This window comes from Polypterus senegalus, chromosome 11, assembly GCF_016835505.1.
Source record: "Polypterus senegalus isolate Bchr_013 chromosome 11, ASM1683550v1, whole genome shotgun sequence".
NCBI lineage: Eukaryota > Metazoa > Chordata > Cladistia > Polypteriformes > Polypteridae > Polypterus > Polypterus senegalus.
Window position 1 is genome coordinate 59,749,966 of NC_053164.1, and position 254,490 is coordinate 60,004,455.

At 37.7% G+C, this 254,490-nt stretch overlaps 2 protein-coding genes and 1 long non-coding RNA gene across 5 annotated transcripts; all 3 read right to left on the reverse strand.

Moving 5' to 3' along the window:
• Positions 1 to 4,860: 4,860 nt before the first annotated feature.
• On the reverse strand, positions 4,861 to 25,428 carry LOC120539049. The gene is made up of 7 exons (XR_005635548.1): positions 25,062 to 25,428; positions 19,144 to 19,167; positions 17,931 to 17,954; positions 15,351 to 15,374; positions 11,902 to 11,925; positions 7,054 to 7,078; positions 4,861 to 6,676 (listed from the first exon to the last, which is right to left on the reverse strand). It is a non-coding gene; the product is annotated as an uncharacterized LOC120539049 (long non-coding RNA).
• A 3,413-nt stretch (positions 25,429 to 28,841) lies between these two features.
• Positions 28,842 to 203,553, reverse strand: LOC120538557. Its single transcript, XM_039767952.1, has 53 exons — positions 203,446 to 203,553; positions 201,463 to 201,720; positions 185,955 to 186,221; positions 172,453 to 172,713; positions 168,827 to 168,946; positions 156,101 to 156,124; positions 155,763 to 155,795; positions 146,274 to 146,306; positions 145,535 to 145,567; positions 144,629 to 144,661; positions 133,885 to 133,917; positions 131,337 to 131,360; positions 130,977 to 131,009; positions 127,888 to 127,920; positions 125,886 to 125,915; positions 119,459 to 119,482; positions 119,217 to 119,249; positions 117,957 to 117,989; positions 116,951 to 116,983; positions 114,216 to 114,251; positions 113,885 to 113,911; positions 113,114 to 113,146; positions 112,250 to 112,282; positions 110,549 to 110,572; positions 109,243 to 109,275; positions 103,912 to 103,944; positions 101,892 to 101,924; positions 100,087 to 100,110; positions 90,233 to 90,256; positions 89,952 to 89,984; positions 88,668 to 88,691; positions 85,273 to 85,299; positions 81,664 to 81,696; positions 79,615 to 79,656; positions 78,123 to 78,152; positions 77,333 to 77,356; positions 75,499 to 75,522; positions 72,328 to 72,351; positions 67,985 to 68,008; positions 67,691 to 67,723; positions 66,601 to 66,624; positions 63,256 to 63,279; positions 62,146 to 62,172; positions 59,127 to 59,150; positions 57,376 to 57,399; positions 52,448 to 52,462; positions 49,863 to 49,886; positions 45,578 to 45,604; positions 42,985 to 43,008; positions 41,033 to 41,056; positions 38,566 to 38,589; positions 34,103 to 34,126; positions 28,842 to 28,930 (listed from the first exon to the last, which is right to left on the reverse strand). Exons 1-53 carry the CDS (start codon positions 203,507 to 203,509, stop codon positions 28,842 to 28,844), a joined length of 2,394 nt encoding a protein of 797 aa, XP_039623886.1. The 5' UTR covers positions 203,510 to 203,553.
• A 10,895-nt stretch (positions 203,554 to 214,448) lies between these two features.
• si:ch73-95l15.5 lies at positions 214,449 to 241,206 on the reverse strand. 3 transcript variants are annotated; one of them, XM_039768752.1, is made up of 11 exons: positions 240,995 to 241,206; positions 237,296 to 238,545; positions 236,731 to 236,847; positions 236,505 to 236,615; positions 231,570 to 231,686; positions 230,707 to 230,844; positions 223,352 to 223,531; positions 220,382 to 220,573; positions 220,122 to 220,301; positions 217,643 to 217,750; positions 214,449 to 217,179 (listed from the first exon to the last, which is right to left on the reverse strand). In XM_039768752.1, the coding sequence occupies exons 2-10, from the start codon at positions 238,508 to 238,510 to the stop codon at positions 217,646 to 217,648; spliced, it is 2,355 nt and encodes a 784-aa protein (XP_039624686.1). In that variant the 5' UTR covers positions 238,511 to 238,545; positions 240,995 to 241,206; the 3' UTR covers positions 214,449 to 217,179; positions 217,643 to 217,645. The 3 variants fall into 3 exon arrangements, with proteins under 3 accessions (XP_039624686.1, XP_039624684.1, XP_039624685.1); XM_039768750.1 differs by having other exon boundaries at positions 240,604 to 241,206; XM_039768751.1 differs by having other exon boundaries at positions 217,634 to 217,750; positions 240,604 to 241,206.
• Between the last annotated feature and the right edge of the window lie 13,284 nt (positions 241,207 to 254,490).

Consider the following 254,490-nt stretch of genomic DNA (forward strand, 5'->3'; position numbering starts at 1 on the left):
TTGTACAAAGTTATTGTCTGTCCGTTATACCTTCATTGTTCTCACTCTTTAATTTAATATTGGTTTTATCAGTATGCTGCTGCTGGAGTATGTGAATTTCCCCTTGGGATTAATAATAAGAAAATGTGTTAACTTCAAGCAATGCGTAACAGAAAACTAATAACACAACGTGAATGAAACATACAGGGCTTCTTTTTGCTTGGTAAAGGTCAATGTCCCTCTCCCAGTTCCAGCCCGCATCATGATGTTGTCTCAAACCATAGAAGCCCAGTCTCTTTATTTAATAGCCATGTTCTTGGGCACATCTACAAGGTCAGGGCACAGGGAATCTGCAGCAGGAGCAGACACAGGTCCACCACTGGGCACACTCGCTAATTCTCGATGGGCCAATAAGAATTTCATTCAAACTGTTACATACAGCACATCATGAAGACATTGTGGTCAGGATGAAGCCTTACAACTCCAGGGATCTCAATTCAGCTCTCAACGTGGTCGCCGTCTGTAGAGTTAGCAGGTTCTCTTCTTGCAGTGTCTGTTTCTTTTATTTTTGTGGGTGTCTGATGTGTCAGGTTAGGGTGATTGATGACTGTAAATTAGCCTGTACAGCGTACTTCACCCCATCCAAATTTGATTCGAGTGTAGCCTCAGGCTTAATGTAATATTATGACAATCAACTTCGGTAGGTTTTACATAATTAAATAAAACTTGGAACTTGGCTTAGAAGGGAAGCTAAATCTCTGGACAGAACTCTCATGGATATGCAAAGAACATGAAAACTTCACATGCAGCAATGACATTACCCCAAACTGAAAAGCCCTGGGAACATATAGTAGTTTAAGCAGAAATTAAATAAATTTGTAACCATTTATATGATGGGAGTCAAGCTAAAGTTAGAAAATGGAACGAACCTTAACAAAACTGATAATGTCATTGCTCAATGTGGTCTCCACCCTTCTCAATGCACTTCCGCCACCTGCCTGGAAATTATCTGGATTCCAGCAGAATAAAATGTTTTGTCTTGTTCTCACACCACTCATGAACCTGAGATATTGTTGAACCCTACATGCCTTGGGGTACTACAGTCACTCGTGCACCTGCTATTTGATCCCAACGCCGTGGACTGCTGTCTCAAGGAGTCCTTTTGCTGCAAGACAATGACACACTGCTAAGAACACCAAGGCTTGTCTGGAGAAACTGAAGTTTGAGGTATTTCCACATCCTCCTTATTCGCCAGATTTCCACCTTTTTCGACAGCTAAAAAAAACCTGGGTGGTCGTTGATTCAAAACAGATGATAGCGTGAAGAAAGCAGTGCTCGAGTGATTGCGAGGACAGGACAAGACAAACCATTTTACTCTGCTGGAATCCAGGCAGGTGGCGCAAGTGCATTGAGAAGAGTGGAGACCACATTGAGAAATGACATTACCAGTTTTATTAAGGTTTGTCGCACTTTCTGATAAATCCCGTTTTCTAACTTTAGTTTGACTCCCCCTCATATGTTTTCTGAACTGTTTTTTAGCATTTCTTTGTCTGATACAATTCAAAGGATTTTTGTGGTCAGCTATCTACCTTTGAAGGATTCATTTTGATCATGTCGTTATTGATCCTGTTATTTTTATATGCTCAGGGTTTTACATCAAACCCAGTCCTCCTTTCTGCTACTCGTGCCAGTCTCGTTTATGTGCCTAGCTGTTAGCAACACAAATGTAAACCTGTGGTCATTACACATTATTTATTCTTTAGCAGACAAGTTTGCCAAGGATACTTAAAATTAGCAGAAATCTAGAGTGTCTCGGAGTCAAGAAGGCTTGATTAACAAGCATAAAGTTGACTCTTTGATAAAGCATAATAAGCATTGAGTACAAGGATGAAACGGTGGTGGTGCAAAGTGTAAACATGGGAACAGACAACTATAATGTCAGAAAAAAGCTGTAAGAAATCCAAAGTGAGTGGACCACCAAGAGTCAGACGCCAAGATGGGCATCACTTGTATTCAAAGCAGATGTGCTCTTCGCCTCTTACGTGCTCACAGTGCTCCCTCAGTTGTGAATATCTCAGTGTGTATCTGTTGATAACACAAACTCTGTTGAACGCTGAACGTTACACACTTTCTTGTGCTCTGTGTGCTCCTCAGCTGGTACCACTGGCATGAGGCCCATATTTCACTTTTATACATGACTTAAGCTGTTGTTCTGCAGGTGTCTTCATTTGATGTACTTCTGTTTCTACTTCTTTATGCCTTCCTACATTTACTTTGGACTGTGCAGTACTTCCATTTTTTCATAAATGCTACTTTGATTTGCTTCATTAGTATCAAGAAGTCGCAGGATTTAGTCGTGAGGAACTGTATGAATCAGTTCACCACAGCTGTTGGAAGACTGCAGATACTGCACATAAACCTTAAACAGATTTCTTCATCATTGTAAGGGTCATGTTTCCATGGTAACCAGTACACATCTCTTCAAGCATATATTGTGGTCGAGACCCTAATTAGATGATGTGAGGTATGAGATATACAGTATATGTACTGCTAAAAAAGATTAGCATCGTCAATGAAACTTCTGGGCTGTTGAGCTCATCAGTTAAGTAGCAGAGGGGGTTGTTAATCAGTTTCAGCTGCTGTGGTGTTAATGAAATTAATAACAGGTGCACTAGAGGGGCAACAATGAGACCACCCCCAAAACAGGAATGAATGGTTTAACTGGTCGAGACCGCTGAAATTTTTCCCATCTCATCTTTTCTGTTTTTTCACTAGTTTTGCATTTAGCTACGGTCAGTGTCATCATGAGGCGATACCTGGACCCTACAGAGGATGCACAGGTAGTCCAACTTCTCCAGGATGGCACATCAATACGTGCCATTGCCAGAAGGTTTGCTGTGTCTCCGAGCACAGTCTCAAGGGCATGGAGGAGATTCCAGGAGACAGGCAGTTACTCTAGGAGAGGTGGACAGGGCCGTAGAAGGTCCTTAACCCATCATCAGGACAGGTATCTACTCCTTTGGGCAAGAAGGGACAGGATGAGCTGACCTAAATCCAATAGAACACCTCTGGGACATTATGTTTCGGTCCATCCGACGCTGCCAGGTTGCATCTCAGACTGTGCAGGAGCTCATTGATGCCCTGGTCCAGATCTGGGAGGAGATCCTCCAGGACACCATCTCTCGTCTCATTACGACCATGCCCAGACAAAGGTGTGCTGGAGAGGCTGAGAGCTGAGATGTGTGAATTCTTTTTTCACAGCATTTCAAGAGTATTTCTTTTTCTTTCATTACTGCCTAAGGACATTTAAAATGTGTGCCCTCCATTGGAATAAAGTTCACTGAGTGCTCAGCTCTATGCCTTTTTCACACCAGGCTACTCACAAATCCCATTTTCTGAATTTTCTTATTCAAGCACTTTGTCACAGGAGGCCAAAGCCTCTTTATAATTCAGTATTTTACCTATGAGGTGTTTAAAGTGCTTCGTTTATTCAAAATGTGGTTATGTGGTTTTTGATTTAGTTAAGTCCAATAGAGGGCGGGTCTAAATTTGTCATGAGTGGGCCTAATGTCATTTTTATTACTGTTAAATATACTAATATACTTATATATATATATATATATACTGTATATATATATTTAAAAAAAAAAGTTCAGGAATTCAATGACTTTTTTTGCACTTCCAGTTTAAATGTTTTTTAACAACAGTAATTTAAACCCACTTACAATTGGTGAAGTAAATTGACTGCCTACCTTTTTTTAATACGTACTTTGAACATATCAACCCATTGCAAGGCACAAACGGCCAAGTAATATTGGTTCTAATTTTGACCAGTGTAGAAATAAGAAATAAGTGGATAGGACTGGCAAGCTTTGTTGGGCTGAATGGCCTGTTCTCGTCTAGAGTGTTCAAATGTTCGAATATAACAGCAAACATTCAGATTACTGCTTTGTAATTCCTTGCAATTTGTGTATGCATATATGATACGTGCGTCTCCGAATACACAAGTGAATCTGTCCTTAACTAGATTATTACAAAAATCACCTCTTTTGATATGCCATATTCCTCCTGTGATACTATTGGCTTCTTGTCTTACCGGCTATAACAGATGTTGGAAACTTTAATAACAATTGAATTGGTGGCTCGTGGATATCCAACAAATCCGTAATCTGGCCGTTGCCAAGCTTTTGGCGGCTGGGTGGTTGTATCTTTTTCCTGGACACTCATCGTTAAAGTGAACACAGCTAGCCGCAGGATTTCTACTCGCCGTTGATGCTTCACTTAAATTTTTACTACCTACTTTAGACTCTTGAAACATTTTGCACTTCATGTTTGTTAATCTCGCTAATCTTATATTATACGCTACCGTGGCTGTTCGTTTGTCTCTCCTGGATTTTAAATCTCCTGTAGCTCTCAAACTGTTTGACCTATTGACCTGAAATTTGGTACACATATACTACGTGACCTCTAGTATCCACTGTCGGGGTGATGATTGACCTCCGAGGTTATTCCTCTTTTTTTTTATTGTTGAATCAAATCTCAGCCGTGGCCAGCAGAACGGCCGTGCAGCGAATACGTACAGGCGTCGTTCTCATTCCCTACCACCTTAGCAGTCACTTCCCCTACCTCTTCATATCATAAATCATTCTTGAGGCAGGTTGAAGACTTAAGTGCCAGCTTAACTGAAAAATTAAGGAAAACATACTAAATAATTGCAACACAAACACTGACTTAATCAGTTTTAACGTGAAAAGATGCCAAAGAAAGAAGAGAAGCAGCGAGCCGCTAGGGTGGAGAAAAGAAGAGCTGCTCAGGAAGCAGCAAGTACATCAACCTCTGAGTGAACGAATGCTAAACAGAGACAGAGAAAGAGGATGAAAACTAGGAATGCTCAAGTCAAGTATATTCACTGCATGTTATCGTGCAGTACGCCGTTACTGGTAAAACATAAAACGGCTCTTTGTTAAGACCTCATTTGCATTTCCTTCCAACAAGACCCAACTCAAAGGTAACTCATGATTTGCAAACAGTTCATTCTTTTTAAACAACAACAGTAAATCATACAAATCAACTCAATGGGACGGCTAAGTAACTCCAAATATGTAAAACTGCATTCCATTTACCTTGCAAGTCAGATGTCGGAGCTGCGAATGGCATCACACCCGAGTTGACCATGTTCTAGTACAACATTTGGAAAATCAATATTGACACATCCTGGAAAACCTTTTTTGTGCTCCAATATCTGAGGTAAATGGAATGCAGCCATAGCCTCCTGTTAAAGACACGTCTGAGTAGCTGTGATTGGCAACATTTTAAGTCACTCTTATTTTATAAACATTGTTACGCTGTATAATTGCCATTCAAATATGCGCTTTTCAAAATATTTTTTGTAAGAGTTACATGAACTTTTGTGGTGATAAAGCTACCACTGGTAATTTTGCTCTGTAAGATATTTTAATCAAAGGAGATGTGTATTACAGTGAAAGTGCAATATGCAGTCAGAGCCAGTCGATCCATTAGGAGACATAGGTTGTCGCCTAGTGCTCCGTCATTTGAGGAGTGTAATTTACGCAAGTTAAGGGGCACACACTCCAGACACTGAGGGGGAGAACTGAGTTAACACAAAGGAGCTCTGGACTTCAAACTCTGATAATATTGAATAGGCCCAGTTTATGAAAGTATAAATGCCCACACTCTGTACACCAATAGGCACGTTAGTGCTTTTGAAGCTCATCCAAGTCTACTAATACTGACTACCTGCTATAGGCAATGAGGGGCAACATCGATGGCACCCCTTTATGCATACACCATGGATTTTAACAAGATCTGACACACGTTAATCCCATCTAGGGCTACAAATGGGCTTTGACCAGCATTATATACAATATATGCTAATTTTTATTTGAAGAAAAAAAAATGAAAAAGCAAAGTTATAGGATGGGCCAATGACAAAGGTAGGTGGGCCGCTTACCCACCTCTGGTTTAATCATTGGCTACTTTAGGGTTTTGGTAAGGAAAATGAGATTTTAGGAACTGTCAAAAGTAATTTGGGGGTGAATGACTCTTAAATAATTCCTGATTACAATTAATAAGTAACTGCCAAGTCAGCCATTCTATATAAGGTGGGGTGTGCCATGCCAAGCATGCTGGACACAACCTGTTTTAAATGTACTGTAATGGGAACACTTTTCATTTTCAATACTGAATCCTTAAACCAGAAGATCTAAGTGCCTGACCTTTCAAAAAGGTGCTGTAATAAGATGCTTCTCAGCTCTTCTGTACAGTAGCTTATATGTCAAACATTCACTCTTATCCAGAGTCCAATGTTCAAGTACAGAAGTCAATCGACCTGCATATTCTACATAGAAAATGACCAGAAACTGAGCTGGGGTCCAAGTGCTAGGAAAATCCACTTTTATGAATGTTATAATGAATTTTAAAATATACAATGCTCCATGTCTTCAAAACAGTAATTTCCAAAACATTCCCAGGAGACAGAAGAGAATTTGAGCTGTGGGTATATGTTTTTCAAATAATAATGAAAACCATTTTCCACAATGATTCTCCATTATTTCAAAAGTCTTCAGAGAGTTCCTTTGGAAGTGAGTGTGTCCTATCAGTTCGAAACAGTCGCAAGTCCAGTCACTGGGGTGATTCTTCAGGCCAGCGTCAAAGTGTTGTGTCTAAGTCTGTTAGTCTTCAAGAGAAAAAACAAAAGGAGGATAGGATAAAATTTTAAATGTAACATATGACCAATATGACTTAACTCAAATAACAAATACATTAAAGAATATACCTAAAAGCCACAAATTTAAACATGCCTTTACAATAAAATGTGTGAATATAAACTTTGGCAAGTCAGTACAGATTGTCATTTTTTGCATCGGTTGACACAAAAAACAGTTAACAAAAACATCTTTAGCACAAATGGCTGAAAAGAAAGCACGTGGAGCACTGAGGGAATAAATAGGAACACCTACAGTGCAGCCTTTCTATGTGATTTCCAAGAAAGGTGAATTCCACATGAGCTAAAGTATGTCTGGTAAAATGTCCAGAAAGAGAGTTTTATCTTACCCTTAAGTCTCTTCTGAAACCCCCTCTGTGGACAAAGATGAAAATATATGTAACCATATTTAAAAGTGCATGTAAACTGTGAGTTGTCAATGAGAAGTAGTGTTCAAGATTGATCAGAGATACACAGCAATGTAAAATTGTTCAGGACTCTAAGGAGGAATAAAGAAATGGTAAAATGGTAGAAACCAGTGGCTTATAAAATCTTGTTCTTGACTGGAATTCTTAAGAACGTTGTGTGGCACCAGACATGAGGCTTGATCTCATTCAGACGTTTGTTTTTCAGATAGAACTTAATAAACGTTACAATGTGCAACTTTCATAACTAAGATATTGAAGGAATTACCCCATCCAAAATGATCACTTACACAGTAAGATTTGATTACCACCCAAGCACGGTCTTTATGGACCAAGTCACTGCAGCGTATGCATTTCCTAATTTGGAATAAACTTAGTGACAGACCAATGTTCAGTGGTAATGAAGCAGATTTATTTTGGAGGTGTTTAACATAGCATTCTCAAACTCACTTAATATAATTCAAGATTATGAGGGGCCAGCTATTTAAGCAATGATTTTATTTTTATATCATGTACATTAAAGAACCATCAACAACAAATCAAATTAATAATATATCGAACAATTATTAGAAACATAAAGTTGAATAAATCAGACTCTGCAGCTGCATGAATAAAACTACCACTTCTGGTTAGCGGAAATAGCCCAAAAGTTGATAAAAATCTACATTTTGTACCCAATACTTGTGTGCAAAAATTTGGTTGACCTAAATGAAAGCATACTCTAGTTATCGTGTTTACATACACACACACACAAAGACACTCAGACATAATTCCAAAAATGGTATTTTCGGACTCAGGGAGGTTTTAAACGTCAAGATTCATCAAAATCTTGGAATGGAATTTTTGGAAGATTCCAATCCTTTCCCTATACTTTACATACGAGAAAATAAAAAGGAATCGAAAGATGGAATATTATGGCTAAATTTCCATTTGCGAATGTGAAATTTGGGAGATTAGTGTTCGAAACACAGTAACAACGTACGATGATGCAGAAGCGAGCATCCTACCAATACAAGTCAAGTCAAGTTGGGGAGCATGCACTGGTACAGTGCGTTGCTGCACCCATTACATGATGAAACAACTTGGGATCACGGTTTGCAACCCCCCAGGCAGACGCATGGTCCAGTCCCATCCTCCAGACCCCCTATCTGCTGCAGCCAGGTGTTACGTAGGCGACCCCTTGGCCTGGTCCAGCCACTTGGGTCTCTAACAATGAGGATCTTATGAGCTGGATTACCCCCGGGGAAACGCACCACATGGCCCTAGTGCCGTAACTGACGCTCCCTCACAATGCAGGTAATGTGCCTCATTCGGGACTCCATGAGCAACTGCTCATGCAACACAAAGTCAAACCAACAGTACCCAAGGATTTCCCAAAGAGACACAGTAGTAGAGGAGTCCAGTCTTCATCTCCGGTCACTGGATAGCGTCCATGACTCGCAACCATATAGCAATGTAGGAAGCACCTGGAATCTAAAGACTTGGACCTTCATCCTTTTGCATAGATATCGGGAGTGCCACACACCCCTTTCCAGCGACCTCATGACACCCCATGATCTTCCATTCTGTCTACTGACTTCATAGGAAGAGTCACCAGAGACATGAATGTCACTGTCAAGGTAAGTAAACCTCTCAACAAGGTTGACACTCTCTCCGCAAACAGACACTGCTGATGGCTTTGCCCAAGAGGTCATTAAAGGTCTGGATCTTGGTTTTTATCCAGGACACTCAAAAGGCCAGACACTCAGACACCTAGCTCAGTCTCTTGAGAGCCCCGATCAGAGCCACCATTGACTCCGCGAAGATCACAGCATCGTCAGCAAAGTCAAAAACCATGAATCTCTCTTCAGCAACAGATGCCCTACAGCCGCTGGACCCCATGACCTTGCCCAACACCCAGACCATACAATCATTGTACAGAATAGGAGCAAGAACACACCCCTGACAAACCCCAGAATCAACTGGAAAAAATGCAGAGGTTTTGTTTCCATCCTGCACAGCACTCACAGTACCAGTGTACAGGCCGGCCATGATATCCAGCAACCTTGAGGGGATCCCGCGAACCCTCAGGATGTCCCATAGGGCAACTCAATGAACTGAGTCAAACGCCTTGTGAAAATCGACAAAGGCTGCAAAGAAACTCTGCTGATATTCACGTTTGTGCTCCATGAGAACCCTCAGTGCCAGGATGCAGTCAATGGTAAACTTCTTAGGTGTAATAGCAGACTGTTCCGGTCACTGGTAGGTGAGCAAGTGATCACGATCCTATTGAGGGCAACCTTAGCAAGGACCTTACCCGACACTGAGAGCAGTGTTATCCCCCTGTAGTTGCTGCAATCCAGGTGATCACCCTTGCCTTTTCATTTAGGGACAACAAGTCCCGTTTTCCAGTCAGTTGGGATAATGCCAGTCTCCCAAATGGAAGCAAAGATTCCGCATGAGGGCAGCCTTACCACCAACCTGGAGAAGTTCACCCCGGATACCACAGATCCCTGCAGCCTAGGCTGGTTCCCCACCTGTGCAATTTCAGTGAGATTGGGTGGTTCACAGCTAATTGGACGATCAGCCCCAAGAACCATGGACCCAAGATATCCAACGTCCTAGCCGGTGGATCAGCTTTGAACAACTGCTCAAAGTAGCCAGCCCAACAGGTCACAACTGCAGTGTCATCCGTAAGGACCGTTCCATCAGCTGCCCTGACTGAGACTCTCCGAGGAACAGATTTAGATGTGCGTAATGCTTTGATTCCTCTGTAAGTAGGACGTGAGTCACTAGACCACAGATGGTGTGTCACTTGCTCACAGATTCCTCTAACAAACTCCTCTTTATCTGCTCTTAGAGCCCTCGCAGCCGTCCTTCTCAGTTCCTGGTACAGACCAGAGTTGCCATTGAGCCGTGCACTGCGACTCCACTCGATGATATCCAGGGTGCCCTGCGAGATGAAACATCTCCTTCTGGGAACACCGGTAACACCAACACAACCCTCAGCAACCTTCAGGGTCTTGTCACGGAATGTCTCCCACATCACATTAGGATCGGCAGTCATAACCAAATCTGCAAGTTCCTCACACAAACTGCATGCAAACTCATTAGAAACAGCCAGTTCTTGGAGTCTGGCCAAGTCCAGGCTCATTTTCCTAGTAGGTGGTAATCTACTGAACCTAAGCTGGATCCTAAGAGTAGCATCAACAAGTCTGTGGTCAGAATTCACAAACTGGGCACTTCTGTATACCCTGCAGTTTTGCAAGAGCCTCCAGTGTCTGCCCACGTAGATGAAATCGATCTCCTTCACCGCATCACCATTATCGGAGTACCAAGTCCAACGATGCGGTTCTGGGCGCTGCAACCAGGATCCAGCGATTCGCAGCCCCTGACCTTTTGCAAAGTCAAGGAACATGGAGCCACTTTCACCATGGTCACCAGACCGAGACAATCCTCATAGCCAGCTCTGTCAGTGCCAGTGGCTGCATTGAAGTCACTCATGACCAGAGGAGTGTCACCTCTTAGGCACCTATCAACCACCAAGCGAAGCTGTGAATAAAATGTCTCCACCACCGAGACATCACTCACCACGATTGGTGCATACACTGAGACAACAGACAAGGCACCCAGGGAGTGCCGTAATCTGAGTCTCATGATACGCTTGTTGAAAGGAGTGATATCGGACACCATCAGAAGAAGCCAATCTGCTACAGCAAAAGCTACTCCCCGAGTATGACAGCCATCAGACCGACCAGACCAATCAAAGGTGTGTCCACCTACAGAGATCTGGCCAGTCCCCGGTCTGCGCACCTCAGAGAGAGTTGCCACTGAAATGCGGAGTTTACGCAGCTCCTTTGACAGCAGAGGAAGATGATCATCTTGCCGGAGAGACAAGACATTCCATGCTCCTACCTGTATGGGCCACCTCAAATTGGGACCCGAGTGCTGCCGTGCAGCAGGCAACACCTTAGTACCACACCAGTTCCGATCCCCAACAGACCTTACCCCATTGACTGTCCAACGGTTTTGACTCTTCCGGGGATGGGGTTCCTAAGGGCTTTCCCCCATCCCCTTCATGATGCGAGCAGCCTTTCTATGGGCGGCTGCAGCAGAGCTACTCCCACAGAGAGCAAAAAGGAGTCCTTTCTGTCGTCTCAGAGCTTTGTGAAGTTTTTTTACAGTGGGTGGAGTGCCAATCCTGCCACCAACCCCCATGATTTTCCTGCAAGGTGGAGGACCACTTGCAGGGCCAGATGCAGTTTAACATCATACCCAGGACATAACTCTAGCAATACGCGTGCCTCAAAAGGAACTGTGTGTTATCAGCAACTTGTACAAATAGGTTGAGGTACTGGTGGTTCCATCTTTCAGATTTTTAAGTGAAAATACAGGGCTTTGGTAGAGCGATAGGAATTTATCTTGGAAAATGACAAATTCTATGACTATTTTTTGTCATGTTAAGCTTAGCATCATCTTGAAATAAAGTATTATGTTATTATCAGTAATAACATTTTTGCAATATATGTCATGAAAACAGCCCAGTGTACAATGGGACAGCCAGGGAGCTTAGAGAAATCTTAGGTAAGCTGTATTTCCTTCTTTAATTCCAGACCACCTTAAGTGTAGTTTACCTACAACATAAATGGTTTTAAATATTCCAAAACAATAATTACAACAGTAAAACATATAGTAATAGTGAAGCAAACATAACTAAATAAATAAACATAAATAAAGGAAGGTGAAGATTTTTTTTTTGTTGGTGCGCATACTAAAAATATCAAAAAACCTCACCTTGAGTCACTTCAGTAACTTCCTCTGTAGGGAGAACAAACACATATTAGTGAAAATTGTAGTAGTCTATGGATGAGCCTGCATTATATTCAGAGCCATTTCGCAATTCAACACCACTCAGTTTTATGATGCCTACTTTGTGGAAATCATTACTTGCATTTGTAAAGCTTGTTCACTTGCCAAAATCAAACATTAACTCAATTCAACATGTACAAGACTATGTTTTAAAAAAACAATGACACAAATGCTTTGCTCTGCCTGCCACAAATACCTTCAATGTATTTAGGAATACCTTGTTGGTAGCACATAAAGGTCCTCCATGGAAGGGCTCAATTACTTATCATTTTATCAAGAACACCCTTGAAATTCTTTTACAATAAAAAGGGCTTTTAGTAGTCTCAGTTTAGTCAGAGAAGGTGAACACAGCAGCCCAGGCTTCCACTATATCAAACCTGTCACATCTGCAGCCCTGAAGCAGCTTATTTTATTGAATGCATCCTTTTTGGGTGGTTTCCCTTATAATGCAAAAAGCACCTACTGGCCCTGTCTGTCTGTCTGTCTGTCTGTCTGTCTGTCTGTCTGTCTTTCTGTCCATTTGTCTTTCTGCATGAAACAACTCGGCTCCCAATGGAATGGTTTTGTTGAATTTTGACACACTTATTCTTTAAGAAAATCTGTTGGGAAAGTTCAGTTTTTCACTATGATATCTTATAAACAGTGTACTGTACACCTTTGTGCAACTAAAGTCTCTCATTGAAAAGTGAAAATTGGTGAATTGCCCAATTCATCAATCTTAAAATAAGTCTGTGAAGATTCTCAGTCATCCAGGTGAAATGATCTTAGCTTCGAAGACTTGGACTGATGAAGCTGCTTGGATGAGCAGTGAAACGTATCTACCTAACAAGAAAGAAGTCTAGTTGTCATGACTCAACTACCAGATACTTAAAATAAGAAAAAAACTATTTTATGATTTCAATTATGGATTAGTTTATTATTCTACATACACTTTTTTTAGATGTTTTACTTGTCCAACAGCTGCTTCAGACCAGCTTGTCAAATTTTGGGGAGAGGTGCACATACACTAGTCGCTTGGACACCTGCTGCTTGAGGTACATGTAAGTTACCAATAAAAATAAAAACAAAGTCCCTTATCTAGAACAACTGATAACAGGAATTATGTGCCGCTCTGTGTGTATATATAAATATGTCCTTAGTGTTTACATTATGCTAGAAATGTCATCAAAGCTGCATTATCTGCGGATTGTAATAGTTCAGTATTTCTCAAATGCTATCATTTATTGGGAAAGCTAAAGACTTGCTACCCATCATGGTCCAAACCAACCAACAATTTTAAGTTTAGACTATAACTCTCCATTGGGTACTTCTTTCAAAAATGTTATGTTTGAGAAAAATTGAACTACAATTAACATTAGACCCTGCACAGCCAACAAATAACCACAGGGCATCATTCAATGCCATTTTTATATTACATGAACTGGACTCTGTTGTCTATTAAAGCTGTTGAGCCTTAGCCTACTTCATGTATTTAAGTATTTTACTGTTAAACCTCAAAATACTTGTGCATGTTTTATATGACTTATCTTAATTTTTGAGGGATTTGATTAGTTTATATGACACAAAATGACGTTTAGTAATATAGAGTAAGTGCAGCTCTGGTAGTCAGGGGTCTTCAGTTCTCCAGAGCTATATGATAACTGTGTTAGTAGAAGTCTTTGTGTTTCTATTGGAAGATGTAGTGGGTTTACACATGTAAAGTGAAGACCAGCTGTTCAACAGAAAATCTATGGAAGACATGGCACCACACTGGCAATGAGGTTGTAATTCTTCATGAGGGGAGATATTGATCAACAACGGAATAGAAAGGCCTTGTCATTTGTGATGTTGTTGAAGGTGTAAATTCAAGGGCAAAAGAGTGAGTTAAAGGGGGCTTAGGAGAACATGAGAACAGAACACTATTAGCAAGGAAAAGAGCTAAGGCTGTAAGCACCTTTCCTCTACTTGGAGAGAGAAAAAGAATGGTGGACTGGCAAGGAACCACAGGCCTTGGGGCTGATAGGTGTAAGCATATGGTCATTTGGTGGACAAATTCAGACTTGATTTCTCTTTTAAGGATAACATGAGGGAAGACTGAAGAGAGGATAATAATCTCTTGGCCAGGTAACAGGGAGCAGCACACAATCTCTAAAAGGCTGGACTGTGATTGTGCTGTCATGTCCTGTCCTGTCCCTTTATGGAAATAGGTAGCAGGGAAGCTATTTTGCCCTGATTAAAATTCCACAACCCAAAGAACAAGCATCATGTTTTTTTTCTTTTAGAGAAAATGGGTCAGGAGATAAAAATAAGAGTAAACACGCAAAAGATCAAAATGTCAAAGACAAAATAAAATTAACTGGAGGCAATAACCAGTTCCAGAGATAAAATTCTCTAAGCAGAACATTTGTTTATTGCATTTGTATCATACTACACAAAGACATAGGAAAAGAAAGTGACATCACAATGTACTTCATAGCATCACGTGACCAGTAAAAGATAAGCACACCAGTGAAAAGACAGCATTAAAACTGGTGGTGTTATGATTTGGTTTTGTTTTACTATGTTTTTGGACAGAACATTGTTTTCCTTGAGGTTTGCTATTTTTTCTGGAGCTTTGAATTTTGATTTTAGCTTCACTTTTATTTGTTTTTAGATTTATTTTTTTTACAGCTATGACTTTATTATGTCACTTTCTTATTATTATTTCCGGTTAGCACCATATTACTCAGTGATTGTTACAATCCTCTTCCGTTGATAACATCATGCTGACCGATTTGTGATGACCTCCAAGTAATGCTTTTTAAGCTGGTGCTACATGGAGATTGTTACCAAGTCTGATGTCTTTGTAGCCAATGTGAGTGGCCCATCAGCCCAAAAGTGTCCACAGAAGGGGTTTTAAAGCAGAATTCAGCTGAAAGATGTGTGCCTACCTCAGTTATGGAATGAGGAAAAGTGAAGGGCATGAGAGAAGGAGAAATGAGGACTGTAAAAGGAGTGAGGTTTAGTGGCAGACGAGTATGTCTGCCAGCCTACCTGTCAGTGAGAGATACCAGGTTGTATATAATAGGCCCAAAGGGTGATCAAGGTTTGTTTTCTTCAATTGTTCCTTTATAAGTTTTGCTCTCACTTTTCCCATTTGTGTGTTCTCTATTTAGAATAAATGGATTTTTCATCTCCGGTCCTGAGCATTATTTTGGATTTGGAGAAATGCCAGGGTGTTATTTAAAATGATGTTATCATTTGAATGACACATTTTTTACAAAGTAAATTGCAAAGTTTCTGCACATTCATTTATTTCTGGCAGCTTTCTGAAATTAGTACATTTGTTGCCAAAATGAGTAAAAATGATATAAGTGGAAAGTCACAAACACAAAATAGATCTTTAAAAATCTTACCCTGTGTCGCTTCTGTAACTTCCTCTGTGGGCAGAAGAGAAAAAAAATTGTTGAGTCAATGCAGCAAATTGTTTGTACTGTATATGTACACATTAGTTGTGCTTGTAAAGCACATAGCAACATCCCAGGATTTGTATAGCTCCTACTGACACTTGTGAAAATCTAGGAATACTTCCAGGATTCTCCTGGGATCTAACAGTGTTGTAGTTCTTGTATCAACTCTCTGTGTGCTTGTTACACTGTACTCTTTTACAATCGTGTTGGGCATGTGAAACACATTATGATGTTAATAGTGGTGACGTAAAGATTGACTGTTTGATAGTTAATGTACATGTATAATGAATATCAATAATCTCCACACACATCTCTCTATTATATAAAAAAATCTTTTTGACACAATGAGACTTTTTAGGAGATCAGACGAGAATATTGCCATGATGTTTTTCAAAGTCACACCCTCCTAGCAACCATTTTCAAACAAGACCAGGGTACTCTCACCTCTCAGTCTTGTGAATGTTTTTGTCAGAAACACTTCCTGTTTTCTCAGCTCGTATAAATTTTAATGTTTTCCTCACTTTTAGTTCCCATTTAAAGAAGACGTGTTGTGTCCAAATCTTATTGAAGAATTTCATCAAGAAGGGTTAACAACAAAAAAAAATGAGTACAGAGGCAAATCCTAGCACCTAAAAACGAGGGAGTCAAACGAATTTATTTATAACGAATTTGCAAAATGATTAAATGCGTACCAATAGACTATGCTGAAACAGTTGGTGGTGATTGTGCGAAAGATAAAAACAACATCTTACAATATCATGAAGATTATCTACAACCGTTAACACCATCCGGCATTCTACCACACAAATTACTGTAGGAAGAAGGGTGTAGACAAGAAAGGTAATGTAGTACATCTTCAGGAGATAACATTAGAGAACAAAGGAGATCGTGATATGCCATTTGTATTAAAATGTTAATAGTTCCCCATTAGAATAGCTTTTGCAAAGGCAATGAACAAATCTCAGAGCCAAACATTCGAAAAAGTCGTTTTATTTAATACAGAGAAAGAAATGAAATGTAATCATGGGCAGTTTGTGTCACGTGGATTGTTTAAATTGTACATGAACATCCCCATACATAAGTGGCAGAACCGCAAAGAGGCTAGCAAGAGCCAGCAAGCGTTGGCCAGGGGGTTGGAGGCAAAGCCTCCTAGTATACAATACATACAAATTAATTTCTTTACATGTACACAGGAATGGAGGCATACAAAAAAGTAAAACAAAGGTAGCATAAAATAAATAATTATAGTGTTTTATTGTACTTATTTAGTGTGACAAGACATCACAGTGGCTTCCTCAAAGAGCCAGTTTCAAATCTGTGCACATTCTGCCATATCATTTCTCAAATGAATCCTCCCACATCCAAAGACCTGCATGATAAGCTGATTGCGTGTGGACAGGCATCCCACCCAGGACTGCCATTTGTCAGATTGTACCGAGCACAGGCTGTGATTCACCACAGCCCTCCTGTGTAATAAAAGAATTCAGACAAACAGTGAATGAATGTGTAAAATGCATGTGTCTGCCCATTTGTGAGGTTGCTTATATAAGTCAGGTTCACCATTTTTTATGACATTCCCATGTTTCAAGACCTTGTGGGCAAGTTAAGCAAAATAGGAAAAAATAAAGAACATGATTAGGAAAATGATACCAAATATTTATAATTTTTCAGAATTTATATATTTTGATCATTCCTTTATTCTTAACTAGCTGTCCCCCGCGGCTTCGCTCGCATAGAAGTGAAACAGAATAGTGAGGAGGGCCCTACTCCTATTCCTGACTTCATGCTTCCCCCTCCCCTCAGCCCACAGCCTCTGTCTTGGATAATCCCGAATATATCACTCCTGCAAGCGAACTATGATCTATGTTCAAGCAAATTCTAGAAAAAAACCTGTTCTAAATCCATTAAGTAGTTCTCTCATTCGCTAGCTAAGTGGATGCAAGATACGCCCTGAGGTTGGTGCATGAGTGAGGAGGGCCTCACCCCCCTCTCCTCGGCCCGCTGCATCTCTCTCTGATTCGCTCCAATAATTCGGTACCACAAGCAAACTGTGATTCTGAGCGCAATAAGATAAGTCGCAAAATCAAACCAAATCTTCAAGCAAAGTATAGAAAAAAACAGATCTAAATCTGTTAAGTAGTTCTGTCATGAAAAGCTGACAGATGTTGGATTTTATATATATATATAGAGAGATAATATGGTGGCAGAGATTTACTTTTTAAGTGTGATGGATTGCTTTCAGGTTATATATTACCTCACTATAAATGAATGACTTTTCAAAGGCAGACCTTCAGCAGCTACCTTTCTGACTAAAGCAAATTTCCCTTAAGCTGTATTCTTAATTGTCTCACCAACAGCAATGTCTTTTATTTACCCTTTATCTGCACATCTGTCTACAGGATGTAAAATTAACTGGTTTTAAGGTTTGACTAAATAAATAAATTATCTGATATTAAAATGCTACTGACATTTGATGAATTCATACAGAGGAAGAAAAGCTTCAGTATACCATAGAACTATTCTCACCTTCTTTTACTTCAGTAACTTCTTCTGTTGGGGGAAAAATATAAATATTAATATGGTGTTGAGTGACTGCTTATTTTCTTTGTATAATTAAATGTCTACACATTCAAACCAAAACTCAACCAAAGATGACACACGTGTAGAACTTGCTTTCAGCATGTCTGCAATGACAGTTTTCATGAACTTTGGGATACCTCACTGTTTCTCTAATGAATAGAGAATGAGAAAGAACAATGGGAATATGCTATTCATTCTTTTTGAAAATTTATAGCTTTGTTTCATCACTGGAACTGAAATTTGAAAACATAGTCTAAAATGATTAGATAATTAAACACAGAGGATCTCCGAGTCACACACTAGTATTTAATTTTTCATTTTCTTCCTCTTTATTCTCTAGTTTCCACGGTAAAACATATAGTCACTCATTTTTTTTTTTTTAGTTTTATCATACATTTTGAATGCATGGCATTTTACTTCAGGGCATGTAACAGATCTTATACTTCCCTTATTCACTAGAAACATTATACTGAGTGAAAAATAAAACTTGAAATATGGCATTCTGTATTTCCTTTCTCCAGGCTTTGAGAACTTTGGCTGTTTCAAAAAGCATCATTATTTTTAAAGTTGACCTAAAATGTCCACAGCACATGTAAAACTGATGAGCAAAGGCAAATGTGTGAAAACAAACATGTTTGTCAAGGGACGAGCCTAACATTTCTTCCTAATAGTCCTGTGGAGCACAGGCATTTACAGAGACATGTAGAGTCTTATATCAGACTCAGTGGTCCAAGTGCCACCATGTACCACAGTATGAATGAAGCAGTGCATTGTGATCTGGAGTATGACTGCCATCCCATGTGTAAGGTAGGAGGACGCCAGCATTCCTAATGTGGACTGTTGATGCACTTCAGGTAATGCGTAGGTAGCAAATGAACATTCATGTGCTCTAAAAGCTATTTTGTAGGATGTCAAAACCATGGCCACAGGTCCCTTTACTTATTGATCTGTGTGATTCCATTTTCAAAGCTACAAGTAGACTGAGTAAAATAATCTTCAAAATTGATACAAACTGCTAGGGTGGAATCACCTATAAAATATGGCACTATTTGAAGCCTAGATGTTTTTAATCCCCTTATGTGATCATTGCGTACTGCTCATCAATGATCTACAGTGTCTTTGTTGAGTCTGATTGAAATGGGAAATACATCGTACTTACCTTCGGTCACCTCTGTAACCTCCTCTGTAATAATAACAAAGAAAATGAATAAACGATCTTGTTCATTTCATCACAAATAGCAGTGAAACAGAACTTACTCCATTTCTCTAGTACTAGGGTGTTGTACTGTGTTAGCCAATATGAATACAATGAGAAGTCAAGTAAAATGACACTTTTTATTGGCTAACTAAAAAAGATTACAATATGCAAGCTTCTGAGGTAACTCAGGCCCCTTCTTCAGGAAAGATGTAATACAGAAATTGGACAGATACAACATTGGAAACCTTCAAGTGAGACATCTTAAATGTAAAAAATGAATAGACCTCTTCAGGCTAAGATTCATTTAGCAAGAGAGGAGAACAATGTATAGTCAAGATCTTTGGATAAGATAACTGTGCAACAAAGTCTTTTGAAGTTTCTGATGAGTTTTTCAGTACAATGTGGATCTGTAGTCAGGTTGTCTGGGTCAGTCCGAGAGATGCAAACGATCCTCATATCTGCCTATAAAACTCTTGTCTCTATTCACACCATGTTGTACTGTGTTAAATTTTAACATGAGTTTGACTTCCCATTCTTTTCTCTCTTGCTGTGTTCTGAAGTTGCCCATAAGTACTGTGACTTTAAAGTCCCTCTCACCATGTCCATGGCTTTTGAAATGCGCTGCTAAAAGAACATCTGTGTTGCCGCATTTGATGTGGTCTCTGGTCAGAGAATGAATTTACTCAGGTCCCATAAATACAAGGAACTCCAATTTCTGTATTACATGTTGCCTGAAAAAGGGGCCTGAGATGGCTCAAAAGCTTGCATATTGTAATCTTTTTTAGTTGAACTACATTCAGGACACATCAAAGCATATCCTCTTCCTAGTTGTACATGACTTTTAAAACAGCTGTTCCAATAAAGAAAGGAAGACATGCTGGTGCCTAAGGCTATTGATTAGTTTATAACTTGGGCATCTGGGACAAAAGTAGCTAAATTATTTTACAGCCTGGGAAGTGAAGACATGATGACACCTCAGGCAACATCAAAAAAGTTTTGTTTGGGAAAACGGACAGTGAATTCATTCATCATATTGACAGTCAGCCAATCAGAATATCTAACAATCACATCTTGCAAAACCCCCTGGTAGAATTTTAGAATAAATATTCCTTCTCTGAGGAGCGATATAAGAAGGAGGGAGTAAGAAGAAGGGACAAAGACATCCGGAGAAGGGAACAGAGCAATGTCAGAAGAGTGCGGCGGCAACATGCGGCTGTTTCCATCTGATCATCAGAAAAGCATCTCATGAACAGCTACGATCTCAAGCTGCCTGCGACATTCATCCTTGTCATCTTTAACTTTTCATAAGCTTTTTCTAAAGACTGTATGTATCCAGACTTTACTATCAGTTCTATTTTCTATTATTCTTTGCTCCACTGGTATTATTATAATTCCTGTAATAAATACCATGCTGCTTTTAACTTTCTATGCTTTGTCTTAATGTCTAGAGTGATTAAAGTAATAAGGTAGATTGCTTTGAGCACTTGGTGCAGCCGGAGATTTGCCATTACCTCTGTGCTGCGAGGTTTATAAAGGGCTGAGGGTGAGAGCTCCACCCAAAAGTAGGGAACAGTACATAAAGTAAGGCATTCTTGACTGATAAATGGCCTATAGTCAAGGATGCTGAGCCTTTGCATGTTTAAATGTATTCTTGTAGACCAAAAGTAATATTTAGGTCTGAGATATCTTTAAATCATTGTATGATGTTTGTGCCGATAATACGTAAGTCTCTTGAAGTGCTGAGAGAGTGACAGGATGTGTTATTCCTAAGACACTTGTGTGGTTTAAAGTGTCAGAGGTTAACCAGCTGTGTTTTTGTCATTCATTGGGCACTGTTGAGTTTCTGCAGGTATGCCTATAGCTATCTATGCGTGTGTTAATCTTAAGGTGCAACAGTAGATCAGCCTAGTAACGAATCTGATGCGTACATTTACCCCTAGGTAAAGGGCAAGTAGTGGGGAATATCACGATAATGCAACTTGTTTCATAATTGTGGTGCATTTTTTACTTTTTGTGTTGTCACAGTTTGCCTTTCAGTTCTTTGTATGGATTCAATTTGTAAGCAATTGTTCTTCTAAAGTGTAATTTTTAGTATTCTAGTTTTGACATGCTCTTTTATTTTGACATATTCTTGGCATGTTGTCTCAGGCTGTATTGAAGTATTTTGATGAAGGACTCTACACAGTTCTTTCATGACAATTCCATTTAAACCCTCCAGTTTAGAAGAACAAATGTCAGTGCTCAGAAAAGTTAACTTTTGGTTTTCAATTTTTGCCATACTTTAGGTATAATTCATCCCCAGTAGCATTTCTTGACACACATACATGCCATAACATCAGTCTGACTTTGCGTTTATAACTTTAATTTAAACAGAGATATGAAGTGTGGTCAACATCTGCAGTTTAGCACATGTTAGCCAACATGGACAGTTTTGAATATTTCATGTTCACCTATTTTTCTAGTCAATCCAATCTTAAAACAGCAACCGTCAAAGAATGAATGCTACTACCGCTCTGTTGATTTCAACACTCAGATTTCTTGCCAGATACCATTATCATTAAAAGCCCACTACTTATTTATGAAACTGCTACCATCATTGGTTATTCTGTACCAGATTTTTCGGATCCTCATATGCTGGCCTTCTCAGTCCTCTAAAGACTTTTTAAGCAGTTCTCAGTTAATACTCATTTATCCTTGCAGTCACTGTTCATTCCCTTTCTTATCCTGCGATGTTCAGTTATTGTTAATGTTCAGATCACGCACTAAGTCTCACATTTTCTCTCTTGCATTGTAGATTGCATATCCTTTTCTAATTGAATCAATTATTATATTGGAGTGCAGGTTAGAAGCCTTGACAGCAATATAGAACCTTTGATAATTCTATTTAATAAATAAAAAAAAATTTCACTTATATAAGAGCTAAATGGTGGAAAAGATTGAAATGAATAGACAGATAAAGCGAAACACATCTTTTTTTCTGTAAGTTCTACTATTTCACAAGACTACGCTATTTTAAATTATATGCAAGACAAAGCTAGCATAAATGTAACTAAAGCCAAGAAACAAAATGTGTAAACCACAATCAGAGGATTGAAAAAAATATAGTTGTAACCAGTAAATGTAAAACAAATACTATGAAATGACACAAAGGTTTTATTTAAATTTGTGAATCCAATCTTGGATGACTGCGGTGGGCTGACGCCCTGCCCAGGGATTTGTTCCTGCCTTGCACCCTGTGCTGGCTGGGATTGGCTCCAACAGACCCCCATGACCCTGTGTTAGTATATAGCGGGTTGGGAAATGACTGACTGAGTGAATCTTGGATGACTAGGAATGTTTGGTGCCAGCATTAAAACAATCTTCTAGTTACCATTAGTCCTAAATGCACTAGCAGTATTTCAAAAGACATCTGAACTTAAAATCAATTTGAAAAAAAGCATTTTTTCCCAGTGAACTGTCTAGCATACCATAATAGACTGGCCATCAATATGTTCATTTCATCTAGAGGTATAACATCACAAGTAAATATAAAGATAATTTTCAACGCAATGTTGCTATCAGCATGGGAAAAAACAAACAAGATGTAAACAGATGGTCTACCCTCTACCTCATGACAACAAGTAGAATCAATAATGTCAAAATGGACATGCTTCACAGGCTTCTATTCTTATTTCAGTGCATTCCTGTATACATTTATATATTGTTCTTTAACAAACTAGACCCAATTATAACCTAATTTATAGAGACAGAGTAGAGATGTCCACACATTCAAAAGTTGACTCTACAAAGACATAAAGCAGAAGGTAGAATAGCACTACCGTACTTTCAATTTTATTAATAGGGTGCAAATATAATCACTATAAAGACCTAAAAATTGGCACAAATTAATACATTTACACCAGTCTGGTCAGCAATGGAAATAAAATCTTGCTGTACTTCTTTATATGCCCTGCTTTGTACCCCAGTAAATATTAATGTTTGTCAAAATACCAGTAATCCAACTGCCCACCAATTACTTAGAATATGGAACCAATGCAGGACGCACTTCAAGGCAGAGCGCTTATCTGTTGTTATTCCACATGACAATCACCTTTTTCAACTCGCTTTAAAATGTTCACAATGTTTAATCTTTGGAAAATATCTGAGATTAAAACAGATAATTTTATACCCTTCAAATGTAACTTCCCAACAACAGTTTTTCCACTACTTTGAAATGATAAATTTTGCTAAAAGACACCTACCCAGTTTTCCACACCACCCTCTTATTGCTATGACAGAAAAATACTGATCAGTCTAGAAGACTCAGACAGCATCTCAACAGTATATAAAAAAAAATTCTCAGAATCTTTCATTAAAAGATCCTAGGGTTTGGTGAGAAAAGGATATTTCAAGTAATATCTCAGAAAAAGAGTGTAAGGTAGCCATGAATTAAATATACTGTAGTCTATATGTGGAAAGTATTCTATAATTCAACATTAAATCTTTCATTGATCAAATCTGTGTTGTTTAAATTTGTCCAAAATGTATCCAGGGCAAGATCCAACCTGTGAGTGTTGCAATCTAGCTCCAGCCTCACTGGGCCACATGTTTTGGGAGTGCATCATCATTAACATTATTTTGGACAAAAATTTTTGAATGCTTGTCAAACAGTCAGTGTCAAAATCACTCCAAAGCCATTAGCAGCTATGATTGGTGAACTCCCAGAATGGCTTAAAGTGGAAAAAGACAAATTGATTGTAAGTGCTATACCACACTACAGCATGTAGACTTATGTTGCTTAACTGGGAGAATCCCAACCCACATTTTATAAGTCATTGGTAACTGATGTTCAATACTGTTTGAAACTCGAAAAAGTCAAAGTCTCGCTTAGTTAGGATCTGTTCAAATATGGCAAAATTTAAGTAATAACATTTACAACTAGCATTCATTTTTTTTTTTTATTAACTATTTTTTCCAATGCTTTTGACTCTCCTCTCTTTCTTTCAGGTGGGAACTGAATTCTGTTTTGTTAGAATTTCTTTTGTTAGATTTTGCATTTTGTTTTTGTTTCTACTTTCTTTTTGAACTTTCTAACACTTTTTCCTTCTCGTTTTACTTTGAAGTCATTCAATTTGTGACAATGCCATGAGAGAATGTAAATCATATTTTAAAATGTTTAAAAAATGAGGCAATAAACAGGAATATAATTGCTTGATTTATTGGCCTCAGAAACATTGAAAAACATACTCAAGTTATTTTTAGAAGCCTGGAAATAGTTGGAAATAATTAAAATCATGAGTCAGTTCATAGCAGATTAAACCCTTCTGCTAAAGATAGGATACTGATGTTTCCCTCCATTTAAATACAGGACAGCATATCTAAAGAGGTAATTCCAGACTCCCTAAACAGTAACATCTAATTTCTTCATTCGTTTTCTCTTTCAGACACTGGGAGTATGGTCATCTAATTGTAATGTGTGTCTTTCAGACCACGTCTGAACCTAATGTTGCACATGTTACATGATCTATAGTACGCCTGTAAAACAAGAATGATGCAAAATGAAAAGATAACAAGATTTTTTCCTTCATTTCCTTCAGTAATGATGTCTGTAAGTAAAATAATATGGATAAAAAGTTTTCCAGTTACAGTAAAACAAAACATTTAAGTTTTTCTTTTATCATGGTAATAACAAATGTTTTTCTCATGAACATATTTAGTTGCCATTCTGCTGATACTGAGGCGGGTGAACTGTACATCATTGCAATAGAAGACAAAGCCCAGAGAACTCATCCCCAGACTATATCAGATTTTACTTGGATTTGGATCCATAGGTGATAAAAATGGAATGAGGTGTAAAGTACAGTATTACAAAGTATTGGTGCCATAAAGTTCCTTCTTACCTTCTTTCACTTCAGTCACTTCTTCTGCAAAGATAAACAGAAACAAAGTAGTTGTTCTTTTTTAAATCTTGGCCATAACGTCTATGTATTGTTGACATTGAGAAGTTAAGTGTAAAAAATGGTCACACTCTAATATTTTCTATGTTATACAAATAATATGTTTTAACTTCTTCTTCCTCTTTATCTTTTTACCACTGCTATGTGAGGTCGATGTGCTTGATCAACCATCTCCAAACAGCTTGGTCCTGCACCTTTTTTCCAGTCAAACCCTATTTCTTCAGATGTTCTTCTACTTTATCCATCCACTTCCTCTTTGGCTTCCCTCTCTTTGTCTTCACCCTTTTGCCCACATATTCATTGCTTTTCCTCATCACATGTCCATACCACTTCAACCTACCTTCCAGTACTTTTTTTTTTTTTGTAACTCCACACATCCATCTTAACATTCTTATTTCAGTCAAGTCCAGCTTCTTCTCCTGCACTCCCTTTACTGCCCATGTCCCAGCTCCATACATTATTGTTGGTCTTAAAAAACTTACCTTTAACCTTCACCTTAATTCTTTGAATACACAATACTCCAAATACATTGTTCCAATTGTTCCATCCATACTAGACTACATGGGTTATCTCTGCATATCTCTCTTTGTGTGTAATTCTCTATCTTGGGCAACCATTGATCCTAGATATTTAAACTGATCCACTCTTTTCAATAGCACTCCCTGCAGGCTAACTTCTCAATCCTGATCATCATTAAACCTTATGTATTCTATCTTGTTTCTATTTATCTTCAACCCTCTGTCTTCTAAAGCCCTTCTCCATTCTTTCATCTACCTATTCAATTCCTCTTTTCTGGTGCTACACAACACAATGCCAACAGCAAAAAACATACACCAGGGGCACTGGTCTTTTATCCCATGAATCAACGCATCCATAACTAGATCAAAGGAGTAAGCACTTAAAAGAAGATCCCTGGTGCAGACCTCTTCTAACTGGAATCTTGTCTGTTAACCCAACACTGCTTTTAACTCGAGCCCTCACTCCATCATACATATCCTGGACAGTTCTCACATATTTCTTGTTTTAACTTCTGATTTATTAAAATATAATATAGACCATTTAAAGGAACACACTGTAGCTTTGCTGTTATGAGAATTTACCTGTGAATTCACATTATTAGTGACTGGGATCTTGATATTGCTGGAATTGGTGAAGAGCCACTTACAAATTATACTTAACTTTTAGACCCACCACAGATTTTGATTACAGAACAACCATCTCAGCCAGTAGAGCTAAAAGAGAATGCCCATGGCTACAGTGGCTAATCAGGCTTCTAATTGCTAGGGGCCTCACTCATTGCAGCAGGCTCTTTCTCTCTTATCTCACTCTCACTAGAGATCTCATCTTCTGAAGACATATTCATGGTTTCTTACTGGGATACTAATGGATTTACTGCATCCTTTTAATAGCTAAAATTGATAAACATTTACAATGATAGGGTGAATAAGTTCTGTTTAGTATTTACCTTCCTATAGATTTTATATACTATAGTAGTTAGATGAACAAACATTTGTCATGTGTCTGTCTATACCGAAAATACAGTCAAGAGAGCTACACATGTCAAAATATGCATTTGACTAGTAAATATAAAAAGAAAAAGCTACACCAGGTGAAAGCAAAGTACCAAAGGAAAAATATGAGTCAATCTCTCTTTCCGGCAGTTTGTAGTTACATAGGCTTGGGAGTGGCTCAACATCCAAGAAGCTGTCTCCCTTATCACCCTCTGTTTCCCTCTCTATCTCTTTCTCAACCCTAGCCACTTCCTTCCACTAGTGAATCTTGGCCTTTTCTCTTTCGTCAAGACTCTAAAAACAGGTAAGGTCTGGCATGAAGTGGCATTAAACCACCTGCCTATTAGGGGATCACGTAAACTCCTCCAGTTGTTCTTTCTTCCTGCTGTTTGTCACTGGACCCTCTTATATGTTTCAGTTGCTAAGCTACTTTAATGATGTAACTGCACACTCCTGACTCTCCCAGGATTGGTCTCCCAGCTGTCCTAGCTCACCCTGCACAAAAAATAATTTTCTGTGACAGAACCTTATGTGCCACACAGAACCAGAGCTATAGTAGTAGAACAGAGACTAAATTAGAGTTCAGCATGTCGGCATGTCTAGTAAAAGAGTCCACTAAACAAGAGGTTTTACTAAAGAGTCCACATTGGCTTGCTTTTCTCACTTGACTCTAGCTGGGTAATCATGAAAGCCTAGTTAAACTAGCTCCTAAGGAGCAAACAAAAACACCAGAGAGATCAAAAGGAAAAGTGAAAATGTTTTGAATAAAAAGCACAAAAAATACTATAAGATTTCAAAAAGGAGAAAAAAAAATGATTAAAGTGCACAGGCAGAGATGGCCAAAGTGTTTAATAATAATACAAAATGACTGTCAAAAAGACAGTGTCTAGTAAATAAAATTAAATTATAAGAGTTAATAATGTTAGTATGTATTCTTGGGTTTTTTATAGGTGGTAATGCCACTATAACATTAAAGTAGAGAATCCTCCACATCACCTGGCCAAGCCTTGGAATCACATATGTTTCTGCTTTTACTATAATGAAACCAGGCTAGAGCTTCAACTATTAACCCTCCATTGTCCATTGCACCCCAAAGGCTCATTGGCCTTTATAGAGTTAACTTCCTAAGCAACCTTTTGTCTCTATTCTGTGCAGTCACACGCTTTTCTGGACTTTTGCATGTTTTCTATGAACCCCCATCCCCTTTCCAAATGCAACTATTTGTCCTCCACCTTTAAGGCAAAACTGTATGCTGCCACAAATCAACTGAGAGGATCTCTGACCTCTTGCTTAAACTCTATCACATCTTTTACACTCTAACCAAGCAGTCAGGGTTACTTGGCATCTACTCTTGTCATCTTTCCCCTAAGAGCCTGTGGGTGCAATGTGTATCCTACCAGAATGTTACTATTTTTTATACACTGATGACTCTGCCCATTTCACTTCTGGGCAACATATCTGACTGAACTGACTGGTGACTGGCAGCCAATGTGTTTTCACACTGGTCTGGGTTGACTATCCCTGCTAGAGTGGGGCACTTCCACTGACTGGTTTCTTTAGCACATTGGCACTTTGGTGGCACCATAGTATATGGTAATCTATTGGCAGCTTGTTACTCCTTAACAATGTACTTAACATGCAGTATATAGTTTTCAAAATTGGTATGCAAACTGGACAATTAATTTGATTAGGGTCACATAGTGTGGTGAATGAACAGACAATCTTGAGTTCTACAGCCAGTGCCTTTAAGTACATCTTAACTCCTACATAACTCCTTCTATTAAAACTTCTAACTTACAACAAATAGTAAGGTATAAAAGAAAGCTATGAATACCAATACACCATAACATTTACACAATATTGTAGCGTCCCAGCCAGGTTGAAGCCTTTTTTTTGACTGACTGTTAGGTCTGATTGAGGGATGGTGGAGTACAGCACAGAAGACTGACAGCGGGGAATTGATTGAGTTGGTAAGGGGGGACGGGGGGCTGGGTGCAGGACCTGGGATGGGAGGAGGGGTTGGAGAGGGTGCTTAAAAAGGGGGTGTGTTTGGGGTTACAAGGTTGGCATTCTTTTTCTTGATTGTTCAAGTAAAAACTTTTTGGTGAGACTTTACTATGTCTGTCTGTTTTTTTTTTACTTCTCTTTTCGAGGCTGACACGGAGGTTGCTATGGTATATTCTAAATACAGTATTTTTGTTTATGAATATTTTTATAAGATTGCAACAGGTGATATAAATTGTGTGAATGAGAAATTGACATAAAAATTTGTCTCACCTTCTGTCACTTCAGTAACTTCTTCTAAAAGGAAAGAAAAAATGTATTTCATTCAAAAAGCTCAGAATTGGATCCTTGGAGCAGTTGAACAAACACTGGCATCAACGTGTCAACCTTCACATTCATTAATACTGGTTAATTTCAGAGGAAAATCAGAGTGCATGAAGAAAAAACCTACAACATGCAAATTATGCCCAGGGAGCAGTAAGGCCAGGATTTGGTGCTCAGTCTGCTGAAGGCACTGAGCCATCTTTAGGCTGTGGCTAACTGTGAACGCCAAAACAACAACAAAGGGAAAATCACAGCTTTCATTAGGGCTTGTAAAAGGCAAAGCATGCAAATAAAATTTTGAATTAAGTTTAAAATGTAAAAAAACCTTTGTGTATTAATACAATGGTATGAAAAAATATTTGTCCACCTCCTAATTTCTTCTTTTATTTCAAATTCCTGACACTCAGTGTTTTTGGAACTTTAATCAAAATCCAATATTAAATAAAGGGCACCCAGATGGACAAATAGCACATTTTTACTTACATAAATTTTTGGAGTGAACAAACATATCCAAAACCAACCAAAATTTCTCTCTTACATTTGTTAAGTGATTGTTCCACAGTTAGCTGCAATGACTGAAGCCAAAGGTTTCTGATAATTTAATATCAGTCTTTCACAAGGCTGCAAGGCAATTTTAGCCTCCTCTTGTGTGTAAAATTTAGAAACATTTATAAGTTTTAAGGTCCTGTCGCAGCTTCTGTGTTGGGTTTAGGTCTTGACATTGAACAGTTTAGTAAACAAATGTAGTTTAACTTGTTTTCTGTCATTCTGAAGTGGGGCTCAAAAGCAACTGCTCCAGGAGTCCCAACTGAACGCTCAATCACAGCTCTGCCTAGTGCCAGAAATGAAGGCCCAAAAATTATCCCTGCTGATGGGAACTTGGAAAAAAAAAATCTGGTTGAGCCTAACTGACAGAGACTCCGGCAGAAACCCTGATAGGCCCTCAGGTGGTGGGATCTCAAGCAGCAAGTTTAGAACCACCTCTCCCAAGGTCATGGATTGTGAACAGTTGGGGTACCTCCTGGTGAGGGTGAATTGTGAAGTACCACTTCATGATTACTAGAAGTGGATAGCAGAATGACCTCCTAGCAGGGATGAGTGGACTAGAGGCTTAGGCTGAGTGGCAAAAACTTAAAACAGTGAGAAACAGTGAAACTGAAAACAATGACTTCATCTGAGCAGCCAAATAGAGTGCAGTGGGTGACTGCAGCATAGACAGGAACTTGTGACTCACTGGAATTAATGGCAGTGAAAACGGTGCCTTCAGTTTAGGTGCAGATTTTTAGGTTTGTCTTTTAAAATCATTATTAAAAATTGAAAAAGAGTTCAACATATATTACAGTTACTGTATACACTATTTACAGTGCATCCAGAAAGTATTCACAGTTTTCCACATTTTTTTATGTTACAGAGTTATTCCAAAATGGATTAAATTCATTTTTTTCCTCAGAATTCTACACACAACACCCCATAATGACACCGTGAAAAACGTTTACTTGAGGTTTTTGCAAATTTATTAAAAATAAAAAAACTGAGAAATCACTTGTACATAAGTATTCACAGCCTTTGCTCAATACTTTGTCGATGCACCTTTGGCAGAAATTACAGCCTCAGGTCTTTTTGAATATGATGCCACAAGCTTGGCACACCTATCCTTGGCCAGTTTCGCCCATTCCTCTTTGCAGCACCTCTCATGCTCCATCAGGTTGGATGGGAATCGTCAGTGCACAGCCATTTTAAGATCTCTCCAGAGATGTTCAATCGGATTCAAGTCTGGGCTCTGGCTGGGCCACTCAAGGACATTCACAGAGTTGTCCTGAACCCACTCCTTTGATATCTTGGCTGTGTGCTTAGGGTCGTTGTCCTGCTGAAAGATGAACCGTCGCCCCAGTCTGAGGTCAAGAGCGCTCTGGAGCAGGTTTTCATCCAGGATGTCTCTGTATATTGCTGCAGTCATCTTTCCCTTTATCTTGACTAGTTTCCCAGTTCCTGCCACTGAAAAACATCCCTACAGCATGATGCTGCCACCACCATGCTTCACAGTAGGGATGGTATTGGCCTGGTGATGAGCGGTGCCTGGTTTCCTCCAAACGTGACGCCTGGCGTTCACACCAGAGAGTTCAATCTTTGTCTCATCAGACCAGAGAATTTTGTTTCTCATGGTCTGATAGTCCTTCAGGTGCCTTTTGGCAAACTCCAGGCGGGCTGCCATGTGCCTTTTACTAAGGAGTGGCTTCCGTCTGGCCACTCTACCATACAGGCCTGATTGGTAAAGGCCTGATTGGTGGATTGCTGCAGAGATGGCTGTCCTCCTGGAAGGTGGTTTCGAACTTCTTCCACTTACGGATGATGGAGGCCACTGTGCTCATTGGGACCTTCAGAGCAGCAGAAATTTTTCTGTAACCTTCCCCAGATTTGTGCCTCGAGACAATCCTGTCTTGGAGGTCTGCAGACAATTCCTTTGACTTCATGCTTGGTTTTTGCTCTGACATGAACTGTCAACTGTGGGACCTTATATAGACAGGTGTGTTTATTTTTAATAATTTTGAAAAAATCTCAAGTAAACTTTTTTCACGTTGTCATTATGGGGTGTTGTGTGTAGAATTCTGAGGAAAAAAATGAATTTAATCCATTTTGGAATAAGGCTGTAACGTAACAAAATGTGGAAAAAGTGATGTGCTGTGAATACTTTCAGGATGCATTGTAAATGATCAAAAATGTCTTTCCAACTGCTACAAATACTGTGTAAATATCCTGAAGCCATTTTAAATTTGTACTGAATTTCCAGGGCTTGTTGTAAAAAACCTTTGTTTTCCTGAATATTTTATCAACATCATTAGAACTTTCAAATAAAAAATTGTTGTAGTATTTTTAGATTTTTAGAAATGGCTTTGTAGGTTTTTTTGTATGGGTGTGAAAATTTGTTATGTATAAGGACTAGTCAAAAAATGCCTGAATTCTTCAAAAATGTTCTAAGGCCTATAATCATAACACTAACACATAGCAAAATTCATATTTCCTTCAATTACGACAAGTCTTTCAGGTCTGCATACTTCCTCACACTGCCACACTGCCGCTACCATATTTGACTGTTGGCATGATGTTCATGCTGTAGAATTTCATGTTTGTTTTATGCCTAACATAATTGGACACGTCATCCAAAAGTACTTCCTGGAAAATAAGGGATGCATATTTATGTTCTTCATGGTTAGCAATGTCCTTCTGCCTTGTTACTCTCTAATGAAATCTGTTTTTGCCTGGGGTCTTACTGACGCTTGAGCCATGAACATGGTTCTTTGCTGAGGCGAAAGATTCCTGAGGTTGTTTGGATGTTCCTTTAGGATTTTTTGTGACTTCCCAGGTACAGTAATTCTATACTGGGCCCTTGGAGTAATTTCAATGGTAGTGTACACCTGTTAAAACTTGATATTGCTCCAAGTTTTTTATACTGTATTTGCAGATAACAGCTTCACTGCAGCTTGTTGTAGTCCCAGAGCCAAAGAAATAGTTTTGTAGTCCTTTCTAAACTGATAGATATCATACCATTTTTTAGTTCTTCAAGAATCTACTTTGATTGTAGTGTAGTACAGTATATTGAAACAAGTGTGAATAGGATTTTTTTTTTTATCAACTCATCACAAATAAACTGAATGCAGATGCCTATTCTAAAGCAGTGCATTAGCAATATTCTTGCTCACACAGTAAACAGTGAGAGAACCGGTTCCATCTGATGGGGAAAACAACTGTTGCTGGTTTCAGGTAAATTGCAATGGGGACTAAGTAATCATCCCCTAAAAAAATAACTCTCGGAAGTTCAGTTTATTCTTTGTCCCTTTTTCTGGGACAATAACTGTTTGGTTACACAACATACCTATTTTGTTTGATGTTTTCTGATATTAAAGTAGAGTCAATTACGTAAGCCACGCTTAACAGGAGTCAGAGACTTATGCCACATTCCATCAGATAACTGTTGATTTGCAAATGTTTACAGAATTGTATTCCTGTCTTTTCTTTCAGTTGGTGTTCCAGAAATGCTCAGTTGAGTTCCCTCAGACTACACAGCAGATTATAAGAAGGCTTAGACCCAAGATCAGTTTGGAAGATTCTAGGACACATCATCTAGGATCTCTCACAACACACGTTTTCAATTGAGGAGGCATGCTGGAATCTCAGCCTCTTAGGTTCAAATACAGAATATTCCTAATTGATAAGTATTATTAGTATTATAGTTAGGCTTTGAATTAAATGTAACACATGTTAAGATACCTTGCTTCTGAGGTTTTATTCTGAAACACATGCTAAGGAATGCTACTTAACCTCTAAGGATGCACATGACATGTAACACATGCTAAAAAAGCTACTTAGTCCCTGACATTTCAGTATCAAGCACACACTAGTTACAAAGTGCTTAACCTCTAAGGTTACATGTAAAAGGTGAATATTAGCCATTGCTGTAGTTCATTATAAGGCTATATAACTAAAGTTTTGCTAATGATAGTAAGTCAATGCTAATTCAGATATTACAATAACTTATAATCAATTCATAACTTTCAGTAATGTTTAAATATTAATAATAAGTTGAAGTCAGATTAAGAGATCCACATCTTTATTTTGTTGGTGAATTGGTGTGAGAACTGTAGCTTAAAGCTGGTGAAATAAACAATTAAAATATTAACCAGCTTAAAAGGCCTACAGTGGCCTTGTGTTTTAGTTGAATCTTCATATTGGCAACGTGACTGTGATGATAAGGGTCATAATAAGTGAGACTTATATGGACCATGGCTGGCAGCAGTAAAGCATGGCTGTGTTCCATCAGATGACTCTAATTATCCTTTTAATTGGGGGAGCAGTCACTCTATCAAGGCCAGATGATTTTGACTCTGTTCATAATAAAAAAATAAATATTTAAAAAATATGATTTATTCTCTCCAGTGCTCTTTAACATTTCTTTTTGGTTGAAGATCTGAGACCATTCAACATCAAACATTTGCAATAATAGATGAAATTAGGAAAAAGGAAAATAACTTTTTTATGGCCTTGTGTATTGAGCTATAAACAAATATTAGAAAAAGCATGTTTGGTTGAATTGTATTAAACATAACACAATTGAACACTGGATGACAGAACTATAAAAATTCATCTCACCCTCTGTTGTCTCAGTTACTTCTTCTGTGGGAGAAGGAACAACACAGATTTACTAACTGGTGCTTAGTACACTGGATTTTAAATTTGAAATGAGCATTTAAGAAAAAAAACATTGAATTTAAAACTGAAACTAATTTTGTTAAAGCTGCATTTTCATGTATAAAAATCAATAATATTATTCAGCAGTGGGTAGTGCCTTTAAATTCAAAACTAAAAACTGCTGAAATTTAGAAAAGGACTTAGATACTGCTCTACCAGTTTTCACAAGTATTCTTAGACCAAATTCAACACATTTATGAAATAACCTGTAAATATAATAACTTCACTGAACTAAGATCACAAATTTAATGCATGTACTTACACAAGTGTAACCCAGTTGGAAAAGGTTTTAAATAAACTTTGTTTGGAATATTTGTTTGCACTATACAGGTGCCGGTCATAAAATTAGAATATCATGACAAAGTTGATTTATTTCAGTAATTCCATTCAAAAAGTGAAACTTGTATTTTAGATTCATTCGTTACACACAGACTGATGTATTTCAAATTTTTATTTCTTTTAATTTTGATGATTATAACTGACAACTAATGAAAGTCCCAAATTCAGTATCTCAGAAAATTAGAATATTGTGAGAAGGTTCAATATTGAAGACACCTGGTGTCAAACTCTAATCAGCTAATTAACTCAAAACACCGGCAAAAGCCTTTAAATGGTCTCTCGGTCTAGTTCTGTAGGCTACACAATCATGGGGAAGACAGTTGTCCAAAAGATGACCATTGACACCTTGCACAAGGAGGGCAAGACACAAAAGGTCATTGCTAAAGAGGCTGGCTGTTCACAGAGCTCTGTGTCCAAGCACATTAATAAAGAGGTGAAGGGAAGGTCAAGATGTGGTAGAAAAAAGTGTACAAGCAATATGGATATCTGCACCCTGGAGAGGATTGTGAAACAAAACCCATTCAAAACTGTGGGGGAGATTCACAAAGAGTGGACTGCAGCTGGAATCAGTGCTTCAAGAACCACCATGCACAGATGTATGAAAGACATGGGTTTCAGCTGTCGCATTCCTTGTGTCAAGCCACTCTTGAACAAGAGAGCGTCAGAAGCGTCTCGCCTCAGTTAAAGACAAAAAGGACTGGACTGCTGCTGAGTTATGTTCTCTGATGAAAGTAAATTTTGCATTTTTTTTGGAAATCAAGGTCCCAGAGTCTGGAGGAAGAGAGGAGAGGCACAGAATCCACATTGCTTGAGGTCCAGTGTAAAGTTTCCACAGTCAGTAATGGTTTGGGATGCCATGTCATCTGCTGGTGTTGGTCAATTGTGTTTTCTGAGGTCCAAGGTCAACGCAGCCGTCTACCAAGAAGTTTTAGAGCACTTCATGCTTCCTGTTGCTGGCAAACTTTATGGAGATGCAGATTTCATTTTCCAACAGGACCTGGCACCTGCACACCGTGCCAAAGCTACCAGTACCTGGTTTAAGGACCATGGTATCCCTGTTCATGATTGGCCAGCAAACTCACATGAACTTAGCCCCATAGAAAATCTATGGGGTATTGTGAAGAGGATGATGCAATACGGCAGACCCAACAATTCAGAAGAGCTGAAGGCCACTATCAGAGCAACATGGGCTCTCATAACACCTGAGCAGTGCCACAGACTGATCGACTCCATGCCACGATGCATTGCTACAGTAATCCAGGCCAAAGGAGCCCCAACTAAATATTGAGTGCTGTACATGCTCATACTTTTCATGTTCATACCTTTCAGTTGGCCAACATTTCTAAAAATCCTTTTTTTGCATTGGTCTTAATTGATATTCTAATTTTCCGAGATACTGAATTTGGGACTTTCATTAGTTGTCAGTTATAATCTTCAAAATTAAAAGAAATAAACATTTGAAATACATCAGTCTGTGTGTAATGAATGAATCTAATATAGAAGTTTCACTTTTTGAATGGAATTAATGAAATAAATCAACTTTGTCATGATATTCTAATTTTATGACCAGCACCTGTACATTAGTATATAAAGACGACAACCTATGTTGCTGGCTATCTAAAATTTGCATTTACCCTTCACATAAAGTGAGCTACCCCCTCAGATAGGGTGCTGCATAGTGAGTGGTACGTAGGGGATAGAAGGGAATAAGAGAGTTTCGTGAAGGAGAGAGGGAGAAGGCGTTTGAGGATTTAAATGGAAGGTGAGTGTGAGGTGCAGTAGAAAGAAGTAGATCTAGTAGCTAGGAGTGAAAGGATGGAAGACAAAGAAAGAAAACACAACTGAAGTGGAATAAATCAGATCAACAAAATGTGCAAACAAGGCAGGGAAGTGATGTGTCCTCAAAGGAAGGTGTGACATTACAATTAATGGTGTTTTACCTGTGTCATGCACACCATGCCAGGAACAAATGAGAGCCTATTGGTGATGGAAAGTTAAATGTATAGCGAGTGAACTTACCTGATATTCCAGGAAGTTAAACCGAGCATTTGCTATCAAGTAATTTCTGTGTCAGACTGCTTGGAGAAAATGGCATCCCTGCAGCATGGAGTTGTGCATGGATGAAATAGGCATCAGCTTATCACAGAGGAGGTGGATAATGGATACTAAGAAGCTGTAAATAATTATTAATTTCACACACACTCATATATATATATATATATATATATATATATATATATATATATATATATATATAAGTCAATGTATGTGTGCATGTATGTATGTATGGCTGGAGCAATTTTAATGAAATTTGGTACACATGTTTCTTATTGGTCGACTAAAAGTACTGTAGGGTGAAATCAACCCTAACTCACCCCCTTCCGAGTAGGGTGGGGGTGATCTTGCAGTCTTGTATGCATGTTATCATCCAGTTGATACTCGGAGCGACCAGCAGAGGGTGAACTGGAGGTGACTGCCAGCATTCTTTATTTTTGAGCACCACTGTGCGCCTGTTGCTTTTGAAATTAAATAGAATTGGCCGGTTCCGAGCATCAACTGGATGATAACATACATACAAAAACGCAAGACAAGCACATTAGTGAGTCTTCATTGTTTGTTAGTTTATTTTCATTTTTAAAGTTTATACTGTATTTATCTCAAACAATTGAAATAAAAAAACACACTTTATTTTCCTCCCAGGCAACGCTAGGTAGTTCAGCTAGTATATACATATATATATATTTGCTTGCTTGTGATATATAAGGGAAGGGGTCAGTTGCTGTTTTGTTTGTGTGGCCACAATACAATCAAGCTACAACACAGGCTTGCTAATTTGGGAAAAGAGCATCTTATGTAAAAGGGAAAACAGACACTGAGAGTTCATTTGTGCTTATTGGAGGGACTTGTTAAATTCTTCTGTTTTTGTACAAACATGTTTCTAAAGCAAAATTCTGTTGAATTTTATCGATGAATATATATTAATTAAAACTGAATAATTTGTGCTGCTCATGCACACTGTATTTGCATTTGCATTGGACTAAGTGAAGTAAAATTGAAGTTTGGTTTAGCACTTAATGGAAAGGAGTTTCTGCCATTTTAACATTATTTAATTTAATGGTGGATGCGGCAACATGCTATCAGCACATGCTCCCAACTTCCTCTTCCTATGTTAATCAGTGAATGAGAATGGGATTGGATACTGGATGTATCTGTAGGAAAAAAGGGTGATATTTTAATTTAGTAGAGAAAAGCTGCATTCTGTTTTCAACGAGTTATTGTGGTGTAGGTGCCAAAAAAAGAATTAACCCACGGCCCTGCCTGTTGTACATTAATCTGTGTGTTTATGTGTTTTATTGTAGCTTTTATTATTTTTGAGTTATTATGTGACATTTATAATTATGTACGGTTCCTTTAAATGTCTTGATATTTCTTGTGATGTGTGTGTGGAGCCACAGGAGGCGAGCCATATTGACATCACCACTCTTAAGCTCTCTCTTCATTTATTTAGCCAGAGAAGAGAAGGCTCAACAGTAGAAAAACATTTTTTTTTATGAAGGAGTAATAAGTATTACTATTTTCTTAGATTTTTTTGTTTTTCTGGATTTGGACTTGCTTGCTTAGGATTTTCTTTTCTCTTTTTTGCATATGTTGCCCTTTTTGAACATTTTACTTGTATTTTGCTATTTTTTCTAATACATTCTTTATTTAAAAAGATTCTTTGGTTGCACATTTGTACAGAAGTTAAGGGTTTACAGGCATCCTTCGTCTTGTGGGGATTTTTTTATATTTACATTTTCTGAATCCACTGTGTATATATGCAGTATATATGCATTCATATAAAAAGCTTTCTATGTACTCTCGCAGTTATGTACTTTATATCCATTTCTTCTTGTTAATGTTTAAATGGTTTATTTTATTTCACAAATAGAGATCCAATATATACTGAATGATTAAGTATGACATGATTTACCAACATTAAAAACATTCAAAGAAAAGCAAGTAATCCTAATATTGTACAACCTTACCTTCTGTCACTTCAGTAACCTCCTCTGTAAGGTTAAAAAACAGTTTGCATAGATAGGCATTAGTTTAGGAGAATTTACAGCAAATACTATATCTGTTCCATTAAATTTACAATACAACTCTGATAAAAGGAATATGTAACACATTTTTAAATTAAGAAAATAAAATAAAGGTATTTGCAGCCATTAAGACTGCCTACTAAATGAAGCATTGTAAGAATTTATCAGTTTGGGACTTTTGGTAAATATGCCAAATGCTAATAAAATATTTTTATTGAAAAATAAAAATTTCACTAAACTAATTTAGGCAATAATTTCAAAATTCTGCAGCTAAGGCACCAGACTTTAACACACCAGACAGCTTGTTCAGCCGTGATGTAAAACGCACTGTCAGTTAACCTGCCTGGACTGTGATTATAACAAAACTGCAAGTAGAAAATCTTAACAAGACATATACATGATAGTATTGAGAAAGAACAGATGAACTGTTAACCTTATCTAAATAAAATAAACTCAATAAGTTATTTAATAAGTTATTATAAAATTGTGTTCTTATAACTCATAGCATTACACTTGCCCCGCTTTAAAAAATGAGTACAATTTCAGTTAAACAAGCATTTTTCAAAATAGTCGCAATGTGAAGTTGATGTTTTGTCAACTTTTATTTACAAATGATTGATGTTTACAATTTTTTTTCTAAAAAACATCTGCAGCCCATCAGCCTACCAAGTTATCAGCTGACTAGGTTGTGCCCCACATTTAAATCATAAATTGGGTTGCTAGCCCCTAGACTCAGTGAGCCAAAATAGCTGTGAGTTTTAATTAAAACCACTCAGTTATTCGATGGCTATTCCTTGCTTTTAAGGGAGCTTTTTACCTTTTTTAAATGAATTCCACATGTGGCTGCAGGAAGAATTTCAAATACAATACTTAACAGCATTTGTGTTTTTTATTACCCATTTTTATATCGAGCTATATCTTATTTACCTAAATCTTTTCAAAATACACTATTAGCAGAAATCAAACACAGTCGTGCTTCATAATTAAATGGAATGGCATTGAATTCCATTGAAACTTAAAATGAAATCACACAAGAATGCCCTTGGTGTTGAACCTAGTCAGGTAAACTAGTAAGCAGCCTTTGGTCAAGAAACTGCTATCTGTGGAAATATGTAAACATGGGACACAATATGGTTAAATGAAACAAGGGAACCACCACACAACATGGACTGCACATTGTTGATTATTTATTATCACTGAGATTCATTTGTTTATTCATTCACTAACAAACTGCTTATTCCAATTGCTCATGAGGAGCTGACATTCACAGCAGAAGCAGGAGCAAGGCAGGTAAGAACCAACACTAGATGATATTCCAATCCACCATAGGGAATATACACACAAATTTCAGTAAATTGCTACTATTATTATTATTAATTTTTTCAATTGTATGAAAATCTCATTTCTTTAAAACCCATCAATGCCCAATAATTAAAGTCATTATGTGGGAATACAGTATTAAGAAAATAAAACCCAACATTTTCTGAAAACTAGATTTATTGCACTTATTAATTAGAAAATAAAGAACCAATTTTTTGATGACCACTCCCTTCACTGTGCAAAATCAGTGTTCGACTGTTACGATTACGTTAAAGTGTGGGGTTATATCACTGGTTTGCAAATCAGACCACTAGAGGCAGTGTAAGCAAGTGTCACTGTGCTCTGTACAAGAAATTATATTATAAATCCATTCACATGTACAGGCCAGGCCAAAATGGGCTCTCAGCATTTAGAAGTGCTTAGCCAAGCATAGGACAAGATGGACGGAGACAGCTTGAGGAATGTGTAGTTGCCTAAAGACAGATGTATGCTATTTTGTCCTCTGTTGGAAGTGAGCACAGGCTCTTCTTTCCTTGTTTGGAAATGGAATATGTGCCGATGTGGGAACCAGTATAAAAGGCTTGGACAGCAGCCAAACACTTTGAAGCCGACGGAAGGATGGAAGATTATGTCATCCGTCCTGAAAATCCTTTCAGCGCAGCGACGAAAATGACAAGCTATACACAAAGTGTTGTCATGGCTTCCTAGTCTGTAATGCCGCAGAAATCGTCATTAAAGAAAGCTGAGTTATTTTCTCTTATGTGATTTTTACTGCTGTATCACTATGGGAGGGATATCGCCTTTTTTACATTATATCTATATAGTTTTCGGTTACTTAAAACGCCGCAATTGTAAAAGAACTTACTCCAACTAGGGAGCTATATCGCCCCCTAAAGGTACAGGTAGTGCTTAGTGTTTCTTTACATTGCCAAGGATGGTGATTGGATCTTTAGAGGCTTCTTTACACTCAAGAGTACGTAGACAAAACTTGAATGTTTCTTAAACAGCATGTGTTTGAGTGAATTGGCTTTGATTCATTCAATTTACAAAGGAAAACTTAGCAGAGTTTTAGCTTACAGTTTTAGCTTACCTTCAGTGACTTCAGTAACTTCCTCTGTGGACAGAAGGAGAGGCAGAATAAATGGAAGGTAGCAACTAAAGTTGGAATGCCTTATTTTGTTTAATATATATGTGATAATATGACCAAAAAAACAATCAAAACTAGCTCAACATATACAGTAATGTCTCCCTCAGTGTGTTATAATACAACATGTAAAAAAATAATACCTTTTGAAAAACATTCTGTTCAATTCACAATTCTAATATGAAAGTTAAAGGATCAGTCCCAAAAGTCTGCCTCAGTTCTTTTAAGACATGCAGTAGCTTGTAGAATAATAAAGCCATGCACCAACTTATTCATTCTGTATTCTACTTAAGCCAACTTTAAATTGTTGGGGATTGCAACCTATTATGGTAGAACATACCCTGGCTGGATGACACTCCATATATCATTGCAAATGCTTATTTTTTTCTTTTATAGAAATGATTTGCCATTAGGTGACATGGTGGCGCAGTGGGTAGCACTGCTGCCTTGCAGTTAGGAGACCCGGGTTCGCTTCCCGGGTCCTCCCCGCGTGGAGTTTGCATGTTCTCCCAGTGTCTGCTTGGGTTTCCTCTGGGTACTCCAGTTTCCTCCCACAGTCCAAAGACATGCAGGTTAGGTGCATTGGTGATCCTAAATTGTGGGTGAGTGTGTCCTGCCCTTTGGTTTGTTTCCTGCCTTGCGCCCTGTGTTGGCTGGGATTGGCTCCAGCAGACCCCCGTGACCCTGTAGTTAGGATGTAGCAGGTTGGATAATGGATGGATGGATTTGCCATTAAAGGCCACAATGAACTATAACGTAACATCCAGATGCTGAAATGTGCTTCAGTGAAGGTAAAAATAAAAAACCTTTGACAACTTTTGTATTTGTATTACGTAGACAATAAATAATAATAATCTTCTATAACTTTCAGGTACTGTGGCAGTTGTACAGCAAATTTAAATGTATCATAATCACCACAGTGCAGATTTATGTAAGCTTTCTAAATCAGAACACTGGAGGCAGTGCTTACTGTTTCCCTGCATTGAGTGGGAAGTGGACATTTACAGTAATCCCTCCTCGATCGCGGGGGTTGCGTTCCAGAACCCGCGATAGATGAAAATCCGCGAAGTAGAAACCATATGTTTGTATAGTTATTTTTATATATTTTAAGCCCTTATAAACTCTCCCACCCTGTTAACATTATTTGAGCCCTCTAGACATGAAATAACACCCTTTAGTCAAACGTTTAAACTGTGCTTCATTACAAGACAGAGATGACAGTTCTTTCTCACAATTAAAAGAAAGCAAACATATCATCTTCAAAGGAGCGCCATCATAAAGGAGCGCCGTCAGGAGCAGAGAATGTCAGAGAGAGCGCTCGCAAAGAAAAGCAAATAATCAAAAAATCAATACATGCTTTTAAGTATACAGAAGCACCGCGATAAAGCGGCATTTTGTAGAGGAGCGTCCGTGTCCTCTGTGCAAACAGCCCCTCTGCTCACACCCCCTCCGTCAGGCAGAGAGAGTGAGAAAGATAGAGAGAAGCAAACAAGCGCCACGCGGGAAGCATATCTTATAGCATTGAGGAGTTTTAGTTAATATGTAATACATGCTCTGATTGGGTAGCTTTTAAGTCAACCGCCAATAGCATCCCTTGTATGAAATCAACTGGGCAATCAAACTGAGGAAGCATGTAACCTAAATTAAAAGACCCATTGTCCGCAGAAAGCGGCGAACCAGCGAAAAATCTGTGATATATATTTAGATGTGCTTACATTTAAAATCCGCGATAGAGTGAAGCCGAAAGTCGAAGCGCGATATAGCGAGGGATTACTGTATAAGCTTCTTTACACACTGGGAGATTTTACAAACACAAAATATAAACAGTGTGCAGACCAAGGTTTTTGTTTTGTTTCATTTCATTAATGAAGGAAAGCATAGCAGAGAAATGAACTCACCTTCAGTGACTTCAGTAACTTCTTCTATGGGCAGAAGGAGCATAAGAATAGAGTAAAGAGAAGTTGTGAACTGACATTTGAATGCAAAACTATGAACATGAATAATTGTATTATAAAACTGCATGCATATGCCAATTACATAAAATCTCATGTTTTCCTCAAACAGTTAGAAAAAATTAATGAAAATCCTTTCAAAGTATTTTTTCTAATATTAGTCTTGAAACATTCATCCCAAAATCCGTGTCTCTTTTAAAAGACATTGTGCCTTTGATAATGGGAAATGGATCCACCTATCCATTCACTGCATAACACACTCAATCCCTGTCCTTTGTGGCGGGAGCACATCCCAGCAGCACTGTGTGTAAGCCAGGAGCCAACTCCAGATAGAATGCCTCCCATAGTATGAAATGTTGAACAATTTCCTTGATTGACTCGAAACACGACTATTAATGTACAAAATACTGTAACTGAAAATCATGAAGGGTCTTGTTACAAATACTTTGTCACCTGTTAGAATCCCAAAATATGTTATAACTGCCCATCTATTAGCACCTTTTTTATAGTATGCTGTATATCTATTTTTAAATGCATAGTGATGTCTATTATGATCATTTAAATTACTTGTAAATAATTTAAATATAAATATTTAGGGTAAAAAGCTACATAACGTGAAAATGTTAGTCGAATTAGCCAAATGGTTAAGAAGGGCAACATTCTTATTGGCAACTGTTATATTCTTAGAAAGTGTGATAGATGGCGGGCAGCTCAACCCAGTTGGGACGCCCTGAGGATGGAAGAATGGGTGGAGGTAGCCACTTTTGGACACTGCCTCCCCCAAAATGCTACATGGCTGTTCCCCTGGAGTGTAGCGGTGCCCCAGATTCCCTAAGGACATCCTGGGACTTGGAGTTCCGTTTCTCAACTCTGTTGGGTGCCGCCAGGGGGAGCTGTCAAAGGACCTGGGATTCATCCTTTCCCTATAGCCCAGAAGTACGAGGTAGTAATGAGAATGGAAGCCCCAAAGTACTTCTGAACTGAAGATAAAAGGCAGTTCATCATTAGACCCAGAAGTGCTAGCCAGTCACGTGGTCGGAAGGACAGGGGCACTTCTGGCTCAAGGACTATTTAAAGGTGAGCCAGAGTCGGGAGGAATAGGGCAGAGTTTGCTGGGAGGTGTAGAGGAGAGATTTGTGTTTATTATTATAGTTATTAGTGTTTTCTTGCCTGTTTATTGGTGGCTGTGGTGCTTGAAGGACACTATTTAAAGAAGAAATTAAAATAACTTCTTGGTGCTTTTACCCTTTGTCCAGTGCATCTGTCTGTTGGGGTTACGGGGCAACAGCAAGCCCTATAATTTACAAAAGCTTAATATGAAATAGGATATTGTATTACTTTATTGGCTTTTTCTAACCTCATGTGCCTTTTCTTCATTGTAACCCTAAATAGAGTGGTCTATCTAATGTGAAACAGGTATCTTATGAAGTAGAGTCTCACCCATGATAGATTCAACTTTTTCAATGTCTATTCAGAGTTGTATCTATTTGTATGATCATCTAGGAATTTCTCAAAGAGTAACCTGCACTAAGGCCACCAGGTGTGAATTCTGTTATGGTCTTTTTAAACATTTCAATGGCTACCACCATTGTTACATTTATGTGGGTCATTTTAAACTGGATTTTGCATCCTAAATATTTAAGTGGAGAGATCCTAAGATCTGAAAAGGGATTTAACTATATGGGGGCATAATACCTTATGAAAATATGTTGCTATGAAAACAATATCAAAATAATTTTGCTGCATAAAGTATGTGTTAACTCCATGACTCTCAAAGGACTATATACTGTATAAAACATGAAAGTGGTAGAAATGAAAGAGAAGTTATTGATGTTAAGGCTTGCACTCCACATTTGTTGGCGGTGATATGAATGTGCCACGGGTTAGTGATGAAGGAGTTTGGAATTTGCTCAGTTGGTGACAATGGCTCATCACATGTAGATCTGTGTAGTAATGAAAGTAATGAGATGCAAAGAAGTACTAGGATAGACAGTTGTATGCCTAGGTAAACCTTTGTCAGTAGCTATAATAAGAGGGGCACTCATATTATTTATTTAGATTTTCAGAAAGCTTTTGATAAGGTCTCACATAACATGCTATTCATCCAGATAAAAGTAGTGGGAATTCAGGTTGCATTGTGTAGATGAGAAAAAAATTGGCATAAACAACAGTAACCAATTTTGATAAGACTATAAAAACAAGCTTGCTAGATTTGCAGATGATATTGACTGAATCATTACAGATGGACTTGGACAGCATACAGGCTATACATCCTAAATATAGATCTGAGAAGTGATGAAATGAATGAAAGATTGAAGGTGCTAAACTTTTTAAATTTAAGATGATGGAGATTAACAGATGTCACGGAATGTAAGATTATTAAGGGAATTAGTACAGTGCATCCCTGCTTTTACTTTAAAAGGAGTTGATCAACAAGAACTTGGTCTGAAACCTGTGAAGGACAACTTTTGTAACAAAAAACCTAAACTTAAAGATTTTACACGTAAGCAATGTATAGTTTAATAACACTCAAACTTACCTTCTGTCATTTCAGTAACCTCCTCATCTGTGGGCAAACCAAATGAGTATAATAAATACAGGGATGATCAAACCAGTGTGTTTCTTTGTGCCAGTCCCAAGCCCAGATAAATGGGTAGGGTTATGTCAGGAAGGGCATCCGGCATAAAATCTTGCCAAATCAATATGCGGACAACAATACAAATTTCCATACCGGATCGGTTGAGCCCTGGGTTAACAATGACCAACAGGGTGCTGGTGGAAATTGGGCTACTGTTGGCTGAAGAAGGAGAAGAAGAGGGGGGAGATATGTCCGGAGGCAGGAGGAGAGGAGGAAAGTAAAGAGAGTGAAACAGAGGGTAGGTACTTTGAATGTTGGCAGTATGACTGGCAAGGGGAGAGAGTTAGCAGATATGATGGAGAGAAGGAAGGTTGATATATTGTACGTGCAAGAGACTAAATGGAAGGGGAGTAATTCCAGGTGGATTCAAATTGTTCTATCATGGTGTGGATGGGAGGAGAAATGGGGTAGGGGTTATTCTGAAGGAACAGTATGTCAAGAGTGTTTTGGAGGTGAAAAGAGTGTCAGACAGAGTAATGAATATGAAGCTGGAAATTGGAGGTGTGATGATGAATGTTGTTAGTGCATATGCACCGCAAGTTGGGTGTGCAATGGATGAGAAAGAAAATTTTTGGAGTGAGTTGGATGAAGTGATGAACAGTTTACCCAAGGGACAGAAAGTGGTGATTGGAGCAGATTTCAATGGGCATGTTGGTGAAGGGAACAGAGGTAGGGAATCCATTCCCTGGAATGAAACTGCTGTAATTCCCAGGAAACCGGGAACGGCCAAGCTCACATATATAGCGTGTAAAAGTGTAAAAATCGATCAAGAAATAACAAATATAGTTGAAAACTGAAGACTTCATTGACATCTGTCAGACAACATCTTTGAACAGCAACCTGAAATTGCAAAGCGTCAGTCTGTTGCATCTGCATTATCTGTGCCAAGAAACTTGCCATCACAGAATGATGATAAGAAACTGGATGCATCAGTAAAAGCTGAAATAGTGGTGTTTCAGAGCAACGACAAGCGCAAGCGTTGTTTAGAAGTGTATCTGTATCTGATGACTGTGCTGCCTACTTCAGTGGAGGCTTAGGGTGCTTTCTCAGTGGCTGGCGGACTCTGAAAAAAGTTTTTCGGCTTGCGAACTACTTTTAAAATGACCAGGTCGAAATGATCTACCTACAATAAAAATGATTAAAAAAAATTATATATATATATAAACTGCTCAAAAAAATTAAAGGAACACTTTGAAAACACATCGGATCTCAATGGGAAAAAGAAATCCTCCTGGATATCTATACTGATATAGACTGGGTAATGTGTTAGGAACGAAAGGATGCCACATCGTTTGATGGAAATGAAAATGATCAACCTACAGAGCCCTGAATTCAAAGACGCCCCAAAAATCAGAGTGAAAACATTATGTGGCAGGCTAGTCCATTTTGCCAAAATTTAATTGCAGCAACTCAAAATTGTACGCAGCACTTTGTATGGCCCCTGTGTTCTTGTATACATGCCTGACAACATCGGTGCATGCTTCTAATGAGATGACAGATGGTGTTGTGGGGGATCTCCTCCCAGATCTGGACCAGGGCATCACTGAGCTCCTGGACAGTCTGAGGTGCAACCTGGTGGCATTTGATGGACCAAAACATAATGTCCCAGAGGTGTTCTATTGGATTTAGGTCAGGAAAGTGTGGTGGCTAGTCAATGGTATCAATTCCTTCATCCTCCAGGAACTGCCTGCATACTCTCACCACATGAGGCCAGGAACTGTCGTGCACCAGGAGCCACTGTACCAGCATAGGGTCTGACAATGGGTCCAAGGATTTCATCCTGATACCTAATGGCAGCCAAGGTGCCTTTGTCAAGCCTGTAGCGGTCTGTGTGACCCTCCATGGATATGCCTCCCCAGACAATCATTAACCCACCACCAAACTGCTCATGCTGAATGATGTTACAGGCAGCATAATGTTCTCCATGGCTTCTCCAGACCCTTTCACTTCTGTCACGTGCTCAGGGTGAACCTGCTCTCATCTGTAAAAAGCACAGGGCACCAGTGGTGCATCTGCCAATTCTGGTATTCTATAGCAAATACCAATCGAGCTGCATGCTGCTGGGCAGTGAGCTCAGGGCCCATTAAAGGACATGGGGCCCTTGGGTCACCCTCATGAAGTCTTTCTGGTTGTTTGGTCAGAGACATTCACACCAGTGGCCTGCTGGAGGTCATTTTGTAGGACTCTGGCAGTGCTCATCCTGTTCCTCCTTGCCCAAAGGAGCAGATACTGGTCCTGCTGATGGGTTATGGACCTTCTATGGCCCTCTCCAGCTCTCCTAGAGTAACTGCTTGTCTCCTAGATTCTCCTCCATGCCCTTTTGACTGTGCAGGGAGACACAGCAAACCTTCTGGCAATGACACATATTGATGTGCCATCCTGGAGAAGTTGGACTACCTGTGCAACCTCTGTAGGGTCCAGGTATCGCCTCATGCTACCAGTAGTGACACTGACTGTAGCCAAATGTAAAACTAGTGAAGAAACAGTCAGAAAAGATCAGGAGGGAAAAATGTCAGTGGCCTCCACCTGTTAAACCATTCCTGTTTTGGGGGTCATCTCATTGTTGCCCCTCTAGTGCATCTGTTGTTAATTTCATTAACACCACAGCAGCTGAAACTGATTAACAACCCCCTCTGCTACTTAACTGACCAGATTAATATCCCATAAGTTTCATTGACTTTATGCTATACTCTGATTAAAAAGTCTTCCTTTAATTCTTTTGAGCAGTATATATACTGAGTATACTTAATACATAAAATAAATGTTGTACCTTGCATAACTGAATAAACTTTATGGCACAATAACAATTCAATACATTTATGGTCACAACAGTATTTGGATTTAATAATCTTCATGTGGGAAAAGGCTGACTGGCATAAATAAGTAGAGCCGAATAATGCAGTCAAGGAGTTTTTGAATTCAGCCAAGTGAAAAATGATGGCTGTCCGATTAACTGCGATTTTAGTTCCCTCTCTTTTCTCTTTCTTAGATTGCTTTTCGTTTCGTAGTTTTTATGAACAGTTCGAAAGTGCCTTTCCACATTTTCCTTCTTTGGAATAGCAACGATAGATTGACAGATCAGACAAACGCACTTCGATTGTGACATTGTGAGAAAAAAAATCCTCTTCTAATTCCACATCCAGCCCCATACTCTCCCCAAACATTTCTTTTTTAAATCCCTTCTTTAGTCGATATAAATTGGAAGGCTAACTAGATCACAGCCGGAGTTTTGCAATAGCTCGCATGTTTGATCATGCGTGCGGGATGACCAGTGTCTTAGAAGAAAGGAAATCTCAGACTGACCGCCCTGAATGTCAATCAAGTGGCAAATGCCATCGGGAGTATAAATGACAGACTAACATTAAAAAATTTTTAGTTTTTTTTAATGCAACGCGATATACCTGCACTACCTTTGCGATCTACTGGTCGATCGCGATCGACGCATTGGGCACCCTTGAACTAGATACATGTACTTATATGACAGCATGAACTGCTTGTAAATAAGGTTTGTCTTTTATCGGTGTCAACATACTTTGTACTTTGTGACAGACAGGTATCAGAAAGAGTGAAATTACTGAAATTAAACTGAAATTACTTTCTCGCAACTTTAGCTTGTCTCTTTTTAAAATTCAATACACATAATACTGCTGTGAAGATGATAAACAATATGGAATTGATTTCCAGAAAGATGTTATCTACGAAAATCAAACTCCTTTAGTCAATCTACCTGTATCATTGAGTCTGGGAAACTATATTTAAACATGGTATAGTCTCTCTATTTTCCCCAAGCAAAACACTTAAAATGTCTACCTTACACCTCAGTACAATTGTAACTGGGTTTATAACATAATAAACAAAAAAAAAACAGATGGCTAACTTACTGGTGAAAGATATATTTTGCTTCTTTTAAATTCCACCTTAACCTATATTCATTAAACATTTTCCATTTTGTTATGGATTCACTTCCTTATAGATTTCATTTTTCCTTTCCTTTGCCTGTCATATTTTTAAGGAATAGCAGTTAGATCAATTAATTCCAACTTTAACCCTTATCAGCCACTCCTGATTCACCCAAGAATTTAACCCAGACAATTCAGTTTACACAATTAAGGCAAGAGGGATTGGATTTTAAAACCAGAATCTCCGACATTATGGGGAGTAGTAGAAAAGCTGCAGTTATGCTTACCTTCTGCTTCTTGATTACTTTCATCTGTGTACAGAAAAAAAGAAATTTGATTAATTTTAAATTTTGAACTCAATTCTGAATCATATCATTGTGTTGATATACAGTAATAATGCAATTGTTTAGTGTTCAGAAATGAGCTACAATGATGTGTACATAAAATAAAGGGGCATGAGTCAGTATGAAAATGAGTGTGAAATAATATCAATTAAATGAGTTTTAAAAGCAAAAGCAAACACTTCAGTGCTTAGGATAGTTACAGAACAGGGTTTGCTTTTTCCTGCCAAAATTAATGCCCTCAATTTCCATCCATCCATTTTCCAACCCGTTGAATCCGAACTCAGGGTCACGGTGGTCTGCTGGAGCCAATCCCAGCCAACTGCCCTCGATTTAATACCTGCAAAACCATTTACTTGAACATTTCTCTTAACTTATCTGATATAAGTTTTTGAACGATGCATCGTTAATGTGGGACAAATTTAAACATGCAGCTGTATACCAACACCATTCATACATTATGATAATATCTATACTTTGCTTTTAGTCTTTTGTTCATTGCCTTACATAGTACATGGAATGTATATCATAACAGTATTTAGAAGAAACATTTGATTTTATGTTGGTAAAGTGTATTGACTATAGCAAGAAAGGAATACATTGCATGATACAAAATGTACATTTTATAGCAAAATATTGTGGTCCCCGGCCAGGGACGCCCAGGAGGACGTGAGGAGGGCCTGTGCCTCCTCCAGACCGTGAGGGGGCGTCCGTCCTGGTTCTGTTGGGAGCCACGGGTTGAGGGCATGGAAGCCCTACCCTGTAGGGGCCCGTGGTCACCGCCAGGCGGCGCCCCGATGCCGGTTCATCCCGTGTGGCCCTCGGCCGGGGATGGAGCCCGGCCGGGACGCCTTAGAGGACCAGAGGAGGGCGTGTGCCTCCTCCAGACTGAGTGGGGGCGTCCGTCCTGGTTATGCAGGGGGCCTCGGGTACAGGGCTTGGAAGCCCAGCCCTGTAGGGACCCGTGGCCACCGCCGGGCGGCGCCCCAGTGCCTGTTTATCCCAGGAGCCCGACACTTCCGCCACACCAGGAAGTGCCGGGGGGAAGACGACCGGGGAGACACAGATGGCTTCCGGGTGCACGGCCGGCACTTCCGCCACACAGGGGTGTGGCCGCTGTTAAGTGCCGAGAAGCAGCTGGAGCCCATCCGGCTTCCCATAAAAGGAGCCGCCTCCCTCCAGTCATTGGTGGAAGTCGGGAGGCAGAAGGACTGAGCTTGTGGAAGGACTGGAGGTGGCCAGGAAGGCACAAGGACTGTGGGCCCTGGACTTGGGGGAATCAGTGCTGGAGGCACTGGGGTCCGTGAGTGCACGTGACTTTATATTGTGTAAATAGTGTAAATAAACAGTGTGTGGTGCAAAATATGTCGTTCGTCTGTCTGTGCCGGGGCCAGCGTTCACAATATATAAAACTTCATTGGCTACAGGTTTATTGATAAGTTTGCATTCCTACCAAAACAGTTTAGTTTTATCATTTAATTTTTTCATTTGGACTGAAAAGTATTTTTTCTTCTGCCATCCTTAGTTAGGTATATACAGTACTTCATATCTATTTATTATGCCATATTTAAAAAAGCAAATCAGTCATCTGAGTGACCCAATCAGTACTCACACAAATGTTCAAATTAATTTTCTGATAATGCTGGCTAGTCCTATTGATCATTCATATTATAAAATTGCTAGATCAGTAACTATATGTTTCAGCAGTAGAATATTTGTTTGATAGAATGGTTATTCAGGAAAAAACTTGTGAAAGAATAAGCTCTGGAGAGTGTTTCCATTCTCTTATTTTTACACGATTCAAAGTTATTTTCCTTGTGTATTCTGGTGGATATAAACAATAATAGTTTTTCATGAATTAAGGTAGGGGCCGAAATATTCAGTTTAAAAGAGTCGTAAGGTAAACTTTAGGTGCCATTGATGGGTAAGGATTTGGAGATAAAAATAGGCAGGGTATGATTAATATTATGAAGAAACTGGATTGGCATCATAATTCAAATATACAGTGTCACATAAGGTTTACAAAGAGTGAAGATTCATTTTAAATACAAATTCTTTTCTATTGTGAGGTGAAGTTGGCTGTACTTTAGGGAAGGATATTGGTATATTATTTCCATAGAATAAATCTGGTTGTGAGTTAACTGATATTTAAGATTTTATAAATTAATTTATTCAGGATGCAATACATTTTTTAACATTTATTTTTATAACTGGACAATGGACAGGTCAAGTAACTCTGTAAATCAGATAGTGAGGTTCTGAACTGGTATAGTTAGTGTTTAAAGTCCAATGTCTTAGCAATAAGCAACAAGCTGAGGCAAGCAGTCTTTATCGAATCCATTACAGTCCAAGGTTTTTTTATTTAGCGGGAAATGTAACATCACCTGTGGGCCAAACACCACACAAAGCCCCCATATTTGAATGTTGAATTTGGGTTGTCAGACTGCTGTTTTCATGGTTATAATATAATATTTAGTATCCTTTCACATGTATTATATATCAAATTGAACATATAATGTAGAGCACCTCACCTTCAGCAGCTTCATCTGTGGACACAAAGAATGGGAGTTAACAAAAATATTACCATGTTTCAAAGATTTACATAAGAACATATTGAAAAGTCAAGCAAAATGACACCCTTTATTGTCTAACTAAAAAGATTACAATATGCAAGCTTTCGAGGCAACTCAGGCCACTGCATTCATAATGGCTAACATGGTACAATACCCTAATACTACATAAGAACATCTAAAATTTTTGTCCATCAAGCTTGCTGTGTTAGCTCATAAGTCACTTGCCACAATAACTAATTCAGACATTTTTAAAGCTGTTAGGGGCTCCTCTTCAAAAATGTGACCTTGTAGAACGCCTCAAAGTTTTGAATCTTCGTGTGATGAAGTGGCAGCTCGATCTGTCATCAATATGTCCGTCTTTCAACTGACCTCATATCTGAAACTTTTCTGTCTCATGTTACTGTTTTTTTAGAATTTATAATGGTATCAGTTAGTGATGTTTTGGCAGTAAGGGCCACTGTGACACAACCCCAGCATGTGGTGTAAAATAAGTAACGTGTTTAAAGGGTGCTTCGAGCATCCTTCCAGCTGAATTGACTAGCTCTATTAGCTCTAGCTCTGATTGGCCCTGCCGTGTCCTAGTGGTGTCCTGGGTGTGTGTCCACTTCTTCAACCCGAACTTTCCAGTTTATCAGTGAAAGTTTTTAAATCACATATTGGCTTTTCAGGCTTGAGCATATTCTAGTAAGGCGGTTCAGTTGTTATATTACAACCAGAATTTTTACTGGCTTGCATTTGTCATCTGTTTTTATATTTTTGTTAAATGTAAACTATTAATTTTTCATGTCTTTGTTATTTCTTTTGTTTTCATTTGTGATTATGTAATTATTCTTATATTCCTTGCTCTTTATTGTCACCCTGACAGAACTTGCTGCTGGATCTCCCTGCTCGCTATAAAGTGCCGAGATCCAGTAGTGGTTTATTGAGTTTGATTTGGTGTTCTGTTTGAGAATTGCATTTGCTGTTCATTATCTTCAGGTTTATGGATGCTTGCTTCTCCTTTGAAATTACTGTTACTGGATCAGATATTGGGATCTGTTTGCTGTGTATTGCCTGTTTAGACAAATTCTTTTGGCTTGTATTGCTCTTTTGAGCAAATTTCCTTTATTTTCTTTGTTAATAAATCTTTCTTCTTCAGATACTTGTCATTTTACCAGGCAGAGTTTGACAGTTTTTCTGTACATTGTGAGACCTTCCTTGCATTTTGAACTTTTTAGGCCAGCTTCCCATTTTTGGGGCCTGTTTCAGCTGTAGCAAGCAGGTAGTAGTTTGGACCAGGCTGATTTACGGTGAGCCCTCTTGTGGAAAGGTCAGTGAAGGTCCCGAAATTGCTTAAAGGGTCTTTAGGAGGCTTCACACCCCCTTTTACAATGTATGCGACTCCAGATCACAACCACAGTGCAAGCCAGTGGAAAGGTACAAATAATCCACTACTATTTACTCTCTTAAAGGTAGGCACACTAAATTTGGATAAAAACAAAAAAAAAGGAAAGAAGACTGATAAGCACAAGATATTATGATAATCACGATAGAGCTAAGAAGGACCACCTAAAAGCCACCAAAATAGCTTCTCATAATATAATAGCAGGGCTTCATACATAAGTCATCAGTCCCTGCTGCGTCGAGCTGGGAGGAACTTCACAATAGTTTATATTTAAAAAAAAAAATTATCAGCATGCTGGTAATATATAGTTGCTGGCAAATATCTGAAAAAATGTAAATAATTGGAAAATTCACTTTTATATCAAAAAGAAAATGTCAGGTACCAAATGAAGATGGTGAAACAGGCTTATATGGTGTGAAATACAGTATGTATAATTAGTTCTAAGAAAGTTAAAACTGTATTTTATTTTGCACATAAACTTCAAATTCAGTCAAGTTTAAGTAAATTGCTACCCCTCAAGTTATTAGTTCACATTCAGTGTTAACTTCTAAAGGCCAACCATAGATCTTTTTAACTTATACAAAGCTTTTGTTGGTGTCACTTTAATGTGTCAATGCCAAGGGTTTAATTATAAAGAGTCATATTGACTAAGCAAGTATTTTTTACTTTAATAAACATTATTTTTAATTTGGCAGTTGTTTTAAAAAATAACATAGTATTGTTTTATGATACAAATGCAGCAATACATTGAATATTCAGTGGCTATAAACAGTATTCTCTCTCTTTTTCATTGTTTTTTGGCATTATCTATAACTAGCAGAACTGTATGAAATTTCCTGTATGCATTTAAAAATATAAATGATCTATGACTAGGTCGACTTTTTCCAATCACCTTGTCTGCTCTAAGGGATCCTTTTAAAACCAGAACATTGTTATCCTTATCTACCACGCTGTCTTTGGGGCTCAACTGACTTTATCTAGTGAGTATTTTTGTTGCTTGTCATTACAAAACCTGGTAAATTAAAATTACGAAAACAGATATAGGTGAGGTTTAAATTAAACTGTAGGAGAAAGTGTTACAGTGTAAAATAAGAACCAATGTGACTACAATGGGGGGCTGAGTTCTTTAGTTTTAGTTTAAAGATGGAAATTAAAGAGTGTCATCCTAATAAAAGTGTGAACCAGGTCAAAACTTTACTGAACTTTACATGTCTATCTTAATGGCCTACTTTTAAACCTGGTCAAACTACTTACCATAATACATGCTGACTTAAAATTATATTTACTATTGTTAAGATTTATTATCCCTGTAAGACACTGCTTTCTTTAATATTGCTGTAGAATTAAAATGAAAATACAATATGAATTTTGTCTTATCCAACTACTACTATCAAAAAATAAATAAATGAAAAAATTAGATTACTATTATACTATAATTTTATTATTTAATTTTTGTATGCTTCTTGTAAACGGTTTTGTTAATTTCCTTTAGTGCAAGCTAATGTTTTAGAGGTTAGGAAATATAGTTACATTTATTTTTAGATATGAAGTGTTTTTTATGAAAGATTTTTAAGGCCAAAATGAAATTCAATCCAATGTGTCAACTGCATTACAATGCGATGCGTATGCATGTGATGCATTTAATTTTGGGAATATTTTATCATGTCATAATTAAAAAATCCAATTTAAACTTTTAATTCATGTCCTTAGATTATGTGTCATAGCTAAAATCGAAGCAAAATCGAATTGTGTTTTCCTTAACAGCTGCCCAGGGTGTATTGCAATTCGATTCAAGACCATGCATTAATAATGCCAAATTAAATGTAATCAAAGGACCAATTAGCATCAACAGTTGAGGTAAGAGACATTTCTGTGTTTTGGCAGTAAGCATAAGTTTCATTAATGTGGAGTGATTAACTGAAAAGTATACTCTTATTTTAATTCAATAAATAATGTGTAATGCTTCTTCTTCTTACTGACCAATATATCAAGAAGTTCAGCAATAACTGGTGCTGTCATCCTGTTCTACAGGTTTTTACAAACCATATTTAGGGGAATAATGGTGTACGGATACCCTAGTTGATGATCTACATAATCGTATGCTGCAGTTCTTTGGGATATCCGCTCTTGAAATCGTTCTGAGGATGTTACTTTAGCAGTTGGAAATTCTTTTCCTGTTGCTGCTTTTATTACACTGACTCTTCCCAGCAATCATTTAACATTGAAGAGAATGAAACCATCATTTATATTGCCAGTTTCCACCTACTCACTAAGATGGTGGATCCCTTGCCTTATCAACTCACCATTCCCCATCGTTAGCACTTGGTGAACGCACTCATTATTGGAACACCTCTTCTCCTAACAGATGACTCCCTTTGCCTCCCACCTTTTGATGTTGATTGGTTATTTGATTACATTCATTTTGGCATGATTGATGCGTTGTCTTGAATTGCAATGCAATGCACTCGGAGCCGCTGCTAAGCGAAATGCAATATATTTGTTTTGCTTTTAGTTATGACACGCAATCAAGGCACATGAATTAAAATGCAATATGCTTTTGTATTGCATTTAAAACTGACACAAAAATTGTGTGCCGTAGTGGAAAGGAACCAATCATTTTGTTGATATGTTTTTAATTATGAAGCGATAAAATGGTGTGAAAAATTAAATGCACCACGTGCATATGAATTGCATTGCAAAGTAGTTACCACATTTGACTAATTTTAGCATAAATAATCTTCCATAGTTTTTCACTATTTTAAAGATGAATTGCATTTCTTGCAGCACCATTTTGTTTTTGCTATGGGTGCCACCATTTTGCAGTCTTTGCTGTTTTGGTTCCTAGGCTGTGGCTAAGGTCAACAGGAAGTTTGCAAAGCATGACATCACATAGGTATAAAGGCTGGCACTGGCCACTTCCTGTTTTGTCCAAGTTTGTGGATATTTTGACTGCTCTGCATTTGTAGCCTTTCTTTTTTTTCTGGATAATGACTTTCACTTCTGTTTCTGACATTCATTTTTGAATTTCCCTTTTTGACAAAATGAAAGATTGGATTGATTAATTTGATTCAAATCCATGCTTTCTTTTGACTATGTTTGATTTCCGGGATCTTCCATTAATCTTCTGCACACTCAGAACATTTTCAAAATCCTTACTAAAAACACATATTTTAGTATCAAGAGTCTTCATTTGAATTATAAACATTTGGCATTTTATTAACAAACTGACTTAATAGTGGGTAATCATTCTTTTACAAGCAAATAAGAATATAAAAATATTCTTGCAAGAGAAAAAAATTAAATACAACTGACATATTATATTCAAAGTTGATTCTATATGTATCAAATATTAAGCCTTATATTACAAATTGCCACCCCTTAAGATATACAGTATGCACACATGTACTTTTTATATATATAAATTTAATATATACACACTTGCATACACATATGTACAGTATAATGTTAAAACATAAAAGATTGCAATGAAAGCCATCCTTACCTTGTTCTGTTTCAGCTGCCTCATCTGTGCTCAATAAAAGCATAGTGTGTAATTAATAAAGAGGCATGTATTATAATAAACTTGTCAGACACAATGTGGTAAATAAATTTGTTACAGATTTTCATATTTACCTTTGAAGCTGTCAGAATTAGTGTTTGTATTAGTTTTACATAAATTACTATATAATTTATGATTCAAGGTAAGACTTGTGGCCCTTTTGTATCTTCATGGATTTTTGTCTGGGGTTTCTGTTTTTTTCCACATTTTGGTAACTCTAAATTAGCCTAATGTGTGGGAGAATATCTTGGTACGTATGTGTATATGTTACGGCCAAAATCTGAAATTAGCAAAAGTGGGACGTGTCTGGTAAAATCGGGAAATGGCCAATGTCGCTGTAAATTGACCAGCCAATGTCTGATCTTTTCCTTGATTTCGGGATTCGACCAGCCAGTTTGCGAAATAGCACGGGGTGATCGGCCAAAGTCGGAAGAAAAAAGGCATGTGCAGTGATTTGTTGTGCACTTTGTAGTGCATTTGTATCGAGTGTAGCCATGGCAGCTCTTGTTTAGAAAGTGGACGCCACTTGGTTGTTTCACAATAATTAAGATTAGGTATGTAAGAAGGTTTCATATTTCTGTTATCATTTTAGCCCTAAAATAGTGACTTAACACGAGGAACATATTTTACTGACCTTAAGGTTAGTGTTTGGGCGAGGGGAAGGTCGTCTCAAGCCTTGAGCAGTTTCTTGTGCAGAATGGAAAACTCACTTCTGAATCTGCATCTGAAATTTTTAAGCATCTTCGCCCCTTGTGAGGACAGTCTTATATCAGCGCATCGAATTTTGGCCAGGGAGTTCTCGTCACTTCATGAAATGGCTGGCCAAAGTAGCATATGCACTGGTCATTTCTAGTAATTCGGACTTTGGCCACACCTCATGGCCAATTCGTAAACTGGCAGAACTTTGGGTTTTGGCCGTAACATATATACAGTATATATAAATGCTAATGTCTGTCTATCTGTCATGAAATTACTCATGAAATACTGGGAGTAGAACCATGATCTTGGTCTTGATCAAAAGTTAATGATATGATAAGTTCTCCATCCTCCCCCAAGAAATAACTGCACAATAACTCCACTAGCTTTTATTATCTGATCATCATTAACTGTGTTTAATCCATCCATGTTACCATATTAGCAAAAATTACATAACCATTGCTTTTCTCCCTACTAATTATTTTGAAAACCTTATGTTCCAATCTTATGGTTGCCTGAAACTCTGGTACCTTTTTGAACACAGGTTATCAGTAGTCATGACCGGATAGACTAGTGCAATAAGGACAGAAAACAAGTAAGGTTTTCTCTCACACACCTACATTCATGGGCTCTGTGCTACCTCACTGTTTTTAAAAGTCTTGCACCACCATTGACCCTTAACATGCTTTACCACAAAATGTCTAAGCTCTTTAGATGTGGCAGTTAGTGGATGTTTTGATATACTGTAGTGTTCTTATTCACTGCCATTTTGGTTTCCCATTGTTTAGGCATGACGTGCAACTTTCCTTAACTTATTGTAGGAATGACTGGGGAAACACAGGAATACAGCAATTCAAGGCGATAATGAACAGAAATTCTAACAAAGGAAATGATAATTTTGATAATGCTGAATATTTGCAGAGTTGCAGTCAATTTACTTACAAAGAATTCACTGCAAATTCCTACTCTAAGAAAAGGAAAATATAAATATGTCTCACCCTCTTCCATCTCATCTGCTTTCTCTGTAAACACAAAGGAGAATTTATAGCAGAGCCATTAAATTATTTTTTAATTAACAGTATATTAAAAATATACAGTAAAAAATGAATTTAGGTAACATTTAGAAATTCATAGCTATTCAAATCCATATGTTTATTATTGTATGACACTCAAAAAGTAGCCTGCAAATTATGGAGTACAGCTGATATCCTTTGTGACACATCTATCTGTTGTGATAATTGATTCTTTCCATGTGATCCATAATGGCTACGACTATCTCTAGGGTGCAAATAAAAGGCTCATTTGGTTTTGGTGCATTTCTTACAGAACCAGTCGTATGCCACTTTTTAACTAAATGCTAAATTTTGCATTTTACAGGAGCACTCACAGCAGGATATTGTTTGATGAATCTGTCATGTAACAACTTGAAGTGGCCTGCAAATCCACAATTGAAATGCAATATTCCAATGAATATGATAAGTAAATATCTTCTCTCCAGCAAAGATAACAGAACTACAGTAGCAAGACAAAACAAAATGCATATGGAGTCTTCCTTCAAGTTTCACCTGTCAATGTTTGCTGCTGATAAAACCAGGGTAGGGAGCCTTACCACACACCATCTGGCTTCTTGTTTAAAAAGGTAAAATGCTCAAAAATAGTTGACTGATGTTACACATTGTACTGAAATGATGCAGACAAGCATCATTATAAAATATGATTAAACTGTCATGAGAGAGGACTCTCAACCCAATGCTGATGAATGTACTTTTTAAATATTCTAAAAAATGTCATAGTAAAGAACACATGTTATGGACACTATGGCACTGCCCATTACTGCATGAGAGGAGCTGCTAGCTTACTTGTAGTTCTTTGTTTACAGAGAGAAATTTCACAACATTTACTGCACTTTAATAGTGTAAGTTAGCAGAAACTAAACCAAGAATTAATAGGGACAGTTAAAATGATAGAAACAAAACATGATATGGAAAATTGTGGTGCAGTGGTTCGTCCTTCCACTGCATAAATAGAGGGATCTGCTTAATTACTCTCTGTGTTTTTTACATATTGTCCTACCTTGTACAGGCTTTGCCATCCATTTGTGACATGGTTGTCACCTTCCCAAGGTAGCATATCTTTGCTGCCAAGCCAGAAGAATTTTCATTGGCATCTTAGCAATTCTCCACAACTTCTCACTTAGGTACCAATTAAATATCTATGTGGGTTGTACCAAAGCTAATGAGAATCAAGAAATTAACAAGATATGCCTAGCTCTATTTAAAAATATAATTTTGTATGTTCATGGTTTAATGTGAGAAAAAGACTGACAAAAACATGTAATTTTAGCAATGTGTGTTGATTTGTTCTCTGGTAAAATCCCCATTTCAGCATTCGCATAGAAACTTGTTAGGAGCTAGCATTGTCAGAGGATAGGTAAAGCACTTTAAATACAGGAACTGCAGATATTGCAGATCAGTCACATATTGGGGGCAAAAAAAGAAAAAAAAACTGACAAGCTTAAAATAAATACTAGTCAATTGGGAAAGAGCAATGGAAACTGGTGCAGAACGTAATGGGGTTGAATAGGATCTTCATATACCTAAATGGTCGAAAAACATTGATTGGACTTGGGATTTTGGAAACAGTTAAAGAAAGGCACACAAATTTTATTGAAAAGTATTGATTTCTCTTTGCCATATTTATTGAATAGTTAAATTACTATACTTATTCCTTTTGGAGTGACCCTAGTGATTCTAGAGTTCCATCTGTAGTTGTACAGCATACTATCCCCACAAGCCACTGCCTGTTCGAACTGGCATATAAAAGTACTCTCCAATTACAGTGTGGGCTTCCCTCTTTCTCTTTTTCGTCCTTTGGTCCTCCCCTGACACACTCTGGCATCAGTTCTCCCTCAGGCTATCCCTATTTGTATACATAAATAAGCTAAGATATTCAACTTGAGGACCAGGCCTGAGGAAGCACTGTCATTTATTGTTAAATTCAATGGCAGTATGGCCTTATGCATAACACTGTGAATGTATTAAATGAAAATTTTTTGCTAAATTCTTCCCAGTTGCTGTTTTTGCAGGTTATTTTAATCTCTCAACTAAATTTTTAAACCAGTTTAGTCAAAGTTTTAGAATTCATGAATAAGGCCTTTGAAATAATCATTTATGAAATATTGGGAGAGATAGTCCCTATTATATTTTGAGCCCTCATATATATGGGCTGCGAGCATTATTCCCAAACAGCATTTTAGGAGATTTTCTGGCTGTGCCTGCCTAGCATAATTTTGTTCTTTATTTCACCTTATACAATTTCACATATTAGGAATTTCTTAGTTTTCACATACCCCTTGGGGTCAGAGCGCAGAGTCAGCCATCGTACAGCGCCCCTGGAGCAATTGCAGGTTAAGGGTCTTGCTCAAGGGCCCAGCAGAGTAGGATCTCTTTTGGCAGTGACGGGGATTCGAACTGGCAACCTTTGGGATACCAGCACAGATCCTCAGCCTCAGAGCCACCACTAATAGATGATACTGTGACCTCAATCTGTGCTGATCTGTCAAGTTACAAGGTAGTAACTCTCATGAATTTCAGTGTGGCATTGGTATGCATCTACCTTTTGTATCGTTTTAATTTTTTTCTTTAGCAACAGGATGCCACCATTTACTGGGAATTCAGCTTGTCGTTAATTGTCATTATTGGGATATAATCAAGGAAGGAAAACTACAAAGATTCGTGTATATTAATAAGGAAATAACAAAACACAAATATTTCTAAATGTCTTATGGAAATTTCACACAACTGTTCTTTAATAAACAATGTATAAGTAGAGAGTTAAAAGACCAGTTAATTAAACAATGAAATCGATTTGAATGAATTAAATTGACTCTGAAACAAAAACCTGCTGTCACATAAGTACCCCCTGTAAATGGGACTGGAAAGCACTGTTCTAAGAGATATGCTGAAAAATATGCTCTTCACTTTTGAAAAATAAACTTGCAGTAAAGGCAAGTCTTACCTTCTGTCTCCTCTTCTATGTCTTCTTCTGTGGGGAAAAAAAGTTTTGTCATTAATTTTGCTTTAGTATAGCACGTTTCATGAGGAACACCATCCTAATCAATTTTTGTCTATATTATATCACTATATAACTAAAAAAATAATTTAAGAAAAGGCTAGTTAAGTAACCTGTCTAGCATCACAGAGTAGCATTTCATATATATAACTGCTGCCCCAGTTAGAAATAATTCAATTGAAACCTGTCACCAATACAGCGTGTAGGACAATATGAAGCCATCAAAGGTATGATACTGTAGGTGTCCTGTTCTAACCCGAGCCTATGCTTGGTCACATGTGTTGGCTTTGTCTTGGAAGTCAAATTATATCAAAGAAAGAAATTGTTTCTACAATATAGACATTAGCAAATAAAATATGTCAGATAAAAGAGTTTAGGGAGCACTTTACAGGCTTTTTCAATATTAATTTCGGGAAAGATTTGAGTTTGACACAACCATGACTTTTGTTCTATCTGTTTTCCCAAAATTGAGGAAAAGAAACAGCTGGATGACCACTGAGGTCACTTTCGATGACCTGAAAACCCTGCTTCATCCAGTCCAACTGATATTTAAATGACACCGCCACCAGTCAGTGTTTATTACCAGACCCTTCTCACAGGGGGGCAGCATGGTGGCACGTAAGGAGACTTGGGTTCGCTCCTGGGTCCTCCCTGCGTGGAGTTTGCATGTTCTCCCCGTGTCTGTATGGGTTTCCTCCCACAGTCCAAAGACATACAGGTTAGGTGCATTGGCAATCGTAAATTGTCCCTAGTGTGTGCTTGGTGTGTGTGTGTCCTGCGGTGGGCTGGTGCCCTGCCCTAGATTTGTTCCTGCCTTGTGCCCTGTGCTGGCTGGGATTGGCTCCAGCAGACCCCCCTTGACCATTCTCACAGGGACCCGGAGCTTCATACCTCTAGTAACCTTCCTTGACTTTATTTAAATAATTAGTAAAATGTTCAGTTCTAATTTAAACAGGGAATCTGTACCTCAACCCTCCTTATTTTGTTTTTGTTTCATTAATAAAATATTTTTTTTGTCATTGTTAAAGAGTAAAAAACAAACTCGGTTATTCTTACCATGTGGCGCTTCTCCAGACTGCCCTGAAAAAGGGAAAAATGTTAATCTGATTTAATTGGTTTCTAAAATCCAATTCTTAACTTAAAATATGTGAACTTGTCTCCCCCCATTTTATCAAGACTCCTTGTTTAGTGAGTTTCTCCGATTGAATTACTGTAGTTCCTTAATTAAGTGCTTGGTTTACAAAACGTTTCACAAACACAGGACATCCTCTCTTAAAGTGCATTGCTGGTTGAGCTCACAACCAATTCAGAAGCAAGCTGCCTAATATCTACCTTAAGAGAAGTGCCATAAAAGAAACTAAATTGTCCTCCATTTCTTCTTCCACTCTACTTTATTTTTCCTTTTGTGTCATTAAACATAACTTTTCAATTTTCACACACTCAGTTTCTGCTTCTGCCTTTAATGTAGCCATCACAAACATCTTTAGCATAGTTCCTAAATAACATAGACTCATCAGCTATAAGTATTCTCCATTACTATTCGAGCCATTGCATCCCATATAACTCTTGTTTGCTATGCTTCTCAGTCCATCACTGCACTTTGTTCTGTTACTTCTTTTTTTTTAAAATCTTTGCTCTTCACCCCATAACTGGTATCTCATAATAGTCATCCAGCAGTGATGCATATAGTGACATATACCTTATCAGAACACAACATACCACCTTACCTCAGTTATAAACTGTAAATTATCAACAATCTCACCCCATTGTATTACTAATTTACTCTTTTACTCATGGGATGCCTTTCTTTTGAATTAAAACTAAATCTAATTCTAAATAGAGTTTTCAATCTGTATACTGTATATAATGCAGAGTTGACTGACTAACTGACTGACTTATACACTCATCAACAAAAACACTATTTACCTTTTAGTTAAAAAGCTGAAATTTATTAGGATTGTAGTAGGTATCTACTAACAAAGGACATTATTTGAAATTTGGTGATCTTACAGAAAAAAAGAAAATTAGCTGATGCAATTTTTTCATATGTCATTACATTTTTTATGTGTCGATATTTATTAATATTATGTTAACTTATATTCCCTGTGTTCTGTTGCAAGGGGGCTTTTTGCAAATGAAGGACACAGCAGAAGCAATTGACAGCAGTACTAGCAAAAAGGTTAGACAGATGACTGAAGAAGACATGGTAACCAGGTAAGGAAGAACAAGACTTAATTGCATTTGCCATATACAGTGAACTGTAAAATAGAAAAGAGAAAGTTCATCGAAGCTCAATAGTGAGAAAGCTTTATAAAGCTCAAGTCACAGATACAGTTGTATCAATGAACTTTGAAGGGGGCCCTGCTCTGCCCTGCAAAATCATTTAAATTTACATGCGCTCTGGCTTTGTTGACTGGGGAAACTTTTCAGGAAAGTTTATGACAAAATCAAAAAATTGGTTATTAAGACTGCTCACAGTACAAGAGAGCCAATTTAAATGATAACCAAAATGCATCTAGGAATACCATTAGTCAACATCAAAAAAAAAGTGCTTGTTAACCAATGAGCTTTGCATCTTCCTTAAGCTTCCCAAAACTTTCTTTGTCTGTTCACAAAGTGATCATGTCTCTTTTTTCCTGTCCAGGACTCCGCCCCTCTTCAGTCATTCATTCACTCTATTGATTACTAGTGCTATTTATGTGACCAGTCAACCACTTCTTCTGTGTCCTTCATTTGCATACAGAACACTCTCAGTGCAGTGCCGAAAATGTAAGATAGCATAATATTATAAATATCAGCAAATAAAAAATGTATCGATAAAAACAAAACTCATGCCGACTAATTTATTTTTTCTATACCTTCACCAAAATTCAATTCATCAATGTATTTTGAGATTTTGGAGTATTTACTTTTCCTGTTGATATACTGAAATGTCCTTTCCTAGTGGATACCTACTGCTTCACTGAACTTTCCCATTTCACAGTTCACTGTACATGGCAAACAAAATTATGTCTGGTTTTTCCTGTCCAGGATACCATGTCTTCTTCAGTTGTCCATTCACCCTATTGGCTAGTGCTGATATCAATTATTTCTGCCTCATCAATCATTTGCATAAAGTTCCATGGTGGCATCACACAGAGTATGTAATTTAAAATAATATTAATAAATATCAACAAATTAAACCATTTACAGACAAATAAAAAATTGTGTTAGCTAATTTTGTTTTTTCAATAATATCAACAAATTTCAATCAAATCAGTCAAAACATTTTTGAGATTTTGGGGTATTTAGTTGTTCTGTTGTTGGTGGGGGTTACCCTAAATTTTTATATATAAAAATGTCCTTTCCTAGCAGATACTTACCACACTAGATGTACCATCCTGACAAATTTCAGCTTTTTAAGTAAACGAGAAAAAGTGTTTTTGTTCATGAGTAAATGAACGAATCAGTCAGTCAACTCTGCATTTTATATATTATATATTATTCAATCTTTTTTAACAAAGGGAAAACATTGCTTGTGCAAAGATATTTTAAATGTCACTTAGAGTCAAAGACCATGGAGACACAGTCTACCTCCTTGGGGTTTACAAGTTGTTCATGCATTTGCATTCCACCCAAAAGATGGCAGCAGTGAAAGTTTTACTAAGGGTTGGTGCATCCTCGTTCTCTTCAGCCTGGCTTTTTACATTTTTCCATAGACTATGATTAGAACAAAATTTGTTCATATTTAAAACTGTCTAGAATTAATCACTAATCATATGATGGGTTTTGAAAGCCAACCACCATAAGCTGAGTCTGGAGGAAAGTTGGGTGTGGGATCACTGGTAGGGACAAAAATTTTAGAAAACAAAAGTCAAGAAATTGCTTGAACAAGTACATGGATTACCAAATTTGTTTTTCTTTGTTGTTGGTGTTCACCTTGTGAATATTTTTATTCTGTGTACTTATGGTTGTATAGTATGCTACCATTTAAAAATGCAAAATTTTGGAATATAAAGAGATTGTTGTAGTAAGAGAATAAAAATAATTATAAGGGAGTCATATATAATGTATCAAGATGTTATAATTTGCTCAGGGATTGAAGGAATTATCTAAGATGCCAACTGGTTGATAACAGGGCTCAGCCATAGACAGACTATGATAAAGATACATTTAAATTTGGTGTTTATTTCCTATTTAAAACTTTATGTTAACATTAATTTTATATTTATATTTGCAAGAAGAAGTAGATACTGCACTGGCAATGGACCTTACACAAGGAAACATCGACAATACATGGCAAAGGTCAAATTTTATCTGGAGGAATGCATTATAACATTATGCCCATAAAACATGAATATTATCTAAAAATATATGTAATACTTTAAAGTTTTTATAATCTTAAGGAAAATCTACTTTTACCTTCCATCCCTTCAGAAACTTCCCCTGCAGATAAAATCAAAGATGTTAAATAGTAAAGTATAAATGGCAATTATTTTATTTGTATTAATCTGTTAAGGGTATTGCACAACCAGACAATAGAACAACATCCTTTTAAGATATGACATGAATACACAACTAAAAATCAATGTGTTTTCTATTCACCAAACCTACAGGCATACAGCATTTATGAGATCTGACAATTAAGAGGTACAGAAATTCAGAGCAAAAACTTTATGAAGAATATGCCCGCCAGTATATTGCAATAGTCTACTTGTGATCAAATTGTAAAGATCTGACTCCTGAAAATCTCAATGCATATTATATTCAAGTCAAAGCAAATGTCATCAATATTTCTAGTCTCCTCCTTAAGACCTAAACTGTTGATCTTCAAGTGCCCCCTGTATTCTCATACAATGCAGCTGACTCAGTGACTTTTTTTTTACCCAGAAGTCAGAAAACTAATCTGAAAATTACAATTACAATATAAGTAAAGTGTCACTCTTCCACCTAAAAAGTAATTACAGGCATGCACCTTGCCTCCCATAAAATAGAAATCAATGTTGTAATGCTATTATTTACCTGTACATTATTTAACTACACTGTACATTATCTTCCCATTATATTAGTACTGGAGCCATCGTAATGACACTCACTTCTACTTACTTGAAAGGTCCTGTGATACTGCGTCCACTGCCTCATCATTTTTTTAATCTGCTCATTCCTACACAGTGACTTGAGGGGTGCCAGAGTTTTACTTTAAAGTACAGAGCAAAGGTCAAAAACCAAAAACCTGACTTATGCTGAACCAATTTAGAGTGCCCAGTCAAGCTCTTAGGGATGTGAGAAGAAACTAATACAACAGAAGGAATTCCACCCAGGGACAGTTTTCAAGCTCAGTACCTCAGAACTGTAACAACAGTAAGTACTGTGACGCCATGATGCTCAGCATCATATATTTAAAATATATTAATACTCTTATTCTATCAAAGTCTGCAATATAACAAGCTATAATAGAAGCCTTCAATATTCCTGCCAGTAATGTCCAGTTGTTCAATGTTCATATACTCACCAGAATGTCCACTTCCCCTTGCCTTATGCTTTTCTACAAAAAATGTAATACAAGTACAGAATGAATAGTGTGTACTCAAAGTAAAACTAAGCACAGATAATGCAGTGGAACCCACTGAATAGAAACATGTTTGTACTGCAGCAGTGCATTTTTGCATTTGCTTCTGTAAAAACCAGCAAGTTAGAAATGATTTGATTTAACTTATAGTTCCTCACAATCCAAAAACCTTGTGGCATTTAAAAAAAGGTTTTTGTGCCATTTTAGTCAGAAAGAATGAAAGTAAGAGTCACTTACTCATCTTCTTATGTGACGATTCTTCTACAAATAGGAAACAAAAGAAGAATGACCACATTAGATGCTAGGTTTATATTTTATCTCAAACATAATCCTCCAAACTTAAAAGCAGGATTAAAGCAGGGTTATTATTTATTCTAGTAATTTACAAATAATGCTTGAGATGCTTTAAAAATAATACTTTCAGACCGAAGTGCAAGCATTTCAGCCAAGTCACAGCATAAGCAAAGCTTTTTAAAATCGAAACTTCCCTACTGCAAAAAGAAGTTGCCAAAATGGATTATAATTTTAACTGCAACAAAAGTCAAAACCAAAAGATCAAGAAGCAGGCATCAAAACCAAAATGCTAGTCCCACTAGTTCTCAAAAGGTGTCTTTTTCCTCAAGTCAATCTAACTTTATATTCTGATGTCATTGACCACTACTCACTGATAGAAGTGGAGAGTCAATCTATAGTGTATGACACCAATTCAAAAATATAATCCCAGGTCTGGGTGTAAATTTTCTGACCCGTCATTTGCGCGATAGACATATGCGCGCCGACAAAATAGCGCCGATTAAAACGCGCTGACAAACTCGCCCCGAAAAAATCGCGAAAGTTTCATTAAATATAAATTACTAGTTTAAAGCATATATAATAATGTTTATTTTAGAAGTCAATATTATGAGACGCAGCATGCCATCAGCACGGCATGCAGATAGTCCTTAAGATCACGCCCTGCATATGTAGGAAAAATTGCAGCAAGGGCGTCCCACTCTCTTGGTCTCTCTCGCAATTTTGTCGGCGCGCATTTGTCGAAAACCAGTTAGCGGGTTTGTCGGCGCACATTTGTTGGTCGCGGTTTTGTCGGGGCGCATATGTCTATCGCGCATTTGTCGGGGAACCGGAAATTTTAACTAACAAATGTGGAGTCAATGGGGACTATGCAAAGGGAATTAGGAAGGATACCTTCTCCTATCAGCTCTTTTGGTTTGAAATTCTACTCCCACTTTCAAGTACAGCTGTGCTACACTCTGGCTGACAGGAGTAATTTGGTCTTCTTCTGTATATGTTTCTTTATGGAACAACAACACACTGGCATGGGTAAGCTGAAAACAGATCTCTGACTAGTAACTTTCATTGAAATTTTAACTTTTTTGACAAAACACACTTGCGTTATTCGTGCTAAGCGTCTGCTTTAAGATTTCATCTGGAGCTAAGCTATGTGGACATTTGGCTGTTCCCCAATTTGCATACAAAATAATATACAAGATAATGAGTGGTTATAGAAAATCAAAGTGGTGAAAAGTTAATTAAGCATATATAAATGAGTCTGTAAATATATTTTGAAATAATAATAAACTGATATGTCAATAAATTATTGTTACTTTCTTGGAAAGTAATTAACTTTTTTAAGACAAAATTTTCCTATTGTTTTGGAGGACATTCAGTGTTAGGTAATCACAGACGATGAGTAATCAGCAATTAGGGCTGTGAAGTAAAGTTTTTGGAATTTGAAATATTCTTCTTTTTCCTTGATGTTATTATTTTTTTATTTCAATTCACTGCATGTCAATATTATTGTCTTGTTTTGAATCACTTTAACTTTTATTGCATTACTAGCAAAATACCCGCGCTTCGCAGCGGAGAAGTAGTGTGTTAAAGAAGCAATGAAAAGAAAAGGAAACATTTTGAAAATAACGTAACCTGATTGTCAATGTAATTGTTTTGTCACTGTTGTGAGTGATGAGTGTTGTTGTCATATATATATATATTTACACACACACACATAAACATATATATATATATATATACATATCTATACATATACACATATATACATACATATATATCTACATATATACACACACATATATACACACATATACATACATACACACACATATATACACACAAATACATATATATATATATACATATATATATACACACACATATATAAACATATATATACATATACATACATATCTACATATATACACACACTGCTATTTCGTATCAGTGCAATACGCTGTTTGTTAAAACGGTTGACTCCCGCTCTTACGTGCAATAACAAATCAAATCATTCAGTTGTCTTTGCTCATATGTCATTTTAGAGCTGGACGTCTGGCATCTTTTTTTGGCCACAGGTTCGTTTCTGTTTGCTGTGAGGTTCTGTGTTGTGGAGATTCTCAGGATGGATTGCAGGTGCTCATCAGTGAGGCGACTCCTGTGTGCTGTTTTGTTAGTCTTTATCACTGAGAAGAGCTTCTCACACAGATATGTGCTACCAAACATGCACAAGGTTCGAGCCGCATGTAGACGGACTTTTTTTGTTCATCAAAGTCACCAAAGCGCCATGCAAACTCAGTGCGCAGTGCGCTCAGTTTATCAGCAAAGTGCGATTTGGGAACACCGTAGTGACGACTTGGTTTAACAGTACTTGGCAACAGGGAAAGTGGGGCAAGGTGAACTGGTGCATTTGTGTCTCCCATAAAAGCAGCTTCACTTGAAATCACTTTGTGATTGTGCACGGGTTAAAACGTCCGCTGAAGTGTCAGATTCTTATTTAATTATGCTGTTTTCTGTATCTTCTGAATTGCATTCAGGTTACCCTGATGCAAGGCAGCTGAAGCGCTGCATTATGGGATCTGTAGTTTATTGTGTTACCAGCGCTTCATATACCCGGCTTTAATAACAATAATACAGTATATAAAATGATCTCGGGCGGATATAATTACACGCGGGCGGATGTGGCCCGCGCCCTTGAGTTTGACACATATGGACTAAATAGAACTTGAAAAGATATGTTTTTCAAATGTGATCGCAATTCAGATAGAGTTGACGCGACTACAGCCTGCATGCCTCAATGAGTCATCCTCCCTCGCTCTTACTTTTTTACCGTTCATCTAATGAATACACTGAGTATGGCTTTACCAAAACAATCATTGATGGCGAATAAAGTATCCATTATTCGAGTATGTAGAGCGGGATATATAAATATACATATATATATATACCCGCGTATCGCTGCGGAGAAGTAGTGTGTTAAAAAGGTAGAAAAGAAAAGGGAACATTTTAAAAATAACGTAACATGACTGTCAATATACAGTATTTGTTTTGTGAGTGTTACTGAGTGTTGCTGTCATCAAGGATTTGATTATCATTATTTCTTTCAATCAGGTTCGTATTTGTAGGATGTGTTGTGTTCAAGTTACATTCCGTGTTTGTCAATCGTTGTAAAGATGACAGGTTTCATTCATTGATTCGTTTCTTACTGCATCAATAAACAGCTCGTCTTCTTCTTTATCTGAGACCTGACACACTGCATGCATGGGTTTTTTACACTGTCTTCCTTTAGCGGACATTGACTTTTTCCACCGTGTGCTTTGTTTCGCAGTAGCTGGATTTATGAATATGCTTATCAGACGCTTCATATTTTTGCTGCCTTTTCAATTGTGTAATTCGGTTTTGTTCAGCGCTTTTGGAACTGTTGCCTTTTATCTGTGCACTGCGCCAGTTCACGTGAGCCGCTCGGTGTACATGCATCGAAGGTTCCCAGCTGTGCTGGTGCCATCTCGTGCTATGTCCGTGGCTGTATTTAATGTTACCTTAGTCCTGGCACTTAAAACTTTCTCTCGCAGTTTCGCTGAGTTTGTGTCAAACACCACCCTGACCATCTCATCTTCCTCTCCATAAGCACAGTCCTTCACCCGTGAATATTTACCCGTGGCAGTTTGCTATTGGATTGCCGCTGACGGACGGCCTTATATGGGCAGGCACTAAATTACAAACGCCAGCGGCAGCCTGTCTATGAACTTAATTTAAAGTGTAGGTTTACATCGTGCTTTGTTTCCGAAGTAACAGAACTCATGAATATGGTTGTATATGTCACTCGCTCGCTTCTTATTGTTTCGCTGCCTTCTCAATTATATAATGCATGTTTTCTTAAGCGCTTTTTTGAGCTCTTCCTGGTTTTCTATGTACTGCATGATTACGTGGGAGGCGTGATGATGTCACACGAAACTCCGCCCCCACGGCGTTCAAGCTCATCTCCATTACAGTAAATGGAGAAAAACTGCTTCCAGTTATGACCATTACGCGTAGAATTTCGATATAAAACCTGCCCAACTTTTGTAAGGAAGCTGTAAGGAATGAACCTGCCAAATTTCAGCCTTCCACCCACACGGGAAGTTGGAGAATTAGTGATGAGTCAGTGAGTGAGTCAGTGAGTGAGGGCTTTGCCTTTTATTAGTATAGATTGACTACTTCAGTTTGGTGCACATTTGAACAAATGATTTATATTAAGTAATGCATAATAAAATTGGATTCTACTGGAAAGAAGATAAAATGCACATTCTCACCTTCCTTTTTATGGGATGATTTTCCTGTAACAAAACAAATATAGCATCTCATTATTACACTATTTGTTTCAGTGTTTACTCTGTACCGCATTTTATGATGGTGCGTGAACTGAATGGGAGTAAATGAATTGCAGACTCAGATTAATATCTAGTATACTTGCTGGACTGATAAAATTCCGGTGTTCTTAACAATTTCTCCTCAGAATGAAAAAAAATAGACCAGTACTAAATTTATTATAAATACATACAATTCATACTATATATATTAAAGTCCATGCCATTTACACATAATATTTCATTTTATAATTTGGAATGTCTATTTAATACATATCAAAACTGACTCCTTAAGAAATTTGATGTCATATTAATTAAATCTAGCTATATGTAATAGAAATATGCAGAAATCGACTCTTTTTCATTCTATTTTTATAATGTATGCTTTACAATTCACAATTTATATATATATACTGTATATACACTGTATATAAGCGCTCGACTCAATATAGATTCACACTGGAGGCACGTATAAAATAAAGACACTTTTATTTTTCTTCACCTGTGGGATACATCTTCCCCGTAATCCTCATAGGCACAACACAGTCCCAAATATGCAAGCACCACCAACCACACCACACTAATTCTTTTCTTTTCACTCCCTCTTCTCTCCAAGCTTTGTCCTCCTCCTCCCAACTCTGGCCATTGAGTGGTGGCTGCTGGCCCCTTTTATAGTTCACCCGGAAGTGCTCCAGAAGCTTGATTGCCGAATACCAGCTGCACTTCTGGGTGTGGTGAAAACATTGTCCACAAAGGCTCAGGAGTTCCAGCTGCAGAACCCCCCGGTGGTGCCTGTGGGACGCAACAGGGCTGCCCAAAACTGCAATTCCCATGGAGCCCTGCGGGAAACCGAGGCACCGCTCCAACCCAGGGGGGGTGGCCATCTAGTGTCCAGGAGGAGGTATTGCACCATCTATGCTGCTCCCCCTGAGCATATAACGAAGGGGCGTCCCGGTCAGACGCCACAATATTTATATATATATATATATCTATACTAATAAAAGGCAAAGCCCTCACTGACTCACTGACTCACTCACTCACTCACTCACTCACTCACTCACTCACTCACTCACTCACTCACTCACTCACTCACTCACTCATTCACTCACTCATCACTAATTCTCCAACTTCCCGTGTAGGTAGAAGGCTAAATTTGGTAGGCTTATTCCTTACAGCTTACTTACAAAAGTTAAGCAGGTTTCATTTCGAAATTCTACATGTAACAGTCATAACGGTCGATAACGGTCAACAACGTCCGCCATGTTGAACTTTCTTATTTATGGCCCCATCTTCACGAAATTTGGTAGGCGGCATCCCTGCGCTAACCGAAACCGATGTACGTACTTATTTCGATGGTATGATGCCACTGTCGCCTGCCATATTGAACTCTCAATTTTTTATTTTTAATAAATTTGCAAAAACCTCAAGTAAACTTTTTTCACGTTGTCATTATGGGGTGTTGTGTGTAGAATTCTAAGGAAAAAAATTAATTTAATCCATTTTGGAATAAGGCTGTAACATAACAAAATGTGGAAAAAGTGATGCACTGTGAATACTTTCCGGATGCACTGTGTGTATATATATATATATAAGTATATATATAAGTCACACACCCATGCTTACCCTTACAACTTCAGGGCTTGTCCTCTTGTAATTCCACCCCAAGACAAGGGTTGCTGCTGTCTTGTAATGCTTCTCCTTTTCTGTTGCAGAAAGCAACATCTTACGGGCACATGACATCACGTTCTGATTCTGGCCTGGACCTGTCCCTTCCACCCCAACAACTTCATAACTGGCACTCTCACCATCTTTCTCGCAACACACCTTTAACTTAATGCTTATTATTTTGTCATATAATACATACACTTTTTGTCTGAGGGTGCCTCAAACTTTAATCTTTGTGCTGTGCTTTATTTACAATATATATAAAGAAAAAAAAAACACTGGTAAGCCATGAACTCATCTGAAAGTCATTGAGTGCCCAAGGGGGCTTTCAGATTTTGTAAGGGTCCGGGTGTTTCCACTTATCTAGAGAAAGAGAGTAAATCTAAGCAGCGCTTGCAGGAAGGCTACTGGATTTTTTCAGCCATAAAGGTTCCAGTGGTGAATTCCTGCTTTAAAAATGTGAAAACTAACAGTACATTATAGAGTGCCTCAGAATTGCTTAAAGATAAATTACTCTTTAAGTAAAAGAGAAGGCATAAAGGTGGCTTTTTGAATATTAAAGTTTTCTATCCTGGATGTATTGTGTTGGATGACCTCAAAAGTAACCTTGGGATGGTCCTGGATTTCGAAAGTATGGTTGGTTGAGACGCTTACTGGTAAAGAAAGGTAAGGAATCAATACAACTGATGGAGCAGTGGAGGTTTAAAAGAATGGAAGCAAAGAGAGATAGAAAAATAAAAGCAGATGAGAGACTTTATTTTGTTAATTTAAAGGTGAGTAAGTTAGTGTATGAGCTCTCTTCAAATGTTTATTTTGATTATAATATGTGTGTCCCTTTGATTATGTATCCTTTTACTTTGCTTAAATAAAACCAAGAAGGATATTTTTTATATTTTGCTTAATGGTGATATATCCCCCTTTTACAATGTACAGTATGCACACCTCATATTTGTATTATGTTACATATATTTGTAATAGTGGTTATAGAAAAGGGTATCCTGTGACCTTAGCAAATATTATTGACTTGCTTATGAGAAAAGAAATTGTGAGCAGTATACAGTAAATGTAAAAAAAAGTTACAAAGCAGTCAGATAAGATATTAAAACTGGAGGCAATCAAATTCTCTTCAAAAAGAAGATAATTGGGAAGAGGCAAAGATAATTGTGCAGTAACAATGGCAATCAGTCAAATCATGTTTCTTTTAAATACCACCATTGAGAATAAGAAACTGGTACAATACACTCTGCAAAGTACATTAGAATACAAAACAACGAATATGGTCAAAAATTCTACATCGGGTGATATGATTTGAGACAACTGTGTACTGTATGTGCACTCTGTATTGACACTTACACGGCATCGAGGAAACACATTTGGACAAATAATCTTTGCAAGCAATGCATTATAAGAATAGACTGAATTGGAAAAGAAAGAAAAGATGTGCATTCTCACCTGACTTTTTATGGGATAATTCTCCTGTTAAGAAAACAAGAACAGTGCCTCAATATTTCATATCAAAAGGCTAGCGTTAGTCTCATGCAGATAGCAGGCAGAATTAATAAATACCATATGGCAGTTAAAAAATAATTCATAACATCATTTTTTTAAATTTCAGGAACAAGTTTAAATCAACTGTTAATGTCTTCTGAACAAAAAAATGGATATTGTATTTTTTAGATAATGCATGTTATATCGTTTTATGCTTGGAGCATATAACAGCAACAAAATGCGTGTGCAGAAGTGATATTTGAGGTCCAGTAGCATCTTCTAAGTGCTTGAAACACACCACACAGTCACATTTCACTTCAGTGAATAGATATTATTTATTAAAATCCAGTACCCCATTCTCTAAGCCTACATTTAACTTTGTTATAAAGAGCTTATACCAGTAGCAGTGCAGAAGCTAAGTCTGGCCTTGACATACGGTAGATCCACTGCAGGCCACATTCACACACAGCCCTGTATTAATTCATATCAGAACAGTTTATTCTTTGATAAGTGGCAGAGAATCCAGTGAAAATGTATGTGGACATGAAGAGAATATGCAGACAATACACAGACAGTGCCCTGGATGCAAATTAAAGAAATGTTACAGGCAGTGTTTGCCTTTGTGCCCCCTTTTCTAATTAAATGTTTTGTACACGTTTGAGATGTCCTGTATTTTGATTTATGTAGCAATAAAATGCACTGCATTTTTTCATTTCAATCAATGGCGCGTCACAAACATCAACATTGCTTTTGTGAAACCTGTACCAAATGGCATATAATAGAGACATATGCATTGCATTTGTCAGATAAACAGGTGGCACAAAAGAAACATTTGTAGTAATGCATTTAATTACTACATATATTACAAAATATATTGCAATAGATGGTGGACTGCAAACGTTAACACTCAGGTATACTTTGACTACTTAGATTTCAACTCTTTTAGATGGGTAGCACAGATAGTTTTAAAATTAATAAATAAACAAATAAATAAATAGAAGAAAAAACTTGTGTGTATTTCCCTGACGAAGTCTGTGCGATACTGAGTTCATGTCCAGGGCTGGCTGCTAACTTGCATCTGACCTTCTTGAGGTGGCTTTAGCACCCCATGCCCTTGACTTGGATTAAGTGGGTTTAAAAATGTTATATTATTTTATGTTGCACTTGTTTTTTAGCAGAACACCACATCATGTAATCCAGCAATTCATGATGATAAAGAATAAAATATGTCCACTTTTATTAGTTATGTGTTAAAATTAGGGAACACCTACACCATAATTACTGAAAAGTGGAAAGCCAAAGTTCACTGTATTCATCAGAATAAAGATCAGATTCTTAACTTAATGATATTTGATAAAATACCTAAATGAAACATATCACTCTCATATGTCTTACCTTGGTAATATTTAATTTAAGCTTTATTTAATATGTACATTGAGACACACTGGAGCTCTGATAAGGCAATGATGTATATTCTGTCATATTTGTTTATACCATACAGTAAATGTGGTACTCTTATTATACAGCACCTCTTCCATGTGATATACCTTTCTGTCATTGCAGATTATATCTATTGTATAAAGCCACAGACACATTGAACAAATCCCACAATTATTTTCATATGTGTTTGTTAAACAGACTTCACCAGTGCATCTAAAAATTAATGTATAGTTACAGAGAAATATTAATGTAGAAGCAAGATATTCAATAGAAAACATAATATTCTGTTTATGGTATACTATATATTCATAGTGTGCAGTATATACAGTAAACTCATCAAAGGACAGAAAACTCTCACCTGCTTTTTTCTGAGATGATTCCTCTGTTAACAGAACAAACACATTATGAGTTGTTTTTAAACATACTGGTTTTTGCATTTCCTTATTAAAATTATTAATGTCACTGATTACACTCACTCCACATTTCCCACTGTCATTTCCTACAGCCAATGCCAGTCACTTGAGTCTGTTTAATTGTAAAAACTTATGTTTATATACAAGTTCTTCAGATTCATATACACACAACTGTTACATTACCCCCGTGTCTGTCATGTCTTGTTATTCTCAAGGTTTTTAGCAGCACTCAATTTTCATCTTGTTCTTCTCTTCTGAGCTTTTTGTTTGATTTATGGTTAGACCTTTGTTGTGTTAAGAATCTGACTAACTCCTCTCCTAATCCTTCTGTATTTATATTTCCTAATTAGTATACTAATTTTGCTAGTCAACAATTGCTTTGTGTTTTACATCCACCCGTCTTTAACCTGATTTCCAAGTGAAGAACAATTTAAAAGACTTTAGATTCCAAAGTAAATAGCTAGACACATGATGTATGTAAATTATAAAATTAAAGTCTTCTAATTTCACTTTTGCAATCCAGTGTTCTAGTAGTAGAAGTAGTAATATTAGTAGTAATGCAACTGTTATGTGAACAGAATACAGTGAAATACTTTCATGCCTGAGTAACATGCAGCTGTCCCCACTCTCCATGATACACAAGAATATATTAAAATACAGATAAAACAGAAACCTAAACAGAAATCCCAATTCTCTATGCTTAATTGATATAATAGACATTTAAGAACAACTTACTCTTCACAAGATGTGATGACGTTTTGCTTTCTAGGGGAGAAAAAAGTTGCATTCATTTCCACAAGATTGTATTTTAATCCTTTCCAATGTGCATATTACATTACTGCCTAGTCTAAGAAAATACCTTAGAATTACATGAATTTAAGATTACTAATTTATTTATTTTCACTCCACTTTTCTGAGTAAGGGTCATTGTGGTAGCATGCTGCGTTTAAACTGAAAGCACTTTAGTGATGTGAAGCTTGTGCCCATTTGGCAGCTTCTCATCTTTTGCTTATTATTGACATGCTGAATGGGATAAAAGTATACACATAAATATGCAGATATTTTATTAATTTTACAAGTTAATAGTAGATGTGCCACAATTGTGATCAAATCAAATAAACTGGATTATTTTTCTTTATGTTTTTGAACAGTTTGCCCTCAAGAACAAATGGCAGACCTGGGCAGTATCACTGGGTATCTCTTTGCTCTCTTGGAGATTTGGAAAACTCTAAAAAGTTTCATTCTGTGTCATTATAGTGTCTCTCAGCTCATATGAAACCTAACACAGATAGATTTTCCAACTGCTGGTTTGAATGCATCAAAGGTAATGCAATTGTGAGGGAAGCAAATGATATTTTTTTATTTAACACATTCTGTCGAAATGAGGTACACGAGGAATTCAGCAAAAGAAAAACTGATATGCATTTCAGGGATGAACTTAGTGAGAAGTCAAGCAAAGTGACACCTTTTATTGGCTAACTAAAAAGAATACAATATGCAAGCTTTCGAGGAGCCTATAATAATGGCTAACATAGTATAACACCCTAGTACTACAGGGGTGAACTTAACACTATTCTATTTTTTAACGTATTGTATAGAAATAATTGAAAGCCTTTAATGTTAATGTTTCAGTTTTCAGGGGCCATAATGAATATAGTTTCTTTTGTCTTGGCTCTGGCTATAATTCTTGGGGAAGAGTGAACTAATTGTTTTATTTATTTTTATTTGATGACTTGAACAATTTAATTAATAAATCTAGCAGATTGTATTTAGAAATCTAGTAGTTGTATCTAGAGATTACAGTGTCTTTCATGAAAGAGTTTTCTTTGCGGCCCTCCAACTTGATATAATTTACTGTATTAGACATGCTAGCTGCCAGCACAAACTTATATAAATTCATGACTGGTGTGACTTCTGTGTTCTTTCTGGGTACATGTTGTCTTTCAGTAGCCCCTAACAATATAAAGACACATTGTCCAAGGAACTGGTGTTTCTAAATGAACTGGTGTTTCTAAATGAATGAGTCGCCACATTATTCAAGCAAACCTAAAGTGGTCCAGTTATATGGGTGTGGGGTCAACACTTCTCAGGGTGGGTGTGTGTGGATTCTTTAGGAAACTGGCATCCCAGGCAGGCTGGTTTTATACTAGTACAGTGTTGAGGTCCCCTAAAAATCACAGATAGTTACAAATCTATGAAAAACATTTAGATTCACAGATTAACCTACTTTTCCCAGTATGGGTGGAAGTTGTTTGTTTGGGAACACTGCCTGAAAATGAAGAGACAAAAAAAATTAAAAAATCAAAAACATGCCTTGGCTGGCAAATGCTACAAGATATTAAGATTTTTGCATTCAATAAGTGAATTCTTCATTTTTCATAGTGACTATTATAGTGAGCACCAAAAATATTATACTATAGTAACAATACATGAAGTAATATACTTTTTGCTAAACAGTTTTGTCTAAACAATGTACTGTATATGTGCCATTTTACTGTAATATGTACATTTTAGTAGATTGCAAATATATTTATTTTTATTTTACCATTTATACTGTGCAGTGTTAATCTCTCTCAAAACAATTGTTTCAGAACACATACATAAATAAAATTGCATTGGGTCTCGATGGGTAGCTTAAAAGAAGTCCACCAGATCAAAAGATAGCAGTAAGACGGTTCTCCACAATACCTGTGGACCCCTGCTGGATATTATGGAGAACAGGCTATCTGGGGGTTGTCAAGCCCTTAAAAGAAAGATGTAGTCAAGGCTGCAAGACCACCAGGCCAGCAGGGAAAGCCCTAAGATGAGGACTCTGGGTTTGCTAGAGGCTTTACCCTGAAATGGTTAAGGGAGTAAAACTGGAGGGGTTCCATGGATGAGGCTCAAAAACTCTTCTGTTTTGAATGTCTCAGAAAAAAAACAAAACATTTATTTCTCTAGCACATTTTCATACACAAGATGTAGCTCATAGTACTTTGCAAAATGCCAAAGAAATAATTACAAGAAAAGTAAAGCAAAATAAATTAGGTAAGGATAATAATGAATAAATAACAAGTAGAAATCAATATGGGCTTACATAACATAGATATATAATTAGTAGAAATGCAGAGTTCTTCTATACGGGTGCAATAATAAGATTAAATGGCCAGGAGGACAAAACAACAACAGCAACAAAATAAAAATCTCAAGTGTTCCAAGGCCAAAAGACCAACCAGTCTCTTAGCTGCCCGGAAAGGGAAAGGGAAAAAGAGAGACTGACCGTGAGACAAAAGTAATAGTGTCAAAAGATGAATGGGGTTCAAAATACTGAGAAATCCAACAGAATTAAAATAACAAAGTCAAAGGGTTCTTATATTTTTATTGCATTGAACTGACATATAATTCTAGTGAACTTTTGTTTTCTATGTGGAATTTCTCAATGCTTGAACATTAGGAATGTTCAAATGTTTGTGATGCACCATCTGTTGGAATGATAAATGCAATGCATTTTATTACTACATGCAATTCAAAGTACAGTTCATTCTATTAGATGGTGCACTGCAAACATTAATGCCTACATCCTTGTTGATTACATAGATTTCAACCTTTCTTAGACAGGTAGAACAGCTAGTAGAAAATATGACCACAGCCATGAAAAATAAGTATGAAAGAGCTGCAGAAACAGAAACAAATTAGCTCAAATATAAATCAATCATTACAAAGCCATCTGCTCAATAAAGCTGCAGGTTTGTGGTTGAAATTTAAATAAAGGCAAGGACTCAACTTGCATGACAAAGGCAGGCCAGAGGATCAGAGAGAAACATATGGGATGTGAGGCAGAGGAGTGCTTATGGTGTTACTGAGGTGGGAAGCCATATCACTAAACAAATGACTAAAAACTATGTCACATAACATGACTTTTTCCAGAGATTTTCAGTCGTAGCCTTCACTGATACAATTTTAAGTCAGAGGTTCTCAGAGATGTGCGCTCATGAAGCCAATCACCTAGTGTGATATGCCCAGCGACTCAGTCAAATTACTTTGCAACTCGCCCTGAAAAAACAGGTTTGATTTTGTCTTTAGTAATAAGGGTGAGAAATGTTTGCATGAGAGCTGAAAACCAATGAAATGCTTATCTGGAAGTACAATGCACATAATATAGCAACAAGGAATAAGAAATGTGAGTGTTTTGAACACAGGAAACAAAACAGAAGCTCATCAGCATGATATCAAAGTTTTACATACCACAACAGAATAAATAAAAAAAAGTAGTGACCACACTTAATATTTTACTTACGCATTGAACTGCTTTTGCTGACGTGACTCTTCACTGAAAAAAAAGATGACATAATAAAAATTGACTAACATGTCTGGCACCTTTTGCAGTATCCAGATTAGGTTAATTACCAATCTCTAAAAATTTTAAGTTATAGTGACTCTGAGTCTGATTAATACTTAATTATCTGTTTGTTCTCTCATTCATATTGAAAATAAGTTATTTTCGATGTTCTATAGAAATGAAATAATTTTAAAATGTAGTATTTGTTTATTCCTTCAATCTAAAAATTTGTATGTAAGAACATTCAGAGTAAGCCAAAATTGCCCAAGTGTGGGTATGTGAATGAATGTATCCTGTGATGTATTTTTTACCGTCAAGGTTGCCTATCACCCTTGTGTCTTGAAACAGATCCATAAACTAGATAAACTGCATGTTTTCCTTGTATCCATGTGGTTTTCCTCTGCTTATAGAGATATGTGGAACCTGTTAAGTTATTGCAACTATTTTAGTAATACTGATGAGTGAGAAGTTGTCCTGTTGGTCTTACAAAAAGACAATATATGTTATTCCATAAGGATCTGAAGTCTGAGTTAATTTTGCTGACATTGCTTTTTTTCTACAAAACAGAAGTAATCATCCATCCATTATCCAACCTGCTGTATCCTAACTACAGGGTCACGGGGGACTGCTGGAGCCAATCCCAGCCAACACAGGGCGCAAGACAGGAAACAAACCCCGTGCAGGGCGCCAGCCCACCGCATAGAAGTAATCAGCATGGCCTTTAATTATTAAGCATTTTGGAGTGATGTTGACTATAGAATGGCACTATATAAAAGAAAGGGTTTGGTACATGGCCCAGAGCTACTGGAATAAACTCTGTCTCCCTTTATCAATGTTTTAGAAGAGGTAGATGCAAAAGATGTTTGCATGAATGGATTTTTGTGTTCAATAAAGTCATCACGTATATTGAAATGGAGTTCAATGTGAAAGGAGTTATAGATTGAAGGATTGCCATTTTTGATAAAACATATTTTTTTGTAAAATCACCTGTAAAATTCTCTTGACAATGAGTTGAAAGTGAGAATGTGTTGGAAGCTTTTAAACAAAATATCCATAAGATGTTTGACTAAGTGTTTGTTGCTGTATGGGTTAAATATGAAAGTACAGAAAAATGTGAAAAAAGTAGCTTCTGGCTATGCACATTACAGTATATGTCCTGGTGATGGGCTCCCAATTTATCCATTTTCATTACACCCTCTCTTTCTAATCAGGGTCAAGGAAATCCAAAGCCCATCATAAGAGTGATGGATGCAAGAAAGGAATCAAACCCCTTCTAAAAACCATACATATGCAAGGTGAAGATGCAAACTCCAGAAAGAAGACACATTTGTACAGAATGTTACAGTCTATAAATGATCATTTTTATATGATTTTTTAAATTTAGCTTTCATTTACATATGACCTCGGACTGAGGATGTTGTCTAGTGATGGAAGGAACACTTTGAGGAACTCCTGAACCCGATGGACACGCCCTTTGTAGAGGAGGCACAGATAGAAACTGATGCCCATTTTCTGGAGGGACATCACTGAGGTGGGTAAGCAATTCACGCAGTGGCAAAGCCCCAGGGTTGGATGAGATCCACCCAGAGATGCTGAAGGCCCTGGACATTGTTGAGCTGTCATGGCTGACACACATTTTCAGCTTTGCATGGTCATAGGGAGTGTGCCATTGGAGTGGAAGACCAGGGTGGTGGTCGCCATTTTTAAAAAGGTGGACAAGAGAGTATGCTATAACAATTAGGCAATCACACTCCTAAGCTTCCCTGGAAAAGCTTATGCTAGGGTACTAGAAAGAAGACTCCACCCAGTCATTCAACCTCAGATCCAAGAGGAACAATGTGGATATGACCAATCGGTTTACATGTGTATTGTGGACTTAGAGAAGATGTACAACTGGTGTTCCTTGAAGGGATTCTGTGGGGGGTGCTGGGAGAGTATGGTGTTCCCAGGGCCCCTAATAAGGACTATTCGGTCCCTGTATAATCACTGTGAGAGCTGTGTCCTCATACTCAGAGAGTCTGGGACTCCGCTAGGGCTGTGCTTTGTCTCCAATCCTGTTTGTGATTTTCATGAACATGATATGAAGACACAGCTGGGGAGGGAGAGGGTATCCAGTTTGGTGGCCTTATAATTGCGTCACTACTCTTTGCAGATGACTTGGTCCTGTTGGCTTCATTGAGCTGTGAACTCCCGCACGCATTGGTATGTTTGCGACCGAATGTGAAGAGGCAAGGATGAGGATCAACACCTCCAGATCTGAAGTTATAGTCCTCAATAGAAACAGGGTGGAATGTCCTCTCCTAGTGGGAGGTGAGTTTAAGTATCTCAGGGTCTTGTTCTTGAGTAAGGGGAAAAGGGATGGTGAGACTGACAGATGGATTGGGGCAGCGATCACAATTATGCGATCGCTATACTGATCTATAGTGGTTAGGAAAGAGCTAAGTCAGAAGAGAGCTCTCGATTTACCAGTCAATCTATGTCCCTGCCCCCACCTATGGTCATGAGCTTTGGGTAATGACCAAATGAATGAGATTACAGGTACAAGCTGCTGAAATGAGCTTTCACCACACGTTGGCTCGGCTCTCCCTTAGAGATCAGATGAGAAGTGGAGGTAAGTGGGAGAGACTTGGAGTAGAGCCACTGAGCCTCTGCATTGAGAGGCACCAATTGAAGTGGCTTGGGCATCTGATATGAATGCCTCCTGGACACATCCCTGTGGAGGTTTTACAGCCTCAGCCAGCTGGGAGGTGACCCAGGGCTTGCTGGGAAGATTATATCTCAGAACCTTGAAACGCCTTGGGATCCCATAGTATGAGCTGGCAAGTGTGGCTAGGGAAAAGGATATATGGGCTTCATTGCTAAGAAGTTGCTCCCAAGATCTAGCTTTGGATGAGCAGTGGAAAATAAATGGATGGATGGATGGATGTAAAAGTTAATGACAGCACACAGAGTCAAGACCTCATTGTAAAATGTAGTTAAATATGTTTTAGTATTTTTTTTCAAACTTCAGTAGGCTGCAAGTTTATTCACAATGCACATTCCAAATGAATCCATTTGTACCTTGTACAGTTAGTCCTATCACTTCAGGAAGAAAGAACCACTTTTTGTTTTATAAAATTAACCTTGAAATGACAGTTACATCCTGAAATGCAATGTGGCTAAGGATTGATGTACAGTACTATATACCGTGGACATCTATACTTCCTTATTTGCGTTGTTTGCAGGGATGGTAATGCATGTCTAACACTTTATTGCAATGATATAGGAACCAAGAGCACTATAATATTTCCCTCAGAGAGACCCATGCTTTTAAATATCTGACATATTGTACATTTTAGAACTGAACTTGAAATATGTTTTCAGAGGAGGAAAAAAATAACTTTGAGAAGCAAAGGTCACATGAGCTGGGGAGATTTAAATTTTGTATCAGCTCTACTGATCATGATTAATATTGCACGTGACAACACAAGTGGTTTAACTGTTGGAAAATTGAATATACAGTACCTCATATGTTAAAAAGCCAAAGCGTAACTCTAACATTACAGGACCTTCAAACTTTCTACTCACCCTCAGGTTTGCTGACAGTACTTTTCTCTGTGAAAAAAAAAATAAATCAACCAGTTTGTTTTCTTTTTCTTAAAGAGGTAATAGTACTATAATATAACATTAAATTCTTAGACTCCCTTAACACATTTCATAGTCATGGTACCTATTTCAACAGCTTCATACACAAGGCAGGGACCAGCCCTTGACAGAGCAACAGTCCATCATGGGGATCACTTACATAGGACCAATTTGGAAATAGCAATCAACCTAATCTTCATGTCTTACAGGAGGTAGATGGAAAACTGGAGTACCAGAGAAAAGTCCACACAGAAACAGAGGAGACCCTGCAAAGTCCATAAAGGCAATGGCTTGGTCCAAAGCCAAAATTTTGAGGTAGTAATGCAGACGTACTAACACCTACATCAGTGGGAGGGCACCAAACAGCCCAGCACCAGTTCTAATGCACAAATCTGCTCCATGGAGTGCTTCCTGTGCACTCATAAGTATTAATGTGACTTATGATCAATAGGATTTCAGCTATTTTAAAGACAAAAATATTTGAAAGTGTAATCAAAATGACAATAAAAGAATGATTGAGTCTGCTGAGGAGGTCAAGCCACTGAGCCTTTTCAGAAACTGCTATGGGGCGACACCTCAAACAAATTTGCTCACACTTCCCATCAGGTTATCTTTTATACAATGAGATCTTACATTGTTTTACGTGTTTTATACTAACATATTTATTAACCTTTTAACACTAACAGGAACTGAGTGAACTTGTCATTTTTGACTATTTAATATTTACTCTGTTAGGGGATGTTTGTTTGATATATTTCATATTTAATTTTTTTTTAAAATCTATGTTTAATTGTAAACGTGTATTTCCAAATATTCTGTGTTTTCTTTACAATCAGTATTACCTAGATCCTGCAGAGAAAAGTGGAAAGGTTAAGTTTTCACTGTTGGTTCTTCATTTTTTGTTTTCTTTCTTCTTTTCTTTTTAGAAGTAATACTTTGATAAACATCAGCCCTTTTTCTGTTACAATTTTATGTTATTCTGTGTAAAGGATGGACATGTCATTAAGAGTATTCATAAGACTCTTTAATAACCTCACAGAATCAAACAAATTTCTATTGGGAGCCTTTAGTACTAAACAACAAGAAGGGCAGATTACTTTTTGTTTGTTTTTAAAACTTTGGTTGCACTAAAAATGTTTGTGGGCCATATTTGATAGAATATTTGGTAACGCTTTAGTTTAGGTACTGCAAAAATGCATCTATTACGCATTTACTCTTATGTATTATAAGACTTTAACAAAGGCTTCTTTTGATCTTCATAACACTTATAAAACATCAGTAGATAGGTTATTCAAGTGCTATGTAGGAGTATATATATAGTTAGGTCCATAAGTATTTGGACAGTGACATGATTTTCATAATTTTGGCTCTATACACCACCACAATGGATTTGAAATTAAGAAATAATTACATGATTGAAGTGTAAGCTATCAGCATTAATTCAAAGAGTTTAACAGAAATATAGTATGCGCCATTTAGGACTGACAGGCATTTTTATATATGGCCTCCCAATTTCCAGGGGCTCAAAAGTATTTGGATAATTGACTGACAAGCTGTTCCATAGCCAGGGGTGAGCAGGTCCCACATTATTTAATTAACTATTAAGCAGGTAGAAGGAATTTTCATTTGGAAGCTATCACTGTGAATTCTCAATAAGAGGTCCAAAGAGCTGTCCATGCAAGTAAAAACAGGCCATCATTAGAAAGAGAAAACAAAACAAACCCAGCCACGAGATAGCAGAAACACCAGGATTGGTCAAATCACCATCTGGTACATTCTTAAAGAGAAGGAATTCACTGGTGAGCTCAGCAACACCAGAAGGCCTGGACAACCATGGAAGACAACTGTGCTAGATGATCGCATAATTCTTTTATTGGTGAGGTAAAACCAAATCATGACATATAGCCAAGCCAAGAACACTTTCTGGGAGGCCTACCATTGCCAAGGTCTACAATCAAGAGATGATTTCACAAAAGTAAATACAGAATGTTTACCACAAGGTGTAAATCATTGGTAATCCTAAAGCATAGAAAGTACAGATTAGACTTTACCAGAAAATATTTTTAAAAAACAAGTTCAGTTTTGGAACAGTGTTTTTTAGAAAAATGAAATTAAGATCAATATGTACCAGAATGATGAATAAAGAAGAATATGTTTAAACATCCGTGAAACACTCTGGAGGCAGTGTTATGGCATGTGCATTCGTGACTACCAATGAAAGTTGGTCACTGGTGTATATTGATGATTTGACTACTGACAAAACCTGCAGGATGATTTCTGAAGTGTACAGGGCTATACTGTCTGCTCAGATTCAGACAAATGCTTTAAAACTGATAGGATGATGCTTCACAGTACAGTGACAGCAAATGCTTTCCAAGGCAAATAAGTGGAATATTCTTCAATAACCAAGTTGGTCACCTGACCGCAACACAGTTGGACCTGCATTTCACTTGCTGAAGACAAAACTGAAGGCAGAAATTCCAATGAATTCCTATCAAAGTATCAATAGGGTGGAAACCCAGCACTTGGAGAAGGCCATGATTTCCAGACGTCAGGCAGTCATTAACCGCAAAGGATTTTCAACCAAGTATTGATAATGATTGTTATATTTATGATTATGTTAGTTTGTCCAAATACTTTCCAGCCTCTGTTAATGGGGGGACCATATATAAAATTGTCTGTCTTTTCTAAATGGGGCATAGAATGTTTTTATTAAATGTCTTAAATTTGAACTGCAAGTCTACACTTCAATCACATCTTGATTGCTTCATTTCAAATCTATTGTGATGGTGCTCAGAGCCAAAATTATGAAAATTGCATCACTGTCCAAATAGTTATGGACCTAACTGTACATAGTATGTATTTGTCTTATTTTAAATATTTTTATGTGCCTAATGATTTATTTATATTAAAAAATACACAAGTTAGTAAAATGAGGGGACTTTTACCAGAGTTGATAAAGGTAGAATTTTCTAAGGGCTTAAAGATTATGTGCAGGATAGGAGTGTTCAATTGTTTGCAGGTTGCTTGCACTTCAACGACTCATCTTTGAACTGACCATGATGGTCTTTCCTGGGAAAATACATTGGCAAAGTTGGCACCCATATTGCCCAATTTGGGATTAAAATCTGTCAGTAAAACATAATAAAGTATGCTTTATGTCACTTTGGGTGTGAATTTTGAGGGGATGGGGGCACTTGAAGCTTAAGTGACTGCACCCTTTGCTGTATACTGCTATGTTTCTTGTGCCACATTAAAAAAAATAAAAAATAAACAAAATTAATAAAACAATTAATATAACAATTGTAGCCAAGGAAAAAAAAATGTTTATTTCTTACTTGTAGATTGTTGAATAGGTTTTGCTGAAAAATAAGCAAATAAATATATAAATAAGTAAACTAACAGGTAAGCTAATAAAATAAACAGCAGGCATTTTATGAAAGACGATGGCTATTATTTTAATTCACTTATTCTACTGTCTTCAAAACTATGAAGTATTATTACCCCATATTTGGCTAAAGTCTTTTTAGATCATTTGGGGTGAATAACTTTAGAGGTTGATAGTCTCAATTTACTGAAAGACTAGAAAACCAGCCATGAAAAAATAAGGCAATCTGAATGCTAAATGGCAAAAATACCAATAGTTTAGTTAGGTTGATAGCATAATCCCTGAACATGGCAAAAATCAACTACTTGAAATAGGTTAAGAGAGAAATAAATAATTGGTCTCTTGGTAACTGGCATTGAAAAGGCTGTGCAAAGAAAACAATGACAGAAAAATTGTGTAGACAAACAGTAGGCATAGTCATAGAAATAGCAGATTTGTCACTTGTACAGAGTACAATGAAGTTGTTATTCTCGATATCATAGCTGAAATGACTACTGCATCTGAAAGACTGGGGTGAAACTACCACAATCAGCAATTTGTAAAAAACATGCACAGCAGAAATATAAAGATGACAATAAAAGATAAAAAAAATGAAAAGCTCAGAAGGTGATTTGACAAGAAGGAAAGAGAAGGGCGTCTATGGTTCTGGATTCAAATTTTATTAACAGATGGGACAAAGACAAACCTGTGACAAACTAAAGATGCAAACTGAGACAAGGTTGTCTATAAAATAATAGAAGAAATGCTGTAGAGTGAACATACATTGCCACCTGTGGAATTGCCTCACCCATTTTAATAATGAGGTAAATAATATCTGGAGAGCAGAATGGTGCCAGATGTGTAAAGAAAAATCATGACAACCCAAGTCCAATAAAATGTCAATAACTTATCATGCAGCAGAATGCAATAGAGGGGTTTGAATGGAGAAGCAGGGAGGAATAGAAAACTTAACATCCAAATCCTTTTTAAATGTAATCAAGCATATTAAATAGTTCATTTGATAACAAGGCAAATGGCCACTCAGGCCAGTGAATCATGAGATTGATGCTCAATATAAAGGATCTGACTCCAGAAACTATTAACTGGAAGTCTAAAGCTGAATTCCTGATGAAGCTTAAATTGGCTTTCTCTTGCCAGAGTTGGGAAGGCCAGAATTGGAAGACACACATGCAAACCAGTTGAGAAAGATGGGATAAAGAAAAATGGCCAACACTTATTGCTTGAATGAACTTACCAGGTGGAACAGGTGTACTGACGTTGGTCTTTTCTAGATGAAGAGAATTGTATAATGAAACTTAAAGTATATAAACAATTCATTTTGATTGTAACTGAAGTATAATTCAACTAATACATTGTATAAAAGATTCCCTTTTATTTACTTATTCTTTTCTCTGTAAGTACATTGGAAAATGAGATTAACTATAATCAGTAGCAACAATTGACTCCTAATGTATCTGTCCACAAATGACTTTAGTTGTAATATAAATGAAAAGAAAAAATGAATGTCAGTCTTACTTGCAATCTTTTGTGGTGCTTTCTCTGTGAATAAAATTAAGAAATGAGATTGCTAGCATTACAGTCAACTTCAGTCTTTCAAATTTATTTAAGGACAGACACAAACCAGGTATCAACAAACATACATGCAATAAAACACCATATACAATTCAAGCTTGCTAAAATATATGGCATTTTAAAAATATATTTCTTTAAACATTTATTTTCTCCAAGCTTTAAAGGTGTTTTTTGTGGGTTTTCAGTTATGGAGATTTTAGTTTCTTTATCAGGATGTGTACTTAATAAAGTGCTTTTTAGGTATATTCACATCTAATGCACGATTCACCTGTTGTGATAGCCATGCCTGTGTGTCTGTTCACATTAAAGAACTCAGCCCCTCCATAGATCAATTTTGTTGAAATGTAACACTTTTAATGTCACAAAAATCTGTCAAGATAGTTAATTTTTTGAACAAATCATGCTGTACAAAGTTTTGAAATTTCAAAATGTTTAATTGAAAAGCGTTAGCGAATCTATACTAATAAAAGGCAAAGCCCTCACTCACTCACTCACTCACTCACTCACTGACTCACTGACTCACTCACTGACTCATCACTAATTCTCCAACTTCCCGTGTGGGTGGAAGGCTGAAATTTGGCAGGTTCATTCCTTACAGCTTCCTTACAAAAGTTGGGCAGGTTTTATATTGAAATTCTACGCGTAATGGTCATAACTGGAAGCAGTTTTTCTCCATTTACTGTAATGGAGATGAGCTTCAACGCCGTGGGGGAGTTTGTGTGACATCATCACGCCTCCCACGTAATCACGCAGTACACAGAAAACCAGGAAGACCCTTAAAAAAGCGCTTAAGAAAACATGCATTATATAATTGAGAAGGCAGCTAAACAATAAGAAGCGGCGAGTGACATATACAACTATATTCATGAGTTCTGCTACTTCGGAAACAAAGCACGATGTAAACCTACACTTTAAATTAAGTTCATAGACAGGCTGCGCTGGCGTTTGTAATTTAGTGCCTGCCCATATAAGGCCGTCCGTCAGCGGCAATCCAATAGCAAACTGCCACGGGTAAATATTCACGGGTGAAGGACTGTGCTTATGGAGAGGAAGATGAGATGGTCAGGGTGGTGTTTGACACAAACTCAGCGAAACTGCGAGAGAAAGTTTTAAGTGCCAGGACTAAGGTAACATTAAATACAGCCATGGACATAGCAGGAGATGGCACCAGCACAGCTGGGAACCTTCGATGCATGTACACCAAGTGGCTCACGTGAACTGACGCAGTGCACAGATAAAAGCAACAGTTCCAAAGAGCTGAACAAAACCGAATTACACAATTGAAAAGGCAGCAAAAATATGAAGCGCCTCATACATACAAGCATATTCATAAATCCAACTACTGCGGAAACAAAGCACACGTTGGAAAAGTCAATGTCCCGCTAAAGGAAGACAGTGTAAAAAACCCGTGCATGCAGTGTGTCAGGTCTCAGATAAAGAAGAAGACGAGCTGTTTATTGATGCAGTAAGAAACGAATCGATGAATGAAACCTGTCATCTTTACAACGATTGACAAACACGGAATGTAACTTGAACACAACACATCCTACAAATACGAACCTGATTGAAAGAAATAATGATAATCAAATCCTTGATGACAGCAACACTCAGTAACACTCACAAAACAAATACTGTATATTGACAGTCATGTTACGTTATTTTTAAAATGTTCCCTTTTCTTTTCTAGCTTTTTAACACACTACTTCTCATGATACGGGTATATATATATGTATATATATATAACCCGATCTACATACTCGAATAATGGATACTTTATTCGCCATCAATGATTGTTTTGGTAAAGCCATACTCAGTGTATTCATTAGATGAACGGTAAAAAAGTAAGAGCGAGGGGAGGATGACTTATTGAGGCATGCAGGCTGTAGTGCGCGTCAACTCTATCTGAATTGCGCGATCACATTTGAAAAATATATCTTTTCAAGTTCTATTTAGTCCATATGTGTCAAACTCAAGGGCAGGGCCACATCCGCCCGTGTAATTATATCCGCCCGCGAGATCATTTTATATACTGTATTATTGTTATTAAAGCCCGGTATATGAAGCGCTGGTAACACAATAAACTACAGATCCCATAATGCAGCGCTTCAGCTGCCTTGCCGAACACTTACGCGTTAATCAAGTCTAGCTTATGATGCTGCAAGTTATTGCGAAGCTAGCTCACACGATGCTGAAGAGAAAAGTTGATTCTGAAAATAGAGCCTTTAAAAACCGATGGGAGGCTGAGTATATGTTTACTGAACCCGTGTGTCTCATTTGTGGAGCTAATGTGGCTGTAATTACAGAATTTAATCTAAGACGGCACTATAAAACAAAACATCAGGGTAACCTGAAAGACCTGAATGCAATGCAGAAGATACAGAAAGCAGAAGAATTAAATAAGAATCTGACACTTCAGCGGACGTTTTACCGTGCACAATCACAAAGTGATTTCAATTGAGCTGCTTTTATGGGAGACACAACCACTTGCCCCACTTTCCCTGTTGCCAAGTAATGTTAAACCAAGTCGTCACTACGGTGTTCCCAAATCGCACTTTGCTGATAAACTGAGCGCACTGAGTTTGCACGGCGCTTTGGTGACTTTGAAGAACAAAAAGTCCGCCTACATGCGGCTCGAACCTTGTGCATGTTTGGTAGCACATATCTGTGTGAGAAGCTCTTCTCAGTGATAAAGACTAACAAAACAGCACACAGGAGTCGCCTCACTGATGAGCACCTGCAATCCATCCTGAGAATCTCCACAACACAGAACCTCACACCAAACAGAAACGAACCTGTGCCAAAAAGATGCCAGGCGTCCAGCTCTAAAATGACATATGAGCAAAGACAACTGAATGATTTGATTTGTTATTGCTGAAAGGAACACATTTTATTTATATTTCCAGGTTTTGTTATGCAGCATGTTCATATTTGAATTTGTATAATTTTGACAGGATATATTTTTATGGAGAGCAAAATCTTTTGGGATATTTAAAATCTAAGTTTATTTTTATATATAAAATTACATAAGAGTAAAGAAATTTGAATGTTTGTTCTTTTAATGTTTACTTTATTTCTAACTTGTATAATTTAGACAGGATATATTTTTATGGAGAGCAAAATATTATAAGTTGTTTAAGGTTTGAGTTGATTTATTCAGGAATAATATTCCTGTCTGTTTTACCATTCCTACCAAAGATATTTCTGTCGACTAAATAAAAATTCCTTCTATTTAAAATTTAAATAGAACTTGAACAAATACGATAGTTCATAATATCCACGCAGACTTGCACGTAAGAGCGGAGTCATCCGTTTTAACAATCAGCGTATTGCACTGATACTGAAATAGCTGTGTGTGTATATATGTAGATATGTATGTATATGTATATATATGTTTATATATGTGTGTGTGTATGTATATATATATATGTATTTGTATATATATATGTTTGTGTGTGTGTGTGTATATATATATATATATATATATATATATATATATATATATGACAGCAACACTCATCACTCACAACAGTGACAAAACAATAACATTGACAATCATGTTACGTTATTTTCAAAATGTTTCCTTTTCTTTTCATTGCTTCTTTAACACACTACTTCTCCGCTGCGAAGCGCGGGTATTTTGCTAGTTTACAAATGTATCTGTCTTAAATTGGTAACACATTCTGTGCAAATTTAACTTTGAATTAGTTAACTGTTTCAATTTTACCTTGAGAATGGTTTCTTGAACTTGTTTATTTTGTATATTTTCCTCCTTTACTCATATGACTGACGCTTAGATGCCCAGTATAAGTAAGTTCAATGCCATGTAGGGCATACATGCAAGCAGGTCATACAGTATTGCCTTTCTTCTGCTGCTTTAGGTTAGTTAACTAATTGAGTACAAAAAAACTACTTCTCTGAAAATAAATGGAAGGGGAAAGCAATTATGTAAGCATATATAAGACTGAATTGATTGAAGTAATTTATCAGCAGATTATTATTGGAAAGAACTAACGCTATCAAAATATTTATATCTCTATTATAAAAGAAAATCTTGAGACAAGGTGAGACTTATGCCAAGAGATTTTTGCAAGTCCAGCCCTCCTCTGAACCATTTCCAATTAATGGCCCATGCCCACGGTCCTCTCACCCCTCATTCGTGTGAATACTTTTGTCAGACACAGTTCCTGCACCCTCAGCTCTTAGAAATTTTTACGTTCGCACTCACCTCTTAGAAATTTTTACGTTTTCCTCACTTTAAGTTCCCAATAAAAGAAGACTTATTATGTCCAAATCTTATTGAAGAAATTCATCCCAAAGGGTTATCAACAGAAGGAATGAGTACACAGGCAATCCTAGCACTGAGAAATGATGAAATCAAACGATTTAATGCGAAAATTGTCGATCAGTTACAAGGCAAATTGGTTAAAAGCATATAAGCAGACTATGCTGAAACAGTTGGTGGTAATGGTGCGGAAGATGAAAACATCAACTTACAATATCCCACTGTCCGGTCTTCCACCAGTTGAATGACTGTTGAAAGAAGGATGTATCGTAATGTTATTGTTTAATTTATGTACAGTCATATGAAAAAGTTTGGGAACCCCTGTTAATTCTTTGGATTTTTGTTTATCATTGGCTGAGCTTTCAAAGTTGCAACTTCCTTTTAGTATATGACATGCCTTATGGAAATAGTAGTATTTCAGCAGTGACATCAAGTTTATTGGATTAACAGAAAATATACAATATGCATCATAACAAAATTAGACATGTGCGTAAATGTGGGCACCCCGACAAAGATATGACATCAATATTTAGTTGAGCTTCCTTTTGCAAACAGCCTCCAGATGCTGTCCTCCTATAGCCCTTGATGAGTGTCTGGATTCTGAAAGGAGGTATTTTTGACCATTCTTCCATACAAAATCTCTCCAGTTAAATTTGATGGCTGCCGAGCATGGACAGCCTGCTCCAAATCATCCCATAGATTTTCTATGATATTGAAGTCAGGGGACTGTGACGGCCATTCCAGAACATTGTACTTCTCCCTCTGCATGAATGCCTTTGTAGATTTCGAACTGTGTTTTGGGTCATTATCTTGTTGGAATATCCAACCCCTGCGTAACTTCAACTTTGTAACTGATGCTTGAACATTATCCTGAAGAATTTGTTGATATTGGGTTGAATTCATCCAACCCTTGATGTTAACAAGGGTCCCAGTCCCAGAACTAGTCACACAGCCCCACAGCATGATAGAATCTCCACCAAATTTGACAGTAGGTTGCAGGGGTTTTTCTTGGAATGTGGTGTTCTTCTTCCGCCATGCAAAGCGCTTTTTGTTATGACCAGATAACTCAATTTTTGTCTCATCAGTCCAAAGCACTTTGTTCCAAAATGAATCTGTGTTGTCTAAATGAGCATTTGTATACAACAAGTGACCCTGCCATACAGATGTTCTTTGTGCAAATTGTGCTGAATTGTAGAACGATGTATAGATACACCATCTGCAGCAAGATGTTCTTGCAGATCTTTGGAAGTGATCTGTGGGTTGTCTGTTACCATTCTCACAATCCTGCGCATATGCTGCTCCTGTATTTTTCTTGGCCTGCTAGACTTGGGTTTAACAGCAACTGTGCTTGTGGCCTTCCATTTCCTGATTACATTCCTTACAGTTGAAACTGACAGTTTAAACCTCTGAGATAGCTTTTTGTAGCCTTCCCCTAAACCATGATGCTCAACGATCTTTGTTTTCAGATCTTTTGAGAGCTGCTTTGAGGATCCCTGATGTCACTCTTCAGAGGAGAGTCAAAGGGAAGCACAACTTGCAACTGACCACCTTAACTACCTTTTCTCATGATTGGACACACCTGTCTATGCAGTTCAAGACTTAACGAGCTAATCCAACCAATTTGGTGTTGCAAAGAATCAGTATTGAGCTGTTACATGCATTCAAATCAGCAAAATTACAGGGCTACTCAAATATCTCCACAGTGAGTTTTTCACATTTGATTTCATTTCATACAAGTAAATAATTCTTCACTAAAACTCTTTGTTCAGAAAACACCCCAGTACTCAGATGTTCCTAGGAAATGAAAGACATACCACTGTTATCTTTTTTGTTGAAAGTAGAGTAAATTATTATGCAGGCTGAGTGGGGTTCCCAAACTTTGTCATATGACTGTATGATTGAACAATTCTGACATGTAACATTTTAATAGGCGACAAGAAAGTTAATGTAGTACATCTTCCAAGGATAACTTTAGACACCAAAGAAGATCTTGATATGCCATTCGTATTAAAACATTTACAGTTTCCCATAAGAATAGCTTTTGCTATGACAATTAACAAATCACTCGGGCAAACATTTGAAAAGGTCGGTTTATTTATTAGAAAGAAAGAAACGATATTCACTCACGGGCAGTTAAATGTTGTGTTGTCACGATGTAAGTCCAAACACAGAATCAAAATTCAATATGATATTGACGAAAAGTTAATTCCAAATATTGTTTTTACTTAAGTTTTACAGTAAAAGTGTTAGTTTAAAAAGTATTTGCATGTTAATTTCAAAGCCAAACAGAACAAAAACGTATAACGCAATGAATGCGTATATCACCCACCTGGGAGTTGGCAAGCGAAGTGAGCAGGGGACAGAGCCCCTTAGTAAACTACAAAAAAAACACAGGATGGGTTTAGAAAGCAAACTGTAGTTGATCCGCATGCAGAAGAACGAAGCCACTGGGCACGCATCAAGGACCACGCTGGCCACTAATAGCAAAGACTGGGGAGGATTACAGTTTGTGCAGTGCTGATTACTTAGTGGTGTAAAGCACATTAGACTATTATGATTTAGCTGTACCTGATGAGCTGCTTTTGCTTCTGTACATCTTCAGACTGGATATAAAATCTTTAAGATAATTGTCATTTTTCATATTCCTGTTATACAATAAATCAGTTCCTTTCTAAGTTCTTACTTATTTAAACCGTTTTAATGAATACTGTGTTTTAACTTATACTATTAGCTAGATGGGAAACTTATTTCAGTTGCTTTTCTCCTGTCATATTGATACTGATTTTATTTTGGTATTGGTCATTTTATACTAATAGTTATTTTTCATTTGCTAATTTTTGAGTACTACTCTACTGGGCATACTTTAATTAATGTTATTTTTAACAAAATTGAATAACAGTGAGTCACAGACCTTCCACAACTAACACATATCAACTGTTGCCATTTTCACATCACTTGAATTACAATGTGCTGTGTATAAAAGCTTTGAAACCACAACAAGCCTACTTGTGTTCTGTTTTTAACTCCATTGTAAAGTGCTTTTAAAAAGTATGTGCTGTATTTAATGTAGTCCACTAACACATGTACTGTAATTGCATTCTATTGTTGGTGCCATTTTTGAATATGACTCATTGTTACAAAAATATTTTATAAACAAAAATGTGATAACTGACTGTTGGATGAAGTAAATAAAAAATGCTCAGTTAACTTAGTCACTGAATGCACTTGAATATTACATCATGTGATACAGTTTCTAACTTGTCTACCTATCTATAGCATCTGACGACCCTGATGCACTGGGCTCTCTGACCCAATGTTAGTCTTGTATTTCTGATTGGATGAGTAGTAATTTCCTTAAGCTAAATAAGAAAACATTCAGATGTGAGAGTCAGTAGGCTTTGTGCCCTGGGAACCAAGTTACCCAAACTGTTCTGTAACATTTCAATACTGTAATTACTTACCACTCTGATGCTGATCTTTCTGATCATAAAATAAGTCATTTCAATAGCAACTGATGAAAAGAATTCATAATTAATTGCAGACTTATGATATTTGAGGGTTCCTCTAGAATGCCTCTTTCTCTTGCGCGTTTTGGCTCAAAAACTAATCTGCATATTGGCATCTCAAAACAGGCTTAAGTTTTGTGTTTGGTATTTTTCCATTCAGCCATTTTAGCTCTAGACCATCCTCAAGAAACTGTAACACACAGACACACAAAGACGGATACACACCCAACATCGAGATAATGATGTTTTCGGCATCACAGGATCCTAAAATGTTGCGATCCATTGAAAACTAGAGATCACAATTTTTGATGAATCTAAAGCTTTCACTCCTCCCCAATGGACAATAGGTTATGGTGAGGGTGGGCGCAAAGCAAAAAAACTGTAGATCATTTGAAAAAAAAAACATTTAATTAATATGACTTTTTCATAGCTTCATTTTAGTTCTACCTTTAATAAACTAGACATGCATACTCTTCAGTGAACCTGGAATCATTATTAATCTTTTCTCTATTTTCTTTTCCAGTTCTTCTCCACTACTTGATCAAAGTCCTGTGCAGCTGCCTGTGATATTTGAATGTTTAAATGAAAGCAGATACCCTAACTTGCCACAAGACCCTCTGTGCCGAATACTCTAAAACAAACAAACAAAAAAAAAAACAATGAAGAACTGCTTAAGAACATTTAAGTTAGGCAGAATGCAAGTCTGGATTGCGCGGCCTATTTGCCTGGAAACCCTACAGATTTTGTGTTTTTTTTCACTAGCTCAATTGGAGTTTTTTTTTTTTTGTTTTTTCTCTCCACCCTGGGCAACTGACCTTATCATCAGACTGTCGTCTAAAGACTTAAAAAAATCTATATTTAAGGACTCTGTTTCTATAATTATAGATCAACTTCATGCAAGTGTGAAAATTGTATTATTTGCATACTATTTATGGATTATTATTCTTATCTAATTTTAATTTGATATTCTTTGCATGTAACTACTTCTTTGCCATCTTGTAAAGCACTTTGAGCTACATTGTATGAAAATGTGATATAGAAATACAGTAATTGTTGTTGTTTATATTTGTTGTGGTTTGATATTTCCCAAACCACTGTTTTGTGGTGTTATCATCGAGATGCAATGATCTATTGCTAGGAGAAATAGTTTTAAAGTTATGCAACAGCATAAACGTCAAATCTATAGTGACATGTAAGCTTGTGAATAACCTCTAAAACATAAATTTAAAAACTCTCTTAAGAATTACCAGCTTTCTGAACTTCTGCTTTGTTATTTGACTTCCAATTTATTTTTGTTTAAATAAAACAAAATCATTCTCTTAATTTTTACCCTCACAAGCCTTTTTGACCATGCTTTCCTCCAGATCCTTTCTAAATCTCAAGTGCCATTGCATCCTGCCACTTAGTTCAACCATATCAGAGCAGAAGTAATCACAAACGAGTGTTTTGAATTGCTTTATAGCTAAAAGCCTACAGAGTCAGGAGAAGACTTTGAACAAAGGCTCAATGATTGGAAACAGTGGAAAAGAGAGGGAGAAAGAAGAGGTGAGATGAGGAACACTGGTTCAAAGTGGACAAGACAAACCACCTGAAAGGAAGGCATAAATAAACCTAGATAAACAGGAGCTGCAGATTTGTTGTTTTGTCTAAAGAGCTAAACATTGTAGACTCGCAGAATTCCTTTTTCTTGAACTATTTTTGTTTCTTGTACCTGCTGTATACAGTATAGTGTGCTTCTGTGTGTTGTGGGCTATCACAAAGGTCCCTTCCTATCACACAGGCAATTCCTTAAGTAATTTTTAAGATTAGGTGTCATAACTGAGACGGAGGTGTTAGTGATTGAACTTAATGTCACTGTTGCCTACTGTTAGCACAGTATTGAAATGCATTTCTATCTATTATAACATACAGTATTAATAGCATGGATTTATAAATGAAACATTTAAAGGTACAAAATGAAAAATAACACAAAAAATTAATATAATTAAGGATTATCAAGATATTCTTACTGGATTTCACTGGTTGGCCGCTCCCTATGAAAAGAAAGAAACTAGCATAAATATAACATTTTTTAAATCCATTCATCCATTTTCTAACCCGCTGAATCCGAATACAGGGTCACGGGGGTCTGCTGGAGCCAATCCCAGCCAACACAGGGCACAAGGCAGGAACCAATCCTGGGCAGGGTGCCAACCCACCGCAGGACACACACAAACACACCCACACACCAAGCACACACTAGGGCCAATTTAGAATCGCCAATCCACCTAACCAGCATGTCTTCGGACTGTGGGAGGAAACCGGAGTGCCCGGAGGAAAACATTTTTTAAATTTCATTCTAAATTAGACAGTGTACATTGTGTGGGCTGACCTCTCTGCTTTATTTCTGCACTGCCAATGAATAGCATGTGTTATATTAATAATGGGAAGCCAAAGGAAGAGACTACAACCGAATTTCACGTTTCCAGTCCAAAACTACTGGGATAGGCCCTCTACAACCCTCAACTACCTGTATATTCAGTGTATGATATGATAATAACCTTTTGGACTTCGGCTTTCATATAATAACAGGTTATTTTAGTGGGATTCTTGCAGTAAGAAAGAATATCAGAAATCCAGAAATATCTTTTAAGTATTTAGAAGAAAATTTCATTCTGTAACTATCCAGTTAATAGATACGAACTTGCTTGCATTCTCTAATCACCATATAATCTTACTATATAACTGTATAACCACCATATACCAGGTTCCAGAACAAGCTAAAAGAGGAACCTCAGATCTCCTTTGCTCATTAACCACTGGTTGGGGTCTACAAAGACAAAACACATGTTTGCTCTAGCCCAGGCATAAGGGTAGAAGAACAACAACTTAGGTTGTGCCTTACCAGGATAAGTACAAGAGCATGAGTCATGGTCATGAAAGGGGAGTTGGCCACTAAACTACAATGCCCCTTTGTGCCAAGTGAGGCAGCAAGAAGCATAAGACTGGCATAAATCCAGAATCTCTACAAGATGTCTCTCATCTCATCAAAACCATCCAAAAATTGATCAACTTCTGAGCACAACACAAGATTGAAAACCCATCTAACCATCTAGGTACATTGGATGTCTAGACTTCTAACAAGAAGTGTTGCTATCCATCCAGGTTGTAATGTTGTGAGGTGCCACAATCATTTTGCTTTGCTTTGGTACATTGAGAACATTAAGTTAGAAAATGTTGAGTAAATAAAAGTTTATACCAGCTTCCCTGCTGGCCTTGTACTCTATTTAAACTGCCAGGGGCCCAGATATATGAGAAGGGAAGATGTATTTTTAAACACAGGAACTGTCAACTATGGTTTATCATGATGGCGCCCACAGGTGTAGTTGCAGACTGCAGATGCATCTCTGCGACAGGCTGATAAATCTGGATAAAACAGAGCAACAGTCAAAGATTTGGGATATTATGGTCAAAATAGAAAGAATTATTAGATGAGGTATTGTGATATCCTCAGGCCCTTCCACAATTAAATGGTAGATTTGAGGAGTTATATTAGCTACTTTGTCTATCCAACTATGATTGCACAATATTTATCCAGAAATGGTTTTCCTGACCTCTAAAACTAAAATTGTCTCCCTTGTTACTTTAAAATCTCAATGAGGAATTCGAGCCCAAAATAAAAGTAATCCTAAAGAAAAGTATCACTCTCAGATAACTACAAGCATTCAAATAGCATCAGGACAAGTTCTTCCTATCAGAGGGAGTGTTTTTGCATGGTGATGTGATGCTCTGTTTTTTTCCTTGGATTTCACAGATGCACAGATAGTTTGCTTACCAGATGGAGAGATTTGGTCAATTTCCTCAGTGTCTGAAAAGAATTACAAAATAGATGAAAACATGCTGTGTACTTTGCTCAGAATTTCATTACAAATAATTCCTTCTATTTGCTAATGTTTCATATTGAAACACATATTTTAATTTTAATAATTAGGTTATATTATATTATGTTATGTTTTAAAACTTACAAATACAAATAAAAGAAACATTTTGTCCAAATTCCTGTACCATTTAAAAAAAAAATTAAAAGAAGGATCGCTAGCACATACAATAATCTGGGTCTGGATGCTTATGCTTTGCACCACACTCATTTTCAAAACATGATCAGCTACAATGTATAAAATAGTAGATTATTAAATCCAAAACACATCTGCCCAGTTTTAGAGAAATCCTTCTACATTATGCTTATCAGATAAATCTGTCTGATCAATGTGGTATAGTGGGTCTGTGGCTCAGAAAAAGTGGTCGGTTTTAATGAATAAATAAATAAATGGCCGTCTTATTCGCCATGTGGGGAGTTGGTGGACTGATGGCTTCCTCCAAGCCTTATAAGAATGGGTTGGAACAAGGAGGAAAAAAGGGAATAGAAAAGGAGACTCCAAAGAAAAAAGCCGATCAGAAAGAGACAAAGATAAAAGATGTAAAAAGATGGACAGAGAAAAGGCAGGAGTGAGAGTGATCCAGTGCAAGTGAGCACAAGAAAGGCGGAGAAGGCAGACAGCCGGGAGAAAGTCCCTCAGAGAGTGCGGTGGCGCCTGGGGGCTGATGGTCACTGGAGTGGCCGAAGCGCTGTTCGGTCATAACGACTTGCCGGAGAGAGGTAGAGTGGTTGCAGGAAAATGAGAGGGTGGGAGAGGCATTCTGCGGGTGGTGCCATGGACCACAAGGACACAAACCTGGCAGCCGGAGCTGGAGGCTTGATGGGGTGCCCTGTCAAGAGCCAGAGATGGCTACAGGGGCATGAGCCTAGGAAGCGTGATGCAGGTGGGCTGATCTGCTGGTTAGGCGCCTCCTGGGTTGAAAGGACCCGCTCTGTGTGTTTTAATCTCTTTTTTAATTAAATATTTTTGTGATGGATTTTAATCCTCCACCAATTTGTTTTACAGGCTTATTTATTTAATGACAATTTTTGGAGCACTACACTTTTTGGACACCTTTAGTGAGTTGTTTTCAATAGAAGCACTTCAGCACTTTTTTGCCATCCCCTTGCTTTGGTGAGTTTGTCCTCATCTGCTCAGCTCAACTCAGTCATGACTATTGGTGGTGGTGAGTTGAAGAGGCTCCAGGTGGGACCCAGTCGCGTATTGCTGATCCGCAACGTCACAATCCTCCATTTCTAAAAAGATTTGCCTAGATGGAATTTTCGTCACAAAACCCCAGAGGTTTCTCCAGTGGTGTTTGTTTTTTTTTTGTTTTTTTTTTTACTCTCTCCACTAACTATCGGACATAGTATAATTAATATTTTTAATTATTGTTTTTGTTTGTTTCCACTTGCTACCATTTGTAATACAGCTTAAATTATATGAGGGTAAATCAAAAAGTAAAGACAATTTGAAAATAACAGAAACCTGATAGAAGCTAACGCAATACAACTTGTTTGTGATGGCTTATGTGTAATTTGAATTGCTCAGTGCAGCACTCTGCTGTTAGTCTAGTTGAATCCACGTTCAAATGAACACTGGCGCTCCATAGCAGGATTGCACTATTGTTGAACAATATGCCATAGTGAGATTTCTTTGAGCAGAGGGAGTGAAACATGAAACTGGCCAAAGAATGTTGGCTCAGTATGAATATGAAAACAGCATAACTAGACAAAAGTTTAAAATTTTGATGCTGACAACTGAGTGATCAAATTAATTAAATATAATATAACTATTACATTTACTGTATGCAGGGTACCTGGGTGGTGAGATTCCCTAGAAAGACCAGGGCCAGATGGAAGGATGTGCTCAGTTATCACTGCAGCACAGAAAGGTGACCTGAAGGAGAAGCTGATTTTTACATAATGATGTGCTTACCAGATGGAGATGTTTTATTGGCATCATCCTTTTCTAAAAGACAGAAACATAGATGACTTTGTGGCCTAATTAACTCAACAATTGAAACAAAGATAACAAAACAATCATGTAAAGTCTTTCGTCCATAAACAGGTAAGTCAGAGTAATACATGTGGCATATATTATATGATGTGTAAAATAAACTAGTGAGACTGAGAGTCACCAGCTAGAATATATTATTTTGTAACATGTTTCTTCAATTTTGTAATTTCCTGTTTACACATTATTTGTCACTTCTTTTCCAGAGTTGATCATTTTCAATAAGGAAAGCAACCTAACCATTTTTGACCCACCTACCTAATTCCAGGGTCATAAAGTGACAGACCCTATCCTGTTAGCATCAAGTGCAAGATAGGATCCAGCCCTGGACAGGGAGTCACTTGGGTCCACTCAGTTACACTGGGAAAATGTAGAGTTGTCTAATAACACAAACTTTTTCAAAAATGATCCTTGAATGAAGAGTGCAGTGCTTTATATATTCTGGAAAAGCAAGGGATTCTGAACAGCTCCTACCAGGTTGAATGACTATACGAGTTTGAGTACTGTGCACATTTTAAATGAAGAATCTTACAAAAGGATACGTTATCAAAAATAAAAGAGGAAACATTAGCTATTATGGTTTTTGTTTCCTAGCCTGCTAAAGTAAACAATTTAAGTTTGATAATCTAGCGCAGTGGACATAGATACAGTAATGATAGATTTATGATGTTTTTATGTGAAAGCAAAAATTAGGTTTAAATTTTCACATATACGATATATACATATTTTCTCGTGGTCATATTCATAAAATGTGACTATACCATATTTATATATTTAAAATATTTCTGTTTTAGATAAATACCTTTTAGCCTGGTCACATATTCTTCAGTTTTACACATGCTCCCTGTATCCATTTCCTGGTTTCCTCTCCAAAACCCCAATGGTGTGTATGTTAAGTTAAATGGTGACCATAAACTGATTCAGTTTCATAGGACTGTAACTATGAATTTATATATCTGAATTATATTGTATCATTTCCCTGAGACATAATCATTTTGTATTTCATATTGATTGAAAGTACTATATTCTTATTTAAAATTATATATAGTGTACATTAAAACTGTGAGAAGGTTATGGGGTTCTTTAATTTGTATTGCTATTACATAATAACTAATCTTAGGCTTAGGGGGGATGCTCCCTAACTTATTGCTACCTACTATCAACGGGGTGATCTTATATGTGATTTAGACCAGGGGTGCCCAACTCTGATCCTGGAGGGACACAGTAGCTACAGCTTTTCATTCTTAATTAGTGACCAATTTTTGCTGCTAATTAACTTCATTTAATTGAAGACTCAGGCCATTATATCGAGGTAAACAATGTCAGTCCTGGAAGGCTGCAATGGCTGCAGGTTTTGTGCCAGGACAACTGCTTCATGGGAAGTCATTTTTTGCTGATGAAGCACTTATTGCTCAAGTGATATTGTTCTGCTTCATTTTAGTTGTCATGCTTGTTAATATTTTAAACCCTTAATTGCTTATTTTAGTCTTAAACAGTTGCATTCACTTTTTTATTGCTTCTCATTAATAACAAGATACAAATGACAAAGGAACCAGCGGTTCTCAAACCTAGTGTGCATTCATTTACACCTGTGTGTATTCAATGTGCACTGTTTAGTTTAATAAAATACATAGAAGAGAAAAAAAGTGTTGTCCCAGCTCATACATCTATTCAAGCACCCCAAGCTTGTGGTAGTGACTGATGACCAGTTGTCCTTCACTGACCATGTTGCAACTTTCTGTCATTGATGCAGATTCACTCTTATAAAATCTGCAAGATTTGACCATTTCTGACAGAGTATGAAGCACAACTCCTGGCCTAATTGTTAGTCCTGTGAGAGCGGATCTACTGTAACTTTCTACTGGCAGGAGAACTGGCATGTGTCATCAAGGGGCTGCAGATAATTCAAAATGCATTGGCACATCATGTGTTCAACCAGCTAAGGCAGGCACATGTCATTAATCTTTTCAGATTATTAAATTAGCTTCCTGTGGCGGTACATATTTGGTTCTCATCTTTGATGTTTGCCTACAGAGTTGTCAATTGGTCAGCACCTAAAGTATATTTATATGGAGACAGTTGTGTGGTCAATGTTCCTTCTAGACCGCTTACATCTGCTGGTGAAAGGCATCTGGTGATGCCATCTCTTTGCAACGTCAAATCTCAATTCGGACTCTTTTCATGTGTAGCTTCTGGTTGGTGGAACAAGCTGCCCACCTCCATTTGAACATCTGACTCCCTCAGTGTGTTTTAGAAGCATGTGAAGATTCTCTTGTTTTGTCTAATTGAAAATGGATTTGATACATTCTTGTAACTAAGGAAATGTACCTTGCTTTCATTTTGTTTTAAACTTCTCACTTGAGACGATACATTTTGTAACCTTGTCCTGTAACACTTGTTCCCAACAGTCCCTTAGACTTACATTTACTCGATTATGTTAACCTCTTTTGTAAGCTGCTTGGAATATACTTTATGTAATTTTAGTCAACTTTAACATAAATAGATTGCCATGAAATAAAACACATAGCTTTTTATAGTCACATGACAGCATGTCCTGAGGCACTTGTGCTAATCTCTGGAGACTTTAACCATGTGACACTGGACAAAACATTACCTGCATCTCCCAGTATGTGGATTGTAACACCCGGGGAAATAGGACTATCGACCTACTGTATGCAAACATTAAAGACGCATACAGCGCCACCCCGCTGCCTGCGCTTGGGAAAGCAGATCATAACCTGATTCTGCTTCAGCCTTACTACAAACCAAGAGTGAAGGCGCTACCTACAACCACACGCTCATTCAGGAAGTGGTCCCCTGAGGCAAAGCAGGCTCTGAGAGACTGCTTTGAAACTACAGACTGGGATATATTGCTGGGGTCACATAGTCAGAACATTGAAGAGGCTGTTGACTGCACAACTGATTACATCGACTTCTGTATGGACATTGTAGTTCCAGTAAGAACAGTACGCTGCTATGCTAACAACAAGCCATGGATTACAAGTGACATGAAAGGCCTTTTGAACCAGAAGAAAAGGGCTTTTAAACAGTGATCAGCATGAGCTCAAGCATGTGCAGATGGAACTCCGAGTCCAGCTCAGGGCGGCGAAAGAGCAGTACAGGAGAAAGCTGGAGCAGAAGTTGCAGAATAACAGCATGAAGGAAGTGTGGGATGGGATGAAGATTATCACTGGCTGCAGCTCAAAGCAGGATGCCACCATCGAGACAGATGTGGAGAGAGCAAACCAAATGAACAACTTCTTTAATAGGTTTGATCATCCTAACCCACTCTCACCTCGGAGTACTGCATCCTCCAACCATCCTTCTGTTGATACCAGCATAGGTGAGACATCCCCACCCACAATTACAGCAGCCCATGTGAGCAGAGAGCTGAGAAGACTTTGTGCCAGCAAAGCAGCGGGTCCAGATGGAGTATCGCCACGACTACTGAAGGCCTGTGCGTTGGAACTGGGGAGTCCTCTACAGCGCACCTTCAACCTGAGCCTGGAACAGGGGAGAGTCCCAAGGCTTTGGAAAATATCTTGTATCAGCCCAGTCCCAAAGGTATCATGTCCTAGTGAGCTGAATGACTTCCGGCCTGTTGCTCTGACGTCACATCTGATGAAGACCATGGAGCAGCTGCTGCTTCACCACCTGAGGCCACAGGTCCGCCACGACCTCGACCCTCTGCAGTTCGCATACCAGGAGAAGGTAGGAGCGGAGGATGCCATCATCTATATGCTACACCGATCCTCTCCCTCTTGGACAGAGGCAGTGGTGCTGTAAGAATTATGTTTTTGGACTTTTCTAGTGCCTTCAACACCATCCAACCTCTGCTCCTTAGAGACAAGCTGACTGAGATGGGAGTAGACTCACACCTGGTGGCTTGGATTGTGGACTATCTTACAGACAGACCTCAATATGTGCGTGTTGGGAACTGCAGGTCTGACATTGTAGTCAGCAACACAGGTGCGCCGCAAGTGACTGTACTTTCTCTGGTCCTGTTCAGCCTATATACATCAGACTTCCAATACGACTCGGAGTCCTGCCATGTGCAAAAGTTTGCTGATGACACTGCTATTGTGGGCTGCATCAGGAGTGGGCAGGAGGAGGAGTACAGGAAGCTAATCAAAGACTTAGTTAAATGGTGCGACTCAAACCACTTACACCTGAACACCAGCAAGACCAAGGAGCTGGTGGTGGATTTTAGGAGGCCCAGGCCCCTCATGGACCCTGTGATCATCAGAGGTGACTGTGTGCAGAAGGTGCAGACCTTTAAATATCTGGGAGTGCAGCTAGATGACAAATTGGACTGGACTGCCAATACTGATGCTCTGTGTAAGAAAGGTCAGAGCCGACTATACTTTCTTACAAGGTTGGCGTCCTTCAACATCTGCAATAAGATGCTGCAGATGTTCTACCAGACGGTTGTGGCGAGTGCCCTCTTCTACACGGTAGAAGAAGCTCCACTGACAGACTGAGGATATCGTTCCTCCCCCACACTATGCGACTTTTCAATTCCACCCGGGGGAATAAATGCTAACATTACTCAGTTATTGTCTGCTTTTACATGCATTTTTATTACTATTTAATTTAATATTGTTTTTTGTATTAGTATACTGCTGCTGGATTATGTGAATTTCCCCTTGGGATTAATAAAGTATCTATCTATCTATCTATCTATCTATCTATCTATCTATCTATCTATCTATCTATCTATCTATCTATCTATCTATCTATCTATCTATCTATCTATCTATCTATCTATCTATCTATCTATCTATCTATCTATCTCCTTGAAACATTTTAGGAACCAAATTACACAATGTGAATAGTTTGGAGAAAAGATGCCAGCCCTTTCTACATTTGCACTCTTAGACGGCAATGGGAAATAAAGCAAAACGACACCTTTTATTGGCTGAGTAGATTACAATAGGCAAGCTTTTGAGGCAGCTCAGGTCCTTTCTTCTGGTGTCATTTTGTTTCACTTCTAATTGCATCCATAAATAGCTAACATGGTACATCACTCTACTACTAACCTTACCTGCAAATCACTCTATTTAATATTAGAAGCAAAAAATGAATTCCTGTGCACATTTCTAGAAATCTGTATTACTGTTTTTGCAAAATGTTCATACTGCTAGTTACTTATAACCACTTTAATTTTAGATTTGCATAACAATATGTTCAGCATCTCATGTTTGAGAGTTTCTGAAAGCTAACTTAATGATAAAAATATAAACATGTTCTTACCAGAAGAAGGAGTTTCTTTGACATTGTCTGTTTCTGCAAAGACAGAAATACTAAAATGCATTTCACTTTCATTCCTAAATGTTTCTAATAAAACTGTGAAGCAGTTTTTGGCACCCTCCAGCAATACTTAATTTGATAGATGTAAAGGAGAACCATTCAAGCATGTCCAAGAACTAATCAGCACCTTTCAAATGATATAAAGCTTAAAATGACACCAGCATTATGTTTTTAGTAGGATGTTTTAGTTTCTTCTCCTAGTACCTCTGGAAAAAAGTCTCTCTGCTCCTTTTAGACAAAACTTAATTAAAAAAAACTCTATCAACCCTGATTTCTCTGACAAAAACTACCTCCTCCCATTTATGCAACAATTTTCCTCCTAGCTGCTCCCACTGACAATGCCTTGTTGAAATGTATTTCTGCCTGTCCAAAAACAACGAGAGATTGCATGTCATAAATAAAAATGTCAGCAGCTACATCTGCTACAATCTAAAGAGTGGCTGTTATGAAAGGGGTAAATCATCCTACTCTTATGCTTGCTGTAAGAATTGGCAAACTTTCAATAGCTGAGGTGGCCATAAGAAGAAAGTCAAAAATTCAACCTGAAAAACCCCCTAACTAAGGGTCGGTCCTGTCTTTCATAAAATCTAAACTCTAACCCAAAAATCAAAAAGTAGGTTTGAAACACTAATTGCAATAAACTATTACTTACAATGCAGAGATTTCTTTAGGAATTTCTGCATTCCTTGATAACCAGCAAGTCATGATGTCAACTTTTATTCTGTGGCAGTGATGACATCAGCATCGAGCGTCTCCACAGAATGCTGCATAGCAATATTGTGGCAACCACTACTCAAAATAGCGGCGCATGGGAAAACCAAAATGGCTTTGGAAAACGATGCAAAAATAATTAACATGTAGAAAACAACTTTAGATTCAAAAACTATTATCATAAATGGATTCATTCACCTAAAAACCTATAGAATTATATAATTTGTTAAAGATAGAGGTCAGGACAATAAAACAAATAAAATAAATAGCAAACACAGATCAAAACACCTATATTCTGTTTTCTGATTACTTAACATAAAAAATAATTGACTACCATTGCATATACATTACAATGACTCCAGCACTGAGGGTATCTAAACACATTTTTCTGAAGGAGCAGGTAGGAGTTTTTCTCATGGGAAGGAAAAAGTTTTTTTGAAGCAGTTTCGGCAAGGATGCCCTTACATGAACATTGTACTCACAGCTTTGTTTGGCTGACATCTGCTGTCATAGAAATATAAAGTGAACATCTTCTCACCTGTGCTTTGCTGGGACACAGACTCTGTCAAGAAATAACAACTTAATTTCAGTTGTATGATGTGGTAATTTGTTGTTGTTAAGTTAAAACTTTAGGTAAAAGATTATAGCTTACGTATGTATAAACTCTATGGGGGGAGATTAAGCTGACCCACAAGGAATGCCAAGGAGGATAAAGAATTACAATAAAATGGTGTTTAATAACAACATAATGACACAAGTAGTCGGGAATAACTAAAGATGTTCAAACTAACAAATAAAATGGACAAAACAAAGCTTTAGCTACTTCACAGAGCCTGGTTAATACAAAATGTACACCCCTGTCTATCTATCCATCCATCCATTATCCAACCCGCTATATCCTAACTACAGGGTCACAAGGGTCTGCTGGAGCGAATCCTCTCACTTTATTAACAGTAATTAAATGGAAGACAGTGGAGATGGCATATTACTACTAATATATGGGCACAGTCATTGATCACAGAGTAAATTTTGATCTTAATATAGAACAAAATTGTAAGAAAGGGCAGATATGGTTATACTTTCTCAGGAAACTCAATTTTTTTAAAGTGGACAAAACTATAATGACACTTTTTGTTAAGTCTTTTATTTAATCTGTTGTAACAATTGCTTTCATATGTTGGTTTGGCAACCTTGGCATTAATAATATGAACCATGTTATCAACATTGTAAAAATGACCAGTAAAATTATTGTAGCAGACCTCCATCATTGAGCCGTATTACAAATAAGTTAAAAAGAAGGCCAACAATAGACATCCTCTTTTTCCTACGTTTCAGCTGTCACTATCAGGCTGCCAATTTAGGTTCCCAAGGGTAAAGAGCAACAGATTGAAGAACTCTTTTATTCCTAGAGCTTTAAGTATTTTGAATTCTGTTACTTGTAGGGTGTGCTAAATTCTGAATTATTATTTTGAGTACTGTTAAAGACAAATATTCTTTGTGCTAATCTTGAGTATGTGTACTTATGATAACACTAGTTTTTGTTTAACTTCTAGCATCTGTCTAACAGTGCCCTATGTTTTGTACTTTCCTTCTGCAAATGAATTTCTCTTTGGGATAATAAAGTTTACTTAAACTAACCTAACTTATTGTATTCTTCTGTTCTTTTTGCTCTTGTAAGAGAAGTGTGTAATTAGTTCCCATTGCTATGCAGTTTAGTGTATGATCACTGTATGGTCATTCATGGGGCAAGTTATTAAATAATTGCAAAACCTAGGATGTTTTTGGTAAGTATATTTGCGACAGAATGTAGAAATGAAGTACTGTATATCATAGCTTCCTAATAGATAAATATAATGTATGTAATATATATAATGTGACACATGACTGCACCTGCAGATATTTTTTCTGTGTTACAGGACAGAAATCATGGCCTTTCAAACACAACTTACTGAAATAAGACATTTTCTATATGTATGTCATATTAGATGAAAACAATAAGTACTTTTAGGTAATTTAGCAGAGGAATATTTGCACTGAACAAAGCCTCATCTAAATATTGTAAATATGTAAATATATTCAGAAATGACGGCTAATAATAACTTGTGTGCAAGTAAAGTGGTGGGGAGGGATTTTTAACATAGAATTCAATATACATTCTACTCAAGAAACTACCAAATCAAAGCAAGATGGTAAATAAGGGTCCATTTTTGGAATTATACAGCAAACATTTCCAAATTACCTTGTGTAGGAGATTCACTTGTTTCACACGATTCTGAAAAATAAAGTTAAAAATATACTTTATTAAATGTATAGTGCTTAAACTACATTTTGCTTTTAGTTGTGATTTCATACAGTTTTTACTTATGTTTTAATATTCAGCATCTTGTGTAATTGGACTTTACAGATCATCAGATACATCTGTAATTATTAAATCATGTGAAAATGGACCTTTTGGGTGCCAAAGTCAGACTAGAAAGAATTTAAAGCGCTAAATACATAAAGTCAATATTATCCTAAGGTATTATGATAATCTGGGGACTTTCTGAATGCATAATAAATGTACTGAAATTAGGCTGAAAGGGTTTTTGGATAATATGTAAAATTATAATCTATCTTGTAAAACACAATATAAGTGAAGCCATTCCCCTACCCCTGCCTACATATGTTATGTTTTCACATAGTATTATGACATTTCAAATACCATAAAGTTGCTACTACCGTAATCCCAAATGTTAATCATCTTTAAATGTTTCAAAACAGCTATGTGGTGCAACAAAGAAGTAGACCGATTTCTCTAGTAATGCAGGAGTAGTAGTTGAGGAAGGCAATCTTGAAAGTTTATCTGCAGTATGTTTCTCTGTTTTCAGGTGTTTAATGTACCAGAGGAATATTTGCACTGCACAATGTCTCAACTAAATACTGTATGTAAGCGAATGTATTCAGAAATGATAGCTAATAATAACTTGTATGCAAGCCAAGGTGGTAGGGAGGGATTTTTGGCATAGAATTCAATATGTATTTTATCCAAGAAACTACTGAATCAAAGCAAGATGCTAAATAAGGGTCCATTTTTGGAATTATACAGCAAACCTTTCCAAATTACCTTGTGTAGGAGATTCACTTGTTTCACACGACTCTGAAAAATAAAATTAAAAACATACTTTATTAAACGTATAGTGCTTAAACTACGTTTTCCTTATTTGTGGTTTCATACAGTTTTTACTTATGTTTTAATATTCAGCAGCATGTGAAATTGGACTTTACAGATCAGCAGGTTCTGATCATTTGGCAGTGAAATATTAGAAAGGAAACAAGAATCTTTATATACACAATAACCAACAATTTAATTTGCTATATCCTTGCCCGCTATATCCTAACTACAGGGTCACGGGGGTCTGCTGGTGCCAATCCCAGCCAACACAGGGCACAAGGCAGGAAACAAACCCCACGCGGGGTGCCAGCCCACCTGCAGGGCACACACACAAACAACAAGCACACACTAGGGACAATTTAGAATCACCAATGCACCTAACCTGCATGTCTTTGGACTGAGGGAGGAAACCAGAGCGCCCGGAGGAAACCCACGCAGACACAGGGAGAACATGCAAACTCCGTGCAGGAAGGACCCGGGACTCCTAACTGCAAGGCAGCAGCACTACCCACTGCGCCACCGTGCCGCCCACGCTACATGTAGAAGGAGTATATATCTCTAATCATTAAAGGATGTGAAAAGGGAACTACTGGGTGCCAAAATCAGACTAGAAAGAATTTAAAGCACTAAGGAGATGTCTGCACTGGAAACTTAGTTCAGCACAACCACAAAGTCTCAGCCATGTTTTGAAAATGTTATATGGGTCTTAGATGGAAAACTCACTTGAAGGAGAAATTTGGTTGTCTTCATCTGTACATGAAACAGCAGAATAAACAGAAGATAAAAATCACTGTGATTAACAAAAAACATTGGAAATCATTATGTTACAGCTTTGCCTTTTCTGCACTAGCTGAAATGTAACAGGAGATGGTGACAAGAAAATGACTTAATCACGACTGAAGCAATACATTTGGAATATAAAAATTACTACATACTTTATTAATTAAGTAATTACTAGAAAATCAATCAGAATACAGGACACTTTTAAAATACAATTAAGGTTTATAATGTCATGAGCCAGACTTTTTTACACTGTTGAAATTATTTCACTCACCAGTAGATGAACTTTTTGCTACTTGATTATTCGTACCTGCTAAAGTAAGAATAAATACATAAATAAAGTCAACAATGTCCTAAGCTTGTGTGAATCTGGCTACTTTCTGAATGCATCATAAATGTATTGAAATTAGGCTGAAAGAATTTTTGGGTAATATGTAAAATTATGATCCATCTTATAAAAGAGAATATAAGTGTAGCCAGTCCCCACTCGCATATGTTATGTTTTCACATAGTATTATGACATTTTAAATACCTTAAATTTGCTACTAATCACCAATATTAATTATCTTTAAATGTTTCAAAACTGCTGTTTGGAGGGAAAAAGAAGTAGACAGATTCCTCTAATATCTTGAAAGTTTATCTTTGTTTCTTTTTTTTCAGGTGTTTAATGGTCTTAGCAGTATTCTTTAAATACTGACCCATAAATACAAAGAGGAAATCAAAGCTGTTACACATTGGTGCCAGGAAAACAAACAGCCTCTCCCTCAGTGTGGTCAAGACCAAAGAGATAATAGTGAACTTCGGGAAGCAAAGAGGCACGTATTCCTATCACCATCAATGGAGATCTTTGGAGAGGGTGAGCAGTTTTAAGTTCTGTGGTGTGCATATTACTGAAGTCCTCACAAGGACTGTTCACACCAAAAAAGTGATGAAGGAAGCACAACACCTTTTTTAATCATTGGTGGTTGAAGAGCTTTAGCTCCCTCAGATCAAGTCACACTTGCACCACTGAAAGTATCTTAACTGCTTGCATCACTTCATGGTATAGGAAGTACACCACCTAGAATCATAAAGCCTTGCAGAGGGTAATGCTTTCTGCCCAGAAAATCATTGTTGGTGAAGTTCCTAACCTACATGAGGTATATTTAAAAACTGTGTCTAAGTGCATGTTCAACTATCCTAAGCCATTGTGAACATGCTGTATTGCGTCAGCTGCTATCCATTTTGATTACTGCATAATTTTCAGATTGCATTTACTCTTTGATCTACCCCCGTAGTTACATATTGTTGGTTTAACTGAAATTTTTAATATATGCAAATGTTGGATGGTTAAGCAATTCAATTCTACTGCATTACAGTTATGTACTATGTGTAAGGGGTCTCAGCCTATCTTAGAATAAGACAGTGAGTGCATGCAAGGCAGAGAGCCAACTCACAGAGCCCCACCCGCCAACTCACAGAGCCCCACCTGCCAACTCTAAGACCATGAGATACGCTCGACAGAGCCCCGCCTGCCAACTCTAAATAAGGGCAAGCAAGACAGAGAGTGCACACAAGACAGAGAGCTATGCCCGCCAACTCACATAGCCCTGCCCACCAACTCTAAGCCCATGGGATACGCATGACAGAGCCCCGCTTGCCATCTCTAATCCTACTTCCGCATACACCGTCACTCTCGATCAAACAGCAATAATTTGCAAACAAAGATAACTGGCAATAACAGTGCAAAATTCACAATTGGTATACCAGTTTGCAAAGATAAGTTTTGAGGGTAGTTTTAAAATGTGTTATTGAATTGAGCTGATGTATATGAGAGAGAAGAGAATTCCCGAGTTGGGGAGCACTATGAGAGACGCTCGAGCTCCCATAGCACAGAGCTTGATGTGTGGTACAGAAAGTACAGCTGCAGATGAGAATCTGAGTGAGCGAGAGGTGTGTCAGTCTGTAGGAGATCAGTGAGGTTGTGGAGAGCTTTACTTGTTAAGAGCGTTATTTAGTATTGTATTCTGTAGTTAACAGGAAGCCAATGAAGTTGAGAGAGAATAGGTGTAGTATGTTCAGTGGATTTAGAACAGCAGGTTATTATCCTGGCAGCAGAATTTTAAATAAATTGCAAGTGATGGATACATTTTTGTGGGATGACAGATAGAATACCATTACAGTGATCTATATGTGAGGTGACTCGGGCATTAACCAATACTTTAGTACTGTGTTGTGTAAGAACAGGACAAAGTCTAGAAATGTTTCGGAGATGGAAGAAAGCAGTCCGAGAAATGTTACTTATACAAGAGGAATTATTTAATAATAATATTATTATTATTTAATAATTGCCATTATTAGTGTATAAATGGATATAAATAATTGCATGTAAACGATTTGCCAAAATCTGTTGTATGTAAACGATACTGTTTAAAACGTTATTGTTTTTTCATCAGAAAACCCAGTTTCCACGTCTACCTGTATTAGTTTAAATGGCACTTTTACCACTCGCAATATGGCAGGCGCGATGACTTATCGTGTCGACTGGGCAACACAGTGAATGCGGCGTCTATCTATGTATGTCTATGTTTTCCGTAGCCTGCTACAGGAAGGTACTCTCTTGACCATTGGCATTGGTTTCACTCCTTGCTATTTTCATTATACTGCGATGGTGGTTTTCTAAGCCTTTGTTATACTGAATTCCTTTCTCACCGTTTTCCGTTCCTATTCTTACACCGCCATATGCTACGGCGGGCTTCGGCTAGTGTAAAATTAATTGACACCACAAGGAAATATGTATGTCACATCCAGGTACGGTGGCACCATAAAGATAAACTAGATATTCCCCCAGGGCTCGGGGGGACACAGCTGTACGGGTTAGCTACTGAACAGTTGAATGGCATACTAATATATCTTGGCCTAGGGTGCAAAATAACCAAGCAGCAGCACTGGCCACACCACGCACACAATATTTACAAAAACTTGAATTACCTCTTCATTTATGTTATAGATCAACATTATTTCACTCACCCAAAGAAGGACTTTCCTTGACAGGCTCTTCCTCTGTAATAAGAGTGCAAATTGTAAATTTGTAGTTTGTAAATTATGAGTTTACTTAAAGATTGATATTGAAGTGATTTGCTTTTTATGTGTTTACATTCTTTACAATGTGGTTATTTCACTTAAACAAGTTGGTGATCTTCACCAGAAGTTCATTTCATAAGTGTTATTTTATAAAGATTTAGCTTTGTTTATTTTTGCAAGCCTGTGTTTATTCTTATCATCATTGTAAAAGCCAATCTTAGAAGGATAAAGCTTTAAGCTAAACTCATACTAGTGTTTGCTTAAGTAGAACAGAATACAATTGTCTTTCATAGTTATATATATATAAAGTATATATTAAGTTATATATATATTATAATATATGATATATTATTACCAGTATATATTATATTATATATTAAGTTATTAAGTTGTTATATCAATAATACAGTGTGCTATTTGAGTCAGTGTGTGTTTGGAATTAGTCTCATTGCTAACATGGACTAATAGACCCATTTGCAGTTTGTGAATGGCAAAGACACAGTTTTCTGACTGTTTAGAAATGGTTCGACTGTATAATCAAATTTAGAGAAACAAAACAAGTTATAAGCTATAATGGAACTTTTCTTTGCTTTTTACAATTTCTATTTTTTCTCTATTTTTGTGTGAACTGTTTTACTTTGAACTTTTACTAAAGTAACGAAGATATTTGATCTGTGGAATTATTTCAACGTGTCACAGTATTGCTAGAATCCCATGAAGCAAACTAAATCTGCAGAACTTTGGTAATTTTGGGAAAATGCAGCTACAATCATTGCAGGCATTTTTATTGCAAAAATTGAACTCCACCATTTTGAAACATATCTGAAGCCTTTCAAAACAAGTTTTAAATAAAAATGAACACACCTACATTTTACAGAAGTTCTAAAAAGAGATCTGGCACAAAATGATCAAAAACTTTGTGTGGATTTCAAATCAATACTATCATATTTACCAGAAGGAGATGATGTGTTTATGTCTTTTGTCGCTGAAGAGAAAAAAAGTAAATAACAGGCATCATTATGTGTGTTAAACTTAAAAGCAAGTTTAATTTAGTGACTTCTAAAAGTGGTGGCTGCTATTTCAACATTCACAAAGTAATGGAAGTGTTGCCTTGTACAGACCCCTTATTAATGTCATGAAGAGAGAATAGTTTGTAATGCCGATTTGAGCCCATTGCCTCGCCTAAACAAGAACATCTATTTATACCCAATGATCTCTCTTTCTTTATCCAGCCTTCCACCAAATCATTTTCTGAACCCTCTTTTTCCAATATGAGGACATAAAGAGCAAAGACCTACCCATCAATGCAGGGCTCAAGGCAGGACTGGCGTAAGCCAGTCTCTCTCAGAATACCCTCAAGCATACAAAATTCAGGCCAACTTACAGGTACCAGACAACCTAACATGTTTGGGATATGAGGGGGATCCAGACATAACCCACATGAACATCCATCCATTTTCCAACCCGTTGAATCCGAACACAGGGTCATGGGGGTCTGCTGGAGTCAATCCCAGCCAACACAGGGCACAAGGCAGGAACCAATCCTGGGCAGGATGCCAACCCACCGCAGCCCACATGAACACAAAAATTTAAACTCCATATACACAGCAATATGGCTAGAATTTGTGTCTAGGATTTTGGAGTTGTGAATTATCATGGCTAATCTGTTTTAGCATGCCACCCAACACCTATTTGTTCTATTTTTAATTTAGATTTAAAAGCATCAGAGCAATTCGTAAACCTTTTGACATTTATGTGAGAAAGACATATTTAACTAAGCATATTTCTTTCTTAGCTATGACTTCATAAAATCTTTATGTTTCTAAGAGATGTTGTCTTAGGCGGCTTGTAGCTTCCCAAACAAAATAACAGGTTTTGGAAAATATGGTGCCTAACAAATTTAAGGAATGTCCAGATCATCTTTGCTAGAAACTATTATTAAATAAATAATAATAGTAGTTATAATAAAGAACTGGGAAATTTGAAAGAAGTAAAATGCTCATAAATACACAGATGCCACAGTCCAACTGATTCTTCTTCATGAATTAAGCTCACCCCAATAATAACTTCCATTTATAGTGTCATAAGCTTTATTTTATTAAAACAAAAATCTCAGTAAGAATTAATACTGAAGTGCTCATGGATGGAGGCAGAAGCAGATTGGTCATGTCACCTCAAATTGCTTAACTTAATGGAGCAACTATGTTCTTACCTGTAACAGAGGATCTACTGATGTCACCCATTTCTGCAAGTACATGAAAGTAGAAGTAAGATCTTATGACAACTTTGCATTAGGAAAATCATCAACAAAATATCTAAACTTTTTGTTTGATTATTGAAAATTAACACAGCCATACCCAACAGCCCTGCAGCACAGGAAAATGTATGCAGTAAAAGTTATACTCTGTAATTTAACATTATTTTTGGTTAAAGACAATGTGAAAATTTTCTCACCTGTACTCTGCTGGTACGTGTCCTCTGTGAAACAATCAGTATAATTGGTCAATATACATCTCTTTAAAAGTAATTGTTGACACGATAACACTTTAGATTTGGTGATTCATACTTATGAATTGTTAACATAACAATATTTCTGAAGGATTCTAAGCATGTATTAATAAAGCACTCATATGTTCTTCATAATGCAATGCTTTAATACTGTACATATATATTTTATATATATATACACATAGATATCAAATGATTCAATTCACATACCTTCTTAACTCATCTTTCTCGATCCATTTAGTAATCAAATAGCATGGGTCACACGGTATGAACCAACTTAGACAGCTAAACCTGGTATGGGGTGTGATTGGGGTACCTGGCCCTGGCTACGTTTAGCCAGTGATTTGAGTGGGTTCAGAAAGTATCCAAAGCACTTCAATTTTTCACATATTTAATACATTTGTAAAATCCTGTTTTTGCTTTGTCATTCTGGGGTTTTGAGTGTTGATGTATGTAGGGGAAAAATTAATTTAATTGACTCTAGCACAAGGCTTAAGATAAAAAACCTGAAAAAAAGTTAAGTGTTGAATACTTTATGAAGGCACCAAACTGTATATGTACATAACATACTTATATACTTTTATGTACATAACATACAATAGAAATCTGGCCACTGAAAGAGTGTTATTTTCAAGAGCTGGTCATGTTAAACAGTTATTGGTAATGATCTAACAGTCTAAATTATCATAAATATGAAGTCCTTATTTTACACTGTTATCCTCACCTGATAGAAAAAACTTTACCTGGAAGTAATTAGAGGTAAACAGTAGCAAAATTAAGAACCTCAGGGATGTTATTGCTTTGAGTTTTAACTCATACCTCATAGAGGTATTGAAGAATTATTCGAATAATATGTAGTTTATAAGTAATATATTATAAACTACAATATGAATGGTGTTAGAACTGAAATGTTGTCAGTATGTTGTCAAGCTTAATATAGCAATCAGTCTTCATGATCTCTTTAACCTAGGGCTCATAATCCACCAAACACTCTATAACTTCAAGGTTATCATATTATTTCATAATAGGTAAATTATTCAAGTCACCTAGAGCTGAGAACAATTGATCCTAGATACCTACAAATACACCAACAGATAGAGTATTGTAAACTTTGTGTCAGGATGTGCATAATTATTGATGTTTTATTTTTGTTATATATAGCAGTTTGTTGATAATTACAGGTATCATTATCCTGGGTGTTATTTTGTAATTACTCCCTTGACATTGCAGTCAGATAGTGGGTGTCCCTGTAGAGCTATCTTGATAATCAAATTTATTGTAATAGTTCATCAACATATTATTTGAGACTGTCCTGGGAGCAGGGCTTTACAGTGAGAATTTGATTTTTGGGCTATGAATGGAACTCAGCCCTAGGCAGAATACATTCTTCCTTATTCTGCATGAGACTTGGTCTTATTTAGCACAACACTATACAGTTCATGAATCTCTCTTGACTTAAACTGCCAAAAATGTACCCTAGGCTAGACATTACTTGTCAGAGACACTTTCAGATATATTCAGGCTGGTTTTACTCTAGGGATTCATATCACAGTCCAACAACATCCATTTAAGTTAAGTGGCAAATGTAAACTGGACTTCTTTGCATGAATGTGAAATGTATTGGCTCGATCATATTTAGAGCCGATTCCTGCATTTCCACCCTGTACTAAGAAAAGATGTAGTAAAACAATTCAGTTTATTCTCATTAAACACACTTAATCAAGCATATGGGGGCAAAAATGTAAGACAACTACAATACATTTTGCAGAAACATGGGAAATTATTTCTTCACACAAAGAACCATAGACACATGTATGTGGAATAATTTATAAAGTAGTGTTATAAACAATATTAGTTTGAGTGGTACTCATATCTTAACTTGATATATTTTACTTAAATTAGTCAAACAAGCATTCATGAGGTAAAAAATATTAAATTACTTGTTTTTGTTAAAATTATTTTGTTCTTCTTAAGTAATCATGCTCTTCCTAAGAGCTCAGTGATAATAATTATTAGAAGTCAGTAATAATAATTACAAGGCTACATCGAGGAAAACTTCTGGTGCAATCCCTGCTGCCCAGGAAGCACTTCTGGTTCCCTCCACCCTCTTTACTTAAGAGAGGAAAGAACAAAAGGGCAAGGTTGAAGTCTGAGAACTCAGTGGTGCTTTTCCATTGAAACCAAGTGCAGCAAATAAGAGATACATCAAACATACTTCTCTTTGGAAATGGAAGATATTCAGTTCTGCTATCAGCACAGAATTGGCAGAAACCACTAGGACCCTGGTATACAGTCCAGAAAAGTCTTATCAGAAGTGGTCGTGACGGAAGAGTTACAAACAAAAAAGCTAATCCTCGAAGGTTTAAATAAAGTCAAACAACTCACTTATGCACAGAAATGCAAGGACTGGGGTGTGTACAAATGGTAGCAAATGATGCGGACTAATGAGTCAAAATTTTAATTTTTGGCTCTGTCAGAAGGCAGTTAGTCCAGTGAAGGACTGGTGAATAGTACATAGATGAATGCCTGCAGGCAGCACTGAAACATTGTGGAAGTTTCCTGCAGTTTTGTGGCTAAATTTCTGCAAATGGAGCTGGTTATTTGATCAAAATTGATGACAACTGAGAAGTACAGGTGGATTCTTATCCATCAACAGTACCATCAGGATGGCATCTAATTGGTCCCAACTTCATTCTGCAGCATGACAATAACCCCAAACACATGGCCAAAATCTTAAAAACTATTTTCACCAAAAAGAGGATCAGAAAATTGCAAAAGAAGGTATGGCTCCCACAGAGCCCTGATTGCAACATCATCAAGCCAGTCTGGGATTACCTGAAGAGGCAGAAGCAAGTAAGCCAGCCAAAGTCTGCAGTGAAACTGTGGTAAGTTCTCCACGAGTCTTGGAACAACTGACCACTCAAGGACCTTCAGAAAACTGTATTACATGGACCTAAGAGAATTGTTGGCTGGTGTAAGGGAATGCATTTGAAACTGTTTACCTGTTTGACTAAGACATTCTGACATCATTTGTACCATGTTTCAATTAGAAAATGAGATCATATATAATATTTATGGCAGTGCGGCAGCACAGTGGGTAGCGCTGCTGCCTCGTAGTTAGGAGAACAGGGTTTGCTTCCCTCGTCTTTCCTGCATGGAGTTTCCATGTTCTCCCTGTGTCTGCGTGGGTTTCCTCCGGGTACTCTGGTGTCCTCCCACAGTCCAAAGACAGGCAGTTTAGGTGTATTGGCGATTCTAAATTGTCCCTAGTGTGTGCTTGGTGTGTGTGCCCTGCAGTGGGCTGGCGCCCTGCCCAGGGTTTGTTTCCTGCCTTGCGCCCTGTGTTGACTGGGTTTGGCTCCAGCAGACCCCCCTGACCCTGTAATTAGGATATAGCAGGTTGGATAATGGATGGATATAATATTTAATTTTAGATTTTGATCTCTGATAATAGAATGATACATATACATTTACATATAAGAAGTCTTATTTCTTTGAATCAGGTATTTCTATCAAAGACTTAATAACTATTTTGGGACCTTTGGATGGTAGTTAATGGCAGAGGGATGTTATTAGAATGTGCCATTATTCTGTGTGCTCACGAGCTGAATGGGTGAAATTTTCAAGAACTGTTGCTGAGTGTTTTTTAAAAAATATATGATGTGCTTTTGTGGATTTCACAGTTAAAGTCTATTGTAATAGATATGGTTTAGAGATAAGGATGTTTGCATAGGAAAATTACAGAAAATCAAAACAAATTAGATGTACCATATAAGAAAACTCCGGCGGCACAGTGGTACAGTGGTGCAGTGGTAGCGCTGTTGCCTAGCAGTTAGGTGACCCGGGTTCGCTTCCCGGGTCTTCCCTGCGTGGAGTTTGCATGTTCTCCCCGTGTCTGCGTGGGTTTCCTCCGGGCACTCCGGTTTCCTCCCAAAAACCAAAGACATGCAGGTTAGGTGGATTGGCGATTCTCAATTGGCCCTAGTGTGTGCTTGGTGTATGGATGTGTTTGTGTGTGTCCTGCAGTGGGTTGGCACCCTGCCCAGGATTGGTTCTTGCCTTGTGCCCTGTGTTGGCTGGGATTGGCTCCAGCAGACCCCTGTGACCCTGTATTTGGATTCAGCAGGTTAGAAAATGGATGGATGGGTTAGAAAATGGATGGATGGATAAGAAAACTCTTCTTTAGACCTCATACCTGCCTAAAAGAGAGATGATGTTGTCTCAGGGAGTCACTGAGAAAAATCATAGGATTCGCTTGTGAGTCTGAATACTGCCAAGTGGCTCCTCACTGAATGACATTTAGGCCAAGGAATCAACCTTGAGCGGTGCCGGATTTTGGGGTGCCATCTGAGGGATTTACTTTCCCTGTCTTTTCCTGTGCTTAAAATTTATGACCACTGTTTCTTCTAGGCTAGTATGCCAGTGCTGTGCGAGGACATAGCTTTCAGGAATTTACTAGAGATGCCCATGTCAGGAGTGCTTTTTGCCCTTACTGATCTCACAGACTGGTCAGTTGGCACTATTGTGTAAGTGAGCATTGCAAATCTCTCTTTGAGTTTAAGATAAAGGGTAGTAAGCAAGTGGAAGATGTTCCACCTGACAAAAATGCATAATGCGTTATTACTTATTTTACACCAAAAATGTGTCAAATTTATTAATGAAATAACAGTGACACAATAGTATTGCACATTAAATATCAAAACACAATTTTAAACATAATGAATTAAAAGATGAATTAAAGCATACAGTGTGTGAAGCTCATGCTTTAATGTCCCATAGTTGTTGATAGTGACACACTACCTCAACATTGGAAAAGACATAATGATAACACAAAACCCCACCACTAACTGATAATTGATCCCTCAGCAGAATTACAAGCAGTGGCTTCTACCATTCAGCTAAATGGCTAGCTGCTGACCTATTGAGGTACCTGTGACTGAAAGTATTGTGCCACAGCATGTGCTGCTGGTAATATTCAGTGACACGTGTGCACAAAAGAACACAATGATTAAAAAAGGTGGCAAAGTCTGTATTTTACACTAGTATTTCTCACTGTTAGTAATGGTTGCTACGAATGCATCAAAACTAAAATTTGTTACTGTCAGATTTTAAATATCTCATGTAAATGCCACATGGGCTAAACAGGCATCCCAGCCAGAAGAGGGATTGGTTTCTTACTCAGACGGGAGTCTCCTAGCAAGCAGACAGGCATCCCAGCCATGGAGGAGAAGGGGGTCAGACCCAAAAGAGATGTCGCTGGGGAGTTTTTACACTAGATGGCAGTGGCCTTGGATATCGGTGCCCAGTATGGAACCAATAGGGCATGCTGGCAACACAGCCCTGATAGTGCCCATGGGTGCCACAAGGGAGTGCTGCAGTTAGATGAGCAGCCTATAATGGGACTTCTTGATGACCCAGAAGTGCTTCCTTTAGGCAATGGCCCTGGCACTGGGAGTACTGCCAGGTCCTTTAATAAAAGGGACCGCACTCCCTTGTTCAGTTGAGTCGGAGCTGGGAGGAAGAAAGGCAACACTCAACTGAAGAAGGCAAGTGCGGTACTAAGAGTTGGAAGGAAAGAGATTATTGTGTATTATGGAGAGAGAAACATGTGCTTGTGCTACTTTGTGCTACTATTGAAAGAATTTGGTTGAATAAACCATCCTTTGTTTGAACCTGGGACTCTTTGTTCGTGATGGGGGTCGCCGACACCCTGGTTTCCATCACTCTCATGATAAATTACAATGACATCAAACATTTGAAGTAAACACCTTCTTACAGCTTGTAACTAATCTTCCTTGCTGAGGACTTTTATATATCTTGATATTTATATCAGATGTCCTTCTGACTCAGGAGAAGGCTACATACAGTATACTTGCCCATGTCCAAACATGGGAGCTGGTAAGGTTTCATTGGCTGTTTTGTTTCTTTTTTTATGGCACCTGCTTCATTTCTGCTAATTTTTGCTTCTTCAGATTCATTTGCATATTTTGTGGTGCTGTTTCTTGCTCATGTCTACTATGCAGCTTTCATTAGTTACATTTGTTTTTCTTGTACACTTGACTACAGCTTTGCTCTCAAATCTTGCCTTTTCTGTTCAAATGATTTATTTTCTTGAGCTTTACGCACGCTGTATAGCATTTATTCAAATTTGGCATTATTGATTGCTTTAAATATGCTTAATTACACATTCGGAAGTTGTGAGCGACACTACTAGCTTGTTTACATGCAGAACATGAATGGACTCAACCATGCTATCCTCCAGGCCTACTTGTAGGGCCAAACAGATGTGTATATAGTATTAGGTACAAAAATAAATAGTGTTACATCATTTTTCACTTTTTCAGCTTGTTTATATAAACATTATTTGACTCACCGGGAGTGAATTCATTCTGAAGAACCCCTTCTGCAGTAAAAGGAGTACATTGTCAAGTTTAACCACTATGATTAATATGATTCTACTTGGAAATCTTAGTTGCTGTGGTTAGCTCTTTATCTATTTACAATTTTTGCACTGCAGCTCTATTTAAAAAAAAAATCAATCATACAATAAATATACTTAAATGCAATTTAGAACATTCATCCATTATCCAACCTGCTATATCCTAACTACAGGGTCCTGGGGATCTGCTGGAGCCAAACCCAGCCAACACAGGGCAGGAAACAAACCCCAGGCAGGGCACCAGCCCACACACCAAGCACAATTTAGAATCGCAAATGCTCCTAACCTGCATGTCTTTGGACTGTGGAAGGAAACCGGAGCACCCGAAGGAAACCCACACAGACAGAACATGCAAACTCCACGCTGGGAGGACCTGGGAAGCGAATCTGGGTCTCTTAACGGCGAGGCATCAGTGCTACCCACTGCACCACATTGCCACCCAATTTATAACATGTATTATAAATTTAATTTCATAAATAGGATTTATTTTCCATTATTCCATTTTCTTCCATGTTTTTTTCATAATGTTTTTGTTATTTGCAGCATCCTAAAAATCATCCCCCAGTGTAAAACATAAACTGATGAGCTTCAAAGACTCAATTTAAAAACATCATTAGAGCAAAAATTCTAAGATCTGAGCAATGATGTCTCATTTGCTATAAGGATGTTGTTTATTAATGTTTGTGACTGAATTTTTTATTATGTTGTACTGATTTTATTGACTTTCTAATGGTGCAGACAACCATTTCAACATTGGAATACTTTACATCTTGCCTGAAGAAGGGGCCTGAGTTGCCTCGAAATCTTGCATATTGTAACATTTTTAGTTAGCCAAAAAAGGTATCTTTTTGCTTAGCTTTTCACAACAATGGAATATGGAATATGAATCTGCATAATGTTAACCCAGGCAGCACGGTGGCGCAGTGGTAGCGCTGTTGCCTTGCAGTTAGGAGACCTGGGTTAACTTCCCGGGTCCTCCCTGCATGGAGTTTGCATGTTCTCCCTATGTCTGCATAGGTTTCCTCCCACAGTCCAAATACATGCAGGTTAGGTGCATTGGCGATTCTAAATTGGCCCTAGTGTGTGCTTGGTGTGTGTGTGTGCACACTCTGTGGTGGGCTGGTGCCCTGCCCGGGGTTTGTTTCCTGTGTTGGCTGGGATTGGCTCCAGCAGACCCCTGTGACCCTGTAGTTAGGATATAACGGGTTGGATGATGGATGGATGGATACTGTCAACCTTGGATAAATTCTACAGAGAGCAAACCTGAATTCAAGCTGAAATCAAATTCAATACTTACTTTTAAGAGCAAACACTTTAAGACAATGCCAAGAGAATAAACAACAGAAAACAGAAAAATTAGTGGTGCACTAAATGTATAGCTCAGTGTGCTGCAAAAACGTATAGATTCTGAATAGTAAGTACTGTGCTGGTTTTCTCCAGGTACTTGGGTTTAACTTTCAAATCTCAAAGTTTAGAATGCTAATTAACCATTTATTGATCCTGTGCAAGTGGGTGTGGATGTATATGAACTGGTACATTTGTCCAGGTTTGTCTGTATTTATTAAGCATCTCAGAGTAGGAAAATGGTCCTAAATGGCTATAAATCTCAGACTGACACAAATTTGGCTCTACTGTCAGGAGTATAAGTAACAACATTTTAAAAAATTTTCCTGATTAGGAAACTACTCCTATCTTCATAATTTATAAGAGCTTGTGAACTGGATTAACTTGATAGGAGCTGGCAGAAGTTGGAGTTTAAACAGATATCAGTATGCCAAGTATTCCTTTTGTATACAGTATGTATTTGTACAGTATTTGACAAGCATCATTACAAATGATAACAGTTAAAACTTAGATATCGCATTATAAGATTATAGATTATTATACATGTTTTCCCCCATTGCCCTCCCCAAATGATGGTAAATCAAAATCTTACCTGATGGAGAAGTGTGATCATCTCCATTTTTATCTGAAAGAATTAAACATGACATAAAAAACAGTAGGATTACAAAAATCGCATGTAACCTGATCATAGGCACACATTGAAGTTTTATCAGTATTATGTGAAAATCTACATAAGAAGCTTGGCTTACTGGCAGGATTGCCAACTTTCAATTTTGCCCATTAACTAACAGCACTTCTTGAACTCAGACGTTTTCACTGACACGCTCGATTTTTTACTGACAGTCTTAAAATAGCATGTGATATCCTCCACTTGATAACCATCCCAGTTAAATTAGTCTACCCCATTTCGGAGAGCTTTATTCGGGTGGTTTTGATTATTTATTCAGAATAAACCCGGGCAGCTGGGTCCTGTGCCCAGCCGTGATGCCCCTTCTACACATGCTTAGGGGGAGCAATCATGGACCACTCAATACCTCACCTGGGACACTTGGTGGCAGCCTCCCTGGCTGAGAATGGTACCTCAGTTTCCTGAAGGGCTTCATGGGAGATGGAGTTCTCCACAGCCCTGTTGGGATCTGGGGTGGCCACCGGGGGTTTGCTGCATGGGTCCCTGAGCCGGCCTGGACAACTTTACAGCCCCACCCGGAGGTGCAATCAGGAACAGGTGATCAAGCACCTGGAGGACTTCCGGGTGGGCTATAAAAGGACCAGTAACCACCACTCAGGGCCAGAATCGGGAGGAAAAGGATGACGTTGCCTGGGAGGAGTGATGGTGCCAGAAGAGGGTTGTGTGTTGTGGTTTAAGTGCTTCTGGGACTGTGTATTGGCTGAGGTTCACAAGGAAGATGTGCCCCACAGGTGAAGGAAAATAAATTCTTTTTGTGTTTTTACACGTGCCTCGGTGTGAGTCTGTGCCGGGTCAGGCACTATATAGCATCCATATCACAAGAGTTAATATGAAAAAGAATGAACCATCACAGTGCAAGAAACTCAAGTTTACAAATACTTCCCACTTCGTATCAACTTCAAAAATTCTAAAAATGAGTATGAAGTCACTCATACGAAAGCCAGTAGAACCTCTTGATCAAAGAGCAGCTCCTGGCACAGGTAGTACTCTGTGTTCTGTTATGAAGTGCAGGTGACACTGAAGCCATGGCCCTTCAAAAAAGCAAAGACTTCTAACACCACCAGAGGGAGCTCTAAGGTAATTTTACAACTCTGTGACTTCTCTGAACATTTTCGTCTGCTGCCATGTCTTTTTTTTCAGATGCTACTGACCAGAACCATAAATAGAACTGTAGATGTCAACTGACTAGTCTGTTATGGGGCTGGAGCATTACATCTCTTAATTTATATTAAAAGGTTTTAGAACATTCCAAAACTTTTACCAAAAACAGGTCATTCAGCCCATCAGAGTTTTTCATCCTATTCAACTACATTGTCCAAAGACTTGCTTACCATCACACTTTTTGCTTATTTATACAAAATTGCATACAGTACCCCAAATGAGGCCTCACTAGTGCATTATATAACTTAAGCACTTTGACTTGTACTCCACACATCTTGATATATAACCTAATATCCGATTGCCATGTACCTTACTGTCCTTATGAATGGCTTCTGTACATCTACTTGAATCTATAATGGTTTTCTAAAGTATGTGTTTTTATGTCAGTATCACCCATCCTGTATTTAGAATTAATGTTGCTTGTGCCTGAATATACTACTTGTAGGACTCTTGACCAATGAATGAGAGGAAGAAGAGAGTCTTTAAAAGTGCAACCCTGTGTGAAGAGGCTTCCTGTTTGTGGACTGCTTTCGTTTTCCAGAGTTATTTAATCAGCAGTATCTTAACAAAAAGTACATGTGTTTTGCAAGTTGTAGGCATATAACTTGATGACTTGTTGTGTGTATTATACAACATGAATAACTTGAGATTTTTATGGACATTTTTGATAGTGTTTTCTGTTACCCAGCATTGGTCACCATTGGTTCCCATTATATTATTATATTCCCATTATATAAGGGACTTTGTTATGGAATTTCTCCACAAAAACATTGCATTAATTTTTTTTGCCTACCACCACTGCCAACTACATGAGGTAAGTAAAATTTTTTTGTGGAATATTCCTTTAACATGAGTTGAGAAGCATTTTAATGACACAAAATCATATCAGATTAAATGCATCCTTCCATGGCTGAAGGACATCAATATGGGCCAATGGGCCATTCTAACACAGCCATTTGTTAAACCACAAATTTAGGAAAGTACTAAAATAAGGGCATGATAGTAAATTCAGCCTTCACTGACATTGGAAGTAAAATTCCAAATAAGTGAAATTAAATAAGCTGTTTAAAATGAAGGCCACTAGAAGCTCATTTAAAACATTATGGGACACATTTGATCATACATGGGCTAGCATTTCTGAACCACACTGTATACACTTTATTGAGGCCATGTCTCTAAAGAATGAAGTGTTATGAAGGAGCCCAGGTACAGATATTTTATATTTTACATTTTCGGGCCAGCATGTACAGCAGTTAAGAAACTGTAAACAAAATCTATCCAACTATACATCATTGGACCCAGTCAATGAAATTCAGGTTTGGAGGCAAAGTCTAATATATCAACATTAAATGCAAGGCAGACTACCACACCTGTCTGGAGCAGGGCACATGCATCCACACATCTTCATACATTTATACCAGGCCAATTTAGAATTGCCACTTATTCTACTTCACGCATATCTGTGAAGTTAGAGAAACAAGTTACTCTCAGAGAAGATCAACACATGCATGTGGAAATCATGTGAACTCCACAGAGAAAGAGCCTACACTGACATTCAGACCTGAGACTTTGGAATGGAAACCATTGTGGCAGTATGTCACTTTGTAAGCAAAGCAAGTCCTTATTAGATAGCTTTCTTTACATGCTCCTCATGGTGGGTCTTACAAACACTCATGCATTTACTGTAAATCAACATGCCTGCTTGTAGGTCTCAAGCTACAAAATTTCCAACAAAACCTTAGATGGGTGCATATCTCCTACCACCAAAGCTCAAGTAAAATATGTTTGATTACCATTTTGGGATCGGTAAAGGTCAAAATGATTTGACTTACCCGAAAGGGGACTCTCCCTTTGAGGCCTCACATCTGTAATGATAGGCAAACATTGCAAAATCAGGGCTATGGCACCACTTTGCTAGCTTTGCTTATAGTTTTATTAAATATAAGATAATTTGTGAAAAATATGTTTATGAGTACTACATTTGACCTCATTTTAATCTTTAAGCTTTTCATACCTGTGTAATTTTTTCTTCAACTCCAAAGCACCATTTTAACGTATAAACAGAACCGAACCACCATGTGGCTGTTAGTTGACATAAAAAGGTATCAACCTCCCTGTTCTATAACAAAATTTTACAAACAGCTAAAATGAAAAGATCTGTATGACTTTTAATGCAATGATATCTTATTTACCAGATTTGTTGACGTCTTCTGCTTCTGAGAAAAAAAGAAAAAAAGATCATTAAGAATGTTTTGCAATATTTATTAATTTAGCTATTATTTTCATTAATTTTAATTGAAAACAAATAACAATCTCTACAATCAAATCAAACTTAACAAAACCAAAACTCAACCCCTACCCAAAAGAAAGAAAGAGAAGAGAGCTGGCCAACAAAGCAAATCTTTGAAGCAGCAAGGAATCCTTTTCCCCAATATGGAAGATTATTCTACAATGTTATTGATTAGATCCTGACATATTTTTAAAAAGTTTTGAACAGATCCTCTGAGTTAGAATTAGATTTTTTCCAATTTCAGATAGTATAGGACATCAGTTACCCACTAACCCAAAGGAGCAGGGTTGAGCAAGTAGTGAGGTAAAGGCGATTACGATTTGTTTGACTTTCTCCACTTTAAGCCCATCTGGGAGTACACTGAACACAGCTGTCAATGGTTTAGGAGTGACTGTGACACCAAGGGCATCTGATAGGCATTCTAAGAGTTTTGTCCAAAACCATGTCAATCTGGTACACACCCAGGGTGTTGCAAGTTTTATTGAAACTTTATTAAGGTGCTACTGGTGTTGATACATGTTTCAGATATGTCAGGGCTAAATTCATCACTGAGGACTTTCTGTGCAAAGCAAAGGTAAATTCAATGTAACATTGTTCAACATGCAAAATCAGGACAGTAATCCAGAACTTTTTTCTTTAATGTAGCTTAAAAATTTAAGGTAAAAAAATACAAAAAAATATACTAAAAGAGGCAGTGTGGCCTTTAAGGCACATCTCAGAGCTTCCAAACACCAGATACAACTAGGCAGACAACTGTCCTGGGTGCAAGATAATACATTTTTTCACAAAATCTTTACAATTTGTCTCTCTTTTCCTTTCCTTTCCTCCTCTACTCTACTCTTCTCCAGTTGTACAATATTCTTCTTCTCTCCTGACTTTTTATGTCAGACACAGGAATAGCACTTCTGGAACAGACAAAACCTCTGTTTTGAGAAGAGAAGTAGTTGTCTTCCAGCAGCTCCCCCTAACAGCACCAAAGTACCCGAGCAGGGTTGCCCATCGGGACTACAGCTACCATGTTGCCCTGTGGGTGTACAATTGGGAGCTGTACCAGGGAAATACTGCCACCCAGTTTATTGGGAGAAGACATGGCCCAGGGAGGCAGTCTGCATCTGCCCTTCCATGTTGATGGGTACCTGGCTGGAAAAGACATCAGCAACCAATCTGGCCTGGATGTCCATCCAACAATATACAGTACCTCCATTATAAAGATATCATTGCTGCCTGTGATGACAACCATCCCGTATTGTCTGTGAAAGCAGAAATGAATGAAAGTAATGAAAAAACAACAATGTTTTAACTAGGGACAAATAATGGACACACTACTGCAAAAGCAGAGGGTTAAAGTGAGCCTTACATAGTCGTCCATTTAGGTGCTCTGACAGCAGCTCTAACATTAGTAAAAAATATCAGATGCTTTCCCGAGTAACTCTCTGGACAAGTAAACAGGACGGAGTGAGACATGGAAGTTCTGCATCTTTCATTTTTCTAACCATCACCAATCTACACCATTGTTTAATTATATAAAGGCACACACTTCAAATCAAACAGGCACACCAAATCCATTGAGATATCTATAATCAGCTTCCAGGAGTAGTTGTTGTTTTACTTAAGAGACTTTGCCATCTCTCCATTAAAAAAAAATCGAATTTGTTGAAGTTTATAATTCAAATTTTAAGGGTGTGTCTTCAGGTGCTAAATGACTGCTATAAATTTTATTCTAGATAACTGTGTAATATTGTTTAATAATGAGAGAACTTTTAAAATTTGTCAGTCATTCAGTCTTTTACTAACCTGCTTAGCCCTGAACAGGGTGGAGGGGTTTGTGCTGTAGCCTATCCCAGCTAGCATGGGGTGCAAGGCAGGAACAAATTCTGGACAGGTTGCCAGTCTATCACAGGGCAGACACAAACACACACACACATACACTCTAACCACACACTAGGGCCAATTTAGTATTACCAGACCATCTTACCCACAGGTCTTTGGACTGTTGGAGGAAACCAGAGCACCTCGAGGAAACCTATGCAGACGTGAGGAGAACATGCAAACTCCTCACAGGGAGGACCCAAGACATGAACCCTGGTCTCTTTACTTTTAATTTTAATTCCATAGATACATTTATCATATTTTATAATAATTGTATTGACTGTGCATAAAAAATGTACAGTACGTAGTGGGACTGTTTCAACAATTAGCTGGTACATTCTGCATGAAGAGGGTTATTTGGTTCACATGTAACATATTCTATACACTTCAGACACATTATTGCTTGAGTTACACTTGAGGTACTCAATAGTAATACAATTACTATACTGTATTGAAACATTGTAATAAGAGACAACTGAAATATTGCTATTATAGTTATGTCTGTGCATATTTATTGCACCATAACAAATTCCCAACAATGTATAATAATCTTTTTGCTTAAAAGATGATGGAAAGCTTACCTGATGGAGATGTTCTGTTTGGTTCATTTTTATCTGAAACAAATACACAAGAATTAAAACCTCTTTAACAATTGCACAAATAATACTTTCTATAATTTGACATTTTATTGTCAGCAGTAGTAGATACTTATATAAAGCGTTATAAAGTGGAATATTTTTATATTCCCTAGATAGTAAACTATTGATCAATGTTGTTGGAAAAAAAGCTCTTTAATCTTTTCTGTCTTATTGCCTTAATAAAGTGACATAGCTTGTGAGTTCTGTTTTTTTTCTGGTAGCCAAAGTGTGAGACAAATTCTGAATTTGCTACAGATTACACAACTCCTGGAATGCCTCTTTATCTGGGGGCTTTTTTCTGTCAGTCAGGGTTCATGTCCACCATACTGTTAATTTATACTTTTACCTTTCATGGAGGACAGTATATAATGCTATCTGCTTTGAATATAACCAACAGCATAATTAGGATCTTGAAGCTGTAATAGTTGTATTATTAATTTACATAGTAGGAGAGGCTTTTGAATAAACTCCAATTTTGAATTCTGTTTTTTTGATGTTCGCTTCCATTTTGTGTGTGTCTCATTGCAATGACCATATTGATTATGAATGCTATGCTGGTCGCAGTAACTTGATATGTAAGACCTACTTTTCACCTGTTTAAATAAAGCCAATGCCTTATATTGTCAACATGATGCTTCAGAAATGGAAAAAATATCCTACGGTATCATATCTGAAGAGAAATGTTTAGTAGCAGTAAATTGTGGGAATTCAAAAGATTTACATGTAGCTTTAAGGGGCTGGAAACTACATCCTTGACAGATGAAGATTCTGATGGATTATCATATGTTTTCAACACTGTTCATAAAGATGAGCTATTCTGGGGTGTGAGTGCTATGTTGGAGTGCCAGGATGGAGGCAGATTCCTTCCCAGGGTGGGAGGCCTACTTGGAAGGTCAGAAGGTGGCTGCTCCTGAGAGGTATGTCTGCAGAAACCCACAAGCGCACATGACAGCAGAATCCCACTGGTGGTACTCCTAACTGCAGGACAGGCTGGGAACAGTGGAACAGCCCTGTAGCAGAACTTGCGTGCCACTAGGGGGAATTGCACCTGATCTTGAAGGGCTTCGGTGTGTGCAAGGACATGGGAAGTAAAGAAGCTGAGAAGAGTCGGGAGGATGAGAGGAGAGTGGATGAGAATATCTGAGAGGAGTGGAAGGAGACAAGAAAACATATTGTATTATACTGTTGTGGAAAAGGATTTGGAGGTCTTTGAAGTTATTGTAAAATAAAAAAAAATGTCTGTTTGAACCCTGAACAGTGCGGTGTAGTTATGTCTCTGGGTTTAGGGGCTCAGTGGCTCGCCCTGTTGGTGACATGGGTCATGATCACTCTACCTTGGGACATCCAGGCATGTGAAAGAACAAAGAATTTACTGATGGAAATTTCTGGTAGACAATCATTAATATGGACATGAAAAATATGTCAAGTCTTGTGTAATAGTGCAAAATCACTTAATTGTCTAATCAAGTGACTCCAACATTTGCCAATTCCAGCTAGTCCACGAAAACACATTTTAATAGACCCTATAAATGTCTCTTAGGGCAATACCACAATTGTAGTTGTTGTTGATGGGTATTTGAAAGTCACTCACTTCATCCCCTCTTAAGAAATTTCCCTCAGTGATAGAACAGGCAAATATGTGATGGAACTACATATACAGTAGTACCTTTTTCAAGAAGCAGGACGAGCAGCTGGGTTATGTAAATCGGACGACTATATGTTTGATGATGAAATGATGTCTGATGCAGCTTCTGTAATGATGCCTGACAAATTAAGACACTTTTTCATGGACTTAATTATGACGGGTGAAGCTGATGCTTTACAATTATGGGAAGCGTTCAGAGCACCATTAATCTGAAAAGTTGAATGAACAGCGGTTCTTTCGATCATCAAAGAAATGTTAGAAGTAGAAGATTTTGGGAGTTGGTCTCGTCCGATGCGAGAGATGGACGTCTGAAGTGGAGCTCCGCTAGCAGTGGTGCTATTTTTCATATTATTTGCTTATTATTCTGAGATATCCTGTATTTATTCAACCCGAGAGGGACCGCTACAGTATATGTAAACACATATAAACATGGCCAACAAGAAGGGGGTCCGAAAGAATCGAAGACTAAAGCTACATCCAAGCTGCGATCAGCAAGCCCTAGTTCGAGATACGGCCTCTCAGAGACAGACCTGGATCAGATGGGCGAAAGTACAGACTCCTCGGGACCACGGTCCGCTACATCGTCGCCGGCTGAGAGTGAAAAGGGAGCGAAGGTGCGTCGTGAGTGCAGATGTGGATAGCTCGCCGATTGGAGAGGATTACCTGAAACTGGAAAAGGCCGGGAGGTCCGCGGCTTCAGTTACACAATTACGCGGGACTGGAGCAGCGGGGACACCGGCTTCAGCAGAGTCTGCTGCTTCATCTACGGTACAAGAAGGCACATTTGAGCTATCTGAACTGAAAGTGTTGCTCGCTGAGCTCACGCAAGATATAAAGAAAAGTGAGAAGGCTAATGAGAAAGCAACGGCAAAGGCACTTGAGAGACTGAAACAGGAATTAAAACAGGAGATGAAACAGGCCAATGAATGTCTGCGACAGGAAATCCAACAGGAAATCCAACAGGCAAATGAAAGGCTGCGTCAAGAAGTACAACTTGAACTTCGACAGGTGCTGGGTAAAATTGAAGAGCGCATTGAGAAAAACTTGGTTAAACTGAGCACGCTTGCTGATCAATTGGAGCATCTTAGTGAGACATTCACGAATCGGATCGAAATAGCCGAACATCTAGCTGCCAGTGCCGAGGAAAGAGCAGTAAATGTCAGTTCGGAATGTAAAAAACTCGGAGAAAAACTTGGAGACAGACTGGCTGCTTTAGAAGATGGGAGTAGAAGGTATAATGTCAGAATTGAAGGCCTGCGGAGAATCGAAAAGTTTAAACCCTGTGAAATTAGCAACTGAACTTTTTCTAAAATAATCGGGGCGACTTTAAAGCAGAATCTGAGATAGCAGCGGCTTACCGCGTACGCGGATCAAACACCGTCAGACCCCGACCAAGATCTTTTATAGTTCGTTTTGAACGATTATCATTTAAGTTAGAGGTGATGGAACTCCTCAGAAAAAAGGAAAATATTATATATGAAAATTGCCACATTCGCGTCTTCCTGACTTCTCTCCAGCAACAGCTATCAAAGCGCGCCTTCTATAATATTAAACAGCGGCTACGGCAAGCCAATGTCAAATACGGCCTCCTGTATCCGGCAAAACTGAAAGTGGAATGGCAGGGTCATTTCTATGTTTTAAGCTAGCAAGGATGAGGCAGAAAATGAATTAAGAAAGCTGATCCGGGACTATTCTGATACATAATTGTGAGTCATGGCGGTAAATGATAAAGCTAGGATTAATAATCTACTGTCTGGTCTATTTGTTTTTAAATACGGGGTTTATCAGCATATATTCTCATATTCTTATATTATTATTACTTAATTATTACTTATCATTACTTAGTATTACTAGGGCTAAATGTTTATGTTTTATTGTGCTTAATTACGTTTTCCTCTTCATTTTCTTTTCTAATTATTTCATGTGTACCCTAAATGAGACTGTTCAATATCATACCCTTGGTTTGCTGTTATTGCTATTACTGTATTAAGACTTGTTATGCTTGTTTTGGACACATCTTTAACACCATCACCTGGGTTTATTATCTGGGGATATCATCTTAATGCACTAAAATCGCTGATTATATATATATATATATATATATATATATATATATATATATATATATATATATATGTATATGTATATATATATATATATATATATACAGTGGTGTGAAAAACTATTTGCCCCCTTCCTGATTTCTTCTTCTTTTGCATGTTTGTCACACAAAATGTTTCTGATCATCAAACACATTTAACCATTAGTCAAATATAACACAAGTAAACACAAAATGTAGTTTTTAAATGATGGTTTTATTATTTAGGAGAACAAAATCCAAACCTTCATGGCCCTGTGTGAAAAAGTAATTGCCCCCTTGTTCAAAAATAACCTAACTGTGGTGTATCACACCTGAGTTCAATTTCCGTAGCCACCCCCAGGACTGATTACTGCCACACCTGTTTCAATCAAGAAATCACTTCAATAGGAGCTGCCTGACACAGAGAAGTAGACCAAAAGCACCTCAAAAGCTAGACATCATGCCAAGATCCAAAGAAATTCAGGAACAAATGAGAACAGAAGTAATTGAGATCTATCAGTCTGGTAAAGGTTATAAAGCCATTTCTAAAGCTTTGGGACTCCAGTGAACCACAGTCAGAGCCATTATCCACAAATGGCAAAATCATGGAACAGTGGTGAACCTTCCCAGGAGTGGCCGGCCGACCAAAATTACCCCAAGAGCGCAGAGGCGACTCATCCGAGAGGTCACAAAGACCCCAGGACAACGTCTAAAGAACTGCAGGCCTCACTTGCCTCAATTAAGGTCAGTGTTCACGACTCCACCATAAGAAAGAGACTGGGCAAAAACGGCCTGCATGGCAGATTTCCAAGACGCAAACCACTGTTAAGCAAAAAGAACATTAGGGCTCGTCTCAATTTTGCTAAGAAACATCTCAATGATTGCCAAGACTTTTGGGAAAATACCTTGTGGACTGATGAGACAAAAGTTGAACTTTTGGAAGGCAAATGTCCGTTACATCTGGCGTAAAAGGAACACAGCATTTCAGAAAAAGAACATCATACCAACAGTAAAATATGGTGGTGGTAGTGTGATGGTCTGGGGTTGTTTTGCTGCTTCAGGACCTGGAAGGCTTGCTGTGATAGATGGAACCATGAATTCTACTGTCTACCAAAAAATCCTGAAGGAGAATGTCCGCCATCTGTTCGTCAACTCAAGCTGAAGCGATCTTGGGTGCTGCAACAGGACAATGACCCAAAACACACCAGCAAATCCACCTCTGAATGGCTGAAGAAAAACAAAGCGAAGACTTTGGAGTGGCCTAGTCAAAGTCCTGACCTGAATCCAATTGAGATGCTATGGCATGACCTTCAAAAGGCGGTTCATGCTAGAAAACCCTCAAATAAAGCTGAATTACAACAATTCTGCAAAGATGAGTGGGCCAAAATTCCTCCAGGCTGTAAAAGACTCATTGCAAGTTATACATAACGCTTGATTGCAGTTATTGCTGCTAAGGGTGGCCCAAGCAGTTATTAGGTTCAGGGGGCAATTACTTTTTCACACAGGGTCATGTAGGTTTTGATTTTTTTTCTCCCTAAATAATAAAAACCATCATTTAAAAACTGCATTTTGTGTTTACTTGTGTTATATTTGACTAATGGTTAAATGTGTTTGATGATCAGAAACATTTTGTGTGACAAACATGCAAAAGAATAAGAAATCAGGAAGGGGGCAAATATTTTTTCACACCACTGTATATATATATATATATATATATATATATATATATATATATATATATATATATATATATATATATATATATTAAGTGCAAAATTCTTTTCTTTTTTTTTTCTTTTCCTCTTTTAAAGACTATATTGGTAACAGATATCTCTATCTTTTAACCTTAAAGCGCCACTGCATGGGGGCTTGATGTGCTTTGGGCGTGCTCTGTCTCTGGGTATGTCAGAGGACTGGGACTGCGTGAAGTGGGTTTTAGCCTCACCTGGGGAGGCAAAAAGGGAGGGTGGGGGGTTAAGGGGAAGAGAAAGAGAGCAGGCTTGATCTATATCTAATCTATCATCTCAATCTTTATAATTATAACTATCAACGTAATAATAAGCTGCATGGCAACAACTCTTGGGGGAATAGGAAATTAAGACCTAAACTATTTCACTTCCAGTTAAGACTATAATATGACACCAAAAACTCAGAATCAGTGTCTCCATGATGGGACAGTTAACTTCGTAAGCTGGAATGTTAAAGGCCTGAATCACGAATTAAAGAGAAAGAAAGTACTTTCTCACCTAACAGGTCTAAATGCTAAAATAGTATTTTTACAGGAAACCCACTTACTAAGGATCTGCAAAAAGACTGGACTGGCCAAATGTTCCATTCTAGTTTTACAAAGAAAACTAGAGGGGTGGGAATTCTCATACATAGAACAGTACCATTTGTAGCATCAGATGTAGTATTGGATCCTGAAGGGAGATATGTGATGGTCATGGGAGACTTATCTAACTGTAAAATGATTTTGATAAATGTTTATGCACCTAATGTTGATGATAAGGAATTTATACAAAATTTATTTGCATCCATTCCCAATCTGAACACTCATAAACTTATGATGGCTGGGGATTTTAATTGTGTTCTAAATCCACTTTTAGATAAGACTTCCTCCACAGGGGAACGCAACTAACACCGCAAAGATAATTACAAAGTTTATAACTGATCACAACTTATCAGATCCCTGGAGGTTTTTAAACCCAAATTCAAGAACATATTCTTTCTACTCACCAGTACATCATTGCTACTCAAGGATTGATTACTTCTTTATAGATAATAACTTCTTGCCTAAGATTAAATCTTGTAAATACGATGCTATTGTTATTTCAGACCATGCTCCGATGATCTTGGAGCTGAAATTACTAAGCCCCATACACTCACCCGCAGATGGCGTCTCAATCCGCTTCTATTAGCTGACGAGAATTGTACTGAATTTATATCCAAACAAATTGAATTCTTTCTAGAGACAAATACATCCCCTGAGATCTCTGCAGGAATACTCTGGGAAACTCTTAAGGCCTTCTTAAGAGGACAGATTATCTCATATCTTTCCCACAGAAATAAATCCGCAAGAAAGTAGCAGAGATAAAAGCGAAATTACTAAAATAGATGAAGAACATGCCAGACTACCAAGCGAGACTCTACATAAGAGGAGGCAGGCTCTACATTCAGAATTAAACCTCTTGACAACTAAAGAAACCGAACAACTAATTTACAAATCCAGACATCATTATTATGAACATGGAGAAAGCTAATAAGCTTTTAGCGCAACAAATTCACAAGCAAGATATGCATACGCAATCTCGGTAATTACTAACACGAACGGAGATAAAATCATCGAACACAAAAATATAATGTACACTTTTAGAGACTACTATAAATCCCTATATACTACTGAGTTTAAAGAAGACAATATACAATCTAATGCATTTCTGGATAAATTACAGATACCACAAATTGGCGCTTTTAGTGTGGAGGAGCTCGATAAACCTCTGTCATTATCAGAATTACTGGATGCTATAAAGTCACTCCAAGGTGGAAAAGCAGCAGGCCCTGACGGCTACCCTGCAGAGTTTTACAAGAAATTCTCCGCTCAGCTAGCTTCCCTCCTATTAGCAACATTTACAGAAGCCAGAGATAACCAATCTCTTCCACAAACCTTTCGCCAAGCACTAATCACTGTCTTTCCAAAACAAAATAAGGACTTATTACAATGTGCATCATACAGACCAATTTCACTTCTGAATAACGACGTTAAAATACTCTCTAAAATCATAGCTAGAAGGATGGAGAAAGTGCTCCCTCAGTAATATCACAAGACCAAACTGGATTTATTAGGGGCCGACACTTATCTTCAAATCTTCGACGCCTGTTTAATGTAATATACTCACCAACTAAATCAAACACCCCAGAAATATTATTATCATTGGATGCAGAAAAAGCATTCGACATGATTGAATGGAAATACCTTTTACTATTTTGGAGAAGTTTGGGTTTGGCCCAACATTTGTGCATGGATTAAATTACTGTATACTAACCCAGAAGCTTCAGTTTGCATCAATAACATTTGCTCAGACTACTTTAAACTAGAGCGTGGCACAAGACAAGGATGCCCTTTGTCACCACTGCTGTTTGCAATTGCCATTGAACCACTGGCAATACATTGTCGAAATACTGATCAGATAAAGGGGATTAGCAGAGAAGGACTGGAACAGAAAATCTCATTATATGCAGATGACATGGTACTGTATATATCGGACCCAGAAAATTCTGTGCCTGCAGTCTTAGCAGCACTCACAGAATTTCAAAAGCTCTCTGGTCTCAGAATTAATCTGAATAAAAGTGTACTCTTTCCGGTGAATTCAAGCATATAATATTAGATTAGACACCCTTCCTTTTATCATTGCAGAACAGTTTAAATACCTCGGGGTAAACATCACAAGTAAACATAAAGCTCTTTATCAACAAAAGTTTATCGTCTGCATGGAAAAAATTAAACAAGACTTGCATAGATGGTCAACCCTTCATCTCACACTAGCTGGAAGAATTAACACTGTTAAGATGAATATTCTTCCTAAGCTCCTTTTTATTTCAAAACATACCAATATACATTAATAAATCGTTCTTTAAGCAATTAGATTCAACAATAACCTCATTTATTTGGAATTCTAAACATCCACGCATCAAAAGAGCGACCCTACAAAGACAAAAGGCAGAAGGCGGCATGGCTCTACCTAACTTCCAGTTTTATTACTGGGCGCAAATATACAGTCGATAAGAACCTGGACACAAATAGAAGAACATACACAGGCATGGACCGCAATAGAAGTAAAATCCTGCAGTACTTCTTTGTATTCCTTGCTTTGTGCTCCAATAAACACACGTTATCGGCAATACACTAATAACCCAATTGTGCTCCACTCACTTAGAATCTGGAACCAATGTAGAAAGCATTTTAAGACGGAGAAGCTTCTTTCTGTGGCACCCTGCAAAAGAACCACCTCTTTCAACCCTCACAAACATATGCAGTTTTAATATCTGGAAAAATTTGGAATTAACTTGCTTAGAGATCTTTATATAGACAACGTCTTTGCATCCTATGAACAATTACATTCCAAATTTAACATTCCAGCTACAAATTTCTTTCACTATCTTCAAATCAGGAACTTTGTTAAACAGAACCTTCCAGATTTTCCTCATCTTGCACCCTCATCCACGCTGGAAAAATTATTGCTCAATTTCAAGGAGTTAGACTCCATCTCTACAATATATAAAATCCTTTTACAATCCCTTCCTTTCAAAGATCCAAGAGGACACTGGGAAAATGACCTCTCAATTAATATATCAGAAAAGGAGTGGAAAGTAGCAATGCAGAGAATTCACTCAAGCTCCATATGCAAAGCATACAATTATACAACTCAAAATTATATATCGAGCACATCTGTCTCGACTAAAACTCTCCAAAATGTTTCCAGGGCATGATCCAACCTGCGAGCGTTGCAACCAAGCCCCAGCCTCACTAGGTCACATGTTCTGGGCCTGCTCCAAATTAACATTATTCTGGACAAAAATTTTTAATTACCTCTCAGACAGTCTTGGACTCACAATCCCTCCTAACCCATTAACAGCTGTGTTTGGGGTTCTTCCAGAGGGTCTTAAAGTGGAGAAAGACAAACAAATTGTGATTGCATTCACTACACTGTTGGCACGCAGACTTATTCTGATAAACTGGAAGAACCCAAACTCTCCTCTTTTAAGTCAGTGGGAAACTGATGTGTTATATTATTTAAAATTGGAAAAAATCAAATACTCAGTTAGAGGATCTGTGCAGACTTTTTTCAAAACATGGCAGGATCTAATCAGTAATATTTTGAAATGATTTTATAAAGCACAGAGAATTTGTTGATTTAGGTATTTTTACAAGCCTTAAATTTTACACTGTTTGGCTTGCTCTCTCTCTCAAGGGTGGGGATCGATCTGTTCTTAGCATAATTCTTTTTTTGTAAAACTTGATTGCTATGTATTGATTGTAATAAAATTAATAAATAAAAAAAAAAAAAAAAAAAGTAGAAGATTTAACAATGCAGCAATCTGGACTTCCACAAGAAATTAACGAATCAGAGGTAAAGAAAGAGATAACAGCAGATTAAAATTTAACAGTGGAAGACCATAAAAAATTATATCAGAAAAGTTAATTCCAAATATTGTTTTTGACGTTTTAAAGCAAAAGTGAACATAATGCACATATAATAATTCCCATGAAAAAACAATCTCTTTAAATTGTATTTCTGGAAAAACAAACCCGGGGGTTGGTGAGCGAAGCGAGCAGGGGGCAGAGCCCCATAGTTTATCACATATTCGAGATATTTAAATTACATGGTTTTCTTGCCTCACATTCTTCAGATCATGAACAATAATTTATATTAATCTCATTTTTCCTAAATTATTTTCTTGAGTTTCTGAATTTGGTTAAATTTGACTTCAACAAATAGTTAATCAAGAACTGGTTATCAGACCAATTGGTCAAGTAACATCTTGATTCCAATCTTCATTTTATGTGTTTATTGTCAAAATTATGTGCATTCTACTGTCTAATCCTCACCAGCTTCTGCTTCTTTTCCTATTCTTGTAGATGTTTAGCTCAATATGAGGTATACAGTAAACAACTACTGACTTATGGTATATTGGCAATCAAGTTCACTGGCATACATATATGTTCAGGGAAATGACGTTGAGATGAACAGATCTAAAAAAAGACCAGCTCTGCAGTACTCATGACGGATTTAATTCAGATGGCTATCACTTTAATTTGTTACTGAAAGAAACATACTGTGTGCATCACCACAACAGTTTCCTTATTGAAAAATGTAGAATTTGAACAGAATTGCTGGACTGCATAATAGTGTTTCTCACCTCTTTGTATTATTTAATCCAATATTAGTCTTAATATCACTAACCTGTGGCAGAACTTTCACTAGTGTGTCCATCATCTGTAATAATATGAATACATAATAAATTAGGGACATGTCATTAGTTTTCAGTATGAATCTCCTTTATGTCAATCATTCCATACTTTATACCCTTAGTGACTTATTAAGTGTATGAATATCTCAATTTCTGTCTTTCTATGTTTTCATTATTTACATATAGCACCCGTTATGGTTAATAATCGCTATACAGATCACATTTAAATTTATTAAGGTTAAGAAAATCCGCTATACACAATACAAAAAAGGTTCAAGCACCATATGAAGAAAATCTCCACTGAGGTGTTTGTCTCAGATAACAACACAGAGTTATTCAAAAATGGTCTTAATTCTGGTAATTTTTAATTTACAAATATGTGATGTACGCTGCGTGAAAAATCGTCTGAGTTTCCTCTGTGACATGGGTGAAAAAGTGCTTCTCTTCTCTACTACCAGTTAGTGCAATGAACAAAAATGACAATACTATAGGAAAATTCTTTTTAATAACTCAGTATTTGATCTTTTAAAATGTTTATTAATGGAACATAGTCTGTGAAATAAGCAGTGATAATGCTAACTGAAAAAATAAACAAGTAACATTTAAATAGATGAAATCTAATAGTGTGATTAGTCCATTCAATAATACTTTCTTGTGTTATGGTGTTATGCTGAAACCTTTTTTCAATTGTGTGTGAACTGTTGTCATTGTATCTTTTCACTTTCAGTTAAATTCCACAAGTTGATTTAATCACACACATACACACACACACACACACACACACAATCACACAGACGGTGCAGGCAGTGACCACAAAGGTGCTAACACTTAAGAAAGCATTGCACCCTGTCAGGAGTGTGCGCACAATGCAGAACCTAAAGGCAGAATTTTCTACTCACCAGTTGGGGGAATTCTGATGACTGCTTCTGTCTCTGAGAATAATTTCATTATATGAATTATCCACAAAATTTTTCAGTCATTGTTCAAACATTCAGTTGGTTATTAGACATGACTCTATAAAATGTGTGTATGGACAGCAGACAGTTATTAATTTTGTAACTTATTTATCATTTATCAGAACATAACAACTACGAGCAAAGCAATGTAACACAAACACACCAGTGTTCTACTCTTACAGCCTGCACCATACTAATTCACTTCTTCATTTTTATGAAGACTTCTCATAACCTCAATTTGCTTAAACTAAAAAGATTCATTTTCTTTAAACTTTACTCATAGCTCATACCCCACAGTACTAAAATGTGTCTAGTCATCCTGTGAACTTTCCTTAGTGCTGCTATATCTGTTTTGTAATATGGAAACTAAAACTACACATACTGTTGCAGGCGAGGTGGCACACACATTTTATATAACACAATACCTATCCTAGATCTGTATTCAGCACATTGGGCAGTGTAACCTGACATCCTATTAGCCTTCTTAATCACTTCTATGCAATTTTTATTAGGAATAATACATTTGAAACGTAGCTGCACTTTTCAAAAAATTTCAAAGGTAATTCTTCTAGAAATGTACAACATTGACTCTCTGTAACACATATTTCCCTGTGTACTGCACAGCAACTCAAAAAATAGCCATTTTAGGAAATAAAACCAAAAGGAATAAAATTCCACTCACCAGAAGACAGCCTTTGGTTGACTTGTTCATTTTCTGTAAGCAAAGAAACTACAGTATGTATATGACGCTATTTTCAGTGCTAGACTAACATATTAAGAAATGTAGTTGACTGAGTGATAATAAGCAGTAGTTGGTGGAAGGTGATGTGATTCAAAATAGAACCCAAGTAATTGTAATGAAGACTCCTTGGGTGTTGCCAGATAACGTTAAAGCCTGGCATATGTTGTGTGTCTAACGTGTGCTTAAAATCCAGATACATTTCTTCTTTACAACTGTTGCACAGTTAACTCTGGCAATATTGAGGTTGGTATTTTTATTACAATAAGTGATAAAACTTACTGAAGCCCAAAATGTTGTTTCTGTCCACAGTATATATGTGTGTACCATGGTAAAATATGGTTACTTCTGCTTCTTTTCCATGCTTTTGCAAGACCAGTGGTTTTCTTCAGACCTGAGTGTCACTTAACACCTTTACCATTTATGGCACTACTCCTTCTTGAAGGTATCCCTTCTGGGCTCCTAGCTCCTAAAGGAACTATGGCAAAAACCCTCTCTAGGTCCTCTTAGCACAGTTTCTTGACACATTTGACACATTTAAATTAATTAATAAAAAAAATTAATAACACTCAATAATGCTAATACTGTAGTATAAAAAGCAGGAAATGTATTTTTAAAAAGACTTATTGATGGGTGCTTTCTAAAAGGATAGAAATGATGATGACGAGTCCCTTCAAGCCATAACTGCTTAGGTGTTTCTTTGGCCCCCAGAGATTTTGCCAGTTGCAGGGGGGTATATAGATATCTTGTCAGGGTTGCAGTCAGAACATCTTCCTCACAGTACCGCTTGCATCTCAAATGCAGAGCTTTTCCCCACATGAGATTAACAATCTTGTGATGTTTCTAAATTACTATTCGGTAATTACACACATGACTGAAAATTTTTAAAACCACTAGTCATGTTTAGATTGCAAATGACTTTTTTTCCCCCCAGGCTGCAAAAATGTTAATCTTTCTACATCAAAGTGAAAGTTAAAATTGTTTTGCACAATGTGAAATAAAGTAATAGCAGGAATGCCTAGCAGTCTGCACTATTTCTAGTTTAACAATACAAAGTTTAAATCGATAAAGATTCAAAGTTCAAATCAGTAGTGAGTTCCACAAAAAGCAAACTTCACTACTTCTTGTTTCCATCAGTTCATAAACTCTAACAAACATCTTCATTTGCAAGCACCTTTATTCACTGCATACATTACTATAAAATAATAATTAATTAACAATTAGAACAATAGTGCCTCCTATGAAAGGTATGGTTTGAAAGATGGTATACGCTGAAGCTGGAATCTTAGTTGGAGCCATATGTTTTAAGTTTTCTGAGTTAGTGTTGAAAGTTTACTTTGGCAGCACAGTACACACATAAATATAAGCCTCTCATAAAACGTCTTATTTACTAGATAGCAGTTATTTTACACTAGCCATGTGCGCCCAACTACGTTGCACGTGTTAAAGTTGTCTGTGAAGGGCTCTCTGTTTAAACGCGGCTGCCAGTCGTGAACTGGGCCCTTCATCGCACAGCATTATGATTTTTTATAAGGGAAACAAAATTACAAAAGAAAACCCTTGGATATTGATTCGATAGGAACGGCCTACTCTGAATCATTGTCCGAATCGTAATTATGTGGTGGTGTAGGAGCATTTCTGCTTCTGTCCGTTCACAGTCCGTCTCGTTTTCACGACGCTGTCGTTTCCTCTCACAATCTCTTCTCAACCTTTCTCCAATCTCGCAGGTTGCTTTGTGGCAATCCAAAGAGTAAGGCGATATACATGGAGCAATGGTTATGAAAGGGGGACACATAGGTATCCAGGCTCTTTAAAGCATAAATAGAGATCACTTCACTGACATGTGAGCAAGCCACGGTACAACTGTGAGACTGTGGAATGGAATTTAAAATCTATTGCTAGCTTCTGTATGAAAATCTGCATGTCCTCTGTGTGGCTAGGTATTATTTTTAACAGAAGTGTGCTTCCAGCTGTGGAATGCAGTTTTTGACTGTTCCCAGCTGCTTCAGCAGTGTATGACAAGTTTTCTGATAAGCTTCATTCCAAATATAAGGCTGGAATTTATGCTTTCCGTTGTAATCAACACATTTTGTAAAGAATGTTCTGTGGCCTTGGAGTGAAACTGATTTATTTTTTTCTAACCATTCTCTTTGAAGATTTTGTTATAAATGCAGCTGAACCCCCCTTGTCGGGGGCCTTCCTTGCATTTTCTCTCTGTAAGGAAAAGCCACTCTGCTCACCAAGATGTCAGAAATAAAAGATTTTGCTTATTAGAATTGGTGTCTGCCTGCTATTTGTTTGAACCTTCATCCACAAGACACGCAGCACTCGCCGGCTACAACGTAACAATAATAATTTCTGGAACGTGCTGTTATGTTGTCATTCATTTTACCCACTGTCTTTCTTTCATTCATATGTTATGTAGGCACGTACCTTTTATCTTCGGCAATCTCATTCTCTAACCAGGCCTCAGGAGCTAACCAGCGTAACACTGTCCACCACCCCTTTCATTATTCCGGCACATTGTTGACATCTGTGAGTAACAATAACGTACTAAACTGGAAGGTGGTTTACTCATGCGTGGAATTTGCGGACAAACAAAGATGAAGATCTAAATGAAGATCTCTTTAGTTAATTTAAAGCACAACAATTTGTTTAGTTTGAATGTCTGTGTTTTGAGGTGTGACTGGCGTACTACAGTGTTCAGTAATATAAGCCTGGAGGAGATCCTTAATGTAATACCTATGTTTTAACTGTCTCTCTACTGCCATCTACTGCTTCTTCTTCTAATTCATTCATGGACAAACAAAGATCAAGATCCAAATGAAGATTATATATAGAGATTAATAATGTAAATGAAATAAAGAAAATATTGCAAAAGAAAACATATAATATGACATACTATTATTCAATATTATTCAAGTTATTATATCAAAATTAAATTGAATTGTACTACTGCATGCTATTGTCACCATATCCTTTTGTTCACACCCATTTTGTCACATGCTCTTTTCTCTGTGCATTAACTTACACATATTAAAACCTATTCTCAAGACACCCTAGCATTTATGGTTATCATCCAATACACCCTTAGGTTCAGCTAATCAATAGCTCATTAATTGGAATCAATTGTACAGTAAATGAAAAGTGGTAGCAGGGGAAAGTGTAATTAGACAGCATAGGATGGTGGTCTGTAGGATGATGTTGGAGATCAAGAAGAGGAGGAGAGTGAGGGCAGAACCAAGGATCAAATGGTAGAAGTTGAAAAAGGATGACTGCAAGGTTGAGTATAGGGAGTTAAGACAGGCACTGTGTGGCAATGAAGAGTTACCAGATAGCTGGGCAACTACAGCAGATGCAGTAAGGGTGACAGCTGGAAGGGTGCTTGGCATGACATCTGGACAAAGGAAGGAGGAAAAGGAAACCTGGTGGTGGAATGGGGAAGTATAGGAGAGTATACAGAGGAAGAGGATGGCGAAGAAGAAGTGGGATAGCCAGAGAGATGCAGAAAGTAGACAAAAGTACAAGGAAATAAGGCGCAAGGTGAAGAAAGAGGTGGCGAAGGCTAAAGAAAAGGCATATGATAAGTTAAATGAGAGGCTGTAAATTAAGGAAGGAGAAAAGGACCTGCACCAATTGGCTAGACAGAGGGACCAAGCTGGGAAAGATTTGCAGCAGTTTAGGGTCATAATGGATAAAGATGGAAACATACTCACAAGTGAGGAGGGTGTGTTGAGAAGATGGAAAGAGCACTTTGAGAGGCTGATGAATGAAGAGAATGAGAGGTAGAGAAGGTTGGATAATGTGGAGATGAATGTGAATCAGTAAATGCAAAGGATTAATAAGGAGGAAGTAAGGACAGCTATGAAGAGAATGAAGAATGCAAAGGCCGTTGGTCCAGATGACATACCTGTGGAAGCATGGAGGTATTTAGGAGACATGGCAGTGGAGTTTTTAACAGGATTTTTTCTTGGAATCTTGGAAAGTGAGAGGATGCCTGAGGAGTGGAGACGAAGTGTACTGGTGCCGATATTTAAGAATAAGGGGGATATGCAGGACTGCAGTAACTACAGGGGGATAAAAATGATGAGCCACAGCATGAAGTTATGGAAAAGAGTAGTGGAAGCTATATTAAGAAGGGAAGTGATGATTAGTGAGCAGCAGTATTTCATGCCAAGAAAGAGCACCACCGGTGCAATGTTTGCTCTGAGGGTGTTGATGGAGAAGTATAGAGAAGGCCAGAAGGAGTTGCATTGGGTCTGTGGACCAGGAGAAAGCATATGACAGGGTGCCTCGAGAGGAGTTGTGGTATTGTATGAGGAAGTCAGAAATGGTAGAGAAGTATGTAAGAGTTGTACAGTGACGTCTGCAGTAGGAGTGATGGGTGTATTCAATGTGGAGGTGGAATTACATCAGGGATTGGCTTTCTTATTGATTTTTCTTTCTTATTTGCAATGGTGATGGATAGGTTGACAGATGAGATTAGACAAGAGTCCCCTTGGACTATGATGTTTGCTGATGACACTGTGATTTGTAGTGATACTAGGGAGCTCTATAGAGGAGAGGAATGAAGGTCAGTAGGAACAAGATAAAATAAATGTTTGTGAACAAGAGGAAGGTCAGTGGAATGGTGAGGATGCAGGGAGTAAAGTTGGCGAAGGTGAAAGAGTTTAAATACTTAGGATGAACAGTACAGAGTAATTTGGATTGTGGAAGAGAGGTGAAAAATAGAGTGCAGGCAGGGTGGAATGGGTGGAGAAGAGAGTCAGGAGTAATTTCTGACAGAAGTGTATCAGCAAGCGTGAAAGGGAAGATCTACAGGACGGTAGTGAGATCAGCTTTGTTACATGGGTTGGAGACAGTGGCACTGACCAGAAAGAAGGAGACAGAACTGGAGGAAGCATAGTTAAAGATGTTAAGTTTGCATTGGTTGTAGCAAGGATGGACAGGATTAGAAATGAGTACATTAGAGGGTCGGCTCAGGTTGGATGATTGGGAGATGAAGTTGGAGAGGTGAGATTGTGTTGGTTTGGACATGTGCACAGGAGAGATGCTGAGTATATTGGGAAAAGGATGTTAAAAATGGGGCTGCCAGGCAAGAGAAAAAGAGGAAGTCCTAAGAGAAGGTTTATGGATGTGGTGAGAGAGGACATGCAGATGATGGGTGTGACAGAGCAAGATGTAGAAGACAGAAAGATATGGAAGAAGGTGATCCACTGTGGCAACCCCTAACAGGAGCAGCAGAAAGAAGAAGAAGAATTGTACTGTAAATGAAATAGCTGGGATATGATAAAGAGAAGTGTGGAAACTAAGCCCTTGTTTTTTTTAGTCTTTTTACAAAATATCAGTATGTCTTTGGAAAAGCAAGAAATTCTTGTTACATTTTGTTTCAATGTTTATTTGCGTTTATTCTAATATTATAGTATAATCATTCACACACACTGAATAAGTTGCCCTCAAATAAGAAATTTATTTGTATGTTTTTTTCTGAAGGCAACCATCTCACATGGATCACAAGTTATATATAAGTTTGGGCATAGCTTCTGCAGAAGTACATACACAGGGCAGAGGATTCATGCTGGTGTGTAGTGTGTAACAAGTCATGCAGTATTATTTAAAGGAGACTACAATTGAATAAGGAGGAAAATAACTGGACGGCACCAAAAGCCACCAATGTGATTTCCCTTATCATAGCTTAGCTGAACACCTAAGACAAGTGGAAAAGAGTTTGGGAGAATTTGTAGAAGATTGGAGACTCTACCAAAAGCTTTGATGACAAATTCATGAATTTCTTCAGAGTTCAAGGTTGGGCTGAAGGTGTGGCTGGCTAGGCAAGACATCTGCCTGAAGGTACCATCCCATAAAAAATAGCCTTGATTATATAGGTTCATACGCTATTATAAAGCATGCTTTTCCAGCATCATATAAGTTAGCTTTATCGTATCATTTTAACATACATTTCACATTTCTTCTATCTTGGTTAAAGCCTATATATTCTAGATTATCTGCATATTAAAATATTATTCCTACATATTTAGAATCGATAGGGCATTGTAATATGAAACGGAAGAAAGTTTGAATTCTAGAAAGCATTGTTATTTGGTTCATTACTTGGTTTATTTATTGACATGGTTAGGATTGTAAGAGCAAAACGACCTTTGCTCACACATAAGGAGGAGGTCTCTGTTATGATCTGGAATGTTTCTAAACATTACTTGTTTATTCTTAATATTTTGTAAGTTTATATTATTATTATTTGTTGTTTTGGTGTAATAGCATTTTGTTTTACTGTTTCATTGTTGTGGCCAATTTTTTTTTTCTATCACTATGCACGTGGTCAAGTTTGCACGTGGGTAACTTCATCAGAAATATAAGATGGCAGTGCCCATAGTTCCATATCATAGCTTTTGGATTAATAATAAAACCCTTGAAGATTTGTGTGGATCAGTTAGTTATGGAAAGAAATTTTTTTTTTTTTTAGGACTCATTTATTCTCTTTCAATCTGTGACTTTATTATGTATTGGTATTGTTGATTGGTTCTTTTTGACTTTCCTGTATGATCCCAGCCTGTTTTTTTCTATTCCACTTTTTGGTTAGCTATTTAAAAGTCCATCATCTGCTGGTCCCAAGCCATTTTGTCCCATTTAGGGCAAAAAGATTTTTCACTTACAGTCCCAATATCTGTGCCAAGCATAAAAATAAGGTTTGTCAGGCTGCTAAAATGTATTTTGCACTGATACTTGTCATGCAATTTGATTTGTTTTGCATGGAAATTTCGAAGTTAATAATGCAGCATTCCTTCACTAGATGGTAGTAATGTGTATTTCTTATTGTCTGCATATTCAAGCAATCTGAATTGCATAGAACAAAAATGCCTGTCTTATATACTATTTTAAATATTTCGGGATATTAATTCTGTTTACAAACTAATCATCATCAACAGAAGAAATACTTTACATTTATGCATATTCAAAAAATGCAAACTATAGCATTAACAGGATCCTGACAGCAGGGGATTGTGACAGTGTGACACCCAGGAATGCTTTTCTTGTCATTGCTTTGGCACGCTCCTCAGTGCCTTTCTCATTTGACAGTCACTTTGCATCAGGAAGTGTAATTTGATGGAACAATAGAGATAATAAATTATAAAGGAAAAAACACAATAAATGAAATTTAAATTTAGAAATACAAGTTTCCCACTGCTGGGCCTTCATCAAGTGTGATTTGAAGTAATACAAAATGACAAAAAAGAGACAAAAAAATCACTGTGACGTTTAAAAGCTGCTGACATTTAAATATCACAGGAAAAAATAAATAATTTTCTATTTCACCAGGGCACAGAAAGCAAGACTCTTGAGCAACTAAAAGGGCACTTAGCATTCACAGTGAATGGTTTCTGATTGGATTTAAATGTTTCAGAAAAAAACAATAAATAGCAGTTGTGTTAAAGTCTTAAATCACATTTGAGGTGGACTGCATACAATTACTTTATTCTGGGCTATAAATAGACGACATTCAATGCAACCTGCAGTGATGAAATGTATGTACGTATAGTATGAAATAATTGGAGTCAATAAAGTAAAAAAGCCAGATTATATAGGATAACAGCTTTTGATTTATTTGAAAATGGTGTTTGATCATGTAAAAGGAAACATAACATCCATATTATAATATTAACTCCTCTTAGCCTAGGCTAGAAATGGCATGTAGTGCCAGGTAAGAATGTAGACTTGCAAAACGTAGATAGGTTCTTAGCCTAATTTAGTCCATTTTTCTAAAATCACTACTACACGGTACCACATTAAGAAGAAACACAGGTGTGATCCACTGAGAGCCAGAAAATAATGAAGAAGTTAAGGGAATCTCTATTAACACAACCTCTCCTGTCATAATCAGGTCTGTGGTTACTTTCTTAAATCCACACAGACACTACATTGTTGGACTTGGGGCTATGATGATTCATAAGACTGACAAAGATGTATCTTGGGATTCTACTCAATAACCGATTATGCCATTTTTGGAAACAATGGCTGTGTTGTGGCAAGAAAATACTGTGACAAGAAGATGAAGCATTAAATATAATCAAACAAGGATTGTTTAAGCAAATGTCTATGCTATCTTATACCAAAACCAATGGTTGAAACCAAATATCAAATTCAAAGAATAAAACAAGGATTCTGTAAAACCAGAATCAAACATATAAGTGCACACCAACCAACAAAGGTTTGGTATCCAGTGTCAGATACCAGGAAGTGCATGAAGCTGTATTTTATAGCCTTGACCCATGAAATTTGATGTATAACGTTATTGCTGTGTCCCCATTTAAGTTGGCACGACAGTAACATTGTTATCCAAAGTATGCAGGTAAACTTTAATACAAAACAAATTGCTAATTGTTATTTAGGGAAAGGAGTATAAGCAAGCCAGAACTCTTGTTTGTTACTTTTGACTCAAGTTTGCTTGCATGCCAATTTTGGTTAATAGTTTCATTTCATTTTCTCTCTCTGATTCTGACCACTGTCTGTCTACTGACTTCTGTCCTGCATGTCTTTTTCTTTCATTCTAGCTCACAAACCATTCAAATGAGAGAGCTGAAAGAGTAAATAAATATGTGCTATTGACTTTATCTATATCTTTTGTGTTCATAAGACATGTACTTACACTATGCATGCAGTTTCTCAAGTTGTTCTTGAGAAATGGCTGATAACATGAGTGTGGGTTCCCTGTAGGGGCAAAAGAAAGAAACGCTAATAAAGCAGAGATGACAGATTAGGAAGACAGGACTTCCCTTACTGGCCTGAGTTTAGGAAGGTAGTCAATAGGTTACACCAACGTGATATTGGGCAAGTTGTGGAAGAATACTCCACTAAAACCGGTCTATTTGGAGATGCACCAAGAGGAGATGTGTTGATTCATTGTAAATGCTGTGGTTCCCTAGGAGTAAACCTGTGGAATTACTGTAAAATATTAGAATATAACAGTAATGAACTCTTTACCCAACTGACAAGATCCTCAACATGATTCTCTGAGAAAGACGTAATCTATGGTTTGCTGGATGGAGGCCTGCGGAAATCCTCAAGGCTGAAGTATGACCCTTTAAAGGCTAATGAGGACTAATTGAGCACATGAACATCAGACTCTAGCCAAATGCACCTTTAAGGAAAGAGAAGCTGCCTTTGAGAGGAAATAAATAAAGTTGGATGCAAGAGTTCCCTGATAAGAGAAATGCAGAAAGAGTGGAACGATTGAATGTTACATAGTAGTATTTGAACATCTATCTTAACTGGCCTCAGTCCTATGTGGTTTGGGGGACTGACATTTTTTTTTAATATCAGGTGGCAGTAAGTGCAATCCATACCATAATATATTTAAAAATATCCTGTTTCAGATATAATTAATGATTCATTTTAAAACAATAACTTAATTCTTACCATTAGGATCACTTTGGCCAGCATGACTGGTTTCTGTGAAAACGGTAAAAAATGAATCAGTTAACACTGTCATGTTTTGGTCTCTGATATTAGTTTTGTGCCAGATAAGAAAGCCACAAAAACCACCTGAAGCTCTCAAGCATAACTGGAGCTTGACTCTGTTGTGTAGCCACTGGTCTATTTTTCAGAGCTGCCAACCTGTTAGTTTACTTTTCAGAAACCAATTACATATCACAGCATTATGTTGACCTTGCTGTTGAAGCTTATTGTATAGCTGCTGGCTATTAATAGTCAAACTTTGCAGTTCCCAAGCGAGTTTCAAAACAAACATTACTTACCAAAAGGATTCTTTGGGCCACTCCCTGTAAAGACACAAAAATATATGTTAAGTTCTGAGTGAAGACAGCCTGGGGTGGACAGTAGCTTAAATGGGACAAAGATGAATGGTAAGTTCTAACTCAAACCAACAAATCTTCACGTTTCCACATTAGAGTATCACTTGGCTTTCCTACCTGGGCTTACTTGGACTCTAATTAAAGGAGCAGGGCAACTTAAATAATTTGAAGAATCGTGGGTTGGACATCATTTACATTCTACAGTACTTTCTCTTTTCTACCCTCACTTCTGGGCTTTAATTGAATATGACCCATCTTTTGAACTTTTTGTGGCACCCTGGCTGAACATGCTGTCCCTTTTTTTGGTTTAGGAAATCCATTTTGAATGTGACGAACAATCCACTGGTCTTTCTAGTTATGAAACCCCACACTTGGCTTTTCAGTCAGTTTAAGCAACTGTAAATTGACCTGAAATGAATACATTTTAAAGAGTTTGTCCTCTGATGGACAAACAATCAACTCATCTGGTGATGGTCCACTGTTCTTGATGCTGCTTGATTAGTCTGCAGTCACCACAGCCCTGAAGTGTATGTATTGAAATGAGTTCAATTTAGTGCATTATTCTTAATGTCGTATTGTATAATGAATTGCATTTGTTGCTAATCCCACTGATACAGAAACATTGAAAATGCAGTGGCAATACAGTATGTTGTTCAAGAATACATTAGACATAAACTACTAAACAATTGCAATAAATATCAATAAAAGTTCAACAAAAGTACAATGAAGGTCAGTAGGAACAAGACAGTGTGTGTAAATGAGAGTGAGGTCAGTGGAATGGTGAGGATGCAGGGAGTAGAGTTGGCGAAGGTGAGTGAGTTTAAATACTTAGGATCAACAGTACAGAATAATGGGGATTCTGGAAGAGAGGAGAAAAAGAGAGTACAGGCAGGGTGGAGAAGAGTGTCAGGAGTGATTTGTGACAGACGGGTATCAGCAAGAGTGAAAGGGAAGGTCTACAGGACAGTAGTGAGACCAGCTATGTTATATGGGTTGGAGACAGTGGCACTGACCAGAAAGCAGGAGACAGAGCTGGAGGTGGCAGAATGAAAGATGCTAAGATTTGCATTGGGTGTGACGAGGATGGACAGGATTAGAAATGAGCACATTAGAGGCTCAGCTCAAGATGGACGGTTGGGAGGCAAAGTCAGAGAGGCAAGATTGCATTGGTTTGGAGATGTGCAGAGGAGAGATGCTGGGTATATTGGGAGAAGGATGCTAAGGATAGAGCTGCCAGGGAAGAGGTAAAGAGGAAGGCCTAAGCAAAGGTTTATGGATGTGGTGAGAAAAGGACATGCAGAGTGTAACAGAACAAGATGCAGAGGACAGAAAGATATGGAACAAGATGATCCGCTGTGGCAACCCCTAACGGGAGCAGCCAAAAGAAGAAGGAGAAGAAGATCAAGCACACAAATTCTGTTATGGCTACCCAAGGTCTCTTACTTGCATTACATGTGCTATTTATAATAGATTATACAAAGTACTGTAATGGTGTTAGCACTAGTCACCACCACCACCACCATCCCCTTTTTCTCTTCTCTGTGGTGGCATTCTGCAGTAGCTGATCAAAGTATTCTGCAGGTGCCTTTGATTTAGGGGATGATGTGGATGATCCAAACTAGTGAACAGACATGCTACATTAAATTATTCTACACAGTAAATCACCACAATAATCATAAACTGTATAACATTCATGTATTGCAAAATGCCTGTTTGTTGTGTAGTCTTTTGGCCTTAGAACCCCCAGAGGTTTATTTGATTTCCTTCCTAGCCAAATGGCCATAACATCAGACTTTAACCATTTTAGCTAGTAGAGACTTAAGACATGCATGTTGGTAATGCTTGATTCTACTAAGGATTCTCCCATTTTTAGTTTCTTTTTTTATTGTTTATTTGTATTATGTTTATTTATTTACTAGCGACTGGGAGCCCGATCGAATCTGGCTAGAAATTCTGTTTGTGAAATCCATAATTTCTCTGCAAAGAATTATTTGTTTTTTTAAGTCCTTGAAATGATTTTGTTATCATGGCACTGATTTGTGCTTATTTTAGACCTTTTCGGCTGATGTAATGAAGAGATTCCTGTTTAAATGGGGCTGCGAGACGTGAACTCAGCTCTTCTGCGCACCTCATTTGATTTTTTCCGGCAAGCAAATTTTCAAAACAAACCATATTTTATGACTCTAGTCAGAGTCAGAGTAATAATTATGTTGGCGTTGTCATTTTAAATCTGAGATTGGCTAAAATTTAAACAATGACTGTTGTTAATACCCAGCCATCATTACTCAGTTTGCCAATAGATGTCAGATGGACGGATGCCAAAACCGAACTGCCCAAAGATTGATTTCAACGTACCAAGCAAATGCCGGTTCTAAATTATTTATGGTTCCAAAGCTGTCGAAAGGTTTAAGTCAGTCAATGATGTTAGTCCTGGAAAGTACGCCCCACCAAACCAACGTTCCAAAAACCAACCGAACTTACTGTTATCTGCTCAAACCAACATTGACTTACTTGACCGTCCAGCGGCATCACTGAAGCATTCAAAAATTCTTAGCAAATCATGCAATACTGCATCCACGTTTGCCACGTTATGTTCTTACTACAGAGGCAGAGTCACATTGCATGGTTCTAACTTGTATTGAGTCGAGGTATTGACGCAAACACCATACATACGGTGAGTCAAGGTATTAACGCGAACACCATACATACGGGGTATTGACGCGAACACCATACATACGGATAGCATCAAATTATATATAAGGATAATTATAACTCTTCTACTTCTTGTAAAGCTCTTTGATCTAGATATTTATAAAAAGTGTCCAAAAATGTTGTTTTTGTTGAAATCCAACCACCAAGTTGAGGAATTAATTTTATTCCAATTCCAGTTCCAAATTTTATGGAATTTTTACAGAGTAGTCATTGGAATAATATAGCGACCATTTCAGGAGGACTTGAACCAGAAGAATGTGACATATACAAAGGGTTCCAGACAATCTAAGTACTTGAGCAACACAATGGTCAGCAACATCAAATCAGTAGTTCAAATGGATGAAGCGCAGACACAAATGGAAGGATTGTGAACGTTAGTATTGTTTAGATATTGTATATTCAATCTTTTCGGAACTGGAGCACAAGTAGCATATAACGTGATTTGTGCTAGATATGAAATGAAAATATAAGATACTGTATGTTGCTGCGTCTATATTTAAATAATATGTATATAGTTGATTCTGTATTGCTTTTGCCACATCTATCATGGCGTGCTACCTTCAGATATCTGAGCAAAAGCCAGATTGCTTAGTGAACGTTACAGTCTATTACTGTTTGACTTGACTGTTGTAGATGTGACAGTTAATGCACTTTGTTTAATCACATTCAAATGTAGGTCTGACAATGAACATTTTTGGATATGATGGCCACTGGTCTGATTAGACTATTAAAATATCATTGTGGAAAAAAAGATGGTACCAGTACTTATTTGTCTTCTGTTGCGGATGTACGGAAGCGTTCAGTAAAGTGAAAACAAATGCAAAAGCTGCAAATGGAAAAGAAAAGTTGTGACTGGCATGTTTTCTGTGATTTATCCGTATCTCAGTTTATTCTGTATGCTGTAAATGTACAGCTCAGTAGCGACATATTGGTAGTGTTTATGTCTTTTTAAGCAGCTGATGTCAGAGACATCATCTCAAGCTTGAAATACCTCCACTGAAAACCAAATAAACACCACTTGACAATTGCATTCACAAAAGTTTTTAGATTACTCCTGAGTAGTGAAAAATATTTTTTCACATTTAAAAAGTATGAAATATTTAGGATCCTTTCTGGATTTCGTTGCCCAAATTGAGTCAAACAAACCTGTTCTTAAATAAAATGAGTGATAAGCAGTTAAGTTATGGAAATTCTATTTTAATTACTTTTACTCATTTCTTTTTTTTTTTTTTGTATAAGTGCATTCTTCATTTTATCAAATTTCATGGACTCCAGTCAAAGTGGTTTGCAATTTTCTAGATAAAAATTGGAATTAGACTATAAACAAATGACACAATCTTACCTTTACAGTGCATCCGGAAAGTATTCACAGCGCATTACTTTTTCCACATTTTGTTATGTTACAGCCTTATTCCAAAATTGATTAAATTCTACACACAACACCCCATAATGACAACGTGAAAAAAGTTTACTTGAGGTTTTTGCAAATTTATTAAAAATAAAAAAAACTGAGAAATCACTTGTACATAAGTATTCACAGCCTTTGCTCAATACTTTGTCGATGCACCTTTGGCAGCAATTACAGCCTCAAGTCTTTTTGAATATGATGCCACAAGCTTGGCACACCTATCCTTGGCCAGTTTCGCCCATTCGTCTTTGCAGCACCTCTCAAGCTCCATCAGGTTGGATGGGAAGCGTCGGTGCACAGCCATTTTAAGATCTCTCCAGAGATGTTCAATCGGATTCAAGTCTGGACTCTGGCTGGGCAACTCAAGGACATTCACAGAGTTGTCCTGAAGCCACTCCTTTGATATCTTGGCTGTGTGCTTAGGGTCATTGTCCTGCTGAAAGATGAACTGTCGCCCCAGTCTGAGGTCAACAGCGCTCTGGAGCAGGTTTTCATCCAGGATGTCTCTGTACATTGCTGCAGTCATCTTTCCCTTTATTCTGACTAGTCTCCCAGTTCCTGCCACTGAAAAACATCCCCACAGCATGATGCTGCCACCACCATGCTTCACTGTAGAGATGGTATTGGCCTGGTGATGGCGGTGCCGGTTTCCTCCAAACGTGGCGCCTGGCATTCACACCAAAGAGTTCAATCTTTGTCTCATCAGACCAGAGAATTTTGTTTCTCATGGTCTGAGAGTCCTTCAGGTGCCTTTTGGCAAACTCCAGGCGGCCGCCATGTGCCTTTACTAAGGAGTGGCTTCCGTCTGGCCACTCTACCATATAGGCCTTTGGTGGATTGCTGTAGAGATGGTTGTCCTTCTGGAAGGTTCTCCTCTCTCCACAGAGGACCTCTGGAGCTCTGACAGAGTGACCATCTGGTTCTTGGTCACCTCCCTGACTAAGGCCCTTCTCACCCGATCACTCAGTTTAGACGGCCGGCCAGCTCTAGGAAGAGTCCTGGTGGTTTCGAACTTTTTCCACTTATGGATAATGGAAGCCACCGTGCTCATTGGGACATTCAAAGCAAAACCTTCCCCAGATTTGTGCCTCGAGACAATCCTGTCTCGGACGTCTACAGACAATTCCTTTGACTTCATGCTTTGTTTGTGCTCTGACACGAACTGTCAACTGTGGGAACTTATATAGACAGGTGTGTGCCTTTCCAAATCATGTCCAATCAACTGAATTTACCACAGGTGGACTCCAATTAAGCTGCAGAAACATCTCAAGGATGATCAGGGGAAACAGGATGCACCTGAGTTCAATTTTGAGCTTCATGGCAAAGGCTGTGAATACTTATGTACATGTGCTTTCTCAATTTGTTTATTTTTATTTTATTTATTTTTAATAAATTTGCAAAAATCTCAAGTAAACTTTTTTCACGTTGTCATTATGGGGTGTTGTGTGTAGAATTTTGAGGAAAAAATTAATTTAATCCATTTTGGAATAAGGCTGTAACAAAATGTGGAAAAAGTGATGTGCTGTGAATACTTTCCGGATGCACTGTAATTTCTTGTAAAGCCTTTCCTGCAAAAAGAGAAAAGTTAATGCTTTTACTGAGAAAATAATTTTCAGCAAATATTCTTGCTTCTCAATGTTGAATTGATAAATACATATATTTCAGGATGCAGTGGGCACAGGTCAGTCATGGGCTGGATTCACTGACATAATCATACTTAGTTGCACCGGGCCAACTTAAAATCACCAATCTATGTCTTTTGTTTGATTTAATTATTTTATTTAACTTTTTCCATTACCTTTGGGGGTCAGGGTGCAGGGTTAGCACCCCGGAACAATTTTCATGTTAACGGCCTTGCTCAAGGGCCCAATAGAGTAGCATGTCTTCTGGGAGTAACTTCCAGATACCAGCAAAGATCCTTAGCCACAGAACCACTACTCTGCCCTAATAGAACAGAATGAAGACAAGGTCATCCAGGATGTGAACCCCGGACTCTCTAACACCAGGTGGCAGTGACAGCACAGTGATTTACTTTCCAAACTAAGGAATAAAGTTTTATCTCCAAATGAAAATAGTAATGACACATATGTGCAACCATGGGGAATGCTATTTATTCTTGTAAGCAGTAGAGATGCTTGTATATTTGACTATAAGTTATCACTGAAATATCCTTTAGTTGAGCAAAACTGTGATTTAATGATAGCAGAATTGCAAACTTACAATTTAACCAAATTACATTGTAAAGTATAAGGAGGCTTATAATCTGGTCATTAACAATACTGATCCAAGGTAACAGATAAAATAGAAGCAACCCTCTCTTAATAAAGACATTTAAACTGCCATATAAAGCACTGATTTTATCATTTTTAAACAATAAAGTTACATTTTCAAAGTGCATCTCTCAATGTGTATGTTGCCTTAATAATTTGAACTTAATAATACAACAGAAAATTTGAACAATAATTACTAAAATAAATGCAGTCATCTGTCTTTTAGACCCAGTCCTAAAAAAGAAACTCAAACACTTTGTATCTGTTGCATACACTATTATGTTTAATACATAAATATTTGCAGGCATTAATCTGAAATAATTAAAATTTCTGTTTGTGACAAAAAATAAAAATAAAAAATGTATGACTTGGTATCTCATAATCATAGTTTAACCTGTTATAATCTTAATATTTCAGTATATCCTTGCTTGCAATATGTGATTTTGCACTGTTATTATCTTTTTGAATTGGTTTTGGATATCATTGCTGTGCCATTTTGTGTATTTTTTAGCAGTCGTTTCATGTTGCTTTTCTTTGGTTAAGGCCAAGATGCTTTGGCAATTGGTATTATTCTTTTTCCGGTAGCAGACCCCCACTCCCCCACACACGTTTAATGACCACTCTTTTGTCTTTACCTTTCTTTGCTTCAACTTCCTTATCCTTCTTCAAAACCCTTTGAGATTTTTTTGTTCAGCCTTTTTCATCATATAAATTATTACATACTTATGATTCATTGTATGCTTGTTTTGCTTTTGAGGAAAGAACAGATCAGATTTTAAAAGGGCCCTTGCAATAATAATAATAATAATAATAATAATAATAATAATAATAATAATAATAATAATAAATACTCCTAAGAATAACCTGGGTTCACTTCCCGGGTCCTCCCTGCGTGGAGTTTGTATGCTTTCCCCGTGTCTGCGTGGGTTTCCTCTGGGTATTCTGGTTTCCTCCCACAGTCCAAAGACATGCAGATTAGGTGCATTGGTGAAAAATTGTCCCTAGTGTGTGCTTGGTGTGTGCCACGTGATGGGCTGGCACCCAGCCCAGGATTTGTTCTTGCCTTGTGCCCTGTGCTGGCTGGGATTGGATCCAGCAGACCCTCGTGACCCTGTAGTTAGGATATAGCGGGTTGGAAAATGACTGACTGACTGACTCCTAAGAATACCTGATCAATTCTGTATCTCTGAACACCATGTCATAAACCCAACACTTTCCCTAATATTCATTAGAAATTGGAAGTAAGAGATCTTTATGAGAAATCATGAGCTACATTTTGATTTATTCTGCAGAAACAGGCTTCCATATATCTTTATGGTGAATTCAGATTTAAACCTGAATGTGCATAATGTACTGCAGTGATGCAAAAGGCAGTGCACAGAATTGATGAGAACAGGTGGGAGCAAGAGATTCTTCTTCTTGTTTCGGCTGCTCCCGTTAGGGATCGCCACCGCAGATCATCTTCCATATCTTTCTGTCCTCTGCATCTTGTTCTGTTACACCCATCACCTGCATGTCCTCTCTCACCACATCCATAAACCTTCTCTTGGGCCTTCCTCTTTTTCTCTTGCCTAGCAGCTCTATCCTTAGCACCCTTCTCCCAATATACTCAGCATCTCTCCTCTGCACAGGTCCAAACCAACGTAATCTCACCTCTCTGACTTTGTCTCCCAACCGTCCAACTTGACCTGACCCTCTAATGTACTCATTTCTAATCCTGTCCATCCTCGTCACGCCCAATGCAAATCTTAGCATCTGTAACTCTGTCACCTCTAGCTCTATCTCCTGTATTTTGGTCAGTGCCACCATCTCCAGTCCATATAACATAGCTGGTTTCACTACCATCCTGTAGTCCTTCCCTTTCACTTTTGCTGATATCCGTCTATCACAAATCACTCCTGACACTCTTCTCCACCCATTCCACCCTGCCTGCACTCGATTTTTCACCTCTCTTCCACAATCCCCATTACTCTGTACTGTTGATCACAAGTATTTAAACTCATCCACCTTCGCCAACTCTACTCCTTTCATCCTCACCATTCCACTGACCTCCCTCTCATTCACACACATGTATTCTGTCTTGCTCCTACTGACCTTCATTCCTCTCCTCTCTAGAGCATATCTCCACCTCTTCAGGGTCGCCTCAACTTGCTTCCTACTATCGCTACAGATCACAATGTCATCAGTAAACATCATAGTCCATGGGGACTTTTGTCTAATCTCGTCTGTCAACCTGTCCATCACCATTGCAAATAAGAGCTGATCTCTGATGTAATCCCACCTCCACCTTGAATGCATCCGTCGCTCCTACCGCTGACCTCACCACAGTCACACTTCCCTCGTACATATCCTGTACAACTCTTACATACTTCTCTGCCACTCCCGACTTCCTCATACAATACCACAGCTCCTCTCAAGGCACCCTGTCATATGCTTTCTCCAGGTCCACAAAGATGCAATGCAACTCCTTCTGGCCTTCTCTGTACTGCTCCATCAACACCCTCAAAGCAAACATCGTATCTGTGGTGCTTTTTTTTGGCATGAAACCATACTGCTGCTCATTAACCATCACTTCACTTCTTAACCTAGCTTCCACTACTCTTTCCCATAACTTCATGCTGTGACTCATCAATTTTATTCCCCCATAGTTACTGTAGTCTTGCACATCCCCCTTATTCTTAAGTATCGGCACAAGTACACTTCTTCTCCACTCCTCAGGCATCCTTTCACTTTCCAAAATTCCATTAAACAATCTGGTTAAAAACTCCACTGCTATCTCTCTTAAATACCTCCATGCTTTCACAGGTATGTCATCTGGACCAATGGCTTTTCCATTCTTCATCCTCTCCATAGCTGTCCTTACTTCCTCCTTGGTAATCCGTTGCACTTCCTGATTCACTATCTCCACATCATCCAACCTCTTCTCTTTCTCGTTGTCTTCATTCATTAGCCTTTCAAAGTACTCTTTCCATCTGCTCAACAAACTCTCCTCACTTGTGAGTACGTTTCCATCTTTATCCTTTATCACCCTAACCTGCTGCACATCTTTCCCAGCTCGGTCCCTCTGTCTAGCCAATCGGTACAGGTCCTTTTCTCCCTCCTTACTGTCCAACCTCTCATACAACTCATCATACGCCTTTTCTTTAGCCTTCGCCACCTCTCTTTTTACCTTGCGCCTTATCTTCTTGTACTCTTGTCTACTTTCTGCATATCTCTGACTATCCTACTTCTTCTTTGCCATCCTCTTCCTCTGTTAATCTCCTGCATTTCCTCACTCCACCACCAGGTTTCATTTTCCTTCTTCCTCTGTCCAGATGTCACACCAAGCACCCTTCTTGCTGTCACTCTTACTACATCTGCTGTAGTTTCCCAGCTGTATGGTAACTCTTCACTGCCACCCAGTGCTTGTCTCACCTCCTCCCTAAACTCAACCTTGCAGTCTTCCTTTTTCAACTTCCACCATTTGATCCTTGGCTCTGCCCTCACTCTCTTCCTCTTCTTGATCTCCAGTGTCATCCTACAGACCACCATCCTATGCTGCTTAGCTACACTTTCCCCTGCCACTACTTTGCAGTCTTCAGATCAACTCTTCTGCATAGTTTGTAATCTACCTGTGTGCATTTTCCTCCACTCTTGTATGCCACCCTATGTTTCTCCCTCTTTTTAAAAAACGTATTCACCACAGCCATGTCCATCCTTTTGGCAAAATCCACTATCCTCTGACCTTCTTCATTCCTCTCCTTGACACCACACCTACCCATCACCTCCTCGCCTCCACTGTTCCCTTCACCAACATTCCCATTGAAATCGGCTCCAATCACCACTTTCTGTCCCTTGGGTGCACTGTTCATCACTTCATCCAACTCACTCATCCATTGCACACCCAACATGAGGTGCATATGCACTAACAACATTTATCATCACTCCTCCAATTTCCAACTTCATAATCATTACGCTGTCTCTTTTCACTTCCAAAACACTCTTGACATACCGTTCCTTCAGAATAACCCCTACTCCATTTCTCCTCCTATTCACACCATGATAGAACAATTTGAATCCACCTCCGATCCACCTGGCCTTACTCCCAATTCCATTTACTCTCTTGCATGCACAATATATTAACCTTACTTTTCTCCATCATATCTGCTAATTCTCTCCCCTTACCAGTCATACTGCCAACATTCAAAGTTCCTACTATCAGTTCTACTCTCTTTACCTTCCTCCTCTCCTCCTGCCTCTGGACACATCTCCCCCTCTTCTTCTCTGGCCAACAGTAGCCTAATTTCTGCTAGCACCTTATTGGCTAACAGTACTGGTGGCGGTCGTTGTTAACCCGGGGCTCAACCGATCTGGTACGGACATTTGTATTGTTGTCTGCATATTTATTTGGCAAAGTTTTATACCGGATGTCCTTCCTGACGTAACCCTCCCCATTTATCCGGGCTTGGGACCAGCATGAAGAAACACACTGGTTTGTGCATCCTCTGTGGCTGGGTTTAAACAGGCAGAGGTCAAAGCCAGAAAACACAAAAATAACTGAACACTGAAGCCAAAGTGTTAGCTAAAAATTAAAGTTGAAAAGACCTGTCTAAGAAAGGAAGTTTGATATTGCTGTGAAGGAGTTTTTTGTACTGATCAAAGTCTGGGATACAAGCAGTAGCACGCTGACATCTTAAACTCCATCTGGGTGATCATTTAGCTATACCTTACCAAAATTACAGAGCTTTAATAAATTAACATGGCAATAAGAATATATATATCCAGAAAATGACCAATAGAATGCTAAAAAGGCATACAAATTTTTAAAAGCAGTAACAAAACACAGAATTATTATTACACATAATAGTAATTAGAATATCTTCCAACTAAACCATTCGTTAAAGGTGGAGAAAACAGCAATAAATGCAGCAATACTAAGAATAAAAACTGTGAAGGAACATTAGCTTCCTTTCTCCTTCCCCATGGTACAAGACACAGGCTTTCCAAAAGCCAGTATACAGTAAGAGAGAGTTCACCTAGATGGCGTAATGAACAAACACAGGTGTGACTGACAAGATGTTTGCTCTCGTGAAGAATATTCTCATTTGCATCAGAATTAGTCACTTATTAAAGACAAACTTTAACTAAACAGAATTCTTAACAAACATGTCAATAAAATTAGTTTAATGTCTAGAACACAAATCAATGCATCTATTAAACACATTCTCTCTCATTCAGGGGGGTTTGGTAGAAAGGCCAAGCTTGTTCTAGCAACAATATCTCCCTTGAGAACACCTAAAGACATTTGGTGGATTGCAGACACTAAATTTGCCCTAGTGTGTGTGTGGTGTGTGTGTGTTTGTGAAGTGTGTGTGTGTGTGCTCACCTTGCAGTGGACTGGTACCCTGTCCTGGGGTTTGTTCCTGCCTATGCTTGCTGAGTTAGCCTCCAGCCCCCAAGAACCCTGATCAGGATGCAGCAGGTTAAGACAAATTCATGGCATTAGTATTGTATGGTATGGTATGGAATGGTAAGGATCTATTTTAAAATTATTCAAATGTAAAATACAACCCATGCCAATATACAATGGGCTCAGAAAGTATTCAGATCTCTTCACATTCTGCACACTTTATGATGTTGAAGATTTAATCGTAAATGGATTCACACTCAGTAATCCATAATGACAAAGTAAAAACATGTTTTCAGAAAGGTTTGCAAATTTCTTAAAAATCAAAATCATAAATCACTTATTTATGTAAATATTCAGAACATTAATTCAGTGCTCTATAAAAGCCCCTTTGGCAAGGACAGACGACTTTCTGAATTCACTGTGTATTTGCTAAAACAGTGGCAGGAAAACTAGACAGTGATTGCTTTAGATAATTTATTTGAGAAAACTGCTAGGTTTGGAAAATAGCTGAATACATTAAATGAATTTCTCTTCTTCATGAAAAAAGTCTTCATGTTGTGGTTGTGATTTGCTGACATTCATTATTTAGAAATGTTATTACTACTTAATATTTCTGCAACTCTTGTTTTTCAGACATATTCCTGCAGCTTCAGCTTCTTGCTGTTCCCCTTATCTCTAGCAAGGGTGTGTAGTGTAGGTATCAGTCCTTATTGTATCAGTCTTGGAACTGAGATTTCTTTGTTCCACACTGAATTTAATTAATTTTATTTTTATCATATCTTCACTCTCACACACTTCTCATCAACATGGAAATGACCAAGCTAAAATAATAACAGATACAAATTGTGTAAATTCATGTTTCCCCTTTTAAGTCTCTCCCAGTGTCTTACCCTTCATCCTTTGCCATAAATGTAAAGCAATTCCAACTCCTACTGCCAGCACCACCATCCCCACAACTGCTGCAGTCACCACATCAGATTGGATGCTTTTTTCAGAGGAGATTCTTCGGTCTGTAATACAAACATGCTGTAGTCAGAGATCTCATCTGTGCCATATCTAGTGCTCATTTAATAAAACCAAAAACCTGTGCTATCTCAGATAAGACATGTGAGGAAAAAACATTTACCTTTTATTAACCAACATTCACATATTTCAGAACTACAAATGATTATTTTCTTAATTACAAGATGCTAATCTGAATCACAAGTAGATGAGTAGTACTGGGATTTTGAAGTGGAGCAGAGGATTGGGCTTCAGTGCTATTTATTCCTTGATTAAAAAAGATTGGATAAACTAATAAAAAAAGGAAACACATGAGAAAAAAAAGAAGAAATTCACTAAAATATAATTTTTGCTTAAGGTGTTGTGTTGAGTATTCTTTGCAGTTTTCATTACAATCCAGGATAAGTAGAAGTTTCTTTTAATGTTTAAAACAACACTGAAGACCACTACATAAAGAATGCTTGATGAAATGGACTCTTTCAAAACCGCAATAAAGTGAAACATAACTGACACCAGTAGTACCTCCTTTTAAATAAAAAACACAAGAACTTTACAAGTAGATTCTCAGACCATGTATGGAGGTCTATATAAGGTGACCAGAATTTTTTGGGCCAATCCGTGGACATGGGGGGGAGGTGGCTGGGGGCTAGAGGAGCGTAGACTACATACAAAGTGAAAGCTTATAACGTGATTAATTGCCAAAGTTGCAGGATGCGGTAAAGCATAATCTCTATCAAAACACTGCGCATGCACGGCAAGTTCAAATTATCCTGGTGATGAGATACATTCAAAAAAGTGAAACAGCTGAAACCGGGGATGAAATCTTAAACTAGGGACAAAACGGGGACATGTTTCTGAGTGGGGACAGTTGTCCGAAAACAGGGACGGATGGTCACCTTAGTCTATATATATATAAAGAACACAGAGGTACTTTTGACCCCCTGGACATAGTAGCAAAGGAGCAGACAAAAACAAAATGTTATTATGTACACTACTGTACATTCTCTCTGAGACACTCTAACATTAAGGACTTTAAATAATGAACTGTTTGTCAAAGAAGTGTGCAAAGGAGTGTTATTGGAGCTCCTTTTCAACCCAACAGCAATGCACTTCTTTATTGAGTTTCTTTACAAAGTCAGTTTTTCACTGAGGATAAATAAAGTTATCTATCTATCTATCAAGGAAACTGGCCACCTCAGTTCAACATTACACATGATATAAATCCATCAATTTTCTAACCCGCTGAATCCGAATACAGGGTCACGGGGGTCTGCTGGAGCCAATCCCAGCCAACACAGGGCACAAGGCAGGAACCAATCCTGGGCAGGGTGCCAACCCACCACAGGACACACACAAACACACCAAGCACACACTAGGGCCAATTTAGAATCGCCAATCCACCTAACCTGCATGTCTTTGGATTGTGGGAGGAAACCGGAGCGCCCAGAGAAAACCCACGCAGACACGGGGAGAACAAGCAAACTCCACGCAGGGAGGACCCGGGAAGCGAACCTGGGTCTCCTAACTGCGAGGCAGCAGCGCTACCACTGCGCCACCGTGCCGCCCATATGATATAAATCTTGTAGTATAATTTCTGCAATTGGAAAAATCTGATTCTCACTTAGAGGAGAAAGGGGCATTTTCCCTTCTTTTTTATTTTTGCCCATGATCCTCTCTTTCTCTTGAGTGGAGGTTGAATTTTTTTATTGCTTTCCTTTGTTTTTATTTTACTTTTCTGTGTTCCTAGTTTTATAAAAAATCATTTGTTGTATAAGTTTGACTTGATTGTATGCAATGTTGTTCTCTTCAAATTAATAAAAATAGTAATAAAACCTAATAAAATATTAAAAGAAAAAATATTTGTATTTTTTCAATCAGCGTAGCATAGAATAAAGGACACTTTAGTATCCTTCTCTCTTGCCTAAGTGTTATCCATCAATGAAAAGGCAAATAAGCTTTTAGGAATCTGTAGGACAAGCAAGACAAATAATCTAACATGCAAATAATCTGTTTTTCCAAAGTTGTCAGGCTCTAAATTCAGTTCAGTTCAGATGAATTGAGTTCAATTTATTCTTGAATAGGACACTTTATTCACAAACCCATGGCATTGTCTGTTTTTGGAACAATGATACAATAGCATCATTTAAGTAAATTTTGGCCCCTGCCTTGTAACCAAAGCTTCCGGATCAGTTTGTATCTTTCCTGAGATCCTGAATTGGATTAATGATTTACAAAAAATTTAATTAAAACAAGCCACAAATTAGTAGGCACAAAAGCACTAAAAGACTTTACCATATATACATTAAAATGTAGAAATAGATAACTATTTACTGTTTAAAAACTAACATTAATTTCATAATATATATACAAATTAATAATGAATGAAAACTGAACATTGATCCATGACCAGCTGCCAAAGTATAACATCCATCTATTAACTTTCAAAGATACTTAGTCCAGTTTAGGGTCTCTTGAGCCTACTTACCCTGGCAGTATCATCTACATGTACAAGGAAGAGAATGGCTCTGGACTGGATGCCAGTATGCCATGGACAACGACAAAGAGAAAAACAAGTTTGTAAGTCTGCAGAGATGCCATATACTCTTAGCAAGCTGCTCATTCCCATCCACCCATGAGCCTCCTCACATTGTTTCATTCCATTTGAACTAGTGTGGTGCTGAGGTGTCGCATGGCTGCATTTGGGTCCTAATCTGGGATCTTGAGGTGGTTTGTCATGTGGTGGGTGCGGAAACATGCTATATCAGCGCATACTCCTAACCTTTCTCTCTTTCTCTCTTTCATGATCCTCTAATAATGTACTATTGCATAAGTACAGTATGTATGCCAAAACAAATGGAAAATTTGGCACAGGGTTCAAACACGTTTATAACACCACCTTCCTTACTAATGTTTCTGACTGATTTACTTTTTAATATGAGCTATGGTGAAATACCATCACTCATCTTGGAGAAAATATTCTGTGGAGGGCTAAACCTGAATTTGAGAAGCAGCCTTACAGATGAAGCAAATGAAACAAAGATGATTTGACTAACTATAGTATTACATAGGGTAAAGCCATGCAAATGGATCCCTTAGGAGACAAGAAACCACATGTTATATCTTCTCAAGGCTGAGGTAGCCACATGATATATTCATATGAAGCTCACTTGAGCAGGCTACAGACTCAGTTTAATGTACTTTCAGACTAGACATACAGCTAACAGGCTTAGTTTTCATATTGTGAATCAGCTCAGTGATGGTGGGCTCTTGCGATCATTTGACTTACATTGTGTGTACAACGGGGAGGCCCTGACTGTCTCCTCTAACTCTCAGGACTACTAAACTAAACTAATAATCCATAAAGACAAATTAAGAATTAAGCATTAGTAATCAAATTATTGTACTGACTACAGTTACAGTATACTTCAAAGGGTCTCTTTCTGGGGTATACTAAGAGTTTAGAAAAAAAAAGGCCACCCTTTTATTAAAATAAGATTCCATTTGAATTTCTTACCAAACTTCACAGTTGAGCGTTCAACTTCACAAGAGTAATTATTGTTATCCGCATGGTCAATCTCTAGAGTATCCCGAATTTGAAAGGTTCCATCACCATTTGGAAGGATTTTTGCAGACTGAGATTTATTCCGTAGTGGTGCTCCATTCTTATACCAGCTGCTCTTTATGTTTTGGTGGTTAAGGCCAGTTGCTAGACAAGTCAGATGTACTCGATGTCCATCTTTTGTTTTCCGTGAAAATGCCTTCATTTCTGGGGTAACTTTTCAGAGAAGGAGGAAGAAAGAAGAAAATTTTTAATATTCCAGGTGTTTTGGTATTCATTTATTTAGTGCTTCTTTGAGATGTTATTATTCTCAGACATATTAAATCAAAGGTGAGTTGCGTGGGGCAAACAAGACTTGAAATGTTATCATGCTGACAGTTTGACTAAAAAGGTGGAACTAAAGGTAATAAATATATTAATTGTTAAATGCAATACATATATGAAGAGTTTCAATTAAACATATGTATCTTTGATTTCCTATTTGCAAAATCACCATCTTTGGTTATATGTTTTTGTCAGGGTTAAAGAAGTTAGAAGACTCCCTTTAAAGACAACTCAGGTTCCAGCCCTGTATAAATAAACACCATGATGTCTTATTCTAGCCTTGACTTCCATTTCCATAATTATCACACACAGATTAGCATGTCATTTTTTTCTTTGTTACTCTCACGAAAGGCTGTTTGTGGATAATCATTGTGGTGCTGACTGGGGATGTCTGGATTCTCATCTTGAATTGCTTTATTCACTGTATGACACTGCTAGTACTTCTGCATATGCACATTGACATCACGTGTGAATGTCAGGCATAGTGATATTTCACATTACAAGAAATGTGTTGACAGCATATAACTGGAGCAACATTAGCCATTTTCTTACACTGAACTATGCACATATAATTGAGACACGTGACGTTATTTTTCATTCAAGCGTGAGATTTAGAAAGGGAAGTACTAAATACAATAGCATGGATTTCAGAATTGTCAAGCATTACTTTAGTACTAGGGTGTTGTAACGTGTTAGCCATTATGAATGTAGAGAAGAGCCAAGCAAAATGACACCTTTTATTGGCTAACTAAAAAGATTACAATATGCAAGCTTTCGAGGCAACTCAGGCCCCTTCTTCAGGCAAGATTTTGTAATCTCAATATGTTCAATAGGTTTAATGGGTGCAGGTTTTCATTCCAGCAAATTTCTCCATTCACACTTACTAAGAGAGAGAGAGTTTAGGAGCACGTGCTGATACAGCGCATTGATGCATCCTCCACATGACAAACCAACTCAAGATCCCAGATTAGGACACCTCAGCTCCACACTAGTTCAGATGGAATGGAACAATGTGAGTTTTGTTTTATATGGTGGCTGGAGTGCCAATTCTGCCACCACCAACCCCCAGGTTTTTCCTTACTGGTTGGCGGGCCTACATTCAGGGCTGGATGCAGATTAACATCATACCCAGGATTTGTATGTTTGTATGTACCAATTGCAGGTTAAGGGTCTTGCTTAAGGGCTCAACAAAGTAGAGTCAGTTTTGGCATTCACGGTATTCGAACCAGCAGCCTTCCAATTGCCAGTGCAAAGCTCTAGCCTCAGAGCCACCACTCCACCCCGACACTTAACTAAAGTTGATATTAATTGCTTAATTAATAGTTTATTCTTTTTCTTTAACAAGCAGCCAAACAGTAATGAAATGTAAAGCAAAGTCAACAGATGACCAGCCTAACTTAGATCCCATTTGCATCTGTGTTTCATGCAATATTTGTCTCAAAAAATATCTGAACAGAATAGTAAATGTCTAAGAAAAATTGATTCTAATCTGGTGTACTAAACATTTAGATGGTGAGATGAGAAAAAAGAAAATGACTGGTGTGGCAGAATGAGCACACAAACAAAAGGGTTTCATTAACTGTTAAATAGGAGATTGGTTAGAGAGGAAATTGTGGTGCTCAAGTACTGTTTGAGACCCCTGAGTAAATAAAACATCTGTTGGCTTTTCGTTCATTTTTACATTATTTAGCTGCTGGTTATAGAAACAAAAGCAAGTTATTAAGGCAAAAGAAGTAAAATAAGCATCAACAGCTGGTGCAAAATATGAAAGGGGTCTCTGTTTCACCTTCCAGCTGAGATACCAGAACTTTGAAGAGAACTATACAACTAATTAACAAGGTTCATAAGATGGAGAAAGCTTACATTAAATGACTTTCACGTTCATTTTCTCTGTTGTGGTTATAGACTTTTTATTCAATAAATAATCCAAACCTGATTGTGCAATAAACCAAAATGATACAATTTATTCCTAACACAAGGATAATAGATAAATATAAGCAAGCGTATCCAGGAGTTCCACACCCTTGTTCTAAGACTTTCAACATATCAACCAGAAAATTAAATTTTAAACGATAACCTGGTATACACAGTATTGTACACAGCAAGAGTTATTAATAGCATGATGAAATGTCTTTTTTTTTAATTCTACTGATTTTATATAACCACATTTGATATGGTGTAGTAAGGAGGCCAGTAATCTTAAAGTGGGCAGGCTTTGATAAAACAGGGTGGGCCACACCATCCTTCCATGCATTGTGCTTAAGAAAATAAAAATAAATGTTTGTACTACATTGCTGAAAAATATTCATTCATTTTGGTACAAGGAATTTCATTCAGTGTGGGTTATGCTTTTCCTGTTATAAAAAATTGATGTGTGGGCTACCACTTTTTTCACCAAAAATAGTTGGGCATCTCAAGTTGAGTGTGTGTGTTCATGCTGATTTTTTGATTGCTGCTTCTTTTGCTTTGATGTAGTGGTGAACATGGATTTTTATGGAGTCCAACCTTTGGTTATTAAATGAGCAAGTTAAAAAATATCTTCTCTTAGCAATAATAATCTGCATAATCTAGGAGCAGGCCTGTTCAGCTTGCCAGTGTTATATGAAGAGAAGAGAAAACAATCCTGGGAAGAGGAAAGGATGTGTCTAGAAAACACAGCAGTATATGTAGTCTAACCAATCATATCAGAGTATTTCTACGTGAATTCAATGAGAGTACATTTCTGAAAGGCACAAAAACAACAACAATAACATTTATTTCTATATATAATGAATATATACAATGATGTAGCTCAAAGTGCTTTACAAGATGTCACAGAAATAGTTAAATTTTAGCAAAACAAATTAAAATTAGATAAAAATAATGCATAAATAACATATAAAAATAAATAATGCACAGATATATAATTAAGAGAACCAGAATAGTTAAAAACAGAATTGTTATAGAATCACATGAATATCACATATATGGTCTTGCATCTGGTATTAATTATTCATTGTTGCTGCATTGTTTATTGAAACTGAAAGTGAAAGTAAAGTTTGACTTAGTAGTAGCAATATCTGCTGATTGCACAATAAAGTTAGATAAGCTCACTGCCTGGCTAAATGCCATACACACATCAACATCTACAAACTTGAGAGACCTGAATACAAGCAAACCAAACCGTAGCTTGTAGGATCTCCATCTGAAATCAAAAACCTTGGTTTCTTCTTTTCTTTTCTCATATTTGATTATTATATATAGATAGATAGATTGCACACAGGGAACAATACCTCCCAGAACAAGGAGTGGATCATTATGGAGTGTGATGACTGAGGGTAGAAACAACTCCACATAGCACTCATTGGAACACTAAAGTGCTCCTCTGTTTAGCCCAAAAACAAGGGATGAGAGTCATTGTCCAGGACAGTCAGCAGCTTCTGGAGTGATATCTCTTCTACCACTTCCTCCAGTGAGTTCAGCCTTACTACCAAGATTGAATTACCCTTTTTGATCAGTTTAGTCTGTTTGCATCATCTGCAGCAATGCCATTTCCACAGCAAATTGCAACATAAAAACTAAAGTAGCCACAGATGGGTAGAAAACATGTAAGAATGGCCTGCATACACCAAACAACCTCAGCCTCGTCAGGAAATTGAGGCAACTGTGACCCTTCCTGAAAACAGCCTCTGTTGTGGTACTCCACTCAAGTCTGTCATTCAGAAGCTTGCAGAGTTATTTGTATGTCCTCATCACCTCCACATCTTCACTATCAATAAGAACCAAGGCCATAGTGGGTTTGACCCATGTGAATTCTTTGAAAATTACCCTTGTCTTACTGATGTTACTTATGTTGAGCTGCAGGTGCTGCAGTTTGCATCTTTCAACAAAGTCCTCCACAAATGACCTGTAAAACCTCAAAAGACTTTGTTGGACAGTTATCTTATCAAAAGTCCTTGACTATTCATTTTTCTTCTCTCCTGTTAAATGGATCTTAGGCTGGAGGGCTCTATTCATTTTTTACATTTAAGATTACCTACTTAACGGCTTTCCAATGCTGTATCTGTCCTGATGTCTATATAAACACAGGGAATTCCAGTTTCTGTATTATATCTTGCCTGAAGAAGATGCCTGAGTTGTCTTAAAAGCTTTCATATTGTAATTATTTTAGCTAGCCAATAAAAGGTGTCAATTTGCTTAACTTCTCATTGCACAAATGACCCATATTGCAAAGTCCTTAACTGACGCTCTTTGTTTGCATCACTTAATTATTCTATAGTATTTGTTGATTTAATTCTTGCCTAATAAATGTGCTATTTGAATTGTAAATGGTAGCCTGTTTAAAAATTGTGCCAGAGACTAGCTATGTATGTTTCTTCTCAAATGTGTGTGTAATTTTGTGTATATTTTTAATTTTTGTTAACGTAGTCAGTTATCATCATTATTATTTATAATCAACAACACCTTTCAGATATGAATGTACAGTAAGTATTCAATTTTTTATTTTTAACCCACTAAATATGGAGCTGCTGCCATCAGTTATGCTGTATAATAAAATGTGAAAACTTTCAAAGGAGTAAATACTTTTTATAAGCCCTGAATCCCCAGCAAACACAACCGGCATGACTAAACTAAAGAATAACTGGACAAAATAACTGAAGCTGGCACAACACATTTAATTTATTGTTAAATAGGCTCAAAAACACCTCCTCTTCTTTATTGTCTGAAGGAGTTTTTTTACCCATTTGCTGTGAGTAAATTCTACAGGTGTATAGTACAGCCCATGCTAACTGGCATTACGCTGGCGCACAAATGTTGTTGCCGCTCCTCCAAGTTACCAACACTTTTCGTTAAATTTCATGTTAAATTTACACCTCTAACACTTGTTTCACTTTTTTTAATTGTATATATATTTCAGGATGCAACTGACTGATTTGGATTTATTTTTATAGTGTTTATGGACTTTGCCTTGACTGAGTTCTCAGACATTGGGACAACAGAATCTTTCAATTGTTCACGGAACGAGCCTTATGAACATTTCTTTGCACAGTGGCGATCTAGGAGGGGATTATCTGTCTTCTTGATTACAATGGATATACTGGATTGCTCTCGATTACTTCTATATGTGGCTAATGTCTGAGAAATTATCTGATTTTACACCAATCTGGCTTGCAGCTCTGGGATGATCACGCTTGTAATACCCAGTTATATGTACAGTAAGTGGCTGTACATTGGAACTTCCAAATTCTGATATTTCCATGTGCATCTTGTAATATCTCATACTGTGCTTCTTCTGCTGCTTGCCATTGCCACTCATTTGCGCCACCCCACCCTGCTCGTTTCACCTTCGCCTCTGTGCTGTATTATTTCTCAGCTACTATCAGATAAGTATTGCTTTGTACTATGTGAAAATCCTCTCGTGACAAACTCCTTCATATTAAACAGTTTGTCCAGAGCAAATGGTCAGACTGGTATTGTGCGGCGCCCGAAATATTTACATCGCGGGTCTGGTCGCCGCCACACCTGGGGTGGGAATAAACATTACAACGGCTGTATTTGTTCAAGAATATGCCGTCCTATTCATGGCTTTGGACATATCAGTATGCCAAATTTGCAATTTGTTAAAATAAATTCTTATCTATACTAATAAAAGGCAAAGCCCTCACTGACTCACTCACTCACTGACTCACTCACTCACTCACTCACTCACTCATCACTAATTCTCCAACTTCCCGTGTAGGTAGAAGGCTGAAATTTGGCAGGCTCATTCCTTACAGCTTACTTACAAAAGTTGGGCAGGTTTCATTTCAAAATTCTATGCGTAATGGTCATAACTGGAACCTATTTTTTCGTCCATATACTATAATAGACGTCTACTCGATGCCTGTGGGAGGAGGAGTTATGCCTCCCACATAATTTAGTGCCTGCCCATATAAGGCTGTCCGTCAGCGGCAATCCAATACAAACACTGCCGCTAAATATTCACGGATGAAGGACTGCGCTTATGCAGAGGAAGATGAGATGGTCAGGGTGGTGTTTGGCACAAACTCAGCGAAACTGCGAGAGAAACTGCAGAAAGTGCCGGGTCTTAGCTAACATTTAATACAGCCATGGGGGGGGAAAAGTCAATGTCACGCTAAAGGAAGACAGTGTAAAAAAAAACCTGTGCATGCAGTGTGTCACATGACAGCAATACTCATAACACTCACAAAACAATTGACAATCATGTTACATTATTTTTAAAATGTTCCCTTTTCTTTTTCATAACTTCTTTAACACACTACTTCTCCGCTGCGAAGCGCGGGTATATATATATGTATATATATACCCCGATCTACATACTCTCAAATAGACAAACCACACGCCGTATATAATAGTAGAGGCTTCGCCTCTAGCGCAGAGAATCGATTCCCGAGAGGGGATGGACTGAGTATCTATGCGCGCTTCCCGATTCATTTTAGCCTTGCATCCCCTTGGTTTGAGACGTATGAAAAAATATGCGGTTAACGCAGAAAGACAGATCACCAATTGAAGCTTTATGAATAATGGATACTTTATTCGTGATCAATGATTGTTTTGGTAAAGCCATACTCAGTGTATTCATTAGATGAATGGTAAAAAAGTAAGAGCGAGGGGAGTGTAACTTATTGAGGCACACAGGCAAAACCACAATAGCACGCGGCTCGATGTACTGTAGTGCGTCAACTCGATCTGAATTGCGCAATCACATTTAAAAAAATATATCTTTTCAAGTTCTATTTAGTCCATATGTGTCAAACTCAAGGCCCGCAGGCCACATCCAGCCCGGCGTGTAATTATATCCGCCCGAGATCATTTTATATATTATTGTTATTAATGGCCCGGGGATATGAAGCGCTGGTAACACAATAAACTACAGATCCCATAATGCAGAGCTTCAGCTGCCTTGCCGAACACTTACCGCGTTAATCAAGTCTAGCTTATGATGCTGCAAATTATTGCGAAGCTAGCCCACACGATGCCAAAGAGAAAAGGTGATTCTGAACATAGAGCCTTTAAAAACCGATGAGAGGCTGAGTATATGTTTACTGACATTGCCGGTAAACCTGTGTGTCTCATTTGTGGAGCTAATGTGGCTGTAATTACAGAATTTAATATAAGACGGCACTATGAGACAAAACATCAAGATAACCTGAAAGACCTGAATGCAATGCAGAAGATACAGAAAGCAGAAGAGTTAAAGAAGAATCTGACACTTCAGCAGACGTTTTTACCTGTGCAAAATCACAAAGTGATTTCAAGTGAAGCTACTTTTATAGGAGACACAAATGCACCAGTGCAACTTGCCCCACTTTCCCTGTTGCCAAGTAATGTTGAACCAAGTCGGCACAACGGTGTTCCCAAATACGCACTTTGCTGATAAACTGAGCGCACTGCACACTGAGTTTGCACGGCGCTTTGGAGGCTTTGAAGAACAAAAAAAGATTTTTGAGTTCGTTCGCAACCCATTTGCCGTCGATGTGGAAACTGCACCTGTGCAGATTCAGATGGAGGTGATTGAGCTGCAGTGTAATGGCACACAGAAGGCAAAGTATGATACTGCAGGGCCCGCACAGTTCATTCACTCCATTCCCGCAGAAATGCTCCAGCTCCGTCTACATGCGGCTCGAACCTGGTGCATGTTTGGTAGCACATATCTGTGTGAGAAGCTCTTCTCAGTCATGAAGACTAACAAAACAGAACACAGGAGATGCCTTTATATTTCCAGGTTTTGTTATGCACCATGTTCATATTTGAATTTGTATAATTTTGACAGGATATATTTTTATGGAGAGCAAAATCTTTTGGGATATTTAAAATTTAAGTTTATTTTTTATATAAAATTACATAAGAGTAAAGAAATTTGAATGTTTGTTCTTTTAACGTTTACTTTATTTCTAACTTGTATAATTTAGACAGGATATATTTTTATGGAGAGCAAAATATTATAAGTTATTTAAGGTTTGAGTTGATTTATTCCGGAATAATATTCTGTCGACTAAATAAAAATTCCTTCTATTTAAAATTTAAATAGAACTTGAACAGATACGATAGTTCATAATATCCAGGCAGACTTGCACGTAAGAGCGGGAGTCATCCGTTTTAACAAACAGCGTATTGCACTGATACAAAATAGCCTGCCCATTTAATTATTTAGGAATGGATAAGTAAATTAAGATTTTGTACAAATGTTTTTCATTTTTCTTCCTTCATGGATTCTGGCACCCCCAGCAACAGTTGCTTGCACCCCAAAGACTGGTATGTATGTATGTATATATATATGTGTGTGTATGTATATATATATATATGTATTTGTGTGTATATATGTGTGTGTATGTATATGTATGTGTGTATATGTAGATCTATATATATGTATATATGTGGATGTATGTGTATATATATATGTATGTTTATATGTCTGTGTATATATATATGTGTATATGACAGCAACACTCATCACTCACAACAGTGACAAAACAATTACATTGACAATCATGTTACGTTATTTTCAAAATGTTTCCTTTTCTTTTTCATTACTTCTTTAACACACTACTTCTCCACTGCAAAGCGCAGGTATTTTGCTAGTCATGTATAAGTCCACAATGTCCCTTGTCAACTAATATTGCATTGTTTAACTCAAGATCTCTTAATGGCAAAGCACTGGTGCTATCTGAATTCATTACAGACTTCAACCTTGACATGCTTTGCCTGGCAAAAACAAAAAGGACTTTATGTCTCTCATGGATGCAACACCCTCTGGATACAATGACTTCGCAGAGCCTCGCAGCTCAAGACAAGAATGAGGAGTCGCAGTAATTATTAGAACTGAACTAAACTAAACATCCAAAGAATCCAAATTGACTGCCCATTGTCTTTCGAGTATTTGGCTATTAAGATAATAACTAAATCGGGTCCTGTCTTAGTTACAGTTCTCTATTGTCCCCAAAAATACAGTGTGTCTTTTGTATATGATCTGACTGAATGATTAACCTACTCAAGCTTCTATTCTCAGAGAGTCATTCTTCTTGGCGATTTTTAACATCCGTATTGACATTACACAATGTAAGCTGAAAAATGAATTTCTATCCTTACTGAACTGTTTTGACTTGATGCAACATGTTAATTTTCCTACTCACTCTGGTGGTCATATACTGGACTTGACCTGCACATCTGGCTTATCTGTCTGCAACACTTAATAGCATGTGATTTGGGACTCTCTGATCATAAACAGCACTCATTACCTCTCCCTCCTCTTACCTGTAAATGTCAAATTTCTTTTAGAAACTTAAAAAATGTCTGCCCTTCTATCCTTGCAAGTTCCATTTCTGATCTTTTTCTGTCTTCACCTATTCCATCAACACTAGATTGTCTTGATGATCATTATAATACAGCCCTTGTTTCAGACCTAGATAAAACAGTTCCTGAGGTTTCCTTTAAGTGCTTAGCTCACTGGTACAATTCAGAGTTATGGTCTATGAAAGCAGCTGGCCGGCGCCTTAAAAGAATGTTAGGTAAGACTGGCATCACTATGCACATCCAGGCTTTCTGTGACCATCAAAAGGCTTACAAGGATGCATTAACTGCAACCAAGATCACACATTATGGAAGAATAATAGAAAGTGACCATGAAAACCCAAGAGTTTTGTTCTCTGTACTTAATAAACTACCTCGACCCAATTACATTCTCTACTGAAATCTATGAAAAATTCCTCCACTTTTCTCACAATAAAATTAAAGATCTAAATAATTCAATGAACATAAATCCATCATCTATTTACATCTTTCCCTGTCTTCCCACTCCATCCAGCTCTTTTTCTAAATTTTCACCAGCCACATCCGCATTTATTAATGACCTTCTTTGTAAGATGAGGCCCACTACCTATGCACTGAGCCCCATCCCCACCACACTTCTTAAATTCTGCCTTCATGCAATAATCCTGACTGTTGTAACAATAATACATACATCCCTTGGCACCATCTTTGTGCCAGCCACTTTTAAAATCACTTCTGTAACACCCACTGTTAAAACAGTCTGGTCTTGATGCTGACAATTTTAACAATTTTCAGTCTATTTCTCACTTACCTTTTCTGTCAAATGTTCTTGCATCTGTTATATCTTCCCAGCTCACCAATGACTTCTAATAATTTGATGGAACCCTTTCATTCTTGTTTCAGGGCACAGCACAGCTATGAAACTGCTTTGCTTTGTGTAGCTAATGATTTGCTTATGGCAGCAGACTCTGGATAAACTAGCATCTTAATTTTGTTAGATCTTAGAGCAGTAACCTGTTTGTTGTTCCCTGAAGATGGTCCATTTGTAATATTCTGATATTTCATTTTTTCTGTTTTTACTAACCTATTAAATTTAAACCACTGGCAGTTTACTTTTAGGTCATTCATTTCATTTCAACTAAATGTGAATGGTTTAAATGTGAAGAAAAACTGGAAAAACCGAGGCATTTTAAAACAATAGTTTATCTAAATCTACAATATAATAAAACACTAACGTGTGTGTGTATGATATATCCATTCCTCCAGAGCAATCCAGAGGTGTGACCAGAACATCATGTGTGGGTGGGCATTTGGCTTGTCTGGGGGGGCAAAAAATATCCATCCATCCATCCATCCCCATTTTTGTAGGGGGGTCAAATAATAATAACATAGTTTTATATAACATATAAAAACAAAAATTGTGGCATAAATAATAACCTATTGTTCAATAAAATTAACAGAGGCAATGGAACTTGTATTATTTCTGCTTTTTTAATTGGGTCAAAAGACCACATGCCTCTATGCAAATGTAAAAAGGGGCAGTGTCAGCCTCTGCTACCTATGAGAGAAGCCCCATTATAGCTTCCTCATTGTTGACAATGGGCTTTGTGACATCATAATGTCTGGTCCATCATATTTATAGAAGTCTTGCCAGTGTGGGTATATTGTATGTGTGTGAAACATAATGTCTGTGACAAAATGTGTTCAATGAATTTGACCAGTCAAAGAACTTCTTAGCCAGAGGTTCTGATTCCATTGCATGTATCACTGCTGAATGGAGCTGGTGGTGGTAGCAGTGTACATATGGAATATACTTAACAACTTTGTTTTGTAACAAAGCCTGGACACCACCCCTTGCCCCAGACATGACAGAAGTACCATCAAAACACTGACACAATAAATTGTCTGGGCTGTAACCTAACTCAGAGAGATGTGACAGAATTTGGTTACAAATATATTCAGCATCAAGCTGATTCATTTGAGTTAAGCCAATCAGGTGTTCTTCAGGGATGGAGTTCTGGACAAATCTAATCACTACAGACAAATTCTCAATGTTACAGTGATCCCTGGTACCATCACTTTTAATGCAAAATCCAGGAGAGTCAGCTTTTTCATATTTGGTCCTGATATCTTTTACCACCATTTTGGCAAGAGTCTCAATTATTTCATTTTGAATTAAATTGGATGTGTATTTTGCGTTGTCTGGGATGTATTTTACAATTTCTGTAAGTTTGGCATCTTTTTTGATTGGGTAATCAAACAACTTAAGGAAAAGTCTCTCCTCCCCACCTTCATGATTGTGACCATGCAATTCATTGACTGCAAGGAACTGAACGGCCTCCCCAATGCTTTTCACATAATATCTATTCTTTTCTATCTGGGTTGGACCCAGTAGTTGAACTATGCCTTCACCCGTCTCTGCCTGGCGCCGATACTCTTGCCATGCAGACATGGCTCTGACGTGCTGGATACTAGACACGTGTTTGTGGAAGCCGCCACCGTCTCTTTCTAGAGCTTTTTTCCAATTAGTGTAGCCGTGTTTGGTGAATATGTCCTCACGGTCCGAATTGGAAACACTAGATTTGCGGCAGGCAAAGCAAAGGCTGGCATCACGGACAACAGAATATTCAAGCCATGGTCCAGACTGATACCAGCTTGCACTAAAACATCTGAGTGTCTTACCGAATGCGCGCTTGGGATAATTAATTAAAATGGGCTGGGATGGGCTATCCACATTTAAGTCAGGCAGACCGGACTGTATATTTTGTTGAAGGCAGAGGTTTGGAGTACCCGACATGGGCACAGAGCTGGAGGATTGTGTAGGCTTATCTACTGTACATCTTTTGGAGTTTCAGTTCCCAACGTGAGTGCGCTGTGCTGCGTGTTAGTAGCAGCGCTGCTGGGCTCAACCGTGGAGCCAGCAACTCGTGGAGGGACATAGGTTGAAGATGTCTGATTTTTAATAAGCCACCTATGCAGAGCCTTTGGTGTTACCAACCAGAAAATAAAAGAAGAATGGAACATATATGCTGTTTTAATTAAAGAATGCGGTCAACAGGTTCAAGATGTGCTGAAAAATGTGCGGCAAAGTGAACTGTGAAAATCAAATGTTATTCTTCTCCAGAGTTTTCATTGGACAGACAGAGCATTTTGCAGGGTGGACACAGCTTGTCACTGGGGGGCAGTGCCCTCCCCAGCCCCACCATGGTCACGCCTCCGGAGCAATCTGTTTGGTCAGTTTGGCTTTGGTGACGCAATCGAAAGAGGAAGTGCAAGTGTGAGACACACGAGTAGGAGAGACTGTATATGAAGCACATTGAGAGAGTCATCTTCCATGGTGGAAAGTATGAAACCAGACAGGCAACAAGAAAGACCCTTGAGAGAGGAAGCACTGGTGAAGAGAGGAAGGGCACTGAAGATACACTTAGGGCAAGAGATAGCAAATATTTTTGAATTATTATTATTATTATTATTATTATATATATATATATATATATATATATATATATATATATATATATATATATATATACACACAGGTGGCAAGGTATGTTTTATTGTTTTATATATGTACAGTGTATATAGATATGTTTCAAATGGTTTGTGCATGTGTATGTTTCTTTTTATTGTATTTTGTCAATTATTCTGACAGACAAAACATGCTGTGACAAAAAACTTAAACTTATTTTTCTCGGAGAGGGATAATGATTTTAGCCTTCTTAATTGATTAAAACAGTTACCCTTTTGACAATCTGTTCATTTGCATTTAAATGTTGCTTTTTTACTATTTACCCACCACCACTCTCATCCCTAAGCTTTTCCATATAAATCCATCTTCATCAGTTATATTTTCTTCAGCTCACCTTCCTGGATTTTCTTATTTTCCACATGTTTTTTTAGTATCTCCACACATTTAGAATCCAAGAAATCTTTGTAATCTTTATTACTCATTCTGTCTTTGTCCCATTCACGTTTTAGGAAGTATGCCTCTGGGATTGCTGGAAACCACTGTAGACGATCCTTACTAAAGCCTATGAGGTCTTCCCCATTGTAGCCATAAAGCAAAAACCCTTGCTTCAGTACACCATCCTCCACATCACAGCCAAGTGACCTCTGGAGTACATGTATGCCTGTGAATGGAAAAAGAAACATGTGAAGAGTTAAAATTAGGAGGATTCAACTTCACAAAAATAGGCTCAATCAGTATGTTATAACTCTTTTCCTGCCTAACAAATCTGAAAAAGATTTGCAAAGACTGATACTGCAACATTATGCATGTCAAATATATGTGAAAAAACAGAGGCAGCATGATGGTGCAGTGGTTAGTGCAGCTGCCTCTGGTTTTAAATCCAGTTGTTGCCTATGTGGCTTTAACATATTCTCCTTGTATCTGTATGTTTTTCTCCTGGTATTTCAGCTTTCTCCCACATCCCAAAGACATGCGGGCTAAGGAGACTTGAAACTCTTAATGCCAGTCATTGCGGCCTGCAATCCTGGTCACTTCTTTCTTGTTCCTATTACTTCTAAAAATCATCTATTGATGATTAAGTGGATACAAAATATGATGGAATGTAAAACAGCAGTTCATTCAGGGTCTTTTTAGTTAGGCATTTCCAACTTTGTCCTCTGGCATGTGTTTACATTAGCACTAAAGTCTTAAACTTCACTCAGTTGAATTCTGGCTTTGTGTTGAATACAGTTTACATCTAATTTCACCGGGGGTCATAATGACCCCATCTTCTGAAAGTTAACATTTTTACATGTGGCTCTCACCTAAGGACTATTTATTGTCCACCTATGTTATTCATTAGTGGGCTGCAGCATCAGGTGCATGGCAGGTGCACTTATGAACAATTAATAAGACTGGAAAAATGAAACATCATTAATTAATACAAGACTCATATCTTTGATGTTTTTAAAAAAACTGATTCAAGAAACCCCACATAGAAGTAGAAGTAGTAGAACATGCAAACTTCATATGGAATAAGTGCAACAAATTGAACTCAGGTCCTTGAATGTTAATGAATTTGTCAACAGTGCCAGTAACTCCATTACACATTTATTTTTAAAGTAAGCTGCTTCACTGTATGGCAATGCAGTGTCTCACAATGCAGTGAGACAGCACTCAAGTTACCACTAGGAAATGTGTGTAGAAGGATCTGCCATCATTAAATCATAAAAAGGGTGTCAGTTTGTTATTCATTACCAAGCAGTATTCATTCTTCAAGGATCATTAAACAAACAAATGTATTTTATTGCAGTAAACCCAAGGTTAATTTCACAAGGCTGAACTTGGATATTATCTGTGGGCAGCAGACAACTTTGGAACTGTCTGGAACTGTGCAAGGTAACTGCGAAAGTGCTAGTAAATATTAAAAAACCAAAGTTAAGTAAATAATGTATTAAAATTGATTGCCTTAATTCTAGGAGCATGAAAAGTAAAATAAGAGAGCTTTAAATGTAGCTGTAAATAACTCTGATATAACAGGAATAACCGAAACATGTCCTTAATAATAATAATAATAATAATAATAATAATAATAATAATAATACATTTTATTTATTTGTAGGCACCTTTCTAAACACTCAAGGACACCGAACAATAGACAAAACACAGATTATAAACAAAAGTAAAATACAAAAGTTAAAATCAGACTGAGCAATTGTAATCAAAGACAAAAAGCAGTCTTAAACAAATGAGTTTTAAGTTTAGATTTGAAAAGTAAAAATGATTCAATATTTCTAAGCTCAGGTGGTAGTGAATGCTCTGCTCCCCATAGTGGTAAGACGGACGAAGGGGATAGTTAAGTGGATGGAGGAAGAGGATCTGAAGGTACGGGAGGGAATGGCAAAATGGAGGAGGTCAGACAGATATGGAGGGGCAAGGTTATGGATAGCCTTAAAAGTTAGTCGGAGAATTTTTAATTGAATTTGGAACTGAACTGGAAAATGAAGCTGCTGCAAAACATGAGTGATATGGTGAATAGAGGGGGTTCTAGTAATGATGCGGGCAGCTGAATTCTGGACCAGATGAAGCTTATAAAGAGATTTGAGAGAAAGACCAAAGAAAATGGAATTGCAGTAATCCAGATGAGAAGTGACAAGGCTATGAACAAGGATAGCAGTGGAGTGGGGAGTGAGGGAGGGGCGAATATGATTAATGTTACGCAAGTGGAAATATGCAGACCAGGAGATGTTATTGATGTGGGACTGAAAGGATAAAGTACTGTCAAGGATGACACCCAGACTCTTAACCTGTAGGGAAGTCAGACAGAGGAATTATCAATAACAAATGAAAAATGATCAGTTTTGGATAATGTTGATTTTGTACCAATGAGGAGAACCTCAGTTTTGTCACTATTTAATGCAAGAAAAGTTGAAGAAAACCAGGTTTTGATTTCTGCTTTGCAATCAATAATCATTATTTAGGAATTATTTAGCAAAGAGAGGAAAAATTGAAAGGTGTGGAAGTTGCCGCAAATGTTAAACAGAAGTCTTCTTTAATTAGATGGTGAGCCACTGCTTAGTGAGCATGTTTGCATTTGACCAGAAAGCATTTGGGATGAAATGTATTATGGACTCCTAATTCAGACAATAATGACAGTTTACATATTTTTAATAATATTAGAAAGGTAAGTTTAGAGGGAGATACTACAGTTATGTTGTATTTTGATTATCTAAATATTAACTGTTTTTCAATTAGAAAAGCACAGCAGAATGCTTCCAGTGACTATTTTTAACACATTTGTTAAAGTACCAACAAAGGAGGATGCCTGTCTAGATTTAGTATTGTGTAATAATCAGTTAGAATTCATGGAATAGGTTGGATTGAACCTCTAGGGTTGAGTGGCCAAAATATTATACATTTCACAATGGAAGAGTGCATATTCAAAAACTAAATTAGTTACATCTAAGTTTAGTTGGGGAAATTGTGAACAGATGAGATAAACCGTAAATAATATTAACTGAGGTAAAGTTTTAAGTGTGGAGATAGCTGAGAAGATGTGGTACAGGTTTAAAATTGTTGTAAATATAATGTGTGTATGAAGTTTAGGGTGTGAAAGTAGAGTAATCCAATAAAGAACTTGGTGAATTCCACTCATCCCATGGTAATAGAGATATGAAAGACACTATATAATAAAAATATATGACAAGCAGTACAAGATAGATAGATAGATAGATTGCGTACTCAGTCCATCACTCCATCAGTATGAGGATATCTTTTTCCTATATTTTTTGTCTCTTTCTGATTTCAAAGCTGCCTCTCAGTTAGGAGACCTGGGTTCGCTTCCTGAGTCCTCCCTGCGTGGAGTTTGCATGTTCTCCCCGTGTCTGCGTGGGTTTCCTCCGGGCGCTCCGGTTTCCTCCCACAATCCAAAGACATGCAGGTTAGGTGGATTGCCGATTCTAAATTGGCCCTAGTGTGTGCTTGGTGTGTGTGTGTGTGTCCTGTGGTGGGTTGGCACCCTGCCCAAGATTGGTTCCTGCCTTGTGTCCTGTGTTGGCTTGGATTGGCTCCAGCAGACCCCGTGACCCTGTGTTAGGATTCAGCGGGTTGGAAAATGGATGGATGGATGATTTCGAAGCACGTATTAGTTCTATATACCCAACAGACAATAATTTATCCCCTCCACTACTCTAACATGCTTGACTCATTTTTGATGTTATTAAACAGGTCGTGCAACTGACATGAAGCATTAGTGTATCATTGTCTAAGTTGTTGCAAACGCCATTTCTTTGTGCCAAGTGATTTGTGTTTATGTGTTTGATAGAAAATTGATTGGGCTGTGGTGAAGTATTCTAGTAGATAGCTACAAAAGTCTAGACGTTTTCCAATCATATTTTCATATGAATAAATTGTAAGTAATGCAGTTTTTATAAATATATAATTATTTTGCTTTATAATTTGCTATATACTTTCTTTAAAATCATTTTTAAATGCGAAAAAACTATTTTTTCTTACAAAAACTAATGACAGATTTAGATTTTAAAGAACATGAGGCAGCGTTATCATTTTCAGAGATTTATATGAAATTTTTTTCTTAAAATACTATTATTTTAAATACTTTTAAAAAAATTTTCTTTCCCTTCCCCATTGCATTTTGGCAAACAGGTAGGGGCGCAAAATCTTCAGTTGTCCCCGGGCGTTGAAAACCCTAGCTATGCCTCTGCCAGGAAGACCACTGCACCACCGTGCTGCCCATATTATAAGTGTCTATGATAAAAATAGGCGTGAAAGGTGAAGGTATTGTAGCTGCTGGTGAGTAAAGCAGGATCAAGCATGAGCCAAACACGTGCCAAAAGAAATCTCTCAGTGCAAAAAAGCTTGTTTTTAAAAGGTTTAGTGAAAGTTCAAAGCAAACAGTCCACGCAAGAATAAAGAAAGGTTGTTAACACATGAAGAATAAAAGGCAAAAAAAGAATAAAGTTTTTCTTGTTCAACTTCAAATGTTTCTACAATTAAGGTTGAGTTATTACTCCATACTTTACTTCACATTCAGTACGTTCTAAATGTAGGGCTCTACACACCACTGAGCACGTTAAGGTATGATTTGAAACCGTGTGCCCTCCATGCCTTACTTATGGCAAGGAAGGTCACTAACTAACGCCAATCTGCAATCATAGGGACAAGAAATAGTTAGAATATTCCATTTCAATTCAGCTTGTGGGGGTTATAAGAATCTCCCATATACTATGTACTAATTTATAGGCAAACATTTAACATAACTAAGAAAATACTTCTGTCAACTTAACATGACCTAAATAACTGGCAAAAGGCTATAGGTATTATACAGTCTAAATGCTCTGTGCAAAGATGTAGCACCTCCTAACAAATCATGGTAGAATGAAACATTTGGAGGCTCAGCAAATCTTTTCATCCAAACATCTCTGATTGCTCTCAGCTTCCTTCTCATTTTGGCTGTTCTCATTTTTCACGGTTCAGACATTCATTAAGCTTTTTAGCCTCTATTGAGTGCTCAGTGTCAGGGATCGAGCATTAGCCCTAATGACCTCAAGCAGCCTGTCCTTGGACAGCTCAGTTATCCTGAAGCTGAGTGCCCCACAGAGTCAAGCCGGGTAAAGTGGAGTTTTGTCTCTACTGTAATAAACCACCAACTGTTGTGGATTTACTATGGTTACCTGCTAGCTGATGGCAGTAACCTCGGTGAACAACTTCTCTTTTCACGTTTTATTTGCATGGTATAAGTGCCAGAAGCATTATGCTGTAAATCCATTATGCAGGTATCCCCTCAGGCAGAGACACTAACACAGCAAATCTCAAGAGCAAATAAAAATAATTTCAATATATACATATTTTTTATTTTTCACCTGACTTTCAACTACGTATATAATCTCTTGGTCTATTTACAGTTATCATTTATGTTTGGCTAAGGACAGACATGAATAAGTTCTGCCTTTGAACTTTCTTGAAGTTTGTGAAGAAGATAGGAGTAGGAGTTACTGAAATTACAACAATGAATGACAGAGCCAGTCCTCCATCCACCACAGGCAACATTCTCCTTCAATGGAATGAAGGGTTGAGTTGCACTTTATATAAGATTTAAGGAATCCAACTGAAGAATTATCAGGGGTTGCAGATTTTATCCCAGCAGTGTCAGGTTTAAAGCAGGAACCACCATGGACGAGTCGGCATTAGATTGCTGAACACACTCACAACCTGGAGCAGTCATTCAACCAAACCTGCACATATTTGTTATGTTATAGGAAACTAAAGCACCTGGAGACAGGACATGCAGGGTTAGCTTACCAAATTACCTCATTATTAAAGCCTATTATGAAGTGTGATGGGGATTTCCACTATAAGAAGTATATGTGGGAGATTTTGGGTGTTCTGATGGCATCAGTGGCACACGCCCTGCCCTTTGCTGCTGTTTACTTTCAAGGCTGTTCTGTTAACTGTGTCTTTATGCCAGCAGGCTTGCCTTTCACCTTGTAAGCTCATTGGCTTAACCGCTTTACTCTTGTGTACTTTGTATTTCATTATGCCATTTCCCCACTACTTTACTCCAATGGATTTTACTACATTTTAAATATGCAGTGCCAATGAATATCATAAATCAGTGTTATTATAGTGTAGTTGGTATAATGATATTTATAAATGATATGCCATACTGTTGTCTCTGGGGGTGTAGGTGTTTCCAACCTAATGTCCTTAGAAAAAACAGTATATCTTGTTGAGTTGATTTAACAAGAAGGCAGAAACCTGGACAGTGCGTACTGATCAGAGATGTCTTAATACAAGATGTGCTCATCCCCTGCACTCATCAGCTCTTATGACTGTGAGCGCAGAATCTATGGATTTGGAGATGGAATTTATGATATGGTGGTGCAGTGTTTAGTAGCCTGCTTTCTATATCCACCACCCTGGATTCCTTTGAATCTCATAATGAGAACTGTTGAGAATATTCTTTCCATGTCTGCCTGGGTTTTCCTTCCTTTCACAAACGAAAAATACCATTTGGATTAGAAACCTGTCCCATAGGGGCATGGCCATAGGTAGGTGCATTGCTCACCTAATTCAAAAGCAGTAAAAATAAAGCTTTGGTTTACTTTGGAACATAACTTCCCTCCCTACTTATTCAAGTAACACCACTGCCATGCAAACCAGTGTCAACAGTATAGGCTCCAGCCCCATGACCTTGAACTAGAATAAGCAAATGGTTGAAAGGATGGCATTGATGTGATAGATGACTAAATGACAAACAGACCATGAACTTTCAAATCTACATATCTCTAAATCCTGCCTCTGTGTCACTTAGGCAGAAAAGTGTAAATTAATTAGATAAATAGATCAGCAGAAGACAAGACAGAAATGTCTTCAAGATATTACAGTTCACTAGTGCTACTCGGACTCTGACTCGGACTCAGAGTCTGGAGACATTCATGTGCCCAAAGGGTTTCAATCCTCTTTCTGAACTAGTTATTCACTTGATGGTTTATTCCTGCTATTGATTACACTGTCATAATTTTGAACATGGAAGGAAGGACTAATCTGAGATAATGTGGATGTGTGTAGTTGATAATGCGGGCGGCATGGTGGCACGGTGGGTAGCGCTGCTGCCTCGCAGTTACTAGACCCAAGTTTGCTTCCCGGGTCCTCCCTGCGTGGAGTTTGCATGTTCTCCCCATGTCTGCATGGGTTTCCTCCGGGTACTCTGGTTTCCTCCCACAGTCCAAAGACATGCAGGTTAGGTGCATTGGTGATTCTAAATTGTGCGTGTGTGCCCTGTGGTGGGCTGGCACCCACCCAAGAGTTTGTTTCCTGCCTTGCGCCCTGTGTTGTCTGTGATTGGCTCCAGCAGACACCCGTGACCCTGTAGTTAGGATATAGCGGGTTGGATAATGGATGGATGGATGGATAGTTGATAATGGATTAGTGCTGCTCATTTTGTTTTCTTATTTCCTCCTTCTCTTTCTAAGGCCTTCCTCGCACTACCGGACTTAACAAGACTTCTGTTTGGAGAGATTTAACCACTGCTGTGGTTGAGTCTCGTTGACTCTGTGGGGGTCAAATTAAACAACTAGGATTTGGTCTCGTCCGATGTGAGAGATGGACGTCTGAAGTGGAGCTCCGCTAGCAGCGGTGTTATTTTTCATATTATTTGCTTATTATCCTGAGATATCCTGTATTTATTCAACCTGAGGGGACTGCTACAGTATATGTAAGCATATATAAACATGGCCAACAAGAAAGGGGGTCCGAAAAATAAAGCTGCACCCAAGCTAAGATCAGCAAGACCTAGTTCAAGATACAGCCTTTCAGAGACTGACCTGGATCAGATGGGCGAAAGTACAGACTCCTCAGGACCACAGTCCCCTACATCGTCACCGGCTGAGAGTGAAAAGGGGAGCGAATGTACGATCGTGAGTGCAGATCTCAATAGCTCGCCAATCGGAGAAGATCACCTGAAACTAGAAAAGGCCTTACAGTCTGCGGCTTCAATTACTCCACGTGAGCCGGGAATAGCGGGGACACCGGCTACAGTAGAGCCTGCCGCTTCATCTACGGTACAAGAAAGCACAATTGAAATGTCTAAACTGCAGGTGATGTTCGCTGATCTCATGCAAGATATAAAGAAAAGCGAGAAGGCAAATGAGAAGGCAAGGGTAAAGGCAAATAAAAAACTGAGACAGGAGTTGAGACAGGAGTTGCAACAGGCAAATGAATGGCTGTGACAGGAACTGCAACAGGCAAACGAAACACAGTGGCTGGTGCTGCAACAGGCAAATGAAAGGCTGTGACAGGAGATGCAACTGGAAAAAAAATTGAAAAGTGCACATTCAGGAAATCTCGGTTAAGCTGAGCATGCTTATTGATCAATTGGAGGATCTCAAGGAAACATTCACGACTCGGATTGAAATAGCCAAAAATTTAGCTGCCGAAGAAAAAGTAGTAAATGTCAGCTCCGAATGCAAAAAACTAGGAGACAGACTTGCTGCTTTGGAAGATGAAAGCAGAAGGTAAAATGTCAGAATTGAAGGTCTGCCTGAGAATCGAGAAAGTCCAAACCCTGTGAAATTCGCAGCTGAACTTTTCTCTAAAATAATCGGGGAGGACTTTAAAGCAGAATCTGAGATAGCAGCGGCTTACCGCGTACACGGAGCAAATACCGTTAGACCCAGATCTTTTATTATTCGCTTTGAAAGATTATCATTTAAGCTAGAGGTGCTGGCACTCCTCAGAAACAAGCAAGATATTATATATGAAAATAACCACATTCGTATCTTCCCTGACTTCTCTCCAGCAACAGCTACTAAACGCGCAGCAAGGAAGAAGCAGAAAAGGAATTAAGAAAGCTGATCCCGGGACTATTCTGATTCGTAATAGTGAGTCATGGCCGTTAATGATATAGCAAGGACTAATAATCTACTGTCTGATCTATGTATTTAAAATATGGGTTTTTGTCATCATATATTCTCATTATTACTTAGTATTACTAAGGCGCTATCTGTTTATGTTTTATTTGTGCTTAATTACTTTTTCTTTTTTCTCTTTTTTCTTTTTTCTTTTTTCTAATTATTTTATCTCTACCCTAAACGATACTGTTCAACATCATACCCTTGGTTTATTGTTACTGCTATTATTGCATTAAGACTTATTATGCTTATTCTGGACAAATTTCTAACACCATCTCCCGGGTTTATTATCTGGGTGTATTATCTTAATGCACTAAGATTACTGAAGACTATATATATTTTAAGTGCACAATTTTTTTAGACTATATTTATAATAGATATGTCTATCTTTTAACCCTAAAGCGCCGCATGGGGCTTGTTTTGCTTTAGACGTGCTCTGTCTCTGGGTATGTCAGAGGACTGGGACTGTGTGAAGTAGGTTCTAGCCCCACTTGGGGAGGCAAAAAGGAAGGGTGGGGGTTAAGGGGGGGAGAGAATGAGAGCAGGCTTGATCTATACCTAATCTATCCTCTTAATCTTTATAATTATAACTACCAACGTAATAATAAGCTGCATGGCAACAACTCTAGGGGAAATAGGAAATTAAGACCAAAGCTGTCTCACTTCCAGTTAAGACTATAAAATGACATCAAAAACTCAGAATCAGTGTCTCCATGATGGGACAGTTAACTTCGTAAGCTGGAATGTTAAAGGCCTGAATCACGAATTAAAGAGAAAGAAAGTACTCTCTCACCTAACAGGTCTAAATGCTAAAATAGTATTTTTACAGGAAACCCACTTACTAAGCAAGGATCAGTTCCGCTGCAAAAGACTGGACTGGCCAAATGTTCCATTCTAGTTTTACAAAGAAAACTAGAGGTGTGGGAATTCTCATACATAGAACAGTACCATTTGTAGCATCAGATGTAGTATTGGATCCTGAAGGGAGATATGTAATGGTCATGGGAGACTTATCTAACTGTAAAATGATTTTGATAAATGTTTATGCACCTAATGTTGATGATAAGGAATTTATACAAAATTTATTTGCATCCATTCCCAATCTGAACACTCATAAAGTTATAATGGCTGGGGACTTTAATTGTGTTCTAAATCCACTTTTAGATAGGACTTCCTCCACAGGGGAACGCATCTAACACCGCAAAGATAATTACAAAGTTTATAACTGATCACAACTTATCAGATCCCTGGAGGTTTTTAAACCCAAATTCAAGAACATATTCTTTCTACTCACCAGTACATCATTGCTACTCAAGGATTGATTACTTCTTTATAGACAATAACTTCTTGCCTAAGATTAAATCTTGCAAATACGATGCTATTGTTATTTCTGACCATGCACCTATGATCTTGGAGCTAAAATTACTAAGCCCCATACACTCACCCGCAGATGGCTCAACCCGCTTCTATTAGCTGACGAGAATTGTACTGAATTTATATCCAAACAAATCAAATTCTTTCTAGAGACAAATACATCCCCGAGATCTCTGCAGGAATACTCTGGGAAACTCTTAAGGCCTTCTTAAGAGGACAGATTATCTCATATCTTTCCCACAGAAATAAATCGAAGCCAAGAAAGTAGCAGAGATAAAAAGCGAAATTACTAAAATAGATGAAGAACATGCCAGACTACCAAGCGAGACTCTACATAGGAGGCAGGCTCTACATTCAGAATTAAACCTCTTGACAACTAAAGAAACTGAACAACTAATTTACAAATCCAGACATCATTACTATGAACATGGAGAGAAAGCTAATAAGCTTTTAGCTCAACAAATTCACAAGCAATAAGTGCAACGCAATCTCGTAATCACCAACCAATGGAGATAAAATCATGAACACAAAAATATAATGCACACTTTCAGAGACTACTATAAATCCCTATATACTACTGAGTTTAAAGAAGACAATACACAATCTAATGCATTTCTGGATACATTACAGATACCACAAATAGACGCTTTTAGTGTGGAGGAACTTGATAAACCTCTGGCATTATCAGAATTACTAGATGCTATAAAGTCACTCCAAGGTGGAAAGCAGCAGGCCCTGATGGCTACCCTGCAGAATTTTACAAGAAATTCTCCGCTCAGCTAGCTCCCTCCTATTAGCAACATTTACAGAAGCCAGAGATAACCAATCTCTTCCACAAACCTTTCGCCAAGCACTAATCACTTTTCCAAAACAAAATAAGGACTTATTACAATGTGCATCATACAGACCAATTTCACTTTTGAATAACGATGCTCTCATAAGCTAGAAGGATGGAGAAAGTGCTCCCCTCATTAATATTACAAGACCAAACTGGATTTATTAGGGGTCGACACTTATCTTCAAATCTTCGACGCCTGTTTAAAGCAAACACTCCAGAAATATTATTATCATTGGATGCAGAAAAAGCATTCGACATGATTGAATGGAAATACCTTTTTACTACATTGGAGAAGTTTGGGTTTGGCCCGAACATTTGTGCATGGATTAAATTACTGTATACTAACCCAGAAGCTTCAGTTTGCATCAACAACATTTGCTCAGACTACTTTAAACTAGAACGTGGCACTAGACAAGGATGCCCTTGTCACGCTGCTGTTTGCATTGCCATTGAACCACTGGCAATACATTGTCGAAATACTGATCAGATAAAGGGGATTAGCAGAGAAGGACTGGAACAGAAAATCTCATTATATGCAGATGATATGGTACTGTATATATCGGACCCAGAAAATTCTGTGCCTGCAGTCTTAACAGCACTCACAGAATTTCAAAAAATCTCTGGTCTCAGAATTAATCTGAATAAAAGTGTACTCTTTCCAGTGAATTCTCAAGCATATAATATTAGATTAGATACCCTACCTTTTATCATTGCAGAACAGTTTAAATACCTAGGGTAAACATCACAAGTAAACATAAAGCTCTTTATCAACAAAATTTCTCGTCTGCATGGAAAAAAAACAAGACTTGCATAGATGGTCAACCCTTCATCTCACACTAGCTGGAAGAATTAACACTGTTAAGATGAATATTCTTCCTAAGCTCCTTTTTATTTCAAAACATCCCAATATACATTAATAAATCATTCTTTAAGCAATTAGATTCAACAATAACCTCATTTATTTGGAATTCAAAACATCCACGCATCAAAAGATCGACCCTACAAAGACAATAAGGCAGAAGGCGGCATGGCTCTACCTAACTTCCAGTTTTATTACTGGGCAGCAAATATACAGGCGATAAGAACCTGGACACAAATAGAAGAACATACACAGGCTTGGACCGCAATAGAAGTAAAATCCTGCAGTACTTCTTTGTATTCCTTGCTCTGTGCTCCAATAAACACACGTTATCGGCAATATACTAATAACCCAATTGTGCTCCACTCACTTAGAATCTGGAACCAATGTAGAAAGCATTTTAAGACGGAGAAGTCTTCTATCTGTGGCACCTCTGCAAGAGAACCACCTCTTTCAACCTTCGCAAACATATGCAGTTTTAATATCTGGAAAAATTTGGAATTAACTTGCTTAGAGATCTTTATATAGACAACGTCTTTGCATCCTATGAACAATTACATTCCAAATTTAACATTCCAGCTACACATTTCTTTCACTATCTTCAAATCAGGAACTTTGTTAAACAGAACCTTCCAGATTTTCCTCATCTTGCACCCTCATCCATGCTGGAAAAATATTGCTCAATCTCAAGGACTTAGACTCCATCTCTACAATATATAAAATCATTTTACAATCCCTCCTTTCAAAGATCCAAGAGGACACTGGGAAAAGATCTCTCAATTAATATATCAGAAAAGGAGTGGAAAGTAGCAATGCAGAGAATTCACTGAGCTCCATATGCGAAAAGCATACAATTATTCAACTCAAAATTACAGTATATATCGAGCACATCTGTCTCGACTAAAACTCTCCAAAATGTTTCCAGGGCATGATCCAACCTGCGAACGCTGCAACCAAGTCCCAGCCTCACTAGGTCACATGTTCTGGGCCTGCACCAAATTAACATTATTCTGGACAAAATTTTTAATTACCTCTCAGACAGCCTTGGACTCACAATCCCTCCTAACCCATTAACAGCTGTGTTTGGGGTTCTTCCAGAGGGGCTTAAAGTGGAGAAAGACACACAAATTGTGATTGCATTCACTACACTTTTGGCACGCAGACTTATTCTGATAAACTGGAAGAACCCAAACTCTCCTCTTTAAGTCAGTGGGAAACTGATGTGTTATATTATTTGAAATTGGAAAAATCAAATACTCAGTTAGAGGATCCGTACAGACTATTTTCAAAACATGGCAGGATCTAATCAGTAATATTTTAAAATAAGTTCATAAAGCACAGAGAATTTATTCATTTATATGTTTACAGGTCTTCAATTTCACGCCGTTTGGCTTGCTCTCTCTGTCAGGGCTGGGGATTGATTTGTCCTTAACTCAATTTTTCTTTTTGTAAAAACTTGATTGATTTGTATGGATTGCAATAAAATTAATAAAAGGAGAAAGGAAAATAAATAAACAACTAGGAACAACAGGGGAAGACAGATTATTGAACACACACTCAAGGAAAATGGCCTTGAGTTTATTATGGGATAATAGAGTAGAGAAATAGAGAGAAGCAATATGATGGGTTCACAGTTTTCAAAATAATCAAGAAAAGTGATGTTCAAAATTGTAAACTTGTATGCCTTAAAGAGAGTGACAGCAAAAAGCTATTTTTTTCTTTCTTTAGAGGGAATGTGATTGCAGTATGGAAGCATGATGCCACAGTAGTTATCACTGAGTGTTGGGTTCGAATCCCGGCTCCAGGCACACTTCATATGGAATATTCATATTTCTCACAGTTCTATGGAGGTTCTCCTCCTTCATAATGGAGCCCTGCATATTAGGATTATTGGTGCCTGTGACAGTCTTCCACAAGGGTTGGTTCCTTCCTTGGTGTAGATGCTGTCAGTGTGTGATCCAGACTCCATGACCTCAACTGGGCTTGGAAAGGATATTTCTATAAATGTGTACAGAACTCTTGTAAATATAAATGAGCTAGATAAAAAAAATTGAACTGAACCTAAAACAAAAGTTAGAAGAACCAGAGCAAACATTGCTTGGATGGATTGATATGCTCCATATAGTCACTCTGATATTTTAGAGTTTCTGTTGTTCCTGAAATAACATTGAAGTTATTGTTCCAGGACTGCCATTAACCTTTGACTAATCAAATGTGAAGTTAGCCTCTAATGCCATAAAACAGAGACTTAAAGCTTGAAGACACAAGATTTCACATTTTTAATGAATAAAAAAATGTATTTCCTTAGGATTTTAATGGGTGGCACGGTGGCGCAGTGGGTAGCGCTGCTGCCTTGCAGTTAGGGGACCTGGGTTCACGTCCCAGGTCCTCCCTGCGTGGAGTTTGCATGTTCTCCCCGTGTCTGCATGGGTTTCCTCCCAAAGTCCTGGTTAGGTGCATTGGCGATTCTAGATTGTGCTTGGTGTGTGTGTTTGTGCCCTTAGGTGGGCTGGCACCCTACCCGGGATTTGTTCCTGCATTGCACACTGTGTAGGCTGGGATTGGCGCCAGCAGACCCCCGTGACAATGTAGTTAGGATAAAGTAGGTTGGATAATGGATGGATGGATTTTAATTGATGAGAAATTTTGTTTTTATCCAAGCTGGAAGGATTTTGCACTGCACTTATTTTTGTGAATGAAAATAAAGGACCATATATATAATATATATATATATATATATATATATATATATATATATATATATATATATATATATATATATATATATATATATATTGTAGATGCCACATGGGCTGGATGCACATCCAAGCCAGGAGAGGGGATGGTTCCTTACCTGGACGTGAGGACAAAAAGGGATGGACAGACAGCTCACTAGGAAAGAAAGACATCACTAGAAGGCATGCCAGGAGATGAAGTGTGGCAGTGCAGACCTGCTGGAGTTATTAGGGGCCACAAGAGAGGGCTGCAGGGAGACAAACTTCCTGTTATGTTGGACTTCCATGTGACCCAGAAGTGCTTCCATCAGGGAATCATCCTGGCACCGGAAGTACTCCCGGATCTGTCATAAAAGGGACCACACTCCCTTATCCAGTCGAATTGGAGCTGGGAGGTAGTGGAGCAACGCTTGAGTGGAGGAAGAAACATTTCTGAAGAAAAAACGTAGTGCTTATTTTGTGCTTGTGATGACATATGTGAGAGGATTTGATTAATAAATTAACCTTTATTTGAACCTGGGACTGTGCTTGTGTGTTCGTGTTGGGGTTTGGGCTTGCTGATCCCCGGGAGTCCATCAGTATATATATATAGCTAATTGTTGAACCTGAAAAATTTTCCAGAAAAAGCTCCTCCACAGTAAGCTCCAACTTCACAGTTTTCTTAATTAATAAAATTAATTCCTTACCTGATGAGTGGTTGCTCCTCATCACCAACGCCTGTAATTTGGATTTAAATAAATTCTCCACACTTAAGCAAACTCCCGAAGAGTGGGCATTAAACTGGTACATTTTCTGTTTCATCCAGGTCTGCTTGTGAGATATCTGGCGGCTCTTACTATCATAATAACTGATCTGCTGGCCATCAAGAATCACAGCAGACATGAACTCAGGAAGATCTTCAGATGAAGAGATTGCGGTGAAGATGAACTCCAGAGTGTGGGAGTCTGTGACAACAAGAAGAAATAGTTTATAGTTTGATAGAAAAATACACCAGTGAGGATCTTGGACTACTTTAAGGTTACACTTACTGTACTCCATCATTAATTATTTGATAAAATATTTGAAAGACACTAAATGCCAAACAAATTATTACTATCTGCAGTATTTCAACTAAAAAAGCTTTTTAATTATCACTCAAGAAAGTAGAAAAATGATTTTTTTTCTTCACTCATAACACATCATTCACTCTTCCTTCTTCCGATCCCATCATTCATTTCAATTCCAAAGCCGCTTCATTGCCTTCTGACGCAGGTCGCTCTCTTCTAGAAACCTGGAGTGGCAGTTCTGCTGATTTGTAATAAAAACATCATTCCCTCCTGCTAATTTACACTCTCACTATTCAATTAAAATGGCCTGCTGTGTGTTTGATATATTTGATGTGTTTCAGGTTAATGAATTTTAGATAGATGGATAAAAGAGAGATCGCAGTCACTGTGAGACATTACACCAGAATCAGAATCAAAATCACAATCACTTTATTGCTAGCATACAAAACATAAAAGAATTGACTTTGGTTAGGTGCAAAAACTTTGGATTCAAGACAGCACAATTTCAACCCACCATTAACCTGACGCTATCAAAACACTTTACAAACACAACAATTTCTTGAACAAAACAATGGCAAACTTCAATTGTTAACTCAAATAAATAGAAAAACTATACAAAATAATATAGATATTAAACAACACAAGTTGAACAAGTATGAAGTATTTAGGAACAGACAAACAGCACAGTTACCAGTTACATGTCGCAAAAACAGGAGTAACCCTATGCAAGTTTATTTGGGATCTAAATAATCTGAGGAAAGAATTTAGCAATAGCCATCTGGCAATTTGAAGAGCAGATGGCCGCTGGGGTGGATGGAGTCAGCTGCAATCTTTCCTGCTCTCAGATATTTTAATGTTGGGAGACAACAGCCAATGATTTCTTCATCTGAACAAACCATCTGCAGCAACAGAGTCTTAGAAAGCGAGCCACATTACCGTTTCTTGACACACTTCTGATCAATAATTTGTTGGTTTAAAGTCCTCAATGTTAGTGTGTCAGAGGGAGGATGTGTAGAATTGTTCATAATGGCACTCAGTTTTGTTTTAATCTCCTCTTTTGCTACAACCTCCAGTGGGTCTAAGCATTGGTTTTTGCCTCTACAGCCTGTTTGCCCTGTTATTTGCATCATACAATACCAGCGATGTTTACTGCCCACGAACAAGCAGACAGCGGCGCGGTGGGTTGCATTGATCCAGCGTTTTGAGTTTGAATGATCTCCCTGAAGGGCACATCTGCTGTATATGGAAACATACGAGTGGATAAGCGTTGACCTTTTTTGGTAGCTTTCATTCACTGGGAAAAAACGGACTGGAGGCTGCACTGTGCACACTGTACACGATTCAAAGCGCATCGGTGATTTCTGATAATGTCAAACCACAAGCTGAGAACACATCCCGCATTTCCAATATTAAGCTGCACTGCAGTGCTTTCGAGTTAAACTTTTTGTATCATCCACGCTGCTCTAAACAATGTTTTTAAGAGAACAAGAGAAGTTGAACACTTCAATACATAACTGCGATTTAAAACTCGAATATAAGTACTAGACATCCTTTCAAAAATCATACAACCTTTTTATTTAATGTTTATGAACCTGCCAAGAAAACGTGCTTAAAAATGCTCACCTGAGTCGGTCCGCTCAATCTCCGTGAAGCTCCAGAGGAGGACGAGCCAGTGTCCTGGCAGCATGCTGATGAGACGCAACGGGGCGCTCCGAGTGACGAGCTGGCGGCGGACTGGCACTCCGTGTGTTTGCTCGCGGCGCGTTGGCGCCCTTTTAACTGTATGCTCGATGACGCCTCTTCGCTCCCTTCTTATGCATACTTCAGATTTCTGCTTATGCATATTTCAGCTTCGTTTCATTTCATAACAGCACAGTAACCTACTCGATTTACTTTTACAAAGCACGGTCGCATTCTTCTGCTTTTAAATAAATGCAAAGAGCAATCAGCAATGTGCTCTGTAAAAGATACCAGTGCAATGCCTTACATTAAACTTATATTTTTACAATGAATACAACTGATGAGCAAAATGGGTGTAAACTAATAGATACATGTATGTATAAGCCGACATTTAAAAAAAGTTCAAAAGTTCATTTTCTACTTTTTGCACCAAAGTATAGAATTCAACAGTCCAAAGATATGCAGATTAGGAGAATTGTAGATGCTAAATGTGTCTGCTTGTTCACCCTTTTATATAATGGCACATATTCAGGGAGTGTTCTTGTTTTCTCCCTGATGCTTGCTGAGTTAAGCCCCATCTTCTCTGAAATTTTGATCTGGATAAAGATGTTTGGAAGATGGATGGATGTGTGCACAATTCTGTGCTGAAGATATGGCACAGTAGTGCACAGAATTCATGAAGAGCTATAGGTCAGATGCTACCGCATACAGTAAAAATGATATATCAAGGCGGTGTACTTTAATATAATGTTATATTATGCAATATAAACATATCCTGGTGTGACACATAATGTAACACAAACAGACATGGTGTCTGAGATCCTCTATCTCAAAGTTTATGCTGTAGGCAGAAGAAACTTTTTACATATACTGTGTGTTTGTGTGTGTGTATATATATATATATATATATATATATATATATATATATATATATATATATATATATATATATATATATATACTGCTCAAAAGAATTAAAGGAACACTTTTTAATCAGAGTATAGCATAAAGTCAATGAAACTTATGGGATATTAATCAGGTCAGTTAAGTAGCAGAGGGGGTTGTTAATCAATTTCAGCTGCTTTGGTGTTAATGAAATTAATAACAGGTGCACTAGTGGGACAACAATGAGATGACCCCCAAAATAGAAATGAATGGTTTAACAGGTGTAGGCCACTGACATTTTTCCGTCCTCATCTTTTCTGACTGTTTTTTCACTAGTTTTGCAGTTGGCTAAGGTCAGTGTCACTACTTATAATACAGTTTGGAGCCGCTGCGACTGGCAGCCTTTCTAACAGCTCCGTTTACGACTTTATATTTCTACCTTTTTCTCTATCTCACTGATCATTCCTATCACTTTCTTTGATGTGGACTCGTTTACTGGACACTTTTACTTGGAAATGGATTTTTACAAGCTGAGACTCGTCTATTCAGGTAGTCAACGTCAAGTGCTGAGAACAAAGGCCTGTGCTGGTGTGGTTCCCTATTTACCTGATGAGCTAAAGGCTAAGCGGCTAGTGAGGAAGTGGCGATACAAGCCTTCGGTGCCTTCTGTGATCCTGGGAAATGTGAACTCACTAAAAAATAAGATCAACGAACTGGTTGCGCTGGTGAAAAATGCCAGACCTACAGAGAATGCAATTTGTTGTGTTTTTGCAAAATGTGGCTAACACCTAACATCCCAGATGCTAACGTGGAGCTACCTGGGTTTAGCACAGTTAGAGCAAACAGAGACGCAAATACCTGCGGGAAGCGGAAAGGAGGAGGACTCGCTCTCTATGTGAATACAAGGTGGTGCAACCCTGGACATATAAACGTCAAAATCTCCACTTGCTGCAGCGACATCGAGCTGTTGGCCGTAAGTCTGTGTCCCTATTACTTGCCCAGAGAGTTTGTTGTTAGTGTTTACATCCCTCCTCGAGAGGACGTGGAGATAGCGGGTGACGTCATCCATTGCGCTGTTGCTAAACTACAAACATAGCACCCCGAGGCGCTTGTGCTAATCGCTGGAGACTTTAACCATGTGACGCTGAACAAAACATTACCTGCCTTCTCCCAGTATGTGGATTGTAATACCCAGGGAAACAGGACTATCGACCTACTGTATGCAAACGTTAAAGACGCATACAGCGCCAACCCGCTGCCTGTGCTTGGGAAAGCCGATCATAACCTGGTTCTGCTTCAGCCTCACTACAAACCAAGAGTAAGGGCGCTACCTACAACCGCACGCTCATTCAGGAAGTGGTACCCTGAGGCAGAGCAGGCTCTGAGAGACTACTTTGGAACTACGGACTGGGATATCCTGCAGGGGTCACATAGTGAGAGCATTGAGGAGATTGTTGACTGCACTACTGACTACATCAACTTCTGTATGGACATTGTAGTTCCAGTAAGAACAGTACGCTGCTATGCTAACAACAAGCCATGGATTACAAGTGATATCAAGGGCCTTTTGAACCAGAAGAAAAGGGCTTTTACAAGTGGTGATCAGCATGAACTCAAGCATGTGCAGAAGTAACTCCGAGTCCAGCTCAGGGTGGAGAAGGAGAAAACTTGAACAGAAGTTGCAGAATAACAGCATGAAGGAAGTGTGGGATGGGATCAAGATCATGACTTCCGGCCTGTTGCTCTGACGTCACATGTGATGAAGACCATGGAGCGGCTGCTGATTCACCTCCTGAGGCCACAGGTCTGTCACGCCCTCAACACTCTGCAGTTCGCATACCAGGAGAAAGTGGGAGCGGAGGATGCCATCATCTACATGTTACACCGATCTCTCTCCCACTTGGACAGTGGCAGTGGTGCAGTAAGAATTATGTTTCTGGACTTCTCTAGTGCCTTCAACACCATCCAACCTCTGCTCCTCAGGGACAAGCTGACAGAGATGGGAGTAGATTCATACCTGGTGGCATGGATCGTGGACTATCTTACAGGCAGACCTCAGTATGGGTGTCTCGGGAACTGCAGGTCTGACATTGTGGTCAGCAAAACAGGAGCGCCGCAGGGGACTGTACTTTCTCCGCTCCTCTTCAGCCTATATACATCAGGCTTCCAATACAACTCAGAGTCCTGCCACGTGCAAAAGTTCGCTGACAACACTGCTATCGTGGACTGCATCAGGAGTGGGCAGGAGGAGGAGTACAGGAACCTAATCAAGGACTCTGTTAAATGGTGCGACTCAAACCACCTACAACTGAACACCAGAAAAACCAAGGAGCTGGTGGTGGATTTTAGGAGGACCAGGCCCCTCATTGACGCCGTGATCATCAGAGGTGACTGTGTGCAGAGGGTGCAGACCTAAAATTACCTGGGAGTGCAGCTGGATGATAAATTGGACTGGACTTTCAATACTGATGTTCTGTGTAAGAAAGGACAGAGCCGACTATACTTTCTTAGAAAGCTGGCGTCCTTCAACATCTGCAATAAGATGCTGCAGATGTTCTATCAGACGGCTGTGGCGAGCGCCCTCTTCTACGCGGTGGTGTGCTGGGGTGGCAGCATAAAGAAGAGGGATGCCTCACGCCTGGACAGGACAAACTGGTGAGGAGGACAGGCTCTATTGTAGGCACTGAGCTGGGCAGTTTGACATCCGTGGCAGAACGACGGGCACTGAGCAGGCTCCTGTCAATCTTGGAGAATCCACTGAACAGTATCATCTCCAGACAGAGGAGCACCTTTAGAGATAGACTGCTGTCACTGTCCTGCTCCACTGACAGACTGAGGAGATCGTTCCTCCCCCACACTATGCGACTCTTCAATTCCACCCGGGGGTGTAAACATTAACATTATACAAAGTTACTGTCTGTTATACCTGCATTTTTATCACTCTTTAATTTAATATTGTTTTTTATCAGTATGCTGCTGTTGGAGTATGTGAATTTCCTGTTGGGGATTAATAAAGTATCTATCTATCTATCTATCTATCTATCATAACAAACTAAAACATGCATACATAACTTAACTAACAATAACATGTAGGGATGTTAAATATTCCCCAAACTCCAAAACCCCTGTAAAAATTAATAAACCCAAAAGAAAAATTTCTTTAATTAAGAAAAAAAGTCATTTTGCAGGCTCTTGATGTTCATCACCCCCCACTGCAGAAGACCACCTGAGAGTGCTACATTTGAAAAAGCCACCAAGGAAGCCTTTTCTGTGCTTCTTCCATTTTGAAGAAAGAAGCCAACAGTATTACACATGTAGAAAATTATTTTCTTATCTGTGCGCTAGACACATACTGTCCAGCAAGCAGCTGACAGCAGGGTGGTTAGTGCTGTTACAGGACAGCAGCAGAGTCTTGTGTTCGAGGTTGTTCTTTCCACATTATTGTGGTTTGTTCTTTTTCACCTAAACCTGAGGTGTTTCCATTTCACTATCTATCTATCTATGTACTGGTAGCATGAAGTAATACCTGGACCCTACAGAGGATGCACAGGTAGTACAAATTCTCCAGGATGGCACATCAATATGTGCCATTACTAGAAGGTTTGCTGTGTCTCCCAGCACAGTCTTAAGGGCATGGAGGAGATTCCAGTAGACAGGCAGTTACTCTAGGAGAGCTGGACAGGGCACGTCGTAGAAGGTCTTTAACTCATCAGCAGGACCGGTATCTGCTCCTTTGGGCAAGGAGGAACAGGATGAGCACTTCCAGAGATCTACAAAATGACCTCCAGCAGGCCACTGGTTTGAATGTCTCTGACTAAACAATAAGAAACAGACTTCCTGAGGCTGGCTTCAGGGCCCGATGTCCTCTAGTGGGCCCTGTGCTCACTGCCCAGCACCATAGACCTCGACTGGCATTTGCCATAGAATACCAGAATTAGCAGTTCCAACACTGGCGCCCTGTGCTTTTCACAGATGAGAGCAGGTTCACCCTGAGCACATGTGACAGATGTGAAAGGGTCTGGAGAAGCCTTTGAGAATGTTATGCTGCCCATAACAGCATTCAGCCTGACCGGTTTGGTGGTGGGTCAGTGATGGTCTGGGGAGGGATATCCATGGAGAGACACACAGACCTCTACAGACTAGACAATGGCACCTTGACTGCCATTAGTTATTGGGATGAAATCTTTGGACCCATTGTCAGACCCTACGATGGTGCAGTGGGTCCTGGGTTCCTCCTGGTGCACAACAATGCCCGACCTCATGTGGTGAGAGTATGCAGGCAGTTCCTGGAAGATGAAGGATTTGATACCATTAACTGTATCCCACACTCACCTGACCTAAATCCAACAGAACACCTGTGAGACATTATGTTTCGGTCCATCTGACACCGCCAGGTTGCATCTCAGAATGTCCAGGATCTCAGTGATGCCCTGGTCCAGATCTGGGAGGAGATCCCCCAGAAGACCATCTGTCGTCTCATTATGAGCATGCCTCAACATTATCAGGCATGCGTACAAGCACATGGTGGCCATACAAACTACCGAGTACAATTTGGAGTTGCTGCAATGAAATTTTGACAAAATGGACTACCCTGCCGCATCAGTTTTTCACTTTAATTTTCAGGGTGTCTTTGAATTCAGCCCTCTGTAAATTGATCATTTTCATTTCCATCAAACGATGTGGCTTCCGTTCTTTACTAACACATTACCCAGTCCATATTAGTATAGATATCCAGCAGAATCTGTTCCCATTGATATCTTATGTGTTTTCAAAAGTGTTCCTTAAATTTTTTGAGCAGTTTATATAAGTTACAATTATGAGAAATATTTGCCCTAATCAAATCATAAATATGAAATTTAACATATACCAATAAGCCAAAACATTCCAACCACTCCCATATGAAGGAAATGATGTTGACTATTATGTAACAATAGTGCATATCAAGATCTGAGATATCTTGGACATTAAGCTGATATCAGGGACTTGTAGTTGACATATTGGAAAATATGGGCAAGTGTGAAGACCTGACTTTGATAAGGGAAATATTGCTACAGACAGAAAACTGGGTGAGAACATTTCAGAAATGGCAAGGCTGGTGGGGTGCCCACAGTCAGCTGTGGTAAATACCTATCATGATTAGCTGGTCAATAACACCATTGCATCTACTCTTACTTATGAACAAGTCTCAGAGGTACTTAAACCCCTCCACCTGAGCAACAGAAGAAGCCATTTTTTTCTGGGAGAGGCCAAGATCTCACATTTAGAGATGCTCATCCAGAATAACATCACATTCACCTTCTCTCATTTCTAGTATGAGGTAATGATTACAGTCTGATAATGTCAAGATGACAACACCATCTGTAAAGAACATAGATGGAACCCTTAAGTTCCCAGTCTGGGTACTCTCACAGCCTTGGGTGTGCCTTGATATTCAGTGAAAATCAGGAACAGCAGAAGACACCAAACGGAGCCTTGGCAGAGTCCAATAGGCAATACTGAACAAACTTGAGGTATGCTAACACAGCTGTCACTCCACAGTAGGTGCCTGATGACAGGGGACTGTGGCCCTAGAATGCCATACTCTGAAGCTTCTATCACTACATACAATGGGGAGCACAGTCATATTCCTTTTGAAAGTCTTCAGGACACACGTAAACAGAATCAGTAAATTCCAATGAGCCAAAAATAACTGTCGGTCAGTCACTCTCCATCCATCCATCCATTCTCCAACTCGCTATATCCTAACACAGGGTCACAGGGGTCTGCTGGAGTCAATCCCAGTAAACACAGGTCACAAGGCAGGACAAACCCTGGGCAGAGCGCCAGCCCACTGCAGTGCGTCCCAAATAACTGTGCAAGGACAAATACTGCAATTAATCCAATGTTTCACTGCCAGGACATAATCTGCACTTCTCCTGAATGTGTGGTTTAACTGCTTGTCAATAGCACAGAATTTCCAAGGGCGGATGAGAAGTACATTCCACAAGTAACTTGAACAAACCCTTTTTAGAAAAGGAGACCAGTCTGCCATGTCTGGTACATTGTTCCAGCTTTCTCCAAAGAACAATGTTGAGGTATGTTAGCCAAAACACTAGCTCAGTATCCAGTAGTTTTAATATTTCTGGTTTGATCTGCCTCTTTGTACTGCCTTACTACTGCACAGCATTTTAATAATTGCAGCAACCTCAGTCAATGCTTCTGAAACCGTTTCTTCTGTTTAAACAAAAGAGCTTCTTCCAGCTTTTAACAAAATCCCAGCTTAGATCAGTGTTTCACTACCATTATTGAGAACTGGGAAAGATCCCACTAAATGTTTCTGATTCATCAAATGGAGTCAGCACCTCTTGCAGCCTGTAAAAAAGTTATTTTTTATAGCTTCTCCAAACTGCACTCATACACGAGCCTTCATTTGGGGCACTGTTATTGCTGTTGCCCTTTTGGCTTTCTGGTACCTCCAAGTAATATCTAGAGACATCCTGGAATTCCTTGGAAGGCCCCTTTCTAAAACCTTCTAGATTTCTCTTCTATCGGTGTTGTAGGCACCAAGTATTTTTTTGGCAGCATCTCCTTGCATCTACCTTCGTCATTGAGGTATTAAACAGCTGATTTAAGACTTTAGTCCCTGTCCCCTCCTGGGATGCAGCCAATAACCTTCCAGAATCGAGATTTGAAAAGAGACATCCTCTACTTGCTCCTAGTATACGTTCTCTGTCGGTATGGATCTTCCTGGTTTTACCATTATACACTTCATTTGCCTAAGCCAGGTCACCACCAAGTACTGGTCAGTTGAATGCTGTGCCCATCTTTTTACCTAAGTGTGAAAACATATTGGCACAGAAAACACAACTACAAATATGTTTCAACGTCTGTAACAAGCAAACCCAGTTTAATTCAGCCTTGCTATTTCAAATCATTTACTGAATATCAAACTAAGTTGTGTCAGAAACCAGCTGGAAAATATCATTCTTTGTCAGTTTTAGATGCTAAAGTTAAATTTGACTACACTTTAAGAAATCAATGCCTAAAGTATTTTTCCCATTCTGAAAGAGATATAATACAATGTGCAGAAATAGCCAGAAGTACAATGTAATATTTGAACTTAAACCTAAATTATTTGAAGAAAGCAGTTTCGACTTTACGGTGTCAAGAGTTGTGGAGATCACTGTATATAAAATGTTGTATGGCTTTGTACTTGGTGCATTGATAGCTAAGAGTTTGTCTGAGGTCATTAATGGACCATTAATATTTTCTTTAGAATTCTTTCTTGTAATGGAGAAACACCTGAAATCAGGTCATCAACCTCATTGTGGTTCCAAGTGTCAGTGGAAAAGTTGAAAAATGTCTTATGACCAAACTAAACTATGAAAGTTGAGCAGCCGAATTGTGATCTGGTTAGCAAATCAAGCATTAGTCAGCTTTACGATGGTGTATTAACAACATTAGAATCATTATTAGCTTTTTGTTTCCAAATTAACTCAACCTTTCAACAGCACACAGTGTTATGTCCAATACCCACAGCCTTAACATATTAAAACAAACACAGAAATCAATCAATAAAACTGAATAAGGAAAAAATTGAGCTGTTCAGTGGGTCCCTCATTGACAGCACTTTGAATGCAAATCTTGATTTTCAGAAAGAATTTAATAAAGTTCCACATGACAGGTTGGACATCGAACTAAAAGAAGTGGTTCAAGGTGTACAGTAGCGTGTAGGTGGGTGTAAAATTGGGTAAAGCAATGGAAGCAGAGACTGAAGGGGCATGGAATCTTATCTAAATTAGTCGATGTGGTGTAAGAGTGGTGTCCCTCAGGGTCAGTGCAAGGGTCCCTGGTGTTTTTATTATAGTAATAAGTTGGGTAGGAATTTAAGTAACCAGCTGGTTATGTTTGCAGATGATACCAATACATAATCTGTTGCATTATTAAATAGGGATGAACAGCTGCCATTTGTTTTCAAACTTGCATATACTCCTACACTATTGTCATAATGCTGAACAAAAGATGGCACACACAGTACATGTGGCAGCATATCATTCATGCTTGCAGTGTTCAAATATATAATCCGAGTGTGCAGAAAGGATTTTCCCTTTCAACAGGTTATGTTTATTATCAACATGCACAATGCCCTCTGTGCACATGCAACACCCATGATTAATGAGGGTCTTTTTAGGAGATTGTATGGCTGTACAGTTTATTGCAACCACATGTTTACTGTCTTTCAGACCAGGTTAACAAGAGCACCTTTGCTTCTTGCATTTATATAAAAAAAAAAATCACACCACCCCATCTTTAAGTGCAGCCTTCATGAAGCATTGTTTAGAACTGTGACACTCAGTGAGCTATCAAAATATTCACACCCACTTTTAAGAATAATTCACCCTTGGTTGTCTCCAGATGTATACATGTCTGGCTTCAGTGAGATTGATGGTGTAGAGAAATAAAAGGATAGGAGACAGAACACAGCCCTTAAGGGACCCTGTGCTCAGTTTTAGGGGCCCGGACTGATATTTGCCCACAGTCACTGTCTGAAGTCTGTCCCTTGGAAAGTCAGAGATCCACAGAAACATGTGGTAAAGGCTACAGTTGATAGATACTGAAAGGTTGCTATGGAGAAGCTCTGGTACAATTCTGTTAAATGCAGAACTGAAATCCTCAAATAAGATCCTGGCATAAGTAGATGAGGCGTCTTCTTCTTCTTTTGGCTGCTCCCATTAGGCGTTGCCACAGCGGATCATCTGTCTGCAAATGCTGCAAAATGTAGTGAAGAGCCATATTTACTGCATCCTCAACTGAGATGTTGGTACGATCACCACACTGAAGTGGGCTGAGCAGAGACTTGTAACATATTTCGGATGATGTTAGCACATCTAATTCTCCAAAAGCAATACCAGTGGCCATCAACAACATTTAACTACAGTCAGACTGTAGTGACTGTCTGCTGCACACTGCTGTCAGTTGGTGTTATTCAAAAGCACTTAAACCTGTCTTCATAAGATTGAAATCTTCATTGCTGTACGTATAGTTTCCGCAATGGCTCATTAATAAAAGGCATTATTTTCCAATTTCTTGTATTATAATATATTATGGTACTGCACAATTGGAAACTATAGTTTTTATTCCATTAACTTATTTAAGGGTTACCATTCCTATGGAATTGAGGCTACATTTCTTTCATTCTTTTCCTTTTTAACTCCTCATTAATTTCAGACAAAAAAAATCTTAAAAATCTCACCACAAGTTAGGTAAAGAAAAATATATTTTTTGTTCTTTTTGAACAGCACTTAAAACAAAAAAAAATGCCTCTTCCACACCATACTTCAATCATCTTGAGTGCAATGACATTTATTTAATTTCCTATCTCCAATTCTGCAGCATTGTCTCTAAGGCTGTTGCTCTGCACAGTTGTTCTTAGTACATATATACAGTATTTTTTTAAACTTAAGGTCACTTTAGCTTTTAATTACAGCAAAGAATTCAAAGTTATTGCATTTACTATTAATTTTGAAATGTGGCCTTGCGGCGGCACGGTGGCGCAGTGGTAGAGCTGCTGCCTCGCAGTTAGGAGACCCGGGTTCGCTTCCCGGTGCCTCCCTGCGTGGAGTTTGCATGTTCTCCCGTGTCTGCGTGGGTTTCCTCCGGGCGCTCCGGTTTCCTCCCACAATCCAAAGACATGCAGGTTAGGTGGATTGGTGATTCTAAATTGGCCCTAGTGTGTGTTTGTGTGTGTCCTGCGGTGGGTTGGCACCCTGCCCAGGATTGGTTCCTGCCTTGTGCCCTGTGTTGGCTGGGATTGGCTCCAGCAGACCCCCGTGACCCTGTATTCGGATTCAGCGGGTTAGAAAATGGGTGGATGGATGGATGGATGTGGCCTTGCTTGCTTGCTTTGTAAAGCATTTCATGGTAGTGTATTGTATAAAATAAGGTAAAAAAATTTGATTTGCCCCAAATATCTGCCAAACTTATTTTCACTGATTTTAAGAAATGTATGCAAATAATTAAATCCTATAGTAGCAACAGAAATAACAAATTACAAAAACGTTCATCTTAAATCACATACCAAATCAAAATTGGAAAAGGATGATTTATTTCAGTAAAAGCTACCACACAAGAAAATTTATTTTACAAGAAACCAATCCAAAATGTTTTTAGGTGATAACTAATGGTGTCCTCAAATAACAGAGAATGCCGCAACACAGTTGACCTTTTAGACATATCTTTTTTTGTTCTTTGGATGGGTTCAAGTATGGGTATGTGACTTACTTTGAATAAGATGCAGTATGGCATACCTTAGTTACATTTAATGTAATCGTGTTAGTGCATATACACACACACAACAATAACGCAGAATACATAATATTTGGAAAAATAGTAATTTGGCATAAACAGCATGTACTTATTTTTTGTTACACATTGGGCTTCTTGACTCGAGCACAGTGTTAGTAATGCTCTGGCATTCGGATAAGTTTTGTTACATCTCAATCTAATGCCTTAAGGATGAGACAGAATGCAAGGTTTATAGCATTAATGTGTGGCCAAAAGATTTAAGAATTGGAGTCAAAAAGACGGTCAACCTGGTAATAAGTAGAAGTAGCTAAAAAAGTGGCAACTTAGTCAACTCAAGTTATAAATAAATGAAAATATTTTGTAGCAGTACATTACACAGTGAGACATTTGATTAAATTAAAACATTTTACAAGCAGCTAATGATCTGTAAAATAAAATAATAAAAGTTATAAGTGGCTGGCATACAGGCACTGTAGTTATTGTGGACTAAGAACTAAAAGGCTGTGACTAAATACTAATATAATAGTGTCCATGTGGAGTTGGTATGTTCTCAGTGTTGGCATTTGATTTTCTTCCTGCGTCTCAGAGACAGGAGGTTTACAGGTGCCTGAAAGGAATGCTTGTTTGAGTCAGTACGGTTGTGATCCATGTTCCTGTGAAAAACTGTTTTCTAGCTGAGAATCAGGTCCTAACTTGTATCCAATCTTCCTGGGATAGAAACCACAAAACCCTGAACTGGATTAAATGTGTTTGATTTTTTCCCCAAAGTACAGAAGACACACGCTGTACACATTTGAATATCTGACAAAAGTCTTTTCAGTGACAATGCCCTTGCCAATGGGGATTAAAGATATAACTTATTACTTGTCAGTGGCAAGCAAAATGTGGCCAACCAGCATTTAATCAGTAACTATTAACATAACAGTATGTTTGTCAGCAATAAAAAATACTCAAAGTCAAACAACTCCAAAATATTTTTCATACCCAATATGCAGAAAAGGCCCTAAGAAAACTAGAATTCTGTGCTATATAATGCAAACCTAATGTTGGACAGTGGTCAAAATAAGATGACAATTTGGATTTAAAAACAAAATTGAGTAATGGATTAAATAAATTCAAAAGTTTGAAACACCTGTTACACTAACTGTAAACAAGTTGCTAAAACACAGATTGCTTACAAATCTTCAAACAGAATATTTACTTAAATGTTAAAAATTAACGATTTAAAATATATACAGTACATAAAAATAACCTTTACCAACACAATAAATCATACTGATTTGTTATTCTACTTTTTGAAGTGAAGACTTGGAGCTATATTTATAGACTAAATAAATAACATCTTTATATTTAAAATGATATTCTCTGTAGCATCAGTTTCCATCTTTCTTTTAGGAAGGAAGGTAAAACAATGTGAGGTAGAATTAAGATTAAAAAAGTACAAGTATCCATTGTGCAACAATTTATTCCCAAAGAACACCATATAAGTCATTAATCAAAATCTTCTTTGATAACATTTACCTCAATCGCTGTGTTTTTGGTGTAAAACCTTTTAAATGATATAAGAAAAATTCAATCAAAACTATCTGGTCCTTAAAATCAACAGTACAGGAATAAGTTTCACTTGCCAGGTAACAAAAAAAAACAACAACAAAAAAAAAGTATACTTGTGGGTTTGGTCCTTAAAGCCTCAGGAATACAGAGTCTGAAAAGGATCAGACATTGTGATGTGAACTTTGTTTTGCAATATCAACCAACCTACATTTCAGATTATTATTGTTTTACTACTAGAAATGACTGTGACTGCACACACAAGATTACAGCTACTGCATGTCCATCTGCTCTTAAAATTATTTCTGTGGACAGTGTACATGTACTATAGTACTAAATGATTATCTTCCAAAAAGTTCCCTGCACTTGAATGGCTTGTTGAGTCCCTTTACTATTCTATAGTGGGAATAATAAATTACTACCAGTAACACATCATATATTACAGAAGCAGCATTGAAATACTTGCAGTGATTTTTGGGTGTAATTGGCTCATGAAAAGTTACATTTAAAAGGCCCTATATGTTATACATTTCTTAACTAAATTAAGTTAATAACAAGCAAATTTACACTTCAGTATTTATTTGCACTGGTTTACAGATATGAGCTTTGAGGCACTAGTTAAAGTAGATCAAAGACACCTTAAAGCAAAGCGTGTTTAAAAAAATAATTTGTGAATCACTGGCAGTGTAAACCACTACATTGATTAAAAAAAGTTGCACATTAAAATTAAAATGGCAGTGCAATCTCTCCCAATAATATGTGAAAATCCCAAATATAAATTAATACACATATCCAAAACCCTGAAAACAGTTCTTTTGACACTTCCGGGTCACAAATAATATATGTTGCTGTTGCTCCACTTATGTAGTGAATCAAATACAGTCTGCAGCATCCCTGAAGCCAATATGGTCCAAGAGCTTTAAAAGAGAATGATTGCCAACTTCTAAAGTTGAGTTGCTATAAAAGAAAAATATCATATTGTACATTTTCACATTAATAAATACATCCAAATAAGCAAGATAATTAATTCAAAATACTAAATAACTGAAATGTTACAAGATGTACTGAACAACATCAAGCTGAAGATTATTTTTCTAAATTCAAAACTATCCTTATTTTTAAAGTGTTTATTTTTATTTCAATTAACAATAGCAATTCATAAGATTAAAATATGAGCATTTTAAAAAAACTAAACTAAAGTATCTAAAATTACATTGTTAAAAATATTGCCAACCTTTACTTGCTTAAGACTACCTATTCCAATAGCTACATGTGTCAAATGTGATTCTATATAATTAGTTCAACTTTTGCTCCAATGTTAAGTATTAGTCAGAGTAAGAGAATTAGTGCAATAAAAGCATCTTTATGTGAAAAAAATGAAACAGGAGGTTTGATTGTAGTTGTACTATACCTATTTCACCTTTTACAAACTTTGTTTCATTCCTGTCTTGAAGTCACTGTGTTCTTTGATGTGCTCCTGCAGCATTAAAAGTAAATGGTCTTTTTCTTCGGAGTCAAGCAATATCTGCTGCTCAAATAAGAGATGCAAAAGGAAGGATAAGAAATATTAGATATTTCATATCAAAGTTCTCCATGATAAAATGTGCACAGCAAATGTAACATTCACATAAGTAACTTCTAAACAGTAGAAAACAGTAAGCAAGTACCGCTTTCATAAGCGGACACACACACCAGCCAGACATATATTGAGTACTGTAAACTCAGCTTTACACAGATGTTTAGACAAACTGTAAAAAAGCTTAAAGTATGAGGTATTAATTTAATAATACAGACTGACAGACAGATACTACTTTATTTCTCCCAAGTGGAGATTTGCTTTTATAGAAGCTCAGGAAATACAGAAATATTATAAAAAACACAGTAATATCCCGCCTAAAGCACACACTTGTGTACTGCCATAGGTATGAATGAGCCCCAGCAGCATTTCATGATGCACTTCTGTTACAAAATTTGTTGGCTAAAGTACTTAATGCTGGTGTGTCATAGAAAGAAAATGCAGCATTGTTCATAACAGCCATCAGTTTATCTTTATATGCATATAAATATATATTTGTTTTCCACTAATACAACTATAAAAATAATTAGCATTAAGATAGCAATTTTTAAAATATGACTTTAATGCGTTAGTAATAGCAGTTCCTTTTTGCACCATGTCACACAGCTTATCCAACTGTTTTTTGCCCTTCCAGACATGTAAATTTCTTTTCTGTGCTTGTAATATTTTATATAATTTCATTCTCTATATAAATCAGAACAGTAGAAAAATTTAACAGATTAAAGGTTTAGTTAAGATCATGACTAGAAAAAGTAGATGAGACACAGAAAAAAATATAAGAAAAAAATACTTCAGAACCTACACTATCCTTCATCAAAAGAAAAAAAATGATATATTATATATATGTTGATAAACCTTATGATAGTCTGACCTGAAAGCTGAGTTACTGAATAAATTAAAGGGAAAGGGAATACAGAGAGGAAAGAATACCTACTAAAACCCCATGACATAACTAATATTTCAAGTTGAAAAAGTTCTTTAACAGAGTATGAAAAATCTCACAGGCACAGACTTATTCTAAAGTGTACAGTAAGACATTATAAAAATGTTGTTTACACAAGTTAGTAGTTAATCACATTTTTATAATTACTAACATGTCATAGATAAAGTTACTGAGTAACTTGTTTTTTTATTTTTTTTTTGGATCTTCTTTAATATTTATAATCAATCTATCTAGCTTTAAAGCAATATAATGCAATATTTACATTAATCAAAGATTTGTTTTTTAAATTACAATGTACATAAAAGTATTTATGGAGGACTTCCAACACTTTTTCCAACCACTCGTGGCTTTTTGCAAAAAGTTAAGCAAGAGTAGTTGTGTAAAAAATACAGAATGCAAAATAAGTGATTCCACATCGTGACAGGCTTACAGTTTTATAAAAAAATAAAATTATCACAAGCATGGTGAATTTGAGAAACAAATTAAATTATCTCAACTATTTCAAATTTAGATATCCAGCTGCAAGTCCTCTGACACAAGGCTGGAAAGTAATTTGAACCTCTACTAACAAGCACTATTGCATTTCTAAGGATTATGCATGCATGCTACACCTAGTTAATACTGTTGTTAACTGTTAAGGGTAACTGATGATGAATTATTGGATATCAAAATTAAATTATAAGAATTTGGTTCCAGAGTCAAAACTATGTTTTTTCTCTTCCTGTTATTGTCTGCTTTGGAGATGGGGATCCCTTCAGGTATTGTGAGCAAATGTTGGGATGGTTTCAAGAAGCTATGGTGATTGCATTCTCCTATTTGTATTTAGTCCTGCATTCTCTTATTTTTATTTAATTCTCTTTGAGAATTGCCCAGAGGGGACTGGGCGGTCTCATGGTCTGGAATCCCTACAGATTTTATTTTTCTCCAGCCGTCTGGAGTTTTTTTGTTTTTCTGTCCCCCCTGGCCATTGAACCTTACTCTTATTCAATGTTAATTAATGTTGATTTATTTTGTTTTATAATTGTGTCTTTCATTTTTCTATTCTTTAATATGTAAAGCACTTTGAGCTACTGTTTGTATGAAAATGTGCTATATAAATGTTGTTGTTGTGAATTTTACAAAAGAAAATATTTTACTCAGTCAAGGGTTGTAATATACTAAGAAAGTTAAATCTATGAATATCTAATTATACTTTGATTTCTCAGTCACCCTTTTGGGCTCAAAACCAGAGGGTAACTACAAAATAAAAACAGAAAATAGTAATAATAAAAAAGTGATATTAATTTTATTACATTAATGCTTACTTTTTTTGGTATATAAAGAAAAAAGGTCATAGTCAACCGTGAAAAACAAATATGACTTTCTTTATGTATTATGTACCTGAAAAATCTGGTATGTCTGCCTCAAAGCAAAGTTTAACTTCCTCTTTTCCCTTTCCCACATATTTACTTTCTTCTCATGTTTCTGTATTTCTTTTTCATACTTTCTCAGCTTCTTATGAGCTTCACGAAGTTCCTGAGTGATACCAGAAAGTGCTTCTGCATGTCGTGCAGACTGATCCTGTACAAATGGGAAGAATTAAGAACTCAGTATGAAAAGAACAGGCTGATGCGATACATTAGGTGGAAAAAAATGTGTACCTGTAATATTTTTTCTCTGTTTTCTAAAGCAGTTAGCAGCTGCTTAACTTGCTTCCAGTGAGCATCCTCTTGGTCCTTTTGCTCTTCTAGTATCTGATGCAGAATGGCTTCTTTTTCCTCAAGCTGACTAGCCAACAGGGCAGATGTTTCACTACCACTAACTCTTTGGCTAATTACAGAGTCAGACAAGGCCTATGGAGCATGAAACAAAAATAACCAATTACAATTCATTATTAAATCTGTAACATGTAAGTAAAGTCAATTTTGACAAAAAACAGAAACATAAATAAAAAAGGTTCCTTAAAGCATACATGTTTATTTAGTGAATCTTGCACTAATTAATTTTGTCTCATATCTGGTTTGCCTGCCTGCCTGTACACTACGCTGACAAACACTGTAATTCCAAGTGTATAAAACATGGGGTGTACATAGCCATTCATATATTGATTCATCCACCTGCTTACCTAATTCACAGTGTAAAGAAGCCAGAAATTATTCCACTAAGCATGTATACATAAAGAACCCTCTTGGCTTCTTCCACAAAATGCAAAATCAAATAAGAACTAAAAGATGAAGGAACTGTAAGTATAAGACCACTATCTGTCCCAATTACTGGGAGACCTCCAAAACACTGCACTTTTCATACAACAACTGTGTAAACACCTGTGCTTACGTAATGGCACCTTCAATAGATAAAAAGGTAATGTTATAAACGTCATTTATCCACTAATTACAGGACCAGAATGAGTCTGATTTTTCCATTACAAGCAAGAACATCAAATTTGATTTCATATGCATGCATGTAGCTTAAGAGACAAAAGTTTTCAAATCACATTCAGAATTTAAACATTTGATTTATTGGACTGTTCAAAAAAAGTGCAGATGTTGAAGTACATGTTGCTTATTTGCTGGTTTTTGACTAATACATAATTTAGTAAAACAGTCTTCTTTAAACTGCAATAGTCAAAGTTGTGCAAACACAAAATGCTGCGCTCACAATTGGAAACCCTGATTGAAGGTTCTTTTTTACAAATTAAGTACAGCAACCCTTTTCTTGTTCTTTCATACACTGAAACTGGAAAATCATTTAAGTAAGTGAATTTCTATTTTCTTTTTCTTTCTTGTCCAAAAGAATTTTTTTCTTATTCAGATATTTAATGACAGCTTAGTATATGAATCAAATTTAGATTTAGGTTGAAGTTATCAAGAATAACATTTAAAAGCTTTACTTACAAATTTTAAAAGCTTGCCATCAGGTGCTCTGCTAAAATATCCTTACATTTTCATAATTTGATTGAACAAATGTGACCCAGTGAGAATGACACATAAAATGACCCCTTGTTTATTCCTTTTCTTTAAATTAGATTTTATTTTTTAATTATAGGGCATAAATGTTTCCAAAAAGCTCTGTAACAGACAATGTATTACAATAATTCTAGAAAGTTTTATTTTTCTGTATTCTACAAAAGAAAGGCTAGGAATCAATGCCGGTAACTGAAAGGTTTCCATTTCAAATCCCGTAAACCCCGGAAGTGACTCTACTCCATTGGGCCCTTGAGCAAGGCTCTTAACCTGCAATTACTTCACCCTGGATAAGATGTTAATCTGCATGCAGCCCTGCAAGCAGGTCCTCCATCTTACAGGGAAAACATGGGAGATATTGCTAGGACTGCCATTTCAGCCACCGTAAAAAAAAAAAAAATCCTCACACTGTTCCAGCATGGTGCTGAGGTGTCACCTGCTGCACCTGGGTCCCAATCCAGGTAGTTTGTCATGTGATGGGTGCAGTAATGCACTATCTAGCGCATGCTTCCAACCTACTGTAAAGTTATGTAATCTTTGTGGAATGCAATAGTCTAATCATTAGCAAAGGTCATACTTCATTTACAGCAACTGCAATTAACCATTTACCATCTTCAACTGTTCCTGGCCTGCTTGGGTAATCAGTTTAAGCTTCGCTGGTATGACTGGGATTGAGTAATGTTCATCACAGTGTGCATCACATCTCCCTCGGGTCACCTCCTCATGATTTGCACAGGAAAATGATCTTGATACTAATGGTATCCTATGAACATCGTTAAATCCACAAGATAAACAGGCATCACGGTGTCAGGTGCCTTTAGCACTCATAGTTAGTAGTCTCTGCTGTATATTTTGGATAGTTTAACCTTAATAAGAAAAGAACTTTTAATATCTTAACTTTTAATGTCTTAACTTATTTGTTGTGGAAACACCTCCTGCTATTGATTATTTTGATAGATTCCATAAACCTAGCACATGGAAGTTATGCAATATTTTCTGGTACTAGTTTAGGTTCAATCAGAGTTTTATGGGTTTGGATGGGGGGAGTCTGCAATACCCAGCCCTGTTTATGGGATTTCACAAATTTTTATTTATTTGTTTACATTTTTTTGTTTAAGCCATTCTTCTTTAGTTTTGCACCACAATATTTATATATTAGGAGCTCCACATTTTGCTTCTTGTCTGCTCACAGGCCCTGTGGGAAGCACCCCCATAGAATGATGCTGTCACCACGTTTGACATTGGGTACTGTGTTTTTTGGACAGTGTGCTGTTTTGGCTTGCGCAACATAGTTAAGTCGGCACTGTAAAACCAAGAAACCTTCACTGAAGTTCTACAAAAATAATTCATTTAACTTAGACCATTCCAGAATTGTCAGGTGAAGATAAAATGATCTTTATAAATGATTTGAAATTTGACTATTTACATAAGCAGTTAAGGCACTGACTCTTTATTTTTTGTTGCTTGTTTTTTTGTAAAAATTCCACACATTTTTGGTTAGAAGATCTAATCAATAGTGAAAAAATGTCTGAGCCTGCAACCTTTAAATATCTAATCAAGGTTACTAGGTATTAAAATTACGGTGCCTTTTAATTAACAGAAAATTGACAGATTTAATGATCTGTCTTGACTATAGAGTTTTCTTTTTTTCAATAATTTAGCTCTTACTTGCACATTCCTATAACTGTTTTCCAAAGCAAGCTGTTGTGTACAAAGCAACTGGTCTTTTTCTTTCAGTAGGCCTGTGATCACACTATCTCTGTGCATCCAGCTCTCCCGTTCTCTTCGCAGAATGTTGAGCTGCTCATTCAGAGCATTATCCTTCTGCAACAAATCTGAGTGCAAGGCCTGGATAAGAGACAAGAAAACAAAACATTGACAATACACCAAGCATGAAGGAGAAATTTCTGTTCTAATAAAACTTAAGACATTGAAATTAACTGTTTTCCCATTTTGAAACATGCTGTTTAATAAATAGTGCTTACTTTATTCTAACAGATATGCAGTCGAGCTTAACAATGCTTTTTTAGTACACTGCAATGAAGCTGTAAACATTCAAGATTTCCTCTTTCAAGCAAGCTTGGAAAAAGTTTTGTCTGGACATGTAAGACACCCCTATTTGAATGTATGAAGACCTAAATCAGCAGATTTTCATGACAAAAGATCGGTAAATTTGCCTATCACACAAAAGCTACAGCATTTTTTTCAGCATCTGCTTTCTAAGCTTTACAAAAATTTAGTTGTAGTGTTCCTTGGCACAAGGTATTACAGTAGATGAGCTAGAGAATTTGAAATTGCTGCTTAGTAAACAATAGGTTTGCTAGTTTAATAGCTAAATTTGTCCATTTTACTTGTAAATTTGTTAAGCATGTTAGCTTTGTGTCTTCTTGATAAATACCTTATGCATATTCTTGATAAACATTTGTAAAATTTGATAGATTAGTGGCTTTTTTTTAAAAAAGGTTTGAACTGTATTTATTATTTGTTAATTTTTCATTTTTTGTTTTAGTAAGAAACAATTACTGCATAATTAAAATAGTAATCCATATTTATAATTACAACTGGTACATTGTATAAAAACCTGTATTAATACAGCAAATGTATATTTTAATTGGGGATGATCAAATTAATGAAATGTGGTAATGTTTAAATACAATTCAGATCTTGGTTAAATTACAGCAACTGAAAATGGTAAGATTTAATTTTCAGCATACATTTGCGTATTCGGCTGAACACTGAAAGGTCACGTGGACTGCACTGTGCATTTGGAATGCCAGCTAAGATGGCAGGGATGCTCTCTCACTCATTTAACATTTTATGCATACAGACATTTACCAATGCAAAGCTTATCAACATAGAGAAAGAACATATAGTAAACAAATGTGAGATTGGCTTACTTAATATGGGAACAAAAAAAAAATCTCATTAAAAGTAATACACAACAGCGAAAATGCAAGCTCCTGACTTAATAAAGTTTTGCTTACATCGCTAAGCTACTCTATATGCACACCCAACCTCACAAAAAAAACAAAAAAAACAGAAGGCATGATTCCCTGTAGCCAATCCAGTAGGAACAATGAACATAAAATTACTTTGGTTTTACAGGCATTGTTTTAACAAGTCTCTATTCTTTTATAAATACTAGGGTGAACGATAACATACTGCTCTGTACACCACAAGTTTCTAGCGAAACCATCCAACAAACACACAAATACTGGCGTTGACAACTGTTTCATAAGATAGTAAACTTTGCTTATTGTATTGTGTCCTGAATCACAGAAAGGTTTGACACTTGTGTTCTTATTGTGCTTGCTCTTACTGCTCACTCCATAACACTTTCTCTCTACTGTCTGGCTGTGTTACAAAAGGCACAAATGCAGGAAAACTGTCTGTATTTATAAGTTCTTATCATGCATATCATTGGAGCATGAAAAATGAGTACCAGTGTGGAAAAGGCCCGCAAACAATTTTACTTCAGTGTGTCTGAGCTCAGTTTTTGTTATTTATCATACTTGATTTGATTCAGTTATTGACATTTTATTTATATTTCCTTGTCAAATAATAACAAATGAATTAATTGTGATTAATACCTCATTATTGGAGCATTAAAAAAAAAAAAAAACTACACAAGATATGAAGACAAACCAACCACTTCACTAGTTAGCAGCTTGTGTGCCTTTTTAATGTAATGAACATACATTGTGAAAATAATAAAAAGAAATGTAAAATTAACTGCAGAGTACAAATACATGTCCATCTCGGTTTAATAGGTGAGCGGCATGCTGATAATGCTGTTGATGACTCTGATTTTTTTTTTTGGTGTAGATTCCAGGGACGCACCCAGCCTTGGCCCGACCCATACACACTCATAAGTAGAGACACAAAACCAATCAATGAATAAATAATATATTAAATGAAAACCCAATACACAATAACAGCAATCAAACAAACTCCTTTTTCCCCTACGGCGATACAGTTGTAACCTAACAATGAACCACGACAATACACACTCACAACAACGTCCTTATACAGTCCAATATAACAGAAGCGGATGAAATGGTGAGGTGTGAAGATGACAATCCCAAGAACAGCTTCCATAGTAAATGAGTGAAACAGTTCTACCAGTAGTCCTGAGCGGCAAGGGGTGAGATTTTCAGGAGTGCTCCATTTGAAGATGCACGACAGGCAACCATGAGAGTGTCCATTAATTCTAATGCGAAACGATCGAGGACACAATTGACTCCATTTGCTGCGCCAAGGTCCCCCTTTTCAACGTTCCCGCTGGCCTCTTTCTTCCCCAGCAGCCCCTGCTTCCATTCCAGTCACCTTATGTGGGTAATCCCCCTCAGGCTGCTGGGAAATGGAGTACTTCGCACAAGAACACTGCTACAATACAATTGACAATGACACTTCATCTTCATCACAATTAACTGTGGTAGTAATACCAATCAGTTTCAATACTGGATTAATCTCTTCCAGTATCCTCAAATAATCAATAATTCAAGTTCCACATTAAATATGTTGCCTGTCTTTGTCACATTGACAGCACAACAATAACTGCCCACAATTACACAGCTAAACAGGAAAACGTGAGAACGTTCCAACTATCCAACATCTTGCAAAACTGAATTAGTGAATATTTCAGTAATGACATTTGTTCTTGCTTATCATGCAGACACTGGGATGAGTGCACACTATGATGAAAGTGTGTTGAAAGCCTGCTGCATTCTCCAATAATACACTCAAGATAAGGGACAGATTTGAGCCCAATGCCAACTACAAGTTGTAATGTATGTGCAAAGCAACATGTATTTTTGATCGGCTATTGCAATGTTAACATCATTAACATGTACACAGGTACTTAACTGGACCCCTGTATCAAATCAGACAAAACTACAGCAAGTATTTCCTGGAGACTGAATGCAGTGCAGTGTTCTCCAACTTCGTTACCAACCTGCTTTGTTACCAACACCAGCAATACCATAGCCTAGTTCTTATTTATATAGTGGCTAGTCACCGTCATGAAGGAGCAAGTGTTCATTGAAATCCAGCAGTGAGTTGTTATTGCCACATGTTAGGCTTTAAAACATTGTTCTTTTATGACTGTGCAAAGTTCTTCATACAGTTTCTTCAGTCATGCAGTTATTATTTGCCTGCTTGGCAAAACATATTCAGGTTCAAGACATGAGAGCAGAGGTTTGAAACCAGCATCCTCCACAAGAGATTTTGGATGTCTATTACAATAAAGTTTCCTGTTAATTTTGTGATTGCTTTGCATCGAGCACTGTCATACCTTTGACACAAAGCTCTCAAGCATTCCTTGATATGAGCTAGAGAATCCCTCATTTGTCTTTGCTAGCTTGTGATATTTGAATTTTAAATAATTAAGCATGAATCATGTGCTAACAATGTTGGACAATTCAGCTTCACAGAGTTTACACTGCACCTTTTCTTAATCTACATTTTGGATTTGCCATGATGCAGTTATGCCAGTGGACATTTTACTTGCTTTTGGGTCAATAACTTTTCCACATGCTTGGATGGGAGGTACATGGTGGTAGGGGTTGTAACTGTATTTCTGCTAGGCTGTTTTCATATTCAAATTGGCTAAATGTCTAAGACATCCCTAATATTAAGCTGTACTGCAATTAATGATTAACACCTAAAAGTGCACTCTCTTCACACTTAAGCAGTGTTTAATTGCCAATATCACCTAATTTAATCAATGTGCGAGAATATATATTTTTTAGACAAATGTTGAAAACTACTTTTCTAAATTAAACTTTGTTCATACATTACAGAAGAACTTAAACAACTTGACAGCTTGTAATTATGAGAAACATTATTTCCTTTTATGCCATATGTAAAATAAATTTTCAGTGCATATTTAGTTTAAAAAGTAGGAATTTGTATTTTAGTATTTTTAAGGTCCATGAACAATAAGCCTACAGAATTTTAATTTTTCCTAATAAAAAATGAACAGGTAACATCTGTGGTCTACTCTACAGATTAGTTATAAAATATATCAATGTTAATACCTTACTATAGAACATAAGACTTCTATGTGTCTAGGTTATTCAGGAGCTTAGAGCAAATAGTTTTTAAAGTGATAAAGAAAAGAAAAATCTGTATTGTACATTGGCTAATTCAGTAATATAAAAATCAGCGATCGGTATTGTTAAGCCTTGACTTTGGTACTTTTCTCAGGAGTCAGGCATTCCAATGCTGAAAGGATATTTGTAGAATGTAAAGGATTTAAATGCCAAAACCTGTCAAAATAAAAAAAAAAAATCTATATACAATGGAAGTCCTTAGTATTTGAAATTGAACATCTGCTCCATAGAAAATACAACTTGAAACAAGAAAGATGAATGACTTCTCTTAAACAAGAGTTACTAACTCCTGCAATGGAACTGCTTTATGTCATTAAACTATCATTTACTATTCAAAGTCACACCCAGAGCAAATAGTAGCAATCCCTCTACATTCAAAGCCAACTTTGAAAGAGCTTATTTTTTTTATATAAATGTACAAGCCATTTCATACCTTGTAAAATTAGGCAGACTGAAAAGTGTAGATTGCTATCACCGAAAGACATTTTAAGGTAAGAAAACAGTTTTGAAATTTTTAATTTTCTGTAAAATACTTCTTTCAGCTAGTTGGAAAACAACTAACATATTGCATATATTAAGTTTTCATTTAAGCATAGAGTGCAACATATACAGTGATGCCATTCGGGCAACTAGGGTAGGGTATGATTTCAAAATAAACAAAAAAATTTTAAGTAATAACAAGGATCAATATTTTTCTGTTATGCATAGGAACAGTTCAGAAAAAATATATAAATGTACTAGCTTGCATTTTTGTTTTTACCACAACTATCTAATAAACTTTATAATAGAATGCATACAAAAAACAACAAAATCCCTAAAGAAAGAACAAACTAACAAGCCTAGGATTAGATTAAATGTTTAATCACATTGATTGCTGCATGAAAGCTTGCAGCTTTACTCCTATAATAGCCTCATTATGATAAAGAAAATCAGAGTTAATAAAGCAAACAAAAATGTGACTTCTATAAATGAAATACACTGTAAGACAACACTTAATCATCACAGTCTAACACCAAGTCAATTAAGTTTCAGTGATATCAATCTGTTCAATTAAGCATAAGTGATTGTAAATGAACTTTGCCTGCGCTGGTACAAAATAAAGTAACAACAGGTGCACTGGAGAGGCAACAGCAAGACAACACCCAAAAGAAAATTGTTTTGCAGGTGGTGGCCACAGACAATTATTCTGTCCTTATCATTCCTGACTGATTCTTCTGTAGTTTTGCTAGTGTCAATGTCAGTACTGTTGGATGAGGTGGTCACTCAGTCAATACAGTTTGCACAGGTAGTCTAGCAACCTGCCATTTCAAGAAGGTTTGCTCCGTTTCCCAGCAAGGTCTCAAGAGCATGGAGGAGATAACAGGAGAGGGCCGTTACATGAGAAGAGCTGGACAGAGCTGTAAAAGGCATCAGCTCAGCATCAACACCAGTATCTGCTCCTTTGCGCAAGTAGGAACAGGAGAGACACTTCCAGGGCCCTACAAAATGACCTCCAGCAGGCTACTGGTGTGCATGTTTCTGACCAAACTGTCAGAAACAGACTCCATGAGGAAGGCATGAGGGCCAACTTCCTCTAAATGGGACTGTGCACGTTTGATTGGCATTCTCCAGAGAATGCCATAATTGGCAACTCTGCCACGGGTGAGAGCAGGTTCACATTGAACACGTGACAGATTTGAAAGAGTCTGGAGATGCACTGGTGAACATTAAGCAACATGCAACTACATGCTGCATGACAGGTTTGGTGCTGAATCAGTGATGGTCTGGAAAGGCATAACCTTGAAGGGTCGCAAAGACCTCCACATGCTAACTAAACAATGGCACCCTGACTCTTGTTAGGTACGAAGATGAAATCCTCAGAGCTACTGTAAGAACTTATGCTGGTGTAGTGAACCCTGGGTTCCCCTGATGGAGGACAATGTCCAGCCTCATGTGGCCAGAGTGTGTAAGCAGTTCCTGGATGACGAAGACACTGATGTCATTAACTGGCCTGAACATTTCCCAGACCTATATCCAACTTAGAACCTCTGGGAAATGATGTATCAGTGCATCTGATACCACCAAGTAGCGCCACAGACTGTCCAGGAGTTCACTGATGCACTGATCCAGGTCTGCGAAAGTTCCCTCAGGACACCATCCACCATCTTATAAGGGGCATGCCCAGACGTTGTCTGATGGGCATACAGGCAAGTGGGGGGCCATGCACACTACGAGTTGCTATGATGAATCTCACGCAAGTTGGATCAGCCTGTGCTTTCAATTTTTTACTATATCGGTGTGATGTTGAATCCAGCCCTCAGTGGGTTAGCAATTTTGTTTTCCATTGACCTTTGTTACATCATTTTGTTCTCAATGAATTATACAGTATTACTCAGTACTTTTCCAATTGAATATTTCACTCCTCGAGATCCATTGTATGATTTAAACGTTAAACCTTACATTTTTGAGCAATGTATTATCTAGCTAAATAAATCATTGACTTCACATAACCAACAATTATATCTGCCTTTCAAAGTCAATTTTGTCAGCAATTCACTACAACAATATTAAATCCATCCAACTTAACTGTAGGGGAAAAAAAAAAAAAGTTATTCATAATAAAGCATTCAACCAATAGCGCCTCTAATTTTTACTTCTAAAACAGTAGGTGTGGAGCATACACCTACATAATTATTTGTTACATCTCCTGCTCATAAACTTAAAAATTATTTGGAATTTTGCACCACTTCACTAAGAATGGGTTTCCATTAACAGCCATTAAGATGTCCCTTCTAAGGAGATTGGCACTCTATGATAGACCTATGGAAAACATTACACAACACCACAATTTTATAGAAGATAAAAATTATAAAAGCTGATTTATAAAATAAACCGTAAAACTCTGAAAACACTATAAGCAAAGGAACTTACTTCGAACAACTCTTGATTTTTCTGAAGAACAAGTGCCAAATTGGAAAGGTCTTTATCCTTTTCTGTTGAAGAGGCATGCAAATCATTTAACTGTTTTTTTAGTTCTTTTATCTCAGCAACATTTTCTTCTTCAGATTGCTAGACAATGCAAAATACTGTTACTATTTATAACATACTATAGTCTGTTAACATCTGCAAGAAATTATCTATAAGAAAATAAAAGATGAGCAACAGTTACCATAAATAACTATAAAACGTTTACGTTATTTTAATAATGAGTAGGGTGGTCAGAATGAATATTCACAAGCTGAACATAATTTGAATACACAAAAAATTTAGAAGCAAAAAAGACAAATATATATTTTACCTTGCACTAAATTTTCAAACTAGCACAAGGTTATAATTTTTAATAGTACGGTATTTCTAGAAACAGCCTAGTTAATTTTTTGGTTGGACAGTTACTGGTGTCAGTAAAACAGACTATCCTTCTGTCCAATGATAATGATGTGACATGTTTACAGAATTTTAACCAATATTTGAGCATATCTGAATAAATGTATATTTTCACATGAAGCAACTGGACCGCAATTATTTATTTTTATATACAATAAAATTATTTCAATACTATACCTGAAGTATGGCTGATTACATTAAGCAGTAACAGATGTCAGAATAGGACATTGACAATATCTCTAGTGAGCACTATCTTAACTCACTAGTAAAATCATGACTTGAGTAACTTTCTTATTTAGATGTAACCAGAACATTGGAGAAATTAAACAATAAAATAAACTGTTTATTTAACAGTTCTGAAAATGAACGCTTATGTAAACCTTTTAAGTATATGGACTTAAATGTCCTACCTTAATTGTTTGATCCTGCTGCTTTAGCCTTTCTTGAAGCCCAGTAATTATAGACTCATCTGTATTTGGGCACATGCAAGTGCCAGCATTCAATTTTCCAATAAGTGTGATACACTCCTGGAAGGAAAAGCAACTCTTAACAACAATTTGTCTCCCTCTAATTTGTTGGATGCCACCTACAAGCAGTCCAGTAAAAATTTACTCAAGAAGCATAGCTTCAGTACTGCAAAACACTGCGAAAGAAATAAAAACACAGGTGATGTGCCGATTTCCTAATGCAAAATGTGTTAGATTTGCTTTTTCAAATCCAGCAATACTTTGGCTGAAGTGAAATTCATTCTTTCTTTAGGCAACCATTTTGTTGTATTTGCATTTCAGTGCATTCCAAACATTGTAAATATTCTAGTTTGTATTTTAAAGTGTTAAGAATATACAGCATATAAAAAAATTGCTACTTTTTAAGAAGTTATATTTCTGTAAAATAACAATGAAAACGGATAACTAACTAAATGGCAGTTCATTTTCTACATAACAGTGATCTGAAGGGAGTGGCACACCACACTGCACAGGTGTGCAATGCAAAATTTACCAATATAAAATATACAGAATATTTCAAAGGCTAAAGGCATGGTGGCAGTGTAAAATAGAAATCAAACAGCCTATTGGCCCTAGCTTAAAATGAATGTCAGGGAGATCTATGCAATCCAGATGCACAGCTTTTTTGTTTTACCCTGGTAAGGAAACGGGGGGGAAAAACATCCAGGAAATTATAAATAAAAAGCACCAGAGAGCGACAGGTTGAAGTGTTAGCAGAAGCTTCAGACAATACGTTTTACCTCTAATCTGTTAAACAGAGCTGAAACAATAACTATGAGAAGCTTCTTTACCAAAAAATGAAAACTGTTCCATCACAGGCTTCAAAGCAGTAATATACTATACACTGTACTCTTTAAAAGTAAATATTGCTTTGGCTATATTAATGCATTTAAAATTATATTGCATTTGCAGAGCTCTATAATATCAAAAATGTCATGCTAAGGTAAAAAATATAAAGGCTTTGTTTTTTACCTAGAGAACTTAGTTTTTTGTACAGAGAAGTAGAACGTGCAGATGAAAAGAATTCCATGTTATCAGATTAAGCAAGTCATGATAAATCAGTCCACACTCTAAATTAAAGTTTCTGGACTTTAGAAAACACCTACTGTATAAACAGGGAAATGGAAGGTAACCTGCAACACAGACTAACATTTGCACATTGCACCTCTGTATATCTCATGATTCCTTCCGTGTATACCCATACTGATTTTGTCTACTCTGTTCACATAATTAAGTTGGTAACTCTTAACCTAGGTTAATTAAGTGGTTTTAAAGTAGAAAGGGTCACAACCCAGGTTGGAATGGTAGGGTTTATAATTAGCACGTAAACATTGTGTTTAAGACATGTACATTTTTAAGAACACTGTAAATTTTTTTTAAGAACATATAGCAAGAGATAAGGACATACACAGGACCCCAATTTAAAGTCTGATTGCAACATATAAAAAGGTTTGAAAAGGCTAAATCAGAAATCTGGAATCATAAAATCTCAGGAATCTAGCAGGGCAATTCAGAGCAAATAATAATTACAAGTGAAATGGAGTTTTGTAATGTGTAGATCTCAAGAGAAAAGGGGGCTCTGTATATGCATCTCTCACATTACTCTCAAAAGCCCAATATCTGCATTTAGCTTTGAAACAAGGCAGCTTATCAAAAGCTTATTTTATAATTTTAAAAATTAGTATCAGTGGCTATCCCTCTTAACACTAGAATTACCAGAGGCTACGAAAAAACTTGTAGATCCGGCCCACCTTAAATCCCATCGCACCTCTCCGTCAGCATCTTTTGTCCTATAAATGTGCCGATAAAGACAACCTGCAAGTAACCTGCTATTCCATACCCCACCGCTACAGAACGGGCACAAAGTTCTCCCAGCTCATGCCTTGATGATCTGGAAGTGAAGCGCTGGAGTTTTAGAGTGGAAATAATAGATTATTATTTGGAACACATGCATTTCATGTGTGTTTCATTTCTACAATTATCTGTGTAAACACATTGTTAAAACAGAAACGTTTTTCTTATTTTAGTAGTAAATGACAAAATGTTGGCATAAACTATATAATCTATGTAGCCTGAAGTCCAAAGATCAAACAAACACTTTCACAAAAATGTTCAAGGATGCGACAACAGCTTCCGTGGAGTAGCGGTAAGATTTGCTGACTTGTAATCAAGTGTCCCCAGTTCAATCCCGACCCCCTCCTACATTTGCCGTTTTCAGTAGTGAGCTGCTCTTATTGTTAATTTTATACAGTACACACATACATTTGGTTTGCATTTGTAACAGACGGTGTACATTTATTCAGTAGTACTTGTAAAAGGTATCTTTTTTCCCCACTTTTATTCTCTCAGTCACAATCACGATACATACTGTGGTTGTAATCAGTGACCGCGTGTTCCCCACCCCCCACTCTTGCCAGTCTCCATGTACCTGTATGGTGGTGTTTCTTTTGTACTCTAGGACATGCAGAGGAAAGAATAGTATAGAGAGGTCAGTTCTGCACTATATGCAATTATCAGATTCAAATGTTAACAGTTCACACACACACGCAAGGACCGTCCTTCCTACATTTACGACATGTACCTGTTGCAATGTACACACTTCTCTCTATGCTGTGGTGTCTATTACACACCTGAAAGAGACAATATATGTGACATTTTGAAGAAATCATTTTATGACCTGAATAGTACCAATCAGAAAACATCATCGCACTAATGCAATTTTATTTGAAAACGAACAGCGTCAGATCGGGTGTGAATTTATGCTGGCATTGTTACTTAGAGTCAGATCAGGAGGGGCCCGGGCGGGATGGAGTGGGGGGTTACAGTGTGATCGAGAGAATAAAACTGAAAAAAGCTAACTTTTAGAAGTATAACAAATTTATATCCAATGTCCCATATATTTGTCTCTTTCTTTTTTTCTACATGCTGCATTGACATCGTGCACCAGAAGGCGTGAGCTTATTCAGCGCGAGCAGGAGCACGCAGGTGGTTGCTGTGTGCTATAACAAGCTTGACTTGGCAGCGATCTACACACATTTACTGTGCAAGGCATGCACAAGGGCCACTGAGAAAAGAAGAGTGTTCATGGCTCACCTTGCATCTTGGCAATGGAAAAAGAAAAGGAAGATGCAACATCGACAAGCTTCTGTTCTAAGACGGCCGCTTTCCCCAGGAAAGTAAACTGAGTCAGTGTCAGGTGCCTCTTCAATGTAATAGGAACCAAAGCATAGAGAGAAGTGTGTACATTGCAACAGGTACACATGTTGTAAATGTAGGAAGGATGGTCCTTGCATGTGTGTGAACTGTTAACATTTGAATTTGATGATTGCATATAGCGCTGAACTGACCTCTCTGTACTATTCTGTCCTCTGCATGTCCTGGAGTACAAAACCCCACCATACAGCAACATAGAGACTGGCAAGATCGCGGTTGGTTTGGTAAACCACAGTCACTGATTACAAGGTGTTATGCAAATGAATATGAATAATATGAAAAATGTTCCTTCCGTGCCACAATGTTTTCCGAAATGTACTATACAGGTCATAAAATGATTAATTCCAAATATCACATATACCTATGTCTCCATTTTTTTTTTTTTTTTGTCAGTGCGGCTTTGACATCATGGAATTATGATTCAATTCAGTGTGATTCAGCTAATTCAGCGTGAGCAGGAGCACTCCATAAAACTGAATAAAAAAAAATCAAGTGACAGTGAGATACGAAGAAGGCAGATTCACAAGCGTTTGTGTGTCAGCTTTTATCCCTCCAGATTAGAGAATGTCCAGTTCCACTGCCTCAAAACACCACTCACATCTACAGTTATTCCCAGTTTCAAATAAAAACTAACAGCGTCAGATCCCTAGGGCGGTAGTATGTATTGTGACCGAGAGAATAAAAGTGGAAAAGAAATGGTAACTTTTACAAACACTATAAATGTATGTGTACTGTATAATATTAACAATAAGAGCAGCTCAATACTGAAAACGGTAAATACAGGAGGCAACCAGGATCGAACCAGGGACTCTTGATTACAAGTCAGCAAATCTTACCGCTGTTGTCGCATCTTTGAACCTTTTGTGAAAGTGTTTATTTGATCTTTGGACTTCAGGCTTCACAGATTATATAGTTTATGCCAACATTTTGTCATTTATTACTAAAATATGAAAAACGTTTGTTTTAACAATGTGTTTACACAAATGAAATGCATGTGTTCCAAATAACGATCTATTATTTGCACTCTAAATCTCCAGCATTTCACTCCCAGATAATCAAGGCATGAGCTGGGAGAACTTTGTGCCCGTTCTGCAGCGGTGGGGCTATGGAATAGCAGGCTGCTTGCCGCTTGTCTTTATCGGCACATTTACAGGACAAAAGACGCTGACGGAGAGGTGTGATGGGATTTAAGGTGGGCTGGATCTACGAGTTTTTTCGTAGGCTCCGGTAATTCTAATGTTAAATAAGCTGGAAGCTAGAGCGGATGACTTTGAATTTTGAATTCTAAAAATTTTTTAAATTGAGACATATCTAAATTTATAAAATGCAGGTAATTTTACAAGTTATAATTGAACACAAGTAACATAATTGCAATGATTGGTGTGCAACTTCTCTCCCTTGAATGCATTAGTACTTTGATTCCCAGTAAAACCTTTTTTCCTCCCTCTGAAAGGCACTTATAACAGGCAACTTTCAGTATTCCTGGAGTACAAGGCAGTCTTTGAGACATCCAGTACCTTGCATAATGTAGCACAAACCAACCACTGATTAAGGAGGGCAATTTATTTCCGCTCCAAAACATATTAAACAAGCACAAACATAAAAATACCAAACAGCACTTTGTACCTGTAACAGTTTTTCTTTTCTGTGAAGTCTGTCTCCCAGAATTTCTATGAGTTGACTCTGAGTCTCAGGCATACTTAATTCTTCAGTCACAACAATATTAGGTAAGACAATCTAAAACAGAAGGCAAGAGAGCCAACATTGATTGCTGTAGGGAAAACAAGGATTTGCTAATAACGCAGATAATGCAGATTCAAGTTCATGGTGTAAAAGGCTGCATTGTACTCACCTGCTCAGTTTCATCACTGTGCTTTTGATCCAGTGACCGGATTTTAGCATGAGCATGCTCTAACTGTCCTATGAGCTGTCTGACAGACACTTGTAACAGCTGCCTCTCTGCAGGCGTCTGCAAAGAAAAAAAAAAACCAGAATAACAGCTACCATATGAACCAATGACAAATCAGATGATCATACCTGGAAGCATAATACGAAAAATAAAGACATAGCTATTGGTGCACACCTATTTAAAAAAATAAATAAAAAAAAAAAGCCTTAAGTCAGAAAAATGCATTCCTACTATTTGAAAAGTCTAGAGTTTGACTGCAGGGGTCTGAAGCAGAAAATCTGTTTAACCAAAAAAAAAAAAGTTAAACTCGGTGTTATCAAAGAAGACATGTTACTTCACAAAAAACGGTTTACCTTTATCTACTGTATATTAAACTAAAGTACTTCTGAAATACTATTCACATAACAGAGACATATTAAAGACACAGAACAGCATCCAATGTAAAACTCTGTAAATTGAATCAATATATACAGAAATAAAAACATTAAATATTTAGGTCTCAACTTACTGCAGAGCTGAAGGGCAAAAACTCATGGTGTTCAATAAATACATCTGCCTTTTCCACCTTGCTTTCATCGAACTCCAACTCAAAATTCAGAGCCCGGTTTACAGTCTGCTCTTGACATTTTTCTGTGTCCATTGCTTCAGACACACTCCTGGATTTTGGGGTTCTCAATTTCAGTTCCCTATTGTTAGACCTTACAGGAATTCGACAATGTGGGGGTGAAGACACTGGTCTGTACTCAATTTCTTTAACTTTGCTCAGAACTTCAGTCAAGAAAGGCGATGTCACCCCAGGACTCAAAGGCCACTCAAAAGAATCCAGAATATTACTTGAATCCAAAGAAATAACAGAATTTGTGCGGGATACAGCCTCTAAACTTTCACAGTTCAGTGACTGATGGGAGTCTCCAACAGAGCTTCTGCTTTCTCTTCCTGCTTTACTGCTCCCTGACACAGATGGGTTTAGCCAATCCAGTGGCATACTGCGGGACTTGTCACGTGACAGAGGCAATGGAGAAGGTAGGGAAGAATTTTGAACTTTATGAGATAAGCGTCTAGGAATACCACAAACAGATTCATAATCAGAGTCTGAAACTCGCAAGACATTGCATCCCTCACAGCTCTTGCCATTTCTGCAAGACTTGCCAGTTTTCCGATAATGCGGACAAACATCCCACTTTTCAGACCACCACTCAAAGTCAGATAGAGCCATATTGCATCTTAGCATCTCCTGGTAAGAATCTTGGGCCTCATTACTTATACTATCAACACTGCTGGTACTGCTACTCTTCTTTAGCTGATGTCGGCGATTGTATAGTCCAGCCATCCAATGGCTCAAGTTCTCTTTCTCTGAAGCAAGACGCTGCAGGTTTTCCAGAGACAATGCCCTAACACGGGCAATCACTGTATCGAACTTGAAGATGCGCTCCAACACTGAAACACATTTAGAGCACAAGAACTCACCACGGCCATCTTTTCTTTGTATTTCTCTGCCCAACACATGGGTCAAAACAGCAAGCAGGTCGATTTTCTGAGCTGGAAAGACAGACATGGATTGGGAAGAAATGGATTCCAAAGAAGGAGAGCTGCTCCAGGTTCCATCTGCAGAGATCAGACTAGATCTGGAACCGAAGGAATGCTGCTGCTTTCCAAAAATCCAGCGTCTTTGGTTGCCCTTTAGAGCTGAACCACACACTCTGCAGAAATTGTTCATATTCATGATGGAAACAGAAGTAGCTAGGACTCTACTGTTTTCTAATGAGGGAAGGAAGAAGATTAGAAAAAGTATTAAATGACAATTTAGGGTTTTATGAAAGCATCTATGCAAAGTTTACATGCAATGCGTCAAGCTCAACATTGTCAAATATTCTATGAAATAAGGCAAGGTAAGGAAGAGTTTGCTATGACCACACCTTCAAATCAGCTAGATGACGATGGCATGACCTGCATATTTTTAAAATTAAATCCCTAGGTCCTCCTCCCAACTAAATACCAGAGAACTGCACATACCTGTTTGCAGATTTTTCAAATATAAAAAATTAACTACTTTTCACTGACAGGCATGTTGCCCTGGAGCTCAATATAAGCTGACATGAAAGCAACCAGGTTGGGGGAAAAAACTAAATTCCAAAGAGTGTAATAAAAACCAATATGTAAGGAAAACACTGCAATCAAGCTATCTCAATGCCGTTGTCACTGCTTCGGTTTGTGAAAGTCCCCAGAGTCTAAAATTTGATTTTTTTTTTCCTGAAAGCTTGGCTCAATTAGTTAGAGCTTAAGCATTCCAGTACGAAACAGACTGATCCCATTAAACACAACAGCTACAGTCAGACCTGCGGGTGGCCTAATCTACAAAGTGTCAAACGGCAAAAAAGTCTTATCTGTTCTACATGGCTTAAGGGAGAGTGTTTAAGGATCGGTTTAATTTTGAAATCAAAAACTTAAAGCCTGTGAAATAGTGGTTCTTGTTGCCCACCTATCCTAGAATACATCTGCTTTGTTTTTAAAGTTACTCTACACAAATCACTCATTTGGTTTTATAGCTTCCACTCCCAGGATCTTTACAAGCAAGGTCTCTAAATAGAGTTCAGCCACACCATTCATTTCCAGATCCACATCCCTTTACACTAATAATGATAAAAAAAAACATTTATTTATATAGTGCCTTCCCCATTCTCAAATGCTTTACAGAAATCCATAAAGAACAAGAGGACATAAACAACACTGGATACAGAATAGTACCCCATAAACACTAAATACAGAAAATTACAAGACATACAAAGCATTGAAAATGAATAAGAGACAATAAACCAGAGTTAAATACAAAAATACAAATACTACAAGATAACACTGAACAAATAACAGAATTTGTGGTACAAACACAAACCTTCCACGGCATCTGGTAAACCGAGGGAAGGGTCAGAAAGTCAGGGTAAGTTAACAAACAACTGAACAAATAAGTTTTATATCTGATCTAATTGATTAAGGAGGGATGTTCCAAAGTCTGGAGGCTATGGAGCCCAACCAATGCATTCACAGAGCTCTAAATTTCCCCCCTTTTGTACAGTATCTGACGCTGTCTGGCATAATCTGATATGAGAATGTTATTGTGTTGTGTTATTACTGCACACTCGTCACTATTATGTAATTTTAAAACTATACTGTATTATAGTTATACTATACTAGTATTTGATCGTACAGGTAATGTTGTTTGCGATAAAGTTGATGCCGCAAATTAAAAGATGACATCGAAGAGTTAAAAAAAAAAAATAGATGCAAACTGCAGTATAATTCAAGGCAAAAAGTCAGACAAGCCATTTTGGAGACTCGTCTTTCTGGTAATAAAAACTATATACTTTAGCTCAAGTCTCCCCTCTTGAAATTAGAATGTTCGAGGAGCAGTCAAGCCTGGTCACAATTCCAGTCAAGCGGCTCACGCCGGCTCTGGCCCAGTCTGGCACAGTTTAGCGAGCGGCTATTGTAATCAACAAACAAGGACACATTCACTGCCTCTGCTGAGGTGGCACTGGAACTCACTGCAGCTCTCCTAAATAACAACTCTCCCACCACAAAAACAAGACACATCATGCCATCTGTGGCGACGATCCTCTTCAGTCCCACAACGTTAACAGATAAGCAAGTATAGTTGAAGTTGCAACATAACGCTGCAAAACAACAAGCATGGGAAAGAATTCCACAAACAAACATCAGCTCCAGGAATGCTCCCTAACACTACCGCCATAGCCGGCTGCCCACAGCTGCTTTTGAAACAGACAGGTAACACGCAGCACACGCGCGGTTTCCGCTCCTTACCTCGTTCGACAAGTGTTCTCCTCTGGTCAGTTTGGAAGCTTTGAAGACAGTTTACTGGTGTTTAATAAAATAATAACTCGACTTAAAAACGAAGAGATACGCCGGCATACCTCTCGTGTTCGAATGAAGTCGTTTTCGAGGTCAAAACAACTGATGAACTGCTGCCTTTAAAGTATGTAAACTTTATCCGGACGGCATTTTCACTTTGGAGTCACGTCCATGGTATAATGCTGTACACGAGGAACATTGGCAACTCCCCCTGGAGCAGGTGCGGGCCGGTAGGAGATAAAGTATTCAAGCGGAGCTTCCAACCTCCCCCCCAGAAAAAACATGTACAGTACACATTAGTTGGATGCAATAACTAATAAAAAGAATTAGTTAAAAGCCCCACCGGAAGCACCTTTCGTCCACTAGTCTTGGATTCTGATATTGGTGGACTGGAGCGTAAAAAATAAGAAGAAAACGTGTGCGCGCGCAGTTACTGCCAAACTCCTAGTCAAGTTCCAAATCAATCAGGAAATCCTGCACACGTCACTCAGCACATCTCTACCTGCGAGTGACTTGGAGCCACGCCTCTCTGAGGGAGGCGGACGGGAGAGAGAGGGAGCGACTGAGAGAGAGGGCTTATTTGAGTGAGTAGCTGAGTGGGGGAGTGCTGGGGCGCAGTGACCATCTGTCAGCTCTTTTTACATCGTTAAAAGGTCACTTTAAAGTTAAACGTAAAAAACTGGCATTGACAAATTGCTGTTATGTTAGTTTGGTAACCTCAGCATTAAGAATATAAACCGTCTCAAAAACATTATAAAAACTACCAGTAAAATAATTGATTTGCAGCAGACCTCTGTCTCTAAGCTGTATTATAAGCAAGTTAGAAAGGAGGTCAACACAGTTCTGCCAGTCAATCTCCATCCGCTTTTTACTATAGGCATCAGGCTGCAGATTTAGTTTTCCAAAGATATAAAGCGACAGTTTAAAAGTACTAATTTATTCCTAGAGCCATGAGCATTTAAATCCCTTTACTTGTAGGAATGTAACCAGCAACGAGGTCTGGGTAATCACTGCTATCTTCTTCGGTGGGGTTGTTCCATGACAGATCACCACAGATTATTTTTTGATACTTTAATAACTTTCTTTTTTATTTTTACTTTTTATTTTGTATCAAATTACACTATATTATTTATATTTTTTCAAAACACCTCCTCTTACTGTAGACACCCAAAATGTATAAGCAAGGTGAACTAAACTAAGTACTGGGGCCACTTTGGGATTAAGGAACCTGAAGCTAAAGCTTTATTAGTTTCATAGTTGATCTGCCCCTGACAGCAATACAGAATAAGGGATAGAGGTAAATACAATGGAATAGAATGAACTGAGACTTATTCTTTCACTGATGGAAGTCCTGCTTTTCAGAATGCGATAGAAAGAGAAAAACAGAATATAGCACTTTTGAATGCATAAAGCTAATTAGTAACTTGTATTGTTTTTTGCTGGTAGAAATTTATTCAAACCTACCGTATAATGAGGCAGTACTGATTTTAAGTGTTGATGGCAATGCAGGGTAGGAATTGTTAGCAGTTATGCAGCAGCTTTGAATGAATCAACTTGAAATCACTTTTACAACAAATTTCTGCTCTTGGTTATGTCCTGTAAGTTTTGCTTCAGATATCATACAGCACCCCAAGCCTTACAAATCCCATTGCACACCTGTGTGCTCACCCTGCTGTAGGTGCTTTTTTAAATTCTTTGTGCTAATCTTGAATATGTGTACTTAAGATAATACTAGTTTTTTAGTTGTTGTGTCTTGGCTTACTTTATCTGTAACAGTGTCTTATGTTTTGTAGTTTCCTACTACAATCAGGATAGTAAAGTTTACTTAACCTGACCTAATGAAATAATAATAATAATTCTTTACATTTATATAGTGCTTTTCTCACTGCTCTAAGCACTCTACATGCAGGGAGGACTCAAGAAGTGAACCCACAATCTCCTTACTGCAAAGCAGCAGTGCTACTGCATGGATGTTTCATAAAGATTTGTACGGTAGTCTAATGGAATACTCTAAACTGGAGAGACTGGTGCATATTCTGTAACTGTATCCTGCTCATTTGTTTCTGCCTGAGTTAAGCAGGCTTGATAAATGAAATGTGAAGCAATATGTGCAAACATAGTGAAAAATGTGAAAATTAGTAATAAAAAAGCAGAGTGGAGCTGATGCTTATCCCAGTAGCATCAGACCCAAGAAAGAGACTAACAATGGTAAGGGACACACTGGCACAGGCCCACATTCACTTACACCAGACTAATTTAGAGATGCCAATCAACTTTTGTCATGTAGGGTGAAAACTTGATTACCTGGAGAAAAGTCAGACATTAAAAGAAATGCCGCACAGACAGTGATCAAGTTGGGTTGTGAAGCTGATCTCTTGGGGATGGCCACTACACCACTATGCAACATATACATTTATTTGATTGATATAAACAACCCTCCAAAAGAGTGTGGTGATTTAGCAGACTTAAAGTGGAATAGGATATACAGTATGTGTGCCATTTAATTTAGCTTCCTCTATACACCTGTAGATTCTGGTCTGCACTGAGGAGGTAGCAATGTATCATGTACGTACAATACCCAGAAAATGTTGACTTTTTATCTGGCTAAAACAATTCACCTTTGGAATGTTGCCTAACTTGTGAAGTCAGCTCCATTAAAATAAAAGTATAATGACGCCACCCTGTTCAGAACAAATAGTTATTGGTGTGGATGGATAACTGAATACACCTCATTAAATGGTCAGATCTCTAATTCCAGTTTTCTGTTATTGATTTTCACATTTCTCTGTCTTGTCCAAAGGTGGTTCTCACTTTGCACATAAAGATACAAGGATATGCAATGACTTGCCACAACCTTGAATGAGGCCTACTTTATGGCATGGTGAAGATTGGGGGCACCAAACTTAATTTTTTTTTCAAATCTTTTATCCATTGTGGAGACTGTGTGCAAACCAGGTTCCATCATCCAACCAGTGCTGGAAGTCATGGAATGGTAAGCTTGTTGCTGACATTGGGAAAGAGAGACAAAAGCGTCACAATCACAATCTCTGGGTACATCTTTTTCTTTATGCTCCTGAGAGCTGTGCACCAGTATTAACTTAAGCAGCATCACTTGGGACAGCACTGCCTCCATAGCTTGGAGGAGGACAGCTTGGAGCTCATTTAATATGCAATAATGCAGTTTGTATGGAAAATATTTTAGTTATGTTACTATTGTACTGTTATGTATTTAATGATACATATATGGTTGAACAGTCAACACATTAATAAAGAAATAAAATAAGGGAGATGTCAATTTGAAAATAAAACATTTCAAACAGCTTTGCCATTCTATTAAGTTCCATGTTTTTGAGATTATCATTACTTAACCCAAACCAAATCCTAATTATAACACTTTCAACTACTTTTCAATTGGCAATTAATAATCTAGAAAATTAAAATAAATACAGTAAAGCATGAATCACCCAAAAATCATTGGGACTAGGTTGGTTCAGAATTTCAGGTTATTGAATACACATCATATAGATGGAGATATCCAATATAAAAATAAATGAAGTAGTTTTTGTAATCCATCATATATATTGTAAAATACAGCATGTGATTTAATATTAGGAGCATGTTAAATTATTCATTAAGTTGTTTGTAAAATAAAAATGCATTTAGGTGTAAATAGACAATTTCTAATAGTAGTTTTACTTGGAAAGTATCTATGTTTTTCTGATTAGAAAATTGATGCTCCCCTCTACTTAAAAGTGGCCCTTGTACCAACACAAAGACTGCCCCTAGATAAGTGGGTGAGAAAATGAGCTAATGTATGGTAAACTGTCAAGGTCGTAATTTAGATATCTTTGCAATCAAGGACACTATATAAATTATCCCTATGTATATTTGTTCATATTCTATTAACTACATTATGTTGGTAATTGAGGAACTTTTTTTTAAAAAAGAGAAAACAGAATCCAGTTTCTGGGATATTTCAATTAATTTCCAGACCAGTCAATCCTTTCTTGTTGTCCTTGGAGCATGTGCGGTTTCTTCCTATTGGATTGTGCCCAATATTCCTTGTTTTGGGAAAAAAATAGTAACTGTTGTTTGTTTCAGAAGTTTTGTGTAGCAAAAAATAATGACACCTTCTAAGAAATGTTCTTCAGTTTTATAAATCAGACATTATATTATGTAAATATGATGTCACCTGGTAGCAACATGAAGGTGTCACTTATGTTGTATCACAGCAGTGTGTCATGCTAGAATCACAAAATGGTATTGATCATATTGAAAAATGGCAATAAATAATAATAATAATAAAATCATGACCAGTAAGATTATACTGATGATGAAGACAGATTCTATAGTGAATGATCTGTGTCTTGGTGATAGCGCATGTAGCTGGTATTGAATAAAAGGTCTTGATCTTTCTTTTGTAGCACATTGGAACAATCTAGATGAGTACAGACCATTCAGCCCAACAAAGCTTGCTAGTCCTATCTACCTGATGCTTCCAACATAACATTAAGTCTAGTTTTGAAGGTCCCTTAAGTTATCCTGTCTACCACACTACTTGGTAACTTATTCCAGGTATCTATGTATGGTCCTCTGTATGAAGAAAAACTTCCTAATGTTTCTGTTAAATTTACCTTTACAAGGTTTTCAACTGTGTCCCTGTGTTCTTGATGAACTCATTTTAAAGTTAAAGTTTCAATCTATTATACTAATTCCATTCATAATTTTAAACACTTCAGTCATATCATCTCTTAATCTCTTTTTGCTTAAACTAAAAATTCTCAGCTTTTTAAAATCTTCCTCAAAACTCATCCCCTGTAGGCCTAGAATTAGCCTAGTCACTCTTCTCTGGACCTTTTCTAGTGCTTTTATGGCTTTCCTAGACCACTGAAATGCCATACAGCCCGATGACCAAGATCTTGTCTATTCTACAGTATTCATTTCTGTTTCACCCATTACCTTGCTCGTGTGGGTGATAATCCCATGCAATTGCTCTGCTGGGGTAGTCTGCAATGAAATTAACTGAGTTTCACAGGCCATCTAGCCAACAAGCATTCACTACTGAATACCATCCACATGCCGGGTTACATTCACTGGTGAGCTGTGATGTCTTTTTCTATAGCAAATCTTTGTTTACTTTTCATGTGAATCATCATGACACGACTCTCTTAAGATCACCTTGTCAAATGTAACTCTACTGGAAGCCACAGTGCTTTAATGGGCCTTGGAGAGCACAAGTCCCTTCACAAGGAGCAGATAATGATGTAATGAATTAAAACATTTATGTGCACATTTCAAAGGTAACTTGTAATATCAGGATTTTGAAGAAAGGCTGCAAAAGCTAATGGAAATAATCTAAATGAAAGAAAACAGAATTTGAAGATTGTTGTCAAATGTATTATAAGCAGATTAATCACAGTTTCCATCTAAAGACCGTATATTGCATGTAGATAGATAGATAGATAGATAGATAGATAGATAGATAGATAGATAGATAGATACTTTATTAATCCCAAGGGGAAATTCACATAATCCAGCAGCAGCATACTGATAAAAAACAATATTAAATTAAAGAGTGATAACAATGAAGGTATAACAGACAGACAATAACTTTGTATAATGTTATCGTTTACACAGGGGCGGGATTGAAGAATCGCATAGTGTAGGGGAGGAACAATCTCCTCAGTCTGTCAGTGGATCAGGACAGTGACAGCAGTCTGTCTCTGAAGCTGCTCATCTGTCTGGAGATGATACTGGTCAGTGGATACAGTGGATTCTCCATGATTGACAGGAGCCTGCTCAGTGCCCATCGCGGTGCCACAGATGTCAAACTGTCCAGCTCCGTGCTTACAATAGAGCCTGCCTTCCTTACCGGTTTGACCAGGCGTGAGGCGTCCCTCTTTGCTGCCTCCCCAGTACACCACCGCGTAGAAGAGGGCGCTCACCACAACTGTCTAATAGAACATCTGCAGCATCTTATTGCAGATGTTGAAAGACGCCAGCCTTCTACAGAAGTATAGTCGGCTCTGTCCTCTCTTGCACAGATCATCAGTATTGGCAGTCCAGTCCAATTTATCATCCAGCTGCACTCCCAGATATTTATGGTCTGCACCCTCTGCACACAGTCACCGCTAATGATCACGGGGTCCATGAGGGGCCTGGTCCTCCTAAAATCCACCACCACCTTGGTTTTTCTGGTGTTCAGTTGTAGGTGGTTTGAGTCGCACCATTTAACAAAGTCCTTGATTAGGTTCCTATACTCCTCCTCCTGCCCATTCCTAATGCAGCCCATGATAGCAGTGTCATCAGCAAACTTTTGCACATGACAGGATTCCGAGTTGTATTGGAAGTCCGATGTACATAGGCTGAACAGGACCGGAGAAAACTACAGTCCCCTGCGGCGCTCCTGTGTTGCTTACCACAATGTCAGACCTGCAGTTCCCGAGACGCACATACTAAGGTTTGTCTGTAAGTTAGTCCATGATCCATGCCACTAGGTATGAATCTACGCCCATCTCTGTCAGCTTGTCCCTAAGGAGCAGAGGTTGGATGGTGTCGAAGGCGCTAGAGAAGTCCAGAAACATAATAATTCTTACTGAACCACTGCCTCCGTCCAAGTGGGAGAGGGATCGGTGTAGCATATAGATGATGGCATCCTCCGCTCCCACCTTCTCCTGGTATGTGAACTGCAGAGTGTTGAGGGTGCGGCGGACCTGTGGCCTCAAGTGGTGAAGCAACAGCCGCTCCATGTTCTTCATCACATGTGACATCAGAGTGACGGGCCAGAAGTCATTCAGCTCATTAGGACGTGATACCTTTGGGACTGGGGTGATGCAAGATGTTTTCCAAAGCCTCGGGACTCTCCCCGTTCCCCTGTTGAGCTCATGCTGATCACCGCCTTTAAAAGCCCTTTTCTTCTGATTCAAAAGGCCCTTGATGTCACTTGTAATCCATGGCTTGTTGTTAGCATAGCAGCATACTGTTCTTACTGGAACTACAATGTCCATAGTCAGTAGTGTAGTCAACATCCTCCTCAATGTTCTCACTATATGATCCATGCAGGATATCCCAGTCCGTAGTTCCAAAGCAGTCTCTCAGAGCCTACTCTGCCTCAGGGGACCACTTCCTGAATGAGCGTGTGGTTGTAGGTAGCTCCCTCACTCTTGGTTTGTAGTGAACCATGTTATGATCTGCTTTCCCAAGTGCAGGCAACGGGGTGGCGATGTATGCGTCTTTAACGTTGGCATACAGTAGGTCAATAGTCCTATTTCCACGGGTGTTACAATCCACATACTGGGAGAAAGCAGGGAATGTTTTGTCCAGCGTCATATGGTTAAAGTCTCCAGCGATTAAGACAAGCGCCTCGGGGTTCTGCATTTGTAGTTTAGCAACAGTGGAATGGATGATGTCACCCGCTATCTCCACATCCGCCCGAAGAAGGATGTAAACAATAACAACAATGACGTATCCAAACTCTCTGGGCAATTAGTAGGGACGCAGACTTACGGCCAACAGTTTGATGTCCCTGCAGCAAGTGGAGATTTTGACGTTTACATGTCCAGAGTGAAGAAGCACTCAAAGTAAAATAGATGCTTACTAGACAAGTAATGCTATCTTCAAAGTTGCAATATGAGTTATTTCAATCAAATTGTCAGAGAATAGTCTCGACATGCTCATTTAGATTGAATTAGGCATGTTAAGAATGGATGAATAGGGAAAAACTGCTCCAAAACATAGCTATTCACAAAAGAGAGAGAAGGAGGAACAAAGGCTCTAAAATGACCCCTTGGACAGCAGGGGTCAAAAGATTTTAAGACCTAAAAACACTGCTTAAAAAGATTTACAAAATTCATTTCTGAAGTGTCCAGACTCATATCAAACTAATCACTGCCAGAGCAGAATTTGCACCTTATCTTTTTATTCTTGTGTAGGATTTTCATTTACTAGAAAAAAAGCTGATTATTACACCTACATAGGGAATCAGGACAATGAATCAGTATAAATCTGAGATGTCCTAATTCAAGTTAATGATTTTCCTTTAAACAGTTTTACAAGTTGGACAGCAATTTATATGTTTTCTCTTCTCTTTCTACCCTATCAATTTAGTCTACCAAGTTTTTCTGTTTCCTGCTTGGTCTACTGGGTCCTTCTGTTTCCTCATTAACCTATCAAACAACAAAACAATATCTGAAAAATAAGCCTTGACAAATATACGTAGAACAGACAAAAAAACAGACAGGAACAAAATCTGCTATTATATATTGTCATTACAATTTAAATGGTTTAATAACTGAAGGCTGCAGCCTCCCATAAATCAGGTTCTGAAAAGGGAAGAACCAATAAATTCCACACTTTGGTTGGTTTGTTGGCTTTGTTGTTTCCATATGTATTTATTTAATTATGAGTCAATAGCAAATGTTGTTCTTGATTTTCCAGTATTGTAAGATGCATATTTTACAGAGGCAAACATACCACATTGAGTTTATGGTTCTGCAATATGGCAAGTTTCCTTAAATCATCAAGAGTAAGGAATACATGAATACCATTGCCAAGGGCCTGGGGTAAAGTGGAGACAATCAGAGTAGAAAGATGTTTGTAGGAGGCCATACCAAAAATAATGAATATATGAGTTATATGCTGAAGAGTGTCAGTAGACAGAACCATAAAAAAGCTGTTCTTGTTTGCTTATGACCATGCACTTTTTCACCATCTGCTTGTAGTTTTGTAGGAACATCAGTTTATTTCACGATGTCCTAAGGCTGTTTGAGCTTAGTAACCTTTATATCAGAGCACTCTCATAGGCGGTCTTTGATTATTGAGTATCTCATGTTACTGCTTGGTTTTCACTAAAGTAGTGTTTTATGTTCTTGCCTTCATACTTCTTGTATTTCATCTTTACCTATTGCCTAGACATTTTGCCTTTTGTTAGTTAAATCATCGCTTAGACTTAACATTTGCTTACTGTTGTTCACTTAATTTTCACTTTATATTGTTCATACATTGCTTGCTTCAACCATGTCTCCATGCTCTCTTGTCTGTCTCATGCCATTGAATTAATCTTTCAAGAAAATTTCCACCTTGTTTCATCTTTAGTTGAATGATACACAATACAGTATATAATTGTATCTGTGACTTTACTCCACAATTGTTTGAAAATGTTTTACCTCATGTTTACATGGGGAAAGTAGATTGCAAAATGTCTGATATAACAGGCTTCAGGGGTGACTCAGGTTGACCAAAAGCAAACAGAACATTTCATATATTATTAAAAATTACTCACTTTCTGAAAAATGCTCTCAAGCTAGATAATAATAATGATGACTACATGCCTAGCAGCAAGAGGAGCAACTTCAAAAATCAATAAATGGGTTACTTAATCTACTAATATTTAAGCTTTAAGCCCCAATGCAGAGCTGAAATGTTCAGGCTACACATGAGCACACAGCAAAAACACTGCATGGTCAGAGCAACCCAGAAACAGGCTAGCAGCACCAAGCATAAATAACATTTTTTTCTAGATTAGAAATCTTATTGAGGATAGCATGGAACATTGTTAACGTTCGATTGTGACAACTAAGTTGAGTTTACTATAAACGTTTAACAATCCATTTCTCAAGGGATAATAAATTGCTTGCTTCAGTAATATTACACAGAACATAAAATGTGGAACAAATATAGTGCAAACATTAAAAACAATAAGTAAACTATTTTATAAGTGTGGAAAATATGCTCAATGCATATTTAATGTATAGTCTGAAACCTATCTCATAATGTTAGGATGAAAACTGACAAACTGACAAATTTGGAGAAGACAATTGACCTTGCTGATCAGTTTATTAAAGCATCTGTCATCCCCAAGGTACTCCCCTGGCACACCATAGCATAATGTTGAGGGATAGCACATGAATGAATGCATGCTATGAACAAGAAGGTTTTAGCATTTTTTTCTAACAAGACATGTTGCATCTAAAAATGAAGGGACAAATAATATTTAGCAAGGGTCTTCAGAGAAGTGCATAAATATCTAACTAGATTGTATGGAGGAAAATCCTATTTAAGATATATAGGACTGACTAACTCAACCAAAATCGTCAAAAAAACATTGCATATGTACTGTATTTACAATATTTATATCAGATGTTTATTTCTAAATGCAAGGAAAATTAGCAACAAAATACAGTACATAAAGTACAAGAAATAGTATTGCCCTGGAAGTATGATGTTACAGGAATCACTTAATCATGGCTAAATAAGTGAGAGGAGAAATATACTATAAGTGGCTAAACATTCATCAGAAAAAACACACATGACCGAGGTTGGGAAACACTGGTCTACAGCTAAAATGGCTGGAAGGAAAAATACCAAACTCGAAACTGAAGAATGTTATGAGATGATGATGTGCTGATTCATTTTTGAGCCAAATCGTGCAAGAGGAAGAGGTATTCTAGAAGAACCCTCAAATTAATTTTTCATTATATCTCGAAAATTATGGCAATTAATTACGAATTCTCATCACTTGCTATCATAATGGCTTATTTTATGATCAGAAAGATCAGCATCAGAGTGGTAAAGAATTACTGAAATTTAATAGAATAGTTTGGGTAACTTGGTTTCTAGGGCACAAAGCCTACTGATGCTCATGTCCGGATTTTTGTAATTGATATTAATGACAATCTTCTTGTTATAAGCTTGTTGTTATTTGTAAATTTAGTCAGTTTTAGCAATATGTTAAGGATGTCACCTCCACCACCATTTTTGTTGGAAATTTTTCATAGGCCCTACCATTTTGTGTTGCTTTTCGATGGTCAGAGGTGGTCATGCCTATTGCAGGCTACATGATGTATAAACTCTTCTCCTCCACATCCAGGCATCCTTTGAATTAAAAAATAAATAGAATGAACTGTTCTGCTCTGATAGAGAGGGTCAGGGAGTTGAACCTTTGTAGTCTTGAGAAGTGATGAGCAAAATGATTTGTAAAATTGAATTCCTCATGAAACTTAATGTTTTGCTTCACAAAAAATTTGTGACACAAATAGCTTTTCATTTTCTGCAAAATTGATCCCATTGACACAACATGAAAGGTGTTTTGTTTCCTGTATGAAAGCATTTTCATGCATAGATTATTGTCATTACTAAATTATTTACATTTAGTATTTAAACAAAGATTTATATTAAAAAGAATATCACCACACTCTTTTCCTGTCATGTATAGACATTTTCTTAAGCTTTCAGATGTGTGTCGTGTTTGTACTGGTAAGAGGACACCAAGTTTGAGATTTAAAATGACAATCTTGGTGATCTGAATCCTAAAGATGCATCAGAGACAGAAGTGAAACTCACAGTTCCGTGGTGTATGAAGTGTTTTGAGCCCTCATCTGCAGGAGTCAAGAAAAATGAGAGGGTGGTTGGCAGGTAATGGTGGGGTCAAGTGGACTTCCATGCAGTGAATGGTTCTTCTGTTTTTTGGTGAGTGTTCATGTAGAAAATATGCAGGATGTCACATTCTTAAAAACCACACTGCACCTCCATAGTAACATGAAAAAAGGGCATACATAGTATTAATTTTACTGGTGTGCAGGCAGTTACCTGTATGAGGCAACAGAAAATATGAAAGTATGAAGTCTTTAGGGAGCAATATCCCTTGTTTTCTAGACCAAAAAATCTTCAAAATCCCCCAATAACTTTTATTGGTGAGTTTCGCATTTAGCAATTGCAAAATGGGCAGCAAAATAAAGTGTAGTGTCAGTTTTGTGAAACTGTAGGCAGATTGAAACATGGCTGTTTTGCTCATCATTAGTCTTAAACACAAAACACTGCATGGGGACATAATCCGGGTCTTCATAATTCTAAAAGGCATTGATAAGGTTGATAGAGCAGAAGTTTTTTAAAAATGTAATCATATACTCATGGGACAACCATTTAAATGAAGGAAAAGTGCATTTAAGGCTGAAGCCAGGAAACACTTCTTCACGCAGTGTGTTGTCAGAATCAGAAACAAACTACAGAGTCATACAGTTGAAAAGAATTCAGTCCAGTTGTGATTATTCCTAAACCAGAATGAACCATACATTTTTATATTGAATTAATCTGGAAATATGGGCTGGGCAGGACCATCTAATATTATAATGTGTCACACAAGTGCCCATAGAAGACAGTGTACATGCTTGAATAAATGTGTTTATCTATCGGACAAGGGGTTGGTTGGTTCTGTACTCTAACTCTTTCTCCTTTGCAAACCATCAGAAGAACCCATCTCCTAAAAAGCATCACTTCCGCTTTTTGGTCCCTCAGAAATGACCTCCTAAAGATGTCACTTCTCCTTCCCGTCCCTCCTCTTCCTTTCAGTCAGCTACAGTATGGCCATTGTACCTCAGTTCTGTTTTGGACTCATTTGGACCTCACTTTTGGACTCGGTTGGTTATTCTGTATCAAACTACCAGAAATCTTCAAGTGTACAGGGTAACTACCCCACACCTTTTTCTGTGTTCCTCTGTTTTATTTTACAAATGTTAAACTTTTAATTTTCTTGCTTGTGAGTACTATTGTTTAAAAAACTGCATTTTCTGTGAACAGGTGCTGTTAACAGCTTAACTAAATTTTGTTGTATTTTTTTAAATCAGTGTGTGATTGATCCATCAGTGTGTTGGACAAATTCTCCTAAAATCGAACAAAGAATTGTATCAGCTGAGTTGTGGTTTCTAAGATGCATCATAAAAGTTGGCTGGATAAGTGACACTACAAATGAGAAGGTTCTATTATGAGAAAGTGACAGATGAAGTTTTTCAGCCACATAATGATCAAAGAAGACATGGATATGGAAAATCAGACAAACAAGAGATTGATGGAGATAAAGACTAACTATTGTGAAGAAAAGGTATTATGTACCCCATCAAAAGTTATGATCACACATTATATTATAAGAAAAGGCCATACATAACATACATATGGTAAAAACTGATTAGTTATCATGTCTAAAATGACTATTCAAGAATCACAAGTAATTCAATAAAGTTCATATAAAAAATTACATTTAGTTCAAAATTCTGATCAGAGGACACTAATACCCTAACTAGTTTAACATGAGTATACTGCCTGATCACATAGGGGTAGGGGAACAGGTAGAAATGGCACTGGACAAAGAAAAAAGAAGTAACAGATCTGGCAGGGTATGTATTCTAAACAGGTGCTCATATTGGTAAATGGACAGATATTCCAAGTGGCAGCATGGATAGGTGCCCACCAAGGAACATTGTAAGGGGCGTTCTGGACAGAGGTAGATCTACTATGAAACTAATGAAACTTAACCTTCAGGAAGCTCCGGAAGCAACTTTAGTCTACATTGCTTAAAACTTTTGGGTGTCTACTGTATGAAAAGGTTTTTTTTTTTTTAAATAACAGCATTAATAATATAGCATAATTCAATGGAAAATAATAGTTACAACAAAAATGAAAAGATTACTAAAATATCATATAAGATAACCATAAATGAAAAAACATTCAAATTAAGGATGTTTCATTCTATATATATTTAATATAAAATAATTAAAAATAACACTAACATTAAAAATAACACTATTAACATTTATGTCAGAAATGAATATTTTTAATAAGAATTGTTTATCAGGCTAGCCATATTCAAAATAATAAAAGCATCCTTCGTCGCTTGTGGTCATTGTAAAGGACGATAATTCAGTAACTTTTTATCGTGCTGTGGCAGATAGGGGGCGCTATCGCTCCCTTGAACACCTGTCCAAGACTCCAGACACCAAGTAAAAGTCCAAAAGTATACTATATTTATTAACAACAGTGCACAAAGCACCCTCTCCTCCACAATACTCA

Bases quoted from the DNA above. Each gene is read 5' to 3' on its own strand.
- LOC120538557 (XM_039767952.1), bottom strand. From the start codon at position 203,509: ATGCTGCCAGGACACTGGCTCGTCCTCCTCTGGAGCTTCACGGAGATT. The intron at 131,010-131,336 runs GTAAATAAGATA...CTATCATTACAG, and splicing joins AGAAGACGTCAACAAATCTG to ATGTGAGGCCTCAAAGGGAG. The intron at 77,357-78,122 runs GTAAGTTGTTCT...TTCTGTTAACAG, and splicing joins GTCATCACATCTTGTGAAGA to AGGAATCATCTCAGAAAAAA.
- si:ch73-95l15.5 (XM_039768752.1), bottom strand. From the start codon at position 238,510: ATGAATATGAACAATTTCTGCAGAGTGTGTGGTTCAGCTCTAAAGGGC. The intron at 236,848-237,295 runs GTAAGTTGAGAC...TTTTCTTTGCAG, and splicing joins TTTTGCCCTTCAGCTCTGCA to ACGCCTGCAGAGAGGCAGCT. The intron at 236,616-236,730 runs GTGAGTACAATG...CTTCTGTTTTAG, and splicing joins ACAGTGATGAAACTGAGCAG to ATTGTCTTACCTAATATTGT.